At 49.9% G+C, this 284,550-nt stretch overlaps 5 protein-coding genes and 2 long non-coding RNA genes across 10 annotated transcripts; 2 read left to right on the top strand and 5 right to left on the bottom strand.

Annotated features, from left to right (window-relative positions):
- Positions 1-22,898: 22,898 nt before the first annotated feature.
- Positions 22,899-36,118, bottom strand: Txn2 (thioredoxin 2). Of its 2 annotated transcripts, none has more exons than XM_075959998.1 (4): positions 36,023-36,118; positions 34,710-34,972; positions 32,217-32,340; positions 22,899-23,656 (listed from the first exon to the last, which is right to left on the bottom strand). In XM_075959998.1, the coding sequence occupies exons 2-4, from the start codon at positions 34,970-34,972 to the stop codon at positions 23,543-23,545; spliced, it is 501 nt and encodes a 166-aa protein (XP_075816113.1). In that variant the 5' UTR covers positions 36,023-36,118; the 3' UTR covers positions 22,899-23,542. The 2 variants fall into 2 exon arrangements, with proteins under 2 accessions (XP_075816113.1, XP_075816112.1); XM_075959997.1 differs by lacking the exon at positions 36,023-36,118 and adding an exon at positions 35,747-35,940.
- An 11,233-nt stretch (positions 36,119-47,351) lies between these two features.
- On the bottom strand, positions 47,352-62,907 carry Foxred2 (FAD dependent oxidoreductase domain containing 2). The gene is made up of 9 exons (XM_075959996.1): positions 62,755-62,907; positions 61,806-62,306; positions 59,766-60,017; positions 58,721-58,990; positions 58,399-58,565; positions 53,983-54,148; positions 52,712-52,953; positions 51,263-51,433; positions 47,352-50,183 (listed from the first exon to the last, which is right to left on the bottom strand). Exons 2-9 carry the CDS (start codon positions 62,303-62,305, stop codon positions 49,951-49,953), a joined length of 2,001 nt encoding a protein of 666 aa, XP_075816111.1. The 5' UTR covers position 62,306; positions 62,755-62,907; the 3' UTR covers positions 47,352-49,950.
- Positions 62,908-64,844: 1,937 nt separating this feature from the next.
- Positions 64,845-77,722, bottom strand: Eif3d (eukaryotic translation initiation factor 3 subunit D). Its single transcript, XM_075959990.1, has 15 exons — positions 77,362-77,722; positions 74,912-75,044; positions 74,636-74,681; positions 73,726-73,862; positions 73,158-73,243; positions 72,557-72,629; positions 71,025-71,137; positions 70,228-70,360; positions 69,401-69,548; positions 68,592-68,722; positions 68,010-68,095; positions 67,762-67,891; positions 65,763-65,905; positions 65,335-65,618; positions 64,845-64,964 (listed from the first exon to the last, which is right to left on the bottom strand). Exons 2-15 carry the CDS (start codon positions 75,032-75,034, stop codon positions 64,951-64,953), a joined length of 1,647 nt encoding a protein of 548 aa, XP_075816105.1. The 5' UTR covers positions 75,035-75,044; positions 77,362-77,722; the 3' UTR covers positions 64,845-64,950.
- A 76-nt stretch (positions 77,723-77,798) lies between these two features.
- On the top strand, positions 77,799-140,613 carry LOC142843116 (uncharacterized). Its single transcript, XR_012909560.1, has 3 exons — positions 77,799-77,895; positions 81,131-81,192; positions 140,510-140,613. It is a non-coding gene; the product is annotated as an uncharacterized LOC142843116 (long non-coding RNA).
- Cacng2 (calcium voltage-gated channel auxiliary subunit gamma 2) lies at positions 100,315-227,316 on the bottom strand. 2 transcript variants are annotated; one of them, XM_075959993.1, is made up of 5 exons: positions 226,175-227,316; positions 225,767-225,912; positions 122,157-122,240; positions 105,351-105,491; positions 100,315-104,164 (listed from the first exon to the last, which is right to left on the bottom strand). In XM_075959993.1, exons 2-5 carry the CDS (start codon positions 225,906-225,908, stop codon positions 103,629-103,631), a joined length of 903 nt encoding a protein of 300 aa, XP_075816108.1. In that variant the 5' UTR covers positions 225,909-225,912; positions 226,175-227,316; the 3' UTR covers positions 100,315-103,628. The 2 variants fall into 2 exon arrangements, with proteins under 2 accessions (XP_075816108.1, XP_075816106.1); XM_075959991.1 differs by having other exon boundaries at positions 225,767-227,316.
- On the top strand, positions 172,683-177,811 carry LOC142844696 (uncharacterized). Its single transcript, XR_012909762.1, has 3 exons — positions 172,683-172,912; positions 176,089-176,186; positions 177,667-177,811. It is a non-coding gene; the product is annotated as an uncharacterized LOC142844696 (long non-coding RNA).
- Positions 227,317-265,727: 38,411 nt separating the features above from the next.
- Positions 265,728-279,967, bottom strand: Ift27 (intraflagellar transport 27). 2 transcript variants are annotated; one of them, XM_075959994.1, is made up of 7 exons: positions 279,603-279,963; positions 274,132-274,211; positions 273,727-273,786; positions 272,674-272,733; positions 271,294-271,411; positions 270,353-270,462; positions 265,728-265,971 (listed from the first exon to the last, which is right to left on the bottom strand). In XM_075959994.1, the coding sequence occupies exons 1-7, from the start codon at positions 279,634-279,636 to the stop codon at positions 265,873-265,875; spliced, it is 561 nt and encodes a 186-aa protein (XP_075816109.1). In that variant the 5' UTR covers positions 279,637-279,963; the 3' UTR covers positions 265,728-265,872. The 2 variants fall into 2 exon arrangements, with proteins under 2 accessions (XP_075816109.1, XP_075816110.1); XM_075959995.1 differs by lacking the exon at positions 273,727-273,786 and having other exon boundaries at positions 279,603-279,967.
- Between the last annotated feature and the right edge of the window lie 4,583 nt (positions 279,968-284,550).

Raw genomic sequence — 284,550 nt, 5'->3', positions numbered from 1 at the left:
GCTCCAGAAGGAGCCAAATTGTTTACTAAAACCGCAGAGAGGTCCCAGGGCAGGCACCGAGGGGGTCTGGGGACTGGGCCGGCTTCCTGGGTCTGACGGGGTGGGGGAAGGGGGGAGATCAAGAAAGTTACCCACGGGGGTGGATGGATACCTGAGAGGGACCGGAAGGATGGCAGGAGATCTGTTCAGTGTCCTGTTGTCCCATCCCCATCCCCTCCCCCGTCCCCGTCCCCGCCCCCTCCCCCCAATATGGGCTGGTCTGGGTGCCTGCAGACTGCTGGGACTCTAGCTTTCCCCAGCCTCTTCTCTCTCTTCCAGCTTCTCTTGCCTCAGGCTTCACTAGTTACGTGCCTCCTTACAAGGCCTCTGTTGGCAACTGACACCCCCTCCTCAAAACTCCTTACATATGCCAGGGGCTGTGTTTATCTCACTCCCTGGTGTGTGTGTGTGTGTGTGTGTGTGTGTGTGTGTGCCCCATAAGGGCAGGGTTTTGTCTTCTGCAGGGTCCCTAGAGCCCAGCAGAGCCTCAGGGCTCATCAGGTGATTTGCTTTTCCAGCAACTCTGGACCCATTTTCTTCCTCAGAGACTACCCTGAGTCCCAAGCTCCCGGTCTGTCCCTGCCTTTCGGTGTTTCCGGTCCCTGTCCCTCCCACCCCCACCCCTGCGGTTACTCACCCCCCAGCTGCTGCTCCAGTACTGACTTCTGTGTTTGCTCAGCTGCCTGGGGGCAAGGAGGGGGGAGTCTGCACTCCACTGCCTCTGACCCATAGCCAAGGTCAGCAAGGCTAGCCTCCCATCCCTAGAGGGATTCTGGCACATGGCTCTAACCCAAGGACCCAGGCTTTCTGGCCTATTCTCAGACTGCCTTCCCTTTACCCACCATGGACATGTTCTAAGTAGTCTCCCAAATATAGACCCCAGAGGTCAGTGTCTCAGGGCTCGTGTATGAATCAAGGGTCAACCAGGAGCTCAGAACCGGTAGGTCAGTCACACAGAGGCAGAGATGGGTAGGGAATGGGGTAGGGGAACAGAAGTAGGGAATGCTAAGAACTGCAGGGCATGTGATGCAGGACCAGTGCACGCGCTCGTGGTGGTGGTGGGGGTGGTAGTGGGGGTGTCCAGGCAAGAGGAACTCCCAGGCCTGGACAGCCGCTGTCCACCCTAGAATTTCTTCCCATTCTCGGGGTCCTTCACTTACTCCCATCTTTAAACCTCTTCACCCTTTAAGGCAACACACCCGTAGATTTCAGGGGTAGTATTCATGCAGTTTGGACCATGAACCATGACTGTACCCACTACAGTCTCCAGGACTACAGTCTCCAGGAGTCTACAGGACTCACAGCCTTTACCACTCATCCCTCTGGGTATGGTCTGTGCTGAGGGCTGGGGAATGGAAGGAAGGATGACGGCCCTACTCCTGATCACGACCACACATGGAGTAGGGGCAGCCACAGAAGCAAGCCATTATGTATAGAGAGATCTAGTGTCAAGGAGGGGTAAGAGGTGAGATTGGCTGTGTGGAGGGAGGAGAGCCTGCAGCTCTCACTGGTCTGGGGGTGGGGGACTGCTGCCTGCTGTGGCCGGGGATCCTGAGCCTCCATCCTCTGTTTCCTCCCCCCTCCCTTCATTGGCAGTGAGGAGTGTGGTGATATTTTGTTTGTGATCTAACTAATAAATCAACAAATAAAGCTTGTCTGAAGATCAGAGTGCAGAGCTAAGCTGCTAGCTAGCCATAAAAGCCAATGCAAGGAGGAAAGAGGCATTTAACCTAACAGAACTACAGGACACTGCTAAGCTTGAGGTTCAGCTTTGGGTTAGGTCTATACTGAATTAATTTTTTTTTTTTTTTTGTGGAGGTGTGGGGCTTGTTACAGGCTTTCTTTGTGTAGCCCTGGCTGTTCTGGAACTCTCTCTGTAGACAAGACTGGCCCCAAAATCAAAGGTCAGCCTGCCTCTACCTCCTGAGTGCTGGGATTAAAGTTGTGTGCCACCCATACCCCAAATCTTTTTTTTTCTAAGACAGGGTTTCTCTGTAGCTTTGGAGCCTGTCCTGGAACTTGATCAGGCTGGTCTCAAATTCACAGAGATCCACCTGTCTCTCTGTCTCCCAAATGCTGGGATTAAAGGTGTGCACCACCATTGCCTGACTTTTTTTTTCCTATCCTGAATCTTTTTTTAAAAATATTTATTTATTATGTATACAATATTCTGTCTGTGTGTATGTCTGCAGGCCAGAAGAGGGCACCAGACCTCATTACAAATGGTTGTGAGCCACCATGTGGTTGCTGGGAATTGAACTCAGGACCTTTGGAAGAGCAGGCAATGCTCTTAACCACTGAGCCATCTCTTCAGCCCCCTCCTATCCTGAATCTTAAATGAGATAATTAATGTACAAAAATTGCTTATCAGAACATCATATAATTCAAATGCAGCTGGACATCCTCCATCCTCATTCATTCAGCCCTTCAGTGCTCAGCACTGAGGAAGCCACCCAGTGCCTTGACAATACTAGGCAAGCGCTCTGCCACTGAGCCCAAGTCTCTGCATCCATCCCGTGTTCTGTCTGGCAACCATGAACACAGCTAAAGAAAACAATGAAAACGTGCTCTGCTGCTGCCATGACAATGCTCTCTGCCTGCCTACAGGCTTCTGTAGTGAGAAGCCTCAGACTGGGTCATTCGTAAACCAGTTGTTCACCACACTGGAGGCGGTGAGTCTGAACTGCAGGCAGCCATGGGGTTTGTATCTGATAAGGGCTCCTTCAGTACACACAGTGCCTCCCCCAGGTTGTACTGCACACAGCAGAAGGGGTCAGGGGCTCACCAGTCCAGACCCTCAAGCTCTTGCATAGGGCATTAATCTCAATGGTCACCCACTGGGGAGTAAGTTTCATCTATAAACTTAGGGGCCATGGACACCCAACACCAGCATTTGCAAATACACATGATTTATTTGTATTTTATGTGTGTCTGTGAGTGCCAACGTGTGTGTGTGTGTGTGTGTGTGTGTGTGTGTGTACCAGGCATCAGGTGTGTGCCTGTGTGCCTGGTGCCTGCGGAACCCAGAAGAGGGCCTGGAACTGGAGTTACAGGGGGTATGAGCCACCATGTGGATGCTGGGAACAGAACCCAGGTCCTCTGCAGGAGTAGTCAGGACTCAAAAATAAATAGATAAAATAAAATAAAAAATAAAGAGTAGCCAGGACTCTTAAGCACTGAGCCATCTCTCCAGCCTCTAAAGATGAATAAAGGGGAAAAAAAGTAAAGTGAAGAGTAGGGTGAATTTAGCTGTGTTGGAAAGGAGAGGAAAAGGCCCGGGCAGGTTGTGTCTGGAGACCTAGGCAGATGTGCAGGGGCAGATGGAGGATGCCCACCCATGGCCTTCCATTCGCACCTTCTGAATTGTGAATCATGAATGTGAATGTTTCATCCAGACAAAAAATAAATAAATAAGTAATATAACCTAACAGAGTAGTTTTGTCCTGACCCAGCTCCCCGCCCCCTAACCTCTTGCGTGCTAGAAATACCCCAGTGTTTTTGTCTTATCCTTATCAGAATTCCTGGAGGCCTCTGACTCCTGACTCAGCCAGTCTGTGGCTGCCTGGTGGGCTGCAGGGGTGGGGTGAGTCAAGGCCACCCCAGCCTTCTGCTGTCTGCAGCTCACAGACCTTCCCTTTCCTGCTGGCCTTGGACTATCAGTCAAGAGAATCCCATGCCCATTTATTGGGTGTGCCAAGCACTGGGCTGGGAGCAAAGAAAACAGCACTCTGGTTATCTGAAAGGGAAGCTCACTAAACCGAGGAGAGAAGGGGGCTGCGCAGCCTTGATTGCCAGGAGGAGGGTGGGGGAGGGCTTCCTTGAGTGGATGGTCTGTGAGCTGAACCAGGAGAACTCCAGGGACCATCATGAGCAAAGGCCAAACTGAGGAAAGGAGATGAGAGAGGAAAAGGCTGGAGGACAGGTAGTGTGGTCCTTCCTGGTTCTGGAGAGAGAGGGCTGGACAGAACTATATTCTAGCAAGCTCTTCCTAAAGTATCTCTTGTTGTCTCTGTAGCCGCTGGGGCTTGAATAACGGTGTCCACCAGCCAGAAAGTGGAGAGAAACGTGCTCTCCTGAGCAAAGCAGGATTCCCAGGCACTGTCTGCACAATGGTTTGTGGAACTCAGGGCTGTAGGCAAAACAGGGGACACGTAGAATCACGCGGAAGTGAAAAATACCCTGTAACTTCGGTGGTTAGACCTCAGCTGTGTCTGAGAGACAGGCAAGGCTGCAGGGCACCAGCTGGGACACAGCTTCACTTTTTTTTTTTTTTTTGGAGACTGAGTCTCTCTATATAGTCCAGACTGTCCTAGAACTTGCTAATGTAGACCAGGCTAGCCTTGAATTCACAGCACTTCTGTCCCTGCCTCCCAAGTGCAGGGATTAAAGGTCTGTCACTATATCCAGCACAGCTACATATCTTGCCCTGGGCTTCAGGCCCAGGGAGGAGCAGAGAACTGTGCAAGACCGAGGCAGCCAAGTAGAGGCAAAGCCAGGGTTAGACCCCAAGCCCTGATCTTCCAGTTCTGGGCTCTGCACAGCCTCCACGCCTCCTGTAGGGCTGCTAATTCAGAGGTGGCATCACGAAGAGCTTCCAGCAGCCAGATCTAGCCACCTCTATGATCCCACTTTGCCAAACACTTGAGAAGTCAAAGGCATTCATGTGTTTTCTCTGGGTGGCCTGGACAAGGCTGAAATCTTACCTCCAACTCTCTTCCTTCCTGTGTCCCAGGAATATATCCTAAAAAGGAACAGGACCCCCCCCCAGTTATTATCAATCATTTATATTTGAGAGTGAATTAGTTATTAGACTCTGAAAGACTGACAGCTGCATTCGGGGCCCTGCCCAAAATGACACAGGATGGGTGAGGAGGGAGGGAGTGATCCCAGGCCTTGCAGCACCTGGCCCTGGACCCTGTGTCCAGGTGACAGTGAGATGGGAGGGGTCCAGGTGGACACAGGGTGATGTTGGAAGTGCACAGATTTTGCCTGGGTTGCGGCCACGTGCCAGTTTCCGACTTGTGGAGCCTGGGGTCAGCCTCTCTCTTCCAGGTCTCACAAACCTCTCACAGGCTGCTCCATGTCTCAGATACGGCTGGCCGTGAGACAACTCCTGAGGGTTAGGAGATACCTTAGAAAACAAGGAGGTGTGGGTGTCCCACAGCCTGGGACCCTGAGTACAAACCTCACCTTGTAAAGAAATTGCACATACATAGCACAGCTCCCCACATGGCTACAGCCAGATAAGGCTACACCCCACCATCACCACAACCAGACAGAGGATGGCCAACGAAAAGAAGCGGCATGAAGACCCCAGGGACTCCTAGGCTCTCTCTGGTATCCATGCCCATGAGCACCAAAGTCTCCCACAAAGCTTAGCATCCAGGGACTTGGGATATATACCGCTCAGTTGATGGCATGCTGGCCTGGCACTCATGAAACTCTGAATCTGAGTCATGGTACTGCATGGCACACACTTGGGAGGTGGAGGCAGGAGGATCAAGGATTCAAGGTCATCTTTGGTGATAATAACAAGTTTGAGGCCAGTCAGGGCTACAAGTGTTTATGTCTGGTCCCTACTCAGAGCCACACTTCTTGGGCAGAAACTGAAAGCCTGTGTCTTCCATGTGGAAGCTGTACTAAGACAGGGGCTTCTGAGACTTGGTGTGGTGCCACAGGCATTCCAGGGGACAAGGTAGGAGGGCTGTGGTTTGGAGGGCAGCACTGGAGGCCAATGTGGGCTACTGGAGCCTTTTTTTGTTTTGTTTTGGTTTTTGAGATAGGATTTCTCTGTAGCTTTAGAACCTGTCCTGGAACTCGCTCTGTAAACCAGCCTGGCCTCGAACTCACAGAGATCCACTTGCCTCTGCCTCCTGAGTGCTGGGATTAAAGGTCTGTGCCACCACTGCCCAACTGAGACTCTATCTTAAAAAAAAAAATCAGGAGCCCTTGCCTGCTGATAGCCTCAGGGTATCTTGTCTAGCTTCTCTGCGCTCAGAATTCTCAGAACTTGGAAGGGGAATGAGGGACTGTGTTGAACCCGCCAGAGTTACTATGCCTGGCACTCAGCAGGTACTCAAAAGCTGTGTGGCATGGATCTGTTCATAACCTTTTGAACTGTGTGAAGTTCTTTGTCTGTGGTCTCTGAAGGTGCCTCTCGGGGGACCCGTGAGGCCAATGTGCTCGCTGCCTGGTGCCTCATACAGTGCCTGGAGGCTCAAACATTGAAAAGATCCCCTGGGATTCTCAGGTTCTTCCTAACAAGACTACACAGAGCTGAAGGGCTGTGCTTTGGCCTGCTCTTTCTTCTAGAAAGACTGTCATGCCAGCGTGAGCTCTTTTGATTGAGCACAGTGGGGTGGAGGGGGTGGCATTGGTAGGGATTCATCCAGCCTGGCTGCTAGATGCAGGGAGGAGGAAGGGCTGCTGTCAACACTCAGCTTCCCTGGGAAGTGTCTTCCCAGGCTAAATGCTTTTTGTGCCTTGGGTCACATGGATACTGAAAGAGATGAGCAACAATTCCTCAACCTGTGGGTCGTGACTCCTCTGGGTTGAACAACCTTTTCACCGGGGTCACTTAGACCACCGGAAAACACGGATATTTACATTACGATTCATAACAGTAGCAAAGTTACAATTATGAAGTAGCAACAAAATAACGTTATGGTTGGGGGGGGTCCCCACAACATGAGCAACTGTATTAAAGGGTCACAGCATCAGGAAGGTTGAGAACCACGGCTGTAGAGCTTTAGGGCTAGAAGTGTTTTGTGAGTCTTTCCCGGATGTGACATGACACCAACATAGCCACCACCTCCTATCTTTGAGTCTCTTGAGGTTTTCCAGTCCCTGGGAAAGGGAATCTGTTGCCATGGGTCACAGGCCTGAGCTGGAGAGGGGACAGGAGGGGAAGTCCCATCATAAATAAATAGAACAGGGAGGGGAGGGGTGGGGATAACTTCTGCACCAGACTGAATGTTTGTGTCCTCTCAAAAATCGTATGTTGAATTCCTGTGCTCCCCACAACATTCATGCATGGGACTTTTGGATTAAAAGGTCATGGACGTGGTAGGACTAGTGATTTTATAAGATATGTTAGAATGTCCCCTCCCTTCCACCATGTAGACATCGTGAGAAGAGTCGTGTCTAGGAGCCTCCTCAGATACTTATCTCATAGTCCCAGCTTCCAGTACTGTGAACTTATGAGACATGAACACCCCCTTTGTAAGCCAACCAGTCTCCAGGAATTTGCTATAGCCACTGAATGGCCTGAAACAGTCCTTTAGGAAGAGGCTGCTTCTTTGGTCAGAAGAGATGGCTCAGCGGGTGGAGGGGCTTGCCACCAAGCCTGGCAACCTGAGTTCCAGCCAGGGAACACATGGTGGAAGGAGAGCTGTCCTCTAACCTCGGCCTGTGTGCTGTGGCTTGGGGTGCACGTGCATGCTCTCTGTAAGTAAACATATGTAAAACAAACAAAACAGAGAAAGGATTGGAGATGCCCAGGAAACAGAGCAGAGGGGCTCAGCTCTCAGCCAGGGCCCAACTCCAAATTCCACCAACTCATTTCTCTTTTCCCTCCCTGTTCCCGGTCCCTGTCCCTCAAACAGGAAGTGCCTGTTAGACCTGGAAGCCAGAATCAGAACCCAGTGAGTCCAGGACACTATTGCTCACCCAGAGTGGGCACTGCCAATCTATCCCTCAGAGCCTGGGTCCATTTCGTCTTGTCTCCACAGAGCTCTGGGCATCTGATTCTCACCAACTGGAGTTGGCCCAAATATGGAAACTGCTGCTCCTGGCCAGCATTGGGCTTCTTGTGATGATTCTTCCAATGTTTTAAAAACAGCAAAATTCCTCTTTGTCTTCCCCGGGAGAGCTCTCTACAGAAGTGGTTTTGGTGCCTGACCCTGGCTGGCTGTTGAGTCAACATGTTTGAGCAATACAGAAGGGCTTCATCGGAGTCCCCCGCCCCCAAGACAGGGTCCTGGACAAGGTGTTTATCGCCACTGCAGCTGCAGACAATCAGTGCACACTCAGCGGCTTTAAACCTATCAGGGGAAGGCAGGGATTGTAGCCTTTGCCTGGTACGACCAAGGCCTGGTGTTTAATACTCAGTACCGTAGCCACGTGGTGGTGGCGCATACCTTTGGTCCCAGAACTCAGGAGGCAGAGACAGGCAGATCTCTGTGAGTTTGAGGCCAGCCTGGTCTACAGAGTGTGTTCTGGGACAGGTTCCAAAGCTACAGAGAAACCCTGTCTCGAAAAACCAAAAACCAAACAAACATAAATACTCAATACTACAAAGAAAAAAGAGAAAGGGGGTGGGGGAGACAGAGAAAAGAAGGCAGGAAGGAAGGAAGGAAGGAAGGTAAGAAGGAAGGAAGGAAGAAAAAAAGGAAGGAAAAAAGGAAGGAAAAAAGGAAAGAAGGAAGGGAGCCAGGCAGGTTGGCTAGGAGGATGACTCAGCGAGTAAAGGTGATTGCCACTAACCTGAATTTGATCCCTGAAACCCACATAGTGGAAGGAGAGAACCAACTCCTTCAAGTTGTTCTCAGACCTCCACACATCTAACATCCAATAAATAAGTTTGAAAGTTTAAAAAGGGGAAGAAAAGAAAGAAAAGCCGGGCCAGGTGTGGTGGCAAACATCTATAAATCCAGTATTCAGTAAGCTGAGACAGGAGGATTGCCACTAGTTCAAAGGCGGCCTGAGCTTCATCCCCAGTCCCAGACGCACAAGGAAGATAGAATGTCTTCCTAGGAACCAGGAAGGCTGAGGGGCGGGGATGGGGGTGGGGTGGGGTTGTGGGTGAGGGGGAAGCAGGTGTCTCTGCCTGGATTTCAGGCCCTACCTAGTGTCTACAGAAAGAAAAGCCTGGAAGCTACCCACCATCTTAATCCTGAGGCCCCAGGGAAGCAGCTGCTTCCTGAGAGAAAACAAGTTCCCACAGGTTTTATCTTCCTCCTGTTGGCTTCAGTCAGAAGGGACCACACCCTCACCCCCATCTCACCCTCACCCCATCTCACCTCTATCCTCGCTCCCCTATCACCCCAACCCCATCTCATGCTCACCCTATGCCCCCTCCCTCGCTTCCCCCTACATGGGAGTGAGGTCTGGGGATGGCTTAGAACCGGAAGGGACACATGGTCACACCTGGTTCCGCCGCCCCCGTGGAGCATGGAAAGAAGGTGTCTCTGGGCGCTGTCTTCCTAGGCAGGTGGGCACATGGCCTAGCCTCTCCCAGATGGATTAGTTCCTGAAGCCTGTTCCCTGGTCACCCCCAGATCCTCTTATCCTCAGACCAAGAACACAGAATCACACAAATGAGAACCCTGCTGCCACACCCTAGACTCCACTGCACCCTTGATGCCTATGTGAGCTGGGTGATTTCCTCCCCTCTCTGGGCCTCAGTTTCCCTATGATAAAAGGAGAAGGCTGGATTCCATTAATAAGGGATCTTCTGACCCCAAGACTCCAGACAGAAGAAAAAAATGGACAGAGACTTGGATTGGGTTGAGGGTAGGAGCTGGACCCCTGTGTGCAGCCCCTGTGAACCAGCTATGGGGACTGGAGTAGGCAAGCGTCTTGCCTGAAGGATAGGGCTTAAATTACTTTCTTCCCTTCCCCACTACTCTACTCCAGGGGCTGGTAGCACACAAACGTAGTCCGTACCCTAGACTGATGGCCAAGTGGAGACATGGCTGAGCTGGGGGTGGAGGGCCGAAAGGGACAATGTCCTGATGATGCATCTTCCTTCTGTTTGGCTCTCAGGCCTACCCAGGGCCTTCTGATGATGGGGGCTGGGAAGGTAGTGATGGGGGAGACTTTCCACCCCATCTCACCCTCACCCCTACTCCACCCTTTTGGCTACTTTACAAACTAATATAGGTGTGTGGTGAAGGGCCACCTCCTAAGAACCTAAAATAAGAGACTGGATGAACCAGGAAGTACTTCATAGCCACTAAGAGATGGAAATTTCAGATTTAAGACTGGAAATGTTTTTTTTAATATTTATTTTATTTATTATATATACAATATTCTGTGTTTGTGTATGCCTGCAGGCCAGAAGAGGGCACCAGACCCCATTACAGATGGTTGTGAGCCACCATGTGGTTGCTGGGAATTGAACTCAGGACCTTTGGAAGAGCAGGCAATGCTCTTAACCTCTGAGCCATCTCTCCAGCCCGGAAATGTTTTGTTTTTTTTTTTTTTTTAAATATTTATTTATTATGTATACAACATTCTGTCTGTGTGTATGTCTGCTGGCCAGAAGAGGGCACCAGACCTCATTACAGATGGTTGTGAGCCACCATGTGGTTGCTGGGAATTGAACTCAGGACCTTTGGAAGAGCAGGCAATGCTCTTAACCACTGAGCCATCTCTCCAGCCCCCCGGAAATGTTTTTTATTATTATTTTTATTTAGATGTGAGTAGCTCGTGCTGTCACCTGAGACCATGTTGATGTCCATAACCCATGTTGCCTCTGGGTGCCATGTCTGGGTCTGTGGGCCAGGCTGCAGCTTGGACTGTGTTGCCCCAGAGGCAGTGTCCATGACTGTGGCCCGTCCTGTGGCTGAGGACTAAAATGGTGACCTTGGTCTGAGCTGTGGCAGAGGGCTGTGTTGATGTCACGGTCTGTATTGCCACTGGAGATCATGCCGAGGTTCACAGCACATGGTGACACCAGAGACCAGGTGGGACAGAAAATCCCAGCATGCATCCAGGTCAGTAGGAGCATGCTGACGAAACTTATTTCAATGCTATAGCCTGTGCCAGGTTGTGATGCAATGTGTTTCTTATTCCTGATTATGGTCACAAATCCCGAACAGACAAGACAAAGGGAGCCCACTGAGAGGCCTCCCACTTGGCTGCAGTCCTCCTTCCTCACAGGCCTGACCACCTGCTCAGGTGCAGCCCACACGACCGCACATGCTTACGCCTGCCTGTCTATTTCAAAATCCTCTTCGTAGCCCAAGAGCACCCTTGCCTTTACTCAACAAGGCCTATCAAAACATCGTGACCATCCCTGTCTCCAAACAGGGTGATCTTCCACAGCTCAGCAGTCCAGGGCCGGGTCTGACAGGAGGAGGAGCGAGCTGACTCCAATGTGGAGATCCATGAAGAGGGCAAACTGATTCAAACCACACTGCTGCGGGCAGGGGACGGCCTGCGGTTTGTGTTTGTTTTGAGACAGGTCTTGTCTACAGTCCTAGGTAGCCTGGTACCATTATGTAGCCCAAAATGACTTCAAACTCTTAGTAATCCTCCTGCCTCTACCTCTAGAATGCTGGCACAGACTTTGTAATGTTGACTACTCATGCCACTGTGTGTGTGTATATGTGTGTATGTGTGTGTTGCTGGGGACTGAACCAGCGATTTGTGCATGCTTAGGTAGGAGTCCTAACAGTTGAGCTTCACCCACTTGACTGTTTTATGCTTCTGGTTGGACCCACTATCCTGTAACCTTCGCAAGGGCCTGGACCATGCCTCCTGACCTTCTCATCACTGTAAGCCTGGGAGTTCTAGTGTCTAGTCCTAGTGTCTTAAAAAAGTGTATCGGGGGGGGGGGGCTGGAGAGATGGCTCAGAGGTTAAGAGCACTGGCTACTCTTCCAGAGGTCTTGAGTTCAATTCCCAGCAACCACATGGTGGCTCACAACCATCTGTACTGAGATCTGGCGCCCTCCTCTGGTGTGTGGGCATACATCGAGGCAGAATGTTGTATACATAATAAATAAATCTTAAAAAAAATGTATCCAGAGGCTGGGTGGTAGCAGTGCACACCTTTAATCCCAGCACTCGGAAGGCAGAGGCAGGCGGATCTCTGAATTTTGAGGCCAGCCTGGTCTACAAAGTGAGTTCCAGGACAGCCAGGACTGTTACACAGAGAAAGCTTGTCTTGAAAAACCAACAACAAATTTAGCCAGTAACATTCAGGAAACTGTGAAGGGCTAGCCCAGGAAGAAAGCGTACATGATACAGCAGGCAGGATGGAGAGATGACTCAGTGGGTGAAGGCACTCTGCGAAGCCTTCGATCTTCAGGACCTACATGATGGGAGGATGGAAGAAGAAAGCTGACTCCTGCAAGTTGTCACACACAATAATAAATAAAGACACAGAGTTTAAACATTGACAGCAGAGGGGCATTAGAACCTGGACCCAGCATAGCACAGAACGCAGGTGTACCCTGGGAAGAGCATGGTGTTTTTCCTGCAGGGGCTGGAACCATGGGCGGACAGAAAAGGTGGAAGACTCTGGATAGTCAGAATTTTAGTTTTGAGAATTCCTTAGATTCTGCTGCTGGGGTGGATATCAGGGGCCAGGTGGGCAGTGAGAACCAAGGCTGGAAGACCCAGGTGTCTTGAGGTAGCTGAGAGGCACACTCTGGTGCGCCAGCATTTGCGTGCAGCAGGTGGGTGCCACTGAGGCCCAGCCAGGCTCCAGGTGCTCTTTCCTCCCTGCCACAGAAGGGAGGGGTGAGATGCCCTGTTCTCTCAGCAGGTGTCATGGCTTGTAGCTACGGGGGTGGGGGGGGCGGGGGGCGGGGGGGGGGCACACAGCAAGCTTCCTAGTGTGCCCTTGCCTTCTCAGAGTTTTCTCATCTTACCTTCCTGTCTTCCTCATTCTCCTGCGTGTAGGGGAGAGAAAAGGGTGGGGGAAGAGGAGAGGGAGAACCAGCACTTAGGAGGTGGAAAGGATCAGGAATTTAGGATCAGCTTCTCCCTTTATAGCAGGCTCAACGCCAACCCGGGGGACACCGAGCCCCTTTCTCAAAACAATAAAAAAGAAACGCTAAATCACAAATACCCCTAGCTCCATCTCCTGTCCAAGGCTCCTAGTTTGAGACTTCTCTTTATCTAAAAGGAGAGATCCTAATAAGAGCTGTACTTGGCCAAGTCTTAGTCTTTCTTCTCGACCTTAGGATGAATTGAGATGTGAAAAATAACGGAGTCCGGTTCTGGGGGGACTGCTCAGCGATTAAGAGACTGGCTGCTCTTGCAGAGTTCAGTTCCCAGCATCTACATGGTGGCTCACAACTATCAAAATTTCCGTTCATATGAAATAGAACTAAAATAAATACAAAATAAAGAGGCGAGTTCAATGCCACGGTCAGAATTTCCGCCGTGCAGAATGTGCAGAAAGCCCCCGCCCTAGGCTCTCAAGCAGCCCAGCACCTACCCTGCCCACTCTCGCCCACTGCTGGTTATGGTTTTCAGGTCCTGTGCTGGCGCAGGTGCTGAGCCGGTGCCCCTCCCAGCAAGAAGGCGTGGTGGAGGCGGGGCCTTGGGAAGGTGCGCTGTGAGGCCGCTCGCCTTATATGGGCTTGCGCTGAGCTGAAGGGCGGGGCATCGCGGGGCATCCCACCCTCCTGGCCCTTGCCGCAAGCCACGCCACGCCCATCCCTGGGTCTCACTCTGCAGAAAAACCTGGTTCCTGCTTACTCCCGGCTAGGTTAAGGTGCTACTGTTGGCTTTCGACTTCACCGTCACCCCCACCCCGCCTTCCATTTAGCCATGGTCCTTACTAGGCAGCTGGGGCAGGACTAAGAACAGGTCTCGGAGCTCCACAGAATGAACTGGCCTTATGGGGCGACTTTCTCTAAGGGTGCAAAGAAGTGTCCAACCCTAGATTGAGCCCGGATCCTTGCTCCATCAAAGGTGTGTGGTTAACTTGCTCCTTTTCTGGCGGGTCAAATCTTTAATCACAGGGGAAGTTCATCTGGAAGCTACCCACTGGTCACCATATTATAATCTCCCTTCAAGTTATCCTCTACTTGTTAAAAACCCAGATCTGTTCGAGGCTAGCCTGGTCTACAAGAGCTAGTTCCAGGACAGGCTCCAAAAGCTACAGAGAAACCCTGTCCCGAAAAACAAAAAAAAAACAAAACAAAGCAAAAACAGAAACAAAAACAAAACAAAGCAAAAACAGAAACAAAAACAAAACAAGAAAACCCAGATCTGAAGGGGAGCAGAGAAAAATGTAGACCTCAATAAAAATCAATAATAATAATAACAACAACCCAGATCTGTTTGAGCCTCCACTTGTCTCTGTAAATTCCTTCACACACCCTAGCTCAGGGTACAGGCCTAAGAGTTGACTTCTTTCTTTCTTTCTTTCTTTCTTTCTTTCTTTCTTTCTTTCTTTCCTTTTTTCTTCCTTTCTTTCTCTTTTTCTTTTCTTTTTTCTTTCTCTCTTTCCTTCCTCCCTCTCTCCTTCTCTCCCTTCCTTCCTCCCTCCCTCCCTCCCTCCCTCCCTCCCTCCGTCCCTCCCTCTCTCCCTCCGTCTCTCCTACCCTCCCCCTCTCTCCCTTTTCCTTTTTTTGAGACAGGATTTCTCCATGAAGCCCTGGCTATCCTGGAACTCACTCCGTAGACCAGGCTGGCCTCGAACTCAGCAATCCAGCTGCCTCTGTCTTCCTAGTGCTAGAATTAAAGGTCTGCACATAAGTGCTACAAGACATCTGTATGTCTCCGCTTCCAGAAAGCAGGAATTAAAGGCAGGTACTAACAAACGTGCTGTTCCTGTTTGTACCATGCTGTTCTGTTTCCAATCTTTGTACCCCCCCCCCCATTCATCCTTCAGTGTCCTCTTTTTGACTTTTCTACCCATTACTTAACCTTTCTGCTCAAACCCTTGTGTTTTAGACATTCTGTGTGTCTTCCCAGAGCCAGTTAACCCCTGTTTAGGCAAACTGCTGGTCAACTGGAGACTTTAAGAAACCATTCCTGACTCAGTCATTCATCAGCTGACCCAATCCGCCCACCCCCAACTGCGACTGAGCCGGGGCCTGCTCTGTGAGTAGGAGTTGGTCTCTGGGGGCCTTCTGCCCAGAAGGTCATGACCAATCATCTAGGGCAGCTGAGTTCTGGGAAGTGCAGCCTCTAGAGAGGAGCTGGAAGGCTAAGCTCCGCTGACCGGTGGGGGTGGTCACTTCACTGCACAGGACCTTGTCTTCCCCAGCTGCTGCTGGCCTGCTACATCCTCCAGGGTCACACTGTTCAGGAAGTCCCTCCAGCCTACAGAGGCCTAGGCAGGGAGGGTTGGGCCTAGCTCGGCAGAGTCCCTACTTCCTTTGCTGAGGAGGAGACTCAGGGCCTGAGGATGGACACCCTGTGGTCAGTGGTCAGGGCCAAGTGCCAGGCCAACACGGTGGTCACTGGGCACAGTTCTCCATCCATGGCCACTGTGTGGAGTTCTGGCTGCTTAGGCTAGGGCAGCATGGAACGGACAGCTATGGCTGAGCCTTTGCACTGGACATGGCAGGGGAAAGGACTAGTCCTTGTTCACTAGAAGCAGTTTCTTTTCATCAACCTCACTGACAAGGGAAAAACAACCCTGGGGCTTGAGGCAGGAGCTCAGGTCACGTGTCTGGAATCCCCCTCTTGTTGGATAAACCCATTGGATAACCCCCCACCCCCCACCCTGTTTCCAATCCCTCTCCTGGTTCAAGCCTAGTGACTTCTTTGCCCAGGTCAGTGCCACAGGGGTCTGGTGAGATGGGAACTGATATGCCACCTGGATTGATGATCACTGTGTCCCCTCAGTGCCTGGCCCTGGGCAGAGAGGACTCTAGAGGTGCTTTGGGCACAGATGCAAGCAGCCTGCCAGATGGGGCTGGAACCTTAGGACCTGACCTTGCTCTGGGGAGTCCAAGGCTTCAGGATCTGTTTGGAAAGATACCTTCTCAGCTCCCCGCCCAGACCGCAACCTGGGCCAGAGTGTAGGAACTGGCGCTTGGACTCTGGCTCCCAGGAACACCGGAATCAAAGCCTAGAACGTTCTAAGGCAAAGGTAGAGGAGACAAGAAAAGGTGACTGTGGGGTGAGCCAAGAGAAGGACATTCCTTTCCCTCAGCCTCCCCTCCCCCAATGTAAACTGGCAGGTGGGAGGTGCAGGCGGAGGCCTGCTCCTCCAGTTTCAAGTTAGAGGCTCTCCTTCCATGCTCTGAGGACAATAACAGGCTCCCTTTACCCTGGAAATCCTGCTCTATAAAAATCGAAAAGCTGTGTCCGGACATGTTTGTCTCAACCTTGTTTATAGTGGCAAAGCAATTAACTGAAAAATACCTGAATATCCCACAAGAGAGCCAAGGTCAGCAATGTGACCCCGGCTGGCCAACTGACTTCCCTCCCTGAAGGGCAGACACAGGAGAGGGTGACTGCAGGGTGGCAGAAGCCCTGCTCTGGGCTGAGGTAAGGCCCTTGAACTGGAGATGGTTAGTGACATTGGTCACAAGGAGACCCAGGTGTCAGTGTCAAAAGATTGGATTTAAGACTTTCTCTGGCCCCTCCTAGCTGTGAATGTTCTCTGGGGCTACAACCTAAACGCCTAGCTATCTCCAGGTCTTTAGTATAAAGGTTAACTGATCCTGATTGTAGGACCAACCTCCTGGTGTGTGTGAGCAATTTGCCTCACGGAGAGAGCATTAGAATGGCTTGGGTAGAGTCCCTGCATTGTTAAACAACTACGTAACACGAGGCAGGAGCGAAGCTGTGTCCCCTTCAAGTTCATCTCTCAAAGCCCTGGGCTTCAATACTTCAGAATGTGACTGGACTCATCGAGAGGCCCTTTGAAGAGGCAATTATATTAAAATGAGGTCATTAAGATGGCCCTAATCTGTACTAATCAATGTCTTTATAAGAAGAAATTTGGTCTGGCTGACATGTGGCACTCACCTATAACCCTAGCACTCAGGAGGCAGAGGCAGGAGGAGGATCATGAATTCCACACCAGGCCTGGGCTACATAGTGAGCCTCTGTGTTTAAGAATAAAACAAAACAGGTATGGTGGCTCCATACCTGTAACTCCACCACAACCGGCTAAAATGTGTAGCCCAGGCTGGCCTCGAACTCGTGATCCTCCTGCCTCTGCCTCCTTCAGCAAATCCTACCTGCGTGCGCCACCACAACCATACCTGTAACTCCAGCACTCCTGAGGCAGAGGCAGGAGGATTACAAGATTGAGGCTAGCTTAGGCTATCATGAGACCTTGCCCCAAAAAGCCAAAAGAGGGTATTGGAGTTCCCTTAGTGGTTAAGAGTGGTTCATAGTCGTGAGGACCACAGTTCTGGCCCCAGTTTTCATGTAATAAGATGGGTGTTCATCCCATGCCTGGAACCTCAACTTCGGGTCGGGCAGAGTCAGGGAGATCAGTTGCTAAGGCTTGCTGATTTCCAGCCTCGCTCAGGGAACGGAAGCCCCACATTGAGAGACTCTGCCTGGAAGGAATAAGTGGAAGATGATAGATGATAGAGGAGGATTGCTGATGTCCTCTTCCGGCCTTCAGGCATGCGTAGGTCCATGTAGCCATATGTACTCTCTCTCTCTCTCTCTCTCTCTCTCTCTCTCTCTCTCTCTCTCTCTCTCTCTCACACACACACACACACACACACACAGAGGATCTCTGTGAGTTCAAGACCTGCTGACCTGCTACAAAGCAAGTTCCAGGGACAATCACAAAGTCAGACTCTGTTTCAAAAATCCAAACTAAACAAAACCACCCAAAACAACAAAAACACAAAATAGAAAAAAAATGGATATACAAGGAAGCAGTTGAGGTGTGTGTGTGCACAGGAAAAAAAAATCCACGTGAGGGCATAGCAAGAAAGCCGTCATACACAGGCCAAAGACAGAGACCTCAGAAGCAATCGACTCTGCCTTCTTGGGTAGGGTCCCCCTCAGCTCCCATTCCTCCTGGGAGCCTGCTTGCTTTCTTGCTTTGTTTCTTTTTCCATTTTTTCTAGATATGAGTTTCTCTGTGTAGCCATGGCTGTCCTAGAACTCACTCTGTAGTCCAGGCTGGCCTCGAACTCACCTCCCTCTACCTCTACCTTCCTCTACCTCCCGAGTGCTAGGATTAAAGTGTTGGACCATCACTGCTCAGAGGGAGTATGTTTTCTAGTTTGCTCACAAGCCACCCCACCTCCCTGGGTGAAGATCTCCTCCTTTACGAAGTAGGAACAACAGCCTTGAGCTCAGGTGGGTGTGGTAAGATGCACAGGGGAGACTTAGAGGTGTGGGCACCGAGGGGCCCACAGGAGGCCGAGGAAGGCAGTGGGTCAGGGTTCACCCGGTGGGCTGGCGGCAGGTAGAGCCCTGACACACCCCCAGGCAGGAACAGCAGCTGTGAAACGGTGGTGTCCTGGCTCCCGAGAGGAGCTCCCTCTGGGTGCCAAGAGAGGCAGTCAGAATTGGCAGGAGGCATGGCAAGTTGAGGGCTCAGAATTCCACTGAGCATTCTCCAGAGGTGAGGTCACCTCTGGCGCTCCAGGGCTGTGAGTAGAGCAGGAGAGGGCAGTGGCAGAGATCAGGGAGGACACAGGTCCAATGGAAGCCATCAGCCTGGTCTAGCTGTGAAGCAGGTTAGAGCAGGGAGAACCAGGGAGGGGAAAGTTTACCTAACACTTCTTTTTTTGTAAATAAAATAAAATAAAATAAATTTAACTATTTTTATGTGCATTGGTATGAAGGTGTCAGATCCCCTGGAACTGGAGTTGTAAGCTGCCATGTGGGTGCTTGGGAATTGAACCTGGGTCCTTTGGAAGAGGAGTCAGTGCTCTTAACCTCTGAGCCCTCCCTGTTCAACTCTCCCTAACACTTACAATCTCATTGAATGCTGCTTGTTTAAACCTGCTCCGCCCCCTAATCCTTCCCAGGACCTTAATCAACTCCGCTGTGAGGCCCAATTTGCAGGGGTGCATTTGGGGGACAGCATGGTGAAAACCTGCCCCAGAGGGACAGCAACCTGGCTGGCGGGTAAGACACAGACTTGGAATCTGACACCTGTGAGTTCTAATCCCAGCTCTGACACTTGAGTCATGCTACCCTCTGGGATCCTCAGTTTACCTTATGTGTAAAATGGCAATGACAATAGTTCCTGTATTGAAGGTTATCATGAGGACTGGGTAAGACGATAGATGATCCTGGCCATATTGATCAGGGAATGCGGGCGATCATCATTACCCCCATTTCTCTGAGGCAAAAACTTATCAGCTAATATTTTTGTTTTTGTTTTTTGGGCTTTTTGTTTGCTTTGTTTTTTGTTTTTCGAGACAGGCTTTCTGTATAGCTTTGGAGCCTGTCCTGGAACAGAGATCCACCTACCTCTGCCTCCCGAGTGCTGGGATTAAAGGCGTGCGCCACCACTGCCCAGCTCTGATCAGCTAATGGTAAACTGAGTTGTGTAAGCCCGTGCTACTTTTAGGTACAATGGAAGGATTTGAACCCAGACCTGATTCCTCCTGCCCTGTGGAGTGAGTGACTTGCCAGGAAGTGACACTTCTTGGAACAACGATCAGTTCAGGCTTCCTGTGTGCCCATAGACTCTGGCCTTCAGCTCCTGGCTCCTGGGACTGGGGCTCAGGATTAGGCTTGTAGCTGGTGCTCCAGGCATTGGTGAGGAACCACAGCAGAATGCCTGGAAGTCCTGCTTGCTGCTGGCATCCTGTCCAATGAGGACATGGCCCTGACATTGTTCTCTGGACCCTGCCTGCTAAGGGCCCACAGGTCAGGAATTTCTGAAGCCTGGCCAGAACTGCCTTCCCTTTCTGGGAAAGCTGGGTAGCCATTGTATGGGGTGAGCAGGCCTTGCTCCCCTGGCCAGGCAGAGACTTCTGGTAAGAGCGGCTGTGGTGAGACTGTCAACATTCTATTAGCTTTCCAGGTTCTGGGCCTGGAGGCTACCTCCATGGAGACACAGTGACCTCCATACTCACCTCTCCTACAGTTAAGGGTAAAAACACTGCTTTAGGGCTAGTAGAAGTCAGGGAGCCAGGATTCAGGTCTAGCCTACCCTTCCCTATGCACTTCAGAGGGAGGCTGGATGGAATCATGTGCCCCGACACCAGCTCAGAGGTAACATGCAGGCTTCTCTGGGGTATTTGGAATGCAAGCTTCTAGTTAGCACGGCCAGCATCCTTTCTGTGCTGACCATTAGAAGGCACTCACGTACTGGGAATATGACTCAGTGGTGGAGGATGTGCCTAGCATGTGTGAGGCCATGGATCTCATTGACGGCAGTGCAGTGAAAGGGATCTGTGACCTCCCCAGTCATCCCAGATGTCTGTGCCAAATGCCAAGGCTCCTGGTGGCCGTCCCTGTGGAATGCAGTCCCAGTGTCCACTGCTGTCCCTCTGGGCTTGCTCTCCCGTGACTAGGGAGGCTCTTGCCTGCTGGTAGGGTCTAGCTGAGGGCTGTAGGAGCTAAGGTTGCTTCCACATCTGCTTCCTGCCCCCAGGCCAGCCTCTGCAGGAGAATACCCACAGGCAGCGCCACACAGATGGTGGGGAGGGCAGGGGAACCTGTGGTCCTTGTCTCTCTCGGGTTACTCACCTGTTGATAAATGGCCTTTAGTAACGTCAAGCATTGTGCTGTGTTTACAATTCCAGCATTCAGGAGGCTGAGGCAGAAGAATGGTCTTGAGTTCCAGGCCAGTTTGGGCCATAGAATAAGATCCTATCTCAGCTGGGTGGTGGTGACGCACACGTTTAGTCCCAGCACTTGGGAGGCAGAGGCAGGCAGATGTCTGTGAGTCTGAGGCTAGCAAGCTCCAGAGCAGCCAAGATTACAATGAGAAACCCTATCTCAAAAACAAAACAAAACAAAAAAACCACCAAACCAAACCAAACCAAAAAGAGCCTATTTCAAGTTAGTAAGTGAAGTGAAAGGCGATTTGTCTTTCTCCACATTGCAGCTGGGCTGCCCACCCTTGTTTCATAGACCCAATGCCCCATGGGGTTCCAAGGCTACTGTGGGACGGCAACATCCCGGTGAGATCAGCACCCAAAACTTTCTGTGCTCCTAGCCCGTGACTCATGGGCATATCCTCACTGGCAGAGGTTGCCAACCTGGGACAACTGTGTCCCTAGCCTTGGGCTCACCTTGTCCGTGGAAGCACCTTTTAAGGAAGAGGAACATGGTTTCCCTCCCTCCCTCTGCCAGCTCTCCATATCCATCTAGGACAAGTCAGACTCCCACCTGGGTTCCTATCTGGTAACATTGTTTTATTTTAGATGTGACATTGGGCAGGTCAATTTCTCTGAACCGGTTCCTTCACTTATAATATGGGAATAATCCTTGCCTCATCAGAGTGGAATTAAATGAGGTAATGTGTGAAAAGTGCTTGGTGAATGGTACCTTTTAAGGGGTGGCAGTGGGGTATAGTAGGGCAGCCTCTAAGTTCTGACACACCCCTTTCCTTACCTGATATCTTTAGTTACTCAACTCTGCTGGGTTCTTCTAAAAAAAAAAAGCCCACATTCTATACGATTCTACACATTCTATACGATGACAGAGGGCTGGGGAGGTAGCTCAGTTGGTAGAGTCTTTGCCTTCATATATGAAGACCTGGGTTCAATCCTCAGCACTAAATAAAACTAGGGGTGTATGCCAGCAACCCCAGAACTCCAGAGGGGGAAGAAGGAGGATCAGGAGTTCAAGCTCACCCTTAGCAAGTTCAAGACTAGCTGGGTATACACGAGACTGGCCCTAAGCAACATGAAGACACAGAAACGTTTGGCCACTGGTGGGCTTCATGACCTTGGCCATGCTCTCTAACCCCTGACCTTAATGTACTTCTTGGAGGCTGCTATAAATGAAGACACTGAACATGCCTGGTACCCAGGACATGCTCGACAAATGGTTATCATTCATTTACCTTGTGTAGCAGTCACTAGCTCAGTTTCCTTCTGGACTTGAGGGTTTTTCTAGTTTTACAAGGCAGGGTTTCTCTGTAGCTTTGGAGCCTGTCCTGGAACTAGCTCTTGTAGACCAGGCTGGCCTCAAACTCACCAATATTCGCCTGCCTCTGCCTCCCTAGTGCTGGGATTTAAGGCGTGCGCCACCACCACCTGGCTTTTTTTAAAGAAATAATTATTTTATTTTGTTCTCATGTATACAGTGTTCTGCCCATATGTATCCCTGCAGGCCAGAAGAGGGCGCCAGATCTCATTACAGATGGTTGTGAGCCACCATGTGGTTGCTGGGAATTGAACTCAGGACCCCTGAAGAGCAGTCAGTGCTCTTAACCACTGAGCCCCTAACCGCCACCGCCGAGCCCCAAGGGGGGCTGAGGTTTTTTGTATACCCGCCCCCCTTCTGCTTCAGCAATGGCAGCGTCCTTGCCAGTCTGCAGGTCTCGGTGAGAAGACGGAATGTGTGCCACTGTGAACAATGCACACAGCAAAGGGCACCACAAACTCGGTTCAGAGTGTCAGGACTTTCTGTCATCAAGTGATCAAGGCTTGCAGAAAGCAGATATCGGGTGACAGGGGCTGCTTAGCCCCAGAAAGGCGTTAGGCTGGTTTTCTTGGTTGGGCAGCCTGGCACTCTTAATGGCCAAGGGCACTGGAGAGGGAACAGGATGGGTGGAGGGTCCGGTACCAAGATTAGAACTTCCTGTGGGCATACATGGGAAGAAGTACCATCCAGCCAGAGGCCAGATGCCAGTCTAGGAAGAAGGCCCCAGAAGGTCTGAGGGTGTCAAAGGTCAGAGTTCAGGTCTTTTATTCTTTAGGTTTTTTTGAGGCAGGGTTTCTCTGTGTTGCTCTGGCTGTCCAGGAACTGAGCTGGCCGGCCTTGAACTCACAGAGCTGGAATTAAAGGTGTGCCTGCCACCACCACACGTGGCTCAGAGTCCAGGTTTCTGAGACAACCACTTTTGGTAGAAGTCCCAGCCTGCATTCCTTGAGGCCATATTCACATATGGAAACAGTACAATACCCTCTGGGCTTTAGAGGGCATGGGGGCGTGTGTGATGTAATGGACAGGAACAGAAGTCACAGAGGGTGGACAATCTAAGAGGATTCAGGGACAGCCGTGGCACAGGAACACCCACCCCAGTGCTTGGCACCCACAGACAGAAGCTGGTGGCAGTGCAAACCTGGTTTTATTGGTCTGACTTCTTCACAGCTCCTCCTCCTGCTCAGGGAACCAGAACCAAGGTCCAGTTAGCCCAGGGAGGGGACAAAGGAGAGGGGACAGCTAGAGGGTGTGGGGTGGGCTCTGTTCTTCACAGCAAGAGGTAGAAGGGTCATAGAAAGTTATTATAGACCTACGAAAAATGAGAGAATCACACATTACTCTCGCTTGTTCAGCTTCTGGTTTCTGTTTTCAAACTGGGGCAGAAGAGAGTGTCAGAGGCAGGAGAGGGGGCTAGTGGTTCAGAGGACTGCTGATGGGGACTGAGCCTGCGCAGTCTCACTACCGGCTGGCCCAGGCTCTTCTAGCATGTGGGGGAATAAGGACAGGCCCTCGAAGGAGCAGACAGCAGGAGGTGCCCAGGATGCCCCCACGCCAGCAGCACTGCTCCCCTGCTGGCCACCCTGGGTGAGAGCTGGCTCTGCAGCACTGGTGGCTTCTAGTTTGGAGGTCTGCTGCCAAAGGCCGGACCCACGGGGACAAGACAGGGGTGGGGCAGGAAGGATGACAGCTCAGGGACTTCTACTAGGCTCCTCCCCAAACAGGCTCCAGCAAGCAAGGGCAGCCATGACTCTTTCCTGCTTGTCAGCCAGTCAGCCAATCAGCTTCTTCAGGAAGGCTTCCAGCTGGTCCTCATCCTTGATGCCCACAAATTTGTCCACCACGTCCCCATTCTTGATGGCCAGCACTGTAGGCACAGCTGATACCTGGGTGAGAGAACCACAGGCTAAATCACTTGGAGGTCAATGTGCCTCACTCACCTTCCCAAGCCCCTGCAGAGAAGGCTGAAATCAGACTGTGCCAAAGGAAATGGGGTCTCTGCTGGGTGCGGGGCCTAGAGGCCCACCCATTGGAGCTTCTTCCACTGCAAGCTCCCAGCAGTACCCTCCTCCTTGAACCACATGACTGACTCACTGGCCCCGCGGTTTGGCTGGAATGACAAGATGAAAATAACCAGGGTGTGCGCCACACGCCAGGCTGCTTTCTGAGCCTCGTGACCCTTCTCTATATACTGGGCAAGGCATGGTTTACCTTGAGTGTTTGGGATAGATATCAGAGTCCCACTGCGGTGGTCAGGGAAGCAAGCTTCAGGGCTGGCTGACCCTGGTAACCCCTTCACTACCTCAAGCCTCAGCTTTCCTCAGCACATGGAGACACTAACAGTACTTTTAAGTATGATAGGAATGCAAAATGACACACTCTAAGACACAGCACAGGGCACATGGTACACAGTGGGTGTCGTGAAGCTTGGCCCCACGAGAACCACTTTGGTGGATATAGTTAATGGTATCAGGGACCAGACATTCATAGCCTCTTCCTATATAGCGTGGAAGGGAGACAGCCATATGTGATCTGAGGTTTATCAGGGCTGGCAAAAGGCGGAAAATGGACATTCCTGGTCCATGAGGCCCCATTTCCACAGTTCTGGGGACCCATATAGATTACATGAAATATAGATGAGGCCGGCGTGTCTGGCATGTGTTGCCCAATGCTTGGTATTTGCTGGCATTTGAGAACTTATATAAACAGAGTAAGATAAACAAGGCTTAATTTACATACAAGTTAACTACAAAGTAACAAGAGCAATGGACAGAAACCCATTGGGTCTTCCTACAGCCTGAGGGCTGTGGGGTGAGTCATCTTACAGGCCAGACTGAGATAATATCCAAAGTGGGGCAAAGAGAAGTGAAAGTCACCTTGGCCCTATGGTATAGTTCTCACTTGCTACCTGACAGGCCCTACAGCCATTCCTAATGGGAAAAACAGCATGGAGAACACGGTCCCTGCTCTTGTTAGTGCCTCTGGAGGTGATGTGGGGGACCCAGGGTATGTGCCAGCACCATGGGTGTCCTCGCCTCAGCCTCTCTGCTGGCTCTTGTCCTGGTCAGACTCTTGCATGGGTGGTGGCATTAACAGCCCACCACCAGGCTTGCACTGTCTCCAGGAAAAGGCAGGGAGCCGCAAAACAGGCTCCAGGAAGCGCCACTGGGTGTGTTCCTGCACCATCTAGTGGCTGATGACTGAACTGCAGCACCCTAAGGCTGGCTCTGCAATTAGAGGACAAGCTCAACCACTTAACTTCCAACTTGGCAGAAACGTTCCGTTGGTGGACATTCCGTCCCCTTAAAATAAATACTCCACTTTTAAGATGTGGTCTGGGGCTGAGGGTGTGGCTCAGCGGTAGAGTACTTGTCCACTAGGCATGAGGCCTGGGTTCCATCCAGCACCAAAAAAAACCCCCAAAACAAACAGCTTCCCTTTGTCCTGGCACTCTAAGCAGGCCTCTCCACTCCCTCCCTGAGACAGTCGGAGTGGATGGAGTCTCCCTCTTGTGAGGTTCTGCTGTGTGTGCATGCCTCTGTGCATGTTGGGACACGGAGGTCAGGCTGGTGTCCCTGACAGTTGAGGTCTGGTCACTACTGATCAAGCGCTTTCTCAAAACTCTGAGCAACACACACTGTAAACACGCATGCACACAGCTACAGGCTCCCAGAACAGTTTCTAGCTGGGTATCTGGGCTGTGACAGGAGGCCAAAGCGTTTGCTGCTCCGTAATCAAGAGGCTTGGTGTTTAGAGCATGGCCATCAGTGTCAATGCTCAGGCCCCTGTATGTGGTCCTAGGAAGGTGATGGGTGCCAGGCGGTGGTGATGCACACCGTTGATCCCAGCCCCTGGGAGGCAGAAGCAGGTGGATCTTTGTGAGTTCGAGGACAGACTGGTCTACAGAGAGTTCCAGCACAGTCAGGACTGTGACACAGAGAAACCCTGTCTCAAAAAACCAAGACTCCCTACCCCCACCCTCCACCCAAAAGATAAAGGTGATGGGAACTGAGACAACCTTGGCTTCCCCTCAGTTTTTGACAGGACAACAGGAACCAAGGGCTAGGGAAAGGACATGCTCAACCATGCTGCCTGTGCTGTCCAAGAGGCCACCCGGGACCTCCTAGCCTGGAGGAGTCCGTCCCTGGGAATGCTCATGAGGCCCCTGCCCACTGATCTGCAGCATCTTGTCTCACCCACTAGCAACACGGCTAAGAAACCATCAAAGGCTAGCACAGTCGAGAGATACCACAGGAAGCTGGTGACCTCTGTGGCCAACTGAAGGGCGTTTTTAGGTGTCATGGGAGATCCTGGGTGCTCCATATGCAAGCCTGCACACAGACTGCTGTCCCTGGGTTGGTACATTTTGCTTGTTTTCTTGCATACAAGAGCGGTCACTGAGCGACATCCTAACCCTCCTATCCCACCATCTTAGAGATGAGAAGACTGAGGTTCAAAGCACCTATTCCAAGAGGACTCAGAGAGGGCAAGTGGTAGCAACATGGCTACTAGCTTTAGGTTTGAGAGACCTTGTTTCAATGGATAGGTAGACGATTCCCAACGTCTAGCATGGGCCTCTGTATGGATGCACATGCATGTGCACACAGGCTCCCACACAAGCAAAACCATGCATTACACATGATACGAAAAACGGAAAGAAAAAACAAATATTCCACAGGGTGGTGATGCACACCTTTAATCCCAGCACTTGGAAGGCAGAGGCAGGCGGATCTCTGTGAGTTCAAGGCCAGTCTGGTCTACAGAGTGAGTTCCAGGACATAGGTACTGAAACCCTGTCTTGGGGGGAAAAAAAGAATATTCCAGGAGGACCAGTGAGGTCACTTGGTGAGTAAATGCACTTGCCACAAAGCCTGACAACCTGAAATCAATCACTGAAGCCCACATAATGGGGAGAACCAATTCCCACATGCTGTCCTCTGACCTCCACATGTGTCATGGCATGTGGACCCATGCATACACATATGGTAATGATAAAAACAAAACAAACAACAACCCAGTCATATTCAAGTTTGAGAGGCACTTATTTCCAAACAAAGTAATTAGAAATGATTAAAATACCATATATTTTAAACCAGTTAATTGCTGTGGGATAATGCTCTTGTATTCTGTAGAGAATTGTCATTTGTTTTAGTTTAATAAAACGCTGACTGGCCAGTAGCCAGGCAGGAAGCATAGGCAGGGCGACCAGACTACGAGAATTCTGGGAAGAGGAAAGGCAGAGATGCAGTCACCAGCCAGATGCAGAGGAAGCAAGATGAGAATGCATTACTGAGAAAAGGTACCAAGCCACGTGACTAAAACACAGACAAGAATTACGGGTTATTTTAAGTTGTAAGAGCTAGTTAATAATAAGTCCGAGCTAATAAGTCAAATGGTTTATAATTAATATAAGCTAATAAGTCAAACGGTTTATAATTAATATAAACCTCTGTGCATTTCTTAGGGACTGAACAGCTGCAGGACTGGGTGGGACAGAAACTTCCTTCTACAGTTAATGATTTGTCTACTGGGGTATATTTATGCTAAAAAGGAAAAACAAAAAGAAAGGCCAAACCAGGCTGTAGACATGGATCAGTTGGTAGAGTGCTTGCTTAGCATGCAGAAAACCTTTAAACTGGGAGTGGTGGTGTATGCCTCTAACACAGTTCTCAGGAAGTGGAGGCAGAAAGATGAGGAGTTCAAGGCCATCCTCTGCCAGTCTGGATGGTGGGACCAGTCTGGAACACCCCACCCCCATCCCACCTGCCCCATCTCAGGAAAAAAAAACTAAAGCTTTAGATAAGTCTCCCAAGTAGTGACAGTGGATATGTCAGATGGTCAGGTTACAGGCGATGCCGGCGTGTTGGGATTATATGTTCAAGTATAAGGCTGAGAGAGATGCCTCAGGGGACAGCAGATGTCCCATTCCTTCCCTACTGCCTCCCCTCCACAGCCCCCGAACTAGGAAGGTCTCCATGGTCAGGAGAGATGGGCAAATGCAGGCCTTGCACCCTCTGAGACCATGCAGAATAGGAGTGGGGGTTGTCAGTGAAACCCTAAAAGCCTCAAGACCCCACCCCCAGGGACTGTGGTAATCAGAGTGGGCATGGAGGAAGCATGAGGGAGTTGGGAGGGCTTGAGGACTTGTAGGAAGCTTCCTAGGGGTTTGGGGATCACTTAGAGGCAATCTTCCTTCTTGGACTCTCTTTAGAAAGAACAGGTGTGGGAGAAGGGATGCGATGGCCAAGATGATCCTGTTGGGATTCCTGAGCCCTCAGGGCTTGACCAAACAAGGAGGCCAAGAGGAGGATGCTGCCCAGATACCCTTCTCTATAACCAGGGTACTATGTGGATGGTGGGCAGGGGGAGGAGGAGGGTCCCAGAGGACTCCTCACCTTCCTGCCTTGCCAAAGGCTGTCCTTACTCACACCACCCCAGGTTTGCTGGAGTGCAGGAGTGCAGGGAACTTGTCACCTGTGGGACCCCTGTTAGTGGGAAGTCTGCTTTCTGTCTTACTAGTTCCCAGGCCTTGGCACGTGGTTGGTCTGCAGTAAAAGAAACTGAAGCTGATGTGGTAGCATCCGGAGGTCTCAGGAGGTAGCCTGGAAGTCTTAGTCTGACCGTTGCCCTGTGTGGTTCCAGTCTTGAGTTTCTACCAGAAGTTTCTACCCATTCGCACTTGGACCTGCAGGGGCCCTGGGGGGTGCACTGAGTAAGCTAGGGAAAGTCAGGGGTGGCTCAAAGGTTCAAGGCCCCCTCTGATCAAGCAACTGGTGGGAGGGCTCAGAAACCAGCAACCCCTCCTCCACCCACGCCCTTGAGCGACCTGGGCTATGAAGTTTCCGGGATGGCCTTGCATCAGCAGTGGTCATGGTCATCAGCGGCCCTGTCTTCCCAAAATTAATTTCCTCTCCTCTGCCCCAGGCAGTCTGACTTCCTTTGACTAACCACCCCACTCTGTCCAGCTCAGGGGATGGATGACAATTCTCACACTACCCACCCGTTTTCCTCCATGGGCTCTGGTCCTAGCATGGGTAACTGTACTTTATAGCTGGTGTGGGGAAGGTAAGCAAAGTTAACAGAGCCTGGGTGCCTGAATTCGGAAAAAGAAGTCATCGTCCCCATCCCCCACAGCCCCCCCCCCCCCCCCCCGCCAACTTCCTCCAGTCTTGACAGGGTTTCTCTGTGTATCTTTGGATGTTCTGGAACTCACTCTGTAAACAGGCTGGCCTCGAACTCACAGAAATCTACCTGCTTCTGCCTCCCGAGTGCTGGGATAAAAGGTGTGCACTGCCACCACACCCAGTCAAGAACTTTTTTTTTTGGTTTTTTGAGACAGGGTTCCCCTGTAGCTTTGGAGTCTGTCGTGGAACTAGCTCTTGTAGAGCAGGCTGGCCTCGAATTCACAGAGATCCACCTGCCTCTGCCTCCCAAGTGCTGTGATTAAAAGCATTGCCACCACCTGGGCTGGAGAGATGGCTCAGCGGTTTAAGAGCATTGCCTGCTCTTCCAAAGGACCAGAGTTCGATTCCCAGCAACCACATGGTAGCTCACAACCATCTGTAATGAGGTCTGGTGTCCTCTTCTGGCCTGCAGGCATATATGCAAACAGAATATTGTATCCATAATAAATAAATAAATAAAAAAGCATTGCTACCACAAAATATTGTATCCATAATAAATATATATTAAAAAAAAAAAGCATTGCCACCACAGAACTTGCTATCTATCCCAGGCTGTCCTGATGCTGGACTTATGGCTTGCACAAATCCTTCTAAGTATTAAATATCAATACCTGGCTTCCCCTTTCTTAAAACACTCTGAGAGCCAGACCAAACATGCCTGTGAACCAGAGTTGGCCCCCAGGCGGCCAGGCGTGACCTTGGCTCTGTGAAATCATTGTCAGCATAGCTTTCCCAGGACCCCCTGCTCCAGGCTGGTCTGCTTTCCTAGCCGCTGGGCCTCCCAGCCCTCACTCTTCCACTCACACAGCCACAGGATAGCCACCTCCCTGGGTAGGGCCAGTGGTCAGCCCAGCGGCTGCTGCCTGAGCTGACACACTTCACTCATCACTGCTTTCAGGTTCTGCTCTCATGTAACCTCCTCGGAAAAGACAGTCCTCAGACAGATGTGACCACACACCTGGAAGCACTGCACGGGGGGGGGGGGGGGGGACACGGAACACAGGACAGGGACAGAGATCAGAAATGCAAGGTCATTCTTACTTGGTGACATCAAGGCCAACCTGAGCTTCAGAAGAAGTCTCCACCCTGTTCCCATCTTTGTACCACGCCCACCAGTGTTTGGAAATTTACAGATATTTACTGAGTGTCCCCAAGCCAAAACTTTCAACTCTGAAACCCTCCAAAAGCCAAAGTGCTATCTGTGACTGCCAAGGCCTCTGTACCAGGAGCCTGTACCTGAAAGCAGTAAGCAGACCGCGGCCTTCAGGCCAAATTCCACTGGCTGTCCACGTTTGTAAACAGAGCTGCCGGAACATGCCACGGCCTTTAGTCTGTCCTGTGGTTGGGGACTTAAGGGACAGCCTCATGCGTTTGCCATCTGAGCCTTCAGAGAGTAAAAGTTCTATTTTAAAAAAGATGTATTTTGCCAGGTGGTGGTGGCACACACCTTTAATCTCAGCACTCGGGAGGCAGAGGCAGGTGGATCTCTCTGAGTTCAAAGCCAGCCTGGTCTATAGAGTGAGTTTCAGGACAGTCGTGGCTACACAGAGACCCTGTCTTGAACCCCCATCACCCCCCAAAAGATTGCAAACTTGTTTTGAACTTTGATATTGTTTATTTAAAAACAGGTATGGGACTTTTGTCAACAAAGGCCAGAAGAGGATGTTAGACCCCAGGAACTGGAGTTACAGACAGTTGTGAGCTGCCATGTGGGTGCTGGGAATTGAACCCACGTCCTCCGGAAGAGCAGCCAGTGTATTTAACCACTGAGCCATCTCTCCAGGCCCTCAACATTCTTTTTTTCTTTAATATTATTTCATTTTACGTGCATTGGTGTTTTGTCTGCATTCATGTCTGCATGAGGGTGTCAGATCCCCTGGAACCGTAGTCACAGACAGTTGTGAGCTACCATGTGGTTGCTGGGAATTAAACCTGTGTCCTCTGGAAGAGCAGCCGGTGTTTTAACCACCAAGCCATCTCTCCAGCCCCTTCAACATTCTTGAATGCTGTTTGGTGAGGTCAGTGTGTTTTTTGTTTTATTTTTTTCTTTATTTCTATTTGATGTAAATGGGTATTCTGCCTGCCTACATGTCAAATGCACCTTGTATATGCAGTGCCAGAGGAAGGAGGGAGTCATATCCTCTGGGGCCGTTGTTATGATTGATTGTGAGCAGCCATGTGGGTGCTGGGAATTGAACCCGGGTCCTCTAGAAGAGTCAGTGCTCTTAACTGATGAGTCATCTCTCCAGTCCCAAGGTCAGTGTTGTCTGCTGCCAGCTACATCTATATTTAACTTTATTTTTATGTGTATTGGTGTAAAGGTGTCATCAGATCACCTGGAACTGGAGTTATAGACAGGTGTGAGCTGCCATGTGGGTGTGGGGAATTGAACCTGGGTCCTCTGGAAGAGCAGTCAGTGTTCGTAACCACTGAGCCATCTCTCCAGCTCCGCCAGTCACATCTAGCGCCTGACACCAGGACCTGCGCTGGAGCTGAATGCCCACATAAACAAGTCAAGTCAATTCCTTCCTGTCTTTTTGCTGTTTCTGTACTGAGACCAAGGCTCACTCTGTACCGAGACTGGTCTCGAACTCCTGCCTCTGTCTCTGGATTGCAGGGGTAAACCCTCACTTCTAGCTCCTTCAGGTCTCTTTGCTGATTGCTCTCAACTCTTTCCTTCCCTCGGTGTATCCTTTGCTTACACATCAGGTCAGAGGCCCTGGAATGCGAACTCTTCCTTGTCCTGGCCACTTCCTCCCAGAATAACCTGCAGTTTCTCTCCTCATACAACTTCTCATAGGTTGCAATGATCATGTCATTATGTTTTCTCCTGGCAAGCCAAGAAACATCTGGGGACAAGGAAGTCTCCTTACCTGTGCCATAATCACCCATGCCTGGCATGTCAGCCAGGGCTCATAAGCAATAGCTGACTGCACATGAGGCGGGTAGCCAGACATGGAGGCAAAGTCCTATAATCCCAGCAGCTGAATGGCAGAAGCAGGAGCGTCAGGAGTTCAAGGACAGTTTGGGGTATATGACACCCTATCTCAAAAAATAAACAACAGGGAATGACTAGTGCTTCAGGCCGTGTAACCCGTTTCTGAAGGGTGTCAGAGGCTCAACAGGGCCCTGTGTGCAAAGCCCAGAGACCTTCCTCCTAAGAGCGCTAGAAGAATATCAGACATGCCCCTTACTGATTATTGGGTGATTCCCACCTCCCCTTCCCTGAGGCCACTCCCTGGCAAATCATGGTGATACATACCTCATACTCGATGGCAAGGTCTGTGTGGTCGTCAATGTCCACCTTGGCCATCACCACCTTCCCATGCTGTTTGGCCACCATCTTCTCTAACCGCGGTCCTAGGATCTTACAGGGGCCACACCACCTCAGAAGGTGAGAAGGGACACAGTCAGTCTTCAGCGTGCTTGCTGCTCCACCTGCCTCCCCAGAGCCTCCCTGGGGCCCACATGGACTCTGACAGCGGAGCTAAAGAGTGCGAAACCCGGGAGGATATACGATGGCCAGTCTTTGGGCCTCCTTGGCGATATGCAGAGCCTTCAGAGAAGGCAGGCTCCGAGGAAAGGAAGGCCTGTGGCGTTCTTGCAGATGACACAGAGGTAAGAAGCAGAGCCTGGCATGGGGGTGCAGTCCAGTAACTCCTTAACTAGGGAGAGGGCATCTCAGGACATGTCTGTGGGGAGTATCTTGATGAGGTAAACTGAGGTAGGAAGACCCACAGCAGTCATGGGTGGGTGGCACCACTCTCTGAGCTAGGATTCTGAATCGTAGAAAAAGGAGAAAGTGAGCAAGCAAGACGGCTTAGCGGGCGAGGGCACTTGCTGCTGGGCCCAACATCCCAGTTTGTCTTGGGAGCTTGCATGGTAGTAATGAACCATCTCCAGAGGGCTGACCTGACCTCCACTGTGCACCATGGCTCCAGCATGCAAGTATGCACACATACAATAAATAATGTTAAGGGGGGGGGGAGCTAGGGAGCTGAACACAAATATTCACCCCCTGCTTCTTCTTTATGGACACAGTGTGAGCAGCTGCCCCAAGCCCCTGCCACTGTGACTTCTCTGCCACGATGGACTGCACCGGCGCTGTCAGTCACAACCTTTTCTCCCTAAGGTTCTTTTGTCAGGGTATTTTATCATAGCAATGGAAACTAAGACAGAAAAAGAAGAGGAATTTGAGGCTAGCCTGGACTACACAGTGAAGCCCCGTCTTGATAGAACAAGCGGAGCCAGGATCACATAAAAGTATTTTTCCTTCTTTCCTTTTTTGGGGGATGGGTGGCAGTGTGAGATGGGGTCTCCCTATGTAGCCCTTGTTGGTCTGGACCTCACTCTGTAGACCAGGCTGGCCTCAAACTCAGAGGTCCATTTGCCTCTGCCTCCCGAGTGTTGGGATATTTTCTTTTACTTCTTTTTTTCAAGGCAAGGTTTCTCTGGTTTCTTATTCTGTGTCACCGGCTGAGGGTCACACTGCAATGGACATGAGTGGTCCCTCCTTAGCTGGGGAGTGGGAATTCCCCAAGGACAGATGCTGTGCTATCAGCTCGCATCTCTGTATGTGGTGCCAGAGAGGTGCCTGGCACTAAGTGAACAAACCTGAATCATGCAATCAGCTACCTTATGAGGAAAAAAGGGTTAGCTCACTGACCATCCTTTTCCGAAGCCCTCCACCATAGCAGGAGGGCGGAATGACTGCCTCCCACAGATCCCTGGCTGTCAGCTCCTGCTTTACCCCTTTCTATGAGCTGGCACACACCAGCCATTTCATATATGTAGGAGGTGGAGGCAGGGGAAGCTCAGGTCTGACCTGGGCTACACGGAGAGACCAACTCAACCTGTCATCCTTACCCCCAAACTTCCAGTCATAAATTTCAATCAATGAACAAATCTAAATATCTAAAAAGCCGGTCTGTAAGGCCTTCTGTCAGGTGACAAGGACACCCACTGGCCTACCCAAGGCAACTTGGTGAGTCAGAGAAAGGACCAGGCAGAAAAGAAAGAACCTGTGAGATGTGTCTAGAAAACCTCCTGATTCTAATTAGACACACCGGTTTCTTCTGGGATGCTGTTCTATGGGGTCTGCTGGCTTTTTCGGTTGAACCAGGTCTAAAGGCCTGGAAATGAAGACCAGGCTAAAATGCAGACATTTATATCTCTAAAATACATTTCTACAGTACTGAGAAGACACACCTCCTGCCTGCTCCATATACACTTGGGTATGGGGGCACTGATAACGTTTTGCCCAGCCCTTCCCACAGTTTTACTGGGTGAGATGTTAAAACAAAAATGACGTTATTCCACACTGAAGAAAAGACTGAGCGTTTCAGGCAGTGAGATGTAAGAGATAGGCACAATGCAGCTCTCATCCTAGCCCGCTCTGAAGACTGGCAGCCTGTCTCCTACCATACTGCATGCATGCTTCTTTTTTTTTTTTTTTTTTTTTTTTTGGTTTTTCGAGACAGGGTTTCTCTGTAGCTTTGGAGCCTGTCCTGGAACTCCCTTTGTAGACCAGGCTGGCCTCGAACTCACAGAGATCCGCCTGCCTCTGCCTCCCGAGTGCTGGGATTAAAGGCGTGCGCCACCACAGCATGCATGCTTCTTAAGGGCAGGTATTGGGCCTCGAAGTCTTTATAACGAGTCTGTGTGGGAGAAGCATTGGGCATGGCTGAGTCACAGTGGGCATTCAATAAATCCTTGTTCAAGTGAGACCCCGGCTCTCGCTGCCCCCAGTACTCACTGCGCATGGAAATCCACAACGACTGGAGTCTCACTGTTGACAACTCTGTCTTGAAAGTCAGGTCCGTCCTGGACATTAAAGGTCGTTGAGGAGACTCTGGTGGTGTGCAACGTCCGGGCTGGGCTGGCCGTTCCTGGCAGACCACCATGACCGTGCTGTGGGGTCTGCTGGGTTCTAGGGGTGAGGGGAGCCCACCCACCCTGAGGGGGCATCCTGGGGATGATCGAGGTCAGGAACCTCCTCAGGAGAAGCCGCTGAGCCATCTGTAAGGGAAAGAGGCAGGAAGAGCTGGGGTACATAACAGGAAGGAAACACATTTGGAAAATAAGGCATTCTGGAGTACTGAGGTGTCGGGACACGCTGAGCTAGAAGCCAAATGCATGGAAATACTGTAATGTATGATTTCTGAGGGCCAGGACTCATCATGCCTGCATTTGGGAGGCTGAGGCAGGAGGATATAAATCAAGGTCAGTTTAGGCTATATATTAAAACTCTTGTTTCTGAAACCTCCACACAGCAACAACAAGATACCTAGGTGAGTGAGGAATGAGAACCACAGAACAGACATAAGTTAGACAGGCAGAGAACAGGTGGACAACCGAAATGAAATCCAAGACTGAGGTGGAGGGGGCTGGAGAGATGGCTCAGAGGTTAAGAGCATTGCCTGCTCTTCCAAAGGTCCTGAGTTCAATTCCCAGCAACCACATGGTGGTTCACAACCATCTGTAATGGGGTCTGGTGCCCTCTTCTGACCTGCAGACATACACACAGACATAATATTGTATACATAATAAATAAATAAATATTAAAAAAAAGACTGAGGTGGAATTAAAAAGGTTGATGGAACAAGAACCAGGCTCAAGTGCGTTACGTCACCGGTTCTCCCAGACCAACTCTGAAGAAGCTGTTTTAACGCCGTCCACATTCAGGGCAACCCAGGTCTCCGGTAGGTTAAGTGACATGACCAAAGCAACCCAGTTTTTAAAGGACAGTTAATTGGAACCCAAGGCCATCTGGAAAATCTTTACTCTACTTACCGCTCTTTTAAAATGCGTTTCCATGGGAAATTAAAGAGGGAAAAGGGAGCTCTCGAAGGTTGGGCAAAGAACCCCAATTACGGAAGGAGGAACTAAGAAGCATAGGAACCAGACATGGGGTACCAAAGAGAAGGGGGACGAGGGTACGTAGAGACCGAGAGCACAGGACGTGCGGCTGCCGAGACCAGGTCTCCCCTCTCGCGTGCTCTCTCCGCTAGTGGCCAGCGTGCACAGCAGCGCGCCACCGCCGCCCAGCCCACCCCGCGGGGCTCCTACCTCCCGGCAGCTCGAGCGGAGGGACCACAGCCCAGCCGGCCTGCCCGTCAAGGGCACTCCTGTTGTCACTTCCTCAGGGGCGGGCCTAGCGTCATTTCCGGGAAAGACTACCCGGACGATGGATCTCCGCAACTTGGGGGCGGCTCGTTGTTTTCCACCAATGAGGATGGCGGAAAAAGGTATAGGCGTAGGGAGGGCGCGACCGGAAGGAATGGGATCTTGAAGGAGGGACCGGAAGAAGGGTGGGACCAGTGAGAGTGGGGGGGGGGTGAGGACGGGAGGAAGGAGTGGCTTTGGAACAAATCCCGGCGGCCTTGCGCCCTTTTGGCACCGCCCACCCCTGGATCGGGCTCAAGTAAGGGCTGGCAGGTTGTGTTCTCCTTAATACCGCACGGGAGGAAGCTGTGTTCCTGCTGAGGCTTAGTGTTTAAAGGCTCAGTTGGTAGAGTGCTTGCCTAGCACACACGAAATCTGGATTCCGTTCTCAGTACACGTAAACCGGGTGTGATGGCACACACGTGCAATCCCAGAACCTCGAGGCAGAGGCTGAGGACTCAACTTCAAAATCAATCTTGACTACATAAGGAATACTTGCGATCCTCTGTCTCTCTGTCTGTCTCTGTCTCTGTCTCTGTCTCTGTCTCTCTCTCTCTCTCTCTCTCTCACACACACACACACACACACACACACAACATACACTCACACACTCACATATCCCTCCGTGGGATTCAAGGGTTTCTTCTGTGGTCCTTGGCCTTATGTCTTATGGTCATGAGCAAGTCATTGGTGGTGTTTCTAAACCCTCGAGCTTTTTGTGGAAGTGGGCTTGCCTTTGAGACCCAAGGTGAGGCTTGGGCCTGGGGCTTTCCCTTCATGCCCACTGGCATGAGTAACTGAGGTCTAAACACCTTATTTCTGCATATTACAACTCGAAGGGGTTAACTCTCCCACTCTCACAACTGAATTTAGGTTTCAGTTCTCTGAGAAGGGCAAAACAGGTGTCTCTCCCAACAAAGGGCTATTTATCCACAATACCCTTCCATTCGGGCATGAGGAAGAGAACAAACGTGGGACCTAAGCCAGCCTCACAGTGTCTTAAGGCCAAATCCAGTAGCCCTCATCTGAGTCATGTCCAGACTTGCCCAAGCTTATGCAAGTATGTCCAAAAATGATAAGACTAAACCTCAGTCAATTCAAGGTATATTATTATAACTGCTGCTTGCTTAATCAATTATGTATGACGTGACCTCACTGTCCCTAAAACGCCCCTTAGCTGTGCGTAAAAGGAGCCTGCATGCTCCTCTTGGGTTGTCACCATTTTGTATAGGTGAACGGCCCCACATATGCTGGTATAATAAATGCTCGTTGCTCTTACATACTATTTGAGTCTGGGGTCGCCCTTCAGCGTTTCCTCCGATCTTAAGTATGCCAGCCCCTTATGGTTCTGGGAGCACACTGCTGCTCATATTGTCTTCCACACCTTTGCTTACTTTGAGCTTTGTCTCTCAGTAGTCAGAACACCTGCCATCATGTCTTCTCTGAATAGTTTTGCTTCCTTCTCTCTAGTGCTTGCTTTGTAACTCTTCATAACATATTACAGTGTCTATTCCACCAGGTCTGTGCTTTCTAGAGAGGAGAAATTTGTGGTCGTCTCTCATCTGCATATACGTAGTGCCAACCTGGCACAGTACCCGACCCAGGGAGGCCAGTAGATGCTTACCGTTCAGTAAATTCTTACTAAATTGAGGATCTCTGTACATCTCAACAGTTTTTTTTTTAAGACAGGATTTTTTTTGTAGGGCAGTGGTTGCGCATGACTTTAATCCCAGCACTCGGGGGTAGAGGCAGGCAGATCTCTGGGAGTTCGAGGCCACCCTGGGCTACAAGAGTTAGTTCCAGGACAGGCTCCAAAGCTACTGGAAAACTCTTGTCTCGGAAAAGAAAAAAAAAGACAGGATTTTTCTCCCAAGTGCTGAGATTAAAGGCGTGCACCACCACTGCCCAGCTCAGCAAATGGTTTCTGTCGAAGAGTTATGTGATGTCTCCACGCAGAAGCGGGAAAATTGGCTGCCACGCCATTTCAGCCCACTCTGCAGTGTGTGTGTGTATGTGTGTGTGGTGGGATGTCTCCGCAAACACTACAGCCAACAGAGTAGTGACTTGTTATCTGTGTGAGGCAAGAAGGGAGCCTATTTCAGCATGATTCAGTAGCTTGTGTTGGTTCAAACTTTGAGAGTCTGACACCAGGTGGTTTATTTTAGGCAAATTTAAGCACAGCACAATTTGGAAAAAAGTTCCCTGGTGACAATGAACTCAGTTCCATGCTTATAATAAAGCATAAGACATGACTACATCCAAACTCTTTGTAAAGTACATGTGACCTCTTCCATAAAGATAGGTTCTTAGATTGACTACGTGGGACATCTTAAGGGTCTAGGGGAGGATCTGGTATGGTCTCGGTCATACAGGTAGCACAGAGGTCACCAGGTTATTAGCCACCTCCACTCCAGCCTTCTAGGTGGAGAAGAAGCTATACATCTCTCCCTTTGAAGAGACAACCCCAAGTTAACATTCCCGGTTCCCACAGTGATTATCTGTGTGTTCAAGAACCTCTGTGCCCCTTACACATCAGGGTCTGTCTCCATTACTTGCCTCAGATTCTGACATCATAGGAGGTCCCCAGTGACTCTAGGAGGTGCAACTGTTGGGGACTACAGACCTTCAGAGAGTAAACAGTTTGTTTTCCTGTGCTTGCAGCTGCTCTGGCCATGAGACCCTCATGAGTTCCTGATGGCGGGGGAGTAGTTTCTGGTGGACTTGCAGCTGAAAAATCTCAAGAGCTAGGGCATGGCCATTAGTCAAGGAGAGCCCTATATAAGCTGCCCTGGAACACAATAAAGGGGGCATTCTTGTTTCAAGGATGACCCGTCTCTCTCTCTCTCTCTCTCTCTCTCTCTCTCTCTCTCTCTCTCTCTCTCTCTCTCTGTGTGTTTCAATCTCTAGCCCCTCGCCTGACTCACAAACCGTCCTATAGTGCAGGCGTTACACTACATGCAGCGGTGTCCCAAATTGAGTCTTCTAACTTCAAATCCATTTTCCTCGCCACATTCCATGGCTCCGTTGTACCGTTCCAAAGCTGTCGTCATGCTCTCATCCCACTCATTTTGGCCACATCCTGTTATTATTTGTCCTCTGTCCAGTTGGCAGTCCCAGTGCCGGGCACGGCTTTGCCTCTAGGATAGGTAGACTGAGGGAAACAAGTCTCCTTGCCCTAGGCAGCCACTCTTATGCCAATCTTCCACTTAGTAGAGTCTTTTGCCCACCACAGGTAGAAGACTAGGTCAGGTATGGGCAGACCCCATAAGTGGTTGCTCTACTTTGTCTGATCTCTTGTCTTAATGTCTGTCCTCATTCAGGATGACAACCATGGCAGGGGGGATACCCAGACTCCCCTGTTTCCCGGGCTCCTGAGGTCAGCCTCCCTTGCTGCAGCTGTTGCTGATAATGCCAGGCACCATCTGGCAGAGGCGCTCTTGCCCCACCTACTTCCATATCTGCTTTTCTCTGTCTCTAGCACTTTCTCTTCCCCAGCCACCTACCCATCCTATTCAGCATTTTCAGAGCAGTTTCTTGAGAGCCAATTTCCTCGCTTGATTTGCATTCTGAATTCTAAAGCAGGTCCAGTCCTGTTCATGCCTATTCTCTATAATCACCTGACCTCTGTTGGCCCAGGCTTCTCATCTGAGAAATGAGAGCAAAGAGAGGTTGTGAGCGGGGTGGTGGCGGCCCATGCCTTTAATCTGAGCACTTGGGAGGTGAAGGCAGGTGGGCCTCTGAGTTTGAGATCAGCCTGGTCTACAGAGCGAGTTCTAGGACAGCCAGGACTACACAGAGAAACCCTGTCTCGAAAAACCTGTGGGAAGGACAGGATATGGGCGCTGGCATGACATTAGTTCCCTTTCCTCCAGCAGGTAGACTACCCTTGACACAGGCTGAGCTCCCAGCAGGTTGCCAAGGCTGAGCTCCCAGCAGGTTGCCAACCAGCCCCTCAGGTACTCAGTGGTAGGTACCTGGAACTGGTGCATCTTCCAGTCAGATTCAGGGTACAAGCCTGAAGCAGAGGGAAGGGAGTCAGGATAGGTAGCCACGGCTTTCAGGTTATGAATTATGAGCATTGGTGCGAACAACACTGTGGTCAGTTTAAAAAATTTTTTTAGGTTTACTGTTTATTAATATGTATGAGTGTTTAGCCTGCATGACTGTATGGGCATCACATGTCTGCCTGATGCCTGCAGGGGTCAGAAGAAAGTGTTGAGTCCTATCAATTTCATGGCCAATCTGGGCTACCCGAGGAGACCTTGTCTCATACAAAATAAAACAACAAACAGAATAGAGTTGAAAATGCCAGAACATTCCAGGTGTCAGCATCTGTGCTTTGTGCAGCATTTGTATGTATATGTGGCCAAAAAGACTCTTCTCAGATCTTGTGAACTTAGCCTCCTGAATGCTGAGGCGACAGCCTTGGTTTTTTGTTTTTGTCTTGTCTTGTTTTGTTTTCTAGACAGGGTTTCTCTGTGTAGCCTTGGCTGTCCTGGAACTCACTCTGCAGACCAGGCTGGCCTTGAACTCCAGATCCACCTGCCTCTTCTTCCTGAATGCTAGGATTAAAGGCGAGCGCCACCACCTCCTGGCCAGGTAACAGCTTTTAAGTGCTTCTTTTACTGCGGGTTCGGTCAAAGGGTTTGAAATGTGCGAATATGCTGAACTGTTCCCGTATAAATGGCTAGCATTGTTGTCAGACTCTTGCACGTTTAACTCATCACATCCTGCCACTCACTCTCTGAAGCAGGAACATTTGAAGCCACAGCCTTCAATCTTAGAGGAAGACATGGAGGCACACGGAAATCAAGAGGCTTCGTGGGACATGCAGTGAACAGGGGGTGGCATCTTAATGGGGCTTTTCCACCCCCAGAAGAATCTGCTTTGGCTCTAGGGTGCTGCCTCCTCTCCCAACCCCCAGAGAATTGCCAGCCAACTAGCACAGGTCATTTGAGTCCAAGCCAGGGAGGGTGCTTGGCAGCATGCCCTAAGCAAAACTTCCACACGATGGCGCTGTGGTACAGTTTCCACTTGGAAAAGCTGGCAGTCTAGGGCGCAGGCTCCTTAAACCCTGCAGGGCTGGACTGCGGAGGACAGGGCTGCAGGACAGTCGCAGTTCAGCGATTGGGACACTGGAGATGTCAGAGTATAAAGGAGGCACCTTCAGAAAATGAAATAAGCAAACAAAAGTATGGGGAGGCAGGGCCACACCCACAGGGATACCAATAGAGGACATTCGGTTTTTTTCTTTTACTTTGTTTTTTGAGACAGAGGTCTCACTATGTAGTTTTTGCTGGCCTGGAACTCTCTATGTAGATAAGACTGGTCTTGAACTCACAGAGATCCATTTGCCTCTAGAGTGAAGGAATCAAAGATGAATGCCTCTCCTGGCTCAGTTTCCATGTTGTTGGTAACCTCTGATGTTACTAGCGCCATTGCAGAACAACCTAAGCCAGTCTCATGCCAGTTGTGACTCCCGTACTGTCCTGTTTCCAGCTATTGCACCATGTCCTGTCTAGTACCGTGCATGGCGGAGGTGGCGTGGGCAGCAGGATCATTCCAGGTTCAGGCTGCTGGTGTGTTCCTGGGGTAGGCAAGTCTGCAGCTGTGAGAAGAGGATGCAGGCTCCTTCCTCTTTGCCAAATCTTGCCGAGCTTGCTCCTCCTCGCTGGTCCTTCAACAGGAGGCAGCTGTGGGCAGAGGAGGGCCATGCTGGAGAACGGGAACCACTTCCACCCAGGGCTCTTCTCTCCCTCTGCCTTAGGAAGAGACCCGGGCCATCTCGGCAAGCTTTGAACAACGAGGGGCAGTCTGTGGTTCTCACCTCAGGCTTCCTGTCCAGGCACATCGCCTGGTTTAATTCTTGTTGTTTTGTTTGGGACATGATCCTTCTGCCTCTGTCCCCCGAGTATGGAGATTACAGATGTGTGCCGCCACCCCCAGCTTAACTCATCATATCTCAGAGGAAGTGAGGTACTGTTGTCAGTAACATTTTACAGAGGAGCGAAACTGAAGGCTGGGAGAGCCCAGTGTCAGAATGGGAACTCAAACTCAGATATCCCCCGAAGGTTATGCCTAACAGTTCAGCTCTATGCATCTTTAACTATCTAAAATAAGAGGTAACATGGCAGACGGGCAAGTTAGTATACATCAGCCTAGCACTCAGGAGGCGGAGGCAGAAGAATTGAAATAAGACCAGTCTGTGGCATATAGCAAAACCCTGTCTCAAAAAAGAGTTTTTTTTTTGTTTTTTTTTTTTTTTTATTTTCCTCAAGGGACCAGCTTCCTTTCTGTAGAGATGACTGACATTCTGCTCAAAGGAACTGCTGGCCAATAAGGTCATTTGGCTTCTATTCTGGAGTCTAAGGTGTGGTGAGCAGTGTCTATCTCACAGTAAGGAAGGCAGAGAACCTACCAAGAGTGAAATGAGGCTTTTTATCTTTATTTAGGAATTAACTTTGAGGCAGAGTCTCATGTGGCCCATGCTGGCTTCAGATAGGCTGTATAGTGGAGGCTGACTTTGAACTTCTGGTCCCAACAAGCCTGGCTTGTGTGGGGCTGGGATCTCTTGCACCTCAAGCCGGCATTCTTATGAACTAAGTCACATCCCTAGCCCTTATTTTTACCATTAATTCTATAAATCTTTTTGAGAAAGGGTCTTGCTCTGTAGTCCAGGATAGCCTCAATCTTGTGATCTTTATGCTCAGTCTTCCAGTTGCTGAGATTACAGAGACACACACATATACACACACGGGGGTGGGGAGCGAGAGGAGGGAGACAGAGATGGAGAGGCTGAAATTTGGGTAGTACTTGATAATTGCAGGGACTCTCTGTTCCACATGGTACCCACTAGATCAGTGGTTCTCTACCTTCCTACTGCTGGGATCCTTTAACACAGTTCCTCATGTCGTGATGACCCCCAACCATAAAGTTATTTTGTTGCTACTTCATAACTGTAATTTTGCTAGTGTTATGAACTGCAAGGTAAATATTTTTGGAAGTAGAGGTTTGCCAAACGCTGCACTAGGGATAGTCAAGTGAGCCAGAGAACCTGTTTCCATGTAGCTCACTCATAGGCCTGCTGTGGAGCTGGCTGGCAACTCGGTCAGGTGCCTAACTCCTGTTCTTGTGAGCCTCTGTCTCCATGGGGCTTCCTCCCAGGGTAGCTTGGGTGCCTAGACAGGGAGCTGCCAATCTCCCAAGCTGCCTGATAGTTGGGACATCACTATTTCTACCTCTCTTCTTTGGCCTACCTACCATGATTCAACAGGAGGACATGGATACATCCCCATGGTGGCCAGACTTTGAACCATGTTTAATCAATTGCAGTGCCTTAGATCGAGGCTTCTGGGTGCATCTCCCAACAGTTTAAACCTCAATGAAGCTGTGCCAGGGATCACCTCATGCATTTTGTTGTCGCTCTGTTTCAAAACTGCAAGGCCAGATGACGATGCCACACACCGGACATTCTCAGATATTTCATTATCATCTTTTGCTGAGGGTTTTTTTTTTGCATTTAATTATTTACTGGTGATTTGAAAGAACTTGAGAGACTAGGTTAGCAATGATAGCGTCTCAGAGAGAAGTGAAGAAGCAGGTGACAGACATCTCTTTTAATGGGGCTTCTGCAGAAGAGCCAGCAAAGCAGACTTATTTATGCAGACCAGAGGAAGGAGCGAGACAGGCTCGCCTGCTGTTCCTTTCTTCCTTGCTGAAGTACATCTGTTGCGTTCTATTTTTTATTTCTGGTTGATGGATCGGTCGTGTGATGCACTTGGACTAGATACTTGGGCTGCAGCGTCTCCTACTTGCCCACCAGCTTTGCTCTGCGGCAGATTTGCATTCCGTCTGGGATGCCAGCTTGAATTAAATGCTTTTTTAAAGCCTGCAGTCTGACAGAGATCTTTATCCAGTCAGCGTTTCCCCCGTATTTTAAAACAAGTATTTGCAGTGGAAAAATGCCGTCGATGGCTTATTTTGGAGAGAAGAATCCAGTTTGGCTGGGTGGCTGATGTTCTAATTGGCTGTGGAGCCACGGGCACAAGGGCTGGTGTACCGAGTCTAGGGGTCTCCCTTACCACTCCGAATCACCTACCATGCCTTTGGGGAGGAGGGGGTTCATTTGGCGCCTGCTATGTAATTAGTATCGCTCAACTGTCTCTTCACTTCACCCAACCCCCACCCTGTGGGAACCATATGTCTTTCTAGGTTTGAGAATTCTTGGGCTAGCAAGACAAGACGGCTCTGTGGATAAAGACATCTGCTGCTAAGTTTGACGATCTGAGTTCAATGTCTGGGACTTGAGTGGTAGGAGGGGAGAACCGACTCCCTCAAGCCGTCCTGATCTCCACATGTCTGCTGTGGTGTGCAAGCCTACACGTGTGTGGACACACACAATAAATAAATAAAGTGTAAAAAAATATGAAGCCCATGGAAGTTGGTGAGGACACATTAATAAAAAATTAAATAAAAGGAAACACACACACACAAAAACATAGCACCCCAATAAAAGAAAAAAGAACTGTCACTCAGGGTTCACTTGAAGGATACCCATGTGGAGGACGGCAGGACTAGGCAACCATGACAGTTAGTTCTCAATGAAACACATGTCTCTGAAGGACAGGGAAGACCTGCCCAGAATGTGGGAAGCAGCGCCCCATGAACCGGGCTCCTGAACCGAATAAAAAAGAGGAAGTGAGCCAAGAAGCAGCACTTAGTTCTCTCTGATTCCTAACTGGGGACGCAATGGGACTGGCAGCCTCACACTCTGGAGGCCAAGCCTTCTCCCCCATGACTGACTGTATCCTCACACTGTGAGTCAAAGCCAAACACATTTGGGCTAGAAAGACGGCAGTTAAGAGCACCGGCTGCTCTTGCAGAGTGCTGAGTTCAAGTTTCAGCCTCGCTCAGCAGTCATCGTGGTGAGGATGGCGTTGGTGTAAAGCATGCGTGAGTCCTTAGATGCTGAGTAACAACGTCCATCCATGTAACAGCTAAGCTGCAGACACCATCCCGGAGTGTCTGTGCTCAGGAATCTGGAGCAGCTTGCCTGGCTGGTTTCGGCTCAGGGTCTCTCATCAGGCCCTGTTGGGGCGGAGCTGTGGCTGTGGCCATGCATCGTGCTGAAAATGTCTAAGAAACGGAACTTTTGCTGGATCTCACACCTAGAGCTCACTTAAGAGCGCTGTCCCTGTGCGTACTCAGCCTGTCTGCTTAACCTGCCCTCAAGAGAACCATGTAACAGTCGATATTACTTGCCTCGGATTTCCCATGTAATCCACCTTTGCAACTTAAACCAATGCATAGCTGTAATCTTTTTGTTTTTGTTTTATTTATTTTTATTTTTTTTAATTTATTTATTTGTTAAAGATTTCTGCCTCCTCCCCACCACCGCCTCCCATTTCCCTCCCCCTCCCCCGATCAAGTCCCCCTCTCTCATCAACTCGAAGAGCAATCAGGGTTCCCTGACCTGTGGGAAGTCCAAGGACCACCCACCTCCATCCAGCAGCCTGGATGGAGGTGCATAGCTGTAATCTTAACTAAGTACTTTTTCATGCCCCTGATCCAAGAGTAGTGTGTGTGTTACTATAATCATTTGCTGGGAACATTAGCAATCTATAAAAATACCCATAAATGTTGATTGCGCCGAATAGATATTGGTTGATAAACAGTAATGTTTGTAGTAGTGTTTGCTGTCTGGGTCAGTTGGTCTCAGTTGGAGCCAGTGACTGAATCCCTTATAAAACTCTGTTCAAGATTTCTATAAAGTGTCCCATTCCTTACCCCATCAAACAGCTTCTGCGCTGTTCAGTAAAGGAGAGGGCAAAGTCCCTCCTTAAAGACACACACTCAGATATACTCAGAGAAAGACGAGGGCCAGGTTCACAAGACAGCTTTCAGGTAGGCACGGATCCAGACTCATACAACAGACAGACAGGACGTAAGTCCCAGGAAGCCCGAAGCAGAGAGTTCAAATCGACTCACTCTTGATTAAATGACACTGGGGGATGTGCTTTGATTTCTTAATGTGACCCCAAAGCACTATTGGTGACTTGGACTTACTACTGCAGGTATTCCACTTACCTGGTTTGCCTAGGGTAGGGTCCATGCTTAAGGTCACCTGTGCTTGCAGGCAGGTCTCATGTCTTGTGTGTGTGGTTTAAGGCAGGGCTTACATACTTCATGGGGGGCTTCAAACTCACATGTGGCTGAGGTTGGCCTTGAACTACGGATTCTCCTCCCTTCAACTCCTAAATGTAGATTGCAGGATTTTAACATTATATCTAGCATATATGAGTTTTTATTAAATCATTTAATATATCCTAGGTTAGCCTCAAACTCACTATAGCTGAGTACGACCTTGACTTTCTGATCCTCCTGTTTCTGCCCCCAGAAAGAACTGGAATTTCTGCTGTGTGCCACCACACTGGATGACCGTGAACCCAGGGCTTCGTGCATTATAGGCAACTGATCCACATCCCCAGGGCTTTTAGCCCACTGGTTTCCGGGCAGACTTCAGGGACACCTCCACTTTTGTCATACAGAAAGAATTTGGGGTATCCAAGGCATTGGAGATCAGTCCTGGGGGGTCTCTCCCAGAGGAGGAACTTTGTCTCTGGTTTCCTGTCATTCGGGAGATGTTTCCAAGGATGGCCATGTGGTCATGTGTGCTCAGTCGTCATTAGAGACCCCGTGTGAGGAGCGAGTGTATGGTCTACCTACTCACTTCCTTTAGCCCAGACAGCCTATTTATTTCCTTAGAGACAGGATCTCAGTATGTGGCTTGTTGTTCTGGAACTCGGTATGTAGACCAGGCTGGTCTTGAACTTACCTGCTTCTGCCTATGCCTCCCGAGGGCTGGGATTAAAGATGTGGTGGTGTTTCTTTTTTTCTTAAAGACAGGATCTTGTGTATCCTAGGGTGACCGTGAACTTCTGATCCTCCTGTCTCTACCTCTCATTTTCCAGGTGCTAGGGTACAGGTGCGTCTCCCATACTCTGCCCTGAGCATGCTTACATCCTGACCCCCTCCCAGGTGCTAGGGAACAGGTGTGTCCCTCATACTCTGTCCTGAGCACGCTTACATCCTGCAGCACGGTGCTCCTTCCCTCTAGTGATTCTCTAGGGTAACCCACCCAGTCACCGCCTGGACCATCAAAGCAGAGCACAGTCTCTTGCAAGGGCTCCCATGTCCACTCTTTCCCAGCAATTCCAAAATTCAAGAGCAGAAATGGTTTAAAAATAAATGTATTTTTACTTCAGTAGCATAGAATCACATTTGAAAACTAAACACAAATTTGATCAAAAGAGGAAAAAAGAACCCGTCCCCGGTCCCAGCAGAGCCACTGCTGGCATCCTGTGGTTCCTATCTTCACGGCTATCAACAGCCCCGGCTGCTGTCCCAGCTCACCTGGGGCAGTGTCACGTGTGGAGGCACAGACTCACCAGCCCTTCTCTATCTACACCACAGAAGAGATGATCATGAAAAGTTGCTTAGAATTTCTCACGCGTTTCAATCAGTCCCTTCACCATAACTATTTTTGCTCATGCTTTTCAAAAAATTTATTTACTTTTGGGACAGGATTTCATACTGTAGCTCTATTGGCTTGGAACTTGCTGGGTCAACCAGGCTGGCCTTGAACTCACTCACAAGCGCTGTTCCAGCCTATGCCTTAGGAGTGCTGAGATTAAGGCATGTAACACCGCACCCAGTTTATTTCTGCCTTTTTAAAATTTCTTTTTTGAGACAGGATCTTGTTCAGTTGCCCACACTATCTTGGAACTTTGCATGTAGCCCAGGTTGGCCTTGAACCTCCATTTTCCTGCCTTGGCCACCCTATTGCTGGGATATTGGTGTGTACCCCATCCAGTTGGCTTTATCTTTAATCTTTTCTTTGAAATAGTTCTGGGGCAGGAGGAACTGGCTCAGCACTTACTGTTCTTTAGAGGACCTGAGCTCAGTTCTCAGTCTCCACATAGGCTTGCTCATAGCCTCCCGTAACTCCAGCGTTAAGGGGGCTCTGACATCCTCTTCTGACCTCTGGGCACCTGCGCTCACGAACACATACCCACAAGCAGACACATACAAGTACACATAATTAAGAATAAACCTTAAAGAAGCTCATGTGGTTCGAGCTTGTAATCCCAACTCCTGGAAGGCTGAGGCGGGAGAATGACCATGAATCCAAGTGCAGGCTGGGCTATGTAATATGTACCAGGCCAGGCAGGACATGGTGAAACTCTTTCGGGGGGTGGGGTGGGGAAGTAGAAATCATCTCTAGCCAACTGAGCAAGAACAGAATTCTTCATGTTAAAAACAAACAAGGCTGCCTGATACTGTGACAGAATCAACGATCTGGCAGATGACAGGAAGCAGCAGATGTCATATACAAGGGTGTCAGCCAGCTACTTGCTAAGGCACCGAACAAGTGGCTCAGCCAGCCTCAGTGAGTAGAGGGTAAGATGTGAGGAACAGGATTCGATGTCATGGGATAGCATTAAATCAACGACTCACTTAAAAATACCTTGTGAGCGAGGGTGGGATGGCAGGGTCCCAGTTTGACTTGCCAATCAACCTGTGTGACTCTGACATCCTGGGCTAGGGAGGTCTGGCCCTGTGCAACTACCCCAAGTAGGTACAGGGGACACAGTTCCTCCTGGTGACATGAACTTGTTGGATTGCCCTGTTAGAACCTGGTAAGCACCGGGGAGGAAGGTGGCTGCAGACGGGTCAGGTGACCAAGAGGGCTTGGACCCAGAAAAGACTCTTCTTTGGAGAAGAGGACGTTCTCAGGAAGGGGCTTTGGGTTGACAGGTCCCTGAGCATCTGAGGGGCTGGTGAGAAACAGTACCTGCGTTCTGGGGCTATGGGAAATCACGTGATCACCAGGCTGCCCTTGTGGGTCACGTTTTCCTCGTGGCTTATTCATCAGTGAGACTAATCTGTTGGCTGAATGTGGACTCTGGTGAGGAAAGCAAGAAAGAGGAGAGGAACATCAAGGCAGCCAGGGGCCGGCAAGTGTCAACATTTCCACGCCCAAGGCAGCAGGCGCAGCAACACCGTAAACCTGCCCAGGCAGGTCTCAAGGAAGACAGGGCTCAGGATACCAGACAGCAATGGGGGAGAGGGACACAGAGGCCACTGATCCCTGGGAGTGTGATCTCGGGGACAGGGCAGTTCTGAAGTGCCCTGCTCCTGAGAAGTCAGCTGGGCAGACGACCTTGTAGGCGTTTACTGTCCCCACCCTGACTGGAGTTCCGCCAAGGGCCAGTGCCGGGGAGGGTGAGACGATGTGGAAAGAAAGAGCGCCATGGGGGCAGGCCCTCCTGGACGAGGACCCTAGGAGATGCTTGATGCTTCTGAGTCGGGGTCCATAGCTGTACTGGGAAGCAGAGATCTCAACCGTCTACCCCACGGCTGAAGCCCTCAGGCTTTCCTTATAACATGCCTGCTACGGAAATGAGGGGGTTTCAGCTGTGAGCCGTTCCCCAGGCAGACCCAAGCCCATCTGCAGAGTGAACCAGAGGGGAAAGGAGCTCGGTCCTAGCAGCAGACACACCAGACCAGGGTGGTGCTTAGTGATGCTCTAAGTTGGACACAAGCAGGCAGTGGAAGGCAGATGGTACCCTCCTCTTAACTGTGCACCTAGCACCCAGGGGCCAGCACAGGACGGGACACTACTGTGTGACTGTGTCCCAGCCTTCGGCACTCTATAGGCTGTCTTGTCGTCTGTTATCTCTGTGATGGTCCTGAGCAGCCTGAGAGGTAGGAGAGAGCCTGGGGAAAGGGCCCCCAAGGAGGCACTACCTTCATAGCCCGGGAGGGGATGTTCAGAGCTCCTCCTTGTTGCTGTCAAGGGTCTGAGTGAGAGACCCTGGAGCCGAGGGGTGGTTACCAAGTCGATTGCTGCTGTCCTCCATGGCTGTGTAGTCCTGCAAGAGCCTGCTTTCCACACCATGTTGCCAAAGGCTCTTGGTGCTTGAAAGCCCCTGCATCTTTAGGTACCCCTGCTGGCAAAAGGGGGGCAGCTTCTGGCGTGTGAAGGTGAACAGGAAACAGGATTCTATACAAAGGCAAAAGAAGGTGTCAGGTCAGGTAGAGGAGAGGACAGAAAGAAGTGGGCAATGCTGGGGACCTAGGGGAAGTGTTCATCAGGGGCCTGCACAGTCCTTTCCAGCCCTTCAATCTAAGCTGCTGTGGTAGTTTGAATGTAATTGGCTCCTATAAGCTCACACGGAGTAGCACTGTTAGGAGATGTGGGTTTGTTGGAGGAAGTGTGTAACTATTAGATGTGTACAGGTGCTCAGCTCAGCTCAGCTCTATGGGCTAATCAAGAGAGGAAGATGCTTAGATGATCAGGGATAGGATGCCACTCAGCAGCAGATCAGCTCCCAAACCACTTCAAAGCAGAGTCAGGACAAGGCAGGATGCTTGCTGTTTGACTAGGGTGGAGTCAGTCTCTAACTTGACTTTGTATGAATAGTGTCACACATTTGACAGGTGTCTTGACGTGTTCTTTTCATAATAGAAAAAGCACTGGATTCGGAACATCCAGAGGTTTAAAAGGACAAAGATATTGGCTTGTTTCTATCACTTTCTCCTCTAAATCATTTGAGTTCTTGCCTCAGGCCCCTCTTTGCATTTAGCTATCAGATCTGCCTTCCAGTTCACCAATTCTCTCTTCATCTCTGTCTAGTGCACCACCAGCTCCTTATACTGAGCTTTTTATTTCAAGAATATTTTATCTCCATTAGGTTCGTCTCCATCTTTTTTTTAAATTTTATTTATTTATTTTGTATACAATATTCTGTCTGTGTGTATGTCTGCAGGCCAGAAGAGGGCACCAGACCTCATTACAGATGGTTGTGAGCCACCATGTGGTTGCTGGGAATTGAACTCAGGACCTTTGGAAGAGCAGGCAATGCTCTCACCCTCTGAGCCATCTCTCCAGCCCCTCATCTCCATCTTTTTCAAGATTGTACAATCAATTTTGATAGCCTCTAGCTCTTGGCTTCTTCTCCTCTCCTCCCTTCCCTGCTCCTGTGCTGGAGCCCAAACCCATGCACACTAGCACACTAACACACCAGCACACTAGCACTAAGGTGTTCACCCCACCCTCAGCCCTCTTGGGCACTCGCTTACCTGCATAGAAGCTTCGCAGATCTGTGTCCAGACAGTTTTCCAGGAAGCGCCTCAGTGGGAGGATGTGCCCCACTGGGGCTGTCCAGTCGGTCAGGAAGTCCTCCACTATGTGATGGATGGCCATGGGCCGAGGCAGGGGCCACTGTGCAGGCCGGAACCGCATATCTTGCTCTGTGGGAGGAGGGAGGCATCAGGGCCGGGCCCTTCATTCCGGCACCTCCCCCTGCTCTCATGGTGGCCTTCCTAGGGTGCTTCTGTCAGGCTGTGGTCAGCTTGGCCACCAGCCACCATCATGCAGCAGGAGGAAGAGGAACCAGACCTGCTGCCTGTGGTTTCTGTGTGCAGCACAGGAACCATTGGCTGCACAGGGCTCATCTAGGCTCACTTCCCACTGCTGTGGACCCTGCTCCATGTGGGCCCAGCCCACAGGCTGCTAGACCAACACCTGACCATCCCTGGAAACTAGACCCTAGGAGGTGACCAATCCTAGCTGGCCAGGGTTTGGGCCACCCCAAATCTGCACTCCCTACCCGCTGCCTTCCACCTGTTGAAACTGCCTTTGCCGTTGGGAACAATCTCCACCTGGGCCACCTTTTTCTTCTTTTGAGACAGAGTCTCAAATAGCCCAGGCTGACCTCCTGCCTCTATTTCCCGAATGCTGGCATTACAGAGGGGTGCCTCACCACACTCAGTTCTGAGACAGGAACTCACTGTACAGCCTAGGCTGGCATTGAGTTTGTGGTAAACCTGCCTCGCCTCCCCAGTGCTGGGGTGACAGGCACTGGAGCATCCTCTTCCACCTGAGGCCCTTCATGTTCTGAACTGAAAGGCACGGTACCCAGGCTGTGCCTTAGCACTGCTGGCACTGTTCTACCCTCCTGCAATCCCGTATGAAATAATCATTGTCATCCCATCTTACAGAACAAGACTCAGAGAGGTTAAGTAAAATGGCAGTGAGGACAGAACTGGGAGTTGGGCGTGGCATTTCTGTACTGTGCTGGCCTGCTCAGTCCTTGTCTGGTTTATTATTACTGTCGTATTGCTGTTTGTATGGGCACACACGCCAGAGAGCCTGTGGGGAGGTCGGAGGACAGTTTTGTAGAGTCGATTATCTTCTCCCACCGTTAGGTGGGTTTCAGGGATTGAACTCAGGTCTCTAGTCTTCCATGGTAAGGGCCCCTACCACCCAGTCATCTTACCCACCCTCATCCTTTCTTCTTAATACTCAGCTGCAGCACCTCCCCCCACTTTGAGACACCGCATGACAGCACCCCTGTCACTACATAGTGCCCAGAGATCACGCATGGCTTATGTAGGTCCCCTTGGGGTTCCCTCTGTCAGCTGCAGAAGCAATGCGTGGCCTTCTGGTGACTGCTGTCTAGACAGAGGTGGTCCAAGAGGGACTCCCCTTGAGGAGGCTGAGCTCAGGGAGGGTAGCGGCCAGCTCACCAGTGGGGAGGTGTCTGTAATAGTAGATGACAGGGTGCAGGAAGTTAGAACGCCAGGCATCTTCTATATGTGCTACGGACCGGTCGTAATAGAAGACGTCCTTCTCAGGCCCAGAGAAATTTTTGCCATATTCCATGTTGATGATGAAGAGCCCATGGCGTGCTGTCCTCCCTGTGAGCGACTCCAGCTGGGCCAGCATCTGCATGGGAAACTCTTCCAGGTACTCAAATGCTGTAGCGTTCCTGTGGGTGGAATCCCAGGAGAACTCAGGACCGGGGAGGGGTTCGGGCTCATTGGGTGTGGGTGGGGACATAGAGCTCTCCACAGGTGCAGTGGTGTGGACCAAGCAGGAATCTCCCACCCTATAATATCACGGTGGCAGCTGTGCCTTCTGGTACACTTGGTGAAGTTCTAGATGAGGCAAGTGGGGAGAAGCTTGCCGCTATAGGTAGAAATGAGAGTAATGGGGCCGGGGGGTCCCAGGGCATGAGTAAAGGAGGTGTGGGGTGATAATGTGTTTAAGTGGGTGGAGAAGGTAGGGCTGTGGGGAGTTGGGACTCAAGGATAACAGTGTGACTGTCCCTTTAAAGATGGCTGGTGGCTGCAGTGAGGGCAGACTGGCTGTGTGGGAGGCTGCTGGACTAGAGTGGGTGACAGGCCTGGGATACTGACTGAGCGCTGGGTCCTGCCAGGAGCACCCTGATCTAGACAGCTCTGGCCTCATGGACGGGACGCTGAGGATGAAGCAAGGTAGTGTGCTGAGCTTCTGGACTTCCTGTGCTCCTGAACTTCACGTTGAGTGGCCAGGGCTTTGGATCAGGGCATGTTCTCTGACTCAGGGGTCCTCCTCCATGTCTCACCTGCCTGCCTGTCTTCTCTAAGTCCTCCCTTGTCCTCTCCTCACACACACTGTACGGGTCCTCAGGCTCTGTGTGTCCTGTGATTTGCCAGTAATCTCTTGATCTAAAAGGGCCACCCTGGCCCGTGCCTGAGGGGACTCTTATCTTCACCCTTCAGTGCTGCAAAGGAACTCCGAAGGCAAGAAAGCACAGAGCTTAACTACCTCCCCAAACCACACAGTAAGAAATCCATAACAGAGCTTGTGGTATTTACCTCTCTGATTTCCCTGCCAGGATAGATTTAGCCTCTGCAGGCCTCCCTTGCACAGGAAACAACTGGGCCACTCAGCACACAGAATAGTACCAGAAGCAAGGGGTGGGGTATATGGGTAAAGCAGGGTGGGGGGAGATGGAGTGGGAAGGGTTACTCACTCCTTCACCAGGATGATGTCAGCCAGCACACTGAACATCTGGTACAGCCCAGAAGCCTCATTTACACGCCGGATGATGGAACTGGTCAGCTGTGTGATGGGGTACTCCGTGGACGGCCAGTCGATGCCATGGTGCCGATGTTCCAGGAGCCGGTGGACAGCACGCACTGAAATGGCCAGAGGGAGGAAGGGCCAAGATTTTATCTTGGCTCACTGGAGGGAGGTTCAGGCCTGGGAAACCATGGCAGTGAGAGCTGTGTGTAAAAGGCCAGATGACAAAGGTTCTTTCTTCATCGTCACACACAATCAGGGGCCCTGCTCCACTCCATCTCCTGGGCATTGCGCAAAGTATGGGTGGGGGTGGATTTGGGTCTGAGTGGCCCACCCTTGCCTGAGGCCATCTGCACAGCGAAATTTCTCTGCCAACTGCAGTCCTTTACAGTGGGACCATCCAACCCAGACACAGGGCTTGTCCATCCCCCATTTCTAGCTAGAGCCCTGGCCGCTTCATCTTTTTCAGCCCAAATCTACCAGTCCAAGTCTACCCTGTCTTGTTCTGAGATCTTTCATAGAAAGCAACTGCTGCCCAAGCCACCAGCAAGGTGATTTTCTTCACACCTGGGGCTGTTTTACCCTGCTGTGGGACGGCCCAACACAGACGCTTGTCCTTCCAAAGTTAATAAAACACCCAATGCAATGAGGATATGGCACAAACCAGGTGTTCATGAGAAAGGAGCCATGGTGGGCCTCTGTTTAGGCCTCTGACCCCTTGGAGGAGATGACGGTCAAGCCCAGTTTGCAAGGCGTAGGAGCTGAAGCTAGAGGAGCCTGGGAGATGCCTGGGATGGAGAACATGCTTGGCACCTGGGGAAGGTGAGACCTGTGTAGAGCAGGCGGCAGCATGCTGAGTCATGGGACGTCCCAGGAGATGGAAGAGAAGTCATGAAGGAACAAGACTCAGAGAATGGCGAGATTTTCCTCATTGTTTTCGGTACTATGGAGGACACCTGGAGCCTTGTACTTGTTAGACAACTGCTCTGCCACTAAGCCACCTTCTTATCTCTTTTTTACTGCGAGACAAGGTCTAGGCTGCCCAGGCTTGCCTTGGACCTACTGTGCAGTGTTCCCTGCCAGCTGGAAAGGGTAAGGAAGAGTAAATCCTAGGCCTGAGGTGACACAAGTCATCAAACTAAATGGAAACAGAGGAGGCGGACTCGAGGACCTTGGGATGTGGATGTGGCCCATGCAGAAGTAGCCAGGCAATGTGGCACCCACTCCACGGACTAAGGGTCTACGTTAGGTGCTAGCACATTTGGGGGGATTTGAGGGGCAAGTTGGATCTCCCATTGATATCTTTCTGCTGCAGACCAGGGGGTGACAGCGGACCTCCAGGGCTGCTCAGATGAGCTGTTGTGTTTACCGCCACCTGCCAGGAGAGCCAGGGACTGAGGCAGCTCAGTTGTCCCTACAGTGCCCACTCTAACCTAGAGGCAGGGCGCAAATCTCCCCATGAGGAAGACCATGAGGACCCATGAGTCTATGCTGAATTTGCTACTACCTCTTTTTATGTTACAAAGAGAACCACTGGGCTGGTGAGATGGCTTGGCAGGTAGAGACACCTGCTGTCAAGCCTGACTTCAATCCCCAGGTCCTGCAGGCAGAAGGAGAACACAAGACTCCTATAGGCTGTCCTCTGATCTTGACACATGTGTGCCCCCCAGTAAGTGATTCCAGAGAGCCCTTTTCTGTGCTATTTTGTGTTTTAAAACATTTCTACAATAAGCGCACAATTCTTTGCCTGGAGATCTTTGCAGTGGCCCCTTCACCGATCTCCACATCATCTGACTTATTGTCTTCAGGAAGAAAACAAAGCACAAACCAGGTATTGTACTGCACATCTCTAATCTCAGAACCAGGGAGCTGAGGCAGGAGGATTGGGAGTTGGAGGCTAGCCTGGGCTACCGTGCCCTGATCCTAACAGAATGCTTCATTACCATTACTGCTTACAGGTCGTCTTTCTCTGGTCTCAGCACTGTGGACCCTGGGCTGGGAGGGGCGGATTCACAGAACAACATTCAGGCCCCTGAGTGAAAGCTTTCTATTGGAGTCCTGGTAAGAAGGATTCTAAGGCTCGATCCTCCATCCTCTGAATGCAAAGTAAGCACTGCAAGCAAAACCCATACCAAGCTGGTGGCACCTGACCCCGAAAAATGTGGGTAACAGCTATTTAGCTGCTCAGCTATTTAACTCACTCAGCTGCTTCGGTCCACTGCTTCCTCCATGGAGGGGAGAAAAGGGCAGGAAAGCACGCTCTTTAAAAACCAGAAACCAGGCAATCTTACCAAAAGCAATCTACATATTCAATGCAATGCCCAGCAAAAATCCCAGCAAAATTCTTCAAAGACCTCGAAAGAATGGTACTCAACTTCGTATGGAAAAGCAGAACACCCAGAATAGCTAAGACAATCATGTACAATAAAAGAACATCTGGAGGCATCAACAATCCCTGACTTTAAACTCTACTACAGAGCTACAGTACTGAAAACAGCCTGGTATTGGCATAAGAACAGACAGGAGGACCAATGGAACCGAATAGAAGACCCGGGTATCAACCCACACATCTTCGAACACCTGATTTTTGACAAAGAAGCAAAAAATATCAAATGGAAAAAAGAAAGCATACTTAACAAGTAGTGCTGGCATAACTGGATATCAACATGTAGAAGAATGAAAATAGACCCATTTCTATCACCATGCACAAAACTCAAGTCCAAATGGATCAAAGACCTCAACATAAAGCCAGCCACACTGAACCTTACAGAAGAGAAAGTGAGAAGTGCACTTGAATGCATTGGCACAGGGAACCACTTCCTAAATATAACCCCAGCAGTATAGACACTGAGAGAAACAATTAATAAATGGGACCTCCTGAAACTAAAGAGCTTCTGTAAAGCAAAGGACACGGTCAACAAGACAAAATGACAGCCTACAGAATGGGAAAAGATCTTCACTAACCCCACATCAGACAGATATACAAAAAAACTCAAGAAATTGGTCACCAAAAGAACACATAATCCAATAAAAAAAATGGAGTACAGACCTAAACAGAGAACTCTCAACAGAGGAATCTAAAATGGCTGAAAGACACTTAAGGAAATGTTCAACATCGTTAATCATCAGAGAAATGCAAATCAAAACAACTCTGAGATTCCATCTTATACCTGTAAGAATGGCCAAGATCAAAAACACTGATGACAACTTATGCTGGAGAGGTTGTGGGGGAAAAGGGAACACTTCTGCATTGCTGGTGGGAATGCAAGCTGGTATAACCCCTTTGGATGTCAGTGTGGTGATTTCTCAGAAAATTAGAAAATAACCTTCCTCAAGACCCAGTAATACTACTTTTGGTTATATATCCAAATGATGCTCAATTGTGCCACAAGGACATGTACTCAACTATGTTCATAGCAGCTTTGTTTGTCATAGCCAGAACTTGGAAACAATCTAAATGTTCCTCAACCAAAGAATGGATAAGGAAAATGTGGTATATTTACACAATGGAGTACTACACGGCAGAAAAAAATAACGACAGCTTGAATTTTGCAGGCAAATGAATGGAGCTAGAAAACTTTATTTTGAGTGAGGTAACCCAGACACAGAAAGACAATTATCACATGTGCTCACTAATAGGTGGTTTTTAAACATAAAGCAAAGAAAGCCAGCCTACAAACCACAATCCCAGAGAACTTAGACAACAATGAGGACACTAAGAGAGCCTTACATAGATCTAATCTACATGGGAAGTAGAAAGTAGAAAAAGACAAGATCTCCTGAGTAAACTGAAAGCATGGGGACCTTGAGGGAGGGGAGAGGTAGGGAGAGGATCAGAGAAAAATGTAGAGCTCAATAAATATCAATAAAAAAAATCAAAAAAAAAGAAAAAAAAGAAGAGAAAGTGGGAAATACACTTGAACGCATTGGTACTGGAGAACACTGCCTAAATATAACCCCAGTAGCACAGACACTGAGAGAAACACTTAATAAATGGGTCCTCCTGAAACTGAAAAGCTTCTGTAAAGCAAAGGACACGGTCAACAAGACAAAACAACAGCTACAGAATGGGAAAAGATCTTCACTAACTCCACATCAGACAGAGGTGTTCTTGCACGTTGTTGCTTCATAGCTACATACGCTAGGGTACTGCCTTATTTAGCCCTGTGAAAGCGGCATGTGTGAGAACACCCATCCCTGTGAACACACTTCAGTTCAAAGTGCACAGGAGAAGCATGTCACAGATTACTGTTAGAGATATCTACTGTTACGCTTTTCCTAGACATAGCCCCGGTCCACGAAAACATCGTTTTGATGCGTTTGGAAGTTGGGAGCCCTGGGATAGTGGTCCTTCAGCCAGGCTCACCTGTGTATCGGAATCCATGAATGAAGCCGCCAGCAGATTTCCGGTAGTCCACAGAGTGGCTGGCGGTCCCAAGGATAAAGAGACCCCGGCTTCCTTTGGACTCATAGCTAGCTCTGATCAGTGGGTACTTCTTACTGAATTCAGTCCCTGAGGAGAGTCTGAGGGACCTGCCAGTGGAGAGGGTTGTTAGAAACAATAGTTTCTGTGGATAAGGCCCTTGCATCCTCCTCCCCTCTTGCACTACCCTTCTGAAGCCTAGAGTCCCCAGGGAGGTCTGAAGGTGCTGGCCGGGGTTCCCTACCTCCGCCCCACTTGGACTCACTGGTTGAAAATGGAGAAGTCAAACTTCCAGCCCAGGCAGCGGATGACACGGTCATAGGCCACCCGCATGGCAAAGTTGTCATTGTCATCCTCGGGGAGGGGAATGGAGTCCACACTCTGGCTACTGTTGTTCTCCTCCAGGAAGAACTTGAGGGTGATGTGGAACTTGCCCTTGCTGTCCTTCACGAGGGCCAGGTACTCCAGGTTCGACTCCAGGAGTCCGTCTAGTGACTTCAGCTGGTAGGTGTCCAGCAGGCCATTGTTGATGGCTCTGGGGCCCCACGAGCAGGCAAGAGAGGAAAGAAGGCTCAGGAAGGTTGTCTAGCCCAGCTGAAGATGGGGAAGCTCCCTTGTTTGGGGCTTTCTAGGGATTGAACCCAAGGGAAGATCAATCTCCATAGAGGTAATGCTGGGAGGCGGTGAACTTTTCTCTTCTCTTCTCCTTTTGTTCTTTTTGGTAAATATAAGATCCTATGTAGCCCAAGCTGGCCTCAAATTCACTTAAGTAGCCAATGACCTTGAACTCTGACCTCCAACCTCCACCTCCTAAGTACCTGCGTACTGAGTTTACAGGTGTGTCGCCACACCTTGGTTATGGGAACCTGGGGACTGAACCCATGGATTTAGTCCGTGGGAATTGAGCTCCCTACCAATGGAGCTATATTCCCAGGCCCTGGTGGTAGATCCTTAAGAGGCAGAGCCCAGAGGCAGCTCACTGGGGTAAAGCCTTTGGAGAGATTAAGACAGTTCTGTTGGAATTCCCTGCTAGGTCCAGGTAAAGGATTGCTATAGAGGAAGGGAGCCCAACTTCCCCCTTGTTCTGGCTTCCCGTCTTGTTCTGCAACCTTCCTCTCTGGCATGTGTCCCTGCTGCTGTGACACCATCTGCTGTGGGGTAGACGCTGGTGGTGAGCGCTTAGAGAGCTACATACGGCTGGATGTAGCATCTGAAATCATGAACCCCGCCTCAGGCATTTTCTTACAGTACCAGGACACAGACTGGTACAGGATCGACAGCGTGGAACACACAGCAGGGATGTAGCATACCTGACATCTCCAACATAGTGGGTGGCCCAGGAGAGCCGAACCCGGGAGCGGCTCAGCATGTGGACAAAGTTTGTGACCCCCAAGATGTTCTCTGCTGTCTCGAAGGCTGAGTTCCCACGGCCCAGGATCAGCACATTCTGACCCACAAAGTCTTTCGGGTCCACGGATACGGACTCGTAACCTTCCACATGTTCCGAGCCAGGGAAGTCAACCAGTTTGGGGACCGACAAACCAGTGGCTACCAGCAGGACGCTGCAGGTGGGGGACAAAGAAAGACGACTCAGTTCTTCAGCTGTGCAGTCACACAGTGTGGCTTTCCTTGCCTCATCCTGATTCCAGGCTCCCAAAGATATGTCCACTCATCTGTTTACCCGCTAACTCCACATACTGACCCATCTTAGTGTGCCTCTCCCCAGGATAGCTACAGTCCTTCATTGCCTTCCATACCTGGGATTAAGTTTGCTCATGGATATTATGAAAAACCAAAAACATTTCCTCTAACTGAACATAGCAGTGAGGTTACTCCCCCCATCCTACCCCCTCCGGCAACCACTCCAGCCTGGCATTAAGACTGGCAGGCCAGGCCCACACATCTAGCCACACTGCCGGGTGCGGTTATCCTATCATCTTATCTATTCCTGGATCTCGTACACTCTGTGGCTGGTGTCCCAGTTCATTTCACAGGTGAGAAGACAGCGTCCATGGGTCAGGGCAGCCAGAACTTTTCACAGTCTGAGCACAGAAGGGCCTGATTCCAAAGTCCTGCTGTTGAGATGTGGGCTTGATGTGTAGCCTGGGCTAGCCTGGGATCTGGCAATCATCCTGTCTCAGTCTCCCAAATGCTGGGGTTACAGGCATGTGTGCCATCATGCCCGGTTCTGCCCTTTACACTGCTGGGGATTATAGCGGAGTGGTGCCAGCCGGGTATCTGGATTTTGCTGGCTGCAGGACAGTTTGGATGCAGGGTAGAATTTCCATGTAGAGCTCATCCACTGGAGGGACACATACAGGGGACAGGTTCTTGTTTTCCGACCCTTGGTTTCTCTGCTCCTTACTTTTACTCTAGCAAGGCTACCTAAAAATCAAGAGTCCTAATGAGGACATCCCCCCCTGTACCCCCTGTGTCCCCCCTTCTCTGGGTTTCAGGAACAGATGAACAGTAGTTAGACACTTGTCTGGAGCCAGAGTGAAGCTGACAGCCAGGACAGGAGCCTGGAGTAGCAGAAAGAACACTGGCTTAGGGGTCAACAAAATCTCAACCCAAAGGTAGCCCCACCGTGTTAGTGACACAACGGGGTGACCAAGGTCACGAGAGCCCCAGATCTGCACCTGCCGAATGGGTTTTGGGGAACATTTGCTCTAGGTCCCTTGTGAGGATTGAATAAGTTTGAGGTGCCCACATAATGCCTCCCAGGCCAAAGCAAGACAATATCGGTGTCTGAAAGCCATGCTTGCTGGGCTTCTGCTCTCGTTCTGTTCTGAGATCCTTCTGGCCAGTGTCTGATGCTGGCTGGACACTTCACCTTTTTTTTCTCACCATGGTTTTGGGGATACTTATTTTAAGAAACTATCAGATGTGTCCAACCGATGGTTTCTAGGCCACATGGGGTCCACGCCAGCTATGAATGCGGCCCAACATAACTGGCGAGTTTATTTAAAACATCATGAGATTTGTGTATGGTGTGCCTTTTGTAACTTGAATGCATGGTTTTTGAGTGTGAATCCTGAATGACAACGTAGTGTTGCACTGGCAAAAGGCTGGACCTGCCTGCAAGGGTTTGTGGGTACAAGCTATGCAATATGTGCGGTACCCAGCATCAGAGGATCATAGAGAAGGTGATAAAGCCTGACAAATACTAGAGGATGAATTTTCCAAACATACTCAGCTACAGCTTTTTAAGGACATACCTTAAAAAGTGCTGGCTGTACCAAACCTCAGCACTGAGCCCCAGTGGGAGTAAGTGGTGCCCCTTTCTCCCAGTCTTTCAGATTTCGAGGCCAATTTTGGACGAGGTCCAGTTCCGGCAATAGGGTCCTTACCTGCACCGGTAAGCCTGGCCATTCTGGTCGGTCAGAATGAAGTAATGGCCGTTCCAGGCTTGTGGATTCTTGTCCAGAGTCACGTGGGTGATGTTTGTGTTGTATAGCACGTGGAGCCCCAGGCGCTTTGCGAAGTCACCCAGGTAGTGCACCATGTCGCTGGCGTCTGGGAAGTAAGCCTGCGAGTAGTGTCTGAAGAGCAGGTGTGGGTCGTCGCTGAGCAACGAGTTCCAGTCGTGGCGGAGGTTGAACTCGGCGTTGGCCTTGCCCGTGTACCGCTTGTTGATGCTGATGAGCTTGCGGTGGCGCGGATAGCGCGTGAAGAAGCTGCCGGGCGCGGACTCGCGTTCGAACACCTCGTAGTCCCTGCCGGCCCGTTGCAGGAGGGCGGCCATCTGCAGCCCCGCAGGACCCGCGCCCAGCACGCAGTAGTCCCGGTGAGGACGGGAGCACACCGCCAGGTGCAGGCCTAGGGCCAGCAGCAAACCCGAGGGACCCATCCTGCAGCACAGCAGAGGGGAGGCCTCGCACTTTGTGGCTGGTAGCAGGAACCAGAAACCCGGGGCGTGCCTGAGCCTCCCAGGGACCAGGGTAGGAGCCACGACTGAGCCCTGGTACTTAGGGGCCTCATCTAACACGCCCCCATTCCCTCCAGATGGGATCAAGGGCCCATAAGAATCCTGAACTCCCACAGCTCATATCCATAGTCTTCTTTCCCAGGGCTCCAGACTCCCTTATTGTCATGGTAGCTTCCACCCTAGGGGAGAGGCAGTTTCCCCAGTTTTCACGCATTCTGGATATGCCCTACATTTTAGGGGGGTCTCCCCAGGTAGGACCCTTCAGAGGCACTTCTACCCTCCACCCTCGGGAGGGGGAACAACCTGAGGGAGGTGTGGCCTCTAAGGCCCCGCCCCAGCCCCCTAGATCACTAGAGGATGCCCCGGCACACCTGCCGCAGCCTCTGCGACTCCGCGCTCCTTCTGGCGCGTGCGCGGTACCCAGGCTGCGCTCCCCAGCCGCACGCCGCTGTCGAGTGGCCCAGCGATGCTCGGAAGGCTGCAGCCGAGGGAAGCTCCGGCTGGCTCGCGCCGAGGCGGCCACGCCCCTCCCCCGCCTGGCCAATGGCAGGGGGCGGGGTCACGTGCGCCACGCGCGGCACGCCGGGACCGGTGGGGTGGTCCGGGCCGGAGTGCGGGCACGTGCTGTGAGCGCTGCTTCTGAAGGTAGAGGAACCCGGAGGAACAGCAGGTCTATGATGGAACACCCGGCCCCTTCTTTTGACCTGTACTAATCCATATCTCAGAGTTGATTTTTGGAGAAAATCTTGGCATTTATATCCCTAGATTACTGTAGCCGAAGACTAAAACTAATTGGCTAGTCAGTTTTGTGGGACTGGTAAGAGCAATGGGACCAACTCAGATGACCAATTGTTAGCCACACAGAATTGATTATCCAGTTGTTGGAGGTGGGCAAGGGAAGCAATTCCCAGCACCCTGTAACTGGCTTGTTAATACACATTTAAAAGTGACGTTTGCGTAAGACAACAGCTAAGTGGATTTTGAGACAGCATGGTGGCTCACTCTTGTAAGTATAAATGTCATGAGACTGAGGTAGGGGATTGCTCAATTGTGAGATCTTGCTTCAAAATCCTGAAACCCAAGCCTCAAATTGAAACCCAGTGCACAGAACAAGAATGAAAGGAAGAGGACTGGAATATTCAGGCCAGCCTCCTCGGGGTGAGTTACTTACCCGGTTAGGATATACTGTGTGACTCTATGAAGAACAGAGACCTAGCTCCCCACGGTGTCGCAAACTCAGTAACTTGCATGGCAGGAGCTGCTTCATATTAAGAGGGCAGTGCTTGTGAGTTCGAGGCCATCCAGGTCTACAAGTGCCAGGACAGGCTCCAAAGCTACACAGAGAAACAGTGCTTCTGGAGGCCTTGGGAATTCTGCCCACTTGGAATTTTTCATTTGCCCTTAGAAACTGACACCTTTGTGATTGTCCTGGTGAAAGCACACCCAGGAATGCAGCTGTTTTCTCTACAGCCTGCACTAGAGCAAGAAAAGCCCCCTGGAGGTAGACACAGCTTTGTATGCTAGTCACTGTGGAGATCTCAGTCCACAGGAGCTTTAGCCTAGAGCTGTCCTGGCTAGACAAGGCACCTCACCAAAAATAAGGCAGAACGTGCTGCTCTGGAGAGGATGGGTGGGCACCGGAGGAGGAAACTAGAATCTGAAGGTTGGCTTGGTGACGGAAATGATGCTGGCCAAGACACACCCCCAAGCCAGACTGAGGCCACAGAGAATTACAGTTCCCCACGACCAGGGCACAGCCAGGGGAGCTTCTGAAGAACACACAGGGACTCTAGCTGGTGGCTCAGGCCAAGCACACACCACTTTCTTTGCACCCCACATTAAAAACTTGTCGCCAGGGATGGTGCAAATGAGAGACTTCCCTGGGCTACAGCAAAACTTCCGGAAATGCCCAGAATGATAAAGCCCAACATCCTCTGCTAGATTCTTGAGGTTCAATCATGTTGATGTAGCCTGCATCTCCAGGAAGGCAATCCCAACCCCAAACCTGTTTCTTTATCTATATAGCTCTGCTTTCACCCACATTCCAGTTCTGAAGGGGCAGAACTGAGGCATTCATGGAAAGCTTGGGGGCAATTACTAAAGCGATCCTAACAGCACTCACGGGGAAGTCATGCAGTTCTTATGTGACACATGGCTTTGTGCAGGCTGGTTTGAGACTCTTTCTCCAGCCCAAGCCAGCCTTGTAAACCATTAGGATTGCCACCAAGCAGACTTTGAAGCTGTCTTCTTCAAGAAGGGTTGGGCCACCACCCCACCCCACCCTGCTCTTGGAGACAGTAAGCCATGGGGTCCTGAAACAAAATGAGGCCTTCATCTTCCAGCACTGATGCAAACTAACGGAAGCCAGGAAGCTCCAGAAACTGCTGGTCCTGGTCTCCCTCTCCCAGGGGCTGCTGGGAGAAGGAAGACCTACAGATAACAATGGAAGCAGAGGACGAAGGAAAGAAACCAAACACTTATTCTTTATTCTATCTGCCTCAGAGAGCAGGAACCACAGACACGCTGCCCAGCTGGGTGGAACACACACGGGCACCAAGACGACTCATTTATGTTTCTTCCTCTGAAAGAAAAAACCGTTAAGAGAAGTGAGCCCCACCATGTGATGCAGTGTCCTTCCCACTGGACCTCTGAGGAACCTGAGTGTTGAAGGCATCCTTTTTGCTGAGCCCTCCTGATCATTCTAGGGTCGAGCAATGTTCTGTAGCCACCAGTGAGGCTTTGCAGTCATGTAACTGACCCACGGCCTGCCTCTCCACAGCTGCCCAGGGCCTCCTCCAGATGTTCTCCTGAATCTCCTTTGGTGACTGGGAGTATCAACCCACATGAAGTGCCAGGAAACTCTCAATGTACTGCCAAGGTGAAATTGGCACTAGCTTGGTTCCCTCACCAACCCTCAGATCACCCAGGCTTCAAAGGCCTGCTCTGCCCACCTTCTTCTTCCTCCTCTTCCTCTTCCTCATCCTCTTCGTCCTCCTCAGAGCTGAAGGTGCCATCAGGCAAGCTGTAGACTCGGATGACCTGCTTGTTGGGGTCCTTGAGGATGAGGTACTTGCCCTCCTCCAGCTTCATGCAGATGTCAATGACGCAGCGTAGGATGCCCCAGGCGTTCTCTACGCTCAGGTTGATCTGGCTGGCAAACTCATTGGGCTTAAACTGCTGGGTGCCCAGGATGACATGGCGTGAGGAGTCTTTTACATGGTACCGGGACACATACCTGTGGGAGAGGAGGATGGATGCTCACACTGGGCAGAACAGAGATGGCAATGCCTGGGGTAAAGTGTCAGTACCATGTTAATGCCAGGCCTGCTGCTTTTCCCAGTGAGCAGCCTTTGCCCCAGCATTGGCACAAGAGTCTCACCCGAGCTTCAAGTACTCAGATCCGGCCAGCAGAGCACAGCAGGTCCAGCGGGCCAACTTGTAACTGTTGTTCTTCAGCTCAGTGGCGATGACAGCTCCGCGCTGAGAGTCCAACTTCTGCCGCCAGTCAACGCCATTACAATGCTGCAGAAGGAAAGTTGGTTATTGGGTGAGGGGACACCCCTACACCAGGCCCCAGGGCCTCCTCTGGAAGACAGGGACCCACTAGGGAGCAAAGAATAAGCCTGAGTTAGAAGTAGACTGACTATCATTCAAGAGAGAAATCTTTGTGAGTAGCCACTCAACCAGAGGGTGATGACAGACATGGTAAACCAGTGACAAGGGGCTTCACACGGTGTCACGGTGAACATGCAGAGAAGGGAGGGTGGGATCTGAGGGGCAAGTAAGTGGGAGAGCCTCTGGTGGGGCTGAGGGCAGGAGCCCAGCACCTGATGCTTAATATGTGAAGATATCCAGATGTGGGGAGTGGGGCAGTCCAAGGTCATAGGGCAGGGAGGTTCCCATTAAACTTTCTTGGTCCATTCCAAGATTAGTATCTGACAGATTCTGTGTTTCCCTTGAAATTTGAAAACGTGAGCTGTAGAGATGGCGCAGCATTAAGAGCACTGCCTGCTGTAGATGTTCTGAGTTCTATTATTACCAGCAACCACATGGTGGCTCACAACCTTCTGTAATGAGATCTGGCGCCCTCTTCAGGCTTGCAGGTATACATGCAGGCATAACACTATACATAATAAATAGATAAATATTTAAAAAAAACAAACAAAAACTTGGAAACATTGCTATAGCCCCGAGAGAGCTCAATGACACTGAAGAGCCCTGGGGAACAAAGAGTGCCTTAGCAGATTCCCGAATGGGGTAAGATAATGGACTCTGGGGGAAGGAGTATCTGAGCGCTGACAAGGACCTGACTTCTGAACACCCAGAGTGAGTTCAGGCAGACATTCTTCTGGAACACTCAGTTCTAGGGACGTCACTGCCACCAATGACCCCTGAACAGAGAATGAATCTACAACCTGCTGGATGTCTGCCCACAAACTCCAGTTGTAGGTGAGGTTCTTCCCATGTGTTTGGACATGGGGGATTTACCCTAAGGCTCTACTGGGGTCAGTGTCACTTGTGAGCGGGGCAGGGATGTTTCAGAACAGTACAAACACGAGGAAAGACAGATGCCACAGTAGAAGTCTAGGAGAAGGCCACTGGCCCCAGAAGAGAATGGCTCTCAGAGTCACATTTTGATGGCAGCTAATCATCACAGGCTAGCTCAACCCCAGAGTTGTCCTTACCGGTATTCTCCTGTACAGACGCAACAGCCCTGCCCTTCACTCAACAGAGGGCCACACATAAAGGCAGGGAGAAAGAATGACGCCCGACCTGACTGTCCTGGTGGACAATGCAGAGAGGAAAGAGTATGTGCACTAACGTTTTGTCCAGCTCCAGCTCTTAGAGCAGAGGTTCTCAACCTTCCTAACGCTGTGACCCTTAAATACAGTTCCTCATGCTGTGATGACCCCAACCACAAAATTACTACTTCACTACTATCACGAATTGTTATGCAGATACCTGATATATGACACCCCCCCCCAGGTGTCATGAGGCACAGGTTGAGAACTGCCATCTTTTGAGGTAAGCAGCGACAGAGTTGGACAAAGGGATCACAGGATGGCAGTGAGGCTGAGTATAGAGAGAGGTCAGAGAGAGAGTGACTGGGTTTCCCAAGACAAGGTCAAGATGCATAGAGAGCAGGAGCCGATGGGTGGCCAGAATGAACAGACAAAAGTACCCGAAGACAGAAGGTGTGAGAAGCAGAAACCTTCTTAGACTGTTCTCTCTGTTGGCAGGGACTTAATGGGGATGAAGAAACTCAAGATATCCCTGTGCCCCCCACCCCTCCAATAGCTCTGTGAACACTTAAAAGGATGGTCAGCTTACTCCAGCCAACCCCACTACAGACAGGGAACAGCTGTGATGTGCCTCACCCTGGAGTCCCACTCATTGAGCGTCTTGATGTTGATGAAGGACACTTCCCCATTGGCTCCAGTCATGACGCCATCATGTTCACAGCGGACGATAAGGTCGATGTCCTCTCCAAGTTTCCACCTGCGGTAACTACAAAAAAACCAAGATTCGTTCTCTTTTAAGATCTGCTGCTTTGGACGGACCACCCCAGATAGCACAGGCCAGGTCTGTGCTCCAATGGGCCATACCCCCATCAGAGCTGACATACCGGTAAGCAACGGAGGCGATCTCATTCTTATCCATGTCGTCCTCCACAAATGGGTTTGGGTTGGGGAAATTGTATCTTTCTCTCCCCTGCAGAAGTGACAAAGCTTTCAGGAGACATGTTGATTTCAAGTCAGCAGACCCAGCACTGCTTTATGTCCTTGAGAGTCCGGGCTCACTTTTACTAAGGACTAAGCCCAGCACATCCCACTGAGTGCGCTTCCCCGCCCCCTCCTTCATCACAGGCAGGTGGCTAACAGGACGGTAATGCCCTTCCTACTTCCTCCTCCATCACAGTAAAAGGTGGACACTGGTTCAATATCACACTCTCAAGGCAAAAAATGGCATTTTAGCCAAAGGCATTTCCACAGCTCACCTGTGTGAGACAAGCATTATTAATATTGTAACTTTATAGGGAGAAAATATGCATAAGCACATAGACCTGTTAGTGGTTTGGGTGCTCTGCTACCAGGAGAGGCCATGCCTGGCCAGCCTCACACCAGTCTACTGCAAAGTAGAGGCTCAGTAGCAGCCTCCTAAACCACCTAAACTAGCAAGCTGGTGCCACTGGCTTCTGTGTGCTCACCATTCTCAGGCATTGCTGGGAGAAGTTGTGGTTGATGTAGGTGGCCTCCATGGCCAGGTTGCGGGGTGAGTTGAAGGAATTGCCTTCATCTTGAGGGGGTTCATTGGCTGTCTCACTCACAGTCAGGAGGTCTGTAAAATCCCAAGCATGGATGGTCACCTGTTCACGCAGCTAAGAGTTACTGGCAGTGTGCAAAGAGTATGGGGAGATGTAGAGACCTGGATCACAGGAGCCCATCTGCAAAGAACTGTGTTCTGCTGATAGGGGTCTCTCCCTCCCCAGTGTATGTGTGGCATGTGCGGGAAGGGAGGGTGGCTCTTGAATAACCTTCCATCCAACCTAATACCACCAGTCACAGTAGTAAGAAAGCCATTCCTTCTCATTCCTTCTGGATTCCTCAAGAGATGTGTCTGTTGGCATTTTAACAAACGAGGCTCAAGACTCAAACAGAATCAGATGGTTTTGTTTTCATATTGTCAGTTTGAGAGTGATTCATTAATGGTGTGTGTGTATATATATGTGTGTGTATGTCATAAATATATGCTTACATACTTTCTTTATAGCATATAAATGCAGAAGCAAAAAAAAAAAAAAAAAAAGCCAGGAAAGTTCTATGCAAGTGAACAGCCACAGCGGCCATGTGAGGACTCAGACAGTCGAAGCCCACGGAGCACTGAGCTGAAGTGGTCTCTTTCCTGGACTCCAGGAGCATGGGAAGGACTGACACATGACCCATCCTCAGGACTAAGCAATTATAAGGGACCAATAATACCCATGCCCCTGAGCTGCTCTCCAGACAGGCTGCTTACCGAAATCAGAGTTGTCCCTCTTGTCAAAGAAGAGTTTAGACCCAACTCTCTGCACAACAATGTCCCAGGAGTACACAGAGCGGGTGCAGCTCATCAGCGTGGCCAGGATGGCGTCAGTGGCAAACACATTGCCCTGCGTTTTTGCCAGCTGCAAGGAGGGAGAGAGACAGAGAGTGAAGTAGAGTGAAGTGAGGACGCTGAGGTCACAAGGAAGGGAAAAGACTCCCTAGTCACCCAAGAAGGCTGCAGCAAACTGGCTGGCATGGCTGCTCAGGCACTGTGGTGGGCCGCGGTGGGAGCACACACCATGCTCTGCTCACTACCAGCTTCCAGGTGAGAAAGCTAAGGCTCCAGTGTAATAAAGAGTACCTGGTAGAGCTGGGGTCAGAGCATGCCTCTGCTCAACAGTTAAGTCTACCCAGCAACAAGCCTCCCCTCCCACCAAATTCTGAGTCAGCTCCAGAATGACCTTGTCTAAGGGCCGGACTGTGAACATACAGCCAGTTATATTTGTAAGGTCTTCACCAGTTAACCCACCACGTTTGGGGTGGGGATGGGGATTGTGCCTATCAATATGTGCACCTCTCTCTGTCAGGTTCCCGAACAACGGTGTGACACCTGCTTATACAATAGTAGCCAGTGTCTTAGGGGTTTGAGAAGGAAGACTGCTACGTCACATCACTCATTTTGAAGCAGCCATGAGTTTTGGTATCCACGGGGTTGTCCTGAATCATGTTCTGTGACTGCCGAGAGACACCTGCTTATCTCACAGACTGTTCTTTCTGGGGTCTCAGCAACATTCCTAAAAGTGGGTAGAGGGTGCACACCTTCCGGATGACAGGGTCGTCTGTGGTGGTGACGGTGTGGAAGATGCGCTTGATGCTCCGCAGAGGCTTCTCACTCCGCGTGGTGATGCGGTCAAAGGCTTTGTCATAGTACTCCAGTGCGCCACAGCACTCTCTGAGGGAAGAGGGAAAATTGGAGATCTTCCCCATTCCTCTTTTATGTTGTAGAATCGGAAATCCTATCTGCAGGGCACAGTCGTGCACACCTGTAATCTCAGCATTAGGGAGGCAGAGGCAGGAGGATGGCAAGTTTGTGTTAAGACTCAGTTACTCATGAGTGCCCTGTCTTAGAAAGAAACGTCACCCAGAAGTCTACCATGTATGAAAGAGATGGAAGTACTCTTGGAAAGGAGGCAGATTGTCAATGGCAGCTGCTTCCCGTCCTCCTAGCTCCCACAGGGAAACACACCTTTCCTAGCTACCCTCCTCTGGGAAGGTGCCTGTTAGAAAGGCACCTTGGCGGGTGGACCTCCTGCCTGAAGCTCTGGCTCCCCACCGCCTTAGCTCCATGCCCCTGCACAAAATGGAGTCTCCTGGATATCTGTCATGCTTCTTCTGCCCAAAGAGCTTAGAGACTAGCCTGTGCAGATACCAAGAGTCAAGAGAAACTGGGACTTTTAATAAACCTCATGCGTGTTTTTGTGGGCCTTGATTTTTCAAGAACACACCCACTAGTCTTATGTAGATCTGCTCTGGAGTGGCTAGGGCTTAAGGAGACATCAATTCCAGCTGGTCCATATGCGTGAGTGTGGGGGGGCGACAGTGAAGAAGCTACTCACATGTCTTGAGGCTCGGACACTTCCAAGTAGCGCATCTTCATCAGCTGAGGGAAGTCCATCTCCTCTTTCACCTCCCAGTCACTGCGAACTTCAACTGAAGAGTCTCGGGGTTTCTGGAGAGAAAACAAAGGGAAAGACATTCATACCCAACACAGGAAGCAAGAGAGGTCAACAAAGGAAGAGCAATGATCGACTGAGGCAGGGTTTCTCTCTGTAACAGCTCTGGCTGTCCTGGAACTAGCTCTGTAGATCAGGCTGGCCTTGAACTCATAGAGATCCACCTGCCTCTGCCTCCTGAGAGTGCTGGAATTAAAGGTGTGCACTACCACTGCCCGGTGGAAGGGCTTTTATTTAATCATTATGGTCCTGGCTGGGGTTTTTTTTTTGGTTGTTGTTGTTGTTTTGAGAGGCAGGGTTTCTCTGTGTAGTCTTGGCTGTCCTGGAACTCACTCTGTAGACCAGGCTGGCCTCGAATTCAGAGATTTGCTTGCCTCTGCCTCCTGAGTGCTGGGATTAAAGGTGTGTGTAGTCCTAGCTGTTTTTTTTTTAAAGACGGTATCTGTGAGTGTGGAAGCTCACTGAAGGGATCAGGACTCAACATGGCCCTCTCAGGGTATCAACTACATTATTTCAGATACAAGTACCAAATCCACCAAAGTAATAACTTCCATAATTTTAACATCATTTCTCCCGTTGCAACACTGGGGACTGAACCCAAATTTTTGTGAATGCAAGGCAGCCACTTCACTGCTGGGCTATACTCCTAGCCCGGCCTCCACTGTTGCTCATGTCTCCTCAGCTCCTACAAAGGTGGTAATGTTATTCCTAATGGTGCCAAAGTGGAACAGCGAGTGGCTGACAGAAATGTGGCAATCCACACAAAGAAATGCTATGTGGCAATAAGGAATAGATACAGTCAGTTCTCCATATCTGCAGGTTTTATACCCATGGGTTCTATATCCCAGAGTCACGTGTGAACTGAAAACATTTCAAACATGCTCAGCATGCTTAAAGTCCCAACTACTGGGCAGTTGAGGCAGGAGCATCACTTGAGGTCAAAAGATTTCAACTGGTACAAATAACTCAGAGGTGAGTTAAAGTCCACGAGGGGATGCACATAAGATATATGCATTGCTACAACATTTTATGCAAGAGGAAGTCAACATCCACAAATCTTGGTCTCTTTGAGGGTGCCTGGAATCCTAAACAGATGCAAAGGAAAAACGAAAAGACCGTACAACAGGGGACAGATGTTAAAAATGCCACACTAAATAAAAGGCACAGATTTTGATTCCATTTACATGAAATACACAGATCAGAGAAAAGAGAGCAAAAAGCGTGCTGGCGGGGACTGGGGAGGACGGGACATGCCTAAGGGCACAAAGACTCTTTGTAAGAGTGATGCAGGTCTAAAGCTGCCAGGAGAAACTGAGTACACTAGGGACCTCACAACTACACCGCATGACTTTTGTTTCTAAGGATAAGAAGAAAAAGAAACCCACCCAAGTCCCAACAGAATTCTGGCACACTACCTGTGACTTCTGGTCCCACTTCTGCCGCACTCCAAATTGCTTCTGGAATTTTTTCTGCAAGCGAATTCGTTCTCTGAAAAGACAGACAGAATGCCATGCTTTCAACAGCTTCTTCTGGCTGAATCGCTGTGTCCTTCCTGGCTGCTACCAGGATTGAAAATGGTGGCTTAGAGACGAAGAGACCGTGTTGGTGCACACTGGGGATGAGAGCAGGGGCACACTACACCCCCTCCCCCAGCAACTGTAGGGGCGCATTTAGCCCAGTTATCGGCAACCCTGGCTAGGGTGTGGTGACTGCTGTGCTCATCCCCAAGAACCCACAGGACACCGTACGTGTACACGGTGCTGCCTGGAACTAGGCACCCAGAACCTACAGAGGCCAGAGTCACTTCAATTCTATCTGTTGTTTGTTTTAGCATAAATGTCTACCTCAGTCACCTCCCGCCTGCCTGCCATGACCCAGTCTTGAACAGCAACAGGCTAAGAGGTTTTGGTTTCTTTTCCAATAGTGAAAGACAGCCAATCCCTGCCCAGGCTCTGTGATTTTTGAATACAACCCATTTGGGAACACATCTTTATCCTGGTAGGAAGGGATGCTCACCTCTCTTTCTGCTTGGCACTCTTGGGCAGTGTCTGTAGATTGAACTGTACCATGTTCCGGCGGTCTTTGTCTCTGCGGAGGTTCCGCTGGGGAGCAGGAAGAGACCCATATTAACCTCTTAGAGTCATAGCTTATTAATATCTTGAGAGCAAGTTTGGTGTGTGAAGTCCCATGTTTCACGTCTCTATAACATCTACAGTATTTGCATTAGCTTGAACTCATTTCCAGCAATGTGGGTTTACTTGTTTTCCTACAGTTGCTAAGTTCGCATCTTTATGTAGCACCCAACCAAACCATCTAATTAACAAAGCCTGCATGCTGCAATTAAGCAAGGAAATAGGTTCCCAGCATGGCTGTGTGATGTCTGACCCACTGTAAGCAGAAATCTAAATCCGTTCAACATATCCTTGGACAACTCATCCTGATACAATTGGTCACTATACTGCCACTTGGGCTTGGCCAGAGGCCTGCAAGCCTTTCCTGTCTCATTGGTATTCCCAAGATAAGGTTGCTGAGCAGCAGAAATTCTCACAGCAGGAGATCCAAGGTGCTCAGGCCTGTGGCCTACCTGTGCGAATCGCATCCGGTTCCGTTGGTAGGCAGTCTTCTGTGTGCGTGCCGTGTCCACCAGCTGGAAGCTTGTCTCGTCCTCCTCATGGAAATATGCATACTGACTCCCCCCACCAAACTGAGAGGAGTACTTGTCTGCAGGTAAAGGTGACAGCGTGTGCTTAGTGCTCCCTACAGACCGCTCATGTGCATGACAGTCCTGAGCCTGCTCTCAGAAGTGTGGTTTTGGGACCTGTAGCACTGGTCAGGCGCTTGTGAGGTGTGCAGACTCACGGGCCCTGCCCAGACCTGACAGATGAGAACCTGTATTTAAACACGATCCCAGGTGATTCATACACACATTTAAGTTTTAAGAGCTTGAGTCTAAAGAACTTACCAAGAGAGCCCAAGATCTCAAGCTGACCCAGTTCACCTCTGCCTGGTCATGTAAGACTCTGAGCTGCACCATTTCCATCACCCAGAGCCATGGACACTGCCATCGACCATGATATATTTTCTTTCTGACCTCATCCACCTTAACTTAGTATTCCAGGCTGCCACTCCCAACCATCTAACTGGCCCCATGAAAAGCTCGTTCCTTTACCAAAACCTTAAAACCAGGGCCCAAAACCTAGAGTCCACTGAATGATAGCTTCAGGAAGTCCCAAGCAATAGAATGCAAATGGCAGCACACTTAACATATTTTTAGAGGAGTCTGGTTTGTCACCCCACAATAATTTTAACAATTTACTTTCAGGGACTATTCCCAAAACCATGGTTAATGCACACACTCCAGAATATATCCCCAATAACTACCATCACCATTAGCATTTCTGTGCCTTTCTAAAAAGCTTTCGTGTGCAGCTTACTGAACAAAGCAACAATCTTCCCAAGGCCTAGATGTGGGTAGCCCATTGAGGAACACTTACTTGTGTACCTCTTGTCCTGGTATGTGGCCCCTGTCCAGTCGGCAACCTGTGCAATAAAGCAAAGGAAGAGAACAGGTCAGGTGAGCAGGCTTCTGCTGAGCCACAGACCCCATTTAGTAAGGGAGACTGAGGGAAAAAGGCACCAGCACTGCCTCAGACTCACTCTGGAGTCGAGGCCTTCCTTAGCCAGTGGCCCCGAAGGAAGCACAGCCACAAAGAGAGTAAAAAGGAAATGGGAGCTCTGGAGCAGCTGCCCCAGCTGAGGGGACCCAATACCTTCCCCAGCCGATCTCCTTTGCTGAAGGGCTGATAGGGCATATCCCGAAACTGCTCAGGAACGGCACAGGGACCCCAGCCTGAGGGGTTGTCCTGGATCACAGGAGTCATGAATTTCGCCATCTTCTAAAACCTTAAAAAACAAGCACCGTGAGCAGCTTTACGAAGAAAGGCCACCAAGTCCCAAACATCCTACCTCCCACTGGAGCTGCGTCACAGAGGTACACATGAAGCAGAGTCCTGGGCTCTGGAGCAGCAGGGACAGGGTTTTCTTGTAAACTGACCTAAGAATACTTAAAACTCAGAACATTCCCGACACCAGCGACATTTTATGTCGCATTAATTCCTGGACATGCTCTTTTGTGGCGAACATCATTGAAACGACGCTGAGCCTTATACTTGATGGGATGTCGCATCTTTTTTCTCAGTATAACATAAGATAAAGGTGTCTTAGATTATTGACATATGGTAAAAGTTCCCTCAAACACCTTCACCGAAGCACCCAACTTCTCTTAAGCCCAGGCTCTAAAGTAAAGGACAGTCTGTATCATAGGACCATTGCCATTGTATTAGTGACCATGCCACACAGTTACTAGTCAGACACACGAATACACTGACCAGCAGAGAAGGTAAAGGTGGAGCCAAAGAGGAAGGAGAGAGCTGACTCCTCCCAAATGTGCTCCTCTGAATGCTAAGGTATGCATGTGCCTGCGCGCGCGCGCGCGCGCGCGCGCGCGCGCACACACACACACACACACACACTCACTCTCTCTCTCTCTCACACACACAGCAACAAAATTTAAAAAAAAAAAAAACAAAAACAAAGGACTAAAACCACTGAATCTCGAGCCCCTTGAGTAGACCCCGGAATCTGACTTTCCTTTCTGTTTCTTCCCATTTTCCACCAGCACAAACCCTGTACCATGTGTGCAGACAGTCAGGAGCAGTGCTAGGTGATGGAGTTCACCATAACTTCAGAGCAAAACCAGCAGGGCAAGGGCCGGTGGGATGAATGCAAAATTTGCCAAGGGTCAATTGCAAACACGAGTACCAGGGCACCATTCTCGCTTCTTACAGCACGCAAGCTCATTAAACCCTTCTGACCACCCCGTGGGGCCAAGCCAGCTCTGTCCCCACTTTTTGGGTAAAGATAGAAAGGTACAGTGAAATAAATGCTGTAATGCTGGATGATTCAAAATTGGAACCCAGGCAGTGTAGCTTTGGAATCTCAGTCTGTAGAATGCAACAGGTCATTTTAGAAAAGTAAAAACCAATAGCTATATAATTCAGGGGTTTTCTGGACACTTCCCACCAAAAACCAAACCAAACCAAAAAAAACCATACATGGATCACCCACAAGAACTGTCTGACATAGCCAGGCAGTGGTGGTGCACACCTTTAACCCTAGCACTCGGGAGGCAGAGGCAGGCGGACCTCTGTGAGTTCCAGGCCAGCCTAGTCTACAGAGTGAGTTCCAGGACAGCCAGGGCTACACAGAGAAACCCTGTCTTTGGGAGAGGAAAGAAAAAGAACTGTCTAACAATGTCCAGAGAGGTTAGTTATCTCTTCCCCTTGCTCTGCTTCAGGGAAGCTCAAGATATTTAGGTGACAGCAACAAGGAATAAATTTGGGGGTGTCATTCCCATATGTGAACTTATGCTAAGCTGTAGGAAGAGGACATGGGGAAGGGGGGCGGCTTTCTAACTGTTCACATGAAATAAGAGCCCCCAGCATGTGTCGGTTTTGTGCTCCCTCATACCGCCACTTGAAGAAACACAGATGGCTCTTACTTAAGTAGTCCATCTTCCCGTCATCTCTAAACAGTTTCCAGGGCTGTCTGCCTCAGCCCGGCCCTCTTTAGGCTATGCAGTCGTCAGGTGACAGCCTGACAGTCGGATGCTCTAAGCCATACCCACAATACTGTCTCAAAAGCAACTGGAAGTTTTAGTTGTCACAAGTTCAAGGCTTGACATGCATAGTCTCCCTGGACGGGCAGGGGCTTGGAGTCCTCTGGCTTCTGCACATGTGAACCACAAAGTAATTGGAACGGGAAAACTAGAACGAGGCAACAGCTGTATTGGCCACAGCACGGTGCGGATCACCGCGGACATTACAGACGGAGCCATGAGCTAATTCCAGGTTCCGTTTCAGACCGGGTTGTGAGCCTACTCCTCTCAGTCGTCCATGTCGGAGCAGAAAAAAAAAATCGTTTAAGTCTCCACGGCTCTGAGCCGATCACCGGCTGAGGGAGCCCACACCGCGTCCGCTGTCCTACACTAACGGGGTCGCGCCCGGGACCACCCCAGACCGGTTCCCGCCCCGCCCAGCGGAGGGGCAGCGACGGCAGGCGAGGTCGTAAAGGCAGGCTCTTCCGGGAGGCCCCCCCAGAGCCTGGCCTAGGCCAGGCTGGCCCGCGAGGTCCGCGGGGCTCTACGAAACAAGGCGCTCACCTGCAATGGGCTCCGTGGGCCCGGATGGCGACAGATGGCACGGGAAGAGACTCCGAGATCCTCGGGACTCGGAGGAACCAAGACAGGAGGCCAGTGGCGCGCGCAGGGGCCGGCGCCGTAAAGCGCGACCAGTGCGGTCGTAAACGGCTCCACCACTTCCTTCTTAGCGGAAAAACGTCGAGCCGTAAAGCGAAGACCCAACCGGAAGTGTGTCACGGTTCTTCGCTTAATTTCCTTGTCATCCTCTGAGATGCCGGACACGGAGTGCAGGTGATTACGTCAGCGGCATCTGGGGACGCCCAGAACGACTCAGAACTGAAACGTGGCCGCGCGCCGTGCGAGAGGAAGCTGGGGCAGGGAGCCGGAGTCAGCCCCGCGGTGTCCCACAATGCTTCGCGGTCGTCTCGCCCTTTTGCCTCCCACAATACCTCGCGGCTCCCGCCGGCTCCGGTCTGGTTGTTGGTCTGGTTGGACTTGACCAGGAGGGCGGCCCAGCGCGTTACCTGTGCTGTTTTCCTGTGGCACCAACCCCGGGTGAGGGGCGGCAAGTGACCGGCGTGGTCCAGGCTCCCAGAACTTCTGGGTGGCCGCCAGAGCTCAGACCTCCGTTGCACAGATCTCAAACCTCATTATTCAACGGAGATTTCTGGTTGCTAATTAAAAGTAAAACAAAAGCAGGTTTAGGTTTTCCCACTTTCGTAAATTGATATTCGAGCCGGGACTATCCAAACCGCAGCCCAGGAGTCTGCGTTTTAATTGATAATTACGATTCAGAGGACGCGACTCAGTGCGACCTCTTGGCTTCTGCCCTGTGCAGCTGTAGAGTGCTAGGCAATTACGAAACCTGGACAGAGACACAAAGGATGAGCTTTTAGTTAAAGCCGGTCCGTCTGCCTAGCTGTCCAGGTTTCCTTTTAGCTTCCCAGCAGATCTCCTTTATTAGAGACTGAAAGACCCTACAGACCCCCTCCTCAAAACCCGCCGTTAGCATGCTCCCCGGGGAACGTCCTGTTTGCTTTAAAAAAAAAAAAATTCTCTGGATCAGCAGCCAGCCTGCTCTCACATCCCATGTGCTTGAGAGAGCAGGATGTCTATGAGATAGGAAGACTGCAGGGCAGGATGTCAATAAGATAGGACATAAACAAAGCAGGTTGACTGCAAAACAGGATATCTATGAGATAGGAACAGTCATGCCCCCAGCCACATTCCGATAACCACGCTTTTGCTTCTGTAAACTTGCTTTTTGCTTTTCCCTATAAAAAGCCCGCTCTCCAGTTGGCAGGCGCAAGTCCTCCGAAAGACTTTGCCGACCGCAGGTACCTGTGTTTACTCAATAAACCTCTTGCTAATTGCATCCTGTGGTCTGGACTCGGAGTGTCCTGGTTCTGGGGACTTCATTGGAGGAAAAGGTCCTCTCTGAGGGTCTTTCAAGACCACATCTGTTCTTAGACACATGTGTCCAGGTTCATCCATGTCTGGCTGTACAGTCTTCGCATCTTAGGGCCTGTTTTCCTTTTATGTAAACTGAAAATGGTAGCTAATAAGACAAAATAAATAGTTGTCTGAAGTTTGTTCCACTTTCTAGTCATACCGTGGACGCTACTTGGATGAAGTGGGTCAGGTGATTTGTCCTCTAAATGTGCTGAAAATGAGCGTGTTGGGGAGGGGACCCATTTCCTTAAATTACCAATGAGTTTCTCTTCCAGTTTTCCCAATTTTTTATTCCCGGGATTTGGTGAATCCTGCTGGGTCCTTTTGTTTTCCCACCGTTCTTGACTAGCCTGTCTATTCTAATTTCAGCCACATCTTTTGTGCTAACTCCCCTCATTGTACCATCTCCCCTCATAGCTTGATCTGTTCATTCCCTGCCCGCCAGTGGATTGCTCCTCAACATGGTCAAAGGTTTTCCCACACAGCTAGCACCTTTCTGGGGAAGCATACCATAAAGTAGACTACCTTCCCATGGCCTGACATTCTGGCTGCCTTCTCACTTGGTTGTCTGCTGTTCTGTACCCACTCTGCTCTGGCCACCATGGCCTGCTCTCATTTCCCTCTCAGCAGGTTCTACACTTGCTGTTCTTTCTGCCCTGAAGGGTCACTGTCACTGCCTTGGGCCTGTCATGTGTCTATGTCTTTAAGAGGTGGTTCCTGGCCAGGAGTGGTAGCATATCCTGGGACCCCTCTACTAAAATGGAGGCAGGAGGATCATGATGCCAGAGAGGAGCTGGTGAAGATGGAGAGGGTTCTGAGAAAAGGCACTTGCTTTGAAAACTGATGCATCTCACCGACAATAAAACCTTTTGGAAAAATTTGAAACGGGGTCTCACTAAATTCCCTGGGCTGACCTTGAACTCCCTGCACCTGAGAACCTGAGGCAGGATTGCTGCAAATCTGATGCCTGCCTGGACTCCATAGCAAGCCCCCAAATCAATAGAAAATTGAAATGTGCCCTAAGATATAAGGAGACATGTATATTCTGGCCCAGATGTTCTGCTCTCCAGATGGAGGATGTGGAGGTTCCTGCCTCCTCAGCTTACCCTGGAGCATGTTCTCTTACAAGTGGCCCTGCCTCCCCCTCCAGACTCTGTGGCTGCAGTTTTTTATCCCTCTTGTGCAGTGGCACTGTTCTACAGTGTGCCCAAGAAGTGCTTTGTAGACCTAAGACCTTTAGAACTGCTTTTAGAGACAGGAAGTAAGACAAAACAAATTAAGCCCTCACGTTCTTCACTGGGGGTGTGGTTCTGTTGGGCATGCTCAAGGCCCTGGGTTCAATCCCCAGTTCTGTGTAAGCCAGGCACGTAGGCACATACCTGTAATCTCAGCATCTGGGGAAGTAGGAAGACCAGATGACCAAGGTCTCAGAAAAAACAAAAAACAAAAAAAGCCCAAGATCAAATAATTTTCAGCCTGAAGTTCAAGGCCAAATTGGACTATATGAGACCCAGTCTCAAAATGAAGTTTGCATTTTTTTTAAGACAGTTTCTCTGTGCTATCCTGGAATTCACTTTGTAGAACAGGCTGGCATCGAACTTAGAGATCTGAGTGCCTCTAAGTGCTGGGAGTAAAGACATGTGTCACCATTACCCTGCCCAAAGTTTACATTCTTGTCAGAAAGTGTGAAGTTGGGAACTGGAGCCTTTTTCTCTAAGGATTTTCACAGTCTCTAGTTTGGAAAGGCACAGAGTCTTCTTGGATAATTGAGTATGGCCCATAATGGCTAAGGATAGCACAGTGATTTATGTGACAAAGTCCCACATTTTCAATTCTCAAGATTACAGTATTTATTTATTTATTTTAGGCAGAGTCTCCATGTATCTCTGGCTAGCCCAGAATTTGCTATGTAGACCAATATAGCCTCCTACTCACAGAGATCCACCTGCCTCGGCCTCCCCAGTGCTGGCTTCAAAGGCGTGTGCCGCCACATCCAGCATTGATTACAGTATTTTAATATAAATTTTACTCATGACCAAAAGAAGTTTAGAGAGGGGCATTAACCCAAGTTCACATGGCTGGCGAGAGACTTCCACCTACTTCATCACCGTTTCTTCCAGCAACTGAGAGGTGTGTGCTCCATCCCCTTGGGGTGTTCCGCTTGATGTGAGAGGGAGGCTGAGGTAGAAGGAAAGGTGTCTCCTAAGAAGGGACATTTGGGGCTGGTGAGATGGCTCAGCAGTTGGAGCCCTGGCTTGGTTCCTAGTGTCTGCATGGTGGCTCACAACCATCTGTAACACTAGTTCTAGGGATCCAATGCTCTTTCTGGTTTTTGTAGGTACCAGACATGCAAGTGGAGCATGGACACATTTGACCAAGAGCTGAACACAGGCAAGCAAGGTGGGTACCTTCTCTTGACACTCTCATCTCCATGGGTCTTGTCTTTTTGACTTTTGTATTATGTGGTGGTTTGAAAGAAAATGATCCCCAAAGGGAGTGGCGCTATTAAGAGGTGTGGTCTTGTTGGAGAAAATGTGTCGCCGTGGAGGCGGGCTTTAAGGTCTCATATATGCTCTCCTATATGTCCCCACAAGTCACATCTGGGAGCAAGAGGCCCCATCCTGTGCCACACTGTTCTGATGAAACATCTGTCTAGATAAGATAAATGCGTGCTCTAGTGAACCTACAGTCCTTCAGGAGAGATATACCGTTTACTGAGTGCTGCTGTGCCAGGCGAGGTGCTACGTGCTTTCTACAAGTGAGAGTGATGCTTTGTAATGACAGTTCTATAAGAAGGGCAAGTGTCCTATTAGTGTTAGGGGAAGGAGGCTCTGGGTATTTGGGTAGATGGCTCACAGAGCAGAGGTGGGATTAGATGGCAGGTTTTTTTTGTTTGTTTTTTGTTTTGGTTTTTTGAGATAGTGTTTCTCTGTGTAGCCTTGGCTGTCTTGGAACTCATTCTATAGACCAGGCTGGCCTCAAACTCACAGAGATCCGCCTGCCTTTGCCTCCCAAGTGCTGGAATTAAAAGCATGTGCCACCATGCCCATATTAGATGGTAGTTTTATGGACTCTAAAGCTCCCCTACCAGGTGGTTTGGTGGAGGAGGCCATCCCTGGGTGGCATTGTTCTCTTGTCTGTGTCTTCTGTCTCTCCCTCTCACATACAGACACTTTACTGTGAGTGTCTGCAGCAATTCCAGTGTTTTTCTATGGGCTGGGCTCAGGTACTGCAATTCAAAGGGAAGAGGACTCTGGGTTTATGTGCGAGTGTTCTGTTGGTCATGCATGTGTGGTGGTGAGTGGAAGAAGACCTTCTTTTAGAGACTGAGTCAACTCTTATAGTTCAGTGCTGTGAGGTAATGCTCTTGTACAATGTAAAGTTTTGTCACTCATACTGATTTAATAAAACACTGATTGGCCAGTAGCTAGGCAGGAAGTATAAGCATGGTGACCAGACTAGGAGAATTCTGGGAAGAGGAAAGGCAGAGATGCAGTTGTAAGCCAGAGGCAGAATAAGCAAGATAGGATGCTTTATTGAGAAAAGGTACTAAGCCACGTGGCTAAACATAGAGAAGAATTATGGCTTGATTTAAGTTATAAGAGCTAGTTAGTAATAAGCCTGAGCAACAGGCAAAACAGTTATAACAGCCTCTGTGTGTTTATTTGGGACTGAATGGCTGTGGGACCAGACAGGACCCAAACTTCCATCTACAGTCCAGGCTGGCCTTGAACTTGTAACCTTCTTGCCTCAGACTTCAGAGTCTGGAGGTGACAGATGTGAGCAGTCATGTCTGGCTTTTGCTTTGAAATTTTTATTTAAACTTTATGAGTGCATATTGCTTGCCTAATTGTGTTTTCTATTAAGGCATTTCTACACATGCACACAAGCATGCATAGATCATATTCATTCCCATTGCCCTTTCTCATTACCCTCTTCCCTTTTGCCCCCTCCTGCCTCACACCCAGAGTTCAAGGAATCAGAGCTCATTTTTGGAATAGCAGAATGCTGAAAGACATCTGAGGTTGCATGGTGGAGACTGGGTGATACATTTTCCAGCTCTGAAGTTGCCAGTACCTACAGGAGTGATCTATGAGGGAGCCCAGGCTCCCCATGTGGACTCACCACATAGGCAGACCCGAGCGCATCAACGTTTTGGACTCTGTGTTCAAGGTGTGTCTTGTATTCTATCATTCTGGGTTGTGAGGGGAATGGCTTAGCCTGGTGACAAGTGACCATGTAATTTATCACCCAAATTAGAACGTGTTGAGGAGAGAAAGGGATCCCTATGAATAACTGACTTGGAAAAAAGATGTTAGTGGTCGGGTGTGGTATGAAGAGTGCTGTTTGCTGAGTGTAAGAGCAGTTGTGACTCCTTGCTCTGTTGGGACCCCTGATATCCTGCCTGTTAACTGTGGAGGTTGAGGTCGGGAGGTCATTGGACCTTCTTCACCTGGGAGTCCAGCTGCTCTCTCTTATACCTGGACAGTAGGTGACTTGGGTGACATGGACTTGGGTGATGCTAGATGATATAGATGCTAGATGGAGTGGGCCCCGTCTGTGCAGCTATAGGGAAGTTGTCCTCCCTGTTGGTGGGGTGGCCACTTTGGGGTTGCCCATGCTTCTGTAAGTAGCCTGATTGCCATGCTCTGTAAGTAAGCCCACTAAACTTAGTGGGTCCTCATGGTGGGGGCTTGATGGTTTATACTCTGTTATTGAGGCATTATAAGAAGATGATGGATCTTTGTGTATGTCTTCCCATGGAAGATATTCTCATGACACGTGGTCACCCTATGCTCTTCTGTGTGTTGTGTGTGAGTGTGTAAACCTGAACCATCTTCCAGAGGCTCATGTCTTGGATGCTTTCTTCAACTGGTGAACTTTAGGAGGTGGGATCTGATTGGGAGATGTTGGTCACAGAGGGTGGACCTCTGAAGATCATATCCTCCCCTATCTCTGGCTGGCTCGCTCTGCCTCCTGGTCTGCCATCATGTGGATAGACACTGACCCACCCTCCTGTCTTCACGTGAGGATGGGGCTGTTCCATCACACCTCCTAACCAGACCCCAGATAAGCCCTTCTTTTCATTGTTTCTTTGAGGATTTTGGCCACAGAATGGAGACAGTTACACGTGCAACATACCATTCCAAAATCTAACCACAAAACAGCAGCACGCCCATCCTGGTCTTTCAATTCCTGTGGGTTGGGATCTGGGGAAGGCTGACTGGTAGGCTCTGGCCTAGGGTCTCTGGGGTCTGGGGAAGGCTGACTGGTAGGGTCTGGCTGGGGTCTCTGGTGCTGTGGGTTAGATTTGGGGTAGCTGGCAGATGAGCAGGTAGCTTGTATCTTCTCTAGAGAAATTGTGTATTATGGTTCCTGCTGGTCGTCAATTTGACAGGGTCTAGGGTCTCAGGGTGCTCTGGGTGTGTCTGTGGGGAGTTACTAGATTGGGGTAACTGAGATGGGAAGACACACTCTACTGTGCATGGCGCCTCCGTTAGGCTGGAGGCCTAGTGTCAATACAAAGGAGAAAGTGAGCTGAATGTCACCATTTATCTCTCAGACTCCTGCCACCATGACCCTCCCCACCCCACGGTGGCCTGTAACCAGGAACTGTGGACCAAACCCAAACCCTTCCTTCCTTAAGTCGCCTTTGTTAGGTCTTTCATTACAGCAATGAGAAAAGTAACACAGTGTGAATGGAGGTGACCCCCAGTAGCAGGACTACAGGAGGGGACAGTCACGGAGCCAGTGCCGTTATCTAGGATGTGGGCTTTGATGGCTCCAGCATCACTGTTTTCTGGGCAGGGCTGTGCCTCTGCAGGGTTTGAGGGCACATGCTGGTCTGTAGACAACCATTTCCTAGGCTAAGCTAGCGCTCTCTGACCCCGCTACCCCAACAGGCTTGTGAGTCTGGGGAACCTCCTAGCACTTCCATGGTTCTTGTCGGGGTGAGTGTCTCGGGTGGCCAACAGATGTTCTGTGTATGCGCCAGCCTTCTATGCTTGTCTCAAATGCAGACAGACACCAGGCTCTACAACAGAGTCACCAACGTGCTGTGGGACTGTTGATGTGGGCAATCCCACTTCCACCCCACATCTCCTCTTCACGTCTTAAAACCACAGGGCCATTTTTCAAAGAATAAACTGAGACTCAGAGAGGACGTCCTTGCTCAAGGCCAGCTAGTCAGAGTCCAGCAGGGACAGGCGCCAGGCATGCTAGGACTGCGGCTGTTACTCCTCTGCAGTGTTTAAGTTCCCAGATTCTGAAGCTCGGCATTCTTCACAAGGCTGGGCAAGCATTTGGCTGCCGCCCTGAGGTGAAGTGGACAGTGGTTAGCATCCTTGTCAAAGCCCAGTGCGAATGTTTATATAGTTTGCTGAAGACAAGACCCAAGGCTTACGGAGTTCTGCATGGTGCTCACTGAGCATTCCCCTGTGGTGTGGTCAGCCCACTGGAAAATGTTTACTCTCCGAAGAACTGAGCCCTCTAGGACTGACTATAAGACTCAGTTGGTTAAAATGATTGCTGCCAAGCCTGATGCCCTGAGTTTGATCCCCAGAATCCCCACATGGTAGAAGAAGAGATCTGACTCCTGACAAGTTGTCCTCTAACCTCCACATGTATACTGTGCGTGCGTGCGCACACACCCCACCCCCAAGAATGAATTTAAATCTTTAAAGAAAATTGGGCCCCAAAGACTTCAGTTGAGCAACTCTGACCCCTTCTCCCCCAGCATACTTCTGTCCCTCTGAGGCAAAGTTCAGTACACTGTCCTTTCAGATGCTGAAGACTCGGTTGAGGACACAGTGCCCAGGCAGACACTCCAGAGAGCTGCTGTGTTTAGCCTTTCTGTGGGAGGATGCATCCACGCTAGGGGAAGCTTCCAGCTCAACAGCCCACCTCAGTTTCAAAGGGGGGGGGCTCCAAAACTACCCAAGTAGCCGAGCCGAAAGGGTTCGAGTCTTGGAGCACGCCCCTTGTCCTCAGAAGAAAGGGAGGCCATCGGCTGTTTGCGCCAGTGATGGGTATTGAAAGTTATTTTTTATTTCAGCTGGATGTACACTCACCCATCACAGGACCGTGCTCAGAATAGAGAGACACCTGTTGAGCCATCCTCCCCACTTCCTGCCTTGTGGGCATTTCTCCAAGTGCTGAGCCATCCACTTCTCTGCTATGCCCAAGATATATCAGGATGTGCAGCCCTGACAACAGGGGACAAAATAGAACCCCTTTTCTTTCAGAACCATTTAGCTAGTTTACAGAGAGTTTGTTTCAGTGGAATGGCAATAACCAGGCCTCCCCGTGGCTCCTTCCTCCACTCCATATTTTTTGCTGTTGGAAACGGGGTTCAGGGTCCTGAGGCCAAAGGCAAACCGTTGTTGGCTTTATTTGGGTTGGGTTGGGTTGAGAGGGGTCCCTCCCTGAGTGCAGCCCTGCTTTGAGGAGCATCGTGCTGGTCTTATGTCTGCTGTGGAACCTGGTTCCCACTGTCCTGACCGGTGTGTGCAGAACCTTTTCATTGGGGCCAGGCGACCACAAGGCCTTGTTTAGGGGTCTTATCAGGCAGTGCAGGTGAATGCCTGACGCGTCAGACTGACTTTGACCCAGTTTCCCGTAGACATATGACCTTGGGCAGATGGCATGTTCCTCAGAACCTTGTCTGTAGAACACACGAAATCACAGTTCTTCTTGCTCAGGGAGGGGTGGAGAATCGCTTCAGACGATGGTTACTACTCAAGACGGTGCTTGGTAAGCACTGAGTTCAGTTTGATGGGCTGACAGGAGCCTGAGCAGAGCTTTGCACGGAGCTGGATTCTAAACGCAGTCACTGGTCATCCGTGACTGGCGTCTTAGTTCAAGCTTCCGAGCAGCCCAGAGTCTATGACGGAGACGTGGTTATGCTGGGGATGTAATACTCACAAGGTATTTCATGAAATATGTCTTAAATATTTTTGTTTGTTTATTTTGTGGTACAGGAGATTGAACCCAGGGTCTCATGCATGGGAGGCAAGTGCTCTACTGCCAAGCCATGTTCCCAGCTATGAAATATACGTTGAATTTGCATTTAAAGCCAGTAGGGTCTCTCTCTCTTTCTCTCTCTCTCCCTCCATATCTCTCTCTCTCTCTCTCTCTCTCTCTCTCTCTCTCTCTCTCTCTCACACACACACACACACACACACACACACACACACACCACACCCTGTTTTGGAGACAGGGTCTCTCCATAGTCATAGCCATGGATGTCTTGGAACTCACGCTCAGGGAGGGACCCCTGTCAACCCAAGACCAATTGGCCTTGTCTCACAGAGATCCACGTGCCTCTGCCTCATTAGTGCTGGGACTAAAAGAGTGTGCCACCGTGCCCGATAGGGATTCCCTTAAGACCTGGCCAGACTTCTCTGCTCTTCCTGACATCCGAAGAGGACTTGTCTCCTCAGCCTGGGGCTTACAAATTTGCTGCAGTCCCCACCCCCGCCATCACTCCAGGGCCAGTCTTTCTCATATCCCTGCATGCTCTCCCCGGGCCCTCTGGGGGATTAGTAGATAAATTGCAGTGCTGTGCTGTGGGTGCCGTGAGAGAGATGGTAACTCAGCCAGGGCGGTCAGGAAAAGCTCCTCAAGGGAGAAAAGCCACAGCTGCTGCTCCACAAAACCTGCAGATGTGGCTGAATACCCTCCTCTCTGTGGCTCAAGGAGAGGGACCAAGGACACAAAGTCAGAGATGGACAGATCTCTGCGTGGAGAGCTGAGGCTTGCTTGTGGCTGCACAACCTTCTGTGCACAGGCTGGTGCGGTCTGGGGGACTGGACTTGAGGCTTGTGCCTGTCAGTCACTTGCAGCGTGACCTCTGGTTTGTCATTTCCTCTCCTTGAACTGGTGTCTTCCTGTGCCACTAGGTCTTGGGATTCAATGGTCGGCTAGGACAAGGGCCAAATACCGAGAAAGTGGCCTAGGGTCACTATGACAGTTGGAAAGGATCCACCTTCTCTAGCAGACTTGACACCATCTGTTTAACAGAGGCCTTGAAAGGGTCCCATCTGCACATCTGCCTGCCTTACTGGTCCCTCTTTGGGCACACATGGCCTTTTGTTAGGCTTGGGCCTTTGAAAGCATGTTTGATCCTCTGAGCTTGGCTGTGAGTAGGGCTCTGGGTGCAGAGGCCCAGGGCTCCTTCTTGTAGGAGGTGCCAAGGTCAAAAGCTGTGCTGGGAGAGATGGGAAGAAGCAAGGCTCTGTGCACAAGGGAAGTGAAACTGTGGGACTCTCTGGTTTGTGTATTCAGATAGGATCTCACTATGTAGTTCATACCAGCTTTGAGCTTGAATTGATCCTCCTGTCTCAACCTCGCACGTGTCAGGACTACAGGCATGTTCTATGTGCGTCATGCTCCCGTCAAGTCCCTCTTCAGTGGGGCTTGAAGTAAGAGCTGGAGGCCAAGTGCAGTGATGCCCACTTATAATTCTGGCACTTAGGGGGTGGGCACGGAGGCAGGGGGATCAGAAGATCAAGATAATCACATACTGAGTTCAAGGCCAGCCTGGGTTAAATGAGACCCTGTCTCAAAAAGAAAACAAACAAAACAACAAAAATCAAGAGCCAAGTATCCTGGTATTCAAGGTCACACAGTGTCCAAGTGCCAGAGACAAGTTCAAGTCTTCTTAGGTGGAGAATGAACAGTACTTTCTGCAGGGTCTGGCAAGACCTGAGCATGTGGTTGGGCTGCCCCTAGGGTGCTGATTTCTTCCTAAACTAAGTAGAGAAATGGCTTCAATATTGTTTCAAACTCCATGACACCTGCTTATAACCAGATAAAAACCATCTCTATGGTGTCAGACTGGCTTTTCTTTGTATTTGTTCCAATGAAACCTCGGTAGCCTCCTCCCCACTTGCTACCTCAGCGCTGACCATCAGAAGGTCCTTGTATTCTGCACTGTGGCCACAGGATGGTGCTGCTGCTCAAGTCAGGAAAACAGCCAGCTTCAGGGCTGCAATTTAGTGCATCAGATCCCCTTTCAAAGTGAGTCACTGGCTGTTTATGACTGCTGTGTTAACACATATAAATAATCTCAGTATGAGCAATAGCATTAGCATCGATACAGGGCCTCTTGCTTTATCAGCTCGCCTGCTTAGCTGCTCCCATCTGCCATGTAGTCTGAGTCTATTAGACACGGCTCTTTTCACTGACTGCTCTTTGAGGAGGAAACTGAGGCCCAGAGAGGTGACAGGATAGCTCAGAGAGGAGGGCACATGGTCCTCAGCAGATGAATCAGGCTGGCAGAGTGCTTCCACACTTCTGCCCATGTATGCCTCAGGACACGGGACAAGGACTGTCCCCTCTCTGAATCCAGTTCATAGTCAAGGGCTTTGGAGGACCTCTGTGGCTGGGGTGGGAAGGTTTGGGCTCCCTGCCAGGTGCTCAGCCTCTCTGAGCTGCAGTGTGGTGTGTAGGTGCAGCCGCTGCCAGCCTGGAAGGCTCTTTGGGTGTGCTGGCTGGGACGTAGCCTCTGGGCTGCAGCTGGTGGAAGAGACTGCAGAGAGGAGGTCATTCTGTTCTCCATGTGGCATTTATAGGGCACTGGTGACTCACCGGAATTTGGTCCCTGAAGGGTGCCAGTGGCGAAGTGGCTAGAAATGAATGAATGAATCATTCACTCACTCACTCATTCATTCATTCATTCATGCAACCAGCATTCTTTCAGGGCCTGCTCCATACTATAAGCAGTAGGAAAACAGTAGTCTAAACAGAGCCCAGTGCTCTGTAGTTTCCTGGACAAAGGGCAAGTAGCTGACAGTACAGTTTGGGACAAACTTCTCACAAGCTGGTCTAAGTCCCTGAGCAGGAGGAGACCCTACAGAGAAATGGTGAGGCAAGTTCGCAAGCTCTCAAGTGAAGAAAGGCGCCTGAGGGTGGTAGAGAGGAAAGTGTGTGTGTTCAGGAAAGAGCTGTCAGAGCGTGTCCATCACCCATCTGAGGGCCAGTAAGCAGATGCTGATCCCACCTCCCCTTTATTGATTGGCCAGCTGAGGGTCTGATGCTGGAAGTTGTCCACGGTTATAAAGCTCTCACTGGCGGAGTTGGGACAGTGAGAGGGAGAGATAGATAGATAGACAGATAGATAGATGATAGATAGGTGATAGATAGGTAGACAGATGATAGATGATAGATAGATAGATGATAGATAATGATAGATAGATAGATAGATAGATAGATAGATAGATAGATGATAGATAGGTGTTGGGGATGGAGCCTAACAGATGGAAAATGTTAGGCAAGGGCTCTGCCATTTACCTATCTACCTGTTCCTTTTTTCTTCTTTGGTTTTATTTTTCTGGTGTGTGTGTGTGTGTCCGTGTCCCTGGGTATGTCCACCCTGTCCCCCTCCCCTCACACTAGGACCCTTCCTTGTGTTTTCCTCTAGCAGTTTTCCTGGGAGAAGAGCAGGAGGTAACAGGAGAGCAGTGTGTTGAGTCCGGACAAGCCTTGGGGAAGAGCCTGGAGGATTTCCACCTTGGCTTTTTAGAGAGTCTTATTGCAAAATTCTGGTTGGAGCATGCCTAGGAGCGAGGTGGGGTGGGGGTAAGGGTTGGCTGTGCATGTTTGGAGATCCATATGCGTGCATTTGATAGTAGGCTGGCACCGGTGGCTGACAGGGGTAGAGATGTGGGAATGGAAGTTGATGGGGCCTGGTGATACTGAGTGGGGACGAGACAGAGACGAGGCCTTTGTGGAGTTCCCAGGACAGCTGGGTGTGTTGTGGGTCTAACAGGGACACCTGGAACAGTTGTAGTCGGGGGGCTATATTCTGGAGCTCTGAGCTCAGGAGCCAGGAGGACTGCCTTAAAGCATGATGGGAAGTCTTAGCAGGTCATTTCCCCCTCCAGGCTTCTGTGTAGGTCAGGGCTGTGCAGAAGCCTGTGGCCCTTCTCCTGTACCATGCATAGTGGTGGGGACTGGGGGCTGGAGGACAGAACAGGGGAATTTGGGATATAGAATTGTGAGCTGGAAAGGGCTGCAGTCAAGGACTGCTTTCTATAGACTTCCCGGGCTCCCCAAGCACCACACACACACACCACACATCCAAACACACACAACACATCCAAACACACATGTACACACAATATCACATGTTGTGTGCTGCCACACCACAATGTAACGTGTTTTATTTCACTTGATTCTCGCCTCTCTTTTTGATAAAATTGCTTTTCCAATGTTCCCCTGTCTTTCTGACACACGGGGGATGTGGCCCAGCACTTGCCCAATGGTTCTCTGGTCTCCAGTGAGTCCTAGGTTTTATCCATGAGCAATACAGCTTGTGGGCCCATCTGGTGGCAGAAGAGAAGGATGCCAGGGTGGAAGAAAAACCCTGATCTAGGCAGTCCCTGGGGTCCAGTGACCTTGAGCCAGTCCCTTTGCTTACCTTGGGTATGGAGGCATAGAAGACCCGTTAAGTCCTTTCTGGAAAGATCTGAGGCTGAGAAGATGATATGGGTGGGCTGTAGCCCGGTTGGTAACATGGTTGTCTAATGTGCAAATGGCCATCCCCTGCAGCAAATAAAGCTGAGTGTGCAGGTGTAACCTGTAACCGCAGCACTCTGCAACAGAAGGCAGAACTGGTGGCTTCAAGCCGTCTCTGATACTGGGGGACTCTGAGTAAATTGTTTAACATCTCTGAGCCCTAGCTCACCATCTACCAGAGGGGGGGAGCACAGCCCCTTAAGGGATGTTCATGAGGAATTAGGCAGGCAGGAGCTCAGAGGGCGAGGCTTCCCTGCTCTGGCTCAGTTACCTGCCTCAACACAAAGAAGTGAGGCCCAGGTTACTGGATGGTTAGGAATGGGATGAGGAAGAGATTGGGAAGCAGAAGGTCAAGGATAAGCAAAAGAGATGGAATTAAGTCAAAATGGTGATTTAAACCAGCAGCTCTGGCTTCTGGGCATGTGTGTGCGTGGTGTGTGTGTGTGTGTGTGTGTGTGTGTGTGTGTGTGTGTGTGTGCAAGGTCCTCCTGGGCTAGAGAGTTGTGGACCTGAGGCCAGAGAGACAGGTGCCATACAGACAACCCTGTGAAGTCTCTGCATCAGTCAGGAGGTCGGCTCTTTCATCCAGCGAACTTTTGGAGAGGATGTCCTTGCTGGGCACTGTGATGACACCACAAGGCAAATGGGACAGAGCTCTGGTCCCAAGGAACACCAGTTCCAGGCAAGGAGCTGATCCTCAAGTCCCTCCCTTCTGCGTCCACCGGCTCTTGGTATTGATCCACTGGGGTTGGAGCTGGCTGGAGCGGCGGGAGGAGGATGCCGCAGTGCTATTAGTGCAAAGACACGCTGTAATCTGTCAGTGTCTCCCTGAGCACAGCTGGCTGGGGAGCCGTCCTGCTGTTAACCCATCTTGTCCCTCAGCTTCCGACTGAGCATACAACAGGAAGCACCCCTCGCTGCCTTTCTCCAGAGGGGCTGTGAGTACATCTCCCAGTCACAAGCCCTGGTTCCCAAATGTCTCAGGCCGCCTTGTCTCTGTACCTGCAGTCACCAAATTCCATACCAAATGTGGCCACACCAAATATGCCCTCAGACATCTGTGTGTCCATCTGTTTCTGTCCATCTATCCATCCATCTATCCATCCATCCATTCATCCATCCTGCAATTAAACGTTGTTTGATTAGACTCAATACAGTTCAGCCCAACTAATTCATTTTGCCTTTATTGACTTCTTAAGATTAGTGACTTTGCCATGCGCTGAGCAGGGGCCAATGGTCAGAGACCGCGCCATCCTTCATGGCCATCTCTGACTGTCACCCTGCTAACCCACTTGCTGGTCCCTTTAGCAGAAGTCATTGGTTCTAAAGGACTCTCCTGTGGAAGATTTGTTGGCCTTCATGAGCCCCAGAGGAGATAACTGAGGCAGGAGAGGGGCCAGCCAGGAGCACAGGAGTTGGGCTCCAGGCAGGGAAGGGCTGTGGGCTGAGATCAAGCAGAGATGAGCGGGCATGACTTGAGAGATGAAGGCAAGCGAAGGGGCAAGGAGACCACTCCTGGAGCTGTGTGGTCTCCTGTGGTCCACGAAGGCTGGCGTCCTGTGAAGATGTAATCTCCAGAGACACTGACCTGCCTGGTTTATTATTACAGAGCCACCACTCTCTTGCTGTATGACCTGGACATGTAGCCTAGCCTCTCTGAACTCCATTTTAAAAATGGGAGCAATATTAAGAGCTATTGTGTAACATTGCTATTAGGACAAACACTGGCTGTGGTGAAATCTGTGCCTGGCACAGGGGGCAGTGCAGCAGTCTTGTGCTTTCCTCCTTCCCTCACTCCTGCTCACCCTCCCTCCCTCTCCCCCCATAGGGTCTTACATATCTGAAGATAAACTTGAACGTCTGGTTATTGGTATCACAGATGTGTGGTATCATGTCCTGTTTATACAGTCCAGGGCCTCATGTACATTGGGTAAGGTCTCTACATACTGAGCCATGTTCCCAGTGCCAAGCACTGAGGTGGCAACTTTCTTTCCCTTTTGGTGTCCCCTCTAAGCATCTCAGCTCCTAATGTTCTGTGAGGATTGTTAAACCACGGGAAAGGAAGGCTCAGAGAGGCTGTCCTGTGAGGACATCACACAGGGTGTGCGCGCTCTCTTCCTCTCTCTCTCTTCCTCACTCTCTCTCTGTATGTGTTTGTGTGTTAGATCACAGACAGACATTTCTTCTCCACTTCCCACTCTTTTCTGCATTTTCAAAAGCCAAGAAATTGCTGCTTCTCAAGGACTCAGATCTCTGAGATGCAAAGACTCTGAGGTGTCCACCCCAATGGCTGTCTGGGGCCCTCTTTGACTTCCTTTGTTTTGTTTTTTGTTACTGTGAATAGTTTCCTCTTGACTTTTATATAAACGGTTGTGTGTGTGTGTGGGGGGGTTATTTTCTGTGTTTTCTCTCTTTACCAGAAAGCTCAACCAAACCTCTGAAATGTCAACTTTGACAGCGAACGCTACAGAGTGGTAGTGCTTCTGCCCTGCTCGTCTCTCATATTAGGAAGCGTGTACCCTTTGTCATGTTGCTTCCTTTCTCCTTCTCTACGGCTTGTTTTCTACCTTATGATTTATGTGTCTTTTGCTGTGAGCTGTTCTACCAACAGCAGAGAGAAGCGAGCAGAGGTTGAATTGAAGATGGACGATTATAAATCACAAGGAAATACTTTAAATGAAACTGTGAGCTGCAGGGATGGGATGTGAGCGTGTCTGCCCCTCTCTCTCATCGTCTGGCTTTGCCTATGGCTTGGTGAGTTTGCATAGAAGCTGCGTGGTGTTTTTCTCTGTTGTGGTGTGAGCAATGGCTCTCTGAGCCACCATCTGGGTGCTTGGAATTGAACTCAGGACCTCTGGAAGAGCAGCCAGTGCTCTTAACCACTGAGCCATCTCTTTAGCCCGAGCAATGGCTCTTTTAAGTTTAGCTCTATTATTTACTTATTGTGCATGAATATGTGTGTGTGGTATATGTGTATGGCGTATATGCATGTGTGTGTGAGGGATGGTGCGCACTCTTGTGCATGCATGGAGGTCAGAGGAGGGCTTCGGGTGTCCCGCTCTTTTGCTCTCTGCCTCATTTCCTGGAGACAGGATCTCTCACCAAACCTGGCGCTAGACTGGCCACCCACAAACCTCAAGCAATCCTCTTGTCTCGACACCCCTCCCAGTGATAGGGTTTATAGGTGCGTGGGCAGTCACATGTAGCTGTTTAGTTATCTGCACATGGGTTTGTGCATAGGAGTGTGGTGCTTGTGGAGGACAGGGAAAGCCTGATGTCCTGGAGCTGGACTTACAGTTGTTGTGAGTCACCTGATGTGGGTACTGGGGATGGAACTCTGGGCCTCTGTGAGAGCAGTGCCCTTAGCGGTTGACCACTTCTCTTGTCCTTTCACCCAGGCTTTTGTGTGGATGCTGAGGTTTCAGGTCCTAATGCTTGCACAGCTATCACTCTTACTGCCCATGCCCTCTCCTGCCTTGAGCCCTCCATGCCACCCACACCCTGCTTTGATCTGGATTGTCTTCCTTCAACTCCCATTGGGTGGCCAGAGGTTTAGAGCACACCACACTTTCCCCCCAGCCCCACTGACTGCTCTGCCTATGGCGCTGTGGCGATGACCCTTTGAAGCCCCTGCTCACTCTCTCTGTGTCTCACATTCAGGCGGCTCCTCCCATCCAAAGAGGGGTTCTTTTTCTCACTCTCATGGAGCCAGGCCAGGCAGCAGCATACTCTTAATCCCCCTGCTTCGGCTTCCCGAGTGCCGGGATTGCACATGCATGCCACCATGTTGTTTGAATATGGAGCGGCTGGGTCTGAACTTTGACAAAGGTTCTAGAATCACCTTTAACCATCCTGTCACTGGGCCTCTTTAGCCTCAGTTTTGGTCTCTGTAGAGGGGGCACTAATGTCCACTTCCCGGAACTATGGCAATAGATAGTTTGACAATGCTTGGCCTGTTCTAACTTCCCAAGAAATCCCAGTTTACTAAGACAAAACAGGCAACAGGGCTGGACATGGGGTCACATGATTGCAATCTCAACATGTGGGAAAGCAAGGCAGGTCCAAAGTCAGTCTGAGCTATATAGGAAGATCCTGTTGTGTTAAAAATAAAACCAGAACAAACCAAACATGGGCTGAGAACGTAGTGCTTGCCTAGCATGTATGAGGCTCTGGGTTTGATCTGCAACACCGACATGAAAAAAAGAGGTAGAACAACGGGGCGGGGGAGGGGGAGCTTTGAAGGCTGCACTGCTAGGGCACCAGGGAGCTGCTGAATGCCTTTGGGTGAGAGAGAAACTATGGTTTAATTCAAGTCCTACCCTGTTCACTCCCTCCTGATCACCACTTCCGTCTGCCCAGTACTGCTGTGTGTATCACACCCTCCTGCCCATCTCTCAACTCCAGTGCTAGTCACTGGAGACTCCAGTGTGTCAGGCAGGATAGCTGATCTTGGTTGTCCACTTGACTGCATCTGGAGTCAACTAAGAAATCCGCTGCTGGTCCATCTCTGAGGGGTTTTCTCTGTAGGGTTATTTGAGTAGAGAGACCCACCCTAAATGCAGCAGCCCAGATACAGGAGGGAAGCAGCTTTGTTTTTTTCTCCTTGCCTTTGCATTTTGCTGCGAGTTTGAATTTCTTTATGGTGTCACAGCTGCCTCCACCACTGCTCTACATCTGTTTGCTGAGACCAGAACCAGCTTCCTCCCACTTCTATTATGGGCTGAATGAGAAGTGGGTTTCGTTTTGTTTTTAGACAGAATCTCAATGTATAGCTCTGACTGGAACCAGAACTGTCTTAGCAGACCAGGCTGACCTTGAAGCCACAGAGCTCCGCCTGCCTCTGCCCCTGGAGTGCTGGGATTAAAGGCATGTATCCTAATACCCAGCCCAGTGTAGACTGAAGACCAGCAGCTCTCCAGGAATTCTCCAAGCCTTCGTCATCAGCTTGGGACTACTGAGGCACCAAGCCTCGTGAACTGGTCTTTTACTGGCTTCCCAGCCTTTCTCATTGTTGAACTACATAGACTGTGCCGGGTAAGCTGGTCTAATAAATCCTCTTTCGATGTGTGTTACTGTATCTGTTCTATCCTTCTGGGTAATACTGGGTAACACAGGAGAGGGAGGCTGAGAAAGAGGAGGAATGACACATAGACACACACACACACACACACAGAGAGAGACAGATAGAGACAGAGAGAGAGAAAGAGAGAGAGAGAGAGAGAGAGGAGAAACTAAGAGACAGGTTCCAGCCATCTACCTTCATGCTGCGCTTCTCTGTCCTGACAGATTTTAGGAGCACTACACACATAGACATGTACCCTTAATGCAAAGTGTGTGTCTGTCTGTCTGTCTTGTGATCCTGACCTCTGTGACATAGTGAGGTCTCTATGCCTGCTCCCACACATCAGTGTATAGGTGACCTGGGCCACAGAGATGAGGAACACAGGGAATCATTAGTAGGGGCCAGGCACACCCTCTGTCTCATACCAGTCTTCCCTCCTCCCCTTGCCACAGCAAGTTTCTGCTATTATGGGAGCAAGATCAAGTCTTGCAGACTGAGCAAACATGCTTCTATGAATGGGTCAAATTCCAGAAGTGCGAGTTTGTGTGTGTAGGTGTAGGATGTACATGCGCAGTTTATACATGGATGCACACACATGAACACATGCTTTGGGGTATAGTTGTGTCTCTAAGGTATATACACCTGAGCCCATATGCAAACATGCCCCTATGGATTTTGGCAGTGATATTTAGGTAAATGTTTAGCAACTGGTTTTTCATTAAAAAGAAACTCTACTCCCTGGCCTTTGTTTATGGTGTGAACATTTCCACAGGGGCCCACATTAAGCTGCCAAGGGGGTGTGGCACCTTCTGAGGGGGAAGGAGATGCACATGTTTGGACTGCAGGAGCTGCGTAAGTCTGCTGAATACCCGAGGACTGGATTTGCATCTGTGACTGCCAGTGGTAGGCAGGGCCAAATCCTGTCTGTGACTGGCAGAGAGAAGTCTGCATGCTGGCCAGGAGATGCAGAACCTCTGTGCTAGTGGAGCAGGAGGGAGGGAGCTGGGCACCAGCCAGCTTTTTACCTGTCTCTTGGAAGCTGCTCCAAATGGATGCTCCTTGTTAGGCTGGCCTTGATGCTCTTTGAGACAGCACACTCTGCCCTACTGTATGGATGCACTGAGAGATGCTGTCTGGTAGTTGGAAGGGTGCAGCAAAGGAACCAGTCCGGTGTGGAGATGAAGGAGGAGGGAGGTGTCCCTCAGACCTCTTTTCCATGGGATAGTGGGTAGGTTGAGGAGACAAGAAGCTGGGGCCCTTGGCTGATAAAAGCCAGTTTGCTAGAATATGACTTTCTCTCTCTGGCCTCCAATGGGGGCTTCATCAACAAGAAACAGGCTTCCCAGAAATTTCTATAGCTCTTGACTGGATCTACTGGATCCAGAGTCCTGAGGCTGGGTTTGTAGTGTTGGGATCTCTGTTCAAAAGCCATAGGGAGGCTGGGGATATAGTTTGCATCAGTAGAGCTCCTGATTAGCATACATGAAGCCCCTGCACCAGCTTGCAAACCACACAAACATGGTGGTGGTATACTTGGGAGGTAGGCAGAAAGATCAAAAGTTCAAGATGATCCTTGGTTACATAGGGTGTTCAAGGCCAGCCTGGGCTGCAGGAGAATCTGTCTTACAAAACAGGAAAATCTGTCTTATAAAACAAACAAGCAAGCAAACAAACAAGAAAACATAGGCTCAGCTACCACTAGCTAGTCAGGGGCCCTTCTGGGGCCTTGGCTGGCCCTCAGGGTCTTTGCGTTAGTCCTGTCTAGAGCAGAAGAGGACAAACTTCTGGCCAAGGAGATGCTCTTGCAACATGGAGGCCCCACCATGTTGTAGGATCCGCTTTGGAGACTAGCTCTCTGAATTGCTGACTGAAAGATCCTGTAGAACCAGCTTCCATCTGTGCTCCAAAAGGTGAGCTTTCAGAAGTGGCTGTTCTGAGGAGGTCATGTGTGTGTCCCGCAGTGAGAGGTTTCCTGCTTCTGTTGAGTGGAGATGGGAGCTGGAGGGAGGGGAAGGCTGGGGGTAGAGAAGCCATGGTCAGGACTACGTTGGCTGCTATTGAGGTACAGGACCTGGCAGGGTAAGACTTCTCCCAGTGAACCTTACCATGAAGTTGTATGGTCAGGACAGGAGAGGACATGTTACCAGGTTCTCAGTTTGATTTGTAGCTGTTGGCATTTGGTTTATAATCCCTGAGCCGCTTTCGGTGAGCTTGCCTTGGGGTCCCATGCTCATTCAGGGTGAGCCCCAAAGAGCCTGGAATTTATGGGGTTGAGGTTTGACAGTATATCCCCTATGGGCTAAATTGAGCAGGCCATTCTGAATGGTGGATCTTCCCATGGACCTTTCTGGGCCTCTGAGTGTGGGACCTTGCTCTTCTTGGGTTGGTGTGGCTCTCACTTCATCCTTTTCCTCACCAGTCCCGGGAGCGGGATTCTGGCTCAGCTCCCTCCTCTAACACTGGACCATAGTTTGCTTCACAAAGGCCTCCTGGTGGTCTCAGCCACTGCTATTCACTATTTCGCTATGTGTCAGCATTGGGACCATAGCAGCTGGAGCCCAATAGTCCCCAGAGCTGGGTGACAGACTGTGGCTTGTTTACAGTGACTTCTTTCCCCTTTCCCTGCTTTGTCTTAGCTTTCTAAAGGCAAATATTAAAATAACCTGGTAGGGCTTGAGAGATGGCTCAGTGGGTGAAACCCTCGCTGTGCAAACATGAAGACCTGAGTTTGAATCCCCAGAACCATGTAAAAACTGGGCTTATGGTGTGTCTGTGTCTCCTTCCAATAATACTAATAAAACAGGCCAGCAAATGCCACCCATTTTAACAAAGGAGTGTTCATGTGTCTGTGGTGATAATGGCTGTCAGTGAGTGAGGTAGCTGGAGCTCCAGCCGGCAAGCTAATGACTCCACTATAAACCAGCTCGGCTCTGTTTTCCGCTGCACAGCCATCTACCTTCTAGGTCAAGGGCAACAGATTCAGAAAGGTGACAGGCAGGTGGGTCAAACTGGTGGTCAGGTCGGGAGGTGGCTTAGTTGCTAGAGTGCTTGCTGGCATGCATGGGATAATGGGTTTGGTCCCCAGCAGTGGGCAAAAGGGATATGGTTAAAGAATGCCCCCAAACTTCAGATGTGCACCAGATGAGTGTTTTTTGGTTTGCTTTCTAAGTCTTGATTTGATATGACACTCTTGCTTTCCTCTAAACCTGTCTAACATCACAGATTTTGATGTTAGAGGTGTTCCCAATGAAACAGATTCTATTCACATGTAGAGGTGTTAAAGGCCCTCCTTCCGTGAGCAGACCAGCCAGGGCTAAATGCTGGTTTTGGCCGTCACCAGCTGCCCTTTGGGGCCTCTCTCCAAGGTCAAGATCAAACCTTCTTATCTCTTCCACTTTGTCAAGTGAGAGTCTCCTACAAGACCCACCCCATTCTTGTGGCAGCTCCTGGCGCCCTCTGAAGATTCTAGCCTGTAGGAAGCCTTCAGAGCCCAGCATCCTGTCTGTCTATTGCACAGACAAGGAAAGGGGCAGTGGGCTAGTGAGTGGGGGCTGGCTTGTTGAGAGGGGAGAGAGCTCAAGGATGGTATAAGCTCTGCTTTCAAAAATGGGGGCGCAGTCATGTGAGGAGGGACCAGAGTTGCTGGGGCGTGAAGGGAAAGGACTGACAGTGACAGCAGGGACTTGCCAGAGAGCTGCTTGGCACTGGCCTCCGCCACATATGAGGGGGCAAGCTCCCGGTCACAGGAGGCATGGAATTGTCACGAAGGAATGCTGACGAGAGGGATTCCTGACTTTGGAAGTTGGGACGCTTTACTGCATGTCGTCTGTGTCTACTTTTGCTCAACTCTGGGAGTTCTCAGCAACTCTGAGAACCTGCTTTAAATGGGATGCCAGAGTTGGGAAAGCAAAGAAAGGAATTCATGGAAGTGAGGACCAAGCTATAAAAAAAAATCTTTATTTCATGTACCAGGATTTTGTTTTTTTGTCGTTTTGTTTTGTTTTTAGGTTTCTTCTTTTTAAAATTTTTTTCTGTTAACAGTCTGGAAAAAAAAAAGGACCCACCAAGAAAATAAAATGGGATATTGGTTTCTTGAATTGACCAGAGCTGGGTATGAGCTGTCAGTCATCACAGGAAGCATTGCCCCTTCCCTCCAGGCCCTCTAGCCCTTTCTTGGTCAGTCATGCTGATATTACCTCTCACCCACAAGTCCTTGGGTGGCCTGACCCCAGGTCTCACTGCCTGGGAAGAAGTTTGATTGCTGCTCAAATACTTGGCCAGAGCTCAGGGAGCTGGGACCACAGTTCCTCCGCAGAGAGGAGCAAACATGTATGGCCCTTTCCTGTGTCTCTAGGCCTTGATCTGGGGTGGTCTGGAATCAGCTGGGTCTTGGGCAGGGCTGAGCGAGGAAGGATAAGGTGCTATTTTTGCCCAGTTTGGAAGGTGTTCTGACCTCCCTGCATATTAACTAGCCTGCAGATCTGAGCCATGGGGCCAAAGGCCTTTCCTGAACTTCTGGGCTAGACTAGCCTTGTGCGGACCTGGGAGGAGAATGTTCCTCTTCCAGACACAAGACAGGAAGCCATAGAAGCCTTCCTCAGCATGCCTCCCAATTCCAGAGAGTTTCAGCAGAGAACACTCAGAGCAGGCCGCTGCCAGCATAGCAAAGCCAAGCAGGAGTCTGGTTGATGCGAGAGGAGCAGAGCTCACACTCGGGGTAGGTGGTAGCCTCTCCCCAAGGCTACTAGGAAATGGTTAGCCTGTTCTCGTTGTCCTGGCCCTTACCTCTTTGGGGAAGGAGAAGGGTAAACCTGAGTGCTCCCCCAATTCACTCTGGGGTGCAAGCTGACATTTGCCTGGGAGAGTGTCCTGCAAGCAATTTCCACACAGGGAGATCTTTTACCCCAGAAGACCTGCTTTTCCACTGACCCCAAAGACAGCAGGGGACCCGTCTTTCAAAGAAGCCTCCCCACTCACTATGACTGGGGTTATAGCATTCAAAAAGGGAAGGCAAATGAGTTTTGGGGACAGTGTGTCTCCCTGTCTTCATGGCAGGATAGTTGCTCCCATAACATACATTAATTTTTGCTTTGACACTGGATGTGGGGTTGGGGGCTGGGGAACACAGTGAGGAGGCACATGGTGTGTGTGTGTGTGTGTGTGTGTGTGTGTGTATGTGAGAGAGAGAGAGAGAGAGAGAGAGAGAGAGAGAGAGAGAGAGAGATTTAGGAATGCTCTCAATGTCATCAGAACTGCATTGATTGCTCCTGGCCATTTTCCACTGGATTGGGCTGGTGGCAGATCTTAAAAGTCACATGCAAATTAAGAATGGACCTTTGTTGTTAAAGCCAGTCTGTCCATGAATTGACAGTGAGACACCAAGGCCCAGAGAGGCCACACAGCAATGAAGTCTAGAATACAGATGGGAGCCCTTCCAGGTACGAGAATGTGGTGTGCTCATGTGTTCGAGTGTGTTCACGTGTATGCAAGGTACAGTGGGGGGGGCACACAGGAGCACAAAGGCCAGTGATGGAGTTGTTGGGCTGGTTTCCATGGCTTTGGAGGGCATAGGTCAGCTGCCTCCAGCCACACCCCCGGCTGTGTGTTGGATGGGAAGAGTTGTCGTGGGGACAGGAGTGGTGGCTGCAGCACTGAGCCTAGGGGACAGGGGTTGTGGGTGTGACTGTGGGTGGGATGGGGGCAGGGGTGCCTCCCCTCTCCGTCAGCAGCACCTCCCTGCAGGCAAGAAGAGACCTCTTCTGCAGTCCCCAGGAAGATGGTAGGCCCTTTCTCCCTTCTCTCTGGCTCTGTGCCCAGCTCACATCTCTCCCAATGGGTTTTATTTGTTTGTTTTTAATGGATTTCTATATTTGTTTTCTGTTTTGACTTTACAAGTTCCCTGCTAAATTTTAAGTCCCCCTCCCCACCCCGATTTTTGTTTTCACAGTTTAAAGCTGGAAAAGAATTAAAAGAAAAAAATACTACTTGATTTTTCTTGCAAGTAAATTCACTTATTATATATTTACATTTATTTATAGTCTGTGGTTTTTTTATTAAAAAAAATCACCACTTGTTTTCCTTTTTCTTTTGTAAAAAGAAACCTTTTTGCAATGTCGTTGTTGGACTCACTGAGTCCCCAGAGGGGCATCAGTGAGTCCACAGACCCCCAAAGGGTCAAAGAGCCCCCTTTCCAGGCGGCTGGGGGCCTGTGAGTGTGGGGGTCCACCATCGCCCCAGGGTCATCTAATGGCCCTGAGGTGAGGGGTGAGGAGGGACGGCTGCTCTATATCCCCTGGGGGTGGGGTCTCCTGCCTCCAAGGACAGGAGCTCAGGTTACTGACCCCCCAAAAGCTCCCCCTGAGGATCCCAGGGATCTGGCTTCTCTGTGAGCCGCCAGCAGTCATCCCTTCTCCTTCCCTTTCCCCAAGGCCTAGGAAGTCATCACAGTGGGTTAAGGACCATTAAGGACTGGGAACCTGGGGCTGGGTGGCCCCAAGTGCACCACCTCCAGGCACCTAACGGACAGGGGCGGACCAAGGGCTTGGGTCACCTGGAGGCCTGCAACTGTCCCATTGATGCTGAGTAGAGCTGGCTGCAGAGCCATTGAACTTCCCCAGCATCCCAGGGCCCAGCCAGGGATCCAGGGGCTTGGCAGTGACCATTGCTCCCCTGGCCCCGGGGGCCCTGAGTCTCTACCCTTACTCTCCCCGGGAGGCAGGGCCCTCTGGGGTTAAAGGGAAAAGAATGTGGTTTTATTTTAAAACTCTCCCTGCAGTTAAAACAAAACAGAAACAAAAACAAAGGCAACATAAACCCTAATAAATACTCTCTTGCTTTCTTCATTTTTTTTGTTTTTTTGTCTTTTTTTTCTTTACATTATCTTGGTTCCCTTTTATTTTTTCATTTAAATTGGTTTTTATTAAATGTTAAAATAATGGTACATGGGAAATCATGCATTTTCTTTTAGATTTATTTTCTATTTTAATTTTATCCCTCTTGCTTTGTTTAAAGTTTGTCTTCCCTCGGTTATATTTTTCCCCGCATAGCCTGTGGTTTTGATTTTGTTCCTCTTGTATTTTGTTCTTTTTTTAAAATTTACTTGCTATGTTTTTCTCTTTTTTTGTTGTTTTTTGTTTTTTGTTTGTTTGCTTGTTTGTTTGTTTGCTTTTTTGCGTGTGGAAGGTTTCCCCGTGGCTGCTGCGGTCCCTCCCCCGCCCGCGGGCCAAGCCTCCCAGGTCCCCCGGTTCCACGGTCTTCATACGGGCGTGGTCCGGCGGTTGGCTGTGTTGGCGTGGAGAGAGTCCTTGCTGTCCTTCTGGATACAGTTGTGGACCTGGAGAAAGCTGTTATCCCTGTCCGAGTTGTAGGTGGCGGTGGGCGTGGTGGCAGCCTTCAGGGGGTCCCTACTGAGGGTATACATGGAGATCTCCGTGGACGGCAGGGTGTTGAAGCCCTTCACGCCCACGGGCGAGGCGTCCCTGGAGTGAGAGGGCTCGGTGGAGCGCGAGCTGGAGCGGCTGCGGCGCTGGTAGCGGTAGCGGTAGCTGGGGATGCGGGTGATGGCGGAGGCCTGGAGGTAGTCGGTGGCGCGGGCCGTGGCCCGCAGCTGTTTGTGGCGGTCGATAAACATGTGCACGGCCAGCACCCCGACCATCTCGGCGATGATGAAGGACAGGGCCCCGAAGTAGAAGGACCAGCCGTAGGAGTAGCTGTTCTTTTTTGAGTCACTCTTGGAGGGGTCTCCAGCATTGGCTGATATATACACGATGATTCCGATGATGTTACTCAGACCTGCGGGGGGGGGGGGGGGAGAAGTGGTCAGAAAGGAGAGATGCTAGGGGGATGAGAGGCAAGGGCAGGGCTTGATCTTTAGTTTCTATGAATACGATGAACCTGAGGAGGGTAGACCTGGAAGCTCCCTATTATGATTTTGAGTTTTAAACTTTGTTTCTTTCTTTATTTGGGTATGAGTGGACCATGACCTGGGTGTGGAGGTCAGATACCTTTTGGGAGTTGGTTCTCTCCTACTATTGAGTTGAGTCCCAGGAATGAAACTCATGTCATAAGGCTTGGTGGAATGCTTCTTTCCCCACTGAGCCATCTTGCTGGCCCCGCCTCAATATCTCATCATGCTGACTGTTCATAAAGCCCAGAGGGGAGGGACCAGTGTTGGCAAATATGGGCAGGCAGAGGGATCTTATGAAGCATGAGGTAGTGGCAGCAATTTATACAGTTAGCTGAGTACTCACAACGGCTTTCCCTATCCAGTGCTCCGCAAACAGGCTGCAGATGGGGACATAGGGTGTGTGTGGGGGGGTGTTAAACACCATGCTCAGTCCACAACTGGAATGGCAAGAGGGGCCGAAGTCTTTAGACACAGTGGCCACAGTCTGAGTTTTCCAATCAGCAAACTGGGGCTAAGGCAAGACCTTACTCCTACAAGACCCCGGAGAGGACTGGATGAAGGAACACAGGTGAATGTTCTTGAAAGAGAATGACCTGGGACAAGGTCAGCGCTCTTAGGGGGCAGACAGATTTATTAAATGGCGTATGATACAATTTTTGTTGTTCCTTGGACATCTGAAGTCCTTGTGATAGGTCATGTGACATCATGGAACAGCTAAGATGTGGGGCCTGCCTGCTCCACTGGCTGGGACGGTGTAGGGCAGTCTTCCTTGGCTTCCATTGTGCAGCTGGGCATCATGCAGGATAGAATGGGAAAGGGTGTGTCCCTTGGTACTTCTTCCTCTGCCTCTTCCTCAGTTTGCTTGTGCTAGGAGGTCAGAGGGCAAAAGAAGTGGGCCTGATGTTACCAGGGTGTCAGCCTTTTCCTCAAGCGGTCGGAGGAAGATAGGACATTGGGCATAGAGACGGGGGTCTGTGCACTCGAGTCCTAGCTCATTGCCCTGGGACACAGCCTGTAGCCCGAGCAGGAGATACCATACCCCCATCCTCTCAGTGCACGTCCCTGCCTTACCTGCAGACACGAAGAAGATGCCAGCGCTCAGGATGATGTTGTGGCGTGTCTTGTAAAACTCGCTTGCTGCGATGCAGAGGCCACCCATGAAGAGCAGGATCACACTCAGGATCGGGAAGATACTCGAGGCCCTGACGGCCCCTGCAGAACACAGAGCACAGAGGCTCAGTAAGGGGGAAGGGATGGAGATGGAAGGATGCAGGGAAGCTGGGTGGGGGGACCAGCACACAGGGTGCAGGGCTTCACGAATGTAGCCCTGGTGTCCAGGTGGTTTAGCAGCATGAGGAAGGGAAGGAAGCGGGGGTCCCTGCCCAGCTCAAAGTCCCCTAAGAGCTCTCCATGACTTTAGGACCAGACTCCAGAACCCTGCCAGATATACAGGGCCTTGTGTCATTTGGCCTTCACCGGGTCCAGCATCCTGCCTTTTGGCCTCCATGTTTTCTTGCCCTGGCAAGTCGGCCTCCTGGGATGTATCATCTCATGCCATACTTAGCTTCCTTACTAGCATGCCTTTCCTGTTCTCTTTCTCTCAGCAAACTTCTACTCATCTCTCAAAAACCCAGTTCAAAGTCTCCTCCTCGGTATCACCTTCCCTGGCTTCTTTCTATAAAAACCATTAGTTCCCTCCTCCTTGGTGCTTGGAGGTACTTGAGGCTATTAGGAGGCAGGTGGAGTCACGGGGCTTGGACTGGAATCTGGCTGTAGCATTTATTAGCTATCTAAGTTTGGGGATGCCATCTTTGAGGTGTCCACACCTCAGTAAGACAGGGATGGTCTGTCTCCAAGGAGCGTTGTGAAGGCTAAATGAGTCACTTTGGGTACTGGATTTATAAAATACGTCCACATATGTCATAGTTAGTGCTTGCTTGTATGTAGATTTTCATCACAAGTCATAGAGCCCAAAGGGCTGTCTATGCCTCTTTTTATAGCTTCCTTCTTCACTTGCTCTTTTCAGAGACACAGGAGACCCCCAGTGCGTACCCGTGGAGTGAACAAAGTGGTTCAGAAAGGGTAGCAGGCAGGCTCATTGCAAAGAGATAGTGGAAAAGAGATACTCAGGGCCTTGGGATGAGGGAGCAAGGAAGGCTTTAGACGCTTAGACTTTCTAAGGATACTTAGAAAGGATATAGAGGGGAGGGTAGCCGCAGGGCAGCGAGAGGGCATGGACACACAGGGGAGTGAGGCTGGGTGTGTCTGTTTGGGGGGTCAGCATTTAAGGAATGCCAGTCAGCAGAAGCTCCTTGGGTCCCTGTAAAACCATACTCCTTATCCAGGGCCAACTGCATACCAAGTAACATCATGACCTAGTTGATGCCAGGTTCCTGGAACTGTGACCAGGCAGGGGATGGAACTGAAGGTCGGGGGGCCTGCTTAGATGTTATGGTTGCCTCTGTGGCTACCTCCCCCTGGGTGCTGTAGATTAAACCCAAGGCCCCCCACATCCTAAGAAAGTACCCTACCACTGATCCGCACCCTCAGCTCTCCTTTTACCTTTCTAGACAGGGTCTAAATTGTCCGGGTTGTCCTTGAACTCCCTCTGTAGCCCACTGAAGTTAGGATCTGTCTGCCTCAGCTTTCTGAGTGCTAGGACGAGAGAGCTCTATCACCGTGGCCTGGTGCCTCTATGGCTCCCTCAGTGGTTTCTAGTCAAGTTGGGGCTTGTAAGTCATGGGTCCTTTGAGCCAAGCCCAGGGACTGGTTATGATATAGTTTGGGGATGAAGATGCCAGGTATGTCTTTATCCTTGTCCTTTTGTGTGGCCAAAGGCTGAGGATCTGTGAGAGAAAATCCCCCCTCTCAATCTCTCTTTCTCCCTCCCTTCCCCCCTCTCTCTTTCTGTCTGTCTTTCTTTCTTGACAAGTTCTCACTATGTAGCCCTGGCTGGTCTTGAACCAGGGATCCTCTCACCTCAAGTGCAGGGATTATAGGTATGCATTGCCATGCTAGCTAGGGAACAGCTCCTCTTCCTGTTCTTTCTTCAAATTCCCAGAGATCTGCCTGCTTCTGCAGTACTGATGATATTAAAGGGACAGATCTGGACTTTTAAACAGAATTTTAGGGAGTTCCTTGTAACCCCACCCCTTACCTATGATAGCATCTAGATGCTCACTACTGCTCTTTGGTGAGTAGACGGCTTTATGGTGGGAGCAGAGGACCTGATGGCATGCAGAGTTCTATATCCAGGCAGGTCCCAGATGGAGGTCGGGCCAGAGACTTACTCTGAAGTCTTAGCACCCTGCAGGAGGGCTGCTTTCCTCCCTAGGCCTTTGGGAGATGTGTTCTCTTGTAAACTAATTCTTAGAAAATACATTGTTTCTAACTGGACCCCAACCCAAGCCCTCATGTGCATAAACATGGAGACAGACAGACACACACACACATGTGCACACATTCATAGTCCATAGCTTCCTTAATTCCCATCAGTACGAGCACATAGGGATGGTAAGTGCTCCCTGACAGCCTGGAGAAGCGAGATGCTCCTGTGTGCTGGGTCTTAACACACTTTACAATGTTGCTGTAATTTAGAGAGGAGAAAACTGAATCCAGAAAGGTGGGGCAACTTGTTTAAAGCTACCTAGCTAGTGAGCAGCCTGCCTTCCTTCCTTCCTTCCTTCCTTCCTTCCTTCCTTCCTTCCTTCCTTCCTTCCTTCCTTCCTTCCTTCCTTCTTTTCCCAAGATAGGGTTTCTCTGTATGACTGTCCTGGCTGCCCTGAAACACTCTGTAGACCAGGCTGACCTTGAGCTCACAGAGATTCCCCTGCCTCTGCTGGGATTAAAGGAGTGGCTTACCACTGCCCAGTGAGCAGGGTTTCTAATCTGGAACAGCACCAGGGCTCTCCCAGGAGTTTAGGAGGGAGCTGGGAGGTGGGAGGAGCTGGACTCTGGTTCCATCTGCACTGTGGACTGTTACATAGATGATTCTGCCTTTTCCCTATGGATACAGCAGGAGGACTCTGTCCACCTTCTCTGAGGATGTGGCTCTTTCTGCCTGCAGCATGCCTGTGTTCATCAGAGGAGACCGCCCTAATGCAAAGGGACTCAAGACAATCAGATACCCAGCTCCCCTCTTCTGCTGTGAGAATTTTGTGCCTTTCAGTGTCTGCCTTTTAAAAAAATTTATTATATATATTTTTAAAAATACCAATCCAAATTCCCACTCCTTTCCCTCCTCCCATTCCCTTCACACACTCTCCCAATATGAACAAAGAGGTCAAGACCATGATGGGTTCATCCACTGAAACAGTCTACCTGAGCTAATGGGAGCTCACCAACTTCAGCTGGACTGGGAAGGAACAAGTACAGGACGAAACTAGTCTCTCTGAATGTGGCTGACAGGGTCTGCCTTTTAAAAGCTCACACCAGCCGGAAGGCAGTGGGATTCACACCAGCCTTGGTGGGATTCTGTCTGGTGGCTGTGGCTGGGTCCTTCTGATTGACAGTGCACACTGCACTGGGACAGGGATGGCTGTCTGAGATGGAGGGTTCTTTGCTCTTGCCTGGTGGGAGTGCCACCCCTGTGCCTGGTTCCTGGGTGTATGAAAACAAGCCTTGCCCCATCTTTATGGAACTATGTCCTGGTGAGGGACATACAACATCAGACAGCAACAGAGCCAGGATGAAGTGTTCTGACTGAAAGTCCCTGTGGGGTATGTGTGTGCTGGGCTCTGAGAACTGAGAGTGGGGGCATTGTAGGTCAGGGTAAGGAGTGTGCCTTAGTTTTCAGGGCATGGGGACACACTGGGAAACTAATAGGGAGGGCTGGAGAAGCAAAGTCAAGAGTGACTTAGAGCCTAGAGGAAGGCTGCTGGCCATGGCAGTGGGACTTGCTCCAGTGTGGGCACACTCCTGGATCTGGGCAGAGGGGGGCAGGACTGAGAGACTCTTGGGAAGTGGCTAGAAGTGGTGAAAGACAATGCTTTCCTGTGGGTTCAGCCTTGTGGGCTGGCTGGAAAAATACACATGGAGGCAAGGAGAGAACAAACTTTGTAGAGACAGACCAGGCCAGGCCAGAGGGTGAGGAGGGGAGGAGGAGGGGAGGAAGGAAAAAGGAGGAGGAGGGAAGGAGGAGAGGGAAGAGGGAGAACTCCAGGTTCAGACATCCCTAGTCTGAGGTTTTCCAGGACTATATCCGTGTACTGTGGACCAGGCAGCTGCCTCCCAGGAGATATGCGTGTTAGGTTGTTTATGTGGGCTCCATAGACACAGATGAGATCTTCCTGCCCTTAGCCCTAAGGCCTGAGGATTGGGGTCCCCAGCATGTGGTGACTGCCCAGAGAAGATGAAAATCCAAACAGGTTTTCTCCCAAGCTGCAGTGACCAGAAGAAATGAAAGGGCTTTTGTAAGTGAAGTGTTTGTGTATGGGACACTTTATGGTTCTATTTCATTGCCTTTTCCCCTCCCCGGCTTTTGACAGGGTCTTTATAGCTTAGCCTGGCCAGAACAAGTTGTATAGCCCAGGCTGGCCTCAGTCTTCTGGGTGCTGGGATTATAGGCACACACTGCCATAATCAAGCTCAACTCCTATTTTCTGTGTTGGTGGCGGAAGTGACAAATATCCTAAGCACTGGGGAAGAACCATGCTTAGGAACTGGCCTCTTGCCTCTGCCAAGGGTGGGAATAGGGGTGAGTTGGGTTGGATGGTTGGGGAATAGGGACACTGAATCAACATTCTCTGTTGGTCCTCTTTGCCAGATTCTCTTGGTAAATCATGTTTGTGATCTCGGGCCTCAGGGAATCAACTCCTAAGGCCATCACACTGCGAAATTGCTCTTCGGGGTGGGCTCATCCGGTGGACAGCAGCACACAGAGGCCATACTGTTCCTTGTCTCCATCTGGCAGAGTGGGCGGGTGGCGCTTGGTGACCGGGAGTGGGGTGGGGGAATGGCGTTAGAAGATCCGGCCTGCTGCTGGCTCTTCTGTTTGTCTTTTTTTTTTTTTCTGGCCTCAGGTCTGCACTCTGCGGGCACTGCACTAGTGAACCCATCAGGCCCCCCTCGTTGTGACTATCCTGTGTCCCTGGGATCCTTCCTCTAGGCCAGATTGCCATTTTAACCATTGGCCTGTCTTGTACCCTAGTAGTCACCATGGTTAGCACACTGAGGGTAACTCCCCAGTTTCTGCACAGTGTTGAACTCTGTGAATGTTAGCCCACTGGGACTTGATCCATTTTAATGGGATTGGGTGTTAGATATGCTAGATTGGAAGAACGTTTTAGACTCTTGTTTCCTGCCTGAACCCCCTGTTGGTTCCAATTGATTGGTGTAGCAAACCAGCCAATTGGAACAAAAATGAAACTAAATGTGAATAGAAGGTGTGTGAGTGTACTTGTGTGTGTGTGTTGGAAAGAGGTGTAGAAAGATTGGCAGGGAGAGAGGAAGGGCGTGAAGAGGGGAGAGAGAGAGAGAGAGGGAGGAAGAGAGAGAGCGCACTTAGGTGCAGGCGCAGGCTGCCTCACTGACTGTGTGGTCTCTGCCTGGCTTTCCCATCTATATGATGGGGAAGCAGCCATAGCTACCCTCGGTGGCTGTGAAGATGAATCAGGCTACTGTCAGGTTGGGGACCCAGTTGAGTGCTCAGCACCCATTTGTTCTCTGTGATGCCTCATGGAAGATGTGCTGAGGCTACTTGGGGGGGAGCATTGGCTGTGTTGGGAGATAGCTGTATGAGCATCTCTGCTGGCCATGCTGCCTAGCCCTGTGTCTCAGTTTCCCCAGCTCTCTGTGTAGAGATCAGGAAGGAGTACAGCCAGCTTCTCAACTGCTGTGGGGAGAAGCCTGGGCAAAATGTTCAGGGCATGTCCCCACTGGGTCAGGAGATGTGGCTGTTATGACAACAGAGTAGGTGTGGCTATTGTTTCTCTTAGGCTTTAAAAATAATAAAAGATCTATATTATCTATCTATCTTCTTTCTATCCATCCATTCACCCATCTACTTAGACAACTATCTATCATCTATCTATCTATCTATCTATCTATCTATCTATCTATCTATCTATCTATCTATGGTGCAGGGGTGGGGAGAGCCTGTGTGTATTGTGGTCTATGAGTGGAGGTCAGAAAACAAATCGTGGGAGTCTCCTTCCATGTGGTTCCCAGGCATTGAACTTGGGCTGAAGGCTTGGGCAAGGGATGCGTGGTGGAGATTGCGCCTGGATCCTGGTCCCAGAAAGGTCCTGAACAGCATCTCTTTTTCTGGGTCTCAGTTTCCCCCATATCTGTGAAATGGAGGCACAGGGCTGGTGGCCCTCCTGGAGGCCTGAATTCAAGAGCTTTGAGGACATTCTTTCCCTCCAAAACCTGTAGGGGGCAAACCTCAAACTCAGGGACTCCCTCCTGTGTTCCCTGTGGTGGCTGGGGAGTGTGAACTAAGCACGCCTTATTCACTGGAGATTCAGAGAGATTGAGGACTTGCTTAAGGCTACAGAGCACAGCTCTTGTAGACTATTATTTTAAGGTGTGTTGCTTTTGTTTATGCTGCATTTGTTTAACTCTGTGAAGCTGTGATTCTTTGCCTGTCTAAAACACATGACGGTCTAATAAACACCCAATAGTGACGCAGGGGAAGGGATAGGTGGGGCTGGCAGGCAGAGCAAGTAAATAGAATGGGAAATCTGGAAGAGAAGAAGGAGCAAGAGGCTGGGAGGTGGTGCACACCTTTCATCCTAGCACTTGGGAGGCAGAGGCAGGCGGATCTCTGTGAGTTCGAGGCCAGCCTGGTTTACAAGAGCTAGTTCAGGACAGGCTCCAAAAAGCTACAGAGAAACCTTGTCTCAAAAAACAAACAAATAAAAAAGAAGGAGCAAAAGAACAAGGAGAGGAAGGAAATCAGGGGTCACCCAGTCACCCAGCCAGCCACGAAGTAAGAGTGAAAGTCAGATATACAGAAGTAAGAAAAGGAAAAAGCCCAGAGGAAAAAGGTAGTTGGGATAATTTAAGAAAAACTGGCAAGTTTCTCAGGAGATCTTGTCTATTTCCCCTTCCCAGGGGGATCCTTGTATGTTTCTCTTAAGGTTCTCCTTGTTACCTTGCTTCTCAGGGGTCGTGGACTGTAGGTTGGTTGTCCTTTGCTTTACGTCTAACATCCACTTGTGAGTGAGTACGTATCATGTTTGTCTTTCTGGGTCTGGGTTACCTCACTCAGGGGGTGGGGGGTAGAAGGAAGAGTGGCAGGAGGAGGGGAGGGGAGAAAAGGAGGGGGGAGAATAACATGAGGGAATGGGATGGTTGAGATGGGGGAAGGACAGAGAGGAAGAGCAAGAAAAGAGATATCTTGGTTGAGGGAGCCATTATGGGGCTAGTGAGAAACCTGGCTCTAGGGAAATTCCCAGGAATCCACAAGGACGACCCCAGCTAAGACCCCAAACAACAGTGGAGAGGGTGCCTGAACTGGCCTTCCCCTGTAGTCAGATTGATGACCACCTTAATTATCATCACAGAATCTTTTTTTAAAAGATTTATTTATTTATTTTATATACAACATTCTTTCCATGTATGCCTGCATGCCAGAAGAGGGCACCAAATCTCATTATAGATGACTGTGAGCCACCATGTGGTTGTTGGGAATTGAACTCAGGACCTCTGGAAGAGCAGTCAGTTCTCTTAACCTCTGAGCCATCTCTCCAGCCTCATCACAGAATCTTTGTCTAGCAACTGATGGAAGCAGATGCAGACATTCACATCAAAGCACTGGGCTGAGCTCCCAAAGTCCAGTGAAAGAGAGGGAGGAGCGATAATATGAGCAAAGGGGTCAAGACCATGATGGGGACACCCACTGAAACAGCTTACTTGAGCTAATGGGAGCTCACTGACTCCAGACTGACAGCGGGGGAACCAGCGCAAGACCAAACTAGGCCCTCAGAATGCGGGTGACAGTTGTATGGCTGGGGCAGTCTGGGTCACTGGGAGTGGGACCAGAATTTATCCCTGTTGCTTGAACTGGCTTTTTGGAGCCCATTCTCTTTGAAGGGATACCTTGCTCAGCCTAGATATAGTGGGGAGGGCCTTGGTCCTGCCGTAAAGTGATGTGCTAGACTTTGTTGACTCCCCATGGGAAGCCTTCCGCTTACACTCTCTGAGGAGTGGATGGAGGGTGGGGTGGGGGGAAGGTGGAGAGAGCAGGAGGAGGGGAGGGAGTGGGAACTGGGATTGGTATGTAAAATGAGGAAAGATTGCTTTAAAAAATTAATTAATTAATTAAAAAAAGAAAAGCTGGCAAGAAACAAGCCACACTAAGGCAGGGTATTTACAAGAAAGTATAAGTTTCTGTGTGATTTATTTGGGAGCTGGGTGGCGGTCCCCTTGAAGAACAAAAGACCAAAAGAGCAAAGAGCCCCAAATAATAAAAAGAATAGAAGTTAAAAAAAACCCTACACACAGCTATCTGGAATTTAGGCCCTTTTGTTCCAATTCCCCAACTTAGACCTTGGCACCTCATTTTCCTGTTTACTGCAAGCTCAGCGTCCTAGGAAACCCTTGAATGCCTGGTAGGGTAAGTGGAGGTAGGGACAGAAGGAAGGAAGGTCGGGGACATCCTCCAAGGTGGGAGGGTGACCTTGTGTGGCCTGAAACCTAGTTTCATCTCTGCCCTCATTACAGACAAGCAGTCCCTGGGCCTGAGCTGAGAGCGTCTGTGAGCTGGATGGGGTGGGAGGACACTATGTGTAGCTCTCCAACTTGGGGTCCCCAAGTTCTTCACATTCCAGCAAGGAGAAGAATCTTAACTGAAACCAAGACCAGGACCGGGGTGGTAGCTCAGAGGTAGAGAGTTTGCCTAGTGCACGTAAGGCTTTGGGTTTGATTCCCAGTGCCATAGAGCAAAGAGGAAAATGGAAAAAAACAAAACAAAGACCAAATAGGATTGTAGCCTGTTCCCACCCTAGAGGAGAGCAGCATCATTACCCCTTATCCCAGGCGGGGCTCTCATGGCCTATCGCCTTCCAGCTGGCTTCTCCTCCCCTGGCTGAGCCCAGCACACTCAGGAGTCAGCCAGGCCTTGAGTCTGAGCATCCAACCATGTTCTCAGTTTCAAATCCTCACACACAATGTGGGTAGTGTCCTCCCTCAGGGTAAAACTGATGCTGTCTCTGAGCCTTCCAGTGTCAGAGATGCCTGCCGTGGCTGCTCTTGGGCCAGAGATGCCCCCCACCTCCAGTAGTGTGTGTGTGTGTGTGTGTCTGTCTGTCTGTCTGCAATGGCTCCAGCTCCCCTAGGTCTCTTCTCAAAGGCTGCTTTTTGCTTGAGGAACCCACTGGAAAGGGAAGAAGGGAATCTCTGTTCCCATCCCAGCCCCTCCTCTTTGTTCTCGGCACACCGCGGTCATCACACACACCGCCACACTAAACAATCACACTGGCTAATGCCTTCTGAGTGCTTCCTGTGCTCCTGCTGCTCAGAAGCGATGTCTTAAGCCAGCTCACTCCATCCTCAGCACAACCTTGAGAGAGAACATGGAAGACGAGGCCAGGGAGGCAGCTGAAGTGGCTGTTGGATTTGAACCTCCGCAGCCATCTCTCTCCTGATGGCCCAGCTCAGTGTGTTACTTTATCCTCCCTGTCGGTATCCTTCCTACCTAGTGGGATGACTATCCTTGAGGAGGGTCTGCTGCTTCAGTTGCCTTCTGAGCTGAGGTGAGGGGCCTATAACTCAGGTGTGACTCTGTATGTTGAGCAGAGGTGGTAGGTAGCCGTGTCTGGATTCCTCAGCTCCTGCTCCCTCACCCCCTTCTTGTGGTCCATGTGTGTGAGGTACCCAGCTCTGCTGTGTATGAGAAAGTATGTGCGGGCATGTCTGTCTGTCTGTCTGTCTGTCTGTCTGTCTGTCTGTCTCTGTGTGTTTGTGTATGTGTGAGATCTAGCATATTAATCCTGGCTCTTCCCCTCAAGTTCTAGCTCCAGACGCTGTTGAGTAGGGGACCTGATCCTACCTGTTGGTCCCGTGCTATGAAAGTCTACAATATTATAGATTTCGGTGTCTGACATACAGTAGGTGCTTAATATGTGATTGTGGACAGGGACTTATTGCACTGATTCTTTTCCCCTCACTCCAAGCCACATGGGGGAGACTAAAACCACAATTATCCATCTTATGGACATAGCAGGTGTACCCTAGCACACAGAGATCTGCTCCGACACAGAAAGATGTGCAGATAGATACCTACCTACCTACCTACCTACCTACATACCTATCTACCTACCTACCTACATACATACATACAGACAGACACTTAGATGTGTGGACACCAAGGTGCCAGACACAGAACACGGCACAGATGTAGACTCTAGCAGAGACATATGTTGGCATTCACAGGGGGGTGGTGGCCACTAGCCAACACCTCCTTTTCCTTACTCAGACTAAAGAAGAGGCGGGGCCACCAGGACAGGCACGTCCACAGGATAGTGCTGGGTAGAACAGTGTGACCTTTCATCTCTAGTGGGGGCAGTGGTAGGCGAGGAGAGTCCCAGACCATCCCACTTAGCAAAGGTATTGGGAACGAGGAGTGGGGTGAGGGGTCCCACATTACTGAGGCCCTGGACTCTGACCCAGGATTGATGGTGGGCCAGAGACGAAGACCGTGCGTAGACCCTTCCATGCACTAGGCCCTCAGGAAGGCTGGATAGTGGCCTGTGAGCAAGTGCACCCTGTTTCTCCCGCTGACCAGGTGCCGAGCTTTAGACTCCTATCCAGTCACCCTCTTTTAGAACCCCCTGTACTCCTCCTTTGTCCCAAGTCACCCTGGATGAGCAAGGAGGGCAGAGGTGGCACCCTGGCTCCTTCTGCTTTGCTTGCTCTGTTTTGTTCTTCAGATTATTGCTCACACTCCCCACAAGTGCTGTCAGCCCCACCCTGACCCTGGCAGCAGGGCTTGACTCCCTGTGTCGCAGCACCGCACCGCACCGCACCGCACCGCACCGCACAGCACAGTACAGCACAGCACAGCACAGCAGTCTAACATGCTTTGCGACGAACTTGCTAATTTCGTTGATTGCAAATCTTAGGCACCTAAGGCCAGGGCTCCGCGGCTGTCAGCTTTCACATCCTTAGCACCTGGAGGAGGGTCTAGCCTACAGGAAGGAGGCAGCTGCTGGAGGATTGGAAGGCTGTGAGGCGTTCACACTTGGAAGGGAAGGAGAAAGATACACTTGTCTCTAGGGTGACGGCTTTGGAGGCTTAAGGCCCCAGGAAGAAGGAGGCACAGGTTTGGCAGGGCTAAGTTCACCCTGTCATGGTTCATCTTACCATGGTCTTGGGCTTGGGAAGAGCCTAAAGGCCAGAGACAAAAGGGAAAGGCAGAGCCACACTTCGCCCCCACTTCTGCTCATATCTCTGTTTTCTTTGGAGTGAGTTCAGAACACTGAAAATGGGCTCAGCTGCCCCTGTGTGGATTGGGCAGAGATGCTGGGGGAAAGCCCTCTTTGCTGGCTCTGCCCCTTTTCTCATACCTCTATCATTTTAGTGAAACCTGAACAGCCTGGGCATGGCACTTGGCGGCCTCGTACCCACCTGAAGGCTAGATCCTCTGAGAAGCCTTCCCTGGTCATACTGTATGGAAACACCCACCTCCCCCACACTCTGGCTCTGGCTCTGCGGTGCTGTAGCCCTCATGCCCTCAGGGATCGTGTGCTTACTTCTCTCCTCAGTGTCTCCTTTCATCAGGGCCAGGCAGGGTTTGCTCTGCAGTGTTCTCTCTGGCATCCCAGCCCTTAGCACAGTGCCTGGACACAGTGAGGCTCTGTGAACTGTGCTGCTGAATGCCTGGATGGAAGAAGCTCAGAGCTTTCTTTTCTTTTTTTCTTTTCTTTCCTTAAGGGAGGAGGTGGAGCCAGAGCTAGGCTGGCCTTGAACACCGGGATTTTTCTTCCTTCACTTCCTGAGGGCTGGGATTACAGATGTGTACTCTTGGATCTTTATAGAGTTTCATTTGTTTGTTTGTTGTTTTTTGTTTTAGAAAAATATGCATGATCTCTGTTCAAATTATATTTCAAACCTGAAGTCAGAAACAAAATGAGGAGGCCTGGGTGGGGACAGAGAAATGGATGTTTCAATGTAGCCCCTGACTCTCACCATGATGCTTTTTGGTAGGCGATATCCTATTTTTATAGCCAGGTGACTTTGGTCAGAGAGGCGAAGGTGCTGGCTAGGTTAGTGCTGAGCTGGTCCTTGAACTGGGTGCCAGATCAGGCCTTGAGCACCTTGGCCTTCACCTCTCTTGAGCACGGATATGCTCTCAGCCCTAAAGGAGCCCAGGTAAGCACCCTTGGTGGCTCCTGCGACCTAGGACTTGTCTGGCTAGTCTCAAACTCTACTCCGCTCTCACTTGTATATCTTCAGAGCTTGCCTCATTCCAGAAGAGTCCTTCACCTGGACTGGGTGGGTGCAGGGAGCCGGAGCCGGCACAGGTCTGACCCTGTCCAAGTGGTATCATGGTCAGTGTTATCGACTTGATGAGCCTCTGGGTATGCCTGTCTGGGTCATCTTGATTTTATTGAGGTGCAAAGACTTGCCCACTGTGGGTGGCCCCATTCCCTGGCCAGGATCCTGACTTGTGTAAGTGGAGAAGGGGAGCTGAGTGGCAGCCTGCGCTCCGCACTCTCACTCTCTGCTGTGGATATGATAGGGCCAGCGGCTTCAAGTTCCTGCTGCCTGACTCTCCTGCCGCGATGGGCTGTCTTCTTGAACCGTGAGCCATTGTCAGCCCTTTCTCCCTTGAGGTGCTCCTGTTAGGTATTTTACCACAGCAACAGGAACAGTAAGACAGGCAGGCTGCTTGTGATCTTGTAACCACTGGGACACTCACTACCTTTCTGGAGCCCACCCTGCATGGCCACTGTCCCCTCAAGTCCAGAGGTCTAATGGCAGAGCTGCCTTCAGGGGGAAGTCTCCGGTGTCTCCATTGGTTGAACCTTTCCCTGCCTTTCACTCTGTCCCATTCAGAGTTCTCTACTTGGGGCTCAGTGTTGAGCCATCTACCAGCTGCCTGGCCTTCAGCCACCCCAGTCTCTGGCTGCCCCAGCTTCGTTGGCTTCACCTTGTTTCACCTCTCTCTGGTTTGCACCGTGTCTGCCTCTCAAAGCTGGAACTGGCCTCACTGTCTCCATTACAGCTTTTAGTCCCCTGCCCCTGATAGCCAGCTGCTCTTTCCCGACCAGGCCCCATCTCACTCAGAAGGACACTTGACCCTCTCACCAGACCCACAAGGCCGGAACCCTCCCATGTCTCTGCTATCTTAGGCTGCAGGCAGGACTCTAGCTTAGGCTGACCTTGTTGTGTTGACCAAAGATGGGCTCTGTTCTTGCTCCAAAGCCTTTGCTTAGTGGTTCCCTTCACTAGGTTGTCTCCTCCCGAGAAATCCTCTCACTGTTTCCCCTTCCCTCACTGAGAAAGGATGTCTTGGTCCCTCATCTAGGTGACACCCTTCTCCTGTCTTTCCCCATCACACTCCCATTTTCTGAGGCCATCTCAGGCAGGGCTATTGCTCATTTCTTCTTGCCTCCAGTAGGGCACAGCCTTCCCAAAGGCCCCGTAGTCAGGCACACCCTGAATACTGACAATAGTACCTTACCCACAGTCTGGCACACAGTGGGCGCTTAGTAAATACATCACAGTGGGCGCTTAGTAAATATGTCACAGTGAATGAATGATCCTTTTAGAACCCAAATTTACACTTTGGTAACATCTTTAGGAAACATTTGGGAACACCTCTGTGGAGAATATTCCAGGGAGAGCAGGCTCCCTCGACTCCCCAGGCTGCCTTCTACTTCTGTATGAGACATACACTTTAGGTCCCTAGTCTTTCCCTAGGTAGCTAGCCCTCAGGGCTAATTCTTTCTCTCTCCCAGCTTTTCAAATGAGAAGCATAGCCATGTGAACTAAGGTGGTGGGTTTAACTAACCTGGGCTCTGGACTGACTCAGGCTCTACCTACCTCCAGGTAAGCCCCACCCACCTAAGCTGGCCCTCAGCAATTCTTCTGGAAGGCCCGGCTGCTTGCTTTATCCCTGAAGATATTTCACCATGACTTTCTCCACACCCATTCACCTATCCGGTCACTTCTTTGGTCTGTCAGGAAAGCACGTCACCAGACCCCGTCTCCCTGTCAGGCGCTGTACTGGATGGGGGTGAAAACATGCATGGGGCAGAGACTAGGAAGCTTCTATCTTGCCAAGATATTGGGTGCAAACCAGCAAAATTGCAGTGTGGGGTGATAAAGCATGAGATGGGATGCAGTCGGGGTGAGAGGGTCCCAAGAGGGGCTTTTGAACCAGAAAAGATGTATAAGGGCAAGGCCGCTTCTAGAGAAGTCATCCCTGCCTCCCATTTCTTCCGGCTCCACAGAATGACAGAAGCAGTGACTCTGACCTTTCCCAAACCAAGCTGTCTCGCTCAGACTACCCCATCAGCTCAGGGCCAGCACACCCTAGGCAGGCTGCTGCAACCTTTTGGGAATGGACCTTCATGAATCCTGTGTCAATTTTTCCTTAACAAGTGACAGCCAATAAAAATCAGGCATAGTGGCTCTTGCCTGTAATCCCAGCACTGGGGAGGGGGAAGAAAGGGAATTGGAAGTTTAAGGTCATTCCTGGCTCTATGGTAACTTTAAGGTCATCCTTGGCTCTATGGTAACTTTAAGGCCATTCCTGACTCGATGGTAACTTTAAGGTCATTCCTGGCTCTATGGTAACTTTAAGGTCATCCTTGGCTCTATGGTAACTTTAAGGCCATTCCTGACTCTATGGTAACTTTAAGGTCATTCTTGGCTCTATAGTAACTTTAAGGTCATCCTTGGCTCTATGGTAACTTTAAGGTCATCCTTGGCTCTATGGTAACTTTAAGGTCATCCTTGGCTCTATGGTAACTTTAAGGTCATTCCTGACTCTATGGTAACTTTAAGGTCATCCTTGGCTCTATGGTAACTTTAAGGTCATCCTTGGCTCTCTGGTAACTTTAAGGTTAGCCTGGGATACATGAGACCCTGGCTTTAAGAAAAGGGGCATTTATTCAAAGGCTTCCAGTATCTGTGGCTAGGATGGCACCACTGTGGCTTGAACAGCTGAGAACATTTCCTAGCTCACCCTTTGCAGAAAATGCCCATTCATTCGTTATACACACGCTAGAACCCTGCCTTGCTCAGTGAACTCAAGTCAGACCTCGGGACCCACGTCGCTGACACAGACCCCAGCCTCAGTGCAGGGACAAGATGAGCCAGTGCCCTGACACACTTCTCTCTTTGCCCTAAGGAAGCAGAGGCACAGCATGGCAGAGGGTGTCCACGAGGAATCCTGTATTCCACGAGAGCCATTTATTGAGCAACTATGGTATTCTGGGTACAATACTGAGTGAGACAAACCACCTCAAGGTGCTTTCTGTCAGGCTGATGAAGTTTTGCCCTCACTGTGCTTGTCCAGGTGAGACTCTGGGCCCAGGTGTGTATAGGGCCCAATCCCCATCCTCCCACTTCTGTATACAGGTCTTGTTTCTATCAGACTACCCTGGAATCAGCTGTCTCCGAGGGCCCTCCCCCTCAAGCCTGCTATTACTGGCACCAGAGACTGCCTCACCCGTCCACTCAGGCTTCCCTACTGCTCAGCACAGGCCCCAGTACATAGCAGGCACCCAATCCATGTTTATCGTGTTGTCTGATTCCAGATACAGTCACAGGTAATGACAACCAGATGGCCCTGAGGGAATTCTACTTAAGAACAAATCTCAAGGCAATTCAGAAAAGGAAATGATGACACTCATATTTTCCTTGCCCTTGATCCCCTTAAAAAACTGCCCAGGCATGGTGGCGCACACCTTTAATCGCAGCACTCAGGAGGCAGAGGCAGACAGATCTCTGAGTTCGAGGCCAGTATGGTCTACAGAGCGAGTTCCAGGACAGCCAGGACTATATAGAGCAACCCCACCTCAGAAAACCAATAAGTAAATAAGTAAACCATAAATAATCTATAGATTGTGTCCTGCTCTCTTCCTGGCTGCCTCGCCAGTGCCGCTTCCCATAGGCTTTTCAGGGAAACCGGACCCCCCCTCCCGGGCGACCTGCACGCTGTAGTAATTACTGAGAGAGACGGGGCAAGCCATATAATAAAGTGTCTCCTGCATTGCCTTTTCTTCAAGAGGATCCCGGGTGGTGTAAACTGGGATGCTGTCCGGGAGGAGAAGAGGAGAGGCACCCTGGAGCAGAGGCGGGGACCTCCTGGACTCCGTGAGTAAACCTTTCATCCAGCAGCCTGAGAGCCTTCAGCCTGGCTGTCCCAGACCTCAAGGACCCTCAGCTCCTCTCTGGGAAATCCCTTTTGATAGCTAACAAGGTCTGTGTTGGTTTCTGGGGATGGCTGAGAAATTTCCTCGGGGCTTCAAAAATGCTTTCTCTTGATAATATGTCTCAGGGGGATTTAAGATCACAGTGGCTACACTGGGTTTAACTTTGATTTGACTTGTGGCTGCGGGGGGGGGGGGCGGGGAGAGGATAAATTTTCTCTCTCCATCTCTCTAGTACAAGTGTCCTGTCACTGCCTGCTGGTTTTGTAATATTTGAGAAATGTTCCCTGAATACCTGTCTGTGCCATTCCCAGTGTTGGAAGAGAATGTCCTTTCTCTGCAGAACTGGGGGATGTTACCCAGCAGACAAGGACCCCCCCAATGCCCCTCAGCATGATCAAGAGGGTGACTTCCCGGAGGATCTGAGGGTGACAGCAGTTTCCTACCCTCTGCTATAACCGGGGTTCTGAGTACGCCTGATTTTGGATTCTCAGAGCGGACAATTGGAGGGAGCCCTCAGCTAGGGAGGTTAAAACGCGGTGGCACTCACGGAGGAAGTACTCTGCGGTGTCCGCCTCGTAGTCTGCGTCCTCTGGAAAGTGGTCGATTTGCTTGCACAGACCTTTGAAGTTCCCTGCAAGGTAATGCAGAAGGAGCGAGTAAGTGCGTGGTTCGTGTGGCTCAGGACCCGCCTGCCCTTTCTGGACGCTGTGGTCATCCGAGGGTCACCCCTGGCACCTTTGCCTGGTAGATGAAGGCATGCTCTGCAGCCTGAGCACAGAGCTGAGGCTCCAGCATCAAACCCTGCCTTCTGTCCCCACCTCCTGTCCCCAACTCCCTGTCCTGGCTCCCTCACTTTAGCTGGAGCCCAGGTTTGATTCTGGGCTGAAGGACTGTGCTTGGGAGTGGGGGATGGGCTCAGCAGCTCAGGGTGGTGGGTGATGGTGCTTGTCAGGGAGTCACCCAGTTCTTTGCAAGCTGTGGATTCTTTCCCAAGAAGGCAGACCCTAGACTGATTCAACAGACCACCTCTTAGAAGAAGCCAAGAGGTGGGTCCCATCTGAGCTGCAGGATAGTCCCCTTCTCAGTCTTAGAGTCCCGGCAGTTCTGAGTTGAAGGGCTGGCCCTCTACCACATTCCTTTTGGGACTCAAGGTTTCTCTGTGTAGCCTTAGACTGACTTCACATTCACCATGATCCTCCTGTCTTAGCCTTCCAAGTGCTGGACCACAGGCCTGAGCCACCATGCTAGATTTTAGTTTGTGAACTACAGCTCACCATAGCGACAAGAGGCCCATGAGAGTGGTGTTGTCACCGTGTTTCACAGAGAAACTGAAGCTCAAGCGCCCCAGTGCTAGAGCAGCAGGCTGAAGTGGGGCGCAAGGACTCAGACTTTGGCCTTGGTCTCTTTTGTTTGGTGAGAACTGGTCCCAGGCAAGTGCCAGCACAGGGCCCCAGCAGACCGTCAGCAGTGTTCCCCCAGAGAGTGAAGGAGTCATGGGAGGAAAGGGCCTGCAGACAGACTGACGGTGGATTCAGCTCGCCATCACCAGAGTGGCAGCTTTGCCTCTGGCATGCGCTGTGCATTTCCCAGCACTGTGTCTCCAGCAGCAGTGGAGGCAAGACTGGTACCAGTCCCTGCAGAAAGGATAGTCCCGGTTCAGGCTGCCTGGTCCAGCTCAGCTCTCTTCACCCAGTTTCTGTCTGAGCACACATGCATGTGTCCTGAATATTTAGTTTAGTGACTGAGGTGGGAGCAATGGACTGGAACCACCATCAGCTACTGCCTTTCTGTGACAGTTGCTAGATTCACTTAATAAATACAGCCCCCAGTAACTCAGCAATTTAAAACCTTTACAATTTATTTTCTAGTATTTATTTATTTCTAAGACAAGGCTTCACTTTGTGTGTCTTAGGCTCGCTCGGAAGTCACTATTTAGTCCAGGTTGGCCTTTAGCTCATGGCAATCCTCCTGCCTCAGTCTCTCTAATGCTGAGATAGCATGAGTCACCATGTCCAACTTAGCAATTTGCTTGCTTATAGAGTCTGAAGATTGCACACACACATACACACACATACATATATGCATGTGCATGCACACACACATATGCATGTGCACACACATGCACACAAGACACAATTCAATCATATGCACACAGACACATGCACACATGCATGCACACCCATGCAAACATGTGCACATGCATACACATACCTACAGAGATATGTGCACACACAGACATTTGTATGCACAGACATGCATGGACACTCACACACATACACACATGTAGAACACAGTGCACACACAGACATTTGTATGCACAGACATGCATGGACACTCACACACACATACACACATGTAGAACACACTGGATTTTCTTTCCACTTAACCTCGCTTTGTAGTGTCAAAATGGATCTATAATCTTCTAGGGATTTTGATCTTTTCTTCAGCCTCAGTCTGTTGTCTCCTCTTAACCCTCCTGCATTTGAGGGTGCTAACAAGAGGTCTGTGCCACCCTGATACCTTATTCCCAGTATCCAGGCTCACGCTTTCTCTCCTTTCTCCAGCAGGAAGCGGCAGCTGCTTAGCTGCTCTCTCCTATTCAGTAACAAACCCCAGCCCTTCTGAAGCACTTTTCAAAGCACTTTCATTTTCTTCCCATTTGATCTGACAAATATTTCATCAGTGCAGCTCCCTGACAGGCGACTGTATGAGGACTATGCACAGGAGGCTCAGAGTCCCTGAGGCCAAGGCTCCAACACCATGGGGACAGAGTTGATCTGGAGCCCAGGGCTGGAGGTGGAACCTCCTGGTGTCCCATGCCAGGGCCCTACACTTCCTCCTGTGCCACATCCCCACTTGACCTGGTGACTCCTAGCACAGTGCCAGGCATGGGAGAAGTGTCCGAAGGATGAGTGGAAGCTGTGGGGTGTGAGCAGCCAGTCCTCTCCTTCAAGGCCCACATCTGCATGTCCACTGCCCACCCGGAGAGCTGGAAGCTCAGACTTGCACTCCACTGCCTCCTTCCTGCCTGGGCCTCTAGAAGGAGCAGCAGGAGCAGCGAGAGCCTCTCCATGGTGCCCTCTTTCCAGGGAGAGCAGGGTCATCACCTCCACCTCTCCTCACTGCCTATGTGCATGCTTCGGCGTCTTTCTCCCCATCTCCACCAGGCAAGCCCTCACTTGTGGGGTCACCGCAGTCACCCCACGTCTACATTTTGTGCCTTCCCTTTCCCAAACTTTGAAAATGCAAATGGCCTCATGCCTCTCCAATCTATGCTCCACCCCAGCCTCAAAGATGCACCCCAGCTGTGCATCTTTAACACGCCAGGGTCTGCTCTCCATCTCTGACCCCGCCTCCCACCTACTCTCTCCCTTTTGGTACACCTCTGCTTTCTCACCTGCTGTGTCCCTTACTACCCCAGGACTTTTGCACTTGCTTGTCTTGCTTCCTGAGCCCTCAGCGAACCCTTGCAACTTCCTCCTGCATATGCTACAGTGTTTGCCTCTGGCTGGCTACTCTGCTGTCTGTCTGTCTGTCTGTCTGTCTGTCTGTCTGTCTGTCTCTCTCTCTCTCTCTCTCTCTCTCTCTCTCTCTGTGTGTGTGTGTGTGTGTGTGTGTGTGTGTGTGTGTGTTAAGGCTTGCATGGGGGCACTAGACAATGCTCTAGGAGAGAGGAAAGAGATGAAGGAAGACTTGGACGGGACAAGGCCCAGGACACAAAAGTAAGGTGTATGGGGGAGGTTCAGTATACTGTGACGCAGGACAGCACTGAAGGCTCAGCCTGGAACTACCCTCTTCTGGTTCCTTCTAATTTCCTGATGCCAACGACAGCAGGATCCGCTGGAAAGCAGGAGGGGAAAGACTTGGAGATTTGGGGTAGGACTCTTTTCCTTAAGAGCTGGGAGAGGGATGGACCAGGCTGCTGTGCATGCGTGTGACCTGGCCAATGAGCACTGGCTTAAAAGTTGCTTTTGAGGTTCTTTGATCTCTGGCACCATTCAGGGTGCAGGTAGAATACAGTTGGGGGAGCTGCTTTGAGATGAGTTCACTGTGTGTGTGTGTGTGTTTTTGGAGCTGAGCTCACAGAGGTACTAGGCAGCCTAGGATCAAGCTAGATGCTGAAAACCTCACCCTGCATCTCTCACACATGTGTGCACATGTATGTGATTTCATTAGGATCTAGGAAGCCTTAGGTAGATGGGGGTTGGGTAAAGTACTTGTTGGGTTCAGGGGAAGGATCTAGAAGGTGAGGCACGGTGGTCAGAGAGTGGGGTGCAACAGGAAGGGTGTGGAGAGCTGGGGTGACTAGTAATGCCAAGGTCAAGGTGTCTCAGGGGGAGGAGGGGGTGCCCCTGAAAGTCTTGGCAACAGGAAAGATTATACAAAAGAATTTGAGACAAGACAATTGCATCCTTTTTAGTTTCCCCACATGCCAAGTGTGTGTTAGGAAACTGCCTACCCCGTGAAAAGTCGATGCACAGACGATACATCAAATTATGCTAATGGGCCCCAAATAATCGGTTGGTTTTTAGAAATTATTGGTGTGATCTTTGGTTGATGAGGCTGCTGCAGACTAAATGATGGCCCTGTCTAGCCACGCTTTGACACGAGAGGCCTCGGCAGATGCTTCCTGGCCTCCTCGTTGGAAGAAGAGAGAGCTTGGTCACAGTCAGTGTGGCTTCCTTCCTTATCTCTGGTTCTGTGAAACTAGCCCCAGGAGCCATAGTACCGGGAGGCCAGGCCTCAGGCTGGGTGATGGCACTAGAACCATGGGGAGCAGGGGTATGTGGGGAGGGGAGCACTGCCAGACACTTGCATGGGGCACTAGGGACTGGAGGGGCTTCAGGGCTGCAGAACTGAGGTCTTGTAAATGGAATGCAGCTTCTGGCCCATCTTTGGGAGGAAAGGGAGGAAGGATGGTGGCACCCAGCTCTCCCTCCTCTCTGCCTGCCCTATCCTAGAGGTCCCTCTGGCCACCCCCTTCAGTTATTGGAAATTGTTGGCACAGAAGCACAGCAGGATTTCAACGTTCAGCCACTAGGAAAGCAAACACCCTCACAGGCCGGGTTCAGGTTCTTGGAAGTGAGGTGGCCAGGGCTAGTCCCTGGAGGGACTGTCCAATGGATTCAGGATCTCCTAGAACAATTACAAGATGGCTCAGGAGGGGAAGACAGCAGGTTAGAATGAGTGAGGGAGTGAGGGGAGCTAGAGAGAGAGGTGGGGAGTTACGTGAGTGAGTCTCAGAGGCTGGGGAGTTAGGGAGGAGGCTGGGGCATGGCCTGCGGATAGTTAATATCAACGAGGGGCAGAGGAGAGGTACCTCTGGGACTCAAAGAGAACAAGGATGAGAACCTGGGGAGTTCTGCCTACACAGGGATGATCTAGAGTGTGGAGGCTGGGGAGTTGGGGGCGGGGTCAGCTTAGGGAATAAAAGCCTGCACTAGCAAGCCAGGAGTAGCCAGGCCCAGGGAGGCAGAGGCCATGGTGAGCTCAAATCTGGTGGTTCTGAGGCCAGATGACGAGGCTGTGAGAGTCCAGGGACAGAGCCTGGGCTACCCAGATCCCTAGCTTCTGTCCCAGTAGTGGCACATAGGCTTCCTGGGGGTGGGTACCTACATGGGTGTCATTCACACAGGAAATTCAAATGGACACATCATGACAGGGAATGGTATGTCCTGGCTTTCCTGAGGCAGGCCTCCAGTCCACCCCATCTCCTCCTGTTTGGGGGGTCAGTGGCCTCACATGGATCAGGTGTTCAAAGAACCTACTCTCTTGGCCTGGCCATGACATTCCTTCAAGTTGGCTTCATCCTTTAGGGCTAGCCAACTGGTTGGTGCCAGCATGGCTGAGGTAGACTTTGCCTGAACTCTGGCCTCTGTGGGCTCCCAGTGCAGGGAATAAGGCAGAAAATACAGAGTGTGTAGAGGTTGGTGTCTCATGTACCAAGTTAGATGAGTGTGCAAGGCCTGGTGGGAGCACAACTCTTCAACTAACATTGCAGCACAAACTGTATACTATGTTCTTTGTAACTTCCTGAGGATGCAGGGATGAAAGAAATGCAGTTTTATTCTTAGGGCCTTGAAGTCGATGGTGTGGGACGGAAAGCTTGTGGTGGAAGAGCAATCAGTGCTGGAATGCGGTGGGGGGAGGGGAGAGGAAGGGTCTCAGGACTGGAGAAGGGTCTGAAGGCAGCGGTTTGTCAGTATCCACTTGCCCAGGCTCAAGGTGGGTGTTTGGTAGTATCTCTCCATAACTCTCAAGAGCTTAAAATCCACTATGATGCAGGAGTTTACACCAAGAATCTCCCAAATGCTACAGTCTTGTTTCCTTTCCCAGCTATCCTTTCCCCAGAGCTTGCAGTTAAACCACCTTCTGCAAACGTAGGACAAATAGAGGGGGTGAAGAAGATGGGATACCTCTAGAGGACTAGCAGAGAGTGATGAGGGTAGGAGCTGGCTGGACAAGGGACAAAGGCCAGTTCCCACCAGGGAGAAGACATCTCCACTGCAGCTCCTCCACCCTGCGCTTGGGGGAAGGTGTGGGGAGGTACTCCGGCTCCCAGCTCTGCAGGATAACTCGGCCAAGGGGTTCAGCAGCCAGGCATCTCCATAAAGGGAATGTCCCCAGCCTTAAAGCCCTATGGCTTCTGGCCAAGTGGAGGAAGTAGGGTGCCGGGCTGGAGCCTGGGGCTGCCAGGACTCTGCCCTCAGGAACTTCGTGGGCACCCTGGAATTCAGGCTTGCAGGTATTAAGTGGGATAAATGGCAGTTTGAGCAGCTCCATAAAAACACCAACCGCTGCCTTGTTTCTGGAGGTACAATAAGCTCTGGTGAAGCCAGTCATTAGGGGCGGCTGGTGCGGCTTTATTTTCACATATGTGTGAGTGACTGAAGGAGCAGAGAAGGGAGGGCAGGGGCGAACAGGAGGAACCAGGGGGAGGCTGGCCAAGTAATTTTTTTAAGTGAAGTAAATGCAGGGTTTGGTGAGAATGGTTTGCTCTCTGCTTTCCAACCTCTCCTCCTGACTTTTTGTCCCCCTGGCAGGGACCTCCCTGGCAGTGGGATTTCGGGGAGACCTCATGAGATGGGAGATATGCATGACTAGTAAGTACTTCTTCAGGACAGCCTGGGTACCAGCTGGAATGTGATGATCTGTAGTGATAACTCATGTGGTAGCGTGTGAGCTTGCTCATTCAGTTGTTCATTCATTCATTCATTCATTCATTCATTCATTCATTCACTCACTCATCCAGTGGGTGAATCCACATCCGAATGCTGGCTGCAGCGAGGTGCCGGACACTTTCTGGGTAGGGTCACTCTGGCCTGCCCTGCCTCCCTGTTTTCCTGGTGTTTGTTCTTTCTGTATGCTCTACAGGTTCAACTTTCTGCAGCTCTCAGCACTGACTGCGTGGGAACGATGGCTCGCACACTGTCCTGTTGTATCTGGTCTTGGTTTTTATTTCCATAACAACTTCTTTAGTGCTTTCCCTGAAATGTGTGGGAAGAGGTCGGAGTCCTGGACTCAGAATGATCTGGCCTTTAAGCCTGGCTCTGTCAGGGCTCTGCTGTGTGAATCTGAGAGGTTGTGTGACCAGTCTCTACCTCAGTCTCCTTTGTGTAAGGAAGGGGTATTAGTCATTGTGTAGTTCCGAGGGCCAACTCTTAAGACTTGCGATAGCACACGCCTTTAATCCCAGCACTCGGGAGGCAGAGGCCGGTGGAGCTCTGTGAGTTCAAGGCCAGCTAGATCTACGGGAGCTAGTTCCAGGACAGCTAGGGCTGTTACACAGAGAAACTCTGTCTCGGAAAACAAAACAAAAGCAAAACAAAATAAAACAAACGAAAGACTTGAGATAACAGAAGTGAGGGTCCCTGGTAGTTCCTAAGTATCCAGTAAATGCTGCCTCCTTCTCCTTTTGTTTTAGAGACAGGGTTTCTTTGTGTCACAGTTTCTGGCTGACCTGGAACTCCCTTTGTAGAACAGGCTGGCATACAGGGATCACAGAGACCTGCCTGCCTCTGACTCTGGACAGTGCTGTAATTAAGGGATTAAAGACTTGCACCACTGTTCCCCGGCTCTTATTTTCTTTCTTTTGTCTTCTTTGCCATCCTCATCTTCGCCACCTTCTTCTTTTTCTTCTCCTCCACCTCCTCCTTTCCCTCTATTTCTTCACCCTTTTTTGTCCTCCTTCTCTTCTTCCTTCTTTTCTCCTCCCCTTTCTTGAGTCGTTGTTGATATGTGGCCCAGGCTAGCCTTGAACTTCTTAAACTCCCTCCCCAGCCTTCTGGGTGCTGACATATAGACACGTGTCTCCATGCCTAGGCCTAGCCTTCTTTGACACTGTTCCATTGTCCTCAGCTGAAAAGACTCTTTTCTTCTCTGCTCTCCTGAGTAGTGATTAGATTACATAGGCTTAGAAATTCCTCAGAGTCCCCTAAGATGGATAGGGAGGGGCCAGAGGACTGTGTTTCTGTTAAGTTCCCAGGTGATGCCCACACTGCAAGGACCCTGGTGGACACATTTGGGCCTGACAGATGAGGCTGTGGGATATTTTGCACATGCTTTGATCTTGTTCTGTCTTGGTGTTATCAAAAAACGAGTCAAATCTGTAATCTCAAGAGCAGACTGCCTTCTAGACTTCCCCGAAGATACCATATTTTCCTTGATTCTAAGATGCTCATGTGTACATTTCATCACTGCTGGCTTCATTTAACACAACATGTGGCTTTTTTTCCCTGAAAAATGTTGTCTCTGGGGCTGGAGAGCACTGGCTGCTCTTGTAGAGAAGCTGGGTTTAATTTCTAGCACCCACATGGGGGCTTACAACTACCCATAACTCCAGTCTCAGGAAAGCTGATACTCTCTTCTGACCGCTGAGGGCAACAGGCACCCCGAGGCTGCACGCACATGTGCGCGCGCGCACGCGCACACCCCCCCCCCATTTTTACACATAAAATAAAAATAAATAAATCTAAAAAATTTTAAAAAGTTTTCTCCTGGGAAAAGTTTATCACACATGAAGAATTCATGAATCTCTGAGTGTGCCTACATGAACAAGTGGGAAGACAGCACAGGACACATCTCCATCCTCCTAAACAAATGAGCATCATACCAAATACTAGATCCCTGGGGTGAGAGATGTTTCTGCGTGTCCCTCTTGAAAAGTCTACTTGAGAGAACTGAACTGTGTGTTCATATCACACTCAGCGATTCTTCCAGAAGTGTGGCGTGGGGAAGCCCCTGCGTGAAGCTACAGGAAGACTCATGCAGTGTTTCTAGCAGCACTGCTTGTCACTGAGGCAAGCCAGGAAGGGACCACCTTTCCTGTCACCTTGTAGTTCAGGAGCAGGATGGGTTGCTAGGGAGCAATGAACGTGGATGGGTTCTAGGTGTCCTACCTGTGAAGGCAGGTGAGTTCCACAAACAAGAGACTGACACCAATAAGCCAGGCTGCACGTACAGCTCATAAACTCGTGCCTGTAATTGTACCATTCACAATAACCAGACTCCGGGTTCAGCATAGATGCCCATCAGCGGATGACAGGTAAGTGCGGCATGAAATGCAAAAGGTGGTACATATGCATGCTGGAACTTTATTTGGGTATAAAAAGGAATGAAATGATGTGTTTTTCAGGATGAATGGCCCTGGAGATCATCAGGTTGACTAAAATAAGCTGGATACAGGGCGAAAGATATCATGGATTTTTTTTTAAAAATATTTATTTATTATGTATGCAATATTCAGTTTGTGTGTATGCCTGCAGGCCAGAAGAGGGCACCAGACCTCATTACAGATGGTTGTGAGCCACCATGGGGTTGCTGAGAATTGAACTCAGGACCTTTGAAAGAGCAGTCAGTGCTCTTAACCACTGAGCCATCTCTCCAGCCCCAATATCATGGATTTTATTTCATATGCGGAATCTAATGAAAAAAAAACATGAAAGAGGTAGGCCTACATGGATGGAAAAGGAAGGAGACAAGTGGGAAGATGGAGGAGTGAGAAGAAGGTAATGGGGGTGGGTGTGAGTACAGTCCACGGTGCATGTGGAAACGCCGTAATGAAACATGGTTTTTGTACCATTGCTTCTTACCAGTAACAAACAAACAAAAACAGAAAAATTAGGGGCTTAGATGGTAAAACGCCTATGATGCAAGAGCGAGGACCTGAGCTTGGATCCCCAGGACCAGTGTGAAATCCAGGTGTAGGGACAGACACAGGCACATCCCTGGAGTTTGCCAGTAGAGCCAGCTGGTGACCTCTGAGCTCAGTGAGAGAACCCGTCTGAAAACTAAGGTTGGAGAATCAGGTGTGGTCGTGCATGCCCTTAATCCCAATACTTGGGAGGCAGAGGCAAGTGGATCTCTGTGAGTTAGAGGCCAGCCTGGTCTACAGAGCGAGTTCCAGGACAGCTAAGTTTATATAGTGAGACCTTATCTCTAAAACTAAAAATAAAACAAAAAATAAACTAAACTAAGGTGGGGAACCGTTAAGGAAGTCACCTTGCTTTGACCTCTGACCTCCACAAGCATGCACACATAGAGGCACATGCACTGCCTCCCCCAACACTGCTACACACACACACACACACACACACACAAATACTGAACAATTTTAAAATCGAATTAATCATAAAATCAAACTACATAAAAATCTATAATAGTTGCATTATATTATTTTGATGGTTTCTCAAAGATAAAAACAGATATGATTAATTTAGAGAGTGTCTAGGTTGCCCCTTGGTTTCCATAGGAGATTGGTTCCAGGACCCCCAAGAGTACCAACTCTGAGAATGCTCAAGTCCTTTCTACCTGTGCTCATGGTGAAACTGCAAAGCCAGGCAGAGGAATGGGAGGCACTGAGCTCAGGAAGTGTTTGTCTGAGGTAGGGAAGGGTTCTCAGCAGCTTCAGTGTGTCAGGGCTGCTCCATCTTCTGACCTGATGAGGCATGTCAACCTCAGTATCTTGGTCTCCATCCTTCTCTGTGGCAGACATGGCTGGCAATTTGCTAACACCCTGTTTTCTCCATCTTTCCAAGCCTTGCCTGGATACACGACTTCCCAGAATATAGACTTTCATTCCCAGCTTTCCTTGCAGTTAGGGGTGGTCATGTGACCTGATTTTGTCCAATGAGATATTTGGGGATAACTTTAGGAATGCCCTTCAGGATGGGCACTTCTCAGCCCTTTTTTCAGGGCCTTGTGGACTATAGAGCTCTGGCTGCCATCTTGGACCCACAGGCAATCTTGAGAACGGGCTGTAGTGTCATGGCAGAATGAGAGAGTGTGTCTAGACCCTCACCAGCATGAGGTGTCCACCTAACCAATTGGAAAGTTTGCCTTCAGAGTTGTTCAATGGGAGAGAAGTAAGCTCTAGTTAAAAGAAACATGTAATAGACACATGTAATCTTATAGAATAAAATTATGATGTAGTCTCTTTTTGTATTTGATTAGTGTGTGTGTGTGTGCGCGTGCATGTGTAGGGTAGAGGTCAACATTGCGTGTCTTCTTGAATGCTTTAGATTTTATGTTTTTGAGACAGGGTCTCTCATTGAACCTGCGCTCCCTGATTGGCTAGACCTTGAGGCTGGTAGCCTCAAGGATCTGCCTCCCTCTGCCCCTCCAGCTCTGGGTTACAAACATGTACCACCGTGCCTGGCCCTTCCCGGGTCCAGGGTCTCTGTGGAGCAGAGGTCGGAGTACAACCACATCATTAGTCACTGTGGCACTCAGGGGTCACTATTTTATTCTCTAGTTCTATATGGGCAATCTTGTTTGTATTTTAATTTTTAAGGATTTTACATGTAAGTGAGATCTTGCAATAATTTTCCCTTAGTGACTGGGTTATTTTCCTTAGCGTATTATCCTCCAGTCTCATCTGCATTGTGTCTTTGCAAAGAGACAGCAGGGTCTCTTTCTAAAAGGCTGAAGATAGACCACTGTGTACAATCTCATGGTTTCCCTCCTGTATTTCTTCCTATCTCCTCTTTAGAGATAGTGTCTCACATAGCCCAGGTTGGCCTGAATTTGCTGTCTAGCTGAGACTTTCCTTCAACTCTGGAGCCTCCTGCTTCTACCTCCAGAGTAGATTATAGGCTTTTACAATCTCTCTCTCTCTCTCTCTCTCTTTCTCTCTCTCTTTCTCCCCCCCTTTTTTGAGACAAGGTCTCACTGTGTAGCCCAGGTTAACCTCAAGCTTGTAGAGATCCACCTGCCTCAGCCTCCCAGGGACCGGGATTAAAGGCGTACATCACCATACCCAACTGCTTCATGGTCTCTGTAGGCAGCTGGTCACTGACAGATACCCTATGGTGTTTCATACCGTGGCTCCTGTCAATGATGCTCTTGAGAGCGTGGGTGCAGACATCTTTACCAGCTGGTGATTTTATCTCCCTTTTATCTCCCTGAGTGCCTTCTGGGAAGGGTGTGCTGACTCGTGTACTTTGCTTAGGAACCTCCATACTGTCTTCCATGATGGTTGTCTGTCTCTACCATCCCCACTCAGCGCATGTGGGGTCACTTTTCTCCTCACCCTCGCCAACACCTGTTACCTTTGGTCCTTCTGCTAGCAGTCATCTTTACAAGCATGAGGTGGGACCTTCCAGTGTTTTCTATTTGCATTTCTTTGGTAGTTAGTAAAATTGAACACTTGGCATGGACCTACTGGCCGCTTGTATAGTCTCTTTTCAGAAATGTCTACAGAAACCCAGTGCTCATTTTAAAATTAGGCAACATTTTCTTGTTACTGAGTTATATCTGAATTCTTTATCTGATAGATACTTTGCAAATATTTATTCCCAGTCCCCAGGCGGTCTCTACATTTTTGTTACTGGTTAAAGTAGTCTTTTATGAAATTTAATATTAAACACATTTAAAAATACATTTTACAGGAGAAAATCAGCTGGATTCTCAGGGTATGCAGTAGGTACTCATTAAATACTTACTGAGCAACTTACTGTTGGGTGAATCAAGTAAGGTCCCAGTGTCCCTGTCAACTTTTGTTTTGGATCAATTTTACTGTCATCCAGTGCTAGCTGCTGTCATGAGTGCTGGAAAGAAGTAGGAGGGATGGCTGGATATGGACCAAGTAAGCCAGCCTTGGATAAAGGAAGTTAGCAGGGGGCATAAGACTGTTGTGGATATGACCTCCAACAAGGGAAGAAGGCAGCAGACCCCAGGGAAGAGGTTTGGAGATCCTACAAGAGGCTCCTGGAGATGATAGAGCCATGCTGGGGGATGGGTAGGGGTGGGGTTCCTGGGCACAAGAAGGGGAGGTCAGCTGGTGGCTTTCCATGATGCATGAGTTGGTAGGAGCCTGATCTCAGCAGAATTGAGAACTTGGAGGGTTCAAGAACCAGAACTTTGAGATCTCTAATCACAGCCTCATACACTGGGGGTGGAGCGGACTCCGAACTGGTCTCTGAGAGATGGAATGAACCCATATCATGGGAGCTTAACCCTAGACAACCCCAGGTCCCATTCCTAAGGGGTAGAGGGGATTCACACAGGGTAGGAGACAGACGAAAGCACCCCCATGACGCCACTTGTATTTGTCACAGGCATGAAAGGACATCAGGTCGCTTCTCTCTAAATACAGTTCCATTCAATTCAGCGTCTGCCACTGGAGGGCAGTGATCATTGGTGCTTAGTCTTCAGGTTGCACAGTGGCACCTCTCTGGGCCTTCACCTCCTGAGCTTTGAGACAGGCACACCTGTGGAAACTGCACAAAACCCGGCATTGCAAGGGCTCCACCAGAGCTTCTCAGCTCGCAGAAACTCCACAGTGGCAGGATGGACACATGGAGCCCTTCTCCTCAACAAGCTTATGGTGGGCAGGGGAAGGCCAGAGATCACATTGTTAGGTGCCTAGAGTATTCTCCAGGTTGTCACAGGACCTGTGGACACTGACAACATATGAACAGGCCTATTCAGATGATGCTGTCATTTCCAGAGTCCTGAGAGCAGGACGTTAGTAGGTAGATGCTGCTCTGTATCACCAGCCGTAGTTCTATCATGGGAGGCTGTGTGTTTGGCAGCTGTGACCTCGCAGTAGAGCCAGAGTCTTGGTCACCTCCCTGTCTGTCCTCTTTCTTTTTTTCATTTTAACAACCTTTCTCCTTTAAAGCATGAAGCTTTATCTCAGAACACTTCAGTGACAGGTGATTTGGTCTACTAAGGAATCCAGCTCGACAGCGAAACACTTCAGACCACGGAGTTAACAGCAGGTTACATCACCTCTTATGACAAATGTTCTACCAACTTCTTGACATGCCCCTTGTCCTTTAGAACTATTACTCTTGGGTAGGCAGTCCATCTTTTAATTCAACATTTCAGATGGTTCTCAGAAAGAATTGTTTTTGAGACAGTGTGTTACTACATAGCCCAGACTAGCCTTAAACTCATAATCTACCTGCCTCAGGCTCATGAGTACTGTGATTCCAGGTGCCACCATTTTGGCTGAGTTCTCTCTCTCTCTCTCTCTCTCTCTCTCTCTCTCTCTCTCTCTCTCTCTCTGTGTGTGTGTGTGTGTGTGTGTGTGTTGTATCCTAACTGAGAGGGAATAGCAGAGGTTGGATTATTTAGGACCTAATGAGTTATTATCTATGAATTTTGGCCCAATTGGGAATCTCTGAGTTAACATGACCTGAACAGTGACCGGGGGTGATGTGCTGTTGGCTTGAATTGGGAATGGATTTGGGAAGCAAAATTTAGAATAATGACTTTAGATTTCTCCATGGATAGAGAAAATGCAAGATGCCTCCCTCTGCTTAGTCTACCCGAAGCTGCTGACCACAGACTCCCTTCAGTTCATCTTCATGGCTCAGCGTATTTATCAGAGAGCTGGGCCATGGCCAGACACTGCGTACACTACTGGTGTTTATGGGGAAAACAGCTTATACAACGAGGCCCCAAAGTTTGGGATGCCCATCTGACACAGGCCATTCTAAAGGCAAGTGAACCATTCCATCCCATAGGAAAGCTCCTTAAACCCAGGAATAAGACAAAACAAAGACTTCAGGAAGTCCCTGAAACTGATCAGATTCATTGGACTGCTTTCCCCAAGTGTTATATAAGCAGCAAGGACTGCTGAGAGACACTCTCAGATAAACTGAGCTGTCTGGAAACAGCAGAGACCAGCCCAGCTGCCTAAAAGAGGCTCAGACCCTCTCCCACCTGGTGAGCTGCCTGGAGGCTGTGCACTGTGCTCATTTCCAGAGGGATGCAGCTGTCTTTAGGTCATTTATGCTCCTGTAAGTAACCCCTCACCTATACTCTGGCAACCCCAACAAAACTCATTGGCTCTCCAAGCTGGATTCTGCTGTTGGTTTCCTATCTGGTGGAAGCAGACATATTTTCTTCCCAGGAATAATGTCAACCAATGCTCCCAAGCCAAGGACCCGCTCACAACCTCCAGACTTCACGTGGCTTCCTGCACAGTGCTATGTTTAGCCAGGCCCAGAGCTTTCCGTCCCTTTGTCCCTAATGCTTTCTTTCCCAAACAAGGGAAACTCTCTCCTCTTTTCCATCTAAAACAGTTGTTTTCCTTCTGGAGAGCAGAATTGGGAGTCACAGGTGGCATGCACAGGGCAGGGCTGCAACCAGGTGAGGAGCCCAGGGTACAGACTTTAAGAAGCAAAACGAACACCCATTTTTCCCTCCATTGGCTCCTCTTAGCCTGGCCATGGGCCAAGGAGATGTTAGGTCAGTATGTGGGTAGGTGTTAGGGTCTCTGGAGTGGCCTCCCTAGGAGGTGAGTTACCTATTCCTAGAGGTATTTAAGCAGAAGTTGGCTGCCTGCCTCTTAGAGAAGTGGAAGGGAAGGTTTCACAGTGGCTGGAAATCTGTATTTTTCTCCATCCATGAGCCTGATTCTGAGAAGCCCTCAATGAGCCTTACAGCCTGGGGTTGCATTCTTCCTTTTATCTCTGCCTTTACCTTCAAGATTACTGATCTAGTGATTAATCCCTAGGTCGCCTTGGGACACTTTGGGTTGCTGCCTTGTCTTGTTATTTCAGAGTTCATGCGCTGCTTGCCTAATGCAACTGCATCAAGGACGGGGATTGGACTCCATACTCTGTCCCTCCTCCATGGGTTGGGAGTTTTAAATGCTTTTAATCCTTCACCAGCCCCCACCCCAGGTCTGGCCAGTACTTCATATAGAACCTGATTTGAGGGTCATATCAGTCCTTCAGATTTTGAATGTGCCTACTCTTCAAGTGATGAGGCTGGCAAATTTTCTCTGTTGATAGACTCAGGACCCACACTATGGGAAACACCAGGGCTGGTAGACTCAGGACCCCCCCCCCCCCCCCGCTGTGGGAAACACTAGGGCTGGTAGACTCAGGACCCACGCTATGGGTAACACCAGGGCTGATAAATTCAGGACCCACGCTATGGGAAACACCAGGGCTGATAGACTCAGGACCCACACTATGGGTAACACCAGGGCATAGAGCCATGGGCAAGGCGCTTACCCTGAGAGGCTTTCCTTCATTATTGTAAAGCAGGATATTAATATGATTTGCTTTATGGTTTCTTGTGTGGGTTAAAGATGGGAATATACATGCAAATTGATCTCTGAGCTGATGCAAATAATAGTTTCTATGCCAACATGGTGGACCCTGCTGAATCTAGAAAAAAAATGACAGGAGTGTAAGTCACAGGGTTTCTAGCCAATTAAAAAAATCCAGACTGATCATCTTGGTGGAAGACTGTCTTCCTCCAGAGAGCTCATGATGTCTTCAATGTTAATGCTCCCCTTTGCTCCCATAGCTGTTTATACCATGAAAAGATGGGTCTTTTATGAGTCTCTCTGGTAGGAACTAGCCCCTCCCCCCCAGGACCTGGCTATCCGTGGGGGAAGAGAAAGAGAATAGAAGCAGGGGGCAAGGCTTTCTCTCTCATTGTTGATTCACAAATTGGTTAAATGCACATGGGCCATCCTCTCCAAACCAGGCTTCAGGCTAGGGATGGAGCTAAGATAAGAAAGAGAGATTCTCAGCTCTGCAGGCTTCACTATCTGTGGGGCAATGAGAAAGTGGAGGACTTAAAGAGTTTTGGTCCCAGAAGCAGCCCTTGTACAGACAGGAACAGGACTGACCTTGCAGAAGAAAGGGGTTTCTGAGACACAAAATACATTGCTGAGGAAGTATGCTGCTGATCCAAAGAGCCCAGGGAAGTTGAGCTGCTTGTTGTATTGGTCATTGCGTGTGTGTGTGGGGGGGGGCATGTGTGCGTGCGCGATAGATGCAGGTCCTCAGGGAGGCACCACCTGGGCCTCTGCCATCTTTTCTGAGGAAGGATGGTCTCTAGGAAGGGGTGTCCCGCCACTGCCTTTGGCCTGCACTTTGCTGGTGGTAAAGACTGTTTACATTTCTGTCACTAAAAACAATGTGGTGTTGTGACACTCTGGAATCTGAAGATAAATGTTTAATAAAAGAATTTAATTTGATACTATGTTGGAACTTAATTAGATCCACAATGCACAGAGGGCTTGACAAGCCCTTCAATTAGGAGTGACTTAAGGGTCTTGTGTGTGGGGATCTGCATTGCTGTCAAGGGGTTATGGGGGATGGGATGTGCCTCTCAGCTGGAGGTCTGCCCTCTGCCGTTTCTAGATCAAGGGCACTGCTGTTTGGTCATCCCGCCCATAGGGAGGGAGGGTCCTGGCCCATTCTGTACTTGGAAATCTGCAGCTCTAGCTTTGGGCTGCGGTATGTGATCGCAGAACAGCGCACATGAACTTGACCCACTTGAGACTCAAGACCGTGACCCTAGGTCAGGTAAAGATTCCTCGGAGTCCAACTTTGAACAGAAGAACCATTTTTAAGTTTGCTTGGCCCTGAGTCCAGGGACGCTGAAGGTCAAAGCTCTGGAAACAGGTCAACAAATATATCCGTGACTCTGGCTAGGACTGATACTCCTCAGTTATGCACTGATATTACTCCAACTGATGAATATGGATTAGCAAAATGCTTACTGTTATCCACACATTCTCAAGATTCCCTTCTCTCTGCTCCAGCCAAGATTGCACCTCTTTGGGGATCCTTTGGACTTCTCCATTAGCCAAAAGAGGCAGGATGGAATTTCAGCACCACGGTCAGTACCCATCGCCTCTGATAGCAGTTGTATGGACATTTGCCTAGGATGTAACTGGGAAATCTGTCAACTTCTACTCTAATTTGTAAAATTGACAGCAGACTGAGTGCCAAGAGACCACACATCTGGGAGAATGAACTTAGGGGTGAGAACCCCTGGATTCAGGCATCTCCAGCAGCTCTCTACAAATCAGCATTGTTTTCTGCACCCATGCCAACAAGCTGTGAAAACTAAAGTACATATATAATATTGGAGGTCCCAGGGTGACATCATTAATGCTGTGGGTCCAGACTGAAGCAATCCAAGATCAAGTACTAGTAGGATATTTTTAATGGTCAAAGAATACAGCATTTAAAACAGTCATAGCTGGGGGAATCAGGCTATCTGGGGCCAGAACTGAACCCTGCGGTTTGCTAGCTATGGCCGTGTACAAGAAATGTCATCTTTCAGTGCCTTGCTTTTCTTATCATGGGAATGAGATGTTTGGCTTAATCTGCTTGGCGATGCTTCCTGAATTTAGGGCTTACAGGCACACATCACCATGTCTGGCATGTGGTACGGATCTTAAATATGCTTCACACTCCATGTGTCAAAGGCTTGGTTATAGCCTAAAGTGATTGGACCTTTAGGAGATGGGGTATAGTAGGAGGAAGCGAGGTCATCGAGGGTGTCCCTTAAAGGAGATATTGAAGTGAAAACCTGCCTGAAATCTGTATCCCTGCCTAGAAGACATTGGGCCACGACTCTTCCTTTTTCTCTCTTTGCTTCTTGGTCATCATGACGTGAACCACTTCTACTCCACAGAATGCTATAAATGATGTTCTGCCTCACCCTGGACCAAGGAATAATGTATCCAAGCAACCATGGAGTGAAGCCTTTAAAGCAACGAACCAATCCTCTTCTCCTTTTTAACAGTCTATTTTTGTCCCAGCTGTGGAAATCAGATGAATGTAAGTACCTCCTTACTTACATTGTTGGGAGGCCACATGAGTCAGAACTTTGCAGGTGGAAGCAACTGAGAAAAGTGGTTGTGTGTAGTAGGAGCTCAAGAGTTAGCGATTACTACATTGTTGTTATATAAAGTGCCCGGCACACAGTAAGCGGTTAATAAATGGTAGCAGTTATAACCACACTGGGATGGGATTCCACTGTTTGCAGGAAGAACTCTCACTCTCATAGGACCCTCACTAGGACTCACCTGATATTTCACATACTGCCAAGAGTCTCCTGAGCCCCATAACCTTTTGGAGGGTAGAGGCCTGACTCACAGTGACCCTTCCTTCCTCATCCCTGCCAAGAGGTCAGCGACTGGCTGATGACTAGAGTAACCGTATTCTCTATGACAAGAGTACACACAGGCAAAGAGTGTCTTCCTGGTCCTCTTCAACCCTCGTTTTTCCCAAACAAACCACCCTTGCCACCTGCTGGGCTGCACTACCGCACAGTAGGTATCTCATAGTTTAAATCAGTGAACAAACAAGGGAACAGACCAAAGTAGTTTTTTTTTTTTTTAATCTCAAGGCTGGGTGAGGAAGCCTTTTCCCTGTGGCTTGCCAGATGCAGGCATCTCACCAGTTAGATGCCCTCCCTTCTCCCCCAACATTGAGGTTTCCAGAGAGCACTTTGCAGATGCCAACCTTGGGGAGGCCAACAGGGGATGCAAAGGGATCCCACATTTAGGTGATGATGAGGTTAAACGTGTCCTTACAGTGGACTTTCCTGGGGCATAACTGTGCTAACTGCATTGTAAATTCTAACATGGGAATGAGAAGCACAGTGCCTCCAAAGACTCATTCCATCGTAGACTCTTTGTGTATGAACGTGTGCTGTACGATTGGATGGAGGTGTGTGCATGAGTGTGTGTGTGTGTGTGTGTGTGTGTGTGTGTGTATGCACATGCATTTTCCATCTCATGGGCTCTATTCCTTGGATTATCCATTGATAAACACTACACTGAGTGACTCTTGGGATTTACGTCTGTGCCTTCACCCAGAGCAGAGGGAACTGCAATGATGGGTACAGAGGTTTGTGACACCTGTTTTTTTGTGTTTGTTTTGCCTTAGGTATCAGTGATAGACATTTCTACATGTGTCTCTGCTTCCAGTCTCTGCCTGCCTCTGCCATCGATTGGCCCATCCGACTGGCATCTTCTCCTGCCCTCTCCACTGGGTTCCCAGGACCCGGTGCTGCCTGGTTTCTTTCTGTTCATTCTCAAACTCCTGTGCAAACTCCTCATTCTCCTGCCCATGGCATTCTCCGTCAATCACCATGCACTCCCCAGAGAATTCCTCTACAGGCTCTAACTATCACCCATGTATGGAGGACCGTGATATCATAATGTCCAGCTTTGTCTGGCCTCTCCCTGATCTCATGTTGCTCTGATTGTCTCCTGTAGCTTCCTACAGATGCATCTCCTTCTTCTGTGGGTCTGCTTCCCGTTTTCTCTGAACAAATCCCGCCTCTGTCTGATCTGTTTCCCAGTCTGCAGACCTGGGAGTTGCCCTTGGTTTCCACCTTGTTGGCCCTGCTCTCTCTGCTCCCCAGGTCTTCAGCACATCCTGCACTTATCACACCATGGTCCAGACCATGGTTAAGTTTCTTTGCCTTGCTGCAGTATCCTCCTGCTTCAGCCAACTTTTCTCTTGCCCACAGCGATCATGAATTACAAAAGGGGACCTCTGAGCTACTGCCACCCAAATGACACCTGGGTTCATGAATTACAAAAGGGGATCTCTGAGCTACTGCCCTCCCCCAGATTCCACTAGGATTCCTTCATGTCAGTTTGGCAAAGCCCCCAGTGCCCATCACAGTCTGAACACCACTTTGCTCTTCAGAGTTAGAGTGTAACTATTATACGACGGGCCCTTGCTTTGTTCTTCCGAAGCCACAAGCTGCTCTGAGCCCCAGAGTTCACCCCTTTTTCTTCTATCTCTGGACTTTCCCTTGCGCTTCTCATGTGACCTTCCTCCCACGCCTTTCTGCTCACCCTCCAGATGTCCCCACTGGTGCCTTCATGTTCATCTGTTACACGCTTTCCTCCAGGGAGACTTCCTCAAAGATCACGCTCCCATCATCCCAAAGGCTGGTTAGCCCCACTCTTTCCCACAACATCCCCATTTTCCCTCTGGATGAAACTTCTTTGGTTGCACTGCAACGTCCTGTCCCCCTGTTGCCTTGTCCAGCCCTCCACTGAGCTCACACCCCTGGAGAGCTGCTGTCAGTTATTAGGCAGAGGCAGCCAGGCCACTTCCCTTTCAATCATTGTTAGCCCATTCAAAGAGCTAAAGCAGGGCTGGGGAAGCAGCAAGTGGTGGCAACTGCTGGATTTTGTGTAGCTAGTGGGTGGAAGAGGTCACCCCATTGGCTGAATACAGCTGGGGCTTTGCAGTGACCCATTTGTCTATGGCCAGCTGCGAGCTGGCGCTGGCTGCCCCCAGCCACAGCCTGAGCTGGAAGAAGCGATCTGGAGGCTGAGCCACCTTCTTCTCCATCATCCCTTGTCCTTGTCCCACCTCTTGATTAGTGCTAAATGGTCAAGGGTATGACACCGGCTTGTTGACTCAGTTTATTTCCCGTCTTCCTCTGGGTCTAGGGGAATGCCTGCCTTTGGATTGGGGGCCACATGAGTTCTGTTTGCAAGGCAGCCCCATCTCCTGACCAGGTGCTTTGTAGCTATCTGGGGTATTAGCAACTTGGAGGAATGCACTCACAAGCTAGGTCCACTGTGGCCTGTAAAACTATATCTGTTTGCCCAGGAAGAAAAGTGTATGCATGAGGTTTACAGAGGTTCCTAGACTCATGTAGAGAAGACCTGTGAGCTAATTTATGAATTGCTGTCTGGTATAGATGCCTTGGGTATCTAACAACACTGTGCCTCCAGGGATGTGTTTATTTCAGTCTGCAATGGCTGACATACTTGATCCCCAACCCCCATGCAATCTGCTCCATCCACGCTGGCTCTTCCCTTAAAATACCAAATAGACTTCAGCCACGGGGTATTGACACTTGCCTTATACCCACACACTTGCACCAACTCCCCTGCCTTGTACCCACACACAGTTGTCTCCATCTCTTCATTCAGATCTCTGATCAAATAATGTATGGTTGACTGATGAGATGGTTCAGTAGCTAACATTACCTGCTGCAAAGACCCACATGTTGGAAAGAGAGAACAGACTCCTACAATTTGTCCTCTGATCTGCATGTGCACACTCATCTCATGTAGGAGCTCACACTCAGAACACACAGACAAACAATTGTAAAAACAATCCTGGCCATCAGTAGGATTATATCCGCTCTTGGTATTTTTATTTAAATTAGTTGATCAAATGAAGACTCACACTGAAAATATCCCCTGTCTTCCTATGCTCCCTCATTTGGGCTTATCATTATTACCGTCTCCCACTTCCTTCTCTTCCTATTTCTATTGTTGAGACAAAGTATCACTCTATTGCCCAGGCTGGTCCAGAATTCACTACGTAGCACAGGCTGACCTTGAACTCATGTCAATCTTCCTGCCTCAGCCTCCGGAGTGCTGGGATTAAGGACTCATTTTCTACTAGACACTCATTTTTTGTTGATGTATTTGCTGTTATCCACACCCGCCCCTTAGGATGGAGACACTCAAGGGAGGGACTGTCACAGTCTCCATGTCCATGCAGTGCTGGGCTCATAGCAGACTCAGGAAATACTGGTGGAGCACCGAAGTTAATTCTGGACATTCTTTCTGTCTTAGCCTTTTTGTGTTCCAAAGAAAAAAATGCCATGATCATTAGTTAAAACAAGGAGTCCCTCTCTTCATCAGGATTCCTCAAGCTTAGCTAATGTTTGCATCTGTTTCCATCAGTTACTGGATGAAGGTTCTCTGATGACAATTGGGGTAGTCACTCATCTCAAGGGATGGCTAGTTCAGGCTACGTATTTACTATTGCTAGGTGTCTTAGCTGGGGCCATCCTTATAGATTCATGGGAGTTTCCTTTGCTTCTACCTGACCCAGAAAAACCTCCTTTCTAGTAATTTCTTTTAGTACCACTCCCCCATCTCCCCTAGTGCAATCCCTCATGTTCCCATGCCTACATGACCCCAGTCTACCCAAGAGATCTCCTTGATTTCTCCTTCTTGGGGAGATCCATGTATTCTCCCCTTGGGCCCTCCTTCTTATCTACCCTCTCTGGGTCTGTGGACTGTAGAATGCCGGTGGGGGGATCAACGACATCACACACACACACACACAGAGAGAGAGAGAGAGAGAGAGAGAGAGAGAGAGAGAGAGAGAGAGAGAGAGAGAGAACTAACCTGGCTGATAAAAACTCACAGAATCTGAACCAACAACCAGGAAGCCTGCATGGGACAGATCTAAGCCCTCTCTATATATGTGATAGTTGTGTAGCTTGGTTTATTTGTGGGCCTTTTAACAATTTGGCTGCCCCTAATGCATTGGCTGGCTCCTGGGAACATATTTCTCATAACAGGTTGCCTTCCCCACCCTAAATACAAGGGAGGTGCTTAGTCTTACTGCAAGCTGACAGGCCATGCTTTGCTGATACCCATGGGAGGCCTGCCCCTTTCTGAACAGAAACAGAGGAGGAGTGGATGAGGGGATGTTGGAAGGAGGTGGGAGAAGGGAATGGGGGGAAAGGATGGAGGGGATTAGAAAAAAAAGTCAAGCAAAGAAGCAAAGATTCCCCTGAGGTACTGCATTGAATTTTATGCTATGGAACTCTTTATAAACATTCCTTTGTTTGTTCTGCCCAACTTCATATACTGTAGGTGGAGCACCCACCCAACTTCAGACACTGTAGGTGGAGCACCCACCCGACTTCATATGCTGTACGTGGAGCATCCACCCAACTTCAGACACTGTAGGTGGAGCACCCACCCAACTTCATATATTATAGGTGGAGCACCCACCCAATTTCATATATTATAGGTGGAGCACCCACCCAACTTCATACGCTGTAGGTGGAGCACCCACCCAACTTCATATGCTGTAGGTAGAGCACCCACCCAACTTCATATGCTGTAGGTGGAGCACCCACCCAACTTCATACGCTGTAGGTGGAGCACCCACCCAACTTCATACGCTGTAGGTGGAGCACCCACCCAACTTCATACGCTGTAGGTGGAGCACCCATCCAACTTCATATGCTGTAGGTGGAGCACCCACCCAACTTCATACGCTGTAGGTGGAGCACCCACCCAACTTCATATATTATAGGTGGAGCACCCACCCAACTTCATACGCTGTAGGTGGAGCACCCACCCAACTTCATATGCTGTAGGTGGAGCACCCACCCAACTTCAGATGCTGTAGGTGGAGAATCCACACTCCATGTTTTTCAAGTTCAGGACTTAGAAAAATAAAAGACATCCATGTTTGGTTTCCCTGGAGTGACAGTGTCCCCGATTGATGTAACCTCTTGTTGCCTTGACTGTCTCAGCAAGCATGAAGAGGTAGGAAAGGGGCTCTTCTATAATGGAGTGGAGATCAGGGGAGATCGACAGACACACTTCAAAGGTATCTGGCCCACAGGAGAGCCGTATCCATGTTGGCTGCTATTGGGTCTGTTCAGTGTGGAGTTTCATGGAAGTCCTCTATGCCTTTTTCAGGCTGCTGGTTTTAGGTAAGACTACTTCCATATCTACCTTTCTCAGCTCAGATTATCTCAGGAAGCCTGCAGCATTACTTTGAGGCTGTCCATGTACTAGATTCTACCATCTCCACTTAATTTGGTGAGAGTCTTGCCAGCAGGGGTCAGAACACATTTTTGCCTTTTGTGCTTTCTTGCTGACATCTGTGATCCCCCAATGAATTCTTATTCATGTCTTCTACCACATTCCCTTTCTGTTATGTGTCAGATACTGTGTGAGGCACCAGGGATGTCAGGTGATGAGGAGAACATAAAGAGGGCATCAGAGGCCACTCCTTTCTTCAACAAGGATACACAGACCAGTGGGATACAGCCATAGAAGAAGAAGTCAGAGACTCCTAGTGATGCGTAACTAGGCTGTAACCAATTCTGGTATTAACAGAATCCTTAATCCATGTGGTACTAGGAACCTCAGGGGTTCCTAAGAACTTGGTAAACAGAGCACATGGGGCCAGGAAGCTTGTCATTTTTCCATCACCTCCCTACCTTTGCAGGGTCCTGGTATATTTGATACACTTTTGTAGTGATATTTTGTTTGTAATCTAACAAATAAAGCTTGCCTGAAGATCAGAGTAAGGAGATAAGCTCCTAGTTAGTCATAGAAGTCAGGCAGTGGTGGCACACACCTTTAATCCCAGCACTTGGGAGACAGAGGCAGACAGATCTCTGTGAGTTCAAGGCCAGCCTGGACTACATGAGATTGAATCAGTCTAAAAGAGAAGCAGAGCTCATGCCTTTGATCCCAGCATTTGGGATCACACTCCTTTAATTCCAGCACTGGTGGAGACAGAAGTGATATGGCTGGGCAGAGAGAGGAATATAAAGCAGGAGGAGCAGGAGCTCACTGCAGTCTGTTTATTTGTAGAGATGGATACAGTCTGAGCATTCAGTCTGAACGGGAGTCTGAGGTCTTTCAGTCTGTGGATTCATAGGAACAGGATCATCCCTTTGGTCTGAGCATTGGTAGCGGTAAGAACCTTGGCTTTGTCCCGTGCCAGCTAGTTCCCACTGAACCTGTTTCTAAGGCTTTTTGAGATTCACTTTCCTCATCCAGAAAGGATGTATCAAAACCTACTTCATGGTTTTGCTTAGAAGCCAAAAGGAAGAAATCACAAAAAACCCCTACTCCCTGTAGCCAGTAAGCGTTCATCAAGACTTTGGTTTCCTTAGCCCACTGGAACTTTGAAAGTCATCCTGGCATGATGGGGTAGCTAGCTATGGGGTGGCACAACATCCAGACTGAATATGAACACCATCACCTCTGCACTTTGATTCTCTGAGTCTGTGTGCTCGTCTGCAAAGTGGGGCGATTGCTCCCGCTTTTGAGGAGTTCGGGGAAGATTCATGGAGATCATTTCTGTCGCGCACCTGCCACGTTTTAGGAGCTGGTAATGGCCGCTATCAATCTCAAGGTCCACCTGGCCATAGTAGCTGATCGATAAGCAGGCAGCGAGTGACTCTCTGACTTTGTGTGGCCACATGTCATTGGAGGCAGAGGCGGAGGCCAGGCAGGGAGGGACAGCAAATGACTTGTGAGCCGTTTGCTGGTGACACGAGTGGCTCTTGAATAGATTCCAGGACTCTGGGTCCTAGATGCTGCCAGCCTCTCCCCCGTGACTTTGCCCCTTGAGTCATGATGAGACCTGCCTCCCCTTCTTCCTCAACAAGGAGCATCTGCCATATGGCCATGTCTTCAGCTGGACCGGAACTGGGTGAAGCCCAGAGGCAGGTGGCCAAGTGTGCCTGTGGGGGCCTTTGGAGACAGCTGCTCCTGTGCCACAGCCTGGCTGCAGAGGCTGCCCCAAGCCGCTGCCAGGACCTCCTGCTGTCTCCTTACCAAAGACTGGTTCCCCCCTTCCCAGAGAGACAGGTGGCTGCTGAAGGTACTGAGGGCCCCCTAACCCTCCCTTTCCTGCTGGCCATGCACAGGCTTGTCCAGTCCCAGTTCCAACATATCAGAGAGAGAAAAAACAGACTCAGGAAAGAGCTCCTTATCCAATGAGAGGCAGGAGAGATCACAGGGGTGTGCAGATGGGTAACATTAGAGAAAGGGGTGGAAATGGAATACAGTGATGCCCAGAACCTTCCTGTTTCTTTTCTAGAACTTATTTTCTTAAAAATTTATTTGCTTTTATTGTACATGTATGAGTGTTTCTCCTGCACATACATATGGGCATCATGTGCATATAGTGCCTGCAAAGGCCAGAAAATGGTTCAGATTTCCTGGAACTAGAGTTACAGATGGTTATGAGCCACCATGTGGGTGCTGGGAATCGAACTTGGGTCTTAACTATTGAGCTCTCTCTCCACTCCCTAAAAGACCTTCTGAAGTCCACAGTCAATGTGTGAGGCCTGGTTGTCTCTTCTATTCAGATGAGGCAAACAAGGACCAGAACAAAGAAGGGATGACCCCAAATTACTAGGTGTGTAGGTGGCAGAGGGGGCCTACACACCACTGTGCTGGGGCCCCAATTTCATCTCCTTCCTCCGACTTAGATTCTCAATCTGGAGTTGTGTGTGTGTGTGTGTGTGTGTGTGTGTGTGTGTGTGTGTGTGTGTGTGTAAAGTGAAGATAAATTCTCATGGCCCTGAAGGCTGACAGATTCTTAAAATTTCTGATGCTGAAAATGTAGAGCCCAGGCTAGGTGCGAATTTCTCATGCTTGTACTTCCAGCTCTTACATGACTGTAACATATAAATGAAATTACCATGGAGATCCAGAGTCCCAACCCTACCAGAGTCCATATGTGAGGCACCGACTGGACTCAGTGGGGGATGCTGCTGGCCCGGAGTGGCTTTGGAATTAGCCCAGCCGATGTGGACTCTCTGCTGGCGCTGTTTCTGGACCTGTGTTTTCATCCAAGACCCTCACTATGGAGGTCACCATAAAGTCATGTGCCCTTCACAGATGATGGCCCATCGTGTCTGTAATCAGGCACATGCTCCGGTAAAAAGGCAGGCGTGTACTTCTTACTCACCCCAGGACACTTCTTTTGTGATTGTGACTTGAAGCCTCAGCTCATGTTATATTTCGAGTCTTGATTTTTCTTTTCTTTAGGAAAAATTATTATTATTATTATTATTTTTTTTTTTTTGGTTTTTCGAGACAGGGTTTCTCTGTGGTTTTGGAGCCTGTCCTGGAACTAGCTCTGTAGACCAGGCTGGTCTCGAATGAAAAATTATTTTTTTAAATTGCATTTAAGTATGCATGTGTGTCTGTCGGTGGGAATGTGCGTGCTAGTGCGGAGTCCATGGAAGCCAGAAGAGGGCATTGGATCCCCTGGAGCAGGTGTCAAAGGTGGTTGTGTGCCACCCAGTGTGGGTGCTGGGTGCAGTACACACCCTTGCCCACTGAGTCTGACTTCTCAGTGACACGGACTTTGAGGGAAGTGTGTGATCTTTCTCAGCGTGTATGTGTACACATGATTGTGTATGTGAGGGTGTGCATGCACATGTCTGCACTTGTGGGGTGGAGGCCGGAGAAAGACATCAGCTGTTGTTTCTCAGGCACCAATCACTACTTTTTGATGTAGGACCTCTCACTGCCTAGAGCTCATCAAGTAGGCTAAGCTGGCTGGCAAGTGTGTCCCGGGGACCTGTCTGTCTCTGCCCCCACCCCAGCACTGGAATTTTGAGCATTCACCATGATGCCCCCGTTTTCACGTGGGTTCTGGGGACTGAGCTCCATCCATGCTAAGCCTGCAGGACTTTACCGAATGAGCTGTCTCTCTAATTCTAACTTTAGTTTTCCAAAGGAGATTTCAATCTGAGTGCCGACTGGATGTACATGCCACTTGCGTGGCAGCCAGACACGCTTATCAATTAAATGCTGTCACTTGGGGTCAATGGTTTGTGTGAACACGAAGACACACTTTATACCACAGTGGCAGGTTGGTGTGGGATTGGGTGGCCCCTTTGCGGTTTTTGCTTATGCTATGTGGGTTTTTAAAAGATTTTCTTCAGATAGAGAAATCAGGATATGCTCAGCCACAGTCCCCAGGCTGCAGGGTCAGAGGACAGATCAGAGACTGGGCTGCTTTTGTGACTTCCCTGGGATGTAGGCTGAGATGGCCAGCGGAGCCTGTAATTGCGCTCTCAACATAGCTCTTTCCAGTCTGCAGCGGGGTGGTTCTGCGAAGCTTTCCTCGACTGCCACAGGAACTTAGGACAGCTTGTCCTTTAGGCCGGAACTGAATAACTCTCAGACAAGCGACAGCAAAGCTGCACACTAGAGTGGATCTTGCAGCAGGGTCAGAATCCCTTCACTGGATGCGTTTTGAGAGAAAAAAAAAGGACTCCAGGGTTTCTTCCTTTTTCTCTCAAATGAAGTTGCTGTATAGGAAGTCACTTCAGCCCTGGTCATAATGGAGTTAAGTGTTTGGGAGCACAGATATAGAAGTAAGGCTCCCCAGATCAGGAGGATGCTCATTGGCTGTGTGGTCTTGAGTGAGTTACTTAACCTCTCTGCACCTCTTTTAAAAATGTTTCTTACTATGAACTCACTTTAAATATACATAATAATGGATTTCACTGATATCTTCATACATGTACATGATGTATTTCGATTATACATGTACATGATGTATTTCGATCATACATGTACATGATGTATTTTGATCATACATGTACATGATATATTTTGATTATACATGTACATGACGTATTTTGATTATACATGTACATGATGTATTTTGATCATACATGTACATGACGTATTTTGATTATACATGTACATGATGTATTTTGATTATGCATGTACATGATGTATTTTGATTATACATGTACATGATGTATTTTGATCATACATGTACATGATATATTTTGATTATACATGTACATGATATATTTTGATCATACATGTACATGATGTATTTTGATTATACATGTACATGATGTATTTTGATCATACATGTACATGATATATTTTGATTATACATGTACATGATATATTTTGATCATACATGTACATGATGTATTTTGATTATACATGTACATGATGTATTTTGATTATGCATGTACATGATGTATTTTGATCATAGTCCCCTTCAATCTTATTCTCTCTTGTTTCCCTCTTACTCGTGTTATCCTTCCGCTGTTCTCAACTAGATCCCCTTCTGTTTTCATGACTTTTCTCCTTTTCCTCCCTCCTCCTTCTTTTCTCCCTCCCCTATCTACAGTAATTGCATACAGAACCGCAGGGAAGGATGGGGTCTCATAAGCCTGTACTTCTTCCCTATCAGAGCTTTGAGAGGTCCAGTCTCACACACCTCCTTTTGCTCAATTGTAAGGTGACGATGTGTGTCCACACAGGAGAAAGGTATTGGTCATATGCACATGACATGGCTGGGTTGCGTCTCATTGGTTAAAGCCCTATCTGTGTCCTGAGACCATCAGGGCTCTGGATGGGTGACAGACCCCCCTTTACAGCCCTTCCTTGCATCTAGATAGCTGGAGTGGCTGTGACTGCCAGCTAGGCAGCCTTTTCCCAGCTGTTGGCTCTGCCTTCCAGCCACTCCTCTCTATTCTGGTTTGTATTTTGTCTTTAGGATGCTTCTACTTCTTTATGATAGGAGCAAGCTGAGGCCAAAGATAACCTGTTTGAAATTCGATGTGGCGCCCCTCGGAATGACTGATAGCCATCTTTAATTATTGATTGAAATACATCAAAAAGTTGAGAGAATAGAATGAATTTCCACTCAAGCATCTACCAAGGCTTCATAATACGGTCCAAGATTAAATAGGGTGTGTGTGTGTGAGAGAGAGAGAGACAGACAGAGAGAGAGAGAGAGAGAGAGAGAGAGAGAGAGAGAGAGAGAGAGAGAGACTTGAGCAAGTGTATCACTAGAGTAGCACCTTCCTGTGTGGCACACAAAGGTACGAAGGTTGTGGGACACAGGCCCTCAGTCTGTGCCCCACAGGTGGGCTGCGTGTGTCTCCTGGGAGAGTATTTGATTCATCTGGGTGACACGGAACTAACAGTGCTGGCCAATGGTAGATGCTTAGGAAGGATTTCTTGACTGGAAATTAAATTTGAATTAAAGAGACACCTGGAGCTCCAGCCATGTCAGACACTGCTCAAGGTGGCTTGTGGATTTGCCAGCCACAACAACAATTAGAGAGCAGGTAACATTTCCTGAGTGTTCTCTGTCTAGCGCTCGCTCTGTTCAACCCTGAAGGCCCTCCTAGCACAACTGTAAAGTCCACAGGGTTCCTGTTTCCCTTGGCAGAGGAAGACTCCTAGCACAGGAAGGCTAACTGTCCTGACACAGGCTGCTCAGCTAACCAGTGGTGGGGCAGATTTAGAAGCAGCTGGCTAGTTCAGCCAACAGTGTCTGTGTGCTAGCACACATCGGGTGTGTGCATGGTGTGGTACGGCAAGGGCAGTTCTCAGTGGGGAGCTCCTCAAGGGCTTGAGACTGCTGGACTCACCCTGGAGTTTCTGCCTCAGGAGGTAAAGACTGGATCACATCTGACAAGTTTCCAAGAGCTGATGGCCTTGGAAAGCTAAGAGGAAGGTAGTTCAGCCGTGCTTGTGAGCACACAAGGTTTACAGATAGGTATGGAAGTCAAACTACATCCAGTCGTAGGGCTGATTGGACTCTGAAATTCTGTGGCGGGGGAGGACATTTTTGGTCTGTCTTGTCAGCCTTCTCTGACACTGAGCCTAAAACCATCTTCCTTGCCCAGTCCGGGAAGCCCTTTCTTTGAAACAGCGTTGAAGATGGTTCTGACAGGTGACCGGCTAGTGGCATTCCCGTAAGTGAATTAGATTCCTCTATAGAGGCGTTAGCGGGATAGTCGCTGTGCAGTGTCCCACCAGGCATCTCATGGGTCCTTTTGGCGACCCCCATTAGATTTCTGTGTCGGGTGAGGAAATCGAGGTTCTTCCTGGTGATTCCAGGAAATCTCTATAACCTTGGCAAGCTGCTTGCCTCCTTGGGCCTCCAGTGTGGGGCTGTCTCAGTGTCCTGTGAGAATCTTCCTGCTCAGGTTTGTTTTCTTTATTTTTGAGGCTTGGTGACCTCAGTTTGGGAGCTTCTCAACTCTGAGCTTCAGGGGTTAAGGGTCAGCACTGGAAATCCACTGGGTTAATGAATCTCTGAACCAGAAAAGTTCAGCCGTGTGTGTGTGTGTGTGTGTGTGTGTGTGTGTGTGTGTGGTGTTTGTATACATGTTATTTACAGGTGTCCTTGGGAGTCGGCATATTTCCGGTGATGACACACAACTAGAACCTGAAATTCTAGGTGACCTGGGAGTCACTGCGAATGGTGTGGTGGCTGGACATGTGCTGAGTCTGTGTGAGATGGCGCCAAGTGACATCTGAAGGCTTACATGCCTTCTTAAACATATGTGTTTCAGGGCCCCGAGTCTTCCAGGCCTCATAGCAAACCAGGGGAGGATGAACAAGCCTTCCCTCCACAGTTGAGGCCGACTTCTCGCCTTCAGCCATCCAGTCAGAGGCTGAGAACAGAGCCCAAAGGGAAGGCCACTCGAAACCGCCTCCCCTCCCCTGTCTACACTGGGTTCCCAGCCATCTCTCCATCTTGCCCAGTCCTGCTCTAAACCTGCTGCTGGGGCTACAGATATAATAGTCTATCGGCTATCTTCAAGGTGGCTGAGAAGCCATTCAGAGACAGACCCAGAGACCATGGTACTAGGGAAGTAGCATTGGATTGGCTGGCCCATGGTCCCCTGCTAGGTCCCTAGAATGTACCACAAGGAACCACATAGTGCCTCTAGGCTTGGTACCCCCCCAGGCGCGGGTCAATGGTGGATTTCAAAATTCAAGCGCATGTCCATTATTGTGTGTACACATGTGTGTTCATGTGTACGCAGGTGTGAAAGTAGACGTGTGTGGAATTCAGACTACAGCCTTGTGGGTCATTCCTCAGGCACTACCACCATTTTTCTTTAAGAAAGGGTCTCTTACTGGCCCGGAAATCACCAGCCTGTGAGTGTGAGCCACCACGTCCATAAATGCTGGGGAGTGTAACTCTTAACCGCTATATCACCTTTCCAGCCCCTCAAATCCATTCTTGATACAGAACAAAGTTCCCTAGATGTGGAATCTAAGAACTCGTTCTGACTCTCCCACTCATTGCTGTGTGACTTTGGGCAAGCGCCACTCCCATTCTGAGATGCATTTGGAACGAGAAGAAGGCGGCACACCCTTCCGCTTTGAGGCTGCTCTTGTGCCTGCCTCTCTGCCTGCTGGAGGGGCAGTGGGCTCTGGGGTGGGCTCTGACTCTTGCCCTCCGCCGATGTCTAGGGTCTAGACAGACTTCACACACTCGGATTCCGTGAGCACTGTCCTACGGAATGAATGAGCTTCAGCAGTGCCGTGGGCGGCTCCGCGCTGCACAGGGTAACGCATCACACCCTGGTGATCACCGGTGGCAGACGCTCTTCTGAATCTTAAAAAAGGAACTGTGCTAGGTTTTGTCTGATTTGATGAGAGAGCTCAGATTCAGAGAAACTATGTTTATCTTTAATCGCAGTTAATTTTTTTTTTTTAGTAAAACCTTCCGACAGTAATTTGACTACATGGGTTTTCTATCTCTAGTCATTTTCTTGGAAAAAAAAAAGAGAGAAGAGTGCTCCCAGCAGCAGGAGATGCTGCCTGGGAATTTAAAGGTACAGGCGCGGAAACAGCAGCCCAGCTGGCTACCTTCGCTGGGCTAGAGACAGGCACAGCCTCTGGCCACTTAGCCGGCAGCCCTGCTGCTGATGCTGGTACCAGTGGCCTCGAAAGAGAAGCTCTTGCTGAACCCATGCTCCGCAGCTCTGGCCGGGCAAGCAGGATACCAGTGACCTAATTCATTGCTGACTAACTCGCTCACTCCTCTCTTTCTTTTCTTCCAGCCACCTTCTCCTTCTCTCTATTTCTCCCCTCTTCTATCTTTCCTCTCCTCTCCTTTCCTCTCTCTTCCTCTCTCCTTCCCTCCCCACCCCTTCCCTTCCTCCTTTCCTCCTCTTCCTGCCCTCCCCCTTCCTTCTTTGCCTTCCCTCCCTCCACCCCCCATAGACTCTTCTACACCTGTGTCCTCTCCCACCTCCATCCTCTTTCTCCCTTCCCCCCAAGCCCTCTTAGGTTTTTACTGGCTGAAATGTGGGTTCGGGATGGAACTGTAGGATTTCATTGGTGCGTTTTTGCTCTGTCTCAGTGAAGACACTATTTATGGAAGGTCTTTGTGCTTTCAGAGGCAAGCCAGGCCTCAGACGAGCAGGGGAGCGCCCTTCGCAGGAGCTCAGTCATGTTTGGGTCTTGTCTATTTAGTGATTTGCTTTCAAAATCTGGTTTAGCAGCTCTGTCCAGCAAAGACTGAGTCCGGCATTAAAAGTCATCACTTTAGCCAAGCAGTAAAGTCATCTGACGAAGAGTCTGTAGCTACAGCTGAGGAGAGCTTGGTCTTGGCCAGAAGAAGAAGACGGAGAGATGGCTTCAGAGTAAACCAAAAGCCGCGAGCGGTTCATGAACTCATGGTGATCGGTGTGTATTTGGCATAAGCTGACTATGTTGACCCTGGCATCACCCCACAAGCAGGCCACCCTCATCCTTATCCTACAAACAAGGGAACTGAGGTTCAGAGAGGGCCGGGGCCACACAGAGAGGAAGTGACACAGCTGACGTCACAGCCCAGCGTTTTTTCTACTCCTTTCTGCTGAGCAATGCTGCCTGAAGGCGTCAGGCTGGAGACCAATGGGACTAGAGCCAGACAGGGCAATCAGAGGTCAAGAGAGAGCCCTGTAAGCCGGGCTGTGGTGGCACATGCATTTAATCCCAGCACACGGGAGACAGAGACAGTCAAATCTCTGTGAGTTCGAGGCCAGCCTGGTCTACAGAGTGAGTTCCAGGACAGGCTTCAGAACTACACAGAGAAGCCCTGTCTTGAAAAACAAAGAGAGGGAGAGGGAAAGGGAAAGGGAGATAGAGAGAGAGCGCACGTGCATGCGCGCGAGCGAGCGAGAGCCCCTTACCTGCCCCTGTTGGTGCTGCTGGTATGTCTGAGGTGGAAAATGGGCTTACATGGGGACTTGTGTTTATGTGTGTGCACACTCAAGGAGTGGGGGAGAGCACCAGCGTAATACATAAAGCTTACTTTGGATTTTAAGAGTAAGGCCTGCTCATGGCAATGCAGACTGTGGTACAGAAAAGAGTGGTCTACCTCTAGGAAGGGGCCTGCTCTAACCCCACACCCAGTGGGCAGGAGACCTAGCCGGGCTAGGAGTTCCCATCCTAGGCTCACCTGTTCCTGCCTATTGGCAAGTTGTCAAGGAGACAATCAGAGGGCAGTATACGGGATCTGCCTGGTCATGAGTTGGAGTGCTTGGGGGTAACTGGACTGTTGGCATCTTTTGTTTTTATGGTAGATTTAATTTAATTTTGTTTCGTTTTTAAAGACAGGATTTCTATGTGTAGCCCTGGCTGTCCTGGAATTCACTCTGTAGACCAGACTGGCCTTGAACTCAGATATCTGCCTGCTTCTGCCTCCCGAGTGCTGGGATTAAAGGTGTATGCCACCACCATGTGGCTCTAAAATGGATTTTAAGGCTACCAAAATAGGATTAAGTTTTCCTAGCCATCCTATTCCAGATTAAGAGCTTGGAAAATTTTTGACATGATGCTGATAAAAAAAGAAAACATAAAGTTACATGTTCAACACGATCTGAGTCTTAAGATGTGAGCCCGCACCTGCCAAAAAATGTCAGAGAACCTTCTGCCTTTTTCCTGCTTTCCTGCTTCCAGATGAGGATGTCGAGTTACTGTGCTTATTTTCTTGGTGCTGTTCTGCATTCACGATAGTTTTTTTATGCAATGGTGTGTTTTGCTTATATGGTTGGAGAATAAGACATGCTTTTTATAAGAGTAAATATGAATTGGAGAAAGGAGCATAGTGACTGGCGTGTACAGAGACAAAATAAAGCGATAATTTCCTGTTGTCCTTGGTCAACACTCCAGTCCACATGGATGCTACAGGTAGGGGGCCGAGGAAGATGTTTTTCTTGTGTTTCTTTTCTTAAGATGCCTCAGCTCAGCAGCAACCTTTCTAATGGAGCACCAGCTGTGCACAGGGCACTCGCTCTCTCTAGGAACAACTGAAGTTACCTCGTGTGTGTCTGTGTGTGTGTGTGTGTGTGGTTACACGCCCATGTGTGCGTGTGTGGGTGAATGCCACAGGACAAGCTTGAATGTTGGTATTTGGGTGCCATCTACCTTTCTCCTGAGACAGGGTCTCTCATTGACCAGGAAACCCCAGTAACCCCCCTACCCCACCTAGACCCGCCTCTGTCTTTCCATCCCTGGATGTTTTTCTTGGATTTTAGATACAGGGTTTTGCTGTAGCTTTAGACCCTGTCCCGGAGCTTACTCTAGATCAGGCCATCCTCGAATTCACAGGAATATGCCTGCCTCTGCTTCCTGAGTGTTGGGATTAAAGGTGTGCGCCACTACCACCTGGCTTGGCTTTTTTTTTTTAAACATAGGTGGTGGGGCTCATGCTTTATTGACTAAACTATCTCCTGAGCCCCTCAAAGTCTTCTCTTATTTCTATATTGCCTTTTTAGTGAAACTTTTGGGTTTTATCCATGGGCGTCTGCCAGAAATCAAACGGAAGATGCAGGTAGGGGAAATTACCTGCAGTTTAAGCTGTATGGGGGGGGTGCCGGAAACTAAATGCCCTCTGCTTATCATGTGCTTCAGGGATAAAACAGTCAAGAGTGCCATTGAAATCTGTGTGGGCTGGCAGGAGGGTATGGGTCTTGGGAATCCTCCTGGGCCAGCAATTCTCAGCCTGTGGATCGCAACTGATTTGGGGAGTTGAATGACCCTTTCACAGGGGTTGCCTAAAACCACTGGAAAACAGAGATATTTACATTACAATTCATAACAGTAGCAAATTATAATTATGAAGTAGCAACAAAAGTAATTTTATGGTTGGAGTCACCACAACACGAGGAACTGAATTAAAGGGACACAGCATCAGGGAGGTTGAGAACCACTGCCTTAGTCAGAACTCTGAGGCCTCCAGATCCTCACTGAGAGGAGAGGTAAAGGCATAGACAAAAAGCCAGAATCCTTCAATTCCAGGGGAGCATGAGGAGGTGAGGGCAGATTGGCTTTATGATGCACCTTCAATAAAAACGATTTACAGGTAAGTCATTTTTCTATCTAGGTGAGAAAGTGAAAGATTCCAGTAAACCAGACCCCACAGGAACTTGGTGTAAATAAAAAATCCAACAACTATCAAAACAAATAGTAATGGATCGGAAACACATTGCGGAGGAAGGCTCTGTTTTCACAGTTGTTTGGAGCAGTGCTAGCCTGTCACCTGGAGGGCTGTGCTTGCAGGGAATGGACAGGAGCTAGTACGTCGTCTTCTCCTTGGACCCATTCCCAGATACGGGATTGATTGAGAGAATGAAGTAACCCAGGTCTAATTTTAACAGCTAAGAGATAACTAAAGCCTTGGGCCTTAGCAAAGAATATATTAATCCATCCATCTCTCTGTCTGTCCATCTGCTCATTATCTGTTCATTCATTCATTCATTCACCATCTATCTGTCCATTCATCCATATATCCATCCGTCCATCCATCTGTATATCCATCCATTTGTCCATCTTTCAATACATTTGTCCATACACTCTCTTGTCTGCCTATCTACTCATTCATATAGCATTGGTCTTTCTCCAGCCAGCCAGCCAGCCATCCCTCCCTCCATTCATCCATCCCTCCATTCATCTATCCATCCATATAGCAGTTGCCTGATGCTATGGCTGGGCTAGAGATAGCTGCTTAGAACATAGGGGAGGGACCATTGCAGTAACATAGTGTCACAGCAAGGATAGTAGTAAGTGCTAGGCATCAATGTGGGAGGTAGAGAGACAATTTGTGCCTTATACATGGATGTGTGTATGCTGTGTATGTATAAGCTGATGACTGGTAGAACTGAGAACATGAAGGAGTTATATAGGTAAGGAGGCCAGGGCACATGGAGCACACAAACCAGATGAACACCCTTTATCTAGTTATCACACGTACTAAGTTCCAACAGCTTACAACACCTAAGCTCCAAGGTTTGCCTGGACATAATGAGTGGTGGAGAAGGTCCCTGGCTTCAGAGCAGATGGTGACTGAAGCTTACATTCCAACGGGGAAGAGACCGTAGGAAATATCATGTGAATGGAGGCCCTGGGGGCATGGAGAGGGTTTGGGGGCAAACTCAGAGGGCTGAAACATTCTGAATCAGTGGTACAGTAATCTTGGAAAGAACATCCCAGAGGGGATCAGCAAAAGTGAGCACTTTTAGGTAGGAGATAAATTGTTGTCTATGAGGGCCAGGAGGTGGCAGTAAAGTCTGGGGACAGAGGGTAGGGTTTGACAGGATGAGATAGATAAGCTCCTGTCAGATTGTGTGTATCTGTTGGCCCTAGTAAGATATTAAGAATTGTCTGGAAGTGGACCAGAGTAGGAAGTAGACCAGTTGTAGCTATCTCTACAACCCAATGGGAAGGCAAGAAGGGCTGGGCCATTGTGGGAGCCACGAACCGGTTGAAGAATGGCAATTTGGAATTGTGTTCTGAAGGTAGAGCCAATATTACCTGTGGGAGGTCTGGGTGTGCTGAGAGAAGGGAAGGAAGGAACCAAAGAGAATGCCTTGAGATGTCTGCACACATAGCAGGGCAATGGTGACTATTCACAAGATAGAAAGTTTTGTTTACAGCGGGAGACAAGCTTCTAGGTGGTTCATTATGGCATCAGTTTGGGTGTAGGAAATGGTGGGCAGGGCAGGCCAAAGTCAGGATGGCTCTTCTCATGGCGTAAGAGAGCTGTGCATAAACACAGAGCTCCAGGAGGCTTTTCAGGGCTCAGAGTGAAGCTGTCAGGGTCTGTCTTCTGAGACGCGAGATCTCACTGTGGACATCGGGACAGGGATGCCAGGAAGAAGAATGATGGATCAAGTGTGGTAAAGTGGTGAGAACCTCAGGCAGTGGGTGTAGCGGTGGACAGGTGCCTGAGCTGCTTCCTGCCTGGGAGGTGCAGGAGGGATGCTGGGTTAGCACGAAGGAGATGGCACTGTTCTATCTGCTCCTAGGGGGCACTTGCACTTCCTCCCGAGCAGTGTGGGGTGGAGCAGAGCATGGCAGGACCCAGCCCACAGTGTCGGTGTCAGAGCACGAGATAGGATGTGTTAGGGTAGCCATACCCCTCAGGGGGAAGCTGACCCATCTGGGCTCCACACACTCCTAGCCAGATAACAGAACCTTGGCCCGTAGTGAGTAGGAGCGGTCATGTGATCAAAGTGTCTGGAAAAGCAGCTTCCTTGCTCCCATTTGAGAACATCCAGAGTGGCTCTTTCTGATCCTGTGGGTATTGTCCTTGTGAGTGCACAGCCCCCAAACTCTGTACCCGGTCCTCCGCCAGCCTTGACGACAATGAGGAAAACAGACCGACAGGCTATAGCTGGCCTGTTCTGTGAGTGACCCACTTCTTTATAGGGAATCCAGCTGGTGGGGTGTTTTTCTACTTCTAGCTCCCTGCATTTCAGGAGAGACACGGAACAGTGGGAGCTTCAGTGTGGACATGAGCGCAACCACACCGGTTTCTATTCCAGGGTCTAAGATGGAAAAGAGTCATGGCTCAGATGCACTCAGGAATTGGTATCAATTGGATCCATTTCCTGTGAGTGCTTTTCTTTCTTTAAAAAACGAGGAAGCAGAGTAGCGGAAGGCAGTTCTCCCTTGCAGAACACGCTGCACTGTGCAGTCGTGTGCAGAGGTGGGCTATGGAGCTTCTGCAATTAGAAACCCACGGGAGAGACACTCGTTGCTGGAATGATTCAGACGCTGTTCCGACAGAAGCAGGGTGACCTATTTTTCGAGATTCTTTTAAAAGTAGAAATTCGTTTTGTGTCAGTTGCCCTAGGTGACCTCTATGAGACATAGACTAGCCCTGAAGTGACAGTTGGAAGCTTTGGGGGGCTGGCACTTATGGTGAAGTCCAGTTTCCATGTCTTCACTGGTTGGGGGTCCCCAGGACTCATCGGCCCATCAGCCTATGCTAGGTCTGAGGATGAGAGAGGCAGGGTACTTTTCTCTCCTCCCATCCTCCGTGCATCTTTCCCAAGCTCTGTTTCCTCGGTCTTTCATCTCTGGTGTTCGTGGCTCAGTTGCAAATACTAGAGACTCCTGCTTGCCCCCATCCAATGACCAGTTCCTTGTCCTTATCTGGATAACTGGCGACATCACATGTCCCGCTGACTTCCTCTTTGGTTTTCCTCTCCCTTCCTTTGGACTCCTCCCACCTCTCTGGCTCAGCTTCCTCAGCCCCTTCATCCTCTCCCTCATATCCTCCACATCTTCAAGGACCAACTGATTTTCGCTCTTCTCAAGTTGTCCTCATCCCTCAGGTCTCCTGATAGGAGCCAACCTCCTTCTTGGAAGCTGGAAGTCCCAGTCCAGCCAGTTCTCAGTTCCAGCCTGTCCTTTCCCTCACTCCCTGAGTCGTGTTTTCTGTTCTTCAAAGTGCCAAGCACACTCTTGGTTCAAATCTCTCCTGGAAGCCTTCCTCCTACCCACAGTCCACTTGCTCCATCTTCTAGTCTTTGCTCAGCATCACAGTGACTGTCCCTGGCACCCAAGGACCCAGCATCTCCCTGCGTCACCTCTATGCATGTTCATGTCTCCTTTTTCTACGAGAGCATACGTCATGGGATACATTATATGTCTGTTTGTGCATTCGTTCTTTGCCCCCAGTGAAACATGCTTTGTAAGCTTAGGAAACTTGGTTTATACATTGGCACCTTCAACTTCCATCATGGGTGACTGCCACCATGATTACCAAAAGCCATTGCTTTCCCCAACTCAGGGTTGAACCAGGTGAGATGGCTCAGCTGGTAAAGTGCCTGCTGCCAAGCCGGATGACTTCAGTTCAGTTCCTGGGAACCATGTGACGGAAAGAGAACTGACTGCTGTGAGCTGTCCTCTGGCCAGCTACCTCAAACTGCACGGAAAATGAATAAATAAGAGGCAATAAGAGTATTCCAGGGTCTGTGCTGACAAAGCAATAGAAACTGATAGTGACTCCCCAAGATCCCTTGGAGATTCCAGTTAACAAATCTGTAGCATAGGGAAGGGATGTCAACTGTTTATAAGGGAATAGATTCAGCCAGAATGACTGATGTTGACAGGTCTCAGATTGGTACACACCCGTGCCTCCCAAACTTCCTGAAACACCTTTCTGAGCGATAAGGATAGACAGCCGTTTAGACACATCTGTTTCAGAGGAAGTTTGACCTATGGTGAGAATGTCAAATGAATTGAAAACATTCTGACATTTTAAGAGCTTTAATTTACTCCAGATAAAAGCCATAGCATCCGAATATGTCAAGTTCATAAGGCATAGGCTTTAGAACGGGAACATGCGCCGGCGTAGTGCAAGGGCATGTCAATGAGCTGATGGACTTGAAGGCGAGCTCCCCAGAAATGGAGGACACACCTGTAAACCACAGCCGGGGCTCAGCGGGGGAGCACCTGACATGCTCACCGAGTCTGAAGATGGGTTAAACATGGAATTAATCAACAGCTGGGGCAATTTAAATCAGGGCAAGGCTGATGAGGGTCACCAGCTAGCAATGTGTACAGCAGGCAGAATGAAGACTCTGGCTTAGATGAGCCAGGGATCGAGTCCCAGCTCTGGATTACAGGCTAAGCACCATCAGGCTACTCATCCAACACCTTGTCTTTGGCTTGAGAGAGAGACTGGATCACTCAAACCTCCTTCCCTTACTGTGGATTACCCAAACTTGCTTCCCTCCTAGCCTCATGTCCAGCCTGACTGTTCCCCATAGTCCCTTACAGTGATGCATACAGAACTGAATGCTGGCTAGTGGGATATGGAAATTGTGTGCCACCTCCAGGCCTGGCCCCTAAGGGCCATTCTAGTGTGGCAAGCCATCTCTTTCCCCTCTGGCTTGAGAAAGAGGGTTGTAGCAATTTCTGAAGCTGTGTGCCGAAGGCAATGGAGCCACAGGCCTAAATGACACGTGTGTCTGGATCAATGATGGCAGAGTTTCCTGCTTGGACTTAAAGTGAATAAAAACTAAATGTGTCTGTACTGAGATGCAGGGGGCGGGGCGGGGGATGTTGGTTGTTTTCCTCACCCTGATATCTGTGAAGAACAAGGCATGAAACCCTTTGTGTCTGAAGCTCCCAGGCAGACCTAGGTTTATAGCAGGGGTCTCAGAATACTAATGCTTCCAAGCCTCTTGCTTAACTACTCTAAGTAGTCACTACACATAAACCTTGTCAGGGTTTTACTGATTTCTGAAGGGGATTCCAGAAATGCAGGGAAGGGGCTGGGGAAATGACTTCATTGGTAAAATGCTTGCCTTGCATGGAGAAGGATCTGAGTTAAATCCCCAGAAGCCACATTAAAAAATTCAGGGGAATGGAGAGATGGATCAGTGGTTAAGAGCACTGGCTGCTCTTCCAAAGGACTAAGATTCGATTCCCAGCACACACATAGTGACTCACAGGTCTCTAACTTCAGTTCTAGGGGATCTGAAACCTTTTTCCAGCCTCTGGGGTCACCAGGTAAACACATATAATATTACCCATACATATTTTAAAAAAAAGCCAGATGGTAGGCTGGGAGATGGCTTAGTGGTTAATACATCTGCCTCCCAAGTGTGAGAACCTAGTTCAGATCCCCAGAACCCAAGTAAAATGCTAAGTAGGTGTGGCAGCCTGCCTGTAATTCTCACTTTGGAAGGTGGAGGAGATAGGGGAGTCTTCAGAGACAGCTGGCTATCAAGAGTAGCCGTATTAGCAAGCTCTGGGTTTGATTGACAGACTCTTCCTCAATGAATAAGGTGGAAGAGCAACTGAAGGTGAATGAGACATTAACTTTGGGCCTTTACATGTACTCATGCATCCAAACACATGTGTGTTCAGACACGCGCAAAACATGTATACACACATACATACCATTTACACATGCACGTACACGTGCACACATACACACACACACACACACAAATAGACTAAAACAAAGCTGGGCGTATGGTACACTTTTGTAATGCCAGGACTGGGGAGAAAGAAACAAATGGATCATTGGCCATGTTGACCTGCTAGCCTACCTGTGTTGTGAGTTCCAAGCCAAGTAGAGACCATCTTTAAAGCAAGAGGGTCATTGCTTGAGGAAAGATACCTGAAGTTGTCCTCTGGCTTCTATATCCAGGCACACACATGAAACACAAAGCACAAAACTTGTTCCCAGTTCCGTGTCCTTATGAGAAGGCAAATATCCTTGTGTGTGTGTGTGTGTGTGTGTGTGTGTGTGTGTGTGTGCACGTGCGTGTGTGTATTCTAAGACACCAGGCTTCTGTAGGACAAGGTCAGAATGAGTGTCTCCAGCAATAACCATTAGAATTCCGAGGAAGGAGGTTCCTGTGGCCAGTTAGGGAAGACTTCATAAATCAGTCAGACAGCAGAAGACGGCAGCTACACGGGCCACCACGGATGATGGGCAATCTAGAAAGAATTTCTATTCCATTTTCAGAAGAATGAACATGATGTATTCAAGCTCCTAGCAGATATTCATTGCTAACCATGTTAGTGATGTAGACTCCTTAGAAAATTAACCTGGAATATGGAAAGGGCTATAGACGGGACAAAGATGCTCATTGTTGAGCTATTTTATAATGTCAAAAGACAGAAGTAACTCAGACAGCCAATGGCGAGAGGGTGTCTAAGTGAATTGCGGTCTCTCCCTTTGATGGGACATGCTCCTAACAAACCTCACTGGGCTGAGGCGGTTCCCCAGCTTCATCATGGTCGTACCAATGGCTGACCCTCTTATTCATAGCCATATCCCCGCCTTCTCCAACTCCACCCCATAGCTCTTTGTCCCTTAGGGTGTCTACCTGATGGTCACAGAGGCCTCTCGGCATCCTAAACCTAGGCTGGTATCCATATTGAGTGACCATGTTCCCCTCTGAATTCACTTTTAAGTTTTTCTCTTTGAGACAGAGTCTCACTGCGTAGCCCTGGCTATCTTGAAACTTCCTGTGTAAACCAGGTTGGTCTCCAGTTCACAGAGATCTGCCTGCCTCTGCCTCCCGGGTGCTATTAAAGGCATGTGCCACTACGTATCAATTACTTTTCTCACTGCTATGACTGCATAGTCTGACCAAGGCAACTTAAAGAAGGGTGAGCTCATTTTGGTTCACAGTCTGAGAGCACAGTCCATAACAGTGGGCAAGTTTGTCGTGTTACCTCTGCTGTCAGGGAGTACAGTGATGACCGGATGCTCAGCTTCCTTCTGATTCAGTCCGGTCCATTGAAGGACACTCCCACAGTTAAAGTGGGGCTTCCGTGTCAGTTAATGCCCTCTAGAACTCCCCTCGTAAGCATGCCCTGAGGCTTCTCTCCTAGGTGATCCTAGACAAGATAACAATATTGACTTCCATACTCTCCCTCATCCCTCAAAGTTCTCTCCTGACGTCTGCCTCCTCATCCCAGTGTCAGCCAGGACTGGGAGAGTCTTTCTTGATGCTCACTTTCCTTCTTTCCCATGTCCAGTCCACCAGACCCCACACACCCTTACATTTCCCTCTTTATCCCAGGGACTACCTCCTTGGTCTCTGCTGCCACCTTCTTAAACTGCCACAGTAGCTAAACTTCCAGCTGGGACCCTCCTGCTCCCAGGATCCTCTCTAGGATGGTCAAGATCAAATCTGACCCCTTCACTCCCAATGCTCTTCCTGTCTCAGTCTCCCAGTGGCGGTTTCATGACTTTTAGATAAAAAGACCTGAACTTACAAGCCGGCTCCCTGCCCCAACCTCAATCTGCTCTCAACCCACGCTATCCCTCAACTCTCCCTTCCTCACGGCTCCCATGCTCCCGCTCCATAGACACCTCTGCCAGGTTCACACCCACCTCCTTTTCTCTATTAACTCTTCTGTTTCTCTATTAAGTCAGCTGCCCCAGAGAAGCCCTCCACCGTCTGCAGGCCAGCCAGTCTCCTCGGGCCCCAGCTTACCCAGTCTGAGCAGAGGAGGAGAGGTAACTCGAGGTGTTTGGTACATGGAGGAGCCAGACATTAGTACACCTCAGTTCCCTGTTGTGCAAACTGGGCACCCCACCTTTGAACATGAGGTGTTGGGGTGCGGGTCACAGCTGGCATACGGGATTTGAACGGAGACCAGTCATTTATGGCTGTGCTGACTCTCTGACTCTTGAGGAGCTTAGCGTGTACTTAATGAGACCCCAAGCTCCGAGTGCATTTGTATTCAATTGACTCCTGCTGATGTGTTTTAGTTCCTTGAGTAAGACATTTCATTTTCTGGGTTTCGGTTGTACCAGCAAGTCTTAGTGACAAGGGCAGGCATTCCCAGTGATGAAAGACTGGAAAAATCTCAGGTCTTGAATAGGTGTGGGGAGAAGTTGGGACTGGAATTTAAGACCCTTTCACAACCTCTCTAGAGGACCCATGCCATTAACAGCAGAGCACATAGCCAGTCCCTGCTGCCTGGAAAGGATCCAGGGATTAACGTCCAGGGTGTTACTGTCTTGATCTGGCCAGCGCTGAAGGTGGTAACATCTGTTGTGCGAGGCTCCGGTGCCAGGGCTCATGTGGCACCTCCTGGCTGTTGGAGCACCTGTCTCGGGAGGCAGCCTGGGTGGCCTTAAGGTTGAGCTCATCTCAGGCTCAGTGGCTTCTATCACGTGATAAGAAGTTCTTATTAGGGCTAAGTAATTGACTTGTGTTTTCAGTGTTTCAAGAAAACAATAGCGACCCACTGATTTGGCTCTGTGCCCAAAGGTGCCCAGGGACTGGCAATTGAGATACCGCTAAAGTGACTAGAGCCTCTAGTAGGTGGCACGGGGTATCTGTGGCATAAGACTGGTAGGTGGTGGGGGCTATGCACACTTTTCCCTTGGCACACAGAACATGAGAGGAGTTTATTTCGAGTGTGCATGTGAGTGTGTTTGTGTGCACATGTGTGTTCATGCACGTGTGTCCAGAAGGCATGCATGCATAGGTATACCCATGCATGTAAAGGCCAAAGGTCAATGTTGAATGTCTTCCCTTGTTCTTTACGCTATTTTTTTTTTGTTTAGGTAGGGTCACCTATTGGCCTAGAGCTTCTGATTCAGCTTGACTGTCTGACCAGTGAGCTCCAGGGATCCTCCCGTCCCCATCTCCTCAGCGTTGTACCTTTCTGTGTGTGGGTGCTAGGGTTAGAACTCAGATTCTTATGCTTGCGTGGTAAGCACTTTACCAAGTGAGTCATCTTCCCAACCAAGTTCATTTTCTTGAAAGTGTTTCCTGACACCACAGAGGTCAGAAATCAGGAGGCAGAGGGAGGTCAGACTGTCTCTGGAGGTGGCTGAGGGAGAGCGGCTTGCTTGGGAGAGTTTCAGCTCCATGCATGGCCTGTGTGATAACCTCCTCTCTGGGGGGGAGGGGGCTCTACTGTATCTATGTTCCTGATGAAGGTGGGTGAGCTGCCTCAAATCATATTACCAGTAAAGGTGGGTGGGAGGTTAAGATCATACTCACCACACATCCACACAGTCTTTTCTCCCTGGGGGAACGATGCATTGCCTGTTTAATAGCCTGCTTGCAGAAGAGATCTCAGATCTCAGTGGCTCCATCTGGGAGACTTGAGAAGGCTGGAATCAGGAGGCTCTGCCTCCTCCAGCATCTGCCATGTCTTCTCATTGTCCACTCAACAGGAAGAGACTGAAATGGCTCATCTCCCTGCCTCCTATTTTTCAAAGACCTCCTGCTGAATTAGGCTTGAACCCCAAACACAACAATGCTCTGCGTTTGTTGGGCCCTAACCCCTCCTTGACTTCTTCCCATCTCCCCACTCTGCTCTGGCCACACTGTTTTTATGGTAGCCATTTGAAGGTGCCAAGCACTTGTTCCTCTTAAGGCTTCAACATAACACATGACAGTCCTCCTGCCCCAAATGCTTTCCCCCAACTTTATGCCTCGGTGACTTCTACTCAACTTAAGATAGTTTTTTATTTGAGGATCAGCGAGATGGCTTTGTGAGTAAAGGCACTTGTCTCATAGCGTGGTGACCTGAGTTCGATCCCTGGAACCCATGTAAACGTGGAAGGAGTTTGCTCACAGACTTTGTCTTTGACCTCTGCACACATGCTGTGGAGAGTGGAAGTGTGTACTCATGCACACGCACAGACACACACTGTGACACACACACAGACACAGACACACACACACGTCCCTGGATCTTACCGTCCAATCATACCTTTTCTCTCAAAGTCCATATTGTGCCTTCATCCCCTCCAATCCCTTCCTCTGCCTTTTCTTCCTCCTCCTTCACCTTCTTCCTGCTGTTTCCTCCTCTTCGTCCTCTCATCCATTCCCTTTCTCTCCCTCCTCCTCACCACCTCTTCCTTATCTTCCTCCTCTCCTTCCTCCTTTGGTACTGGAGGTGGATTCCAGGCCGTGGCAGTGCTGGCACTTTTGGGCTCTGCCCCCAGCCCTGGTCACTTTTTGATAATTTCTTGCTGTCTCTTTCTTTGCAGTTAATCTTGCTGCTGTTGGCTTTTGGTCTTCCTTTTCTGTAACTTTTCGAGGTCAGGGGGCAGCAAGGTTCTGCTCCTCATGCACCTCCAGCTCCTCACCCCCACTTGGCATGTGGCAGATTTTTCAATAAGCATTTAAAAAGTTTGTTGAATGAATGCTCGGTTCCCCAGGATTGTCAGCATCAGCCCTGGCAATGTGGTGCCCACGAGCATATTTATAGACTCCAGTTCTTCCTAATGCAGTTTTCCATTTATTCACCCCTGAGTCATTTCCATCAATATTTACTAAGCACCAACTGGGTGTTGTTGAAGATGTAAAAAGTGGCTGAGAGAAACGTGCCAGCCCCCCAGCAGCTCAGTGTAGGTAGAGTAGATAGGGAAGCACCTAAGGTCAAGAGACTGAGTTTCTATTTCCAGGTCAAGAGTTTCCAAATTTGGCCCACAGACCTTGTGATTATAGAGCTGTGTGACAGTGGGCTAGTCACTTCCCTTCTCTGGTCATCTCATGCACAAAATGGGATTGATGACATCTGTCTTAGTCACTGTTCTAGTTCTTTGAAGAGACACCATGACCAAGGCAGTTTATAGAAGAAAGCATTAAATTGGGGGCTGGCTTACAGTTTCAGAGGGTGAGTCCATGACTACCATGGTGGGGAGCATGGCAGCAGGCAGACATGGTGCTGGAGCAGCAGCTGAGAGCTCACTCACATCTTATCCAAAAGTTGGAAGGGAGGAGAGAGAGAGAGAGAGAGAGAGAGAGAGAGAGAGAGAGAGAGAGAGAGAGAGAGAGAGAGAGAGAGAGAAGACTGGGCCTTTGAAACTTTACCCAGCAAGGCCACACCTCCTAATCCTTCCCCAAACTGGGAACCAAACATTCAAATCAACAAGCCTATGGTGCCATCCTCATTCAAACCTCCTCAACATCAAGTTTGCATGGCCAACCTGATGTACTGTACAGAAAAGCACCTAAGGGCAGAGTTCACAGTAGAGAAGAGGCTACTGTGGCCGCTGCAGGATGCTTTGATCAGGCGGGGCACAGAGTGAAGCAGGACAAGCCTACTGAGGTGGGAAGGGTCACCGGCTCCTGCAACTGAGTACGCACTGCTGAGGCAGGCAAGTTAGGTGGGTGAGCCTGAGAACAGTGAAGGACCTAGGTCCTGACCCTGTAGCGTTTCTTAGCAGCCCTTGATTTTGCCTCTTCCTTAAGAGGTGCATTCCTATTTCCATTCATGTCTGAGTGACCATACCCTCCTCCACCGACTCCTCTTTCCTATTATCTACCCTGTTTCCATCCTTGCCCTTTCTATATAGGCTTCTAGGGACCTCTTTCCCCTCAGGCTGGAGATGATGAAGGAGGACTGGGAACATCTCTCATCCATCATGTGGGATTGGAGCTAGTGTTTTTTTTTTTTTCTCCAGCCTGGTCAACCTCTCCCCATGCCCGGGGCACTTCCAGCACAGATAGACAAGGCTAAAGTCCATGGTGGGGTTTTGTTAGCTCCTCAGGGAGAGATGGGTAGCCTAAGGTCACCTCAGCTGACTTCCACCCTGTCTAGGAAGCCCCTTGCAGCACTCTTGAGAGAGGTGCAGTCCCTGCACGGACCCTCCGTGGTACCCTGCGGTACCACTGAGTTTATATGGGCGGTTTAAATAGGCGCCAATCATGTGAGCTTCAGTCTCCAGACTCCAGTTCCATCTTTCAGGTAAACAGATGGAGCAAACCCAAGAGGAAGGAGGAACTTTAGGAACTCAAAATGCTGGGGGCCACAACCCGGGCCCACACAGGGACCTGAACACACAGCTGCACCTGCTCTCACGTGTTGGACAGAATGCCAGCAGCAGCTTCCTCACCGGCTGATCTGAGAACAGGCACAGGTTGTGTGGGAGAAGGTAGAACACCATAGCACCCATGGAAGAGCTACCGAGGACTGGCTATTCTTATTCTCTCTTAGACTACTCCCAATGGAAGGACCAAGAGATTCCCACCTCTGGAATCCAGCTGTTTCCTAGATGCAGAGCAGGGCTTTTTATTATGTGGAGACACACACGCCTGTGATATCCGAGACAGCCAGTGCTCTGCAGCAGGTAGCTTGTGCAGCCAGTGCGCTACAGCAGGTAGCTTGTGGGGCTCCATTACCCTCGGTAACCATGTCTCCTTTCTTTGCCTCAGTTTCCCCATCTTCAGGGTAGGTTCATAAACACACGCCACAGAGTTACACCTACACAGGTAGCAGCACCAATGTGTCTGAATGCCAAACGGAGAAGCATGGCTTGTTTGCTCGGGCTTCCCAAGCTTCCTCAAATGTTTAGTTTTATTTCCAGCGTGGCAACCCACCCAGTCCATGAGCCTCCCCTCTTTTGCTTTGTGCATATCTCCATTTCTCTCCTACATCTTTTCCCTTTTTCCTTTATTCTTCTCAAAACATACCAAGTTCCCAGGACCTTTGCGCTTGCTGCTATTCTGCCGCCCTGCAATATCTTTCTTATCTTTCTCGTAGATATTTCCCAAGGCTTACTTATTCCAAGTGCAGGAATTACAGTTGTACATCCCCATAGTAGACAATAAGTGCTTTTTGAAAGAATGAAAACTGTATTATTTTACTGACTATATTTATGAAGAGGTGCTGGTTCATGGTAGGTGTTTGATACATGTGCGTTTTTTTAAAAAACTTATGTGTATGTCTGACAATTCATGTGGGTGTATGTGCATGTGTGTGCACATGGGTGCAGAGACCTGGAGTTGATAGTGGGTTTTGTTGTCCACCTATTTGTGAGACAAGATCTCTTACTGGCCTTGAACTTGCTAAGGAAGCTGGCCTGACTGGCCATCAAGCACAAGGTACCTGCCTGTCTCTGTCTCCCCAGCTCTGGGATTACAAGCACACACCACCACGCCCAAACTTGGTTATGTTGGTCCTTGAGATCAGATTCAGGTCCTCATGCTTTTGGGGAAAGAGCCTTGTTGATGGAGCCATCTTACCAACTCTATATGTAAGTTTTTAATGCTTTCAGTATCAAACTTGGTATGTGTTTATAAAGCACCCTCCTTTGGGAAGGGTAGCATGCCAATTTAAATCCATACCAGAGGCTGTAGAGATAGCTTAGGGGCGATTAAGACTGCCTACTGCTTTGGTGGCAGATCCAAGTTCAATTTCCAGTTTCCACATTGGGTGGTTCATAGCAACCACCTTTGACTCTAATTTTAAGGGGTCTGATGCCTCGAGCCTCCAAAGGCTCCTGCTCCCACATGCACACAATAGCATACAGACACAGGCACACACACACACACACGCACACACACACACACACACACACACACACACACACACAATTTAAAACAAAATTTAAATTCACACCAGACTCCAGGAAAAGGGCCTCGTTGAGACCCTGAGCGAAGCAAACCAGGGGCCCTGTCTTCACTTGCTAAGCAATTTTGCCTCTGGCCAGCTCTGTTTATGTCTTGGTGTGTGCCGATTCTCCAGGCAATTGAATTACATTACCCTTTTCATTCTTATAATACGAACAGAATTCAGATGCGGTATTTGATGATGTCTTGTCTATCGCCCGGCTTTGGGACTGCCTGGCTCGCTGCGGCAAATTCCTGTCAACCAGAGGGCTGCTGCGCCTCTGCCACAGCGCCAGCATCTCCACGGAAAAGCCCGGCCATTTAGTTTATGTCTCAGAAATGAATTTTTATTTCATTGGCTTAATCTTTAGAGGCATTCAGAAAACGCCTGCTTATTCCCAGGGTGGCTTCCAAGGCAAGATTCTCATAAGAAGACGAGAACTGGAAAAGCTCCTGAAGAGGGAGAAATACAAGCGCTCCCTGCCTGGCTGCGATTGCTGTTTGTACCACACCTGCTGAGACAAAGAAGAGCCCAGACTGGATTCCCTCCAGAAACCGGAAGGGAAGCTCAGTCCAAGTGGGGAGGGAGTCCAAGGCTGACACACTCAGGGGGCCCGGGGAGACAGGAGCACCTGCCTTCTCCAGGTATCTGTCCCTAAAATCAAAGGCCTGGGTTGGATGATTGAAATGCATAAGTCTGCACTCAGCTGGTGAGGGTTGGGGGACTTGCTGCTCTGCCAGGGATGGGGGATTCGAACATGTCTCCCCCCATTCCCACCCAGCACATTTATATTGCCTAATACTTTGTCATGATTGACTAGCAGTGTTGGAGCCTCTGCTGTGGCCCAGGGAAGGATCCAGTCTTCCAGGGGAACCTCCTGTCAGATTGTGGCAGGCTGGGTTCCAGAGCTAGAAGGGGCGTGGCTTTTCAGGGACTAATCTTACGACTGTAGTTTGCACCGAACTGGCAAATGTCTGCTTGCTCTTTAGGGCTGTGATCCTACCCTGCTCTGTCTTCTGTACTCAGACAGAAGGAAAAGGCAGTGCACACTTCCAGGAGGATGGTCACAAGATATCTTCAGGCTGATGGTCTGGCAGGGGCTCCTGTGATCCCGGATGACTAGCAGTGTGGTGGCAGCCATTACTAGAGTCAAGCTTTGCAGTTCTCTCAACACAGGGCCCCTCTGAACACCAGTAAGAGACAGACATAAGTGAGAACAGATGTCTCCTGAGCTTTGAACAGCCACCTGGGAGATAGGAGAGTTGACAAGAGCGGACTTTCTCTTCTCTATTCTCCTATTCTCTTTCCCTCCCTCCCTCCCTCCCTCCTTCCCTCCCTCCCTCCATCCCCTTCCTTCCTTCCTCCCTCCCTCCATTCCTTCCTTCTTTCTTTCCTCCCTTGATCTTCTTCCTTCACCTTCTTCTATCCTCCTTCCTTCGTCTGCTTCTTCCTTTTCACCTCCCATCCTTTCTTCCCTTGACGGTTATCATCTACCCATCCTTTATCTTTCTATCAGCTATCAATCATCTGTTTGTCTACCAACCTTTTAAGCATCACAACAACTATTTCATGAGCCCTTAGCTCACACTTTATGCTGTCCTAGTCTTTTGGGGCCACAGCAACAAATGAAATAGACAAAGCTCGCTCAGCTCGGCTTCCTAGGTTCTAATGATCTATGTCTCGCCATCCATCACACACAGTGATCTTTCGTGACATAAACAATAAAAATCACAGGGAGTCACAATCGAAGAGTGTCAATCAGAGAGGAAGGTCGAGACTAGAGGAGAAACAAACACCAGCAGGAGGCCAGTGGCCTGTACAGTTACTTTCGCTGTTTGGGAACTGGGTGGGAAGCATTCAGGGTAGTGTGTGTGTGTGTGTGTGTGTGTGTGTGTGCATGCATGTACCGGTTCAGCCCTGTACCCTATTTTCCTCCTCAGTAAAACATGTTCTCTAATCACATGGCCTTATTTAAGCTTCAGGATAATGTCACCATTTAGTTTCCATCCATTGCACAGACTAAAAGAATGAGGTGTTAAAAGACTTAAGAACCTCGCTCAAGATCCCCCGACCACACATTACCTCTCTTACAGGACAGTCAGAAAGGCACATAGTGGCCCTTGGCAAAGGCCTGATTGACATGGAAGAGAATCTGGGGGAAGCTGATTAAAAGGGAGCGGCAGGCCCACATGCAATGGAGAAACTGAAGTCAAGTTTGGAATCCATTAGCTTTGAGGCCCGAGGCACCTGAAGTGCTCGCCTGAGAAGAAAAGTGGAACCGGCGGGTCCCAGGCTGGAGTTGACCTGGTCTCTTGGCCTGAAAGCACTGCAGTTAGTTCTTGCCCACAAAAGCTTGATCCTAGGAAGGGAAGAAGGAACAAATACGTCCAGTTGACCCCTGCCTGCTCCTGGGCCCAGCCAGGTGGAAGCCAGTTGGAAGTTCCCCCAGAATCCCTGGGTTGCCTAAGTACGGCCCAGAGGACGCTGTCCAAGGTGCTGAAGCAGATCTAGGCGCTGTACCCTGGTGCACAGCTCCTGGGAAGCATATGGAAAAACTTCTGTGGCCAGCTTGCAAGTGTTCAAGTTCACTGCCCTGCCCTGTTAATGTCAACCCTAAGAGGTAGCCGGGTGACTCTGGGCACATTTCTCTCTCTCTCTCTCTCTCTCTCTCTCTCTCTCTCTCTCTCTCTCTCCCTCTCTCCGTCCCTCCCTCCCTCCCTTCTTCTTATTCCCTCCCCTGCCCTATCTTTCTGGCAGAATCTCACTATGCAGTCTTAACTGACTTGGAACTCACTATGTAGACCAGCCTGGCCTTGAACTCACAGAGATTTGCCTATTTCTGTCTTCTGGGTGCTGGGATTAAAGGACTGTGCCCTCATATCTGTCCTGAAAACATTTCTTAAACTTTCTATTCCCCTTCTCCTCACTTGTAAAATTATAATGATGGTGATGATGGTGATAATGATACTATCAATTACAATAATAGTTTTGGTTCCCAAAAGAGTTGCTGCAAAGATAAACTGAGTTACCACCTCTTATAATCTTAGCAGTGCCTGGAATCTCTCTCTCTCTCTCTCTCTCTCTCTCTCTCTCTCTCTCTCTCTCTCTCTCTCTCTCTCTCGTGGTGTGTGTAAAAACTTCGCTACATTCCTTAAGGCAAAGATGCTTGGTAATGGGGTTATCTCTAGGATGACAACAAGCCCGGTGGAGCTATGCCATGCCATGGATAGATTGAGCCCTAGGGGAGCAGTGATGACTGATGACAGAAAAAAAATCGTTCTCTTCTCCCTTCCTATCACATCCACATGTCAAGACGGAAGCCTGCCCCACATCTAGTTTTCTGTTGCTTCTTAGAATCCTGAGGGCTTCCCTTGTGGTCTAAGGTCCCAGGTCCTCTGTGCTGTTTGGTTTCTAAACAGCTGTAAGGGAGCCCAGAGGTGAGCATGCACCAGTGTTTCTGCATTTCTTAGCCTCCATGGGGGATGTTAGGAGTCTAATTTACCATTGTTTACAAAACACCTGAGAATCTTCTAGTAAAAGTTTCTATGGGAACATGAGCCCTGTACTATTGTTACATGTTTTTATTATATTTGTCTTCAAAGTGTCTGTATTGGCTAGGGGTAGAGGGGACTCTGTTCTCTCCCTCGGTGGTGATGATGGGGATAAGGCTTTGATTTAAGAATGACCCTTTGTGAGTTTTAAGCTACTCTGTGGAGACACCATGTCTCCAGCAGAGCACGAAGCTCGTAAGGAAAGCTGTGGGTGGGGTTCCTTTCTCACCCTTGCTCTTTCTGAGGTCACAGAGTTTCCATTTCCACAGACAAATGTGGAGAGGAGCATAAGAGCAACATCAAGTCCCCACTTAAAAAGGCCCAGAATGCATTTCAATACCGAACATCCTGCATAGAGGCAGCTCTTGTGAGTATAACTTCTCTCTCAATGTTTCCTAATATTTTAGCAACATTAGGTTAGAGAAATTCAAAGTTTGAGGCAGAAATAAAGGAAGGTGGGTTAGGATTAGGGTCTTAGGAGTTCTATTACTGCAAAGAAACAGTATGATCAACAAGCAAATTGGGAGGAAAGGGTTTATCTGACTTACACTTCCACAGCGCTGTTTGTTATCAAAGGAAGTCAGGGCAGGAGCTCAAACAGGGCAATAACCTGGAGGCAGGCGCTGATGCAGAAACCATGGGGTGCTATTTACTGACTTCCTCCCCATGGCTTTTATATATATATATATATTCAAGAAATACATAGATCTCACTCAGGATCACCAGCCCAGGGATAGCACCACCCACAAAGGACTGGGCCCTCCCATATCTGTCACTAAGGAAACACCTCACACTCTGTGTACGGCCTGGTCTTACGGAGCATTTTCTCAGCTGAGGCTCCCTCTTCTCCGGTAACTCTAGCTTGTGTCAAGTTGACATAAACCCAGCCGGCCTAGTGGGGACGATGTAAACTCTACTGGGTAAAGTTACATGTTGGGCTGATGCATCTACCACATAACTCCTGCACCTCAGACCCCACTGCAGAAGAAGGGGAGGGAAGATCGGAAGAGCCAGAGGCACAGGGAGTTTGCTGGGAGACCGTGTGCTCTAGTGATGCTGCACCCGTGAAGTTTCACCAACACGACTGCCTACACATGAGCTGAACGAGGACCATGATAGGGCATGGACAGGACAGAGCTCACGAGGCCTCAAGCCCAGACAAAGAATGACAGGCAGCTAAGGAATCCCGAGAGAAGAAGAAACCGTCTTCCCCAGGGAAGAGCACAACCAGTTATCCAGTACCAATGGTCAGCCCTGAAAACACACACACAAAGCAGCCTTATAGAGACTGTGCTTATGTATATATAAATAACTGAAGAAAAAGAGGCCACAGTTGAAAGAGAGCCAGGGGGTCACATAGGAGGGTTTGGTGAGAGGAAAGGGAAATGGGAAACGATATAATTCCTTTATAATCACAAAAATATTATTTAAAAACTTTAAAGTTACACGTTGGGCTTCTCAGGAAAGAAAAGGCCATCCAAAAAGCTGGCCACAGTGAGCTGCTTGCGATCCAGGCATCTAGAAGGCAGAGAGGCAGGGTTTTCATGCACATGAGGCCAGCCTGGGCTCCATAGTGAAACTCTGTCTCAAAAAGAGACAATTTCACTTGGCTTGATTTTGCGTGAAACGACTGTCACATCTGGGAAAGGTTTTGCCATGGTCACATAGTCACCTTCTTTTCACTGTCTGCCTTCACTTCACTATTTGTGTGTGTGTGAGATGTGTGTCTGTTTATAGAATATGTGTACACGTGTGCATCCAGACGAGTGAGTTTGTGTGTGTGTGAACTAGCAGTTGGCATCGGCCATCTTCCCAACCACTCTCGATTTCTCTGTTTTCAGAAACAGACCTTGCTGAACCTGGAGCTCACCAACTTGGCTAGACTGGCTGGGCAGCAAGCTGCAGGAACCCTCCTGTCGCCGCACCACAATGCTGAGGTCACAGGCACAATTGCCACGATTTCAGCTAGGGATACAAACACAGGACCTCATCTCTGCACACCGAGTACTTTACCCACCGAGTCATCTTTTCCTGACCCCAGATTTAGCCATTTTCTAAAGTAGAGAATCTCTATTTACCAGGTATGATTGACTGCAGCCAGTGTACACGACTTTTCCTTGCAAGTGTGTTTCCTAATTCAAATCTGAAATAAGGACATTGGCCACAGCATGCTGAAGACAACATGCATTGGAATTCAACTTCCCAATGACAGAGGGAGACGTCAGGCTCATGAGCAGCCTGCACAATGAGTTGAATCCGAGTGAGGTAAGAACATGAGCCTCTGCCATCAGCAGTGCTGCGGCCATGTCTTAGCAATCATCTGGAGAGAAATGGATTGGCAATCAGTAAATCAGTAGTGTGTGTGCGCGCGTGCGCACACGTGTGTGCATTTTAGTAAATTAAAGAAGCCTATTTCAATCTGGAAAGTTGAGTAGATATTTGCTTGTTTTCTGTGAAAACCTGGAACACAGCCATTTTCTTATCTCCCACAGGCGCCCCGAGGCTCAGTCAGGCCATGCATTCCCAAACCACCTACTTTGCTGCCCGCCTTTCCCCTCACCCCTATTTCCAGCTGCAGCCCTGGATGTCCTGCCATGTCTGACACGTTGAGTTCTCTCAAATAATAAAGAACAAAGGAGGAGAGGCATGAGTGTGCTGGAGGGATGGGGCTTCTGGTTTTAGAGTTTTGCACAGGCTGGCTGCACTGGTCTGCTGCCAGGGGCAGGCAGGGGTTCTCTCAAATCTCCATCAGGTTTCAGTTGGCTCTGAGCTGCTGTGGAGGGCCTCTGTTCCTAGTGGGTGAACCACGCTGCCAGCGATGGGTCAGTGGACTGATTCTTGTGCGTCTTGGTGTTCGGTCCTCTGGATCTCACGTGTACGTGGCTGTGTTTGGGAGTATTGATTCCAAAGCCTTCTGCTTCCTGTTATCATCTTAGTGAAGCCATCTTTATCTCTCGTCTGGAGGGTGGTAGTGACTTCCTCAAAGACCCATTTTTAATCCCTCTTGCTTATTCCCATCCCATTATTGGCACCAGAGCCAAAAAGAATGCTTACAATGGAGATCTGATGGCATCCACTCCAGGTTTCTTTCCATCACTTTGCCTTCCTGCTTGGTCCTTACTGATCTCTGTTTGTTCTCCTGCCTCAGGACCTTTGCACACATGGTTCCCTCAATTTTGACCACTCTTTTCTTGCGCATCTGTGACTTAGTTACCATCCCTCTTCTTCTGATATGGCTAACCCTCCAGCTGCACATCTTCCCAACTCTCTTTGTGTTTCATTGACATTGGTCAGCACCTGATGTAGTTGCATGTGTGTGTGTGTGTGTACATCTGTGTGCGCACGCGCGCATGTGCATGCATGCACGTAACTGGACCCACTGTGGCTTCCTGCTCTGTCCTCAGAACTGAGGCACACAGTGGAGATTGAGAACTACGAAGTGACTGGATGACTCTGAGATAAACATAAGATCCTCGTTGGATGAGGCAAGAGCCGGGAGAGCAGTCTCTGTGGCACACACCTCTCATTAGGCCACAGAGAAGGCGCACGTCAGCTGCACCGCATGACAGCTTCATTCAGCTCTCCTACCAGCACATCCCTGCTCTCAGCCTGAGAAATTCTGCAAGCCCTTGCCCGGCAGAAGTCCAGGCCTTTGTAAGACACCCGCCTATTTGTGGCAAGTGTCCAACAAGCCTATCACAAAATGAAAAAGAAAATTTCCAAGTTGAGCAACTGAGAAAGTCAGCCTTGGTGCTGGTCATCTTTCCAGGCGGAAGGGGTCACTCAGAGTTGGGTGGCGTGGCCCGCACTAGGCAAAGGCTGCCCTCAGAACATGATATAAATGGCTGTCCTTCACCATGTTCCCCCTGAGAAGTCTGTTTGTCCTGAGACCATTCAGATTTCACCCCTTATTCAGAACATCCCGACAAGCACACACGGAGGAGGTGTGTGTCTCTCTGCCTTGAACCACAGGCTGCTTCCCACTTCTCGCCTCTCCCCTTCTCTCTGGGTCTCCTGGTGCACACTCCTCCATCTGCCCTTGCTGGACCTAACAGCATGACTTTTCTTTTGACTTGTCAGTGAACAACACTACTGAAGTCCCTGAAGATTCAAATAGAAGATCATGGTTTCCCTTTTCTCTCTGATACCCACTGCATCTCACCCAACAAGTTTTGTCCCCAAACTGTCCCTTTTCTCCAACTCCTCCATCCCAATAACACTGTTTCCCATATGGGGTCCTCTCTGTCTTCAGGGTCCATGTAACTAGGAGATTCACTAAGAAAGACGATTCAAGGGTTCAGAGAGATGGCTTAGAGGGTAAGGGTGTCTACCACCAAGCCTGATGACCAAAGTTTGATCTCTGGGGCCCACCCCAGTGGAAGGAGAGAACCAACTTCTATACATGTGCCAAGGCATGCCCACACATGCAGACACACACAATGCTACACACACACACACACACACACACACGTGTGCACGGGAGCATTTATGCATGCACACACAAGTAAAATAATAAATAAATGTAATTTTAAAAATTAAAAAAATAAAAGCCATTCAGACTTTCTTCCAATCCTACAGAGCCCCCCAGAGGCTTGTCTCACACTCCCCGCTTCAGCGATGCTTGGGGGACCTTCCCTCCCTTCCAGCCTGACACCTCTCTGAGGGCATCTCAGATGGGCACCTACTCCCACCCTCTGCTTCCTAGAAAACCCATATTTCCATTCCTCTCTGAAGATCAGGTTGAAAGACTTGGATCCTCATTTCCCTCCCCGTTCACGCCCAGATTCCCAGTAGTCAGCAGAGGCAGCCATCTGCCCTTCTAGAAGGTGTCCCCCAGCCAGTACCACTATGGTGGCTGCCCCTGAGTCCTGCCTAGATGGTGGCAGCTGCCTGAGTTGTCATTCTGTCTGAATTTATCCTCTTCCCATCGTCCCTCCTCCCCTACACTCCTTCATTCAGTTCTTAATCCATGACGTGTCAGAGCAATGCTAAAACGTGAGTCAGGCAGGGCCACCTTTCTGGAAGTTCCTTTAGCAGGGGTGTCCAGCATTTTGACATTGTGACACAATGTTGTCATCTGCAAAGTTCGCGCTTGAGAATGGTGTGACTGGGTTACAAAAAGACCAATTTCATAGTATTTTGAGTAAGTTCACAGTTTGGTGTTGAGTGTCTTTTATAGCCATCCTTAGCAGCATTCAGCCTGCAGGGAATGGGCTAGACACACGTGGCAGTGGCTGTCACCTCGTGTGGAGTCAAAGCTAACATCCTTCTCACACGACTGTTCCTTGACACTGCTACCCCTGTAGTCTCACCCCTGCATTTCTGGCTTCGCTCTAGACACAGTGGCCTCTGTGCTGGTCTGAAACACTACCTCAGGACCTTTGTGCTTGCTGGTTCCTCTCCTCAGGCATCTTTCCTTACTATGTATCATTGATTTGTGATTTGCCAGATGACATTTCTTCCTTTCTCTCCTTCAGTTGTATTTATTCAGTGTTACTAAGACCTTCCTCGTTTACCCTGTATAATAGCTAACTGCATTTCCCTGGAAAAAGGAGCCCATTAAATAAAGTGGTGTGTGTGTGTGTGTGTGTGTGTGTGTGTGTGTGTGTGTGCCTGCAGACTACAGAGGCCAGAATGGGGCAGAATGGGGCACTGGATCCTGGAGCAGGACTTACAGGCAGTTATGAGTCTACAGATATGGGTTCTGGGAACTGAACCCAGTCCTCGGCAAGCTCTCTTAACTGTTGAGCCAGTTAAGACCCAGAAAGCCCACGTTTTACATTTATTTTCTTCCTGTGCATTTGCCTCTATGTGGCTTGCAAGGCTGGCTTCAAGTAGCTTTGTGAACTGGACAATTACATGGGCCTTGTGTCTAGAACCCTGTATTGGTTTGTTTCTGTCTTGAAACTCTTTATATGCATATAAACACATGTGCCATATATTTTGAACAATGCACTCGCAAATTCATTGAATGGGGCGCCGCACATCATGTTCATGGCTTCTGGGAACAGGCTCTGCAGTTTACGTATTATATTCCTTTGGTTCCCCTCCTCTACTTGAGTGTGAGTGAGCTCCTCCCATCCCAAAGCACAGCAGATGCTCAGGTTGGACTCGCAAAAGGAATGAATCTCTAAGTGAATCTAGCAGGGACCAGGGGTGTGATAGCAAAACTTTCCCTTTCTTCAAATGAGCTAGTCAAGTCCTCCCTGGGCTTGTGTCTGTGTCCTCACTTTAATCTGTTCATGCTAAGAAGCCCGGCACGCTTTAGCCCACAAATAACCCTTTGTTCTTGAAGTTTTCAACCCTTGCTTCTGAGAACTCTACAATGACACCCTTTGCTGTGACATATTCTTGGGGGATTCTAGGGGACTTTGAGGAATCAGAAGTCAAAATCTAGATAGTACCATCCAGGATGAAATGCTGTCAGAACCTCAGGCTGGTACAAGCATCCCACCAAGGCAGATCCACGATGACTCTGGTGATTGTTATTGATACGAATCCCTCAGGGTCATCTAGAATGTTCACATATTGATTTCTTCCCAAGCTGGGCCATTTGGTTACAAGGGAGGAAACACACTTGGCATTTGGCTCATCTATGGAGAGAACCAGCTGGCTGCACTCTGTCCTGACTGAGCTCTTGCCACCCGAGAGTCTAAGTCTTCATTGTGGAGACTCAAAAAAAGGCATTGAGGGGAGCAGGGAGGCAGAGTAGAAGGGAACCCAGATCCTCATCCCTGGGAGAGCTGTGATGGGGATGGGGGCAGAAGCTGGGTAGGGCTGAGGAATGGATAAGTTTAGTGAAGGAGACTCAGAAATGGGAACCATCATTTGGGGCTAATTTTTTTTAAATGAGAAATTGCTTTCTAAAAAATATCAAATGGAAAAAAAGCGTATTTAACAAACGGTGCTGGTATAACTGGATATCAACATGTAGAAGAATGAAAATAGACCCATATCTATCACCATGCACAAAACTCAAGTCTAAATGGATCGAAGAACTCAACATAAAGCCAGCCACATCGAACCTTATAGAAGAGAAAATGGGAAATACACTTGAACACATTGGCACAGGAGACCAGTTCCTAAATAGAACCCAAGTAACACAGACACTGAGAGAAACAATTAATAAACGGGACTCCTGAAACTAAAAAACTCCTATAAAGCAAAGGACATGGTCAACAAGACAAAACAACAACCTACAGAATGGGAAAAGATATTCACTAAGCCCACATCAGACAGAGGTCTGATCCCCAAAATACACAAAGAACTCAAGAAATTGGTCATCAAAAGAATGAATAATCCAATAAAAAAATGGAGTACAGACCTAAACAGAGAACTCTCAACAGAGGAATCTAAAATGGCTAAAAGACACTTAAGGAAATGTTCAACATCTTTAGTCATCAGAGAAAAGCAAATCAAAACAACTCTGAGATTCCATCTTACACCTGTAAGAATGGCCAAGATCAAAATCACTGATGACAACTTATGCTGGAGAGGTTGTGGGGAAAAGGGAACACTCCTGCATTGCTAGTGGGAATGCAAGCTGGTACAGCCCCCTTGGATGTCAGTGTGGCAATTTCTCAGAAAATTAGGAAACAACCTTCCTCAAGACAATACCACTTTTGGGTATTATCCAAAGGATGCTTAATCACCACAAGAACATGTGCTCAACTATGTTCATAGCAGCATTGTTTGTCCTAGCCAGAACCTGGAAACAACCTAAATGCCTCTCGACCGAAGAATGGATAAGGAAAATGTGGTACATTTACACAATGGAGTACTACACAGCAGAAAAAAATAATGACAGCTTGAATTTTGCAGGCAAATGGATGGAGCTAGAAAACATCATTTTGGACCCATACACAGAAAGATAATTATCACATGTACTCACTCATAGGTGGTTTTTAAACATAAAGCAAACCAGCCCACAAATCACAATCCCAGAGAACCTAGACAACAATGAGGACCCTAAGAGAGACTTACATAGATCTAATCTACATGGGAAGTAGAAAAAGACAAGATCTCATAAGTAAATAGGGAGCATGGGGACCTTAGGAGAGGGTTGAAGGGAAGGGGAGGGGAGCAGAGAAAAATGTAGAACTCAATAAAAATCAATAAAAAATTTAAAAAAGAAATTGTTTTCTAATTACTCTTTGATTGGTTTTCTCTAACTCCCTGTGTTTCATCTTATGTAGCCCAGGCTGGCCTTGAGCTCACTGTGTAGCTGATAATACCCTTGATCTCCTGATTACCGTGCTTCCTCCTCCTGAGTGTTGACATTCTAGGTGAGCATCACGGTGTCTACAGACCTGATGGGCTTAATACACGGTTCTTTGCAGAGCCGAGCCACTCAGAGGCCGGCCATGTGTCTGGGCCACACAAGCTCAGCTTGCTGGGTTTGGGACACAGCAGCTCTGGTTCTGGAACCACCAACTCCTCCTGCAGAGGTCTTGGTGGGCTGAAGGAAGGATGGGCCAAGAATCACATTTCTGCTAAAGCTTCCCTGGACTCCCGAAGAAATGAGCCAGCGTGTAGGGGTCCACACAGTGGTTCTCACGCTCATGCTGTGCCCTGTGGGAGCTAGTCACATAGCAGGTTATAGTTGTATAGATTCAACCCAGACCTAGGCCCACGGTGGTCAGAAAACAGAAGGCCCCCAGAAAAGCTGGAAAGTTAACTGCGGCTACGCTTTACTCAAGGCTCTCAAACCTTTTAAAACCAGGAACTTAAGAGAGTCAGGAAGTCAGTTCCCCAGCAGGTAAGCAGGGAAATCCATGAAGGGAGAGACCAGGCCTTGACCAAGTTTGCAGGCATTTTGGACTAAGCAGGACTCCAAACTTAAACAAACCTTTGGCTTCTGTTCTTTTCTAGTGACCCACATGGAAACCATAAGTGATCCCACCCTGTTTTCAGCACAAAGCCTGTATCCTACATTTCCTTCCCCCTCCTAATCTAAGCCAGCTCCTCTCGTGCCTGGGACACTGTGATGGCCCCTACTTGATTTCTCTGCTCCAGCTGGGGTCACATGACCTCCTGTCCACCCACCAGCCAATCATGAATGTCTTGTCCATGACATTTCTCCCACCACCCCCATGGCTCCCACTATGCTCAGAAACAGAGCCAAGTCTTTCTACCCTGCCCCCAACCTGTCCCTTCCCATGACCACCTTGCCTTTAGGGACAGTGACGTCTTTGTACTTCCTTCAGCAAACTACATTCATCTATGTAGTTCATCCTCTACACGCAGGAGCGTTCTTTCCTTCTCTTTCTTTTGGAGTTCTTCTCATGAAAGCCCCTGGGGCCTCCCCGGTTGGCCCCAACCCCATCCAGTTCTTCTCTCTGCTGGCCTCTATGGGCTGGTTGGCTATCTCCTCTCTGAGAATGAGGACTTTCATGAGAGCCTGGGCTTTTGTTTGCTTTGTTTACTGTTGGATCCTGGTGTTGGGAGTAGAGATGGGCCCCATGAGATTGGAGGATCGGTATCACAGTCCTCCAGTGGTGAGAGCAGGTCTTCTCAGGCCACTTCTTTTGCTTGATGTCGTATGCTGTGGTGGTTTTGTGTAAAATGCCTGTGGCTCCATGGCTGGGGACTAATGCTGATTCCTTGCTTTTTTGGTTTTGTTTTGTTTTAAATCTTTTTCAGGGGAGGTCAATGGTCATGGAAGACCAATGGTACAAAATAGAGAGGGACCTGGCTGTGGTCAGCAGTAGACAGCAAACACAGGAACCTCAAAGGAAAAAAGCCACTAGCAAGAAAGGCACGGGCTGCTTGTGGGTTCAGTAGGAAAGAGGAGGATCTCGGCTCTGAAAGTCTCTGTCTGGGAGAAGGGCTGTGAGGGAGCCCTGAAAGCTGGGCTGGAGGTTATAGGGTCTGGAGTTGCTTCTGTTTGAGAATGTCTCATGGCTTCAGGGTTACCCCAAGATTTCATTTGAGAGTCACACTCTGTGGTTGTAATTTTTAAAACTTAGAATAATGGAGAGCAGTAAGTTTGCCTGGTGAATGTGGACAGTCCTGTGATGAGGATAATGCTCAGGTTTATGTTTCCTCTGTCAGGACCAGCAGAGAAGCTTCTCTGGAATAATGGGTGAGTTCCTAGAACTCTGGGCCTCTGGGAAGCCAGCGAGTGGTAACATCTGAGTCTTGGTTCTCTGCTTCAAGTGTCTGCTGGCCTGAGAGGACTGTGCAGCCCAGAATACATAGGGACTGTGAGTCTGGGGGGGGGGACAGTCTTAGAGACTTGTCACACGCGAATGTGTCAGTGTGCACTGCTAGACAAGGTGTCATGGGGAGCATCCCTGCGGCTCAGCCCCACCACTCTGCTGACTTTTCAGAGGCAGAGCCCCTCCCCAACCCTGGTTGTCTTGCCCCTGCATTAGAAGCCCCTGGGCAGGCCCACGCTTGTGCCTCTAGCACAAGGCTTTGCATTAGTGCTGTAGAGAGGTTTGTGAGAGGCCGGAGGACACGGAACTGAAGACAGTTACAAGCAAGACCTCGAAAAGCTACGGGGGGTGAACAAATACTGGAGGGTGAAGTTGAGCATGAGGCAGGAAGGAAAAACTATGTGGAGGAAGATGGAACCCTAAATCCAAGGTCAGGGCAGATGGCGTCTTAGTGTAACAGAAGGGGCAGGGAATGCCATGTACACTGTACAGACTTGGAGACAACTGTGGGGCCTCAGAGATGGAGGACATAGAGGATTCTCGTAGGCTTCTAACCAGGATCCTAAAATGATCACCACTGACTGCCATTGTTCCCAGTTTCCAGGAGACGAAGATCAAGGTCAGAGGTTGAACTGACGATGTGCAGGCCAGCTCCTGGCATCTGGACATTGGGCTAGGACTCAGATGCCAGACCTGGCACACAGGTCTTTTTAAAAAAATCCCTCCTTCCTTTTCTTCCTTCATCATGTCCCTCTCCAGACCCAGCTCAAATGCCAGGAGCTCACAGGGACCAGAACAGGACCCTTGATGTCCACTTGGAGTCTTCTGTGCTGGGTGTGTATAGAGAGGGAACGGTGGCATGCTTCTAGACTGAGCCCGTTCTTTGGGTGTAGTTTATAGGAGACATTGGAACCCCACATGGGAAAGGCAGGGAACAGCAGGCTTCGGGGGAGGGCTCTGCAGGGAGTCAACCTGAGTTCTAACTTGGTGGAAAGAAGTGAGAGAAAGAGAGAGAGAGAGAGAGAGAGAGAGAGAGAGAGAGAGAGAGAGAGAGGGCTCAACCTCAACAGGATCCCTTTCATCCCAGCATAAATCCAGCTTCCCGGAGGGGTGATCAATTGAAAGGGGATGCACATCCCACTACACAGTGGCAAGATGCTCAAGGCCTTGGGAATCTAAAGATTGGTCGGGGCATGCTATTGTGTCCTAGTGGACACAGGTGTGGGCCTGTCCATGGACCTCCAATGCAAGATTAAGGCCACCAGACAGGAGCTCTCTACCACTGAGGACTCAGCAAAGGCCCTAGGGCGGTGTAGGTGGGTGTGGCCCCCAGGCCATCCTGCTGTCTTTTCTCCGGGAGAGGCTTTTGTACAGAAGACTTTGCCTTGGGTATAAGAAAGACCTGGGCTCAAATGCCAACTGGTACCAACTGCTAGGGCCCAGGAGCAGATGGGGCACCTTGTCTGTCCATGTACCTTCCCAGCTGTCCCCCAGAGGAGCCCCTGCCAGCCCAGCTCCTCTTGCCGCAGACTGCCTGAGTAAGCGGCCCCCAGAAGTGCCTGACTCAGTCATCTTGGCTCACTGCCAGTGGAGCTGCAGGGACGACAGTGGCCTGGTACCTCCCAGTTTGGTCTGACTGTCCAGCCTCTTCTGGGAAGCAAGAAGGACACACTCCCATCATGCCCCTGCTCTCGGACCCTGTACAAACTCCAGCCTCCTAGGTCAACCTCTCCACCCACAGCCCAGCCCCAGCGAGCTTTCTTGCATGGATTTGCATGTTTATGTGTCATTGTCCCTCACTAGGCTGTGAGCTCCTGCAGGGCAGGGACCGCCTGAGTCATCCCCTATTCCCAGTGCTCCTGGTAAGACTTGGCACAACGCAGGGGTTACTTGGCAAATATTTGGTGAAGTCCCTTCCAAATCAAACAGGAAGTCCCTGCACCCCTGCCTGAGGATCATCTCCAGCCGCCGCCCTGTGACCAGGCTTCTGTGGGTAGCACGTCTCTCGGATGTGCGGCACGCAGCGGCATCTGTCACCTTTCCTTACCATGCTTCCCATGGCTGGTTTTCTTCCAGCCCATTCTCACTTTCTGTCTTGGAAAATCACAAGGAAACTCCATGCTGCTCCTAGAACTCCTGCCAACGTGATTCAAGCGGAATTGAGCACATGGAGCCGTCCGTGTCCCTACACAAGCAAAGATGTTGCTACTTTCAGCTCAGTGGCCTCCTTTCTCTGCCAGCCTAGGTCCCTCCTTGCCTAGGTGAGAGAGGACAACGTGTGTGTGTGTGTGTGTGTGCAGGTGACATGGGAGTCCAGAAGAGGGTGCTGGGTCCTCTGGAGCTGGAGATACGGGTGGTTGTGAAACACAGTGTGGGTGCTGGGACTCTAACTTGAGTCCCCCAAAGAGCCAGTGAGTGCATGCTCTTAACTGCTGAACATCTCTCTAGCCCAGTTCAGTTTCTTAGAACTGTTTATCTGGCCTCAGTTTCCCCATCTAGGAAACAAAAGTGATATGAACACAGGGCCCTCAGGGTTTTGGATGAGATGGGCTCCAGGTGCCTAGCGCAGGGCATGGCACCCTGTGAGCCCCTGATGGACAGACGTGTGGTGGCTGCTGCCTCTGGTGCAGGCTACACATTCCTGTATCGCTGTGCTTGGTGCTGTGACATCAGCTCCCCGGTGCTTGAAAGAGGGTGTCTTCTCAGCAATCATGTCTTCTGTGTGCCTCCCTCAGGGCAGGAAAGGGCATGGGCCAGGGTGGGTGCCTGTGGGTTCTGAAGGCCTTAATGACCTTGATGCCGCTCTCTTATTCCTCCTGCAGGCTAACACTGGGTTCCTGAGAATGTATTTGAGATGGAGGCCTATTACTTACTCTGTTGGCAAAGAGGAGGAGGGGTAGAACTGGCTGCCCACCTCTGCCGCGTCTAAGCAGAGTGGTTCAGAATACATCAGTCATCCTCGGGGCTGGTGTCCCACCTGTGAACGGGGCTGATCACTAGGCCTTCTTAGGTTTCAGGAGGAGGCACTGTGGGCTTCCAGGGGCTGTGGCGTACAGTGCCAGCCCTGTGAACAAATGCTGTTGAGGACATCCCTGCTCATCTCTAGTGTCTTATCATAGGCACGCTGTGTCATGGACCAACTTCCCAGGCAGACAGCAGAGATTGGTAGCTGACTCTACTGCTTGCCAGCACATGAAAGAGACACCTGAAAGAGTTCCATGGCTGGGAGAGGACCTGGTTCAGAGCCTGTCACATGACAGGACCTCTGAGGTTAAAGATCAGCCTGATGAGGCTGGGCACACACTGAATGGATCCGAGCTGTGTTTCCACCCTGATCTTTTGGGATCTTGGCAAGATCCTTAATTTGTTCAAGCCTCAGCTTCTTCTCCTGGAGAATGGGGATAATGGAGTTCTTTGTGAGGCTGGGCCACATTAACATGTTCATTCTCTCATTGCGTTACTCCTTGCCCCAACTCCCGTTTCCTTCCCTGGCTCAAACTACCCTCACCCAAATCAATCTCCAAACTCGCCAGACTGATGTCCTCCTCTCCCTCCTCCTCTTCTTCTTCTTCCTCCTCCTCCTCTTCCTCCTTCTCCTCCTTCTTCTCTTTCTCCTCCTCCAGGATGCCTTCCCTCCTGGGCACCCTCTGGCCTGGCACCCTGGTACCCAGCAATTGCCCCAGTCAGCAGAATGAAGAAGGTGACTGAATGTCTGTGTCCTGGGCACTGGGCTGAGTCCTTTACAGACAGTTCTCATGCTTAGAGAGCCTGAATTCAAACCCAGATTAGTCCCAGGCTTTCTGATGGTCCCTCGGGCATCGGTTATGTATCTCTGTTTTACTGGACCTTGATGTACTCAGCTCTGTGTCCCCAGGGTCCTGCATCGTCTAGGGAAGTGAATGAGAGTGGCTGAGCAGGGCCTGAGCACTCATAATGGATTGCTATAACAATTACAGTTGAAAGGGAAAAAAAGAGAAAAGCTGGGCCACACAAGGACCCCAGATTCCTATCTCCAGAACTTATTACCCCCCCACCCCCAATTTTACTGGGAGCAAAAGCCCTGTGAGAGCCGAGTCCTACCCATCACGTCACGTGCCCGATCCAGCAGCTGTTATGGACAGCCTTTTCAGTGGATACAGTGTGGACCGGCAGGTGCCTTGCCCTGACCAGGCTGACAATTAGACCACGCTACTCCGTGAACCAAGATGACTCCAGGACTCCTAAGCTGAATGGCCTTTGATGTATACCAAGGGGGACTTAGAGGAAAGCTCCACCCCTGTCCCTGCGCTCCCCCCCCCCCAGGACAGCGCATCTCTGTGACTGCTGTGCAGGAGTTTGGAATGAGCCGATAAGATGCTGCCGAGGTGACAGCAGTCCCAACGCTGTCTTCTCCGGGTACCCGAAGCTTTTCCTTTTTAGAGCAAACTCTGTAATATTAATAAACGGCAGAGAGAAGGCTAGAAAAGTGACTCTTTCCCTTTGACACAGCGAAGATCACAGGGACGAGAGAGACCTTTAATCTTTATTAATGTGTCTCGAGGGGGGCCTCTCCTGCAAGCTGTAGGAAGCAGACATCCAAAGAGCTCGCACGGCTCCCAGTCCTCAGTGTCCCCGGGTGCCTCAGATCACTGCCTGGTACTGTTCAGAGTTGAGCAGGGCCGCGTCATGGGGACCTGCTGTGTCCTGGGCAAGAACAAGGTAGTCCTAAGCCGGCTCCCATCTGTAGGGGGCTGGAAGACAAGGGAATTCAGGACACAGGGCTCAGTCACATGGCCCGGCTTCTAACCAAGGGCACCAATGCCCTGAAGAGGTTCAGAAGGAACCAGGCTGTTAGTGCCAGGAACAAGCACACGTTCTGCCCATAGGGCCACACCTGAGTTCATTAAGGAACGCCAGCTCCCTCGCTCATTTGTTCCCAGGTGTCCCAGCTCGCTTCTGCCCCACCTGGCTAAAAGCATCTTCCAATTGCCCATCCTCCTCTTAAGAGGCATGGCTGGAAAAATCAGGAACTTGAAGTTATTCAGGCCTCATTCCAATGGCCTCTCCACCATAGCTGGCAGGGTGAGATGGGGAGAGTAAGGGAGGAGGGGCCAAGGAGGGTCAGGGTTGCACATGCATAAGAGGCCAAGGAACAGAGATGTGGGTGTCCATCCGTCCACCCAAGCATTCATTCATCCATCCATTCCAGCATTCATTCATTGAAAAGGGTTTATTGATTCCCCCTACTTGGTATTTCTCTGGGTGCCAGACCCTGGACAGGGTTAATGTCACCAAAATCACATCAGAATGCAATGTTAATTCTGGCGTTGTGGATGTCAAATGCCCTCTCCCTGCTGGGCACAGCGTTGGAGAGATCAGCCCATCCAGGGCTCCCACTGGGTTGTGGACTGACCAGGATTTAACTTCTGTTCCAGGCTGGTTTTCTGACTCTCTGTGAAGCCTCCTGACAGACCTGAGCCGGGAGGGCTGGCAGAGGAGGAAGGGAGAAGCAGCTGGAGTGTGCTCACCAAAGGCCTCACCTAATTCGATTACGTTTGCTAGACTGGAGTAGAATAAAGGGGGCCGTCTCTTAGAGGCACCCGCTCCTAATGTTTACAGAGCAGGAAAGGAAAATGTCAAGGCAGGAATTTCAGTCGGGGGGGGGGGCACGTGTTTAAAGCAGAAGTGTAGAGAGAACAGACCTGGAAACAGAGAGTTTCTGATTGACACTTAGTTCTGATGAAAGAGGCAGGATTCCTGGGAGTCAGGACCCTCAGAAGGTCAAGTCGGCACCTGGGAGCTGGTGGGGGCAGAAGACCCTTCCAGGAGGATATCAGGACACGGAAGGAAGGTGGGGACGGCAGGTGGCAGGGGCATGTGATTGGCCAGTTGGGTTTATTTCCCATAACTCCTCACTCTTCCCCAAGTCCTCTGCTTCCCTCCCGATATCTACCCTTCTGGGCAGCCACAAGGAGTTTGCTAGCACAGCAGAGCCCATAATTAGCGTCTAGACTCTGCCTAGGTTGAAGTCAGCCGCTCCTGTGAGGAGTCCTGGGTGGGTGGCCTAACTGCCCTGGATGCCCATGTCCTCATCTCTAAATGAGGACTCACAGGGTTTGGATGTTGAGCCATGCACACAGAGCTCACGTGGTAGCTGTGTGTTCCACAAATGAGAGCTGCTGCCAGTGTGTTTCCAGTGCTGAGGAACAAACCCAGGGCCTTGAGCCTGTTAGGCAAGCACTCCCTCACTGTCATACACTAGCTTGTTTTTACTGTAGGTCTTCTCATGATACTTCCTTTTTAAATTCCACGAGTAAACTCTCACACACACATGCACACACATGCATACACAGACACACATGCACCCCCACATATCTACACATACATGCTCATCTATGCACACACATGTGCATAAATGTAAATGCTTGTACATGCATACACATGCACACACATATAAATGTGCACACATGTACATACATCTACATTTGTATATGCTCAGCCACTTATATGCACACACATACATACATACACATGTATATGCACACACATGTAAAGGGTGTTTTACACTTGCACATAGGCACACACACATATATATACATGCACACACATACAAGCATCTATCTGTAAATATTCATATACACATACACAGATGTGCATGCACATACTTGTATATACATATGCACATGCACACACATATAAATGCATACATACACTTGCACATATGTGCACACACATATACACATGTGCATATGCACACGTATACATGCACACATATGCATATGCACACACACAATTACACACGTACATGTATATGAACACATACAGACATGCATGTGCATATATACACACATGTACACACATGTGCAAAACACACAATATATGTGTGTATGTATGTATGTATGCACACACACACACATACACTGCTCAGTTCAGAAATGAACCAAAGACTAAAATTAACATCTCCTCAGGATGAGTGGCCAAACACACACAGGAAGATGCTTGATGTCTCTAACCCCAGGAGCTAAAAGTCTAATCACAGTGAGAAGATACCTCACCCATTATTGTGGTTGCTTTTAAGAACCTGAGTAAAGAAAGAGTGTTGGTGGAGGTGGAGAAACTGGAATCCCGTACACTGTGTATAAGGTTTAATTAAATGGTGTGGAAATGGTATGGGTGCCCCTTCAGAAGTTAAGAATAGAATGACCATACAACTCAGCCATTGCACTTCTGGGTATGTAGCCAGAAGAACTGAAGGGGCAAGAGCTAGCTGCACATCCTTGTTTACAGCTAAAGACCCAAAGCAGCCCATACCTCCCTGGTGGTATATGTAGTGCATCCATCCTATGGAATATTAATCAGACTAAAAACAGAAAATTCTTTCACGGGTACCATTACAAGGCAGTGGAATGACACCAAGGTTCAGAACCTGGAGCACAATTTAGATAATTCGAAAAGATAAATACCGTGTAGTATATGAGATCCCTAGAAGAGTCAGAACTTGAGAGATGTAAAATAGAATGGGGTGGTCAAAGACTGGAGAAGAGAAGAATGTGAACTGGTGTTTAATGGGCACAGAGTTTCAGTTTTACAAGATAGCAAGCCTTCCAGAGGTAGAGATGATTGCATATAACCACGTCTGATAGTATTGGGTGTGTTTAACACCACTGACCGTGTCTCTCACCACTGACCGCATCTCTCACCACTGACCGCATCTCTTACCACTGACCGCGTCTCTCACCACTGACCGCTTCTCTCACCACTGACCGCGTCTCTCACCACTGACCGCGTCTCTCACCACTGACCGTGTCTCTCACCACTAACCGTGTCTCTCACCATTGACCGTATCTCTCACCACTGACCGTGTCTCTCACCACTGACCGCGCCTCTCACCACTGACCATATCTCACCACTGACCGCGTCTCTCACCACTGACTGTGTCTCTCACCACTGGCCGCATCTCTCACCATTAACCGTGTCTCTCACCACTGGCCGTATGTAACACCATTGAATGAATCTCAACACTGGCTATTTCCAAAACTCAAAAAATGATTGAGGTGGCAAATTCTATGTCATACGCACTTTATTACAAAGTTGGTAACGCTTTCCCCAAATGCCCCTAATGTGTGCGGGTTGGAGGATCTTCCTTGCCTTCAGAGGAAACCACACTTCGAGACCAGCCTGGTCTACAAGAGCTAGTTCCAGGACAGGCTCCAAAACCACAGAGAAACCCTGTCTCAAAAAACCAAAAAAAAAAAAAAAATGCCCTGGAACTGGAGTTACAGATGGCTGTGAGTTGTCATGTTGGTGTTGGGAGTTGAACGGGGGTCCTCTGGAAGAACATCGGGAAGAATACTGGCTGCTAGCACTCTCCAAAAAAGAAACCACACTTGAAGCCTGACTCTCAAGGGCATCGTTTTATCTGCTTCCCTTCCATGTCCTGGCTCTCTCCCATCACTCTGTTCTCTTGATGGACCTGGTGTCCATGGCTCCAAACCCTCGGGGCACCGCTGGGCTTCTTCCCCCTCTTCCAAGGGAGCCGCCTTCCCATCCCAGGCCCAGATCTAACATGGAATCACTCATACTCAAGACTCACTCTTGTCTTGGAGAGATCCCTCCAAGTCTTTGTAGGCTCTAGATCTCCCACCCCTTCTTCGGTGCCTCCATCCAGCCCCTTTCTAGAGTGTCACCCTGTCTCCTGATCACTTTATTACTTTGAGCAGCTTCCATGACTGACCTGACCACTTTGGATGCTGATGGCACATGCCCAAGCCTTTGTAACCCCTTCCCTAGGCCAACTTGATGATTAGCAGGAAGATTCAGTGGGTGGCTGCCTGATGGATTTGTCTTCAGAAAAGGAGAACATTTGCTGGGCATGGCGGTACCTACTTCCTGTCTCAGCTACTTGGGAGACTGAGGAAGGAGGATGGTGTGAGCTTGGGAGTTTGGAGCAAGCCTGGGAAATCTAGAGATACCCTGCCTCTTAAATAAAAACAAAAGAGAACAAGAGCACACTGGCCTGAGGCGCTCTCATGGCTCCCAAGTTGTAATAAAGCATGCCCCAGCCCAACTGTGGGGGCTGCTTCTCTCCTGGGAAGAATCCCTTCGACAGATAGCCAGGGGAGGCCACTGCCTTCTCCTTGCCTCTGAAGCAGAAGGGTTTGTGTTTCTCCTTTGAGAAATCAGGTCACTGGGTGTTGCTGAGTGTGCCTCACAGAGCTATGCTAATCAGTTCTCTTCTGGCCTAAATATCTGGTAATTATCTTGGTTTTTTGCTCTGCTAGACTTGGCTTCCTGAAACAGTTCATCCATGCTGTTACTTCTCAACTCAAACTCCTTCAGGATATTAACCACCATCAAACAGAAAGCTTGCCTTGCCCTCACCCCGCACGCATGCTGTTCTGAGCCTTTAGCCCATGCGGTCTCCTCAGATCTCCCCACAGTTTCTGAGGCAGGTCATACTATTACCCCAGCTCAGAGGGGGGGGAGGGCACCAGGCCCACTACTTCTGTAGCTATAGGCCCCTCTCCCTGCCCCCACCTAGTCCCGCACTCTCTGCTGCCTGGTCTTGGGCATACTCAGTGGGTGGATTCACAGGACAAGTGCCAGCTCCCAGGTGATGTAAAGACCCTTCGTCCTCTTGCACACTCACTCGGTTGTGTTAGGGTTCTTCAGGGAAACAGAATCAATGGGATGGAGAGAGGGCAGGATGAGTGAGGGAGGGAAAGGGTGAGAGAGAGGAGGGGGGAGAGATGGGTAGATTGAAAAATCTTCACCTATTCATTTGCATCGGCACAGTTGGCATGGCAGAATCAGAAATGTCAAGGGTACAGCTGGGTCATTGTTTAAAGGCAAACTAGTGGCGTAAGCTTTGTTCTGAGTCTGAAGACCAAAGTACCAGCAGCTCCTGTGTCCAAGGAGAAGGTGAGTGGCCTGGTTAGCTCTGTCATCTCAACACAGCTTTGTCATCTCGGAAAAGCCTTAGTTGATGACTGGCTTGTGAGCACGTCTGTGGGGGTGTGTCTTGATTGTTAATTGATGGAGAAGTGCCAGCTCACTGTGGCATGTCCCATCCTGTGCATGTGATTCTGGGCTGTTAAAGAATGATAACTAAGGGCTGGACGGATGGCTCAGTGGGTAAAAGCACTTGTTGCTTTTGCGGAGGATCCAAGTTCAGTTCCCAGCACCCACATGCAGGCTAACAACTATCTGTAACTACAGTTCCAGAGGATCTGATGTCTTCTCTAGCCTCTGTGGTGCCAGGCACACATGTAGTACACAGCTACATACAGGCAAAACACTTAAATACACAAAATAGAAATCTTAAAATCAATCTTAAAGAAGAAAAAAGTAGCTGAGCATGCGGTCCTTGAGGGAGCCGGTGATTCAGCAAGCAGCATTCCTCCGTGCTTCCCTTACTCTTCTTGATGATAGACCATCGTCTGGGAGTATAAGCCAGATAAACCTTTCCTTGCCTTTAGCTGCTTTTGGTCAAAGTCTTTGTTCCAGAAATAGAGTGAAACCAGAATAGTGGGTATGCCCACTACACCCAAGAGGGCAAGGGAGTGGCTCCACCCCATAACCTTTTCTTATTTGGTCTATGATTGGTGGATGGTGCCACTTGCATTGATAAACCTGAGTCCAATGATTCAAATACCAGTCTCTTCTAGAAACACACACACACACACACACACACACACTACATACACAGTTATACACACCACACACATATTCACATAAACCTGCACATATACACACACACTCACACACACATAGGTGCAGTTGTTTGATTGATGTGGGTATCCCTCAGCTCAGTTAAGTTAGCACATAAAATTCAACACCATTCTCCCCTCTCCCCCTTAAAGATGTGGTCAAGGTCTAGACTATGCCAGAAAATTCTCTTTGAGTTTGCACTCAAGAGCCCTAACCATGCCAAGCTGTGGTGGTACACACCTTTAACCCCAGCACTTGGGAGGCAGAGGCAGGTGGATCTGAGTTTGAGGCCAGCCTGGTCTATATAGCAAGTTCCAGGACAGTCAAGAGTACATAGTGAGACTCTGTCTCAAACACACACACACACACACACACACACACACACACACACACACACACCAAAACAAAAAAGATCCCTAACCACCTGATTTAATGTTTGGCTGCCCAGTGGTTTTGTGCTCTGGAGTGTGTGTGTGTGTGTGTGTGTGTGTGTGTAGGGTGAACTATGTGAGCCATGTGTGCTCATGAGATTGCTTTTTTACCTTATTTAGACTACAGTTTGGAGTAGGGATCAAGTCTCCCCGACTGAGCTTCGACAGAATGTTTATCTAGCTGTAAGCACCTCTTTCCAGCCTTCATTCACTCAGACCACTCACAGCAGAAATTTATTAGCCATTCATCGTGTACCAGGTCCTGTGGCCAACCTGGGATGATGACTGGGCAGCAACCACGGAAAGAGAATTAAGGAGAAGTCAGACAGGAGTACCCACTTCACTGATACAGCTGCACGTCTCTCTGTGTGTATGTGTGCCCCAGGTAGACCAGGCATAGTCTATCCTGTTGTATTTGGTACGATAAGGATAGCATTCAGGGTCTTGTTTGTGCTCTGCTTCTGCCCTGTTCCCCTAGCCCAGCGCATCTTTTTTGGGGCTCCTGGAGTGTAGTTGGAATTAAATCTAGAGCCACACATGTCCTAGGCACCCTACCACTGAATCTCATGTGTGCGTGTGTTTGTGCATGTTGAAGGTGTGCACATGTGTGGAGGCCAGATGGGAATGTTGGCTGTCCTCCTCTATTGCTCTTTTCCTTGTTCCCTCGAGACAGGGTCTCTCACTGAACCTAGAGCTCACCAATTTTCCACCAGGCTGGTGGTCGGTAAGTCCCATCAGTATTCTGATCTCCAACCCCCACAATGTTGGGGTTACAGGTACACATGGCCAGTCATACCTGGTTCTGGGGATATGAGCTCAGGTCCTCACGCTTGTGCCCACAGTATTCTTACTCACTGAGCCATCTCTACAGCCATCTGTGCCTTCAAAACCAAAACCAAACCCCGTTCTTTGTTTTGAGGCATGGTCTCACTAAGCTGCCCAGACAGTCCTTGAATGGGTGATCTTCCTGCTTCAGCCTCCTGAGTAGTTGGGATTACAGATCTGTACCAGCAAGGCTAGTAATCTTTCAAAACCCAAGGCTTGACAGTTCCACCTCTGACCAAACAAATGACCATGTCAGTAACTAATACAGCAGAATATAAGGATTGACATCACCATAGCATCTTCTGAGCTGGCCACTTTGGGGAGCTTTATATGGTGGTGCACACCTTTAGTCCCAGCACTCAGCAGGCAGAGGCAGGCAGATCTCCGTGAGTTTGAGTCCAGCCTGCTCAACAGAGCAGTTTCAGGACAGTCCAGATTGTTATACAGAGAAACCCTGTCTTGAAAAACAAACAAAACAAAAAGCTATTGTCTTTATAGAATGGCAGCATAGCCAGACTATTAGGAAAACGATGATTTCCAAACTGGGTTTGGTGCTGCCTGCCTGGAATCCCAGCACTCAGAGGCAGAGGCAGGAGAATTACTGGAACTTTGAGGCCAACCTGGGTGACATAGAAAATTTCAGGCTGGCCTGGGCTATACAGCGAGACCATGAAGATAGGAGAGAGAGAGATATATACACACAGGGAGAAAGAGAGAGAGAGACAGAGACAGAGAGAGAGGAGAAGAAAAGAAAAAGAAAGAGGGAGAAAAGAAGGGAGGGAGGAAAGGACAGAGAGAGGGAGGGATGGTGAGAGGGAGGGAGGGAGAGGGAGAGACACATACATAGAAAATGACCGTCTTGGTAATGGCAGAGAGGGGCTTTGTTGCCCGAATGCCCCCTCAGAGCAGCTCCCCATGCCTGCGTCTCCAGGGGGACCCCGGTAAACTCTCAACTCTAATGCTTAATCTGTCTGCCCTCAGGGCAGGCAGCACAGCCAGGATTACAGCCTGGCCCACATCCATGCTCTTTACTCAACTAGTTTCTGTCTCCCTATTTCTGAAGTTCTAAAATTATATATGGAGAGAAATGTTTTGACCTTGTGGTAATATGTTTTCTGTAAGGTCAGAAATAAATAAGTAAAAATTAATCTGACAGTCTCTGAGTAGGCTGAAAAATGCCACTCTGCGTTCCCCTTGGATGTGACCCCAGAACGGTTCCCCTTATTGACAGCTGATTGGTTTAAATAATTCATAGCCTTTTGCCAAGTCTGTGGCTTCCAAGTGGCACCTGCTTGATGAAGGCTGTTACTGACGGGTGATTACAGACTTAGACGTTCACAGTGCAGCAGAGTGTGAGGCCCAAACCCATCTTTCCAACGTCTTCAGGCAAGTCTGTGTTCTCTGTCTCTCATCATTTATGGGTTAGAGTGCTGTGGAGGTGGAGGCCACATTATTGCTCTCCTATTCCTCCTCTGTTGATCTCCATTTCTTTTTAAATTTTACATTACCTTACACTGTGTGTGTGTGTGTGTGTGTGCATGTGTGTGTATGTGCATGTGTGTGTGTGTGTATGTGCATGTGTGTGTGTGTATGTGCATGTGTGTGTGTGTGTGTATGTGCATGTGTGTGTATGTGCGTGTGTGTGTGTATATGCATGTGTGTGTGTGTGTGTATGTGCATGTGTGTGTGTGTGTGTGTGTGACAGTGTGCACGGACTTTCAGGAGTCTGTTTCCACCTTCTGTCATGCGGGTCCTGGGGATCATTTTTTTTGTCAGGCTTGGTGGTGTCTTTTTAGCCCCTGACCCATTTCACTGGTCCTTCCACCTTAGTTTTAGAGATGGGGGTCTCTCACCCAATCTGGAAGCAGCCATTTCTGCTAGACTGTCTAACCAGCAAGTCCGAGATCAGTCTGTCTCCGTACTACCACTAGAAGTGGGCTTACAGGACCATTCTGCCATGCTTGCCTTTCACGTGGGGTGTGGAGTGAAAACATCTTCACGCTTGAGCAACAAGCACTTGACCCATCGAGCCATCTCCCCAGCCCTGAGTGTGGTCTTCTCCAGAGCACCGGCTCACCCACAGGCAGTTTGAAGGGTGCTCAAAACCTTCCTCTTGTCCAAAGGCTAGAGCTGGCAGCTTCCCAGGACACAGAGTGGGTAGCTGAGTTCTGAGTTGCATGCCTGGCCCTAGTGTCTGCAGGGAGCCTGGCCTCTTCTGTCTCTAAGATAGGGTTCCGTCAATTTCACAGGCCTGTCAAAGACCCAGATGGTCTGCTATCAAAGCGGGATCCTGGCTTCTTCCAGACCTTCCAGGACAAAGTGCTCTGCCTTTTTGAAGAGGAGAGAGAAACAGTGGGCACATGGGGCTGAGAGGTTAGAAACGGGACTGAAGGTGGACAGGGACATGTCAGTGACAACCTCAACAAAAGGCATCAAAGGGGGAATGAAAGGCAGGCACAAGTGACAAGTGACAGAGACGTGGCACGTTCTTGGAGTGAATCACTTCCTCAGACTCAGGGCAAGAGAGAGCAGGTGAGCACAGGCCTCAGCTTGCATGGTTAGTCATCCTCGAGTCTCTGCAGTGTCGGTCATCTAATTCTCTCTCTCTCTCTCTCTCTCTCTCCCTCTCTCTCTCTCTCCCTCCCTCCCTCCCTCCCTCTGTCCTTCCTTCTTTCCTTCCCTCCTTCTCTCCTGGGACAGGGTCCTGCTGTTCAGCCCAGCCTCGTCTGGAACTCACTCTGTAGACCAGGCTGGCCTTGAACTCACAGAGATCTACCTGCTTCTGCCTCCTGAATGCTGAGATTAAAGGCATGTGCCAGCATGCCTGGCAAGGACTTCCTTCTAGGTATGGGGGCTCCCATAGTGATGCCTTATCCACACTTGCTAAACCCCAGTCTTCCATTGAGACCCTGCTAATGTGTGCATACTGAAGGTTAGCAAACAAATTCAAGGGCTGAAAGCTTCACTTCATAGGCTCAGGATGATAGCTAGTGTGCCGCGCCCCACGCCCCCGTGTCTGCACTCTGTACGCTGGCACCCAGTTCGCGAGCTTCGGGCAAGGGGCAGGAGGTTAAAATACACAACCACACACAGACAGAGAGACAGTGACACGGGTCATCCTTGAATTCCCCAAGAATGCCCCCTTTATTGTATTCAGGGGCAGATTATATAGAGATAGCCACGGCCCAGCCAAACCCACCAGAAACCACTCTCCTGCCATCAGGAACTCCTGAAGGTCTCGTGCTCAGAGCAGCTGTAGGCACTCAGATTAGGGGATTACAAGAAATTCAGGATCTGGGGTCTCACTGCTCCCAACACTAGTGTTTGGTTTTAAATCCTAAACACAGGACTTCTGTGGTAGGATATTAAAAATGTGTTTGGGATAAACTACAGAATCTCCCAGGCAGCTGAGACAACAAGGTAGGAGAGAGTGTGGAGGGGTTCGGCAAAAGGGAAGGATGTGATTGATATAGCCGAATAGGTAGCAAGGATTAGGAGGAGATGGAAAAGACTGGAAATCGAACCCTCTGAACTTTAATAATGTCAGAACTGTCCTTCAAACCTTCATGTCGTCAGGAGCCCGCTCACAGAAAGAATATCTCACGGAATATACTCATTGATCACAACTACAAATTCCTCAATGCTGTGGGATGGGTAGGTCCAACGAGGGACCATCCTGGTGGAAAGGTGGATGAGAGTTACGCAGAGAGAAGCCAAGGGTAGGACCACTTGCATCACAGGAGACTGGCTTCCAGAGCAAAGGAGAACCACCACCGTCCTGCTGCAGGAGCCAGCGAAAGTGACCACCGGGTGGGGGGGCGAGTGGTTCCGCCTCGCTCACCAGAGGTTGCACCCTCCCTTCTAATTCCTCTACAGTTTACAGAAAGACCCACTAGTCACTTCGAGATGTCAAAGGCCAGGGCCTCTTGGAGATCCGACTTCAGGAACTAGGAAAGCGTCCTTGAGTGAGGAGGACAAGGCCACCAGGTCACCTAGCCCTTGTGCATCTCCCTGTCGTATGTAATTATGGATGGGCCCAAGATAGCTGTCCGTTCTCTGACCTGGGAGTGACCGTGCTTGGACCTAGACCCCTGTACTGTAGCTTTCCCCTATGGGATGACCTTGATCTGGCTGATGGTACCACGTGGTGACCTCAGGTCCAGACTGGCTTCTGGGCATGGGGAGGAGTGGCCATCTCTGAGAAGTGATCATGGGAAAATTACTGTACCTCACCCAGCTCCTACTTCACGGTGGTAGGATTCATTGGCTCCAAAAACCATGCTCACGAGGAGAATTGTTTTAAAGCCTCATTTGTCGACAGGAAAACTGAGACCTGATATAGACCACCACAAGAACTGGGTGGGACCCAGGCAGGATGCTTCCTGAGGCAGAGATCCTGGCTTCTGTTCTACACTACAGGGAGGAGGGCGATGGGGGCCAGAGTGAGTGATGACCTACACCTCAGTCCCTGTTCTCTGCCACTAGCTGTGTGGCCTTGACTAAGTGACTTGATCTCTCTGAGTCTCAGTTGCTTCATTATAAAATCAATCTTGAGCTGAGCGGTGGTGGCACTCAGGAGGCAGAAGCAGGTGGATCCCTGAGTTCAAGGCCAACCTGGCCTACAGAGCAAGTTCCAGGACAGTCAGAGCTATTTTATAGTGAAACTCTGTCTTGAACCTGCTGCCAAGGGCTGCTTTGAGGGTCAAAGTGACAAGACCCAAATTAGTTATTTATGACAGTGTAGGACTCCTAAGCATGTTCTGGGGCATTTTATTCTCAGGGTTGGAGAGAGGGTGGTCGGGTGACTTATGGGGGGGGGGGTTATCAATCAATCAAAAGATAGCAATCATGATTCTTCCACTATGATCAATTTTTAGGGTCAAGGGATTGGTGTAAACTCCATCCTATGGGGTCACATGACCCTCACATATGAACCTCCAGGATGGAGCATCTCACTGTATGGAGAATGGGTTCATGAGTTTCATCTCATCATACTCCATGAAGCCTTCTGGGAAGGACTGAATTTCAGTGTTACCTGCCAAAAAACCCAGCCCATCAGTGTGTGGGCTCCAAAGGACCCAGCTCTCAGCTCCCTCAAGCTGTGACTCACTCCTGCCTATATCCAGTTCCCTTGCTTTTGGAGCTCGGTGCTCCTGACCCCAATTGTTTCCACAGGCAGATGTTTGAGAATGAGAATGAAAAAAAAGGAGAGGCTGCCTTGACTACTCTTCCTAGCCCTAAGAGTAGTGCTGATGCAATCCCCACTCTTCCTATGGACTGCAAGAGCTCCTCGCTCGGTGCCAGTGAGGGCAGGATGGTCCTGCCACTCACCGTCAGAGGGACAGAGGGGAAGGTTTGTGCCCCAAAAGTTGGTGTTCTCCTGGCTCGGGAGACACCTGAGGCCATGAAGGATTCTCATCTCAGCCTTCAAAGAGCAGACTCCTATAGATACTCTCTTAAGAAGGCTGCCCGTGGGCTACGTGCTGTCCTATGTAAGGTGTATGTGTGCATGCTATGGACATGTGTGTGGAGGCCAAAGGACGATTTCGGCATTATCCCTCAGGCACCATCCACTTTTTAAAATTCTGAGACAGGCTCTCTTACTTGTCTAGAACTTTCCAAGGATGCCCGGCTAGATGCCCCCTGAGCCTCAGATGTGCCTCTCTCTGCCTCCCCAGTGCCGGGATTACAAGTGTGCCGCCATGCTTGGGTCCAAGGTTCTGGGCACTGAACTCGGGTCCTGATGCTGGTGCGGCAGGCACTTAGTTAACATCTCTCCTTATTTCTTGACGTGAGTTCCCACGGATACATTGTCTTGCCGTTCCTAGAACTATGATCACACACGCTCTACCCTTCCTTATCACTGTGGGCAATCCGAACTTAGTGGGTGGCCGAAGAGAGCGCTGGTTGAGACTAAGGGCCCTTAGTTAGGAGAGTGGTGTCTGTTACCTGTTACATGCCAACTGGTACCAACCATGCCAACTGTTCCTCCTAGGCAGATAGTGCCACTGAGGCTCCCATTAAAATGGCAATATCATTCGCTTAGTAAATGCTCATTAGGCTTTGAGTGGGCTAAGCTACTCCTCTGAGACCTTAGCAAACTCCTGCTGTAGCCCAGCATTGCTAGACCACCGTGGGAAGCACTGGCCTCAGGGTGTCTCATTCACATTGGACATGGATGGCAAGGGGGCGTGGCCTGCACTGGCTGGCTGGCTTCCTAAGCTGTGGGTGGAAGGCATCATCATCTTCTTCTCTTTTACAGAAGAAGACACGGAGGCTGAAAGAGTAAGAGCTTTGGCCAAGGTCACAATACTTAGAAGGGGAAGACAGAAAGCTTCTAGCCCAGATTCTCTGCCTTCATATCCGGTACTATTTCCAGCACCCCACTCACTGCCTGGGAACATCTGCTGGACAAATCTTAGTCAATGCCCTGGGAAAAAAATGGCAAGGACCTCATTTCCCCGAATGGAGCTGTCTCTGCTGCTACTGATATAAAGTGTGTGTGTGTGTGTGTGTGTGTGTGTGTGTGTGTGTGTGTGAGAGAGAGAGAGAGAGAGAGAGAGAGAGTGCGTGTGCGTGCCTGTGTGTATGTGTTTGTGTGTGTGTGAGAGAGACAGAGACAGAGAGAGAGTGTGTGTGCGCTCGTGTGCCCGTGTGTATGTGTGTGTGTGCTTGTGTGAGATCTTTTGTCAGCAGCAAATCCACCTGAAACTGAAAAGCCAGTGACTTCAGTGCTGTCCCCTTTTCTTTGGTGCTCCCGTCACACCGTATCAAACGGCCTCTGCTTCAGAGGGAAAATAATGAATGACTCAAAATAACTCCCCTGAAGAAACATAGGTTTGATTTGAATCTCAGAGGGAACAATTCCTTTTTAGTTGTCCCTTTCTCTCTGCGCTTCCTGGAGGAGGCTTGCAGAATCTGCAAGATCTTCCCAAGTCAAGAACAGTTAGAGCCAAATGATTGCTCGGAAACTCTATTTAACCACCCTATCCATCCCTGTAAATCCAGAACACCACCACAGACCATCTAAAGGATAGGATGCACGGAGTTTCCAGCATCCCGTTCTCTGAGGTCCACAGGAAAGGGTATGGTTTTCCTATCCCTGTTCCGTCCTGAGCATCTTGCTGGGGGTGAGTCAGGGTGGTCCAGATAACCATGCAAGCCCATTACAGGTTGACGCCATTCATCACTATGATGCATACCAATCAAGACAGTTCTTAGAAGCCAAGGAGCAGATTTAATCAATCTGCCCTGATCTCATTAGATTCAGTAGAGCTCCATACGTGGATCCCCAAGGAGACTGAGGGACATGAGGGTGTGTTTCTGTAGGAACCCCACTTGACCCACATGTTCTACAGGTGAAGCTGAAACCGCCAGAAAAATACACGCAGGCACCGGCCTCCCCACACTGCTGCCATTTTCTTGCAGTGCAGGTCTGTGAGCTTGACAATACCTCTGTGGAGAGCCACAGCCAAGTTGTGAATTGAACGTTCTCTTTCTGCTTGGAGAATGGTTCTATTCAGCCGAGCAGCCAATAGGAGTTGAGCTGATTAATAAAAGCCCGTTTCTTTTAAGTGTCATTTTTAAGTATTGTGGTTCTGACGGCTCTGTGACTGTGTGGATTTGGACAAAGCCAGTTTGGAAGCTGCTAAAATGAATGGACGACTCAGCTTTATCGACACAGTGCATTCTGAGGCTGCTAGTCGGGTAATGATGCCAACAGTCGGAGGGGGGAGAGTGGGTCGCCAACGTGGTGATGTACTGGGCTAAGGGGAGAGTGACTGTACCCAGGCTTGATGTCCTAGACAAAATAAGGCCATGGAAAGTTCTGGAATTTTTATTTCCTTACATCCAAATGTGGGTTGGCTAGCTAAGTGCCGAAGACTAAACGGTGCTCTGCTGTGACCGAGCCTCGTGATACCAGGTAAGAGTGAGCAAGGTTACTTAAGTCTAACGGTCCATGAGAGGAGCCAACACATCAATGGGGTTGGGAGGAAGTGACCGGAACCTCCTGGCTTCATCCTTTACCCAGGCTGCAGATCCAAGCTGCTTCCTCATCCTGCTTCCCTTCGGATCAGAGGGAACCAACCCACTTTCAGTATCACCTTCTCCCTACCCTCTTTCCACATGCATTCACATTTGACCCACTTCCCCCTTCTATCCAAAGACTCGGCCCAATTCTCAAGCCTTCTCCCCCACCATTCTGACCCACTTCTCGTGCCATTTCCACAAAGACATGACCCAGTTTGCCTCCATCCTTCCCCATGCAATGCCATCACCCTCCCCACTCCCAGCTCTCACGCTGCAGCCCCAACCTCGCTTCCACCCCAGGCTCTTCATCACACCTGTTCCTCCTCCCTGTTTCCCACAGAAACTGGAGCTGGACCAGTGTTCTCCCCGATGCCACACCACTCCCGACTCTATAGTTCAGGGAAGGCCCAGCCTCACATTGGCATGGCCTCCTCTCACCCAGGTGTGTTCCCAGAGAGCTGGCCCGATTCCCTCATTTCTCGAACCCTGCTCCCACCATGGGCTTGCCTGACAGGTCACTGCTGAAATGTCAAGGCCACTTGCAATGCCAGTGTTCCCAATTACAGTTCGCAGCCCAGCCCTACGCAACGCAGGCAATTACAGCCGCACCTGCTATGGCCAGAGGAAACATGCAGCTGCCTATGCCTTCAACTGAGATTCCATTATTAGGTTATTTTTAAAGAAATCATTTTGTTGGCTGCCTATCTATCAGTGCTTGCATTTTTAAATAAAATGACCTGTGATTTGCTATGGTAAAGTGTGGCAGGCAGCAGTTCAATGGCTCAGGTTCTCTGTAGGAACTCATGGAAAGAACCCAATGCCCAACCCAAAGCACCTTCTCCTCCCATCCCCGCGTCAGTAGGACTCTTTAAGAGGTGACTGAAGATGGCTTTCCATGGCCTTTCCATGAAGTAAATGCATGCCACAAATGATTTTAACTTACCCACAGTTAGAAAAGCTACCAGTTTGCTAAACGTCGTTACTTTTAGGGATGCAGATAAGCATGGAGTAGTGGAAACTGGCTGGAGGAAGACTGAGGGAGCTTTGTGGTACCCCTAACCTTGTGGTTTCCCCAACCTTGCTCATGAATTCCTCCCTCTTTAACTGTCTATTTAGGTGATGGAGACAGAGTAGCTGCCAGATCCCTTCTCACCTGGGATTAAGATTAGGAATTGCTGATGTTTGGGAAAACCCAGAGTTTTCCTCCAAAAATGAAGGGATCACAGATGAGAGGTTTTAGATATGGCAAAGAATTATTTTGAATGTTCACTATTGTGATGACAGTAGTTCTAGTTGTAGAAGCCATCATCACCTTCTTCTCCTTGGCCTTCGCCCCAGACATCATCATTATCATCAACCTCAGAGGTACCACCTTCATCATCACATCACACTCAGAGGTACCACCTTCATCATCACATCACACTCAGAGGTACCCCCTTCATCACCATCATCACACTCGGAGGTCCACCTTCATCACCATCATCACACTCGGAGGTACCACCTTCATCACCATCATCACACTCAGAGGTACCACCTTCATCACCATCATCACACTCAGAGGTCCACCTTCATCACCACATCACACTCAGAGGTACCACCTTCATCACCATCATCACACTCAGAGGTACCACCTTCATCACCATCATCACACTCAGAGGTCCACCTTCATCATCACATCATACTCAGAGGTACCACCTTCATCACCATCATCACACTCAGAGGTACCACCTTCATCACCATCATCACACTCAGAGGTACCACCTTCATCACCACATCACACTCAGAGGTCCACCTTCATCACCACATCACACACAGAGGTCCACCTTCATCACCATCATCACACTCAGAGGTACCACCTTCATCACAATGACCACATCTGAAGCACCTTCATCCTCACCTTGCCTCCTCTTCATCTATGTACACCAGCTCCTTTATTTATGAATGAAGTCTTTGAAAATAATAAGAATAAAAAATAGAAATGTGTTCCCTATTTATTTCACTATATTTTTTGAGACAAGATACCTTGTATTCCAGGCTGGACTCAAACAATACCTAGTCAAGGATGGCCCCAAACTTCTGATCTCCTGCCTCCACTACTGAAGTGCTAGGATTACATATTCATTTCACCATGTCTGGTTTCTAGGGGGACTCTGGGGATTGAACCCAGGGCTTCATGTTTGTTAGGCAAGCGCCCTACCCATTGAGCCACATTCAGCCCCCTTATTTTTACTTTTCAAATGTTTATCTGTCTTCTCTCTGGGTATATTAGCTGCAACTTTCCTCCCCTTCAATTTCCCTTGTCCTCCAGCTTTCTTCTCATTCCTCCATCTCCCTTGAGGCCATCTTAACCCTGTGGCCTCTGAGGACACGCAGCATACTCCCAAAGGCCCAACTTGCTTGCTAGAAGCAACGTAGAGAACTGCATGCAGACCTTGCTTGCTAGAAGCGACGTAGAGAACTGCAGCCGAAGCAAGGAGCATTTCTCTGTACAATCACGTTTCCATCTGAGGCGACAGTCATTCTGAACTGGTGTCAGGCCGTTCACAGACAGAGCTGCCCAGTGTCCACCCCTTCAGTGCTCACAAAGTTAATGTTGGTCCTCAGCTTTCAGGCAGTGAGGAATCACGTCCACAGACTCCGGGCTGCTCCTTCCTGACACGACCCTGGCCCCGCCCACTGCTTCCTTTTGGTTGAGATCAAACTTGGACACTGATGGTCTTTCGTGCTGGGAATCCATCAGTGGCCCAGAGTTTAATACCCAGCCCCTCTGATGACTCATCGGGGAGAAAGAGAACTGTGCTAATGTCACCCAACTTCTTTGGGGGTTGCTTTCCCATCCAGTCTGTGGGAATTACACCATACAGCATGGGTGGGAATCCAGGGGAACATGGTTTTTGTGTTAGCTCCTGGAGTCCAGCCCATGGTAGGAGGATGGTCACTGGGACCTTGCTTCCTCTGGCATGTCGTCCTCAAGGGGCATCTGAAGCCAGAGAACTGTCAGTACATGGATATCTGTGAAGGGCAGGTATTCCTGGGAGGTATTCTACATCCCCCTCTACAGTCTGCTCACTTCTTCACAGACAAGGAATTCTGATTGTCCCCACGGTCTGTGTTAAATATATTTGGGGTGAAGTTCAACATCCCAAGTCCAGAGCTTCCTTTATGCATGATGTAAGTCTGAGTGAAGGGTGGGAAGGGAATGAAGGAAACGGTGCACCTCTCCGACCCTCCTGCACGATGGCACCCAGACAATCTTTGGGCAGGTGGGGAATATTGTCACCCCATCTCCTACAGGGTCCATCCCTGCTTTCACTGAAGGCTTCTGCAGCTGTCTGCACATGGGGCCTACCCTCTCTCTACTTTCTGCTCATCCCTCGCTCAGCCATCGAGGGCTGTTGATAATTGCATTCGGGACCTGTGACACAGGCAGGGGAGGAGGCAGAATTCCCATGGGATTGGATGTCCTTTTAAAAACGTCAAGAATGCTCAGAGACGATTCACTTGTCCTGACAGAGAGGGGGCAGTTCCTACAGCTTGGCTCATACCTGGGGATGATATGGGGCCCAGACTCTATGCTGGAGGCAGGGAAGTGGACAGAGGATACCCCAAAGCTAGTCCCACCTCTACTTATGAGCTACGTAATATCTAGTCTCTTGGCTACTCAGTTCCCCCATCTGCAAAATGAGATTTTAAAGCTGGGTCTGCATGGTTGTGGTGAGGATAAAATAACATAAAAATTTCAATATATACTAATATATATACATATATATATACACTAAATATAAATACATATATATATGCATACAAACACATATACTAAAATGTATGTGAAGCTTTTCCTTTTCTTTGCATTTTCTCCTTTTTCCCAGGTTTCTTGATCTAGATCTTGATTTTTGGAAAGGCTAGTGTCTCAGAGGTAGGATACTGGAGCCCCGTGACCTTGAGAAGATGGGCAGGAAAAGAACCCTATGTAAGTTAGATTGCATGTACAGTGATGGCCACTGAAAAACAAATGATATCAAAATAACAACAATTATATGGGAAGCCAGTGGGCATTTCTAACCTCTGATTGGTTTGTGACGACTGCCCTAGTTTATAATTGATGCTCAGTCGCGCAGTTATTCAGAAGAAGACACCCAACTTGACAGTACTGATGATGGTGATGCATCTTCCCAGCATGGTAGGTTCTTGTCTCGCTTTTAATTGAAGGAAAGCTATACAAGTGTTTTCCCTCATTTTTTCTGATTCTTTATCCCCCCTCCCAGCCATCTGTCCAGCTATTAAAATCTCATCAGCCTCATCGTGAGAGCACTTACTTCCCCTGGACTGTCATCCCAAAGTGGGGGCGCCTGGAGCCCGTGAGCTTGCGGCATTTGGGTCCCTCCGAAGGGCAGGCGTTTGCTCTGGGCTCTAGTGAGAGGTATCCCATTTCCCTTCCTGACTCCTCCATGCTAAATCGACAAGGGACTCTGATTTATTTCCTAGCCCCACATTAATGCCCAGTAATTAGTTTATAGCCTTACTAATGTGTGGACACGTTCTGTGGCGGAAGGAATCATAGTGGCTCTTGCCAGCGGGTTAGGGTCTAACAAGACAGTGCTTGATCTACGGAAGAAGCCCTCTTGGGGTGAAGTTCAATACTTCAAGTTCAGTGTCTTCTTTATGGATGACGCAGGAGGGGATGCTTGTGAATCTAAGTGGTCCAGCCAGAAGGAAGCATAGGGAGGGGACCAAAGCAATGGCCCGTGTTCTCTTAGATGCAAAACCTGCATTGCTAGCATGCCAGAAATGTCAACTTGAGAATCTAGAATTTCCTGAATGATGGGTCTGGGAATGCAGGGTATTCTCACATGTCACTGGATGTGGGGAGACCCATCTTAGTTGTGGCCAGGCCATCTCCTGGGTTGAGCAGAACGGAGAGCAAGCAGGGCACTATCATGCATACATTCATTTCTCTTTGTTTCTTGATGGTGAGTGTGGTATACCTAGCAGCTCCCAGGTCCTGCCTTGACTTCCCTGTCACGATGGGCTACACCTTGAACTGTGAGCTGGAATAAACCCTTCTTCTCTCAAGTTGGTTTCAACGACGTACTTTTTATCACAGAATCAAGGAAAGAAACCAAGATGCCATCTTTAGGCCCACAGGGGAAGCTATTCCAAGCCCTTCTTGTTTTCTCCGAATCCTTCTGCAACTGTGTGTTACAGAGAGGCTGTCACCTCGGTGACACAGCTACCCCCTTCCCCTCCCTGACCAGGAACTGTCACTTCTGAGACACCAGACACTTCTTCCAGAAGCAAGGACAGTCAGTTGTCTGGCTTTGTGGATTGAACACCCACAGATTCAACTAACCACAGGTCACATAGATTATAAAACCTTACATCTATACACCCACAGATTCAACTAATCACAAGTCACATAGATTATAAAACCTTACATTTACTGTGAGCTCTCTCAAACATTTTCTTTGTTCTCACTCCCTAAATGACATCTTGAAATGTCTTTTTACACATCATTTGAGTTGTATTTGAAGACAATGGTCATCTAGAGATGGTTTAAGTATACCAGGAGTTGTGTGTTGACTATTTGCCTCTTCTTCCTCTTCTCCCTCTCCTCCATTTTCTTAAGAACTTAAGCTGCTTTGGATTTTCATACCGGTGAGGGCCTTGGGGAAGATCCTGGAACCATTCCCACGTAGATACAGAAGAACAACTATGCTTCATACTAGGCAAGTGATGTCTAGGCTTGATAGACTGAGGGAGGAAGAGAAAGCCCTTCACCATGGACAGAGAGGAAGAGGTTAATCCCTCTCTCTAGTGGAAGCTTGGGGAACAGCCTCCCTTGACTCTCCATAGGAAATATGACAAGTCCTCAGTACACATCAGGGAGGTCACCCCATCTCTTTCCAGACTGTTGCCTATACCATGGTCTTGATGGGAGACAGACTCAGTCCTAAGAACCGAGTCATCCTGATATCCCAGGAAGGTTATTGGCGATTCAGAGACTTCCATGGGTTGACTTTTAACCTTTCTACTTTATTTTTCCCTGTTCCTTGGCTCACCTATGCAAAAAGTTGGTGTGTGCTGGGGATGGAGGGCCCTTCTATCTGCTTCTTTAAAACTCAATAATGACCTATTGTCAGAGCATGGTTTCTGTAAAGTGGGCTAAGATTCTCTCTCTCTCTCTCTCTCTCTCTCTCTCTCTCTCTCTCTCTCTCTCTCTCATCATTCCTCAGGCACTATTAACCTTGCTTTTACTTTTGGAAACAGGCTCTGTCGTTGGCCTGGAGCCCTCTAGGAAGGCTAAGATATCTGGTCTGTGAGCCCCAAGGATCCTCTCATCCGTTTCCTCAACGCTGGAATTACAAGCGTGTGCCACCATGCCCAGAGTTTTACATCAGTTCTGGGGCTCAGACTGAGGTCTTCATGCTTGCGAGGCAAGCACTTTACTCGCTGAGCTGTCTCTCTAGCCCTAAGCTGGGTATTTGAAACAGTTGTTAAAATATAATGAGAGTCTTAAATCTGTGCGTCTGTAGACATGGCTCGGGATGACGCTGTAGCATGAGCATCACTTTAATCACTTAAAGATAAGTGTCTGGAAAATAGCAGAGTGGTCGGTGTCTGGATAATGCACACGGTCTCTGAATGATGGATGGCTGAGAGCTCACGCCTGGGAGCAGCACCCGCCAACTTTGGAGCTTCTGCATGTAGTGAGCCTTGAACTTTTGAATGTGAGCTGTCTAGTATGCTGCTGGTTGAGTGTCATCTCTACTTTTGCTGGCAGATGAGAAGGTGGTTTAGAGGGGCCAGCCTGAAGCCTTAGAGCCAGTCGGGATCCATAGCCAGGTCCACCTAATGCTCAGAGTCACCTCTTCCTGGCGATGGAACTACTGGATTGCCAGCATGGGTAAAAAACTAGGGCAAGAAGCCCTTCGGGCTGAGGGGGACATCCACAAGATATTGTGATGTGTGGTCCTGTTGTTCAAGACTCCGGTATTATTCAAGCTGGGGTCCTAAGGCCACAAGCTACTCCACCAACAGTGGGGTATTAGAGGGCTGTCCCTGAACAGACTGTCTGGAGGAGCAGAGGTCTCTCTACTGCCTGGGAGAGGCAGACCCTTCCTTGAACCATGTTGTCTCTTCTGGCCCCAACCGTCATGGGTTCTATCATCCCACTGTTGCTAGTGGAGATGTCCCTATGACTAGGAAGTCCCTATGACTACATGTCCCTATGATACCTTGTCATATGGTGTTCCTGCCTCCCACCAGCCCTGGCTCCCTTTCTCAGGTGGCAGTCTCTGTGTCCTGCTCTGTGTCATACACCAGCCATCTCACCTGCTCTGCCTCTACCTATGTGCCTGGTGCCAGGGCACAGTGTTTCTGAGCTGGAGCCAGGCCCTTTGAAGCAGGTGTCCTTCCTCTGAACGCAGCCCTGGGAGAGGCTCTGCTATTCCAGGGCTCAGACCACAGGGCAGCTGCCTGCTTCCTGCTTTTGTTGCTTCAGTGGGAAGACAGACTCAAGTCAATTCCTTCCTCTGTCTTTCCTCCCTGCCCAGATCTTTCATTATAATTTTCTTTTGCAAGACTGTTACACATCAGGCCCTGTCTCTGACTCTACCCAACCCATTGGCTGGCCCCTTACTCACTGACCAAGCAGAAGCAAAACCAATGTTCGTAGCTTTACCTCTTGGTTGAAATGGTGGCTGTTTTAAAACAAGCACAAAAAGGTATATGGATCTTTGCTTGCACCTGAACTGGTGGGCACTAAATATCCGAGCTAGCTGGAGAGGGGCAAGTGCTGCCCACTCCGACTCCACTTGGGTACATCCATCATCTGTGTTACCATGAGTGTCACAGAACACCCAGACAATGGAAGCCTTCTCCTGCCACAAAGCCCTACCACCGAAGAGAGGCCCTGCCAGCGTACAAACCAGGAAGTCCTGCATTGCCAGGAATACGTGGGGCCCCTCTCTGGCCAACCCTGCTGGGCTTCTCTGCTGCAGGGAGTCATACCTTTGGAAGTGATGGCTTTGTGGAACATCACGTGAGCCTGGAGTTCACCAAGAAGAACAAGAGAGATGCAAGACCATGTGACAGCCAAGGGAGGGACTCAGGAGGACAAGTGGCTGACCCTCCTGAAGGACGCATCATAAGGAAAAGACTATGGATGCTTCTGGAAACCCCAAATACCCGAGAGCTTCGAAAGGAACCCATTTCTACTGGGAAGTTGGCCCTAACCGTGAAACACCCTGACTTCCAGTTTGTGGAACTGTAAGAGAAGAAATGTGTGTTGTTTGAAGACCACATACGCTCGGTATTTGTCACAGCTGCAGCAGGAATCAAGCACACAGCCTGCTTCCTGTGGGACCACCTGCATCACGGAGTACTGGGTAACTCATGGAAGGTGACCAGTGCGGTCCCCAGGACAGGGCCTGGCACCAGTCACCAGCTAGCTCTGAGAGTCTTCCCACCTTGTGTCCCTTTCACAAAGCCTGTTGGCTGGGCTCTGCACCTTGATTCTGAGAGTGTGATTCCACAGACAAGCAGCACCTGCAAGCTGGAAACACAGCTTGTCAGCATCCACCAGGATCTGGGACGAACATCAACATCCCAGCAGGATCTCTGGGGATTGTGGGAATATCTAGACCCCACTCTGCTCTCTCCTTGGTCTCACCCTTCTGAGATCAGCTGTGAGGAATTTTATTTCCTTGCTCTGTTTTGGACCTTTCCCCTGTTCTACTCAGCAAACTCCTCTTCATCCTGCAGAACCCAATGTAGAGAATTCTTCCCAGAAGACTCCCTACCTCAACCCCTGATATAGATCTGCTTTCTTCTCTGGCCCTTGTGTGTGCTGGGTTCATGATAATGACTTTGGCGCCTTCCCACAGCTTCCGCTAGGCCCCGGTCTCCTTCGGAGATGAGACAAGTCTGTCACCACAGATATTCACTCAATTCCCAGAACACACTGTCTTAAAGACTACATGGGTCCCTCCTTCTGTCACAGGGGTAATGGCACTGAGTAACAGAATATGACCCTGGCTAGGACAGGAGCAACGTGTACTGTGGAAATACATCCAGAATACGCTGGAAAACAATTCAAGATGTAAAGCAGGCAGGGAGTAGGGAACAGGAGGCAGTGTCTTCTCCCCAGGCTTTGGCTGGACTCCGTCATTGACAGAACATGGAGTCTGATACGGTTATCAATCAAGAGAACTCAGAGTGGATTAAATCAGACTATTCTCCTAGATCGAACCACACATCTTTAAAAAGTTTATCCATTTATTTTTGCCTAATTGATTCTTGTGCACATGTGCAGTGTGTGTATGTACGTGGTGTGTGCGCATGTACTTGAGTGCGTTCTCCTGTGCGTGTGGAGGCCATAGGTCCACACTGTGTGTCTTTCTCTCTGCTCTTTGTTTTTTTGACACAGCGATCTCACTGAGCCCAGCTGTGCTGGTCATTTTGTATAGACTCACTGGCCAGCAAGCTCCCCAGGACCTGCCTTTTTCCACCTCCCCTCAACCCTAGTGCTAGGATTATACACAGGTGCTGTTACATCTGGCTTTTCCACTGGAATAGGGGATCTGAACTCAGGTCCTATGATTGCAAAGCAAGCACTTGCCCTACTGAGTCATCAATGCAGCCCCCAAATTCCTTATTCACACTTCTGAGCAATCGTTGTTTGATTTTTTTCCTAACGAGAGAACTCTTAAAGCCCCCCCCCCCCCAGTCTAGAAGGTCTTTAGAGATACAAACTGGAAATGGGGCACCCTCTGATCCACCAGAAATCCATCCACAGCATGCAACACCTGTCTCCCTAGCAACTGGTATTTAGTTATGAATGAAGCTCACTTTTGAGTGCAAGCTCAGCAGGGAAGTACTTCTTGACTTTGGGTCAAGGGTGGAGAGTGATACCCTTTAAAAAATGTAGCCATGGAGGTGTCGTGGGCACAGATCTCTCTCTTTGGAACTACCAGCTCGTAGGAGACGCCCTGGAACTGGGAGGCAGAATCAGTCATGCGCCTGGCTCCCAACAGTGGCGTTCAGAGAAGCAGACTGCTTTTGTTTCCAGGCGTGGTTATGTGGCTGCCCTCTCCTGCCTCGGTTGCTGCTCTACCCTGCCTCCCTTGTACAGTACTGATTGTGTTTCTAGCCACTGAAGGATGGGTCTGCGCCCACACTTTGGAGTCTGCAAACTCAAATGCTCACAGGACCCAGGCAAGGGCCACTCACAATCAAAGTGGCCGCTTGGGATCTTGGGGAGCTCTGGGACCTGGGACAAGGCACACACAGCACATGCCTCACCAAAGACATCTGTGCCTGAGTCCCACTGTTGTGACCAGGCAAGGATGAGGACCAGGGCCACAAATATCTGCCCACCAAAGAAGCCAACACTATGGCTATTCACGGGACAGCTGTCAATGTGTAGAACCTTGAGGCCCCATACGATCTCTAACAGATCTCTTCCCAGTGCTAGGGTGACAGTTGTCAGGCACACTGGTGGTTGTGGAGGTATCTGATGCCTGGTGGGTGCTTAATCTATACTACTCGGTGCCCTCATTGGATTAAGGGTAGGGCAAGGAGCAGATTCGGAGAAGGTCAGACACACAAGGCAGGTGCCATCATCTCCCACGACGTCTGTGGGAGGGATGGAGCTAGCGAGATTTGATTCCTTGTCCAAAGCCGCATGGTTGGTAAGTGCACAAGGCTGGATTCGAACCCAGGCTTTTGGAAGCTAGAGATGACAGGAACACCAGGCCTGACTGGACCAGAAGATAAACTTCGAAGGTGATGGAGTTGGGGAAATCCAAGACAAACGCTTATCTCAGTCTTCAATGCAAAATATGACCTGCTGGTCATTTTTAAACCAGATTCCTTTGTCCTTGCATTCCTCTAGGTGTGGCCCCTAAGCAAGCATGTCCGCTGGAATGAGGGCTCTTACTCGCCTTTCCCAACCATCATCCTACGTCTTAGACTTCCAGCAGCTGTCCACACCAGCTGTCTCAACCGGTGGCTCTCCACCCTTTCACCGGGGTCACATATCCTGCAGCTCAGATATTTACAATATGATTCATAGTGGTAGTAAAATTAGCTATGAAAATAATTTTGTGTGTGTGGGGTCACTACATCGTGGGGAACTGTATTAAAGGGTCGTAGCGTTAGGAAGGCTGAGAACCCCTGCTCTAACCCTGGCGGTCCCCTTCACGTTTTCTTTTCCTCACACCTTGTTCTGGGGCACAATGATAATTCAGAAAGTTCTTTTGTGCCAGGCGATGGTGGCTCATGCCTTTAATTCCAACACTCGGGAGGCAGAGGCAGGTGGATCTCTGTGAGTTTGAGGTCAGCCTGGTCTACAGAGTGAGTTCCAGGGCAGCCAGGACTGACACAGAGAAATCCTGTCAAAAAAAAAAAAAAACCAACCCAAAAAGTACTTTTCTAAATGCATGAGATGTCTATGGTCTAAAGATGAAAACAAAACAAAACAAAACAGAAGATAGTTACGTAGAAGAGAACAGGTTTACCAGGCCTGGGGTGTAAGCTTGCTGCTGTCAATTTGATAGGATCTAGAATCACATAGCAGACAAGCCTCTGGCAATACCCATAAGGGATTACTAGATTAGGGTGAGGTTGGAAGGTTGCCGCCTTAAATGTGGGCGGCATCATCCCATGGACTGGTGTGGGAGTTTAAATGTAATTGGCTCCTATAAGCTCCTAGAGAGTAGCGCTGTTAGGAGGAGGTGTGGCTTTGTTGGAGTGGGTATGGCCTTGCTGGAGGAAAGTGTGTCACTGTGGGGGTAGGCTTTGAGGTCTCCTATGCTCAAGATACTCCCCAGTTCACTTCCTGTTGCCCGTGGATTAAAAAATAAATATAGAATCCTCAGCTCCTTCCCCAGCACCGGGTCTGCCTGCATGCCACCATGTCCCGTCATGATGATAATGGACTAAATAGCTGAAACTGTAAGCGAGTCACCCCAATAAATGTTTTCTTTTATACGCTTTGCCTTGGTCACAGCGTCTCTTCACAGCCATAGGAACCCTTACTAAGATAGCGGGGTTCCCTGACAGGATGAGAAGGAGAAAACCAGTTGATCACCAGCATTCACCTCTCTCTGTTTCCCGAGTGCTGATGTAATGAGATCAGCAGGCCTGTGGTTCCTTCTGTTGTGCCTTCCCTTCCACAGTGGATGGTGAGCCCAAATAAATACTCCCTTAAGTTGCATTGCCTGGTATTTTTCTTCTAGTTTTGATTTTTTGATTGTGTGTATGTGTGTAAATGTATATGGCTGTGTGCGTGTGAGTGCAGGTGCCACTGGATGCCAAAGAGCATGTCAGAGGCCCTGGATCTGGTGTTAGAGGTGGCGTGAGCTGCCTGGCATGGGTGCTTGGAGCCAAAGCAGGGTCCTCTGCAAGAGCATCAGATGCTCCCAAACATTGAATCGCCTCTTCAGCGCTGTGTCTCAGGGATTTGCTGCAGCAAAGCAACTAATGCACCTTCCAGCATCATCACACAGGAGGCCGAGACATGAGGACCAGGGGCCAACCTCAGCCACACAGAGAGTTCAAGGCTAGCCCTGGTTTCCGGAGACTCTGCTTCAGGAAATGAGACTATGGATGGAAGGTATTGTGCTGGAGCATGCACGGGAAAGTAAAGTGGAACACAGAGCCCAGGTTGGCCAAAAAGCTGGGAAGAAAAGAGAAGACAAGGGACAGGAAATTATTACTCTGTCCCCAACCACGAGAAGAATGGCCTGGGTTGAGCAGTATCTTCTGTTTTGAGAATCATGGGAGAATCTGATGAGTGACTTCTCCGACTTCCCCACACTGCCCTGGGTAACGGGCATTAATCTAAGCTAAGCCTCACATTGCTGAAGATGTCTCCCATCATGTGTGGGAGTACAGTCATCAACACCCAAAACATCTCAAAGAAAGGCTTAGGAAGGAGGCCCAGGGAAAATTGTGAACCCAATGAGGTGTTGGGGTCAGAAGGGCATGGGTTGGAATCCCAACTCTTGCACAGTGTGACCTCAGCAAGTTCTTAACCTTCCTGAGCTCCTTGGGATGGGGGTAATGGGGATCGTGGTTCATCTCTTCAGCTCTGTGAAGTTGGATGAGAGTTAACATCTGGGAAACATCAACAACGTGAGAAAAGAGGCACTCAAGCAATGTTAATGGTTGTGGGTAGGGAGGCTTTGTTGGTAAAAGAGCTTACTGTGCAAGCATCAGGACCTGAGTTTGATTTTCAGAGCCCACATTAAAGGCCTGACTGTGTGCTATGTGTTTGTTAATCCCCGGGAAGGGCTGGGAACTCAGAGATGATCGCTGGACTCTCTAGCCAGTTAGTTCAGCCTAATCCACAAGCTTCAGGCCAGCGAGGAACTATCATAAAAAAGGTAGATGAGGAACAGCTTACCCACTCCCACACAATGATTGTTATTCTGTAATAGAGGCAGATGTATATGCAAGAATATGCACGCACACACAATGCTATTATTCTCATGACCATCACTATGCATGATACTATTGGGATACAGTAGACGGTAAGGTTTGTTCTTTATCTGACCAAGATGAGACCAAACTTGGGAAGGGAAGCAGCAGAGAGTAAGTGACTAAGCAGAGAAAGAGAACAAGGAACACGGTGTAGAGGAACTGGGCTAAAGAGAGGGCTGAGTGGCTCCGGCCCCAACTCCAGAGAGCTTTGCTGGAGGAGGGGCAAGAGCAGGGAAAAGCTGGCACTGGGTGTTGAAGGTGTAGGGGGATGCAGAGGAAAAAGCTGACTCTGAGGAATGAGGTTATGACAACCTGCTCCCGGGAACTTCTCTCCAAGCCTGGGCATTCTTGTTAGCAGCTGGAAGCCTACCCAAGGACAAGGAGGTTCAGGGAGAACAAGTGTAGACGAGGGAAGGGGTGGAGGCTCCTTAGAGGCAAATGCAGGCTGCTAGGCTAGTGCCCTCTCTGCTAGACAGTAGCTGCCCTGAATTTCCACCCCTCGCCAAGGTGCCCAGTACCCCGAGGCTGTGACTTATCACCTTCTCTGAGCCATATGGCAAAGTGGTAGCCAGGACTCACACCAGGGGCCTCCTACATGAGGGTGCTAGGGAAACACCCTGCTTCCGTCCATGTGCCAAAAAGGACATTCCCCCTTTGCCGCTCACTCAGAGACCCGCCCCTGGGTGATCGGAAGGGGCTGCTGCTCTGTGCCTCCTTCCCTTATAGCTGGTGCTGGTTATTTATTTATTCACTGACAAGGATAGGTTGACATTCCGCACTGTCGCTATCACTGTGCGTATGGTGAGCAGACAAGATGAACACCTCTGCCCTCCTGGAGCTGGTGGTCTAGTGGCAGGAAAGAGATACCATTGCAAGAAAAGGTGCCACAGCGGATGGGACAGCAGTAAGTACTCAGTCAGCACGAAACAAGTACGGGAGGGGGTTAGGTTTAGGAGGAAATAGGAATTGTTGACTGAAATTTCAAACAAGATGGTTGAGGACAAGGGGGACAGCTGTCCTCCCAGATGGCGTGTTCTTCCCTTCCTTACCCCACGGAGTCACTGAAGCCCTAACCCCCAACCTTTCTTGCAATGGGGGTAATGATACATCCTGCTTTTGTAGGAAAGGAAAGAGAGATTGGGATGGGCTTGATGGCCCCAAATGCCACAGCTCATTAGGTTGAAATGAATCCATAAAGTGAACCTGTTTCACAGGGTTACAAACATTTCTCCTAACACCAAGCACCCTCTGAAAACTCCATGATGTACAGGGGCTGTAGAGTTGGGTATTTCCTGCAGCTTGCCATAAACCACAGAATGGCCATGCCAAGGACACCTCCGAAGTGAAAGGTCCCACAGAAGATTCCCAGTTGGCCAGGCTTGGAGTCCTCTGATGGGAATTGGTCATCACAATCCCCTAGGCTCAGTCTAGCATTTAAGAAAGAGGGGGTGGATTACAGTTATGTCCTCCTGAAAGGGGCAGGGTAAGCACATTGGCAGAGAGTCAAATTGTTAGACCTCAGGCCTCCTGTCTACTCATGCTGGCTCAACGAGTCTCCATCTGATGCAGATAAAATAGAGCATGTTACAGGCAGTGACCATGCACCATAGCCAAAGTGCAGGCCCAGAGCTTTACGTGGGTCTCACAAGTGTATAAAGCATAAAAAAGAGGAGAGCCCTACGGGCCACAGGGGCCTGAATGCAAGTTCTGGCTCAGCCACTTTCTTCCATGTGACCCTGGTACATGGTCCCCTTCTCCCACTCACCTGGGAAGCAGAAGCAAGTCAGAGAGCATGGGGGCAGGGAGCTGTGAGGTGCAGCCAGCAGAGTCAGGCTTGGCTAGTGCTAAGGATGCTAAACCACTGGAGCTCCTCTCTAGCAAGGCCTTTGGTGCGGCGGGTGTTGTTATTGTTGCAGGGCCTTAGATGAACTACATGGGAGTTTTCCCCAAAGAACAGAAGACTCTGAAGGTGCTGGGTAGGGATGGTATATTGTCATGCCCATGGTCTGCCCAGCGGTCCTTGCTCTTGAAATTGCCAAGAGACACTTGGATTGCGATCGTGGAAATGGAAGAAAGCCTGCTTCTCCCTTTCACTTTCCTGTAGACATTGTGTGGGCTATCTCCCCCTTCCCTTGACTTCCTTTGGCCCTCACTTTGGCCAATTAGAAACTGCACAGCCCCGTAACAGAGTCCTTTGGCTTCTTTTATTTTATTATAGACTCATGACTCATTATTATTTTTTTAAAAAGAATTCCAGGAAGAAAAACCAAATCATTCTGATCTCTCTTGCACTCTCTCCATTCTAATAATGCTTGCATTCATTTTAATCATATTAAGAATCTCTGAATCAAGATGCTGATAAAGATTCTTCTGGGAGGAGGCGGAATTTTTTTTCCTCAATAAAAAAATAAATAAATAAATAAAAAGATTCTTATGCACCCACTGGGGGCAAAGTTCCTGGACTCTAGGAGCTAGAGAAAGTCAGGTTATCCCAGAAATAATACATTAATAGGGAGCAATGCACAGGCACCAAGAAGGCTCAGTTAAAGGCAAGAGTGTCCGGAAAGGCAGGCGGCCTCCCTTAGACCAAAAGCTCTATTCTTTCCCTCTGTAGAAACAGGAGTGCATGCTGAGAGGCCTGGAACATTTTGCCACCTTTAAGGCCAGCCGAGGACTATGCAGTTCTGAACTTAGAAAAGACAGTTAGGGACAGTGGAGGTGCTAGTCATTCCAAGAGAGTGAAGGTGCTAAAGAGACAGCAGAGGTGCCATGCACAAGCAGATGGGGGCACTACTGATGCTGCAGGAGCCGGGAGGTTCGGCACGGGGAAGGCACCAATTTGGACAGAGGGCAATAATTTTGTTCTTCCTTACAAGGGCAAGAAAAGAGGGACTGGGATGGGGGTGGTTTCTGCACCAGCTCCTGGCTCCTCCTTTGCAGGGATGGAAGTCCTCTGGGGGAGACTGGAGTGGGGACAAAAGGGATGCAGGAGCTAGAGAGGACCAACATGGTGAGTCTCTTGTCCCTGGAGATGATGCTTCCTCTGGGGTTACAGCTGAGGATGACTCTCCAAGAGGGAAACCACTGTGGTCCAGAGATGCTGTACTTGGAGTAAACCATTCTCATGACCTTTTGCAGATTCGACTAAATTTTTTTTCCCCTGAAAGAGTCAGTTCAGTTCCCCACTCCAGGACTCCTAAGAAAGCTTTCTGAACAATTTGAAGGCTCGCACCCAGCACTCTGTATATGCCAATATCACACACAGCCCGCTCTCTTTCCCACCACAGGCTTGAATCCCGGTAAGGACACCCACCTGCCAGAGAGTTCAAGTTCACACAGAGAGAGTTTTCAGTTATCTGCTGAGGGGAAAATAAGGCCTGAGGTGTTTCCTTGATCTCCCTCCTTCCCCAGAGTGTGCCCTAACAGGTGGCCATGTCCCTTCTCATCCCTCTGCAGACTCATTAATTTCAAAAGCAGCCGCAGAGGCAAGGAACTATTTCCCAATTCTTTTCATGAAGAGGTAAAAGAAAATAACCAGCCCAGGAGACCACATACAAAACTCCTAATAGAAAGTAGAAAGCCAAAGAGATGAGAGGAGACCAGGCCCGCTTTGCAGCTGCGGTTATCGGCAGCCTCTCGGGGAGGAACTGAAAACCTGTTTGCCAGGTCTCCGGTGTGGGCACACAGCACAGTTCAAGATGGGATGAGGAAACCTTTTTGAAGAGTCTACTTTCCCACCCCGGGTCCTGATTTGAAGAAGCAGAAGTACTGACGGCCCACTCCTCATCAAAGCTGACTCGGTTCTGACCACTCAGAGGCACAAACTTGTCAATACCAAAGAGCCATACACGCCAATTCACAGGAACCTGAGAACCTTATTTTTTGAAAATACATGTAGTTTGAAAATCAGTACCTCCATCCACTTCCTGAGTGGCCAAGCTCTGGCTTCCTGAGGTAGTTCCAGGCCTGCGAAGTCCTAGGAAAAAAACTCCAGAAAGAGAAAGCCAGGCCAGACAAGGCCCCGAAACTCCCTAGCTCTTCCAAAGACGTGTGTCTTGACTCCACGTGGGAAAAGGTTCTATTAACCCAGCCCTCCCATCACCGCCTGGAGGCAAGTGCCTGGTCTGGGCACCCGGGGAGGCCGCTGGGGACAGTGCCAAACCCACAGTTCCTGTGCGCATCACACAACTCTAGGGGAGTGTTGCAATTCTAACCCTTTATAGTCAATTGAGGAGGAAGAGAATGCAGTTGGGAGAGAAAGCTAAAGAGGGGTGCAGAGCTGCGGACACCGAACAGATGGGCTTCTAATGAAAATACTTAAGCTTTCTGATGCACAAGTGACCCAAAGCCACCGCAAGTCTGCATGTCTACTGCGAATTATAAGATGTTTAACAGATCATAGTATTAAGGATTCGTCAATAAACCCCTGATTAAAAAAGTATATTTATACCAAATCACCAATATCTGATTACATTTGCCCTAAATTAAAGACACAGATTGTTCTCTCATTTTTCTTGGCTGCAGATCTCTTATCCCTCTAACCAAAATCCAAGGAATGCAAACAACTGCCAGGATCGTGTCCCCAAAGCAGTCCTCATTCACTTCGCTCTCTTTCTCTTTCGGCATCAAAGCTTGCCATAAATGTTTAATTACATGGAAGCTGCCTTTCCACTGCAAATGACTGGCGCTGTGAAAGGCTTTTCATTTTTTAAGAGAGGCGGAATGCGTGTGTGTAAAACGGTCCCTATTAATTTCCTGATATTGACTCTCTGGCTGGGGACGAGCATGGAGTGCTCGGCAGAGAGCGTCTCTGCAGAATGTTAAAGGCAGGGCTTGGACTGAGAAAGGGTACCAAATGCAGTATGCGTCAAACAGACCATCGCTCAATGAAGTCACTTAGCTATTCAAAACATGTTCAGCCATCACTCAACCGTTTGCACCAAGAACACTGGGAGGGGGCATGTGATGTGAGCTCATTCCCAGGCTGGTGTTTGGCTCAGTATGGGTTAGGTCCCCAGGACCGCGTTAGTTTTACCCTCTCCCCCATTTGCTGGCCCCAACTCCCTGCAGCACCATCCCACGTTGAGCTTAACAAACAACCCTGCAGTGCTCACTTCCCGATGCTGCCTCCAAGGGCCTCCAGTCTTGATCCACATCAGTGGAACACACACGCGAGCCTCCTTCCACACAGGGGCATATGTGTCTCTCTGCTTGTCTTCCTATAGGTGGCTTGTGCACGCAGACAGATATAGCTATGCAAATGCATTCCTTCATATTAAACTCTGTGGCTAAATTCAGCTTGTATGACCCGCAGAGTTTCCCTCCCTCCTCTTGTGTTTATTAATGTGTCCCAGAAGCACATGCCTCCTCCCTCATGCCCTAGACTCCCAGCCTTTACACCATGGGAGCCCCTTGGTCCATGGCACATGCAGCACACATGCCCCAATGACTCTGCAAGATCAAGGCCAACAGCTGGCACCCCCACCCCACGCTTTCCCATTCCCTCTCAACCTCTCCATGCCCTCGCCTCCTGCCTGCACAGTGCTGACTCGACTTGCTTTCGGATGACAGACATGTCACTCTGTGTGGAAGCAAATCGGCGCTCAGCCTAACCCGCAAGTGACCGCTGTTTATTAGAACTTGGGCTTGTTTCCTGGGAGAGATGCATGCATTTATAGACTTTGTAAATGTTAAACACACACATACACACAGAGCCAGCCACCTCGAATGATACGTGGGACTCATAGACATTACGAAATGCTCTTGAACTCGGTTTGAGCTCCTGGAATAATTAGAACCTACCAAATCAGGATTCTTAGAAACAACTAATTTCTTTTCAAAAAAAAAAAAAAAAGATTTGCAGTTGGTGATGGGTTTGTAACTTTTGAGGAGTGAGGGGAAGAGAAGAGCCTTTCCCAAATTCTTAATCGCAAAAAGCCAAGCCGCTCGCAGGGAAGGAATTGTTTTCCCTCCTCATAGGTGGCAAAGCTAGACTCAAAGGCAAACCTTAATGACTCCAAAGCAGCCGGAGCACATCTGACTCTACAGACAATCTCTTGTTTTCACCGTAGCATAGATCATTCCAACGAGGAGGTTTGGGAGGATGGGGAGGGGGGAGCCAAAGAGTAGAGAGTGTGGGTTTTGCTTATTGATTTTCTTTCCTCTGAAACTAACCCAGCCAACCTTGATCTGCAGCGGCAGCGGCGGAGGGAGTGAAGTGGGAAAATGGTGGAACGTGGAGGGGACTTATTTGGAGTCGGGTGGGGAGGGGGAGTGCGGAGGGGAGGGGCGGCGCGGAAAAGGGGAGGAGGTAAGAAATCAAATACCTTCGAGGCAGCAGGTTCTCCATAATCCGGAATGGGTCATAACTTCCTCGTTCTTTTTGCTGGTTTCATTCTCACTGACACTTTTGGTCTTGCAAACCCCTCTGGAGTACAGCCAATAGTCGGTTCCCACAGCGATGGTCATCAAGCTGAAGGCAGCGAAAGCACCAACGGTGGTTAAAAGCATTTGAACACCTCGATCAAACAGCCCCATAATTCTTCATTATATAAACACCCAACCGACTTCTGGTTCTCAGGAGCGTGTGTGTGAGGGTGCGAATGGTAATTCCACTACTAATATAATGGATATATGTGTGAATAGAGAATATGGAGAGATATAAAAAAAGGGAGATAAGAAAGCTCACGGAAAAGTGTGTAAATTATAAAGATCACACGGGAAGAGAGGCTTGCCTTTTGAGATCAAAAAACTGTTCCAGTTGCAGCGTTTTTTTTTAAAAAAAAGGAAAATAAATAAAAAGACACCCCCCACCCCCCCAAGTGAGATGCCTTAATCTCTTTTCCTAAAATTTTGGTCTCCAGTTTCCATATGTGATCGCTAATTTGGAGATGGCTTCCACAGCGCGCCAGGAAACAGTCGAATTCTCAACACCATCTCTCATGGTCCGGACCTAGACAGTTAGAGACTGGGAGAGCCGGGAAGCAACCTTCGGTCTTCGTTCGCGGCTCTGCGGCCTGCGCCATGAAAATCCGTGGCTTCGCCAGTTCTCTTCCTTGGGGAGGGAGGGGGTTCTCGGGGTGCCTCCGTTTCAGAGGAGACTGCCCAGTCTTCTGCAAGCCCTCGAGCTCAGCTGCACCGGTGCAGGGGTCTCGCCTCCCATGGTTGTGCCCCGGCGGCAGCGGCGGCGGCGGCGGCAGCAGGGCTGGCGGGCGCGGCGGCGGCGGCAGGACGAGCAGCCGCGGTTATTGTTGTTGGCGGCGGGGGTAGTGTCGGCGAAGTGGGGGAGGGAGGGGGTTTCTCCCGGAGAATCGAGGCGGGGTTCCCTCCCCCGATCCGCAAAGCTCCTTGGAAGCCAGCGAGTGAGCGAGCGATGGGGTGCGCGAGCCGGCGTCTTGCAGCAGGCAGGCCCGCCCGCCTCCCCCGCTCGCCGCCGCGCAGCCCCGGGCCAGGCGCTCCTAGCTACAGCATCGCAGAGCTGCTGAAACGGACAGCTCTCTCCGGCCGGGCGCTCCCACCTACTGCATCGCCGTGGTGCTGAACTGGACAGCTCCCCGCGACCGGGCGCTCTCACCTACAGCATCTCCGCGGTGCTGGACTGGACAGCTCTCAGAGCAGGAGCGCCCACCTACTGCGTCGCCGTGGTGCTGAACTGGACAGCTCCCCACTCTGTGCGCTCCCTGAGCTCTGTAGCCCGCCAGGAGTGGGGCCTGGGCCAAGGGGCCTCTGTCCTCCAGGGACGGGCCAGGCCAGGGCCGAGCGCAGGGCTGCCTGGCCTCCCCGGACTCCTGTTCCACAGTTCCGGAATGAGCGCTGGCTGGGGCCTCCTGGAGCTGAGAGGAAGGCGTAGCTGGCGATCTCTCTCTCTCTCTCTCTCTCTCTCTCTCTCTCTCTCTCTCTCTCTCCTCTCTCCCTCTCTCTTGCTCTCTCTCCCTTTCTCTCCTCTTCCCCCACCCCCTCGGTGTTTCTTCCAGATCAGCTTCCTTCTCATTCCATCTCTATGTGCCCAGAGCTTCAAATACAGCCCTTCCAGTCAGACTGCCACAAAACTTCAATCAGCTGCTTTTCCGCCTGGAAGAGATGGACATAGAACCTAGATGGGTAATTACAAACATAATCTCTATGTTCTTTTTTCCCTCCAATCATGGGTTGCACAATGCTTTTTGGGAAAGGGAGGGGAGGGGAGGTTGTTTTATTTTATTGGTTGGATAGATATATCTCTTTCCTCATTCCCTTCTTGATCTCTGTGTCGTCCTGGCTAACGGGGGTGTGCATAGCTCTATCTGTTACTCTGTAGTTTTCCGTGAAATTCTACATCTTACTTCTACAAGTAGACATTTTGGAAAGATTATTTATGTGAAAGAACGAGGGAAGGGTGACTGGTAACTGGGGCTCGGGCCATGATTCTCATCCCAAGGATAAAAATGTTTTCAGGAGATGTAGGTGAGTGTGGATCTTTCCAAGTCTCCCCCCGCCCGCCATTCATAAATGAGATTAAAGAGATGTTTTAAAATCATTTCTGCTATGAACAGGGAAAGACAGAAGCCTCCTCTTGCTCACCAGAACTGTGAGCTTGGGTTAATTCCTGGGCCACCTCTCCACCAGACTGTGTGTGCAACTTTTAATGCAACCCTGGAAATCGAAGCACTTCAGCAATGCTTCCAGCTGAGGATGACATGTTTTCTCTGACCAGTTTTGTGACTAAGTAAAAGGAGAACATATAAGGCAGGCTCGAGGGTGTGTCTTTCCTTTGGGGGAGGGACTAGAGAAAGCTGTTTCTCGAATGAGTCAGTTGAAGGGCGTAGAGAGACGCTTTGATTTCACAATTTGCTAATGCCACCCCTCCCCATTTCGTATTGAGATGATTTGCTCGATAATTTATCAGTGATCCAGAAATTAGGGGTGTACACAGGGGAGGGTTGAAGTTGAAATAGTTTCTTGAGGTGTGAAGCCCACTGCCTAACTTCTTCCTTGCACCTTCCAAGTCACAGGTAGAAACTGTCTGCTTTGCTGCCCTGCATAAAACTTCCTTTTCTCCCAGTCTCTGCTCCCTTTTAGACCAGAAGGACCCTTCTGAGGACTGATAGCTGTCTTTCTGTTTCGGGGCAAGGGTCTTGGCATCTGGAGAACAGGACTCAGAGCTCTGAAACTGTACTAAGGGTTTTAGTGGAAGCTGAAGCTGGCTTTCAGGGGAAGGGTTCTCAGGGCTTGGTTTCCTGTCCTAGGAGGGTAAGATTAGCAGTGGGAAAGAGGGAGGGATGGTCTGCTCATCCCAGGGGCAGTTCCAGTGGGAAAGAGGGAGGGATGGTCTGCTTATCCCAGGGGCAGTTCAGTCGTGGCTTGTGTGGATGTTTTTCTTGGGCTGCTATCCTTATACTTCTTGGTTGTGAGCCTAACCTTTAATGGCTGAGCCATCCTCCAGCCCCACTGGTCTGTTATCCTTAAGAAAAATGTGAAACACAGGTGTCAAGGCTCCTGAGATCACCTACGTCTTTTGAGGAGAGCAGCTGGGGAGAGATGCTTGGGTGTCCTTATATGTGTTTGAGAAGTTTCCCTTCATTGGTGCCTGTAACCTTGACTGCCTTTGACCTGCCCATGCTTGGGGGGGGACACAAAACACTCATCCATTGCCCTCTTCATAATCAACCCCTGAGTTCCTGCTCAAAAGGTACCCACAGCAGACGCTCTGAAGCCTGTTTGCCTGCAGACTGCTAACCTCAGAACTGCTGACAGTGGTTGTAACATTCACAGCATTTGATTCATCTTCTGGCCAGATCGTCACCAGGAAAACAACAGGGGTGGAGAGGGGGAAGGGAAGCAGTCTTCACAGGCAGCATGGAGATAGCAGAGACTGCTGCAGCCAGAATGGATCTGGGTACACAGCTTCACTGAGACTTGGGCATTTGTCATATTCTGTCCAAGTTGGCTTCCTGAGGATGTAGTTTCAGTGTCTGGAAAATGGGTATCTTGGTACCCATCCACTCTTTTCAGAAGCGTCCCAGCTATTCTCTGCTTTTTGCTACTTGCCATATCGCTATGACTTTGGTCACACTGATCACACTTAACTGTGCTGTGACCTCTCATGGCCTCATAAGCTCTGGAGTCGTGGATCACAGTTAAGGCTTCAGAATCCAAGGAAGTTCTAGATCCATAGCAGACACTTGGTGAAGGATGCCCAAGCAGCTACAGTGTGGACTTCCTATGGCAGAAGAGAGGCGGACAGCCTGGTACAGATGCTTCTCGTTTCTCTGCCCCATTTTACACCCAAAGCGCTCTGTCTTCATCTTCTGCATCCTTCTTGTCTCACAGCCTCCCCGCCTTTACAAATGAGGTATATGCCATAGGGTCCTTCTGTAGGCCAGGAAAGGCCACCTGGGAGAGCTGGCCCTGCTCGGGCCCTATTTGCTGCTTGGGACGCACCAGGTACCTGCACTTAGTGGCCGCTGAGTGGATGTCTAGGGAGCAGCTTTGTGTGCCTGCAGTTTGTTACTTGGGAAGGGCTTAGAGGAAATTAGCTGAAATGCCACGGGCCTATTTTGAGCTGCCTCTTTGATGGAGTGGAAACAACATGGGATTTGGGCGCAGCAGACCTGGCCTTGAAGTGCAAAGCTGCTGTTTCCTCGCTGTTTGACCTTGGACAGTTACTTAATCTCCCTGGAAACTTGTGTTTTCATTGATCAAGAACTGGGGGCACAAGCCTTATGCCATGGTCACCAGAGTTATATGTTAACAGCTATGACAAAGGCTGGCATTTATTGGATACTGACCCATGCTGAATCCCACAAACCTCCTAGGAAGGGGCATCACCTCACTCCAATTTACAGGTGTGGAAACAGAGCTTCCCAAGGATGCAAGTATCTAGTATCGTTTTTTCAGACTCAGGGCACAACAGACCCTGGAGTCTAGTCCATCTCTGAGCGTTCTGAGGAAGGGCCTTGAATCAGGACTGTCTGCTTCTCAGCTGCAGTTTACAGTTTCTGGGTGCCCAGTGTGTTCACACTGATACCACACTCAGGTCAAGTAATTCTCAACTATGTGCTAAGAGCCTTTCCTTTAGGTGAGGTCACATCCCAAGCTCAAGGTCATATGTCAAGTAAGTGGGTCAGCAGAGATGCAGACACTTTGAAATGACTGACTGCCACTAACAAGTCCAAAGCTGATTCATTCAGTTTTTTTGTTGTTTGTTTGATTTTGTTTTTTTGAGACAGGGTTTCTCTGTAGCTTTGGAGCCTGTCCTGAAACTGTCTTATAGACCAGGCTGGCAACGAACTCACAGAGATCCGCCTGCCTCTGCCTCCCAAGTGCCGGGATTACAGGTGTGTGCCATGCTGCCCGGTTTATTTGTTGTTTTATCTGAACTCAAGCATCTACTGTGTGTTAGCGACTGTGCTGACTCCGGGCAAGTGGGGCAGTCTCTGCAAAGGTAAAGGGAAGGAGTCAGGCATAGCAGCCATGCTTGTGATCCCAGCACTCAGGAGGCAGAGGCAGGGGGATCATGGTGATTTTGAAGCCAGCTAGAGTTAGATAGTGAGCATGACAGAGAGACAGACAGGCAGGGAGGCACGTGTGCATGCTTGTGCGCACACACACACACACACACACACACACACAGAGAGAGAGAGACAGAGACAGAGAGAGACAGAGAGACAGAGAGAGAGAGACAGAGAGAGAGAGACAGAGAGAGCAGGGTCAGAAGTAGTTAGGGCAAGATGGGAGTGTGTGGGGAAGTGAGAAGAGAGAAGATTCCAGGCTGGGGAAATGGTTTGGATGTGTGAGAAGGGATGACTGGACAGTTACAAGGAAACAACGACAATGTATGGCTGATGCTGACACAATAATGGGACTTGGAGAAGAGGTCAGTGAAGAAGAAATAAAGGCACCAACCAAGCCTGGGGCAAGGGACAGCAAGGCTAAGGTGGTTGGTCCCCATACTGGTGATGAGGCAGTCTGGGCCAGCACAGGGGAACTCTGGATGGGAGTGTGGTGGTCAGGAGCATCCGGGGAGAGTCAGGTGAGCACAGGGACCCACACTGAGGTGGGCGAGCATGAGGAAGGAGCAGGTATATATGGGTGTGGGGAGTGGAAAGATGAGACCTCTGCCTCTGTCACAGAGCTGGTTGCCATGTTCTGAGACCTCTCCACTCCACACTCTCATTTTCTCTCTTCTCTGCATGCTAATTAATTAATTAGGGATGCAAATCATTCATTTGATTCCATTCTATTCCCAGCAGAACTCAAATCTCATGAAGGCAGAGATTTTTATCCACTGTGTTCATGCTATATTTCCAACCCATAGAACACAGTCTAGCACATAGTAGGTATACACTAAAAGGGAATTCTTTTGCTGATGTAAAAATCCAATGTGTGCTGTCTCTGGGTTCCACAACATGCTGAGGGGCTAGGGATAATGCGGAGATAAAGATCAAATCAAAGAACTTGACAAGTGGCCTGGTAATCCAGGACACTGTGTTTGCCCGGAACAGTCATTGGACATGCTGTGTTTTCCTACTGCGGGCATATTCTTGTGGCACTCAATTTTGTACCTGGAATTCCAAGATTGCCTGGCACATGTTAGGTCTGCAATATGGGTTTGATGAGTGAATGAACAAAAGACAGACATTGCAAGCCCGGGGGAGCAAGCATTTAGTTTTATCCTAACGGGGCTCAGAAGGCTTCTTGGTGACCAGAAGGCCAGAAGAAAATGTTGTAAGTGGTCAAGGCGGGGGAGGGGGAATCTTCAAGCAAGGCAATATGAGCAGACATCACAGAGGACAAACCAGTAGAAAGTGAGGTGCCCTTGGTTACAGGTACCCACTGGATTTATTGTTCTTGCTCGGGAAGAAGCTGGGAGGTGGGGCACAAGAGGTTGTGGAGCCAACTGCATCTGGCCTGGAATCCAGCTCTGCTATTTGCTGTGTGGCCCCATGCAGGGATTTAACCTTTCTGGGCTCAGCCTCATCTGTGAGGACGGGAATCGTGCCACCCCATCCTTTGTTCTTGCCATTTCCTCCTGAATGTGCAGTTCAGGGCTTGGCATTGCTCACTCTCACCTCCAGGAAGGTGCGGTCACTCACATACACAAGTGGCCACAGATAAAGTGGCCTGTTTTGTCTCCACTGCCATGAGGTTTTGCAGCCTGACACATTCTCACTAATGATCTGAGGTATCTGCCCCCGCCTTTCTTCTTTGGGTGTCAAATCCTGTCTCTTATCTGTTGTGAAAGCCCCAGCACCTAGAACTTGCCAGAGTATGGAGTTGCTGGGTGACAACTTTCTGAATGCCTGCGGTGGGTTGTGGTCACTGAGCAGGGAGCATGAGGCATTCAGAGGTCAAGAGATGAAGGGCCTGTCTTTAGTCACTGGGGTGTGTTGGGGTAGCTGGGAAAGCTGTCATTCGTGGGGCTTTTGAGGTGGGAAGGCCCAAGCAGAGCAGTTATTCAAGGCCTGGGAAAAGGAGATGGGCTGGAGAAAGGAAGTTCTCCCCAGCAAGCCTTGGGGTGCTGGGGCAATGGGCTACCGAGCTTATACACTGGGGGTATGATTTGTTCTGAGTCGGCGGACAGCAGGAAGCTGAGTTCTATGGAGGTGTCCATGACAAGAATCTCTGTAGGGAAGTTGCTTCTCTCCCGGGGAATGCCACCCCCAGCCAGAGCTATGAATCACAGCCCGAGGGCGGGTGTGGGATTCCCCACGAGCTGAGCCACCCATGAAAATCATGAAAGAAAATTAATAGCATGGTTACAGAGGAGAAAATTTCAAATCAAAAGGGCACACGATAGGGCAGGGCATGGCAGGGAGAGTGAAGGACTGGCAGAGCAGAAGCATAAGGGAGAAGGAGGAGCCATGGTGGGCAGAAAGACGCTGCATAGGAGAGTGGCCACTCAGTGTGAAAAGGCAGCTGCCGCCACACCTGAGCACCTCAGTTTGATCCCCAGGATCCACATAGGGGAAAGAGAAACTGCTCCCACAGGAGACGAATCTGGGTGAGCAGACAGGGTTGGGGGGAGGGGGAGACAGGCTGGTCCTGAATGGTCTACTGACTAGTCACCCACCTCACAGGCTGAATTCTTTCTCTATCCTTCCTTCTGGGGGTTTCTAGATCCCATGCCAACCTCAGAGCCTTGCATCAGCATCCTCTGCCAGGGAGCTTCATCTTCGGGAGCTGGTTTATTCCCTAGTTCCTATAGGTACAGAGAACAACCACACAGCAAAAGCTGACCCCACTGGCTCCTCATCCCCACTCGACTCCAGCCTTTTGCAGCACCTCACTTCCCGCAAGCATTTATTTCCTTAGTTTTGGTGTTAGCTTCAGAGCTGAGCTGTGTGACTGCTAAGATCTCTGCCTTTTATAAAGTGTCTGGTACACAGTAGGTGCTCAACAAACACACACGGAATCAGTGGCAAAGTCCAAGGGTCTGTAGGGTGGGAAATGGAGGCTTGAACATCATGGGAGACGGAAGTGGTGATGACTGGTGGGGAGACCCACCAGGACAGAGGTGGGGCGGGTAGGTCTGCCTGAGGAAGGTGTCTCTGGAACTATCAGGAAGGCTTCAGCACTATCGGAGCAGTGTGAAGCTTACCTAGGGGCAAGGAAGAAAGACTTGAGATGATCTTGCCAATAAATCATGCCAGAAATCATGAAGATGGTGACTTCTAGAGAGGCAGGGCTGGATATCACGTGGGCTAGGGAGGGGTTCCTAAGAATCAGCTCCCAGTCTTGATGCCTGCTAGCAATGAGAGCCCAGGAAGGTGACAACTTCTCACCCTGCCTGAAAATGAGGCAGCAACGCCTGCCTGGAGGTACTTGTTCTGATAATTAAATAAAATATCGCGCAAACGCACTCACAGTCCTCCCGTGGTAAGCCCTGAATAAATATTAGCTTCATGTTAAGCTCCCATTGGCAGTGTGCGCTTTGAATAAAACGCAAAAGTGGGAAAGATGTGGTCCCTGCTCAGGAGGCGCACAGTCAAGCGTCACTCGGCATGATGTGGGAGACAGGATGTGGGTGAGGGAAAGAGGAGGGAGGCCTGGCTCCGCGTCCTCTCAGAGGGTGCGAAACTCCACTCGGGGCTCTATCCAAAAAGGATTTTGAGGAACTGGTAACCGCAAGCCAGATGACGGCGTAGGAAGCCGAAGGGGCCCCTACCAGAAGGATTTTTAGGCCAAGGGACCTGAGGTGAAGTGATAATGGGTCGAAAAAAACCAAAGTTGGTGGAGCACATCCGTACATGAGGCAGTGGGTGTCTGCCTCCCGGACAGACCTTCCCAGAGGCGGATGCTAAGCCATCGACCACACACCCCGCAGCTGTGAGCGTGGCGAGTGGGTGGGAGCTACAGATCGTTTTATTTCCCCAATGTGCCAGGAGGGACTCGGGGTAGGAGGAGGGGAGAACAGGCAAGAGAGGCCGTGGATGCAGCCTGGTATCTACTGTGTGCCAAGCTCAAAGAGGCCCGAGAAGGAACAAGACTAACTGAGGTCCTCGGTGCACAGTGGGGAAGGCTTCCTGGAGGAGGTGTCCTTGACCCCACTTCCAAACGAATGGAAAATGCACAGCCTTGTTCTGCCTCTTGGAAGCCAGCTTCCCTGACTCTGCAGGCTTAAAGGGTCTAAATCACATGTGGGGTTGATGGGGCTCAGAGGGTTCTGAGTGTGGCAGAGATCCTTCCGCGGGTGTGAGGACCGAGGTACTGATATCACGCAGAGATATAGATCTGCATCAGGCTGCATCCCTAGGGTTGAGAGCTTCCTGAATCCCTGCTGCTTGTGCGCTCCTCAGCCATGGGAGGCCTAGACATAGGCTCTGTGAGAGTCAGTCTTCACTGTCAGCTTGGTCAGAGTTAGAATCAGCGAGGTCAAGGCGTACCTGGGAGCACGACTATGAGCAGCTGAGGGGGGAGGGACCCATCGTAAATGTGGGCAGTTGCATCCCACGGGCTGAGGGCTTGGATAGAATAAGAGGGAAGCTGGGAAAGCCAAGGCGGGACCGACCTCCTTCTTTCCCTACTTCCTGATCCTTGGCATTTGAATAAGCCGTTGTTTCACCTCTTACGGCCAGGATGGAGAGGTTCAGTGGTCACATCTTTTCTCCTTGATGGACTGAAACTGTGAGCAAACAAACCTTTCTCCCCTTTGGCTGTTTTGGGTCATTTGGATACCATGAAGAGAGAATAAAGAACGTGCATCATAGGGGAGGCATTCACGGCTTCTCCCTGCTGTGTGCTGGCTCATGCGGAGGGTTAATCCCTGTACGCGGCTGACACAGCTTTTTAGACGTGTGACCGAGGTCCCTGAGGGCTTTGGAGTACCTCGTGGCCTAGTGCAGGTTCTTATATCCCCCAGGTCAAGGTCAATGAATGGGCTGTCAGAATGTCACTTCCTACAAACAACTCCCTCTGCTGTGACCGCAGGTCTCAGACCAGGGGGCGCTTGGGACACACCTAGGCTCATTCTACCACTTTCTCTTCTCATTGCATCCTAGGTGATCCAGCTCAGGCTCCTAGGTATCGAGTCCTTGTTTCTGGTATCATCTGGTATCATCATATGGCCTTTGTAGTTTTTTAAAACAGGATCTCATGTAGCCTAGGCTAGCCTCAAAGTTGCTATGCAGCCAAGGATAACCTTCACACACACACACACACACACACATTCAGTCAGACTTTATTTTATATGTATAGGTGTTCTGTCTGCATGTATGTCTGTCTGTGCACCCCATGTGTGTAAAGTCCTGAAGAGGGCTTAGAGCTCTTGGGATTGGAGTTACAGATAGATGTCAGCTGCCATATGGGTGCTAGGAATTGAACCCAGTTCCTCTGGAAGAGCAGCCAGTGCTCTTAAACACTGAGCCATCTCTCTAGCCTCTTAACCTTAAATTTATAATTCTAATTCTCCTGCCTTCATCTCCCAAGGACTGGGATTACAGGCGTGCACCACCACACCCAATTTTTGGAGGTGCTGGTGGTAAAACCCAGAGCTTTATCCACACCGGGCAAGCACTCTGCCCGAGACACATCCTCACCCCTGGCCTTGGCGTCTTTCAGGACTTCAGCAGAGCAGACCTCCATAGAGACAGCACTGGTTTTCAAAGGGCAGGGCAGGAGGAGGAGCAGAAAGGCATGTCACAGCAAACCCTCTTCCAGACAGAGCCCGTTGACAGTTCTTAGCAGATCACTTGCTGAGCATGGACTGTGCGCCAGGACTGCACCCTTCGCAATGCGTGAGCATCTTTAAACTTCATCACAAACCCTTCTGGGAAGTTCTGTCATGTTGTTCACTTTGCAGACGCACAGGTCAAAGCACAGAGATGTTAGGCAGTGTGCCCTAGGTCACACAGCTAGGATGAGAGAGTTAAGATTCCAGCCCTGAGCCAGGTGGTGCCTTTAATTGCAGCACTCAGGAAGAAGTAGAGGCAGGTGGATCTTTGTGAGTTTGAGGCCAGCTTGGACTACAGAGAGAGTTCCAGGACAGTCAGAGTTACACAGAGAAATCTTGCTTAGGAGTGGTGGTGTGGAGATTCCAGCCTCGAGTTTCTCCTGCTGTGGGACTCCATATTTGGGAATCACCTATTGCGTCCTGGGTATGTTCTTCTCTCCTGCTATGAAAACCTTGGGATGGGAGGGGATTGAGGCTCAGGGGAGGGAACATACCAAGCCAAATAAGCATCAAATGTTAGATCTCTAGTCTGCATATTGTTCTCTGCCTGTCTGGAAGTGTTGACCGCTACACAGGGTTCCAGAGTGTGGAGAGGCTATGTGAACCACCTGCCCTTCCTCTTCTGCCCTGTGAACTGAGCCCATGTCTTCCTCCCTGGGCTGGGCTCTGGTGCTTAGCCAAGGCTGGCCCTATTCTAAGGGCATTCTGTCAACCTTGATGGGGCGGGTAGTGGATGGAACTACTTTGGGACTGAGCCCCAAAGGCTTGTGGGAAGGTACTTCTCCATCCAAGAGTGCCGCTTTCTTCATCGGGGCAATAGAAAGGTATGACTGTCTGGTTCAGTAGGGGTTAATTATAGAAAGCTCCAGGACTGTGATATTGAGAGGGTACTCCAGGGAGGACAGAGGCTGCAGTGTCCCCCTCCTCCCCGCAGCTCTTTAGACGTAGCTGTAGATTCTGATCTCATGCCACCACACCCAACCTGCTCTTCTCAGAAGCCAGCCCCCAACAGAGGTCAGGCACACCCTGCTTCCTCTGTGTCAGGGACCTTTCACAGCCCCCTTGGTTCACCAACTGGCTCAAGCCTGCAGGCCTGTCCCTCTCCACCCTCAGCTGCCCTCTCTTGCTGCTCGTCACCTCCTCCCTGCAGTCACATCTCCCTCGTGTCTCTTTCATGTCCCTTCTGGTGACTTTGTGTTTCTACTCGTGCACAGTCACAAAGCGCACTTCAGAGCGGCGGCCGTGGAGCCAACCTCACAGACCCACACTTGTCAATGGGGCTTCATCTCTCTCCCCCCATTCACACAGCCACACCAGGGGGCCCCTCTCCAGGCCTGCAGCATTCTCAGGCCCGGTCTTAAGATGGCAGTACTTCGCCTTTCCCAGGGATGAGTGCTCTGACTTCTCCATCGAATCTTTTCTCACTGACAGCCCTTCGCTTTATCTCCAGCTGCTCTAAATATTCTTGTACACGCTTTCTCCAACGAGAGCTTTCATCCCTACCCACTACAGTTCCAGTAGTGGGGTTACTCAATGGAAGGGCACACACACACACACACACACACACACACACACACACACATTCTTATGTTAGACCATGTTGTCAGAGTGCTCGCTAGAAAACCTTGTAACACCTCCCTGCTCTCTCCAGCAATTTCAGGGCCACCTGTTCTCCTTCAACCTCTCCAGCAGCAGGGTGTTCCCATCATTTCGGATTTCTCCTGAGTGAGGCAGACCATGTGAAATCTCAGAATCCCTAAGATTCCAATTTCTGGTAAAAACGTGATCATCTTTAATAGGTTGGCTGACCGCTTAGCCGCATGCCACGTCCGGCCTAGCCTTGTCTTTGTCCAGCTCTAACCCTCCTTGTCTGCCGTGAGCGAGTAGCTGCTCTTTACACGCGTAGGCATTAACTTTCTGTGTAACAACTGAGTTGCAAATAGTCTTAGGCGCAAAGCGCTTGTTTTTGTACTGATTTTACAGGTGACATCTGTTGTCATAAAAATAATGCTTGTGTAATGAAATCTTTTTACTTTGAAAGTAATTAATTTATTGGGGGCGGTGACAAGGGGCAGAGGAGGGCGTGGGAGGACCTGCTCTATAGCTTTCCATCTTACTGACACGAGACAGGTTCTGCTCTGAGTCAGAAACTGAACATTTTGGGCTAGGCTGGGTGGTCATTCAGCTCCAGGGATCCTCCTAGCTCTGATTGCCACCTCTGGGATTAGGAATATGTGTGGCCACACCCGGCTCTTATGTGGGTGCTGGGAATTTAACTCAGGTTCTCATGCCTGCACAATAAGCGCTCCTACCCGCTGAGTCAGCTCCCCAGCCCTGTGTCTTTCTTTTGAAACATGACTATTTTTGATACCCGAGACTATATTTTTTTGCCATCTCCTACATTTTCTTTCAAGATATCTATTGCTTTTAAAAAAATGTTTTTGGCTGTTAGCTCTCCAGTCCTCTTGGGGCTTGCGTGTATAATGTAACATGAGGTTTAACTCGCTTCCGAAAGATAGCGGCTTGCACAGGCATCATTAATAAACAATGTCTCCTTTCCCACTGGATCGGAGCAGCGGCTCTGCTGTGTGTCTGAGGCTCCTGAGCGCTCAGCTCTAGCTCTGGGCTGTCTCTGTCCTGCTCTGTGAGCCACTTCCTCATTCACACCCCTCAGGCCGGATACAACAGGACTTCATTTGTCCTGGCGGCCAGCAAGCCACGCCGCCCATGGATATTTATTTTCCGTGGGCTCTAGCTGCACCTGGTTATTCCTTCTTTGACACAAACCTGCAGTGATCATATTCAGCTGTGTCTGAGTTCTCACAGTCTTCTGGTGTCTAAGATGGATCGAGCTTTCTGTCAGGGAGCAAAGGTGTCTGGAATGTTCTTGCTGCTCGTTCCTCTCCTCAGTTCTTCTCATCCTCCACCCCAGAGCTGTAGCTGTTCAGCCGGTGCTTCTCACCCTTCCTAATGCTGTGACCCTTTAATACAGCTCTGATGTAGGTGGGTCTTCTATCTATCTGTTGTTTTCATTGGTTAATTAATAAAGAAAACTGCTTGGTCTGATAGGTCAGAACATAGGTAGGCGGGGAAGACAGAACAGAATGCTGGGAGGAAGAAGGCAGTGAGACAGACGATATAGCTCTCCTCTCTAAGATGAATGCAGGTTAAGATCCTTCCTGGTAAGCCCACCTTGTGGTGCTACACAGATTATTAGAAATGGGTTAATCAAGATGTGAGAATTAGCCAACAAGAGGCTAGAACTAATGGGCCAGGCAGTGTTTAAAAGAATGCAGTTTCCGTGTAATTATTTTGGGTGTAAAGCTAGCTGGGTGGTGGGAAGTGGTCCGCCGCTCCTATTACTACATGTGGCACTTAAAAGAATACAGTTTGTGTGTTGTTATTTCCGGGGCTAAGCTAGCCGTGCAGGAGCCAGGCGGCCGGGAGCCGAGCAGGATGAAAAGCCGGCCCACAGCTCCATCTACACAGCTCCTCGTGTTGTGGGGACCCCCAAGTGTAAAATTATTTCATTGCCACTTCATAACTGTAATTTTGCTACTGTTAGGAATCAAAAATATCCAACAAGTTGTAATTATCCGATATGTGACCCCAAAGGGTCACGACCCACAAGTTGAGTGCCACGGTATGAAACAGCACCCCAAAGTAGCCAGTGGGTAAATGGCCACAGGGTGGACCAGCCTACAAAACAGAGACTCTGAGGTGCTGAGAGCTAGAAGCATGTCACTCTGGAGCTTCGAACTCTCCACATGGGCTAACCTGTCCCTAAGGTCCTTAGATACAGAGATGGCTCAGGCAGACATAGGTCAGGCTCAGGTTATGATGATGGTCCTGTGTTCTTTATTTTTTTGGTGTGATAAAAATATTGTGGTTATGTTTTAAAAAGAGCCCCCAGCTGGGCATGGTTGTACACACCTGTGATCCCAGTACCGATGAGGCTGAGGCAGGAGGATCTCAAGTTCTAGGCTAGCCTGGGCTAAATAATGAGATTCTTCTCCCGAAATTCAAAGCAAACTAAGCCAACAGACAAAAATCCCTCTCTTTATTTTAGGGAAACTTAGCAGAATGTACAAATATATGATTACAGCCGGGTGGTGGTGGCACACACCTTTAATCCCAGCACTTGAGAGGCAGAGGCAGGTGGATCTCTGTGAGTTTGAGGCCAGCCTGGTCTACAAGAGCTAGTTCCAGGATAGGTACCAAAGCAACATAGAAATCCTGTCTTGAAAAACAAAAATAACAACAATAAACAAGCAAAAAGATATGATTATGATACTTGAAATCTGTTTCTAGATCACCTGAGTGACAAAAAATGGGTGAAAGTCCAGATGAAGATCATCCTGGGGACTTGGTGGTGAGTTAGCAGGGGTCTATTGTGCCTTCCCTATCTTAGTGCGTGCCAGAGATAGCCCATATTTAAAAAGCTTTAGGGCTGGGGATGTAGCTCAGTTGATAGAGTGCTTGCCTACTATGCACAAGGCTCCAGCTTCAATCCCTAGCAGCGTGTAAACCACGTGTGGTAAAACACACCTGCAATCTTAGCTCTGGATGGAGGCAGGAGGATCAAGAGTTCAAGGTCTTCCTTGGCTATGCGGGGAGTTTGAGGCCAGCCTGGGCTATGTGAGGCCCTGTCTCAAAAGCAAACAAAAAAGTTGACATATGCACACAGGGGCCAGTGAAATGACTCGGCAGCTCTAAAGATGCTTGGTGTCGAGCCTGTGAACCTGAGTTCAATCTCCCTGGAGCCCACATAGTGGAAGGAAAGAGCTGATTCCTCCACACTGTCTTCTTTTTTTAAAAAATTTATTTATTTATTAAAGATTTCTGTCTCTTCCCCGCCACCGCCTCCCATTTCCCTCCCCCTCCCCCAATCAAGTCCCCCTCCCTCGTCAGCCCAAAGAGAGATCAGGGTTCCCTGCCCTGTGGGAAGTCCAAGGACCACCCACCTCCATCCAGGTCTAGTAAGGTGAGCATCCAAACTGCCTAGGCTCCCACAAAGCCAGTACGTGCAGTAGGATCAAAAACCCACTGCCATTATTCTTGAGTTCTCAGTACTCCTCATTGTCCGCTATGTTCAGCGAGTCTGGTTTTATCCCAGGCTTTTTCAGACCCAGGCCAGCTGGCCTTGGTGAGTTCCCGATAGAACATCCCCATTGTCTCAGTCCACACTGTCTTCTGACCTTCACAAATAGGATGTGGTGCACGCGCGCGCACACACACACACACACACACACACACACACACACACACACACACAGGACTGCAATATTTCTAGGCTTTGTTGGACTTGCCTTACTTCCAGTCATTTATCAGATCCTCAAAATCGGCCCCTGAGGGGGGCAATTTCACAGATGAGAAGAGCTAGGCCCATGGGGTCTGGTTCCCGCTCCGGGCCATGGTGAGTGAGTGGCACAGATTTCTGGCGCCTCAACCCTCGCTACTACCACTCACCACTACCCCATCCTATCCCCGAGCCTGGAACTGCAGCACTGCCCGTAGAGGGTCGTTTCTGATTGCAGGGTGGTGCCGGGATGAGAGCCAGATGCTGGAGTGAGAATGGACTCTCAGAAGTCCATAGGCTGGAAACAATGTGCAAAAAAAAAAAAATGGGCTCAGAGGAAGGCATTAGAAGGTATGGGACTGAATGTTTTTCTCACAGGAGTGGGGAAGCTCTCTTGAGAGTTTGGCCCTTGTTTCTTCTGCCACTCCTGCACTGATGGGCTTTTCGGATGCCTCCCATGTGGGATATTGGCTTCCAAGCAGCCCAACCCTAAACAAGACCTCTCTCCTTTGTAAATGATCTCACCTCTCGTAGTGTGCCACAGTAGCTGGCAAGTGGACTGTGTCATGTAAGAAGTAGAAGGAGGGGAAGGTGAGAAGGCCGTCTAGCTGAGACCAAAGGGAAGATGAGGAGGCAGTGTGGGGACCTGGGGCGATGCTCAGGTGTGTGTGTGTGTGAATCCCAGGTGCAGACTTGGAACCAGGAAGCAGTGAGTTTGTGGGGCAGAGCTGCGTGGAGTGCTGAGGGGTGGCACACAGCCCCGGCCACGCTGAGAACCGTGGGAAGATGTCACAGGTTAAAAATGTAAAAATGTGAACCAAGCCATCTTAGTAAGATGCTGACGATTGATTGGATTTATAAGCCCAGGATTGTTTAAATACATTCCTCTTCATTTTGCCACGCTAAATTCATCTACAACAGGGAGTAATTTAATTCTGACACTAAATTAACTGCTCTTTGCCTCTTCGCAAGGCCACACGCTTTTGGTTTTCCTTTCTTTTTTTGCATAACTTAATTCAATTTTTCGGCTCTTGCCACATTTTCTTCAGCTCCTACGCACTTTTGAGGGCGGTTATAGCATTATTATCTTATTATTAGTCACTAACTGGGGATAATCCACTTTTCCAATTGATATATGCCGCTTTAAAACTCCCGCCCCACAGGCAGTGATGGCAGGAGGGTTAGCAAGTTCTGAGAGCTGGCGGAGACACGACTGTGACCAGAGAGGCTGACCTCAGGGCTGCAGTGACCTGTAGCCAGGCTTCAGAGAAACATCAGGAGGCGGATTGTCAAGGTCGCTGGCCTGGTCAACTGCTTGCCTCAAACTCACGTTGTGTGTGCTTAACACGTGACACGGTTCCTGGTACTCTGTAGCTGTCACAAGTTTGCTGCTGCTGGTGTCGAGCTCAATGGTTGCACGGATAGACCCTCTGCACACAAGCTACGAGGATGCCTTGCAGGAAGGCTGCCCCAAGTGCCACAAATCTGGAGAGGTGGCAAGGCACTTAGCCTGCCACTTGGAATGGCCACTGAGGATGAGTGAGGCTTGGGCGGAAGCCGTTATTGAGTTCACTTAAGGAAGAATTGGCTCCGCACCTGCATGTCGGAATAAAGAAAGATGAGGTCAGAACACTCAATGGACTCAAAGGAGAATCAATGAAGTACAGTGTGTTCCAGCAACTACCCGGGAAGGACAGGCTGTGTGTGGTTGAGCGTCTCTGGCCTCTTTGTCAGCTACTTTTCTCCTACTTGTTGACAGTGTTGGGCAAGCTTTGGGGACACAGCTCAGAATGAGAGGAGGGGAAGGAAACAGACAAGAGTCCCCGCTTCTGGCTCAGGAGGAGTCTTGGAGTGTGGGGGCCCTGAGGGTGCTGTGGGAGGAGGAGGGACAGAAAGGTGGTTTATAAGGAGCACATGGCATTTGGGCAGTGTGGCTATGCAGCCTGAGTTGTTTGGGACCCAGAGGCTACTAGACTGTGATTCCTGAGTGACTGTCCCTCTCTTTGGCCTGCGTTACCTGGGTCGTGGCTTTCCAGAGTCAGGGGACAGAGGAGCTGGAGGCTGGGTGCACTGTTTGGATAAGCTGGTAGATTGGCTAAAGACTTAGTGAAAAGTCAATAATTTAGATGTAAGAACCTGTTTTTGGGGTTCCGGCAATGCAGCTCGGTTGAACACTCACCTAGCATGCATGAAGCCTTGGGTTCAACCCCTAACACTCCATCAACCAAGCATGATAGTGCCTGCCTGTTATCCCAGCACTCAGGAGACTGAGGCAGGACAACAAGAAGTTCATGACCATCTTTGCAGAGGGACTTAAGGGCTAGCCTGAGCTACATGAGACAATGCCTTTAAAAGTTTTGTTGCTTTGCTTTTTGTTTTTGTTTGTTTTTGGACTTAAGTCTTAGGTAAAAAGTCAGAAGTGATCAGTATTAGAGCCATTTGGCCTGGCTCCTTCCTTCATTGGATGTATTAGGTCTGAGCTAGATGCCAGAATTCTAAAGGTCACTTGTCCACCTCTCTGGGTCATTTTTGTGTGGGGACAGAAAATGGAAGGGAGGGCATTGGGGCAGAGGTGGCTCTTTCTGTGAGTGACAACAGAAGCTTGAAAGCACCTGTCATCTAGAACCTTAGATTCTGTGGCTTCCTTATGCATGCAAACCTGTAATAAAGCTCAATTTATGTTGGGCACATAAGAGATTAACAACTAATAATAAAAGAGACAATGGCGTGTAATAAAAGTTATGGGAACATATCTTTCCCTCCCTCCCTCAAAATGTCTTACTGTACCACACTGATGAAATTGGTGTGGACAACAACAGGGTCCGGGACAAAGAGAGGCTGTGGGATGTGGAGACACACAGAGAAGAGGCTTAAAACCCAAAGAGCGGTCTGTGGCAGAGAACAATTCAGTGGGCCTCAAATCTAGGGCATTCTGGTTAAAAGACCACGTGACTATTTCCTCGCTGCTTGTGTTCAGGGTGCAGCTGTTCTTCCTGATTGTCAATGAGGCTGGGAGCACCTTACCACACAGGGTGGTCTGGGAATTTCTCTCTTCCTTTTGTGACCGGAGACTGAATCTAGAATCGTATTGACTCATGTTAAGCAAGTGCTCACCCATTCCCAGGCATCTTTTTGCTTTTTATTCTGAGACAAGGTCTCACTAAGTTTCCCAAGCTGGCCTTCAACTTGTCTGTTTGTTTGTTTTCCTGTGGGATATGGAATCTGTCTCCTTGCATTTGCTAGGGATCCCTCCACCCCAGAGCCACCTCCGTGGGCTCTAAGTGACGCAGGAAATCACTCAGGTACTTTCTCTGGTAAAGCAGCATCCCTCTTACCTGGTGACTATTTGCTCAGCAGGGACGTTCAAGGGAGATGTTCAAGGTCACAGAGTTTCCACCTCCTGGGACAACCGGGTCTGTAGGGCATGCTTTCATGGAAAGGCAAGAGGGAAGCTTCATATAAGGGCAAGAGGGCAGGGGGAGACCCGGGGGGGGGGGTTGAAATGTCATTTTCACTGTCCCAGAGGGTTATGAAGGCGAAATGGTTTAATGACTTTAAAGGGCTCATAATGGTCTTGACAAGTAGTAGACACTCAAGTGATGACATTAACACAGTAATAATATTAATGTGGGCATTTGATTAACATATGCATAACCCAGATGCTCTCATCAAAATATACATTCATACTACAGTGTAAATGTCTGAACTACCATAACACAGACCTCAAATATTGAACAACAGATGGTTAAACTAAAGACGCAAGATCCCGAGATTGGAGTTTTGAGAATCAGTAAAGGAATGACTAAGAAAGAGGATTCTGGAGTTAATTAAATTTTAGTCTAAATTCCAGCTCTGTACTTTCTCCTGGAGTGTATGGCAGATTCTTACCCTGCTGCACTTCACAGAACCACTGTGTGCCTTTGAGAAGCAAATTAAGGGGGAAAGTGCCTGGAGCGTAGTAGGTCTGATAAATGTCCCTGGTGAACAAGATCTGGAGTGAGATGGGCTGGAAAAAGCCTCTCTTGGGGTCCTGAACCTCACTCACCTGCAGAAGCTCTGGCTTCAGCTATGTTCGTCCTATAAATTCTCTGAATACCTACTATGTGCTGGTACAGACAGAGCCACCCCCTTGCTCTGCTCAGTCAGACCACTCCACGTCCTTCATGGTGAGTTCCCTTGACTGTTAGGTGTCTCATGAACACAAAAATGAAGAACCCACCTTACTCAGCACCCATAAATCCCTTGACTGTGGGATCTCGAGCCTTATAAAACTCAGGGCCATTGAGAGAAGGACACAGAGGTCAGGAATCCAGATTTGGTGACCACAGAACCCTCAAGGGTGGAGGTTGTTGGGGTCTGGAGGGGGCACCATCATTCACCTGCCCCAGGCAGCTTTGTGCCACAGGTGCCACCTCCTGCCTTGTTGACCCCACAGTCCCTTTCCAGGGGGTAGAATGAGCAACCCAAATTTGTGTTCCTCAGTTGCTCCACACTCTGTTCCCCACCCTTACCCTCCATAGTGTATAGAGTTTCTGGAGACATCCTCCTCCTCTTCCTGTCTCCGTTCCTCCAGCCTCCTACTAGCCCACTCTGTGACTGGGACCTGTCTTGGGCACTCCTGGTCCTGCCACGTTCCTGTCTTCTACATAACTGCTGTCTGTTATGTGCATAAGGTAGGGGCCTCTGCCGTGGGCAGAGGGACCACATTAGCACTAGTCAGACCACTGGGTTCATACAATGAGTCTGTGTCTCTGTCCTCCTGCGACATGGGAATAACAATGGTGGCCCTCATGGGTACCAACCACAGTGGGGAAGAAGTAGCCTTTGCTCCTCCCTCTACAACTTAAGAGGAAGGAGGCAAGGCCAGGGAACAGCTCAGTCCAGAGCCAGGTTGAGAGGGGAATAGGGGATGGGCTCATTCCTTGGCATCTCAGCTTCCTGCACTACAAGATGGACTATGATAGTTCTGCATTGGAGGCTTGGGCTGCCCTCAGTCTGAAGCTGTGTGGACTCAGGAGGCAACTCAAGCACTGAGCATATGAGTCTTGCCCTCAGCTCATAGATCTGGGTCTGAGACTCACTGCGTGCCCTCAGTCCAGAGTGGCCAGACGCCTGGAGGCATAGACAAGCTTCGAAATGAGAAAAGTGGGACTCGAGTTCACCCAAGAGTTCACAGCTAGGAGGCCCAGGTGCCAGATTTTCCAGCTCTCTATCTGGGAGTTTGCAGCTCCTCAGCAAGCCCCTGGACATCTTGGTCAGCTTGGAATGCCTGAGGGGACTGTCAACATGCATACCCAGGTATCAAGACGACGTCCCACTGTGTATGGTGACACTAATAGGCTTTGCTCTTCAATTACCAAATAATGTATTTGTCAATGAGCTATCAGGTGAACATTTTCATTGGAAAGAAAAGAGACTGAGGGCCAGAAAGATGGATCAGTGGGCAAAGGAACTTACTGCCAAACCTAATGACCCGAGTTTGATTCCCCAGAACCCATAGGTAAAAGGAAAAATTCAGACTACCCACGGGGAGGGAGGACAGCAGGGCTCTTCCTGATTCACGGAAGGGTCTAGGGGTATTGGTTACAAGGTTAACATTTTTTCCTTAATTTGAACCGGTCAAGTAATTATTTCTAACACACCAGGGGTTTCAACACCATATTTTGTCTGTGGTTGAAGGTGTGAGGGATGCTGGCCTCTAGCTGCAGGTGGCTGGGCTGCTGGCCCTGGCTGACTCTAGGGTGGAAACCTGTTGGGTCCCTGAGCTTGCTCCATGTGGCTCATGTGAGGGGGGGCGAGGAGAAGTTGAGCTCTCAGGGCCTCTGTGGGCCGTACTCTACCCGTGTACCCGAGTGGCCCACATCCTAGCTAGAGCTTGGAAGGAACTCTAAAAAGTTGCAGCTGGCATTCATTACCCGCTAGTTGTGTGACCACGGGAGAGTCACCTGGCCCCCTGGGCCTCGGGTGTTGCTTTGTCCAGCAGAAGAGACAATGGCATTTCACTGGGGAGGCGTGACAGGAATGGACGGAGATAAAGCTTAGAGGCCCTTACAGGAGTGATCAGGACTGTGACTACCACTATCATCATGATCTCATTTAACGACAGTCTCTAAAATGGACGTTTCAACAAGCCCCACACTAACCCTCAATGCCTTTAACTATCAAAGGAGGGTAGTCACACCACGCCTTTCTCAGCTGGGACCCAGTGGCTCAGTTCTACTCATGAGTCCTCTCTTGGTGCCATGGAAGTAACTAGGTTTGTTGGTCTTCGTAGCAGGTCCCTTGCCGTCAGCACATCTAAGCTTACAGTGTCCTTATCACACCCATGCTGTCCGACCCTCATAAGCCGTGTGTGTGTCCCAGGCTTCTCTTACACCTCTGCTATGGTTTAGGAACACAGGTTCAGGACTCAGCAAAGTTGCGCCAGGGTGGACGGAGCCCACTGGACCAAAAGCCCTGCCTGTGGGTGGCCAAGAAAAAAAGTGCTAACTTGAAGGCACTCGGGTCACCTGGCCCCACCCCCACCCCCGGGCTGTCCCTAGTGTTAGGAAAAAGATGGAGATTCCTGAATGAGGTTGGGAATGCTGCCACTGCTCGGTGAGCTAACGATGAAACTGGAGACTCATGGGCAGGAGGCTCGGTGAATGATGATCACAGAAGATGCTGAGAGGTGCGTCCTGGAGATGAGCCCAGCCCTCTTGGAAGGGCAGGATGAATGAGAGCTCAGCCTACTCTGTGGCATCTGGAAGTGAGGGTATTCCAGCTTCAGGACAGACAGAGCCTAGATTCCAGCAGTGCCCCCTTGTTTAATCCCCACTGAGAAGCGCTGGGTGATGGACTTGTTATCTCAGGGTTCCCTGGAGGCTGGGCACAAAGTAGGTGCTCGGAAAAGAGGTGGCGCTTCCTCCAAAGGGCAGAGTAAAGCGTTTCCTATCTCTCAGGGAGGGGTCCTGATCCTGCTGCTGTTTGCGTGGTTCAAAAGAGGAAGGGTGCCAGTGGCAGCAGAGGCTTTAATATGGGGGTTCATGGGGTCCCTGACAGTGCTTCCCAGGATGATCTATTGCAGGACCTTTCCCATTAGGTCCTTTGCCGTCTCCACACTCAGAGGTGGGAGTGGAGTCACATACACACAAAACCTGTTTGGTTTGGTTTGGTGGTGTTGGGGGTGGAACCAAGGGCCTGTTCTGTGCTACACGAGGAACCTGCCATTGAGCCGCACCACCAGATCTGCTCTCATCACTTCCCATTCTTTTTTTTTTTTTTTTGGTTTTTCGAGACAGGGTTTCTCTGTGGTTTTGGAGCCTGTCCTGGAACTAGCTCTTGTAGACCAGGCTGGTCTCGAACTCACAGAGATCCGCCTGCCTCTGCCTCTGCCTCCCGAGTGCTGGGATTAAAGGCGTGAGCCACCACCGCCCGGCTCACTTCCCATTCTTAAATGGCAATCTCACAGGAAATCGTTTCCCTCTTTGGACCCAGTCTCTCAACACTGTTATTTGAGGGGATACGCCTGCTCTGAGGTACATGACCTAAACCCCACTTACAAGGGTCTCTGTCTGCTTGGATCTCAAGTCTGGAGTAGAAAGAGAACAAATTTGCTTCCTTAAAAGAGGGAGCAGTAGCAGGAGTATCACCCGGCCCTGGGAAGGTAGCTTGTAGGGAGTTGGTGGCTTTCTGTCCACCCGCCAGTTCCCAACTAACCATGCTGAGTTACAATTGTTTGACCAGTGGCTTAGGCCTCTTACTGACTAATTCTAACTACAAATTAATCTATTCCTAATAGTTTTTATTTTTACCATGGGGCTCCTGGCTTTTCAATAATGTTTGGTCCTCTTTTTCCTTTGGCGGCAACATGGGATCTCCTTGACTCCACATCCCCTCCCCCCCTTCAGTTTCCTGCCTGGCTTTACTCTGTTAAGCCATTGACTGAAACAACTTTATCAACCAATAAAAGCAACACATATTGACAGCATATAGAAGGACATCCCACATCAGTAGCTGGTACCTCTGCCCTATGCTATACCCTAGACTCTCATTCTGTACCCTCATCAGCATCTTCTTGTAAATGCCCTGCCCTAGCCAGCCCCTATGGCCACCCCTGGCTCATGATCCAATACCCAGGGCATTCGTCTCTGCAATAGGACTCCTCTGTTCCCTGCATGTGGTGTGCTATGACAGATGCTGAGAACAGGTCTCATGCAGCAGCAGGTGGCCCTTTGTCTTCAATGCTTGTTCTCTAGGGGACAGTCCTGTGGCATCCAGGAAGGGTAGCCTGAGGCTGGGAGACCTGTGCTGTCCACAAACAGGCTCCCATTCTTACCTGACAGATACTTATGTTCTCTCAGAGCATGCTCACTACTAGTGCGAGCCAATCACAGATCAGTGGTAGCAGGCTGGGCTGACTAGTGGCACGTAGGCCTTAAATGGAAGTCACGGTAGCATCTGTTGTCAAAGCTCATTGGTCTCAGTGCTCTGAAAGGAGGCATGCGCCTGTTTTCAGGACCAAGAAATTGAAGCAGAGAAATGTAGCTGAGAAAATACAGAAGGGGCTTGGACTCTGCTTGGTACCTGCTATTCAAGGCACAGAATGATCGGATGCTTCAGGCCTCTGTGATCTACACAGGGACTGCACCCTCATGTTGATATAGCTTTGTTCTTGCTCTGTGGGACAGACCACAGCTATTTACACCTGTGAGGTCTTCATCCCATTCCTATGTCATGTCAGGACCCTTGGAGACAATTGGGATAGCCACGTGAATGCTAGTCATATATTAACAACGCCAAATTCCAAACTGCAGACTTCCCTGATTGCATCACACAGATCGGCACCTCCAGCATCCTTTGCATGCTCCAGTGACTGGAAGACCCCCTGACTCTACCGCATGATCCCACACGCTGGGGCTAATGCATGCAGAGCCTGTAAGTTCTGAGCAGATAAAGGACGCCCATTCGCCAGCTCAGTCTATGGCTCCTACATCACTCAGATTGAGAGCCCCGGAATCACAGTGGCCTCCCGTGGCCTCCTGTGGCCTCCAGGCTCGGGATGCTGGCATGCTGGGGCTCTGCTTGGTGCCCACTGTGCCATCAGACTGTGAAGCTGTTTGAGGGTAGAGGCAGGGCTCCTGCCTGTGTGCTGAGCTGGGCCAGACTGTGTTGTTGAGTGGAACAAGAGTGACAAGAGCCAGAAGAGAACAAAGGCATTTTGAAGACCCTTTCAAGGTCACCGGCTGGCGGGGAATGAGCACTGTCATATTGTTTGATCATTTATTTATACTCTATTCTCAAGCAGGACTCGAGGCACCCGAGATGAAAGGCAGAGAAACAGCGGAAACAAAAGCTCATGTCTTAAACTCTGTCACCTCCTCTCAGCGCTTCCTTGAGCCCTGAAAGCCTGCTCCGGTCTGTCTTCTGAATCAAGGTGCTGCGGTCTTCCTGTGGTTCCATCTTCCATGCAGCTGTGCCTCCCATGTGGGCCTCCATGAGACCAGAACATTCCCCCAAGTCCAAGCTTCTGACCTCTCCTTCTCACAACAGTAGCCACAGTCCTGGCTATGCTTGGATCAGGAGGTATGATGTGTCTCTCCGATCTAATCACCTCCGCTTAGGGAGTCAGAACCAGGCCATCCAGAGGCTCTGAGTCCTTGATATGCTTTGACCACTTCCCAACCCACCAGGGCACACCAGCCTACATCTCAGGGCACCTCAGAGCATCATCTGATTCCAGGGGATCACACTATAATCAGGGCTGTTTGGCCATGTTGAGAGTTATGCAGCCTGGGCACCCATGGCACAGGTTGGCATACAGTCTACCATATTTTAGAGGGCTCAGGATGAACCTGCAGTTGGTTGGCTAAAGCAGGAGGTGGGGTGAAACTGGAAGGAGATGGGAACCTCTCCTAGGTCCCATCACTAGCCATATTCCTAAGGGCCTTGCGTTGGGCACTGGGCAATAGCTGTATCAGACAGGGCTAGATCCTTCTCATCCCGAGAGTCACTTACTTTCTGTCTGCTCTTCTGGAAACCGAAACAGAGTGTAGCATGTGTCTATCAAACCTGTCACCTCTGCCAACTGTGAGATAGTGGGCATGGTGCTAGCATGGGAAGTCCCCTCTGATTTTATTCATATAAATACTGTGTGCTAACTGATTGCTTCTTTGGAGTCCCATTCCTCAAAGACAAACAAGACACTGAAGTCGCCAACCACCTTGGGATAGTTAGCTTTAATGTCAATGTGACATAACCCAGAATCACCTGGGAAGATAGTGAGGGACTGTCCCATGTTGGGCTGGTCTGTGGGCATGTCTGAGGAAGACTGTCTTAAATCAGTGTCTCCAGCCTTGCAGTCACAGGTCTCATTTCCTAGAGGGTGGCTGGTGCTGTTCTCTCTCTTGGTTAAAAGGCCAGATTTGGGGAGATGGCTTAGGTGGTAAAATGTTTTACCTTGCAAACAGGAGCTTCATTCACTCCCTAGAGCTCATGATTAAGAATCTGGGCACTGGAGCTGTGGGGGTGGCTCAGCCTTAAAAGTTATTGCCATGCAAGCTTGAGAACCGAAGTTCAGGTCCCCAGCACCCATGCAAAAAGCCAAATGTGGCAGCACTGTGAGGGATAGAGACAAGCAGGGTTCTGGAGCTCACTGGCCAGTTTGACCACCAGAAGAATGAGCTATCAGTTCAGTGGGAGATCTCATCTCAATGAATAAGGTGGAGAGTGATTGAGAAACACCCCTAATGTCAGTCCATGGCTTCTACACACGTGCATGCACACACAAACACAAAGCTAGGCAAGGGGCATGTGATTGTAAGCCCAGTGCTAGGGAGGTGGAAGCAGGAGGAGCTGGACTCTCTGCTCACCCACCTTAGACAAAAGAGTGATGGCTACACCGTGGGCCCAAGGCCAGCCTGGGCTACATGCGACCCTGTATCATAAAACAAACAGAAACCAAGAATTCATGAAACTTGAGGTTGATGATTCCTTAAGAACACAAGGAGAAAAGTCCAAAGACAGCGAACTCCTGCAGTCCAGTCTGTGTCCGAGTGACCGCTTGACCCACGTCCTCACCTCTCCTAAGGGTCATGTGATGGGTAATAAGTGAGAAAGGATCCTCAAACAGAGCCAACCCTCACTGTTTGAGTCTTGTACAATGCCCTTCTGTTTCTGGAGGACACCCTTGACCCAGTTAAATGGGCGAGGTCTCTCAGGACTGGACAAGTTAGAAGGCCATGAAAACAGGAGAAGCCAGTGTTGTCTCCACTTTGGTTGCTGCCATCCTTAGCTGAGACACTCTTCTGGGGTCCCCTCCTGTTTACATCAGCCTCTTGACAGCAGCTGCAAGGATGTGACTCAATACAAAAACCACATCACAACCCTTTCTTTGTAAAAACTCTTTGGGGTTCACATGCTTGGTACCCTGGGTGGCCTGGATCAGACCATCTTAGCCCCAGGCCTTTAGCACTCTCTCTTCAGCCCTCTGAAATGAGCCCATGTGTTTTCCTGCCCCCAGGGCCTTTGTGTGAGCTCTGTCTTCTACATGGAGCCCAAACACACTCTTCTCTTTCCTTTTCCCCGGGCGGCATCTGTTTTCCTCCATGGGTGCCTCAGAAAAGTCATCCTGCCAGAGATGCATTTCCCTGCCTCCTGGACCCCCTGGATTTAAATTTAAATTGGGTTCCCCGGTTTCATTCTCCCTGGCAGGCGGTAGGCCCTTCACTCTGTTCAGTTCATCCTTGTGTTTTCTCTGGTTTGTTTCTTTGTGTCCCATGTTCCAGAGACACGGGTGCCACATCTGCTCTGTTCTTGCTGCTCCTTCAAGCTCTGAGCCTGGCACAAAGACTGTTCTCAGCACCTTCAGCCGAGTAATAGTGGTGCTTACAGCTCTTTGTTGTTGAATGCAGCCCCAGGTCGGTCCTGAGCTAGACAGGCATCTGGGACTGTCCCCACCTTCCAGTACAGTGCTGGGCTATAGCAGTTAGGCTCTGCTCATATCCCAAGGTTCATTTAACCCTTGTGACATTTAAGCCTCCATTTCCTCTGCTGTGAGATGGGAATTCCTAACACTAGGAAGTTGATTAGCGTAGCCATTCCTTTCTCTTTTACAGATGCCTTTGACCCTTCTCTGGGCAATAGTGCCCTTCCTCCCTTTTTAAAACAAGGACTACAGAGGACCAAAGAAGTTAATCAGTTTATCTAAGAACACAGAGCAGAGCTGGTTACAAGATGAGGGTCTTGGATTTTATAAGGAATGAGATTGTCTCTTCCGCCTATCAGCTGTGACAGCATCAGGGTCCTCAGACCCAGGGGTCAGGAGAAGGGAGTCCCCACCCCCGGCACCAGAAGAGTAGTTGATCCATTTCTCCTGCCCAATGCTTCCGCCTAGTCTTCTGTGAGCATCTTCCCCAAGGGCAACAGCAGCTGCCTCTACAGAGCTGAGCCCCAGACGACAGGCTTTCCCATACCAGCACCCTTGGGGGACATCACACAGAAACTGACCTAAATTAATTTCAAGTGCTATTTGCAGTCTTGGTCCCTTCCCACCCAGCACATAACCCCACCCTGCACAAACTCACAAACATGCTGATCAGCCCAAGGACGTTGTAAAAATAAAATGACCTGAACCTAGCCCTCTGGGAGCCTCCGCCCTCCGGTGCTGCAGCTCGGAGGCAAGGGGATGGCGATACAGCCCAGTTTGAGGAAGGGATGCCACCCTCCTGGGAGGGGATGAGAAGGAGGCAGAGGCTAAAACAGGTGCAGGGAGCCGATGGATGTGATGAGCTAGGGGCCAAGGAGAGGGCAACAGGGGGAGGAGAGAAATTAATGAAGCTCCCCCAGGGGTGGGTCACCAGGGAAGGAAGAAAAGTGCTAGAATGAAGACAGAGAAGGGAAAATCCTGCGGAGAATATGCTGGAAATAGAGGCAGTGGCATGGGAAGTCACAGACCCCCCAAGAGAGCAGATGGAAGGACCCACAGCTAATATGATTAGTTTTGGGGGGGATGGGGGCTAGTGTCCTAGAGAAGAGTTAGGTGGGGGATACAGCTGACAGGATAGAGGATGGAGGCCTGGTTCCAATGTGGCTTTCAAATCAAGTAGAAGCCAAAAACTGACACTCAAGGCTGTCCTCTGACCATCCCGTGTTAGCTAGTGCGTGCGTGTGTGTAGGCACAGAGACACACAAAGAAGACGAGGACTTAGGCCTGCATGGAGGGAGGTCATGCAGAGATGTAGGAAGAGGACGCCACCACAAGTCAAGGAGAGAGACTCGGGAGAAACGATCCTGAGCTCACAGTTACCTGACTTCTGAACCCCAAGACTGCAAGGGAAGGAACCCCTGTTCTGAAGCTTGGCAGGCAGTGGAGTTTCTCGTGGGTGCCCCCACACACTGCCATCAGTCCCGCACGTGAAAAGCACACATCTCTTCCCCCAGGCCTGTCTTTATCTTGTCATCTAAGTCAGGTATAGGCATGGTCACACCACCGGGGAAGAGTTCCTGGGTAGACAAGGGACAGTTCTATTGTCTAACAGAAGGGGCCTTTAATACATGCTTAGACAGTTCACTGTCTCTTTGGAAGCATCTAGAAGGCACTGCCTTGAGTCTTGGTGAGGTCTTGACAAAAGGTTTCCTAGGTACACCCTTGATTAAACCATCTTCCTGGTATTGATCCTGGCCTTGAGCTTTGCCCAGAAGTCACTTCTCATTTTGAGAACTGTTGTCAAGTAGCGTCTAGAAGGGGGGATGTCCAAACCCAGTTCATTAGGTTTGTTTATAGTCACTGGTTTGTTCACTGGCTTCTCTTATTGACAGAGCCAGGATCTGAACTCGAGACCGTCATTTCAAAGCTTGTGCTCTGGCTGAAAGGCCTATGGCCTCTGCATCACAGAGTAAGCAGGAGTTTTCTTCATTCCTGAAGGAAGGGTGGGGTTTAAGCAGGGGCACCAGGTTGACACCTGGCTGGAGGTCCAGAAATGGAGGGGAATACCAGGTGTTAGAAGCACCAGCCCACGGTGTCCCGCCCTTCTCCCTTGCTCTGTCATTCAGCATTTAGTTTCCAGTTTCCATTTCCTGGTGACCACTTTTTATGTTCCCTATGAAGGGCAAACATGACACCCCATTTTCCTGCCAGCTAGAGCACACACTTCTATCTTCCCTCAGGATGCCCTTTCTCATCTTGCCCACCAGCACGGTGATACATTTGTTGAGGTTGAATGTGAATGCTACCTCCTCTGTGAAGCCTTCCTTACCAGTTACGGGCTGAACAGGATTTTCTCAGAGCACAATTGAGGGGAAGCCTGCTAGGTTGAGCCTGGTGAGTATCACTCAAAGAAGCCGTGTGGCCCCCGGGGTTCCTCCCAGCCTTGGTTCTGACAGCTTCTATGATGGAAGTTTGTAACCTGTGATTATTTTTTTTTGTAAATAAAGTTTTGTCGAGACACAGTCCCGTCATTCCATTCCATTTTGTCAGCATCTGCTTTATCATGGCGCAGCCAAGTTGGCTGTCTGTGACAGAGACTGTGTGCTTCAGAAAGCTTAAAGAAAACATTTGCTGACCTCACTGGCCGGTGAAGAGAAAGTGTGGGAAACTGTGGGGAGGGGCCTATGGATTGGACAGGATGTGCTGTTCCTAACTTCCTCTCCTAGCCCATTGGCCATGGCTGGTCACACAACCCTAACAAATTGCAAGGATGTTGGGAAATGTAGTCTTTCCCTGGTGGATCATGGAGCAGGTCAGCCTGGTGCACAGCCTAGTGTCTCCATACAGCCCTTCCTGCACCTTTCTTCTCTTGTCTATGTAAGGGGAGATGAAAATTGTTATATCCCACCCACCAGCAAGGCCCAGTCTAGAGTGTTGATGGGGGAGAGGCTCATGCTTCCCCAGTACTCTTGTAGTGGACTGTCATAGTTTGGTGACAAATTCTGCAGACCCCTTGCCCCTTGGTGACTCATTCTGGTGTCCCCAGTGAGGAAGGCCCCGCTGCCTGCAGTGGTGACTCAGGCTCACTGCTTTCCTTCTCCATCTCGTACATCCACACTGCTCTGAGGTCACCTCCCAGGACAAATACTGCCCCTGAGCACCTATTTGGGGGATGTCTCCAAAGAACTCAAGAGAACACACTGCTGACTGTATATTAACTAGGCAGGGAAACTGAGGCATGAAGAAATTAACACAAGGCATTGAAGAAAATGACAGCAAATGGTCTTTGAAACCAAAACATTGTGTGTGTGTGTGTGTGTGTGTGTGTGTGTGTGTGTGTGTGTGTGTAGACAAGATGGGAAAAGGCAGACAACCCTCTTGCTTATCAGCCCTGATTTCTCTAACCTCAAAGGGTTGCTTTTTAAAATTGAGATCTGGGATGTGAATATCCAGCCAGCTTTTGTTTAACTGGATCCTTGTTCATGAAACTTGGCCTCTGCATAACACCCCCTCCCTTTTATTTAAAAAAAAAACTGGTCTCAGTACACAGCCCAGGCTAGCCTCATACATGCTTGGATTATAGGCATGTGCCAGCACTGTAGGCTTGGATCCTTCCTTTTGTACCAGTATGAAGTTCCCATGATCTGGGCACTGCGTGCTTTTTAACTCATGCTTCTTCGTGCACTCGTTGCAGTACTGGGGGTGGAGCCCTGGGTCTTGCCCACACTAGGCAAGTTTTCTACCCTTGAGCTGCAGTCCCAGGCTGCAGCACCAGAGACAACCTGCTCTCCATTTTCTGTGTGTGAAGCAAGGCCTCAAATATATCTTCCTTCATGCTTGAAATAGAGTTTGGTTTTTAAAGCTAGAGAGAAAAGGAGGAGGGGAAGGAGGAAAGGAAAAAGAAGGAGGAAGGCTAGGAGAAGGTGGCAGCAAAGGCAGACAGGCATGCAGAGGCAGTGAGGAAAGGCAGGTATGTCCCTAGTGGGCACCTGCCATTTCTCTGCCCTTCCTTGTGTCTCAGATCAGGAGACCTGGCCTGGGCTCTGGGGTCCTCTGTGGTCAGCTCCCTTAGCTCTCAGATCCACCTTCTAGGCTGTGGGGCAGCACAAAGGAACTGGGTAGCAACCAGGGCAGGGCTGTGGCAGTTCGGGTTTCGACCACGGCATCTGTGGCCGACTGCTCTCCGTTCTGAAGCAGCTAATTGGAACAGAGCGGAGAGTCTCCTCCACTCCGGCTTTGTCCTCAGTCTCCGCTGAACCTTCGCTTTAGGGTTTCATTAGTCACAGTTGCCAGGGGGCTGTGACCCGGGGCTGTCCCTGCACCCTGCCGCCTGGTCAGGTTGGCTTCTGTCTGGGGACTCCCCTGGGCTACTCAGCCCAGGCCCCTCTTTCTCTGCCTGTTCCTTCTCTTGTCATTAACAAGTGCACGCTGTCCAGGGTGCTGCTCCCTGCTGCTGGAGTTTGAATCAGTGCTGGTCCCCTGGAGGACAGCTTGTCACGTGCTATTAAGAGCTTCAAAAGCAGGCAGGCTTTGACCTGGAAAGTCCTCTTCTAGGAATCTGTCCTATAGACATCACCGGACAGGGGTCTTGCTGCTATGGGCAATGTATGGACATTGCCTGGGTGTGTTGTAAAAGCGACAATCTAGTGATGTAAGTGGAGGATTACTGGAAAAGGTCAAGTTAAGAGCAAACTGAGAGGGAACCTTGGAGGTCACAGGGAATGCAGACTTTGGGCAGATGCACTCAAGGAATCACGGCTGACTTCACTGGCGATGTTAATGACCACGTGCTGGCAGGGTTGGTATTCCGCTGAAACCTTGTAACAAGAGGAGCAAGGTAGTCCAGAGCTGCAGGCGGGGACTAGGAGTGCCCACTTAGCTGTAGGGCACTAGTAAACTCTGCGTGTCCTCTTGCTGTGTGTGTGTGTGTGTGTGTGTGTGTGTGTGTGTGTGTGTGTATGACTGCAAAAGGGCCAGGGGACATAACTCTCAGGAGTATAGGACCTTCTAGTGTGTACCAGGCCCTGGGTTCAAACCTTAGTACTGGAGAAATCCATCTGTCTGTCTGTCTATCTATCTATCTATCTATCTATCTATCTATCTATCTATCTATCTATCTTCTGTCTATCTATTGTTTATCCATTGTCTGTCTGTCTGTCTGTCTGTCTATCTATCTATCTATCTATCTATCTACCTTCTGTCTGTCTGTCTATCATCTATCTTCTATTTGTCTATTGTCTATCTATCTATCTATCAATCATCTGTCTGTCTGTTTATCTATTGTCTATCTATCCATCCATCTATCATCTATCTCTCTATCTATCTATTGTCTGTCTATTTATCTATCTAATGTTTATCTATCTATCGTCTATCTGTCTATTGTCTGTCTATCTATCTATCTATCTATCTATCTATCTATCTATCTATCTATCTATCTATCTATCCATCTATCCATCTATCTAGCAAGTGAGTGATCAAGTGAGAGAGCAAACATGAAATCTGTGTATGTGTGCACACATGCGTGTGTGCCAAAGGTTACTTTCAGGTACCTTTCTCAGTAGTTGATTCTCCATCTTAGATTTGGGACAGGGTCTCTTGTTCATTGATTAGAACACAACTGATTGGCCAGTGAACTCATTGGTTGGCCAATGAGCTTCAGGGATCCATCTGTCTCCACCACTCTGCATTCCCTTGCTTCTGGGTGCACAATTGCTCCTGGCTGTTTACATGGGTGCTGGGGGTCTGAACTCGGGTCCTCGTGCTTGTAAGCACTCTACTGACAGAGCCATCTTTCAGTTTCTATCTTCTGACCTGAAATCATGCCTACAAGTTACTCTTAAGTCAACTGGGTAGGGTACCACAGATCTGTAGTCCTAGAATTTGGGAGGTTGAGGCAAAAAGACCTTGAATGCAAGGCCAACCTGGGCTACACAGAGAAGAAAACAAACGAAAGATACTGCTAAGTGAAAAGAGCCAAGTTCCCAACAGCATACACAGCAGCAACACTGCTTCTTTTTAAATTGTTGTGGTTCCAAATCTGTACATATTTTACACAAAACACTGGCCTGTGTGTGTCTGTCTCTGAGTGGTGGGGTTTGAAGAGCTTCCAGGTTTTTTTCATCTATACCTTCAATAGCTTCTGTCTCTCTTTTTACTTCTGACAGAGTCTTGCTATGGCCTGGTAGTCGCTATGTAGCTCAGGCTGGCTTCAAACTTAACAGCAATTCTCCTGTCTCAGCCTCCTGAGTACTGGGATTACAGACATACACTGTCACAGCTGGCTTCTTTTCTTCTTTTTCTAGTTACATGTGCACTCATGCTTATAAACAAACAATAAATATCACTGAAAATTTTAGCATTTCCTCTAAGATTGTACTGTCTAAATGGAGGCTGTATATATCCGAATAAACTCACAAACATTGGTGAAGCTGATGATACTCTCGTCTGATTGACGGGGAAGCAAATGATCAGAGAGGGTAAGTACCTTGTCTAAGAACACCCAGACACAATTCTAACCCCTCTGTAGGAAAAGTGGATGCTTTGTTCATCAACCCTCAGTGACCACGAGGGCAGAGTCCTGGCAGAGTAGACTTTCACAGGCTGTGCTGTCCTGGTCTCCAGCCCCAAGTTCCTCTCCAATCTCCCCCCACCGTCACCCGCAGCCACTTGACTAATGGCTTTGGTGAGAACGGGTTTTGCTCTCCAATCACAGGCGGGAGGCGAAAATTGCCTGTTCAATATTTTCTCCTAATGAGTCTCCGCACTCCTGTCGCCTTTTAGGATGGAGGCAAGCTCTCTGCCTCCGTCACCCTCATATCTATCAGCTCTGTTTACCTGCGGGGTGGCAGAGGTAAGGAGCAGCGTTATACATAAATATCATGAAATCCACTGAGGGCGGCAGGCAGAGCGCTTAATCCCACCTCCGTCACTAACAACTTACAATCTGAAGAAGTCACTCTCCCTCTGTTTTCTCTGTCTCTAAAGTAAATAGAGGGTAACATGCTTAAGAAAAGAAATCAATCGGTGTTCTGAAGAAAAAGGATGTGTGCGGGCAGGGGTGGCAGCTCCGTGTTAGACCCACAGTAATCCCTCAGTTCTGATGATGCTGGAGACAGTAAGACCTGTCCCATCTCCCCTGTCAGCCCCACAGGGCACCCTGCTCCGCCGCACCTGCTAGCTCTGTAGTGACACCTCCCACCGTACCTCCAAGCACCTCTGTCTGCTCTCCTGCTCTCCTGGGCTGGTGTTCCAAGGCATGTCCAGGTGAGTCATTTCTGTTGAAGCCTTCCTTCCGGAAAGATCCAAGGTTTCTGTTTTGGACAAAATGAGCTCCATGTTCCTGTTTTATCCTCCCCTAAAGTCCACGCTACAGGCAGGCCCTGGTCTCACACCCTAGGGCCTTTGCCTGTGCTGCAGTGTGTCTAGTATCAGCGATTTTCTGACCTCCAGACTTCGAGCTCCTTCAAGACCAGTCTTGGTTGTTCCTGATCTCCCACCGTGTGAAAGCGTCCACCCAGAGACAAACACGGGGACATGGGTACATGTGCAAGCTGAAGGCTTCTCTCCACACTATGGGTGGAAATCCCCCCACAGATGTGATTCCGCACGTTCAGCACGTCCCATCCTGGAAACAGCTCAATCTGTGCTGATGTCCATAGTGGGGCCAGGAAGTACTCACCTGCTTGCAGAAGACCATGTAAACTAGGTACCTCACCCAAGCCACAGAACCCAGGTTGCCCCCCAGCACGGAATGGGGGGGTCATACTGAGACCCGGGTCTTGGGTGTCTCCACCTGAAAGGAGCAGGACAGTTTCTGGGGGTGGTGGGAAGTGTCAACAATTTTTTTTAAATTGATTTTTATTGAACTCTACATTTTTCTCTGCTCCCCTCCCTGCCTCTCCTTTCCCCCTTCAACCCTCCCCCAAGGTCCCCATGCTCCCAATTTACTCAGGAGATCTTGTCTTTTTCTACTTTCTACTTCCCATGTAGATTAGATCTATGTAAGTCTCTCTTAGTGTCCTCATTGTTGTCTAAGTTCTCTGGGATTGTGGTTTGTAGGCTGGCTTTCTTTGTTTTATATTTAAAAACCACTTATGAGTGAGTACATGTGATAATTGTCTTTCTGTGTCTGGGTTACCTCACTGTGTCAAGTATTTTTATACAGGGAAAAAGTTTTATGCTTTTGAACATTGGCTCCAAGACATGACTCCCACTTGTGTGGCCTCCCCAGCCCTCTCTGTGGGAGGAAAAGAAATAGCCGAAAGTCTTGGAATTTAGCCCAGCTGGTTGAGTGCTTACCTAGCATGCACACAGCCTTGAGTTTGACCAAATAGACTGGACATATTGGCATACACCTGTAATCCCAGCACCCTGGAGGTCAAGGTAGGAGGATCAGAAATTCAGAGTCCTTTTCAATTAGTTCGAGGCCAGCTTGGGTTACATGAACCCTTGTCTCAACAATAGCATAAGGGGGTAGCCAAGGGCATTGTTGCTGGCCAGCTTCATGGAGCCTCGGGCCATGTGCCATAGAACAGGAGGGCCACAGGCAGAGCCCTCTCCTCAGTCCCTGGGCTGTTGCACGTTCCTGGGGCTGTCTTAGGAGACTCCAGCTGGGTACTCCATGCATCCCTCAAAAGTTAGAAGCCCTGACTCTACAGCCTGCTGGCGAGTGTAGGGCAGAAACTGCGCCCATGGACACGTCTCCTGCTCACCTGACTGAGTCCCTGTCCTGACCACTGCAGCAGGAAGGCTCCATCTCTGTGGGTGGCCCAGGACCTATGTTTCAAGGATGCCAGTGGCTTTATCCACTTTTAAATACAGCTTGTCACCTTGATGGTGAGGTCTTCTCTGACCTGGCCATTTCATATTACAGCCCTCACCCTGGCTCTGCATGGCCTCTGTTCTCCCTTGCTCTCCTAGGCTCTGACAGCAGGTACTATTAACCTACTTCATTCAACCCCTCTCCCATCCCACTGGAACATAAGCCCTGAGCACAGGCGTCACTCACTGGAGCGGGTTGGTATGCAGTAGGTGCTCACACACGTTCAGGACACAATTCCTGGAGCTGGGGGACAGTCCACTCAGCAAAATGCTTACTGTGCAAGTATGAGGACCTGAGTTCATATCCCAGAACCGATGTAAAGATCAGGTATGAATGCACACATCTGTGTCCGCAGTGCTGCTGGGGCGGGGGTAGGCGAGACAAGTGAGACAGGCGGACATCCAAGCTTGCTGGCCGGGCAGTCTGGCTTAATCTGTGAGCTCCAGGTTCAGTGAGAGACCCCAGCCCAAAATAAGGTGGACAAGGACGTCTTTCCCCCCTGCCCCTACAATACACCCTACACGCACAGTTACAGCGTGAATGTCTGTCCACAGAGAACGCGTCTTCAAAGGGAATAAACCACTTGCCAGGCACCAGGAAGGTAGACGAGCCACACTGTTTCTTCTCACTGACTCTTGTTCTACAATCGGACCCGTATTCCTCTCACCACAAGTTCCTGCCAACCCGCCCCCCTCACTTCCTCAGCACCCCTAGACTAGGCTTCACTGGCCTGGGGTTCTTCCCCCACTGGAAGGCTTTGGAGCCTTTGCACCTTCCATCCTTCACTGCCCATGACTGTACCCCAAGATAGGCTTGTGCAGATTGACCTCAGTTCTAAAGCTCCTCTCCTTAGGGTCCCATCTAGCCCGACCCACTCCCCTAATTTCCAGCTACCACAGTTTCCATGTTTCCAGTTTTTCATGTTTCCATCTGTACTGTCTGAAAAGGTCTTATTTACCGGTAGAACCAGTTTGCCAGGGAATCTAGCCCCATGGGCTCAATACCCAAGCCCCGAGCCTTCTCTATCCATTAAAGCCAGCCTGCTCTCCCTTCCTGCTGCGTTCGCCAAGGCTCCTCCGCGTGGTCAGGCACGTTCACTCATTATGCCTTAGATCAGCCAATTTGAAGCTTGTGAGTCTGTTCAAATCTCTTCCCAGGAAGGGGAGGGAAACGTGCACTCTTTCTTTCTCTCTCTGGGGTGCCATGGAAGGAGTGGCACACTCCCCAAGGTCCCCTCTCGGTTTGGTTTTATCTGCTGTATCCTCTGTGAATTTGGTGCATCTGTGCCCTTCAGTGGTGGGAGGCAGCCATGACCCTTCCAGCTGTTAGATGAACAGCCCCCCCACCCCTTTCCAGGTAGGACACAGCTTTTTCTCAGGGCCACCTGGCTTACACATAGCCTCTTTCCAAATGTCTCCATCAGGGCTCTCTGCAAGATCCCTGGTGCTTTTGGAAGCAGATGCCTCCCCCTGAGTCCCCAGAGAGGCAAACCAACTGCAGGGACACTTCCCAGGCTCCTGCAAGGGCACCAGCACCTAGCCTTCAGTTGGCACCAGCTCTGCAGCCTCTCTGGCCTCCAGCTGGGGAGCCCAGTGCCAGTACCTCTTACTGGCAGTGTTCTTAGCTGCAGTGCTCTCTGGGGGACTTCCCTCACTAGGTTCCGAGGATGAAGAGAGGTGGCATCATTAATTCCACTTTGGTCACCTTGATCTCACGGAAGGGTAGAGCGGGGAGCAGAGGTCAGAGGTGGCTGAGGGCAGCCACTGAGACAAGTGACCTTTAGGACATGGTTTCTGTGGCACAGGATCTCAGGGATAGATTCAGGGGCCCCACGAACCAGTTTTAGGATGATGGAAAATACTTCCTGTTCTTTCTTTGGTTGTACACTGAGGACCTGCCGTAGCCTGGATTGCTAGTGTCTAGACATGTGCCTGGCCTACATCGACCCTCAGTGGTGGTGTTTTGAAGAGACACAGTTAGTTGCCAGCCTGTAGTGGTCATAGCTGGTGCATGCTAAGGAGTCAGGACATGAGGAATGGAGATGTGAGGGTTTGGTGCTGGCTGCTGCTCTGTGCCCGGATGCCCTGCACACAGTTCTCTCTCCTTCCTGTGACCTTGGCAAGCAGCCTGACCTTCACCCTCTGCAGGCAGTGTGGCCTCCACAGTTCCTGCCAAGCTCAGGGGGAGGGAGGAGGGGAGTGGGGGAGCTGCTGGCTCTGGAGTTGAGCTTTCTGGCTCTGCTGCCCCTTGGCTGAGCTTAATTTTCTCCTTCCAGCTTGTCATTTGTAAAAGTGGGGTATTAACAGACTCCATACTGTAAGGACAGAATTGGTGGGTACATGTAATGCACTTAGCCCTGGAGAGACATGGTGGGTCACCAGCCGTAACCAGAGCCATTCCGCCATGGCCATTTTCACAAGGACACAGCAGGGGCTGTACGCCCCTAGTTGATATGATGCTCTCCCTAAATGTAGAGATCTGGAGACAAGGGGTGACCAAGTCCTGTGGGCCAGGGGGTCACTGGGGAAGTGGGGGTCCCCAGGAAAGAGTGACAATTCTAGGAGGCCTCAGGGGCCAGACTGTAGCCATAGCCCTGGTGTGGACAGGCCTTCATCGGGGAGCGAGAGGGTGAAGTGGTATTTCAGAAGAATGAATGTGGACACTACCAGCGTGGAAAGTGGTCCAGCTCAATGCAGAGGGAGGCGCAGCTGCCCAGCTTCTGAGTGGAGAGGCGGCCATTACAGGAAGTGGCCAGCTCTCGGGTGTCTGTGCACTCGGTTCCCAGCAGCATAGCTGGGAGAGGTGGCTGAACCCCAAGCTGAGCAGTGGGCATGAGGAGGGGTCACTGCTTCCCTTGGAACAGTAGTCCTCCCAAGGAGGCGTGGTATGGAGACCCTCCAGTCAGGGGTGCTTCTGTGTCCCAGTGCTGCGGTAGCTCACAGGTCCTGCCAAACCAGCCTTAGGTTTGCCTTCTCTACTGATGGCTTATCGGGGACCTGCAGAGCACGGAGGCCCTACACATGGAGGGCAGAAACGGGCCAGGGTTCCCTGTCACTGGCCAGTGCAGCAGTGGTTAAAGGCATAGCCCCAACTAAGAACAGAAGCAGCCGCTATTCATTTTCCTCATTTTATTGAAAGCTGTGGTGGATATTTGAGAAGTACCAGGCAAGTCCATCTTCTGTGTTCTGGAGAGATGAAGGTTTGCTGGGCTCACAGCAGCCCAGCCCAGCCATTCCTGTGGGACAGTCCACGCTACCCTCACACCAGGGTATGGAACATGTCCACCTTCTCCCGGTACAGCTGGTGGAACTGCTTGGCCAGACAGTGGAATGGGGCCTCATAATTGTCCATCTCCTTCTGTAAGAATTGAGAGGGGTGTGAATTTAGTCTGGAGAAGCTGGCCCCTACTCGAGGTATCTCTCCCTTCGCACTCCCGACACCTGGTGTCGAGGACAGCTGTTGTCACAGTGAAGATTTAAGGGGAAACAAAGCTAAAAGGAACACAGTGACAGCTGCGTGGCACGTGAGCCGTGCAGCCAGGGTCGAGGCTGAGGTCTAGCTGAAGAGCCTTCCTTGTGGCCACTAGGTTCTGTGTGGAGGACAAGAAGGTGAATCCACTTACTTAGCTCTGACAGAGGTTCAAAGGCCAAAGCAAAACAGCAGACAGACGTGCTCTAGGAGAGTCTGCCCACAGCCGCTCCAGGTGGGAAGAGGACTACAAAGGCAACAGGGCACAGCCCAGCCAGGAGAGGCACTGCACACACAAACCCCTCCCCGAGATGCCAGGCTGCAACAGGGACCTTCTACTCCAGGGTTAGTGACAGGCCCTCCAAGGGGTGGTCAGAGGGGCCATCAGAAGGAAGGGCACTAAGCCGGGCAGTGGTGGCGCACACCTTTAATCCCAGCACTCGGGAGGCAGAGGCAGGAAGATCTCTGTGAGTTCGAGGACAGCCTGGTCTACGAGAGCTAGTTCTAGGACAGGAACCAAAAGCTACGGAGAAACCCTGTCTCAAAAATCCATTGTTGTTTGCTTGCTTGCTTTTGTCTTTCCTGTCTCCCGAGTTTTTTTTTTTTTTAAACTGGACCTAACATTGCAACACCAGGGGCTTCAACACAGGAACCTGTCTCTCAGATAACTTTTATATGTTTTGTGAGATAAAGTCTCCTGTAACTTTGGCTGGCCTCAAACTCACTATAGCTAAGGCTGACTTTGTATTTCTGATCTCCCTGATTCTACCTCTGGAGTTTCGGGATTATAGGGTGTTCAACAGTGCTAATTCAGAGTGCTATGCACTAGATAAGCACTTTCCTGAGTTACATCCCTAGCCACCACCACCACCACCATCACCACCATCGTCACCATCATCTCTATCATCACCACCACCACCATCATCACTACCATCATCATCACCACCATCATCATCATTATTATCACCACCATCATCATCATCACCACCATTATCACCATAACCACCACCATCATCACCATCATTACCATTATCATCACTATCATCACCACTATCACCACCATCATCATCACCACCATCATCATCATTATCATCACTATAATCATCACCATCACCATGATCACCATTATTATCATCATCACCACCACCAACATCATCACCACCATCACCACCATCAGCATCACCATCGGCATTATCATCAGTTTAAGATAGGGTCTTGCTATGTAGTCCATGCTGGCCTTAAATACTTTATCTTCCCACTTCAGTCTCCTGAGCGGTAGAATTACAGGTACACACCACCACACCATCTAGGTATTTTTAAAAACAAAGTGGCAGAGAACCCATCACACTGCAGACAGGAGATGCAGCCAAGAGTGTACAAGGGCCTGTTGGAAAGCTTTTCCGTGGCTGGCAAAGGCACAGCAGAGCGTAATACAAGGCCCTGAAGTGTCCCTGATGGAATGGGAGGAATATCACAGAAGCTGGCGTGTCTGCACTTTACAGAGGAGTGATGAAACCAGAGGGTGGAGTGGCCCAGCTGGACAGCGCATCCTGATCTCAGGCTGGAGAGAACCGTACCAGTTCTGGGGGGAGAGCTGCCTGGACCCCACAGCGAGGGAGAAGCAAGTGCAACCAGGGGGAGCTGCTGGCCAAGAAAAACCAGGGCTCAATGCCAAGAGCGCACTGGGAGCCCAGCGAGCACCTGCTAAGCTCCCCCCCCCCCCCAGGCATGAGAGCCGAGTCAGCCTCACCTCTGCTTGTGTGGCCATCATGTCCCAGGCAGTCAATGTCACTGAAGAACACCCCCAAAGTGTCCTTAAGCGCTGAGTGGAAGGAGAGGGGGGCTAGGAAATCTTAAGGGAGGGCTTCTAGCTGAAGTCAGAAGCTCTCCATAGCACAAGCCGGGAGAACCCATCATTAAACTTAAGGAATTCAATGCCCAGGAGCCTCGGCAGACACCATGGAGTGCTTGGAAGTAGATGGAAATTGAACTATTTTCCAAATGCATTAAGGGGGCTGCCAGCAACAGAAGCCCTGTTAGCCAATGACTGATTATCATCTTGCTCACTTTGGACACTGACAGAGCAGGCTGTTGAGAGATGACGTCTGGGGTAGGCCCACACTAGCCCTTGGTTTACTTAGAATTGTCACCAAGAGCCCGCAAGCAGGTCCCGTGAGGAGGTGAAGGGTGCATACTCCTTCTGGAAGACCTGAAGTGCTCACGTTTCCCTGGACAGGGCTGCGTCCTGGTTTAGTGCTATTCTTCCTTAGCTGTGCAATGGGGAAGAGAAACACAACCTCTCTGGTCTGTCTGCTGACTGAGCAACAGAGACAGGAGCAGCTGCCTTTGTCGGGCACCTCCAGAACACAAAAGGTAATTTACACAATCAAATGGCAGGCAGGCAGGCCCCCAGCTGCCTGGGAGGGTGCTCCCCCCAACAGAGCAGTGAACTTGGCCTTGCCCTTGCATTCTATGCACAATCTTGCCTCAGCGATAAACAATGGGTTTGATTTCGGTCTAGAAAATTCTTTAATCTTTGTTCAAAGAAGTTCTTTTTGACTTTTTCGGGGGGCTTGAAATGCCAGACATGGAGGGATGTTTAAAAGGCAAAGGGCCATGGAGGTTCCTCCTCAAGGCTGCTGCACTTCGGGAGAAGCGAGGAGATGGGCTTGGCAGCATCTCAAACCACATTGGGTTATGTTCCTTTTTTAATTACAGCTTTCTTAACCGATCCGCCAGTGGCGCTCCTGTTAGCAGCAACTCAGGGGGGACTAGTTAACTCGCACAGTTAATACCAAGTGCCCAACCGCAGCCTCTTCAAGCAGGATTTATACGCATCCTTCTGACACCTGCACAGAGCTGACCAGTAGCCTTGGGTGACTGATGCGTTCGGACAGGTTTTAATTTCTGGGAAATATGGGTGTTGGGGGAGGAGATGGTGACTGATGAAGGCAGAGGGGGAGGGAACGGGGAGTTGTGGGTATGCAGCTCGCTGCTCACTTAAAGGTGCATGACACGGCATAGCCAGGGAGACCTGTGCAGTGCGAGCTCTCATTTTAACGCCATTAATCTCGGATTGTGATAACTGGACTCAAGGCAGGGGTAACATCCATCTCTGTACCAGCCACTGGCTCTAGGGTTTCGCAAGTAATAATAGCAAAAACACCATTTTAGGGAATCATTTCTGTTTTAAAAAGCTAGCAAGCACGCTGAGTGTCTACTCAGTTAGACTGGACATTGCGTTAAGTGTCTTACATTCCCGCATGTGACAATCAGCAAAGGGCAGGTTCTATCCCCATTTTACAGGTGAGGAGCCTGAGGCCCCATGGTAGACATCCCATTCCTGGAGGGGGGGTGCAGAGCCTGTTCAGCTCTAACACATGCCCTGAAGGCTATGCTTTGGCTGGGGAAGTGTGCCAGTGGGGGACACTAGAGGCACAGGCTGTTCTGTAGGTGTGACAGAGCCTGCGGCTGGAGGAGGTGACACCAGGGTACGCACTCCCCCACTGACTTCTTTGGGAAGCCAAAGTATTGGGCCTAGAGACCTCAAAGTTGGACCTCACACAACGGAGCCACTGCAGGTCTAACAGGACTCTTCAATGATGCTCCTGAGGGAGGGCTGTGGCTTCTGACGAGACACCGGTGTCCGGGCCATCTGCGTGCCTGTGGTGGGAGGCTCAGGACAGGTATGTGGTGTGGCCAGAAGCACGTGTCCGGAAGCCCTAACTTTTAACGCTCCAAATGTAAGAAGGTGTGCCACTGTGCTGGACAGCCCTGATGATGCCAGGGAACCATCTCTCACTGCAGGAGGGCTCTCACATCAGAGAAGATGCTAGATGTTCCTGTAGGATGGGAAGCTGGGGGACTGGGGTTTGGGTATACCCTGGTCATGTCGGTCTGGGCTAGTCAATTTTCACTCCAGTGCTGAACTGGGGACAGGACAACTCCTGTCTCACAGAGTTCTCAGGGAGGCTGCACTCAAACTGAGAGCCGACAGCGCTGTGTCCTTCAGTTCAAAGGTCAGGGAGATGGAACACCTTCCACTCCAAAGTCTTTCTGAAATGCGCACAGCCTTGCCTAGGGTGGGCTGTCTGCCCTGCTTCCTGGTGCCACGCAGAAGACTCTCACGATACACACTGACCATTCTGGGTGGAATGCAAGACTTAGATTTGCATCCGGGAGCAGAACCACTACACGCACCTGGGGTCATGAACAAATCGCCAGCACAGAGCTCCCCCAGATTAGTGGCTCAGAGGGTGGGGGTACTCACCACAGACGTTTCAAAGAATTCCAGGCCTTGACCCAGTGCCCACGCCTGGGCCTGCGCAGTATCCACTGTTCGTCGGCCAGCCAGGTCTGTCTTAGTCCCCACTAAAACACCTGCTCAAAAGGAATAGCCACAATATTGTGTTTTGAAGGGGCAGGATGGGAGGTCAGCTGCAGGGGGGGGGGTGTGACACATCAGGTGACAGAGCTGACCACTTGAGGGGGCATGTACCAGTAGGGAATGCCCCCAAGGGCCACAGAGGACAGGTTGGCTTCGCTGTGCACAAGCAGCTCAGAGTTCTCTCATGGCTTCAACTATATCTACGTTTCTCATCTCCTTGGGGCTGTAAGCGCCAGGCAGGCCTGGACCAAGTTCAGAAGAGCATTTGTGACAATTCCCAGCACATGGAACCAACATCAGACATGGTCATTAATGCTAATCTTGGGCCTGGGCTCGGAGTCAGGGACTCAGGTAATTGAGCTCCGTTCCCAGCTGCCTCAGCTGCGCTAATTTCTCAGCCCGTCTCTGGAGGCTGCTTTCCCCGGCCTCTAATGAGGAGAATTTGTTGATCTCACACAGGGATGAGAAAGAAACTGATTTAAGGCATGCAGAAGTGACAACAGAGCTGGAATGTAACTTGTGCCCTGCGTCCTGGGCAAAATGAGAGATTCCTCCCCGGAGTTCGCGTTCTGGAAACATCAATTCAGAATGCAGCACCCTTCCTTCTTATTATCCAGACTCTCACAACACTTCCTGGTGGGTGGCACTGTCTCCCCACCCCAGGCTTAGGGAGGCAGAGCAAGGGCACAGTGAAGGACGTTGAGGTCAAAGATTCAGAGATTCAGGCCCCTGTCCTATTCCCACAGCGGCGTGTGCAGTGACCTAAAGCCCTTGGGCTGAAGGACAGAGGCACTGCTGGGCAGGGGGCCCTCCGCAGTTCCTACCTGGAAGGAAGGTACCCGGAGTCTGGGCCCGCACCTTCTCCAGCCACTTGGTGCAGCTGTTGAAGGACTGCTCATTGGTCACATCGTAGACGAGACACAGGACGTTGGGGTTTTCCCACTAAGCAGGGGACAGGAGAACAGTTCAGGGATGTAACAGGGACGCTCGGATGCAGGGAAACCCGGCATTCAGGGAAGTGGATGAGGGGGGCTGTGAGCTGGGAAACTGTCACACTCACAGACAGCCACCGTCCAGCACAGAATGAACGGAGGCCAGGCTCAGTGGCACTCATGTGGGAGAGGCAAGCTGGAACCTGGGTGAGCAGTGACTGCCAGGCACCTCTCACTGGGGCCGCAAGTGCATCACTGCACTGCCCAGGGTAGGGCTGTCTGGGAGAGTCTTTGCAGCTGAAGAAAACACCTCAGAGAGGACGATAACTGGCCTTGGATGACAGGCTCAAGGGGTGGCCAGGAGTGGGGACAGGGCTGTTTTCCACCCAGGTGCCCACTCTTGTCCACTATGGTTCTACTAACTTACATATCATAGTTCTATGAGAGCCGCCACTACAAGGCTACAGTGTTCTCCCACACTATGGGCCACAAAGGGTGATGCCGGTATCCTCACTGTCTAGTCCCTGGATGTGTCTGCCCGCATCTTTTTCATAACGGTGGGCTTTTCACTTGGGGACTAGTGAAAACTTGGGACCACTTCTGGCTTCTCCCAGAGTGCTGCCATCAGCCCTAATCACCCTACACTAACACCTGGAGGGGGCTCTGTCACCCAGTGAAGAGTTGGGGTTCCATATGGACTGTCGGCCTAGGAGTCCTTAAATATCCTGCTGCCAGCCCATGATGGGGGTCACAGGATGCCCCTGCCTGGCTGTGGGTTCTCCCTCTGGTGCTCAGGCTCTGGTACCACCTCCCTATACAATTAGGCCCTGCTCTGACTGTGTGGGCCTGCAGAGTCCACTGTTCTGGAGAACTTGGCAGAACAAGGCCAATGGGATAACCTTTATTGGTGTGTGTAGGGGGCAGAGCCTCTTTTCTGGCTGTAGGCGTCCCTAGAGGGGAAGGAATCAGTGGTCCTGTACTGGGAGGTCAGGGAGGGCTGTAAGACCCCCCAGAAGGGACTGTTCAGAAATAGCAGGCTGGAGAGACAGATTCGTTTCTGGCACATTCCAGAGCAGGGCGTGGCCATATTGAGCAAGCAGGAACACCTACTTGTCAAGGGCCCAAAGCCCCAGCTGGGAGGGATGCCCCTCAGAGGATCCTGCCTGGCTACTTCTGATGGCCCAGAGTATCCCTTCGGGGAGTGCCACTGGAGGAAGGGCTGGGGAGAAGGGGGTGGTGGAGGTGGGCAGGAAGAAAGAACACACTACTTGCCAATTTATCCAGCATTTCAGAGAACAGCTCCTTGCCGGCAGAGTCAAAAATGAAGAGTTCCTGAGACCAGAAAAGTGCATCTCAGAAGGGGACACGGCAAGAGTCAAGGTTTCCCACCAGCTCTCTGTGGACGTGGCTCAACAGCAGACAGAGCAAACATGCCATGTGCATGGGTGCTTTCACACATGCTCTGCCTTCTCCGAGTCCCAGAGAGACGGCGAGCACAGTCCAGAGTGTCCGAAGGGCAGAGGCATAGCTCCCACCCACCTGGCATGGTGACCTGGCTCACCTTTCCCAACCCCAAGCACAAACATCGCAGGAGCAGCCTGACTGCCCACCTGGCGGCCCAGAACACTAAGCAGGCTGACAAGTGTTCCGGTGTCCAGAAGGCCACTCTGTACTCTGTTAACCAAATGGATTCTCAGATCACATAAGGATTCTTGATAAAGGAGGTCACGGAGGAAGCCTGGGGACGGTGCGTAAAGTAGGGCAGCCTGTCACCGCTCTACGATGTGTGAGCATGTACTCTGGATACAAGGCACCCAGCCTTCCCAGCCCAGGCAGAGACCATCCACAGTGCTGCTGCTCGAGCCAGCGAGTCCTCCGAGCTCCCTGAGCCCCCTCCTGGTGCAATCCCCTCTGCCTGGCTCTGAACCCCCGGCAGGCAGCGCTGTCTGCTCCATGACCTGCCCTGCACAGTGGCTCCAGTGTCAGCCTTTCTTGTGGTATCAGGGATGCCCGTGTCTTTCATTTTGCTCAGGGTTCTCCTTAAGGACCCGGTGAGTGCTACAGACCCTCTCTCTGGGAGCAGCTACACAAACATGGCATTGTGCCGTTCACCCTCAAGAGCTGTGGGGTCTCTGCAGGGATCCTGTTAAGAACTCAGACAAAAGATACCAAGTTCTTTTGGTAAGGCCTACATCCCAGTCCTCCTCTCCCTCCTCAGGCCCTCCCTCAAAGATGCCCTGTGTCATTGCTCCATGTCCCTTGCAGGGAGGGCCCCCTGGCCCACAGGAGCAGCCCCAAGCGCCCTGGCTTCAGGCCACCACTCACCACACTGTCATTTGTGTCAAGAACTGGCACTGTCTTCACCACCAAATCCACACCTGTTGTCTGCAGGGGACACCAAGATCATGGGCATTAGGGGGCCCCCGCAGTGGGGTGGCCCAGAACAAGGCAAGACCCCACCTCCCTGCAGAGAAATCCCAGCCAAGCAGAAGTCAGAGGCCCTGGCCACCTCCCACTGGGAGTGGGAGGTGTGGCATCCTGGCCAGTCCCCTCGGGACACAGTCCTTTACTGGTGGCCAGTGGAAACTGGATCTCCATGTCACCATTTCCCTGTCCTTTCTTCGGCCTCTTAGGACATTGCTTGGGGTTTTTGCTAAGTCATTCTCTCATGGTTAACGGTCATGTTTCTTTACATTGTGACCAGGTGGGGACTCTCCAGCCCCAGCTTACCAGAGTGTAGTTCTTCTGGAAATGGGTCCCGTCGCTGCGGAACATCTGCACCAGGGCTGTCTTGCCTACAGCTGGATCTCCTGAAGCCAGAGCAGAGGGACAGATATCACTCGGGTCCCATCAGGCACCAGAGCCTCCTCCTACTCTAGAGGGCTTGACATGAAAGCAGAAACTTCGCTGAGTTTTTCAGAGCGTATGTCTGCAGCTCTTGCGATAAGCAGGGAGGTAGCCAGCAGGGTAACTGGTCCAGGAGGCCCATCTTGAGAGCTTACCAAGGCCAGACTACATCTCTATACACCTCACAGCCCTGTCAACCAGAATGACCTAGCAGGTAACAGGGGTTAAGGAGGGCTCCTGAGCCCTGGCAACAGAAGTGACACTCTTCCACCAAAGCACACCCCATGGGAAAACCTGTCACTTTCAAACTCCAATTTACTCTAGAGTCTGGCCAGCAAAAGGAGTGAGAAGCCAGCTCGTGACCTCACCTGGCCGAGCCACTGCCTGCGTTCTCATCTACACTGACGGTAAAGATGTCCAGAGGTTGCCTTTGCTCTGTGAAAGCTCATTTTCTTCTGCTCATTTATTAACATTTCTTCTTTTATTTTATATACTGATCAGTTTCCCCTCCTTCCTCTCCTTCTCCCCCCTCACTCTCATCTACCCCCTCCCTATCTACCAACTTCTCTGTCTCCACTCAGAAAGGAGCAGGCCTCCCATGGCTTGAGCACAGCAAGGCACATCACGCTGAGGTAGGACCGAGCTCCTCCCACAAGGTGATCCAGCATGGAGAACAGATTCCTAAAATCCTGCTAAGCGCCAGGGACAGGCCCTGATTTCACTTCTAGGAGCCTGACAAACAGACCAAGCTACACAACTGTCACACACATGCAAAGGGTCTAGGTCGGCTCCATGCAGGCTCCCTAACTGTTGGTCCAGAGTCCATGTGCTCCTACAATCTTAGGTCACCTGTCTCTGTTGCTTCCTCCATCATGACCTTGGTGAAAACTAATTTTTTTTTCCAAGACAGGGTTTCTCTGTGTAGTCCTGGCTGCCCTGGAACTCACTTTGTAGGCCAGGCTGGCCTCGAACTCACTGAGATCTGCCTGTCTTTGCCTCCCAAGTACTGACATTAAAGGCGTGCACCATCATCACCCAGCGAAAACCCATTTTCAAGTGACGTACTTCATTTCATTGTGGTAGGTGAATGCTGAGTCATGGGAACACCCCCCCCCCCCCCACATCCGCAGTCATATCCTATAGCCACTTGGCCCAGCTGGGCTGAGCCCTTCTCAGTCCTTGTTCAAGCAGCTCCAGGAACTCACACATCATAAAGGTTCCTCGTCAGTTTTCAGGCCTAGGTCTGAGTCTTTTGCATGATAAAAGGGAGTGGTTTCATAGCGAGTTCTTCCGGTGCTGTCATAGGGACGGCTCAGGGTGCCTTGCCCCCTCCAGATATGGCTGTTTCACATGTGCAGGGTTATCATTCCCATTGCCCAGGTATTACCGGGCACCTGCTTTCTGCGTGCTCACGTCCCTGACCCTCAGGGACGTCACCAGCACCCAATCTCTGTCTTCAGTCCCTTTCACAGTGGCTTCCTCTGTCTGCCTTCTCCAGCCTGCAGTTCTGGACACTGTTCCCCTTTGACTCCTCCCACCTGTCATTTTCTCTCGTGAGACAACTACATGACAACTGGTGTCTCGAGGTAGAGACTTCTGCTAGGGCCGAGTGAGCCATTCAGGACTTGATTTCCTGCCATGGGTAGTCCTCTCCTCATAGCCTCTTCCCTCTCATGCCTTCCCTCCCGTGTTGCACCCCCTACTGAAGTCACAGGTGAAGACAGATCGTAGAGGCGAGGTACCCCTCTAGGATTTTTATGCTGCCTTGGTTTACTAGGCTGGTCTGGCTGAGCATCCCAAATGCTACCTCGAGGCTCTTTGCACCATGGCCTCTCAGGGTCTGTGGGTCCCACCTACCCCAGGGCAGATAGTCTAGCAATTCTTCCCCATGCCTTGTTGATATCCCAGAAGGTAGTCAGTCACTAGCCTGACTCCCATTCTGTTCCTAAACCTGGGAGGAAATTGGCTCTTTCTCCCTGGGAAATTCCCCCACAGATTGGTTTTGGTTGATTTCGTGAGTCTTTCTGCTGACTGCCAGTCACCAGGGCTGGCAGCGAAGTTCCTGTGTGGGCTAGGAGGGATCGGAGCACAGGGAGGCGGGGGAGCTGATAAACACATTCTCAGAGCAACAGGATGACAAGTGAAAAGGCAGACAATGCAGCTGAGAAGCAGGGCATCCGAGGAAAGGAACATGAGAAACCTCGAGAGCCTGTGAGTCCACGTGGCTGCAGGGTGCGGGATTCCCCGAAGCCATGGCCATTGTGGGGCTTCCACTGTCTTCTGCATTTTGCTTGCCCACAGCCAAGCCCATATCTCACCACAGACCTGAGTTGACCTCTCCGTCTACCCCAGTCTTCCTGCTCACCACACCACCACGTATCCAGCCTCCTTGTCCCAGGTTATGAACACCACCACCTCCTGCATCCCACTGTCTTCTTCCTGGCTCTTCTATTCTGGGCTGTCTCTCAAGCCTACCCCCACCACCCACAGCCATCCCAGGAGCCCACACATCATCCGCAGGACTGGGAGCTCCCTCTTTGAGCTTTTCTCTGCTCAGCCCTGGAGACGATGATCCCCGCACCTGACTACCCCAGTGTCCTTGCATCCGATAGGCTGCTTTGCCACCTACGTGACAGTCACCAGGACACAGGTCCCACATTTGGCTTGAACCTGCTGTGAGGTCTCAAAACACAGTAATGGGCTGGGGGCACCTGACTCTGAAGCTGAGCTGAGTTCCCTGCCAGGGGAAACAGGTCCTGGTGACAAGGTGGCATGTGGTGACATTGCCCTAGGGTTGATGAAACTGAATGCTGTGCCAGCCAGGCAGTGTCCCTCCCCAGAGGCCTGCACCTAGCTCCGCGGGGTCCTTCCAACCCTGCACCACCGCTGTGTGTTGCAGAACTTCTGCTGGTTGGCAGTCTTCACATGTCCAGAGCTGATTCTGCCATTACTGTTCCTCGACTCTCCTTGCCGCCAACTGCATCCCAACCCCAGCAGGGTCACAGAACAGAACGGCCCCGAGTCCCCGCCTTCACCCACAGCAGGCATCCACAGCTCTCTTTGGTCAACTTCTAGCTGACCATCCAACCATCTCCAATGGTCCCTTATAGGAAATCTGGACGTATGTACAATGCTTGTCCTTTTGTTCCCTGGACATGTTCCAGTCCCCTCTCCAATCCAAGTCCAAAATCCTATCCTTTCTAGGCAGATCTCAATTGGCTTCTTGTGTGGCCTCTGAGGTCATCTGTCCCTCTGCTGTCTTTACCAAGGTGGCTATCCTACCAGATTCGCAGCAATAGAACAGATGCCTACGCTCCAGGGAAGCATGACTATTGTCCCACATCCCAAGAGATTCATCACCAAAGGGGCAAAGATGTGGGGCCAGACCCCAGCTCCACACTAACTGTGTGATATTAGGTCAGGTAGTTACGCTCTCTGTGCCTCCTTTATTACATCTGTAAAATAGGCTAACAATGAACTTCATAGAATTGCTACAGTGTTAATAAGCAAGTGTGTCCCCTGCCTGATACACAGTGTTGTTTGTTAAACAGATGAAACACAGGAGCCTGGCCACTGTGCCATTTTATCTCCCGCCATCTCAAGCCACAGAAGCTGTAGACTGAGGACCAGGTTGGGGTGGAGGCCAGGAGCCACTGCTGACTTTGGCTGGGCTGGAAGCATGTGGCAGGCGCAGTACCTGGGTCTGGACCCAGGGCAAGCAGCTTCATAGTATGGGTCTTGCCTGCCTCATCTTACATGAGGATGACCGAGGGCTGGCTGGTGGCTGTGAGGACTCGCAAGAGACTTGCACCGAGGGTGTGACATGGGGTCGGCACATAGCAAGTCTCAGGAGAGTGGCTTATGACAAGAGCTTCTTGGTTTTTGAGAGCTCACCAGCTAAAGAGAAATGAGCAAAGAACAGCAGGCTGAGCCGCCCCCACTTAAAAAAAGAAAGTTAACTTTAGAAAAATGAAGATGTCCCCAACTTACCCGTGCAGAAGCTGTACACTGTCCAAGGCAACAGAGCTGGGGAGAAGACTGACCAACATCCTTTTGTTACACAACACTGCCTCCTCTGGCTCTCTGAGAACTGGAGGTACTCTGGAGAGCCAGGGTTCCTTCTGCTGCAATAGGGCCTGAGTCAGGGCTGTCCCTCATCTTTCTGTGTGACCCTTTTTATTTTCAAATTAGAAAAGTCATCTCAGTCTGTAGAATAAAGATCCAAAGACACTCCCCCACCCCCATGTTAACTTCTTGATTACAGAGAAGAATCATGGGCTGGGTGTGTCAGGGTAATTAATTAAGGGAGAGGCCGCCCCTAAAGGTGGGTGGCACCATTTTACACGCTGGAGCCCCCACTGGAGAAAAAGGGGACAGTGTACTGAGCAGCAGTGCTCATGGCTCTGCTTCCTGACTGGACGCAATGTGACCGGCCAGTCACTGGCCTTGCCACTGTGCCTTCCTCACCATGATGGACTGTCCCCCGGAACCATGAGCCCCAATAAGCTCTTCGTCCTTTAAGATGCTGCCCATCAAGTTTGTTGTCAAAACAAGAAAAGTAGCCAACCCGACCAACCCAAGAACAGAGATCTGGAGTCAGGCGGATCTGGGAATTCTGTGTATGATCTTCACTAGGGGTTCATCCCAGTAACCCTAATACTCAGTGGTCATATCAGGACCACAGGGAAACTACCCCGCTGTGCTGTGGTAGTGAATGAAATACAGGTGCCTACGAGGTTGCTGTTAACCAGTCTACAAGTGAAGCAAACGGTCTTCTCAATGTTCGGACTGACCCGAGGCAAACCCACAGGTGCGGTACCACGAACCTGCTCACTCTGCACGGATCTAGTTAATACTCTTCCATGCTAGAGGCAATGCGCAGGCTATTTCCATGCCGGTCAACAATAACAAGATTCTTACTTTTCTTACTTCCGGGGAAACTCCAAGTCCATATACTCTCAGCTTGGCAGCACTGTAACCCACTTCACTCCACCCCACCCACCGTCTTCCTGGTTATGGGGGGAGGGGTCAGCGTAAATGATGGGAACTTTGTGAGGCCAGCGTCACTGACACCTAGCTTTGGAGTACAGTCTGTGTTTGTACTATAAGTCTACTTGGTGATAGTGGCCTCAAAATATGACAGGGAAACAGGGAACACAACAGCTACAAGTGTGTCGGAGGGGAGAGGGAATAATTCCCCCCCCCCCCCCCCCCCGCTTTCTGAATTCTGTCTGTTGGTCACTGCAGGCATTCCTATGGGAGACAGACATTGGACGCAATCGTGAACCAAAACTGCCTGAGTTAGGACGGCTCAGGCCCCCAGGAACACACGTTCGAGCGTTTTTACTACTCACCTGCCAGGATGCATTTGGCTGCTAGCTTCACCATGGTAACCAGGCACTAGCAGGGATGGAGTTGGGGGTGAAAGAGGGTTTGGGTTGGGGGCAGCTGATCCCAGGGCCTGAGACCGCGATGGTTGGAGGCACGGGCGCTAGGGTTGGGTGGACATTGGGCCTCAAGGTCCCAGGCAGCCTGCAAGAGGTGCTGGCGGGGCGGGGTGGAGCGGAACCCGCTCCTAGCCCAGCCTTCAAGTCCAGGCCCCTGCCGTAGAGTTGGGACACAAACGACTAGTCCCACTGGTCCCAAGAGTCGCGCCAAACAGGCTCCAGGCAACCATCACCAATCCGCCTCCTCCCTCCGATTGGTTGCTGTTAAACGCTCGGCGGCTTTCGAGACCCAATAGAAGAAGGAGGTGGGGAAAACCGTCCTCCTTCGCCGTACGACGCGGACAGAGGTTTCTGCCTTTAACTGCTCTCGGCTTGGCCAATGGCTTCAGATGATGTCAATCACCGCTGCACGCCTCCGAGGATGCAGCTGGAGGCGGGTATTAGTGAAGCTTTCTGATTGGCCAGAGCATGGCTTGAACCATCACGAAGAGTCCAGGGTTCTCTTCACCCCTGTCTTCCTGGGAATGGGTTCGCCCACCTGGGGCGGGGCGACGCCGCTAGAGCGGCGCCTGAGCAGTGGAGGAAGCCGCAGTCTCGAGAGCCCGGGCCTTATGGTTCCTACCTCCGACCCCAGGTTCAACGGAGCATCCACAGATCTAGCCCCTGTCTTATGTCCAGAAACAAAATGTCATCTTTGAAGCCCAAGTGTGTTATGCGCCTTAAAACTCGAATTAGCGGGAAGGGCAGGATGCGGAGTGTTGAGGAAGAAGTTACAGTGTAGGTAAGAGTAGGAAGGCCCGCAGTGCTTTAAACGGGGCGACTGCGGACAGCACCGTTGCCTTTCACCTTCCAGAAGCAGGACAGGAGGAGGAATGTTCACAAAGATATGATAAATGTTTGGGTAGAGACGTTTGCCCGGATGGAAAGGCATACAATGTATACATATGTAAATACAGATTTGTTATAATGTATCGGTTAAACTAAATTAAAATATAAAATCTAAATCAGGCGCGATTTGAACGGATGGGAGAACTTGCCAACTTTACTGAGCGGATTTGTACTTCTCAGTCTGCTTGCTTGCTTCCTCTGTTGTGAATAAAAGGATGCCATCCCGATGTTGCCCCTCATGAGGGGAGGATTGGTAAACTCCATCTGGTTTTCCTGGGAGCCTCTCTTGCTTTGTCACCAAGAGTTAGGGTATGACTGGGCACGTCACCTCACCTCCAGACCTCAGAAGTAGATAGAAACCAAGAAACAAGCAAGTGTCCGTGTATTGGGCTTTTGTTGCTAGTACAAAACACCAGAGAGAAACAATTTACACCAGGAAAGGTTTAGCCTGGTCATTTGGTTGAACATCATAACCAGGGTAGCATATAAGCATATAGCCCCTCATGTTGAGAGAGGGAGAAAGTGATCCAACGATGTGCCCCAAAGACATGCTCTCTTTCAACTAGATTCCATTTTCCAGGACCCAGTCACCACCCAGTGGCCCATCACATTAGGTACCCACCAATGGATGGATCCCCTGATGAAGTCAGAGCTCGGGTCATCTAGTCACTTCCCCTAAAAGCCTTAGTTCCGATCCCTAGGCTCTGAACACACAAGTCTTTGTGGCGGTAGTGGTAGGGGAGGCGTGTATCCACGCATCCATCCCATCATGGTTCTGCACCCCACTGCTTTCTCATTTTCGCTGGGTCCCAGGGTGATGGCTAATACTTAGAAGGGGAAGATCTGTCTCTCTGGAAAGGGGCCTGTGCCATGAGGAGCTCTTGGAGTTATCACTTCCTGAGAGCTACCCAGGCTCCCGTATGAAACTCCTATGAACTCATTGGTTTGTCGTGCTGGCTGTGGGTAGGGTTGTTTACTGGTCTGTCTGTCCTGTCTGGTGGAGACGCATGTCTCCTGGAAAATTCACGTAGCACCTTCTTTGAGGAATTCATCCTACATATATGTAGAGAGTAGTTATAAAGCATGGAGTAGTGACTGGGGCGCAGTCACTCAGCCCAGCTGGGAGGCAGGCAATTAAGGAGATAATCCATAGTTATTTGGGGGATTTGGGGGAGGACCAGCAGGTCCCCCTATGTTGTGACTCATGTGACCACAGGGCGATTTCAATGCATATTTCTATTTGAGCCCCAACTCTTAGGCAGTGCCAGGGTTGCTTTATTTTTGTTTGGGCATTGTACTGTTCCTCCAATGCCTCGAGAACATTCCTACCTCAGGATCTTTGTGCTTAATATTTCTAGCATGGTTGTAAGACTCTGTCTCTCAGCGACTTTCAGATTGCTGTCCCAGTGGCATGTCCCTAGGTATCCATACCTAGGCATTCATTTGAAAGACTCTCCTTCCATCTGGCTGCCTATCTCCTTCCTTACTGTACTGTCTTCCTGGCTCTGGCCACAGGTGGGAAGGAGGTGCCATGGGGCTTTATAGAATTTTCCACTTGAAGGTCATCTTCCTGAGAAAAGACAAAATATTTTTGGGCTCTTGCCCCTAGGACAATCTCCAGCATGGTGAGATACTCAGTAGGGTTTTTTTTTTTGTGGGGGTTTTGAGACAGAGTTTCTCTGTATCTTTGGAGCCTGCCCTGGAACTCACTTTGTAGACCAGGCTGGCCTTGAAGTCACAGAGATCCACCTGCCTCTGCCTCCCAAGTGCTAGGATCAAAGGTGTGCCACCGCCACCACCTGGTTTCAGTGGGTGTTTTTAAGGAGATAGATCTCATAGGAATTACCCTTCTGGTAATTAGATGAGCACTGGTTGTTTATCTTATTTATTCTTTATTGTTTGTGATATTGGGGCTTGAATCCAAGGCTTCGTGCCTACTAGAAGGGCTCCACCACTGAGCCACAGCCCTAGCCAACAAGCCCCCATTCATGGGCACAGGTCCTCACCCAGATAATGTTGCCACTGGGAAGGGTACAGCAATCACTCCCATGGGGGTAGTTTGGTCCTGGTTCCTCCCTCCCCCCTGACTGCACTCTAAGCTGGAGCTGAATTCTCTGCTAAACAGGAAGGGTTAACCGTGCTGCTCCCAAGGCTGGCTGCCGCTGCTGAAGTGAGGGCTTTGCATGGAGAGCTCTTCTTGAGAGTGGATCATAGAGGCAGCTGCTGGCACTTTGTTCCCAGGGACCTTCGGATCATTCTGGGGTCACTGAACTCCTGACAGCCTAGACAGCAGCATGCATGAGCTGCAGCATAAAGCCACTGACAGCTGCCATACTCTGTGCAAGAGGCCTGGGCTGATCAGGCCCACTGCATAGTCCAGGCTCCTCCATCAACACACTGTGAACAGCCCCGGGGCCTCCCTCGGTCTGCATGACCCTGGAGCCCCATCGAATACATAATGTAGTAGCAAAATTGTTGGGCACAAGACAGACCCTTGTGGGGAGGGGATGCATATGGAGGGGTACCTTGTACAGTTTAGACTGGGCCCTGGGAAGAATGACTTCTCTTTTACTCTGATGCATGCATGTCTAGGGTAGTGCTGAGCAGAGAGCGCCAGGATTCTGTGCGTCTTGTGGGTGTAGATCAGGGCTTTCCCTAGGCACAGCTGATATTTTAATATGGGCAATTTTTGTTTGGCGTGGGGAGTGACCATGCACTTTGTGAGATTATTTTTCTTTCCCCAGCATCTCTGGCCCACTAGCTGTCCAATCATCACTCTCTGCAGACAGCAGCAAAAAGTCCCCAGATATGGTCAAATATCCCCCTTGGGGTCAAGCTCTTCCATAAACAGGAACCACAGACTTAGGGTTTAAAATGGAAATCCAAGGTCTTGGGACCAGACTGCCCAGCTTTGATTTCTCCCTGCTTGCCCCTCAAGTCTTGGCAGCTCAGTTGTTATCCTACCTGCTCCCACGACAATACATACAACGGGGAAGCTCGTAAACACTAGCTCTGACACACAGCCTGGGACGTGGTGAGTCCCCCGGGTGTTACATGAGGCTGCAGCCGTGCCCCGCTTTACAATTGGCTGTAAGGCAAGGCTCCACATCTGGTGTGAAACTTCCTGTGGCCGTGACCTTTGAGGTTTGTGTGCCTGCCACTCGAGCGGGCCTGCTTGTTTGTGTCTCTGCTGCTGCAATACTTGGCTTGTGGACATCTCAATAAAGCGCAGAAACTGCGGGACTGACTCACCTCCCCTGTGTTCTGAATGCAGAGTGGAAGAGCCCAGAACTGTGTGCTGTGCCGGCCAGGCAGGCTGCCATGTGCTGATTTGGTCAGCAGGGGGAGGCAGTCGCTGGGGAAAATGCCAGCCACAGGCAGGTGCCAAGCACTCTTGGCTTTTCATGGACTTCGGGGATTCTTTTGTTCAAAGTTGAGCAAATCACCGCTCCAGAGTCCCTCAAGGCCTTCTTTAACGGCCCTTTGGCAGCTCATCTGTGAACGCCGAGAGGTGCTCTTCCAGAACGGTCTAGGTTCAGTGTGTCTTGTCCTTTCCTGGGTGGATGGGGCACTAGGAAGCTGGTGATGGGTGGATAACTCAATCGGCTCTCCCTGGAGGCTCATGGCTTAGAGCACACCCAGAGCTTGCCCTCTTTCTGTGCTCTGTACATGAAGCTTGTGTGGCTGTGTTCAGAGGGTTCGAATAGCACAGATGGCTTGGTTTGACAGAGACCAAATTCCACAAGAACAAGGTAAGCTGCTCTTTAGGGCTTTCCCCCATCTACCTTTGTGATACCCTCACCTCCCATAATGCCTTGGGAATGGAGGACCCACCACCCTGCCCAGACTGGCCATTGCCCATTGCCTACAACTACTTGGACGCTATCTTAGCCTGTTCTTCTGTGCCCTAAAAACAGCACAAACCCCCGTTCTCTCAAGCTTTCTTAATCTCTGCTGTTGACTTCTT

Source organism: Microtus pennsylvanicus, chromosome 2 (assembly GCF_037038515.1).
Source record: "Microtus pennsylvanicus isolate mMicPen1 chromosome 2, mMicPen1.hap1, whole genome shotgun sequence".
In the NCBI taxonomy this organism is placed as follows: Eukaryota; Metazoa; Chordata; class Mammalia; order Rodentia; family Cricetidae; genus Microtus; species Microtus pennsylvanicus.
The sequence above is the reverse complement of the archived record's forward strand: the minus strand, read 5'-3'. Positions and strand labels throughout refer to the sequence as shown.

Bases quoted from the DNA above. Each gene is read 5' to 3' on its own strand.
- Foxred2 (XM_075959996.1), bottom strand. From the start codon at position 62,305: ATGGGTCCCTCGGGTTTGCTGCTGGCCCTAGGCCTGCACCTGGCGGTG. The intron at 60,018-61,805 runs GTAAGGACCCTA...CCCCACCTGCAG, and splicing joins GGCCAGGCTTACCGGTGCAG to CGTCCTGCTGGTAGCCACTG. The intron at 54,149-58,398 runs GTGAGCCTGGCT...TGGCCATTTCAG, and splicing joins TCATGGATTCCGATACACAG to TGCGTGCTGTCCACCGGCTC.
- Ift27 (XM_075959994.1), bottom strand. From the start codon at position 279,636: ATGGTGAAGCTAGCAGCCAAATGCATCCTGGCAG. The intron at 270,463-271,293 runs GTAGGAACTGCG...CCTTTTGAGCAG, and splicing joins TCCGGGTACCTTCCTTCCAG to GTGTTTTAGTGGGGACTAAG. The intron at 265,972-270,352 runs GTGAGTACCCCC...CAATTCTTACAG, and splicing joins AATTCTTTGAAACGTCTGTG to AAGGAGATGGACAATTATGA.
- Cacng2 (XM_075959991.1), bottom strand. From the start codon at position 225,977: ATGGGGCTGTTTGATCGAGGTGTTCAAATGCTTTTAACCACCGTTGGT. The intron at 122,241-225,766 runs GTATTTGATTTC...ATTACCTTGCAG, and splicing joins GAGAACCTGCTGCCTCGAAG to GGAACTTCAAAGGTCTGTGC. The intron at 105,492-122,156 runs GTGAGTGCCACC...TGTGTTCTGCAG, and splicing joins CACCGCAGAGTACTTCCTCC to GGGCCGTCAGGGCCTCGAGT.
- Txn2 (XM_075959997.1), bottom strand. From the start codon at position 35,770: ATGGAAACGCATTTTAAAAGAGCG. The intron at 32,341-34,709 runs GTGAGTACTGGG...TCACCTTCTGAG, and splicing joins GTTGTGGATTTCCATGCGCA to GTGGTGTGGCCCCTGTAAGA. The intron at 23,657-32,216 runs GTATGTATCACC...TCTCTCACCCAG, and splicing joins ACCTTGCCATCGAGTATGAG to GTATCAGCTGTGCCTACAGT.
- Eif3d (XM_075959990.1), bottom strand. From the start codon at position 75,034: ATGGCGAAATTCATGACTCCTGTGATCCAGGACAACCCCTCAGGCTGG. The intron at 73,863-74,635 runs GTAAGTGTTCCT...CTTTACCTGCAG, and splicing joins CCAGGACAAGAGGTACACAA to ACAAGTACTCCTCTCAGTTT. The intron at 70,361-71,024 runs GTGAGTAGCTTC...CTCTTCCCTCAG, and splicing joins GTGTCCGAGCCTCAAGACAT to AGAGTGCTGTGGCGCACTGG.